The 231,158-nt window shown below is 46.3% G+C and overlaps 3 protein-coding genes across 3 annotated transcripts; 1 reads left to right on the forward strand and 2 right to left on the reverse strand.

Moving 5' to 3' along the window:
* Positions 1-17,529: 17,529 nt before the first annotated feature.
* PARD6B (par-6 family cell polarity regulator beta) lies at positions 17,530-33,914 on the reverse strand. The gene is made up of 3 exons (XM_081034235.1): positions 33,381-33,914; positions 28,653-28,875; positions 17,530-20,694 (listed from the first exon to the last, which is right to left on the reverse strand). The coding sequence occupies exons 1-3, from the start codon at positions 33,444-33,446 to the stop codon at positions 19,865-19,867; spliced, it is 1,119 nt and encodes a 372-aa protein (XP_080890361.1). The 5' UTR covers positions 33,447-33,914; the 3' UTR covers positions 17,530-19,864.
* Positions 33,915-64,436: 30,522 nt separating this feature from the next.
* On the forward strand, positions 64,437-128,753 carry RIPOR3 (RIPOR family member 3). The gene is made up of 22 exons (XM_081033545.1): positions 64,437-64,693; positions 100,907-101,025; positions 108,733-108,879; positions 110,071-110,149; positions 112,721-112,744; positions 113,033-113,086; positions 113,735-113,884; positions 114,064-114,127; positions 114,460-114,503; positions 114,658-114,783; positions 114,864-115,009; positions 115,695-115,824; positions 116,866-117,438; positions 120,024-120,154; positions 121,120-121,243; positions 121,883-122,018; positions 122,646-122,807; positions 123,377-123,538; positions 124,034-124,236; positions 125,365-125,448; positions 126,627-126,717; positions 127,163-128,753. The coding sequence occupies exons 1-22, from the start codon at positions 64,691-64,693 to the stop codon at positions 127,258-127,260; spliced, it is 2,850 nt and encodes a 949-aa protein (XP_080889671.1). The 5' UTR covers positions 64,437-64,690; the 3' UTR covers positions 127,261-128,753.
* A 509-nt stretch (positions 128,754-129,262) lies between these two features.
* Positions 129,263-190,260, reverse strand: PTPN1 (protein tyrosine phosphatase non-receptor type 1). Its single transcript, XM_081033546.1, has 9 exons — positions 190,031-190,260; positions 149,957-150,047; positions 147,008-147,108; positions 143,951-144,049; positions 138,322-138,459; positions 136,248-136,457; positions 135,730-135,891; positions 135,121-135,344; positions 129,263-132,762 (listed from the first exon to the last, which is right to left on the reverse strand). Exons 1-9 carry the CDS (start codon positions 190,091-190,093, stop codon positions 132,576-132,578), a joined length of 1,275 nt encoding a protein of 424 aa, XP_080889672.1. The 5' UTR covers positions 190,094-190,260; the 3' UTR covers positions 129,263-132,575.
* Between the last annotated feature and the right edge of the window lie 40,898 nt (positions 190,261-231,158).

Below are 231,158 nucleotides of genomic sequence, written 5' to 3' on the forward strand. Positions count from 1 at the left end.
CTAGACCCAGTTTAAAGGGTGCATAGGGTGGAGTGCATCCCCCCAAAGCCAGGCCAATAAAGTACTAAACAAGGTAAAGAGGTATGGGGACGGCTAGAGTTCCAATTTTTCCCATGATATCTTTTCTTTTAAAAAAAAAAAGTTAAATTCGTTTTTAAACATAGGGCTAGGCTTAGGGTTGCAAATAAATACACAAGACGCCCCTCTCCCTCCTTCTGTTAAATCTGAATTTACATTTTATCTGACAACCGTAGGTAGGAGGTTGTCAGCCATGCTTGATCTGCCTTCTAGGTAATCCGTCCCTGCACAATTCCCACTTCCACATTTGCCCACTGCTAATTTCTCTACATCCCTCCCAAACATTCAGGCCTTCCGGCCAGAGTCATTTTCCAGAAAATTCTTGGCAAAGACTTGGGCCTCAGGTGCTTAGGAAAAGGATTTGATAGAAACTTACTGAACTTGCACTTGGCCACTCATTACTGTCGGATCTTCCTGGCGCTCAGCGCCCTTCCCAGCATCACACACACACCCAGGAACGGAGATCAGCCCCTCATCCCTGCAGGCTGGCTGGGCCCTCCCTTGGAAAAGCCCAGAAGTGGCCTCGGAGTAGCCAAATAGGCCTGAGGACAGCAAACCTCCCAAACCTCAAAAACATAACGCTAAGAAAAAAAGAGGAAAAAAAAGAGACGAGTTGCAGAAGGCTCGGTAGGGCGCTCTGCCATTAACATCAAGTTTTAAAAACATGCAAAAGCACACTATATATTGTTTATGGATACAGACATATGGAGTGAAAATATAAAGCTGTGCATGAGAAAGAGGCAGCAGTCAGGAAAGAGGGTACTTTGGGGAGGGGGGAGAGGAAATTGGGGAAGGGTATGAGAGGGGGGTTCGATTACATTTGTAACGTTTTATGTCTTCTGCTGTTACAATATTTCAACTTTTTGAATGCCCAAAGTGACTTCATTAAAAGCAAAACAAAAAGCTTGGGATATTCACTGAAAGTGCAGATTGCCCAGACCCCCTGTCCCTGGAGATGGGGCGTCTGGGGAAGTGACCTGGGCTCTTCACAAATATCAAAGCGATTCATACCCTGGGCCAGTTGGCTGGCCAGCACTCATTTTGTTTCTAGTCTCTCTCTCTCTCTCTTTTTTTTTCATTCTAATTGTGGGATTATGCCTTAGAAATAATTTGCTAAGAATACAGATGCCGGGAGCCCTGCGCCAACTTTCTGCACCACCATCTTTGGGGAGCTGGGCACCTGGATTTTAAAAGCTCTGCAGCTGAGTCCCATGCACACCAAAGCTTGAGGGTAACCCCTATCTTGGGAGCTCCCTCGTGTTGCTGGCGTTAGCCAGGGACCCCTGGGGGAAGCCAAATCAATGATTTTAAACAGAGGACTGGATTTTTAAAAATCTCCCGGCCTCTCAGTGCGCTGGACTCAAGCCCCAGAGCCCTGCCCCGGGTCCCCTGCTCTTGGGGAGACCGCAAGGCAGGCGGCAATCCTGAGACCTGGAATGCAGCCGGCCAGGGCCGCACCCTGCCCAAACCAGTTTGAACCAGCTGCGCGGATGGAGCCGTGGCGCGTCCCCACGAGCTCCCTCTGCCGTCCAAACCCGGCTCAGAGCTGCTGCTCCAGCCTCCTGCTCCGTAGTGCTCCTTGGGAGCAGGCAGCGTGCTCCATCCCAGCTAGGGGTGGGGATGCTGATGGCCGCCAATCCCTCAAGGAGGCCAGGAGCCCTTGTAGCCTCCTGCTGGGCCCTGAGGTCACACACCCTTCCACCCCCACCCCATGTGGCTGCACCTCCTGCTGCAAAATGGTTACTTGTCTGTGTCTTTTCAAGGTCAGTACTCCCAGCTCAGGCCTCAGGCACACAAGGTTCTACATTAGCAATGGTTCCCAAGCTTGGCTGCAAACTCCTGGGGCACTTTCAGAAAATACTGATGCCGGGATCCCAAACCAGAGACTGATTTAATGGGTCTGAGGTATGGCCTCGGTTTGGTGAGGTTTAAAAGATCTTGCAGGTGATTCTAACCTGCATTATTCCCATGCTTGCTTCACTCGGTGGGAATCCTGTGGCCCCTTGGTCTCTACAACAGTCCCCATTGCTAAGGTGTCCTGCGTGCTTCCCTTGTGTCAGGCACTGGCGAGGTAGACAGGCCCTGCTATCTCGCCCATTTTACAGATGAAGAAACTGAGACATGGAGAAGTTAAATTGCTCTCCCAGGATCAAAACGAGTAAATGGAAAAAAGTGGAACTCAGATAATCTGCTTCTAGAACCCAAATCCTTACCGGCTACTCACCCCAAACTGCCCCCCCCACACACACAAGATAGTCCCCTTTTGGTCCCTGTGGCCCCACGCTAGCCCAGCCTGGCCTGTTAGGAAAGCCCCGCCCCCATCCCAGACCACCATTTTCACTGCCCTCCCAAAGCATATTCTAGTCATCTCCCTTCTTGCTCATGATTTTTCAGCGGTTCCCTAGTACCCACCAAATGAAGTTCAAAGACCTGGCCCTAGCTTGCCAATCTGTCTCTTGCTGCTTTTTTTTTTTAACCCTAAGTTGAAAATGGGGGCCCACGGAGCAGGGCCAGGACTCAGGTGAGGCAAGAGAGGCTCTTAGACTACAAACTGTAAAGGGCCTTACTCTTGGCTGTTGGTACCCAGGGCTGAAGGTCTCTTTGCATTACATGCCCTGGGCATCCCACCTGCCTCTTCTGAGTCCTGGCCCTGCAACATAGTCTGAGGCTGAATGTTTGCATCCCCCCAAAATTCATATGTTGGACCAGACCCCCAAGGTGATGGTATTAGGAGGTGAGGGCTCTGGGAGGTGATTAAGTCCTGAAGGTGGAGCCTATATGAATGGGATTAGTGTTCTTATAAGAGACCCCAAGAGAGCTCCCTCACCCCTTCCACTCTGTGAGGACACCGTGAGAAGTCGGCTGTCTGCAACCTGTAAGTGAGTTCTCACCAGACACTGACTCTGCCAGAATCATGATCTTGGACTTCCCAGCCTCCAGAATGGTCAAAAATAAACGTCTTGTTTACAAGCCACGCGGCGGAGGGTGTTCTGCTGCAGCAGCCTTAATGGACTGAGACGCCTGCAGACGTGTCTGGTTTGGACAACGTTGTGTTTAAATATGTACGTCATTCAATGTGGTGGCCTTTTACAGTTCACTTGTGGCTTCTCCCGAAAAGAAAGGGAAGATCAGGAAACCATGGGCCTGCCCTGTGGCCTGGCAGGACTTGGTCAGTGAAGGAGCCGGCAACTTTGCCCGTGTCTTCCCCAGCTGGTCCCTGTTGGTCCCTGAAGGTGCCCGGTTTCTGACTCTCTGGGCCCCTGAACATGTCCCTAGGTCTGCCAGGCTCCACACCCACGTCCAGCGTTTCTGGTCTGGGGTGCCCCAGCTGCCCCTGAAAAGTCCGCCCTCCTGCCCTCCACCCAGCCTCCAAGGTCTGTCTTCAACGGCCCTTTTCTGACCCCCAAACAGATATGGCCTTTAAGCTTGCCTTCTGATACCTTCCACCTTCTGCTTAGTTGTTAGTTTACTACCACACAGGAAGTTCCTGGGGGACAAAGAATATGTCTCGTGCCTGTTGGGGGAATTGCTACAATTCCAGCAGTCTGCCTTTGCACACAGTAAGTCCTCAATCAACAGGTATCTGTAAAATTTGAAGTCACTCTCCTGCTTAGCATCTCCGTTTCCCCACTAGCAAAATCATTTAGAACACAACCCATCTCCATAGAAGCATACTGAAAAACCAGGCTGTAAAAGCATTTTTCTGTCACGGTTTTGAGATGGTCTCTCCGTAGTACAGGAAACAGCAATAGGACTTCTTCCCATTCTCTCCCTGAAAAGGAAAGTTTGGAACACTCCCTATGGCAATTCGATCGGTTTTTTTCTACTCCTTTCTCTTCCACAACAGAACTACAGAAAGGGCCTTGGGTGGCAAGCGGCCAAGGGGTGAAGGTTCAACAGCCTCATGCATGCCAACGTTTAGCTTTGGTCTTGGGAAGTGAGAGGAGAATCACGAGTTCAGAGGAAAGAGGACTTTTTACCCCTCCCAACTACTGAAATGTGGGTGTCGTCTCTGCTTCCACCTAAACAGACAGTGGATGGAACATACTGCCCAACACAAGGTCTGAAAGAGACAGGACTTAGGTTTTGGAGGCCTGAGCTTAGAACTGTCTCATCAGGGCTCACAGCCCCTCTGAGCATTACAGGTCCACCACCTTGTATGTGAAACTGCTGGGGACAGATATGTGTCAGAATGAGAACTCCGGCTTCTACCTGGGGGACCGTCCTGTTACCAGACTCCGTGGCACTCAGCAAACTACGTGAATATCCACCTTGCATGAGCTGAGTAAAGGCCTTAAGTCAATCTCATGTCAGCTCAGCTCAGGTTTTGCTGGCCGATGAATTTCTGTTGAACCGATAGGAGGTGAAAAAAGCTAAAGGTTTTCGGTTTTCTGGATTTCAAAATTGCAAAAAAGGAAGTGTGGACTTGTTTTCCTATTTCACAGTTGGGGAAACTGAGGCCCAAGCCCACGTATATAACTGTTAAGTGGAGTTGAGCTTTGAACCTATTCTCATCCATTGTCTATCCTTTAGACAATTTGGGACATTTATATATATCTGTTTTCTTGCTTCAGGAAACTGTTTCTCTGTTCATTGGGATTTGAGGGCCCTTTCCTGTCCTTGGAATACATGGTATGGCATTGTGTATACAGTAGGTACTCCCTAAAGGAGATACCACTCTATGTGAAACCTGCAGTCATAGTAACAAGCAAAAAGCTGAGGGTGCCGGAGGGCAGAGGGGGGCCGGTTTTAACAATGGCCGAAAGCAAACACAATGAAATTTAGTAAAAGAAAAAAACAGCATTTACCTTAATGAGGATGTGGGAAACCTTGTCTCCAGCAGTTCAAAGACAAATACAGAGAATTTTAAAATTGAATTTGAGTCCATCTTAAGGCAATGAAATAATACACCTGCTGAAAAGCAAATGAGAATGAGGATGCTTTAACTAAAACATATAGAATTCAGTACAGAGAGGTAAAAGTGAAATGTCCTCTGGTCCCTGATGGCCCCTGCTGGGTACAGAGGTAGCTTTGGAAGGGAGCCATTCATGGTGGCTAACTGCACAGGTTCTAGAGTCCAACTGTCTAGGTTCGAATTCTGGCTTCTCACCTAAAAGCTGCGTGAACTCAGCAAAGTCACTTACCTTCTCTGTGCCTGAAGTAAAGAATGAATTATTATTTTACAACCTCAGAGTGTGAAAGCATCGCTTATTACGATATAAAATTCAGAAGTCGTAAAAGAAAATTTTAACTACAGAAAAATTAAAAGTTTCTGCATAGCAAAAATTACTATAAGCATATTGTAAAATAACAAGGGTCGTAGAAAAGTTTATTTAGATTCAGTTACATGGATGTACTATATTTGTCAAAATTCATTGAACTGTACCCTTAAAGCACCTTTTGTTGAAATAAATTATACCTCAATAAAGTTGTTTGTTGGGAAAAGTAATAGGACAAGGTGAGAAGAAAATATTTGCCAACACATATCATAGTCAAAAGGTAATCTCCATATAGAAAGGGCTTCTGGAAATTATAAGAAAAATGTCATATGAGTAAACTATATGAACAGATAATTGGAAGAAAAGTAGCTCAGAATTTAAGGAGCTCACAATCATATGAAAAGATGTTCAGTCTCACTCATAAGAAGATACATTCTTCAACCAGCAGATTGGTGAAAATTCACAAGATTGACAAGTCTGTGGGGAAACAGGCACTCCCACCCTTCATTGTCTGTAGTATAAACTGGCAAACCCCCAAGGAGACAAACCAGCATAGCTATCAAAATTACAAATGCATATGCTTTTGGCTTCAGTCATTCCTCTTCGAGGAGTTTACCTTACAAATATGTTTCCACATGTGCAAAATGACTTCTGAATACAATTATTGATTGCCACATAGCTACAATGGCAAAAGAATTGATACAAGCTAAAGGTCCATCCTAGTGGATTGCCTAACATATTAAATTGGTTACCTATTATGGAGCTGTAAGAGTGGATGGGGATTCGATGCAATGTGACATCTTGGGTTAGATCCTGGATCATTAAAAGGACATTAGTGGAAAACTGGTAGAATCCAAATAAAGTCTCAAGTTTAGTCAATAGTACTGTACTTTTATGCACTAAATGTTTGTGACCCTTGCCCCCCAAATTCATATGTTGAAGCCCTGACTCCTAGTGTGTATTTCGAGATGGGGTCTTTAAGGAAGTAATTAAGGTCAAATGAGGGCCTAAGTTGTGGCCCTGATCCCACAAGATTAGTGTCTTTAGTATCCATGTATGAAAAGATGCTTCCCTCCACCTCTCTCCTGCACAGAGAGCACATGTGAGGGCGCAGCAAGAAGGCAGCCATCTAGTGGCTGGTAAGAGAGATGTCAACAAAAACGAACATGTAAGCACCATGACCTTGGACTTCCAGCCTCCTGAACCATGAGAAAATAAATTTCTGTTGTGTAAACCACCCATTCTGTAGAGCTTTGTTATGGCAGCCTGAGCAAACTAATACATGTACCCATGTTAATTTCTTAGTTTGGACAAATGTGCTATGGTTATGTAAGATGTTAACATCAGAGGAAACTGGCTGGCACTGTACTATCTGTGCCACTTTCCTGTAAATCTCAACTAATTCCAAAATTAAAAGTTTACTTTAAAAAAAAGGAATGAGAAAAAAATGAATGAGGAAGAATTTTAACTAGTGATATGGAAAGATTACCAACATATATGAAATTAGAAAAGCAAAGGGTAGAACAGTGCTGCTGTTTTTATACATTAAGAAGGGGGAAAATAATAGATTTTCATACTATCCTATTTACATTTTAAAAAATCTATGGAGAGAGAAGTAAGAAACTAATCATAATTATTACCCATTCGAACAAAATGACAGATGAATTGGGGACAAAAAAAGGACAAAGTGTTTTCACTGTGCACTATTTAAAAACTTTTCCTTCTTGTTTGAGCCACATAAATTTACCATTCGTATAACTATTTTGTAAAAACATAAAGAACAACTGGGGAGGAAGGAGAGGATTTGCGCTCTAGATATCAAAATGTATTTTAAAGCTTCAATAATCAAAACAGTATGAAATGGTTCCAAAGTAGACAAACAGATCAACAAATCAGAATGAACAAACCCAAGATGTCATGCAGGGTGCCATGCGGGGTCTCAGCTCCCGCTCCCCATACAAGAACACAGGATTTGGTGAGGCCAAAAAGGAACACCCACGGAGCCATAGGTAGGGGACCACTATGGTCTCACTGGAGGCTGGATTCACACGATCTGCAATCCGCCGTGCTAACTACAATCCGCGCTTGCTAGCTCAGCCCCCATCTTCTTACTAGCCCCCATTTTCTGCTAGCAAAGCCATGGCAGTTATATTAGTGGCCAATGGCTCACTGGTTAGAGCTGATGGCCATCCAATCACAGTTGATGATGACCGTTTACTACCTGAGCCAGCACCTTTCTACATGAGGCCGAGAGCCTGGAAACTGCACTCCTGGCTCTGTCCCCATACAAGATCATGTAAGAAATTAGTAAATTATAAAAGCGAAATTTCAATTCAATGAGACCACATGTAAGGGCACAGCAAGAAGGCAGCCACCTACTGGCTTGGTAGCTTCTTATTCAATACATTGTTAGAATAATTAATGAAGCATTTAAGAAAATATGAGACCTCTCTTACTTTCACCTCGAGGCTAAATACTTTTCAGGTGGATTAAATATTTAAATGTAAACAAATCATGAAAGTATGGTATTTAAGATAAAATCTTGGTAAATATTTATATAATTTTGAGAGGGAAACTATTAGAGAAAAGAATAAAGGAGTTTATTATAGAAAATAAGAAATTCCTACACAATAAATACAAAAGCCAATGGTAAACATAGTAAGAAGCAAATGACTAATTAGGAAAAACAATTGATAGGCACAGGGTTGACTTCCTTGATACATAAAACACTTCTACGTATTAAGAAAAGATCAATACCTCAGTTTTTAAAATGTTCTACAAAGGACCCAAATAGAGAACTAATGAAAGAAGAAATACAATAAGCAACAACAAAACAACGCTTTCAAACTTATAATCAAAGATATGCAAAGTAAAATAACGACACACTTTTTTCCCCGTTACTGAATTAGGCAGAGTATAAAAGTAATCAAGCTGGTGGCTTGGAGGGGAAAATTACTCCTACATTCCCCTAGTGAGGATAGAGATTAGAACAACCTTTCCGGAAGGAAATGGGTTATATTCATGAGTCAACCCCCCTCCTTTTCCAAAAAGTGAATGTGCTGTGACCTAATGATTCCTTTTCTAGGAATGTGTCCTAAGGAAATAATTGGACAAAGAACAAAAAGGGTGTATTGACAGAGCTGTGCACCACGGCGCTATTGATAATCTTGAAAAAATGGAAACAGCCCACAATAGCGGTGTTACCAAACGATAACTCACCTGTACACTGAAATATTATAGACCATGCAGATATTGACGGAGAAGAGATTGACAAGATATCGTCCGCTGGAGAAAGCAAACTATAGAACGATTTGTATGTATGCTATGATCCTGTTTTGGTCAAAATACGCATTAGGTAATATACATTGAGCTGCACATGTGCCAAAAACCGTAACAGTGGTTACCTCTGAATAGTGATTTGGGGGTGGCTTTTTTCTTTTCCATACTTTTTTTCTTCTAAAATGTCTTTGAAATCATATATTACTTCAGTGGACACACAGCTTCCTTAACCAGCCTTCTTCTCAGAAGCAACATTTATATGTACAAATATTGTTCTCCTTTCTGGGTATGTCTCTGAAGCTCAGAGTAAACCCTAAGGCCCAAACACGAAGGGGGGGAAAAAAAACACACTTGCCTACAGTTTTTACTTTTGTTGTCTATTGATGAAAACGACATCTAGGAATGAGTACTTCAACCAGAAAATGTAAAAACAATTAGCTTTAGGAAGAAAAGAGTAAAAAGAAGCAAGATGTCAATTTGCCAGGGAGACACGGTGGTTCGATGTGCTGAGAAGCTCTAATTGAGAACCATTGAGCTGGAAATGTGCATCAACTCAGGAATAAATTATGTATGGCCACTGTTAAATATTTTATCTATCCTTAACCATTATTTGTGTTCGCAGAGCTAAAAGAGGAAAGACAGAAAATACCCACATCGTAAGCATTCTCAGTCTTGTCATCTTTCCTGCACCCTAGAACGGCCCCCAACATTCAAACACAAACCCCTCGAAAGAAGATTGAAATAAAGGATCAATGTGGCGGGCCAAACTTAAACTCACACCTTGATGAAGGGATGTCAAGGTGACCTCACCTGCTGCATCCAATTTGTCAACCCCTCAAAATCATGAACATTTTGCTCTACTTGACATGCTGTTTTAAAAACGAATGTTTATGAATTCTTGGTGACATCCAGGCAAAGGGGGGGGGGTGTGTTCTCTAGGTACCCACACAGCGAGTGGGAAAGGACAGCAAGGATATTTGAGGAGTTGTCAGGAGCTGATGTAGCCCATTCAGCCTTTCACCATTTGGCTTCCTTCCCAGCCACTCTGCCTCCTCTCCTGGCTCTTCTCCCTTTACCGTTTATTTCCTCCCTCTCCCCTGGCCCTGTCTACTTGGCTGTTGGAGGCACATGCCAGCCCCACTGGGCACGGGCCCTGTGAACACCAGCCAAGGCACCCTGGGGTTGGAGGAAGGGCAGCTCACTAGAAAAACCCTTATGTGTTGCAACTGAATTGCAAAGGTTTTACTGTTGCCTTCCTCAGGGGCCTGAAAAATGATTACGATGGCCATTTTTGGGTGAGATTTCCTTGGCATCATTTTTCAAGTATTGTCTAGCGTTTTGTGTGTATGTGTGTGTGTGTGTATGTGCCCGAAGTTTCATTTTACATGCAGGCAAACCAGATTTGTGTATTTACATGTGTATGCACGTGTAGGTGGCAATGCAAATACCCGCTTTAAAATCAACTAGTCAGTAGTTGTGTGTATGTGTGCTCTGAAGCCACATTTTTCTGCTTTACCAGATAGAGATTCAAACAAACGAAATCCACATTCTTTGTAAGTTGACCCACGCGGATTGTTGCTCCTGAGAAGGACTGATTGGAGATTCTTTCTGATTCCAGAGGATTCTCGGGTTAGTCACTGAGAAGCTACACTGCTCAGGAATGCTGTTCTCATCTTCACCGGCATTAGGGGAGGACCACATTCGAAAGCCCTCTCCTCGAAACCTCCTTTACCCAGGCTCGGCAGGTATTTACCAAGTTAATGATTTAGTTTCTGAGTCACTAAGCATACAGAGTTTCGCCTGAGTCACCTGGAGTACATACCTGAGACAGCAGCTGAGGGCCTCTGGGAACATTAGAGAAAACCTGGTATGCAACTTTTTCGACGATAGGTGTAAGGCTAGCACACACACAGGCAGGGCAGAAAGCCTGGGAACAGAATTCTGATATTCCACATGCCCAGAGCCGTGTTTCCTCGGAGTGTGACCTACTCCAGGTCTTGAAACGGTGCCATGAATGCTATTTCCTTGTCAATTTGTGCGTTGCTAGGAGATGGAATGGAAAAGGAATGCTGACATAACCTGTGGGTTGTACTATTAATCAAATTCTAGCCTTTCTCCTCCTTTCTTCTGGCAGATAACCCAGCATAAAAATCCAGTCTGGAGTTTTTAGAGGCTTATTTTCTGTACACCTATAATGCTTTGTGTTGGGGAGTCCCAGGGTTTGATCAAAAGTGCACTTCTGGTAAGTCGGGTTCTACTAATTTGGGATGTGGGAATGACCCTCTGCCCAGGGAGACCGAGACTGAAATGACTTTGGCCAAGTGAGTTGACAGTACAATATACACAGGATGAGTGTATGGAGGCCTTCCACACATCTTTATGAATTTTAGAAGAAATTATAAGCCACGCTCATTAAAGCAGCTCTGCTAAGAGAGGAGAGACACAGATGGGCAAGCTGGTTTCCAGAACCTCCCAAACTTTTGTGGGCACAGGAAGCGCCTGGGGAAATCTTGGTAAAATGCACCAGGCTGGGCGCCTTTCTAGAGAGTCTGTTCAGTAGAACCAAGGTGGGGCCTGAGTATCTGCATTTCTCACACACTCCCAGGGGCTGCTGTCTGGGGACCACACTGCGGAGTCACCCTGAGCCAAGAGACTGCCTGGGGCAGCCGCTTTGGGCCTGTCATCTCCCTGAAAAACAGAACGGCTGGCATTCACTGAGTACTTACTGAGCCCCAGGCACTGTCCTAAGCCCTTCCTAAACCCTTGGTACATTACACATGACCTTGTACAAGCCTCACAGTGACCTCTGAGGGCTTGAGGGGCGGTTTCACAGAAGAGGAATTTGAGCCACTCATTGTGGTCTCCGCTGAGGAACCTCAACCGTATAGAGCTTCTGAGACCAGGGCTGGCCGGCTGGGGCCGGCAGGTATGTTTGGTTGTCTCATGAATTGGTTTTTTGTTGTTTTTTTTTTAAAAAAATTTTAAATCAGGGAATATTGGGGAACAGTGTGTTTCTCCAGGGCCCATCAGCTCCAAGTCATTGTCCAATCTAGTGGAGGGCACAGCTCAGCTCCAAGTCCACTCCCCATTTTCAAACTTAGGTGCAAGGGGCGCAGCCTACCATCCCATGAGCAACCATGTTGTTAAGAGCTTGCGCTCTAACCAACATAGCCATCCGGCTGCCCTCATGAGTTGTTTGAAAAATCAAGATGCTTCGGGTGGCCGGATGGCTCAGTTCAGGAGCACGAGCTCTGAACAACAGGGTTGCCAGTTCGATTCCCACGTGGGCCAGTGAGCTGTGCCCTCCACAAGTAGATTGAGGTCCAGTGACTTAGAGCTGTTGGGTCCTGGAGAGACACACTGTCCCCCAGTAAAAAAAAATATAAAAAACAAAACAAAAAGGGTTTCCCTTTAAAAAAATAAATAAATAAAAATCAGGATGTTTCACCCAATTGTTTTAAAAATCAGGATATTTCACCCAGGCTCATGTTAATTAATCTACGACAAAGGACTAAAAATGTAAGTGGGGAAAAGACAGTCTCTTCAATAAATGGTGTTGGCAAAACTGGACAGATACATGCAAAATGAAACTAGACCATTTTCTCACACCATATACAAAAATAAACTCAAAATGAATTAAAGACTTGACTGTAAGACCTGAAACCATAAAAATCCTAAAAGAAAACATAGGCAGTAACTTTTTTGACATCAGTCTTAGCAATATATTTTTGCATATGTTTCCTTGGGCAAAGGCAACAAAAGCAAAAGTAAACAAGTGGGAGGATATCAAACTAAAAAGCTTTTGCATAGAGAAGGAAACTTTCAACAAGATGGGCAGAGGACCTGCGTATCCATTTCTCCAGAGGACACACAGATGGCCAACAGACATATGAAAAGATGCTCAACATCACTAATTTTCAGAGAAATGCAAATCGAAACCACAATGAGATTTATACCTCACATCTATCAGAATGGCTGTTATGAAAAAGTCAACCAATAACAAGTGTTGGCGAGGATGTGGCGAAACGGGAACCCTCATGTACCATTGGTGGGATTGCAAGTTGGTGCAGCCACTATGGAAGAGTATGGAGGTTCCTCAAAAAATTAAAAATAAACTACCAGATGATCTAGCAATTCCACTTCTGAGTATTTATCCGAAGAAAATGAGAACAATAACATGGAAAGATATATGCACCCCTATGTTCATTGCAGTATTATTTACAGTAGCCAAGACATGGCAGCCACGTAAGCGTCCACTGATAGACAAATGGATAAAGAAGAGGTGGTACATACTATGTACAATGGACTATTACTCAGCAATAAGAAATAATGAAATCTTGCTATTTACAACAACATGCATGGATCTAGAGAGTATTAGGTTCAGTGAAGTAAGTTGGAGAAAGACAAATGCCATATGATTTCACTTATACATGGAATCTAAAACACAAAACAAATGAACAAACAGAACAAAACAGAAACAAACTCAGATACAGAGAACGTGGTGGCCAGAGGGAAGAGGGGTGGTGGTTGAGTGGAAAAGGAGAAGGGAATTAAGAAGTACAAACTTCCAATTATAAAATAAGTCACGGGGATATAATGTACAGCATAGGGAACAGAGTCAATAATATCTTAATAACTTTGTATGGTGACAGATGGGTACTAGACTTATCATGGCGATCACTTTGTAAGATATATAAATGTTGTGCACCTGAAACTAATACAGTATTGTATGTCAACTATAATTGAAAATCAATTAAAAAATTTTTTTTAAATCAGGATGTCTCGTGAAATTCTGGATTTCTGACATCTGAAGTTTGAAGAGCTGACAACACGGCCTGCACATTGTGTGTGTGTGTGTGTGTGTGTGTGTGTGTAAAGGAGGACTATTTAAGAGCCCCACGAACCCAGCCCACTCTGGCTCCTTGGAAATTTAAATTTACTCATTGCTCTAAGATCTATCATTCTCTCATTTCCATATTTCAAAAGTAATACAATTTGAACTTTCTGCCTTTTCAGATTGATGTTTCTATTGGATTTGTATGTTCTTTACATATTAGACTTGTATCAGATCTAATTGTTAAATAAAATAAAAATAAACAATACTACCTGAAACACAAATCCAAACATTGTCGTTATTATGAGATTTAAACTTTTCCTTCAAACTCAGAAAACTGCCACTAGACCCTAAGTTTTAGTTCCACCTTCACCATTTTCCGTTGATAGAGGACTGCTTGGTCTTCTCCTTTTCTCTTCATAGTACTTTATGCTTTTAACTCTCTTCTTTATAAAAATGTATACCCAAAAATACTTCATAAACTGAGCTGCAGCTGATACCACTGAGTTGACTTTCCTGTGGCTCTTCCTTTTTCATGGGGTGACAGCACCCAGATTCCCTGATTCTTCTTGGACGAACCACCCATCGCCAACCCACTCCAGATTTGGGCCCATGGCCCAGACAGAGCCAATGAGGCAGCTCAGAGGCTTTGGCTGTGCTTAGCGGGGAAGGCAAACTCCCTTCTGTGTGAGCTGCTAGCATGCCGGGATGTACACTGACGTTGCTGGGGGCCATTTTTGCCACCACAGGGGGGTAATGTGCCTGAGAAGAGGAAACAGAGGAAAGCAAGGCAAGAGATGGAGACAGAGTGTAGCCTGTGCTGTAAAACACGGTAGCCCCGTAGGCCCACGTGGCTATTTACATTTAAATGACACGAAATTAAAAATTCAGTGTCTCCGCTGCCTTAGCCACATCTCAAATATGCAGCGGACTCTCCTGGGTCAGTGAGTACTGTTTGGACTGAGCAGATATAGGACAGTCCCGTCATCATGGAACGTTCTACCAGACAGCACTGTTCGATAATTATCTGCGCCGAAGTTCTAGCCTTGACTTTTCAGCTACATGAGCCAATAAATCTCTGTTTTTATTTACGCATTTAGAGTTGGGGTTATTCATAATCCAACGAACCCAAAGGCCTTCGATTAACACTAAGAAGGTGACCGACCATGCACACGATTTGGTTTTAATGGGGGTGTTTTCCATCAGTGCCAGAAAAATCATCCCTGGGCCCAGAAATGCAGTCAAGCAAATGACACTCAAGAATACTGGTGCCGTTTCACCATTTTCTGTTGCCTCTTCAATTAGAAAACAATTGAAGACGTAAAACAAATGGATGATGAAAACACATGTCTTTCCTGTTTTTATCAGTATAAGAATTATAATTGGAATAATGGACAACACATAAAATACAAGAATAGTTTTTCCCCATCAGAAAGCGTTTTAATATCAACAATACGGAAACAAAGGGGCATGATGTGCCTTCTGACATGGTGCAATGAGGATATGACATCACATATGTACCATTCATACATAATGCCTACGATGAATCTAATTATGAGGAAACAAATCTAAATTGAGGGATTGGCTACAAAATGTCAAGAATGTCAATATTATAAAATATAAAGAAAAGTTGAAGAACTGTTTCAAATGAAAGGAGACCAAAGAGAAGTGACACCTAAATGTGATGCGTGATTCTGGATTGGAGCCTGGATCAGCAGAAACATTTTCTGTAAAGGACATTAGAGAGACAATTGATGAGATTCTAGTAACGCTTGTATATTAGATAATATTATTGTATCAATGTTAAATTTTTTTGAATTTGATAACCAAACTGTGGTTGTATAAGGGAATATATAAGAGACTGTCCTTGTCCTTAGGAAATATATGCTTTAGGGGGTTATGGGACTATGATGTCTCGCAACCAATTCTCCAGTTTCAGGAAAAAAACAGATAAAGCAAATGTGGGTATGATTTGGGTGAAGGGTATACACCGTACTTTTCGTGCAGTTCTTTTCTACGTTTGAAATTATTTCAAAATAAAAAAGCAAGCAAGCATAACTGTTCCCTCCCCATCCTTTAGGGAAAAAAAATACTAGTATTTTTCCATGGCAAATCTCTCAAATAGAAAGCAAAGTACTTCAAAGTGTTTTTTCAAATAGTACATCCTAAAATTGTCTTGGGATGTCCCAAAGTTTTTAAAAATGGAATAGAAAACTAGAGCATTTGTCATTTAATACTTACTTTGTGAAACTTTCAACTGTATGTAGGTATATGTATGCGTATATGAGTACATACTAAATCACAATGTTCAATGCATTTCTTAACTGTGGGTTGAAAAAAATGTTTGAAAGCCATTCTACTGCAGTATCTTCAATAGGATGACGCAGATGACAATTTACCTTGTTTGTGACAGCTTGTTTGAGACAGCTTGTTTGTGCCCATTGTGGCGTAATAGTAAGCCCACTCTCTCTCAAGTGTTCTGATTTGGATTATAAATTAGTCACTCTTATTTTAAACCACTTGAATTTCTTTTTATATCAAAGCACAGTATGTATAAATATGCTAGGTGGCCAAGAAAGGACTTTAGCCTTTTTTTAAGGAGAATGAATTTACATATATTTGTATGATTAAAAAAAATTTTTTTAAAGGTTTCCTTACTAATACTGTATTAAATGTTACCCATCCCATGGGATTATAAATGAACTAGATAATTAATAATGAACTAGAAAATAGTGATTTTCTATGACATGGAGGAATACTCATTTTAGAATAAATAGCAAAAGAGAGCTATTTAAAACGAGAAAACGCCCACATACAGCTTGTAAAGAAAATATGAACTCCACTGAATTTTAATATTCATTTATAAACTACCCATCAAATGTTACAAAGTAACTGGATAAACGTATTAGCTTTTAAAATAAGCCTTGCTTGTTTTTAGGGAAGAACTTGGCAGACTACTACATGCCGAGGGCTTTTAAATTACAAAATCTAAGATTAACTTCCTACTTACCTTCCAATAGCCAATCAGACAACCACCCAATCACGGCATTTTCAGTAGTGTACCAGTGATCTTGCTACAGCTTGAAGGACAACCAGTTTGTCCTTGAGCCAACAGGTCAGTCACCATCACCAAGTAATACGCCTTCACAAATAACAAAGTCAAGGTTTTCCATGTCTCAAAGTAGGCACTCACTCCCAAACCTGCTCTGAGAGCTTCATCATCCACATTTAAACCCTCCATCAATCTAAAGATGGGAAAATCAAAGCAACCATCAGTTGCTAACCATGAATTCGAGTAACTTATGGCATAGAACCAGAACACAGCTGCCCTTTCCTTTTAAATTTCTGACTTCCATGATTTTTCCTCAACATCAAAATTAATTCCTTTCCCAGACTGGAAACTTAGAAACAACAAGGACTTCAGATACAAACAGCAGCACTGGGGTCACATTTTGGAGAAAGGGATGTTTTAGTTCCGTACAATTGCTTCATGGACCCTGAAACCAAGATGAATAGTTGGTATTGAATGTAACACAATCTGTACCAATCCACGATGTGAAGAATTCCATGGACAGGATGTTGAATTTTTATTTCAAGGGTTTTTCAATGTTTTTAATTGGGGAAGGAATTAGAAGGATTATCTTCCACACTGGTTGAAGAGTTAGTACTGAGATCAACTAGCCAATGACAGGGTGACTAATTTGGGATTAGAAATGGTTTAGGAAGATGGTCAGTTTTACCTCGGGCCTTTCTAATTTTTCAGTATAAATTGAATTCAATACACATAAGGTGGCAATGAAAAGTATAACTAAGTGAATTTGAGTTTCAGAAGATAAACTGTCACCCTACAAACTACTTTTGTCTTGTTTCAAATCATCTTCAACATAAATGATAACTCTGGGTATCATGCAGTTTCTCACATTATCAGAATTAACTACATTTTAAATGCTATCTTCCAGTCCACAGCCACACGTGCACACAAGTTGCAGTAAATGTACATACAATTCGGTGTTTATCTTTTAAAAATTAAAAGCTACAGAAGCCAGGACCTTGCTGTAACTTATGCAATAGGGTAAATGATTGTTGGGTGGCTTCTCATGTATTTGCAAACAAGAAAGTAGCCTTAGAGAAGTCTATCTTTATTTGTAAAAAATAATATACAACTAAAGCTAATTTGATTTTTAAAATCAAAGTTCATTTAGTGATAATGTACATTTTATAATAAAATTGTAGTAAAATACTGACATTTGATAGTTTAAACAAAGTATCATTCATGTAAAAATCATGTTGCATGTAAAATTTAATTAGAAAATTCAGTTCATAAAAGTACATATATTTTGTTGATAGCGCATGAGAACATTATCATAAATTTACTTAAAGATACAGAACAAAATTCACAGTTAGGCTTGACATTAAGTACTATAAAATTTTATGCTGAATCCGCTGATATTTTTGTTAATAAGATACACTTGAATTAATTCAGACTACCAATGAATTGATATTTTATTGTAGAACCAAGATCTTTGGTTCTACAATACGTCTAGTAATCAATTATTTTACCAATAATTTAAATGAGAGCTCTAGTTGAAAACACCGACATATACCCTTAGTAGGATAATTAAAATAAAAAGCACTAGCAGCTTTGATTTCTACTTTCATGAATACATACAAGGAGAATCTGTATTTTACAGTTAAAATTTGTACAAAAAGTCAAGCCCTGTAGTATTTTTTCCCCATGAGAAAAGTTCTGATGTTAAAATTTTGTTTAAAAAAAGAGAGAGAGGTAGTGTGTGAAAGTATTTTTACTTAAAATGTTGAACCCCTGCACCGCTTATAATATAAATGAAATTTAACCTTCTACATAGTAACATTTTTGCCATTCAAGAGCCAAATTTACAAAACTCACAGAATGTTAAAGCTGGAATGCCATCAAAAAATAGTGGTACAGAAGTGGAAGAACTTGGGTGAATCCAACAAAAAGTACATTGTATTACATGTTGTGCAGTTAACAGTTTAGTGACAATATGTTTAGTGGTCATGTGAACGAAATACATTTAAGTATTCTGAGTCAAGTGAGCTTCATTTAAACCAGACTTTACTTCTTCATATACTTTGACCATATAGTGAAAATATCCTTCAAAACGGAGTCCTTTGATTCTTCATTGTTTTAATAGCACACGATTGTTATAAAGGTATCCATACTAGCCCTACCATAAAATTAATCAATAAATAACTCTGAGAGAAATATCCATAAGCCACAGGGAACTTATGTACTTCATCCTCGTCTCAGTTTCTATGTACAAACATACTGTAGTGTTTGGGCACAATGTACAGTGAAATCAGGCAAGGAATGAAGGTTAGCAGCCTTACGAGTAACTTGTTCTAAGTGGATGCATTGGAAAGTAATAAATAGCCTCATAAAATTAATAGCAATAAACTGTACCTGTCAAAGGTGAATACTATATAATTTTCATAAAGTGTAGGCAGTGTTCCTAGAAATCCCATTAAGGAAACCCAAATTGTTCATATAAAAAGTGCACAAGTTTGTCCTGTGTGTAAAAATCTCTTAATTTGGGTGCATTTTTTATCCAAAATGATTCGCACTACTCAAATACATTACAAGAGTATAAAAGCACACCAAAAACACACACACACACACACACACACACACAACAAAAGGAATGATTTCCAGTAAGATTGGGAATGCAGATGAGAACAGGCTAAGGGAGAGTCTGCCATGTGCCCAGAGCCCATGGAATTGCCTTTCAGAATACGTTATACCCACATGGAATGAGTTTGTAAATCTGAAAGCAACAGGATGGACAAACATGAACTTAAACAACGGTTAGTTTCTTACTTCAGGAACATCGTTTCAATGCTTTATAACATAGGAAGCAACTCCTAAAAACAATCGGTTTGATCTCTTAGAAATTAGGGGGAAAAAGCACTTGAAAATATTACTCAGTTACAATTCACAACAGAAGAACATTTAAAAAATCAAAATAAAATACAGGAACATAGGAGCTGAGGTCCCCAAGGTACCAAAAGAGAGAATCAGACGTCTTCACATTACAATTTTTAAAAATATAGTTAAAGAAAAAAGTAACTGGGCTCTGCACAGCAGGTTAAATATGCAACCACTTCAGACGGAAATGATCTAGTCCTCTCACGTAGTTTGGAGAATGTGCTCTAACATCCAGTTCTCTAGAGACAAAATAGCAAACGCACATCTATCAGTAGCAAAGGCCCCTTTGTTTTAGACTTAAATTCACCTCTGACCCACCCAAGTTCATATTAGCACTGATCAAACTACAATTTTAATAACATTTTAAGCTTACAATATTTTTTCTCATGCCTATTCCAAGTCGCTGGTTCAGAGGTATATATGCTTTAAACTAGCCAAATGTACAAGTCCCCATGGCACCCTCACACAGAAAACATTCCAACAATGGTTTCATAGTGTTATGATGGTTCCATCTTCTTCTAAGAGTTTCTGATCTGGAGCACGCGTTTCAAAGTCTGTATTTGTGCCACTTGCTATGGGTGCTAAGCTCACTTCATTAGAAGGAATAAAACCATTCTGTCCAGACCCCACACTGAGTTCTATGTGCGTTAATGATTCCAGGCTCTCGGTAAGAGGAACGGCTTTAGGGATCTGCTGTGGGACCCCATTGTTCTCGATAATAATGTCCTCGTCCTCGCTGTCTTCATCCTCGGGCTCAAAGCTCGGTTCCATCTGCTGGGGGTAGCCAAGAAGGCTGTTATCCGTGGACTGGCCGGAACTGCCCGAGGCCCGACTGTTCCTAACAACGTTGTTCCGCTGGTTTGCTGGTCTCACCGTTATGATGAGGTTGCGGCTGTTTGCGATCATCATGTCTGTCACTTGATCAAGACTCTTTCCTGAAACTTCTATGCCATTGACTTCCAAAACTTCATCATTAACAGCTAATAGTCCTGTGCTTTGAGCCAGACCTCCGGGGACAAGTCTGGAGATGAAGATCCCTGGGACCTTCTCTAAGCCGTGCGGTGTTACCCTGACACTGGAGCCATCCCGGATGTAGAATCCTAGGGGCTTCTCGGTGCCATATTTGTAAAGACGGACCCTACGATGTGTTTCTGGGAGAATGTCCACATCTATAATAGATGACACAGGTCTGAAGTCTTGGGGCATGCTAATGACTAGATGTGGCTTTTTCCTGTGGTTGTCGGGACGCAACACATTGGTTAAAACATTCTTCTTCTTTATTAGTGTGTCTGTACCAAAGGCACTATAGTCTGCTTCTTCTGTTTAAAAATAAAACAAAATAATTATGGAAATGCTGTAAAAACACCCATTTATCTATGGCTGAATCTGTACAGAAAGGATAACTAAAATGTATTTGGTACATAAACACACTAGTTAAATATTAGCTTACTCTAAGCAGATGAAAATGTAGTGCAGCAGTAAGGCTATATCAGAAACGACCACTAGGTGGCCCTCTCAAGTACACATAAAATTACCAAATGTTGAAGTTAAATTTGATAAAGCTCAATAACTATGAAGCAACATTAAGCATGGCAAATGAAATTCAGATAAGTTTTACAAACACATTCTTAAGCATTATTTTAAACAAGTTGCTTAAAATATACTTTTCCTTCATTTGTTTAAAACACCTCCAATTTGCATGTTTGTCATATTCAACTCAATGACACGAAAGGGGACACTTTGGATTCCCAAGGCAGATCAACAGAACAAACTCAAATACCTGTGTTAGAGGTTGGCTGGGCAGATAACGTAATTAAATAAAGCAGATAATACACACTAAGTGATAATGTAATTAGATGAATGCATAGCAAACACTTAGGAATTTGGGTATTCTGCAAATACACACTCTCCCTCCGTTTTCTGAGGGAGTTCTTAATTTTTCCACTTTTGAAAGAGGCTGAGGTATAAGATTTTTAACTTTTTTCTTCACTGTGTGAAAAACAATAAAGTGCAGGGACATTTTGTCTCAGTGGTGGTGACGGACAACAAGCTGGAGAGCTCCTGCCCCATTTAATGGCACAGCGGCTCTGTACCCAGAAAGCTTTTCTTCATTTGAGTGGCCAATCCAATTTGCCCGAGAGTGTTGTTTTTCAGGTCAAAATCTTCCCATTTTTAAATGCTGACACCCAGTTAAAAAACAACAAAAACTTGTTTGCGCTCAATAACATCTGGGGGTTGAATTCATTCTTCAAGCCAACAAGTTATAATCTCTGATGCAAACTGAGGGAACACAGGGCACCTAAAACCAGATATTCTTAAATTACACTGGTGAAGGAAGACAGTCTACAAACAAAACATCTCATCAGAGAATGAGAAGTAGAGAAGGAAATGAAATTAATAGCAGGCACAAAAGTGGAAATCATGTTTCAAAAATAACGGGATAAACTAAAAACATAAGTCTCCCCCCACCCCCACCTGCAAAGAACTAGTTCAAAATCCTCGCCTCAGAGACTGCTGCAGATAACAGTAATATCACCCTTTGTACAGGCCTTTGGTATTCTCTCCCCTGACTCTCACTCCGCCTTATTGATAAGTACTATCATCTTTACTTTACAGACCAGGAAGTAAAGAATACAAAGTTACAGAGAAAAGACTGGACCCAGGTCTTCCTAGGCAAATACCTTAGCGTTTCCATGTTGTGACAACTGTGTGCCAGAGAATGGAGAACTTCAGTGTTCTTTTCTCATGCTACTTGGACATCCTTCAAAAGCTAGTTTCAGAGAAATATACAAGACTAGGGGTCCTTCATTTTTGGCCTTTTCCCCCGCAGATAATTTTGTCTTCATTTATAAAGTATTTGCACTTGTTCTTACAAAGACAGAAATTTATTTATAATTTCGTTTTGGCAATAAATCCACTGACACAACAGTCTTTTTGGCAAAATTTGGCCAAAAATCTAACAACAATCATCCTCTACTAAATGTATTTTCTCTAAGTTTTGTATATTCATTTTCAAACAATCAATGAAGAAAGCCCACATATTTATAAGGGAAATTCCAGACCATACAAACTGAGAACAAAATTAAGTTGCCTACATACCTATTCATGGGAAACCTGACAAAACCCCCAAATCTGCATAATTTGGCATCGCCTCCAAACTGTTTGAATGCTCTCTGCTAAATTCTCAGAAGCAATATGCCCAGTACAAAGCCTCCTTTGTCCTCCCATCGAGCTAATCAGTTTCCAGCCACTGGGAAAAGAAATATTTTGGCAGAAAGCCAGGGTGCAGGGTGTTAAAGTGTAAAGGTGAATGTCCACAGGGAATGGGAGTTCACTTTCTACCTGAGTATGTATATCAAAGCACTGAACTCAATGAGATGGAAAGTTTGGAAACTTGGTTCATAGCAACCTTCCACTTGTATAAACCCAGGCTTATGCAACAGTGCATGATGTCGGCTCATGCAGCAAAACCTCCCTTACTGAACCTGGCCCTCAGCCGGCGTCTCCGCTAACTGGAACGGACAAGGATCCACCTGGACGGCCACTGAACAGCCACATTCCCTGCAGGCCCTCCCTCTGAACCTTTTACTCTTTAAACGTTAATTCTGAAAAGCCTGGTTATTTCATTCCTTAGCTCACAGAGTCCTAAGTTACAGATTCAGAGCGGGGACGGCGGGTGAGGGAAGGTCAGGGCCCACTAGTGAGTGGCAGGCACAGACACAAGAAATAAAAGCCTACAGTGGATAATAAGCAAATCTAAAAAAAGAAAAAACTTTACATAAACACGGTCAGCATCTCTGTACAGTAACAAAACCGTAACAGTTCATGTTGGAGTCATCAAGAAAGTTCAAGATTATAATGTTTGAAGTTTAGCAGGAAGACAGGGAAGAATGAAGTAAATTTTGAAACTGTTCTAATCCAAGGGTTATGACCTTCCCCTGTAAGGAGTTATATAGCAAATACTGTAGGTGCTGCAGGTCAGTCTCTGTGGCAAAAGCAGCCACAGGCAATCCATAAAGGAGAGCATGGCCGTGTTCCAAGAAAACCTTATTTACAAAACAGCCAGCAAGCCTTCGTTTGCCAACCCTTGTTCTAGTCCAAAATGGTTAAATGAAACAGATCTGGCAATTTTAAAAGGATAAAACGTCACTGAAAGCAACATTCAAATTTTGCAGATGCCTTCTCTTCCTAATACAAGTCAATCAGCAAATGTCTCAGAAGCGTCTGTCTGTGGCCAGGCTCTCTGGGCTTCCGACGCAGTGAACAGAACAGGTAAGGTGCTTACTTTCATGGTGCTTACAGTCTAAGTGAAGAGATGGCAACTGACAGTGTCAAACCATTAAATCATTACAAAGATGCCAAGGGCTGCCATGTCTGCTGTGCCCTGGGAGCCTGTATGTAAATGGAGCCCAGCCGGGTTCACAGGGGAAGGCAAGGCGTCTCCAGGGAAGGAGGCTCACGCTGAGACTGGAAAAGGAGCTAGCAGCTAATCAGGGAGGAGGGAAGGACGAACTTTCCAGGCACAGACTACAACGAATAAAGAGAGGAGTGAAATGGGGGAGACGAAGGCGTCCAGGTACAGCGAGGGGCCGCTTAGCGCCGGGAGGCGTTGGGAAGGCAGTGACTTCATGGTTGTGCGAACATCAGAGCGCTCACACAAACCTACACAGTCCAGCCGACGACACACTGAGCTGCGTGGCCCTGGCTGTGGCTCCCAGGCGACCATCCTGTACAAACATGAGACTGACTCCAGCACAGGAGAAAATGATGCAATCGCGAGACAGGAGGGGAGGGTGCTGCTGGTGTCAACAGCGCGGCCGGTGGACGGCACATGTAAGAAGCAGGAGGACATTCTACAATAATGGTAACCAGGATAGTAAACACGCACACCAGCAACATATTTCCTATCAGTCAGGTAGCATGGACGGTACCTAACTGTCTGCTCTCCACGCGACACGCCTGGCAGCACAGGTCTGTTTACAGCAGCATCACCACAAACACGTGCGTGAGTCGACGTGCTACCACCCAACTTTCCAGCTCCATCATAATCTGACGGGGTCACCTTCGTACATATGGTCGGCTTCACTGACAGAAGCCCCATGGTGGCCCAGGACTCAGGACTGCAGCGAGCTGCAGGAGGAGCAGTCCAGAGCCAGGTCAGAGCAGCCAGGGGCCAGGCCGACACCCAGGGCCTCCAGGGAAGCGTGAAGGCGGATTACGGACTTCTGCCCAAGGGCAGTGGGAAGCAACAAGGATTTCGGTTGCTCCATGAAGCTCACTCTGGCTGCAAGCTGGAGAACGGACCTGAGGGGACGGTGGGAGACCACTGCGGGGACAGGATGCTACCTGACCTGGCGCAGGTGGTGGAGATGGGGAAATACATTTGAAAAAAAAGTCAAACGGAGTTTTAATCAGCTGGTGACTGAAAAGGAGGTATGTGTCAAAGGCGACTCCCAGGTTTCTGTCTCGAGAACTGGTGTCATATTCTGAGATGTTGTGCCACAATTTCTTCTGTTTATTTTATTTCACTTTTTATTTCTGAGGCCCTATCTTTTGTTAAATTATCTTTTACAATTTACTATTAAAGTGTATATCCCTTAGACCATTTCTAAATTAAACTGACTCATTAAAATATAACCTTATGATACATTTACAAAATACCGTCCATTGCACAGGGAAGTTGGAAGAGCTCACTCAGGTGCCTGCCCAGTTTCAGGTGTCTGGGCCGTAAGGCCATGTCTTTAGTAAGATGATGTTTAAAGCAACGCCCTTCTCGTGTTTCTAACAAACTCCTCTGAATAAAGCCAAGACGTAAAGGCAGTTGTGTGATGCCATACAAAACCAGACGGTGATGTCTGGATATAGCAAGAAGCCGTGGTGTAGACATTCTGATCCGATCTGGCGAGGAGTCTGAGCCTCTCGACCCGGAAGTTTTTAAAAATTGCCATTTCCCTGGCGGGATGCAACACCGACAGGAAGGACCTATTTTTTAAACATACAACCTTTATCTATTTTCTAATACTGTTTACTGCACAATAACCTAGACAACAAGGGAAGGAAAACAGTACTCTGTGCCTCCTCGTCTCCCTCCCTCAAACGCATGAGGACACGCTAAACTCCAACAGGGATGGGGGCTGGCACCAGGCCTGCGTGTCCTCTTTGTGAATATAACTTTTAAGATACTAGGTTTTTCGTTTTGTTTTTTCTTCCATGATAACAGCCCTACAAATAGAGTATGGGGTTTTCCTTCTCACAAAAAGAATTATTATAAAACATAAAACTTTTCATCACTATCTTCGAATTCACGCAATAGTCGTCTATGCATTAAATTGTGAGCTTTCACATCAAAGAAACTATTTAGTAGAGTGTATCGGATTTTAAAAGATCATGTGGCTTTAAATTTTTAAATGGCTTTGTAATTTGTTTTTAAAAAAATCACTTGGTACTGCATCAAGTGTAATTGCTGCCCTGTTGATTCCTAAATTGGGTTCAATAAGCCAAGAAAACAGAAAATGTGTTATAATTAAGCAGTAAAATGTTAACTATACTAAATGCCATGCTTCATGTTAATTTCTTGAATTTAATGTCCATTAAAGATTACATGAAATCAGCTTTCTACTTAAGCATCTGTTGAGCTTTGAGAGAAAAAGTATTACCGTGAGTCACAGGGCCCTGTGTAAGTCTATAAGACAGAGAGTTAACTCATACTTAACTAAGGTAATTCCAGGTCTTCAGAGGGTAATCTGCTGAAGGCTGGGCTGTGGGGGGCTGTCGGGGTGTGAGGTGTGGGGGTCCGGGTGGTGGTGGTGCTTTAGCCAGGGAGGTCAGAAAAGACCCCTCTGAGACCGTTATTTGAGCTAAGATCTGAAGTAAGAGGAGGCAGCCATGGGAAGAACTAAAGGGAAAGCTTTCTCAACAGGAGAAAAAGCTTTCTCAACAGAAGAAAAAGTGCAAAAGCCGAGACAGCAACCAAGTCTGAGGACAGAGAGAAAGCCATTGTGGCTGGCTGTGATGAGGGAGAGGGAGCACGGAGGGAGTGGGAGAATGGAGGAAGATGAGCTTGTGATGTCTAGACCAGGAAGGAGTCTATTCCGAATGCAGTGAAAAGCCAGTAGAGGGTTTAACGCAGAAATTTTCATTATTTGCTTAAGTCATATTTGTATTAAATTTATATTTTTAAAAACAAAACTTCACTGTTGAAGGGACTGCCTATTTCTAAAGCAAACTCTAAGGGCTATTAATTGTACTGGACGTTCACCTCTACGACACAGAAAACTTGTGTTCACATAGATACATATTTAAAAAAGAAATAGCAGAAGATAACTCACCTTAAAAGATGTTAGGATTAACCTCATGATCATGTAAGTGTTACAATTCCAGTAACAAAAACAGGTGGTGGTATAAACCAGCTCCTATACTCACTCTAACAATTTCGTCAGGTGGCGATAGTTAAAAATAGTCATTCTACATTGGAATACACATTCCAAAGAGCAACTAAATTTTTAATGAAAATTACAATTGCTAACCAGAAAGGCCTACCAATCAACAATAATGATTTAAATCATTCTGCTTACAATGACAAATTCCACTCAAATGTTTGGTCCTTCTCTCCTCCACCGCACCTTTCTTCTCAGCATTCTGTACACAGCTTTCCCAGGCTCTATGCCTGGTCTTCATCTCCGCTAGTCCTGATGTCTACTGAAAATTTCAACTCTGACAGCCTCTAGATTTCTATCCTAAGCTCCAGTCTACCATTTCCAGTTTCCTAATGACATGGTTGAAATTCACCAGCCAGATAAACCTTTTTGTTCTCAAACCAAACCGATTTTCTTTCCAAGTCAACCCTTCTTCCAAATTCTGCTTGTTGACGGCACAGTCCCAGCATCAGGCTCAAACCCAGAAAGCTACTCTCCGTTGGACACTCTTCTACGCTGCACCATCCAGCAGAGCGCAGTGACTGTCAAGTACTCCCGCTGTATTTCCACAGCTCCTTTCCTCACCTGCCGCCTTCACTGGGGCACTTTCCAGCTGCCTCTTCACCGCCGGCTCCTTGCTCTCTCCTCTAGAAAGCGGCTCACTCCAATTCTTCCCAACAGCCAAATTAATATTTCTAAAGTAATACTCTAATTGTACCCCACCAATGATCTACAAAATCCATCTCAGGGATCTCTGGGAAAACTGTGTTTGTCAGTATTTTGTAAATAGTCAAGTGGAGGTGTATTCTGTTAGTGGAGTTTAGTTCTTGCAAACCCAGGAAAGCAAAGATACATGACACATAATCAGTGGAATTTCAAAGCCCTGGGAGTGGTCCAATGCTTATCAACTGACTGGAAAGAAAGTTTCATCCTCAAGGGTAATCCTCCCATTCTCCCAAATTGCTTTCTGGCTTGGTTTACAGACATGGTAAAGCTTTAATTATCCCACCAATACTGGGGGCTGCTGCTCTCATGCTGGCTTTCTAAACCTCTTTATTTACCAAAGACAAAGGAATAAACGGCACACGACATGCCCATCTGCAGACAAGACACACACACGAAGGAGGCCACAAAGTTAACAAAAAAAAAAAAAAAAAAGTTTTAGGATTCAAAATACACTTGAAAATGCTTGCCATATTGAGTAGTTATTTCGAATGTTCATTGTAAGACTAATATCAATGTTTGCATTCCTCCAAAATAATTTTCCAGAAAATTAACTAATTTCTGTGAAAAATATTCTAAAAGAGAAAGGACACATTTACTGCATGCCTGCCTACTATTCCGTGCCAGGGCGCTGCACTTAGCTCATTTAATCTTTCTAATAATCCTACGCGATAATATGTTCAGTTTATACAAAAGGACACAGGTGCAGGAAGCATAAATAACTTCTTTCAGGTATCTATTAAGTAGTAAGCACAGCACTTGAAAGTGGGTTGCCACCAAAAAATTAAAATGTTTCTCTGACTCCAAAGTCATACTCTTCCTACCACCTCTTTCCGAATGGACAAAATTCCATTCAATGAAGTGAAGATTCAATACATTACTAATTTCTATTACAAAAAACTCTAAGAGGATTAAAATTAAACTAAAAACAGTGTCTAAAATACACTTAGTGCAGTGTGAAGATAATCAGTAAACCAACAATCTCACACATGTTTTAAACCCCCTTTCTAGTTAATATGGTAAGAAGATTCACACAAAATGGGTATTCATTAAATCTACGGCAAAGTCCTTATAGCCAATGTTAATGAGGAAAATAAACTTGTATTTCTCAAACTATTTTTGTAAACAGTGGTACTTACCCTTCTTTTGTATAAAAATCCTAAGCAGTGGATTGGCCGTTGAAACAGCTTTGTGATAATTGTCGTCGTTATTTATAGGCAGCAAGTCTCCGTGGATGTCTGCATAGCCTACTAAAACGTCAACATTGGGGATCTTATGAACATGTTGCAGTAATCCATAAAACTCCTCAAACTTTCCAGGTTTTGATCTTTCCAGTGAAAACCGACGAAATTCTGCTCCAAACTATAAATATAATAAACATATCAATTAAAAAAAAAAAGTAACAGGACCGAATTTTAAAATGCATGCCATTGAAAAATTAAGAGGCATATCATTTCCCTTAATAAAGACGATAGCTCCAGTGACACAGTCTCTTGTCAGAAACCTCATTCCCTGGCGAGAAAACAGCATTAAGAAAGGCACAGAACTGTGCCTTCTCACTGCCTCGTCTCTGAAGGGCACCCCTTCAAGAAACGCAGGCTCCACTCAACCCCTGGGGTAGCCAAGCCTCCGTGGGGACTGTCCTGCACAGTGAGTGACTCAGCTCAAACCTGTCTCGGGCTTGAATCTTGACAGCAGTACTCTCCTCACTCAGGCCACAGGGTCACAAGATGTGCCCAAGTCTTTATTTCGACTGTTAGCAAAAAGCATCTAAGTTTCTTCCCCCATAAAAGGAATTACGATTTCACAGGAAGTGGCAAGAAGTGACAGAAACATATACAAAAAACTTTGAACTTCTTGGCATTTAAGGTATGATGTAAATGGAAATATATCATGTAAGAAATAGGTCTAGAGATAAGATGCATCTTCCCTATGTTAATACTGTAAAAAAGCTTTATTAATACATCAAATATATGTCCAATAACTATCCAATTAATGCAAGAAGTGTTTATGTGCTTGGCACCGTGTTAGACCCTAGAGATTGAAAGGCTGAGGCATACAAGAGCTCACCAATTAGTGGATAAAGAGAAAAATTACACCAGAGAGGTATTAAGGGATCACACAAACAGGGAGTACCAATATTTATCTTCCTAATTCTGCTTCTGCGATCTGCTTCCCTACTCCAGAATCACAATTCTGCTCTCCAAATGTTAAATTATTAAAGTGGCTCATTCAACACTAAGGCCTGGCTTCATCTGGTCTGTAATAAACAGGATCTATCTGACTGTGGGGCTAGCATGGCATTTCCCCCAATGTGGAAACCTACGAAAGGTTACTCAACTTGCCTCAAAAACGCGTACCAGCCAAGTTTGGGAAATGCTACGTAACTATAATCACACTCTTAGGAATCAGTGGAGACCACACATTAAAAGCTGTTAACTCCTGTGGTTGATTAGACAAATATTTGCTAACTATGCTTGGCCACTGAACTCATTTTCCCTCTAAATATCTATTATCAGCACCACTAAGACAACCTTAAGCATCATGCAGAGAAAGTCCCTACCAGAATAATTCGAGGTTACAAATGTGTCAATTCATTTTCCCAAGGACCCTATGGGATATCTAGTGTCACAGCTTGGTAAGTTCATCGGCCTTACTTATACCCATGTTACTCACTAGTTTTAAATTAAAATAAAAATTCACTAAAACTACCTTACCTCTAATAAAGTTTCCAAAATACATTCCTGAATCATAAACATTAATATTTGTCAAGAAAATAAGGTGACTCATACCTAAAACTCTCAAAAAGTTTAGTCACACCTTCTCATTTCAAAGTAAATAAAAACTCAGGCACACCCTTCATATCAGTGAGCCTTGTGATGTTATCAAAAGTCATAGTTTCTCCTCCATTTTCTTTATTCTGATATCACAACTTAAAGTTCTTAGTGCTTTCTGATTCATTCCAGGGTTTATCACCTCCCCTGATACACCAATGGGAGTAACATCGAATAATCGAACAATTTAGGGCTCCAATGTTTTTCCCAAAGCTTTTGGATGCAAATTCTTTGCTCAACATTTTCTCTTGCTTAAATGTTATGATAAAAAACAATGGAAAACTGTATGGATTCAGTAGATGTGCCCTTTTGCAAATGTTAGCAGGGGAAAAAAAGAAATTGTTATGCTTCTTGCGTCAAAACAATAGGATTAAGAGAACTGTTAACTACAGGAAGAAAAATACTAAAATAGAGATAAACTTAAGACTAATCAAGAACTATTCACTATGGGAACCCTTTACAACTTTTTTAGCCTGATCTACTTTTTCCTGGCCATCCAGAATATGAATAAACATCCTCCTCCTATCTTCTGTTGGTACATTCTAGAAATGCAAACTTAATTTTACTATTCTGTTTGTCCACGAATAATAATTAGGAAATGTACAGCTCAAAGACTGTTCCAAGGTTATTAAAGGACACCACCTTGATTATTGATTAAGAACTTTCTGTAGAAACAGGAAGACAAATAAGTTACCAAAGAAAAGTCACATGGGACCTGGTATCACAATTTCACTATAGCTACATTTGCATTATCCATTAATTTATTTATACCATTTTTCCCTTTCAGGAGCAAAGATAATAAAGTTGACTTTTTTCTATGCAGAAGAAAGAGATCCTGAAATGTGGATTTGCATATCACTTAGTTGCGGTTACACCCTAACCTCTTATGTAGTGATCAGTTTTATAAAAAGCTGTGATATCACTAAAGCAATGAAAAAGGAAATATTGTTACAAATGTCTATCCAAATATTTTTAAATGGTAAAAATGACAAGTGCCATTAAAAAATAAATGTATCAACGATACATATCTGAAACACAAGGTGTCACAGACACACTAGAAAGAGTATCTATACTGTGCAGATTTACCGCCAGCTAGAACCATAGTGGGATGACACTTCGTTCCCTGCAGGCTCTCAGAATGCCTTGATTCTATTTAAGAGACTTGGTTCACTAACAATACAGCATGGCAGGTCAAATATTTAACATATAGTTTAGACTAAGTATGGGAAAGATTCATAAGTCAGTTGACAGAAGGGCAGAAAGCCTGAAATTCCAGTCCCCAAATGCTCAAGGTTTCCTAGTCTGAGAGATAAATTACTATTTGGTTGTATTTATCAGTGCACCTAGAATTCCTACTCATTTCCCCCTATGATTAAAAAAATTACTGACTTGCTACCAAGATTAGGACCACAAACTAAATTTTAAGATCATGCAATACCATAAATGTTTTTCTTTTCTTAACCTCAACTCCCACAAAACCAAACTCGATTTATAACAGAAATGCCATGAGAAGGTTCAACCACTGGGCATGAACCACTACCACCAATATACTGCTGGAGGAAAAGCTCTATTTTGAGTCATCTTAACCCTTAGTTCAAGTACTGTCACTTCAATTTGTTTTGGCAGGTCCATGGAGGACGCAAGGAAGAGCACATTCCTTAGTATCCCTTAAATTACTGCTCTAATTACATTTCTATTCTTATTAAACAGAATGGTTTCTGAAACTCGGGCCTATCCTGATACAAGTCACACATAACATTTTAAAATGATGTTAAACAATGAATGTTGATATTCTTGATGTGATGATCTCAGTTATAACAACTTACAGAACTTTGCTTATCAGCTCTAGATAATAAAAACCATTCTACCCACAGGCTCCAGGGAGCTTTCCTTACCCCAACTTCACTCAAAATCACTCCTTGATTTTGCATTCTGAGTAGTCTTACATTCACTGATTTCCTTATTTTTGAAGTTGGTATGCTTTTAACTTTTCTCCTATGCTTTTATGTACTTTGGTCTTCCCAACTCTTATTTTAAATGTTCTCAGGGCCCAGCCAGGGTCCTCTTTTGTATTCTAGAAAGCCTACAAGTTCCTCTGTAAAACGGCTTTACGGTTTTGTCTTCAAAGCAGAGCTTGGGGAAGTCATATCATACTCTGTGTTCTCAGAGAATCAGACTAGATTATCTCAGCTCCTTTTGGCTCTTCAATTCCTGAAAATCTCTCTGACGGTGTGCCCGTGGCTGCCGATCACCTTCAAATTCCAGCTCAAGCCCTCCTTTGGAAAGCATTCCCTACCTAATCCCCAGGGACTGCTCTACTCTTGCAATTGAGGAATTCAGTGGCCACCGACGTCAATTATCAGCAGACTGGCATACCGCTGGCCGAGAGTGAAAACACTTGATGCGACAAGGTAGCAGCACGACGGAATGAAAAGAGCAGCGAGACTCCCTCTGGAGAGTGCTCCTCCAACGAAGGGCGACGGTGCTCATTTCATAGATTAAATAAATGCACGCCGAAGTGAGCGCCAGGAGAACCCCGGGCAGGAAGCAAAGCTGACTTCCAGAGGGCTCCGCGCTTCCCTGGGCTCTCGCTGCCTCGTTCACCACTCGACGAACCCCCGCAGCCCCGACGGGGGTAACGTGCCGTGACCGCGGGTGTTCCAAACGCGGTGCTCCCACTCGCAGGCCGGGAGGGAGCAAGCCCCCAGCCCCTCCGAAGCCGCGCTGCGCGCAGACGCCTCGGTGGTGTCTCGGCCCCGGCTCCCATCCTCGGGCAGGAACGAGATGTAAGGAAGGAGATAAAACGCCCCATGGCCTTTCTCCCACCTGGGCCAGGAGCAGGCACAGGCCCCCACCTTCCTCCCTCCCTTCTCAGCAGGGTGATTACCCGCCGTCTCCCGCCTGCAAAGCCCCGCACCGCGCCCCCACCGTCCCAGGCTCCGGGGCAGCCCCCCAGGCCGCCCCGCGCCTCCCCGGGCCCCGGCCCCCGGCCCCCAGCGGACGGCCGCTCCGCCCAGCCCGGGCCCCGCGCACCTTGCTCTTCACCTCCATGGTGCCCAGGCAGCCGCTGCCCGCCCCGTGCCGGTGGCTGCGGTTCATGCTCAGGCCGGGCCCCGCGGCGGCCTCCTCCAGCCGGGCCGACCCCCGGGAGCGCGGGGAGCGAGTGCGCGGCCGGCGGGCTCCGGACGCGGCAGCGGCCCGGGGGCCTGCTCACAGGCACCTGCAGAGCGGCGGCAGCGGCTCGGGTGTCCGCGCAGAGATCCGCTCGGCTGACTCCTCACGCGGCGACACCGAGGGTCGGACTGGCGAAGCGGCGGGCGGGGACGCGACTCTCCCTCCGGGCCTCGGCGGCTGCCGCGACGGCGGAGGAGGAGGCGGAGGGGGCGGAGCAGAGGCGACAGGCGCCGCAGCCTCGCTCTCGGCCGCCTCCCCCGCGAGCCCGCGCGCGCGCGCGCACCCGGGGCGGGCGGGAGCCGCGGCGCGTGCGCGCGCTCACCTGCAGCCTCCGTGGAAGTCTCGGCGGCTCGCGCTCCGCCCACACCCAATAGGAAGCGCGCACCTGCGCCTGAAGCGCCAACCAATCGACACCCGTCTCGCACAGACCTTGGGCGGGCCGCCTCCTAGAAATTCCCGCCCACCGCCGCGCGATTGGTCTCGCGCTGAGAGGGAGGGGCGGGATCACCTGAAGCTGTGGGCCTCTGTGACCGAGCAGGACAGCTGGAAAGCGCATGCGCGGGCTCTGGGGTTTCCGCCCCGGGAAGGGCGGCCGGAAGCGCGAGCGCACCTGAAGATGAGCGGGAGCGGGTGAACCTTTAACGCACGCGCAGGCGCGCGGCTGGTTGCCCGGGTCCCGTCCGCGGCTCGAGCCCCGCTTTGGGGGGTTGGAGCGCGCGGCGGATCGCGTTGCCGAGGCTTCGTGGATCTGCCCGATTCCGCTGTCCCCCTCTCGGCTTCCACTTTGGGAAGCCGCCGCCTGAAACCACGCCCACCCACCACCCATTTGCATCGTGTAGGTGTCAGGCTGCGACTCTGTTTGCAAAATTCAAGTTTTCCCCCTTCTACAAGTTCCTGAAAACCTAAGCTCAGGGCGCTGCTGGCTTGGTGTTGTCGGTGGAGACTGGTGGTGCGGTCCGTCGGGTCCCCAGTGGTAGAGGAGGCGCCTGCAGGGAGGGAAAGCGCGCTGCGGTCCCGACGGGTCCTGGCCGGCCCTGCCTCCGCGGGGTTCCGGCTGGACCGGCCCTGGTCCGGGGCTTCCTTCTTTCCTTTTTCGTTTATTGTTAATTTCTAAAGCCTTCCTCTCCCTTCCTCCCGTCCTTTCTTGGCCATTTGCGGTTTCCATCACTGACAGCCTCTGGATTGTGTTCGCCAGTGACGAAACTGTGTCCCTGATGACAAAAGACTGAGCCCTTCTCTCTAAATGCCCCGGAGCCGGGTTCTCACAAGGACCCTGTTTAGCGTTGGTCCTGTTGGGAAGGTGAGAAGGAGCCCCCCGTAAGTCCCCCCACTCGCCTGCGGAAGGGACTTCTCACCCTGGGTCTCCTGCTCGGCAAGGAGCTGTTGGACACCCTGGGAGCCGGGCCTGGGCCTGTGGGTGGGCTTTCCAACCCGACATGGCCGGGAAGAGCTGGTTCGGGGGCGACATTCCACCTGAGGCCTTGGGGCCTTCCTCCCCTCATCTCAAAGCCCTCCTAACACGCTTCGCCCGCCTTCCCAACACCTGTAACAAGTTCCAGTTTTCCCATGCTTTTCTGTGGGTAACCCACCTCTGCCCTAGAACGAAAGCTCTAGAAGGCAGGGAACTCATCTGCTTTGCTCACTGCCGGGCATGGAGCACGGTACCTCTGTCCTGGCAGGTACTCAGATGTGTCCGCAGGGTGCTGGGTGCTGGAGCTGAAGGAGTGTGGTTTCTCCAGGCTAACTTTGCCCCACTTTCCCCCTAAAGGGTTCAAGTTATCAAATGCTCGTGGGAGAATTTAAGGTTTTCTGGCCCTTTTGGGGGGCAGTACAGATGGAAAGGATACCATCCCAAGCTGAATAATAAGAAGGCTGCCTTCTCCACCACCTGTTCAAAAGCACCTACTATGAGGTGTAATAAAAAAAATTGGTGATTGTTTAAATTTAACAAAATGTATTACAGTAAAAGGCATTGACATTAATCCCTCTCAAAATACCCTCCCTCGCTTCAAACATACCCCATCATTCTTGCCACTTTCTGAAGCAGTTCTGGAAGTCCCCTTTTGTGTCTTTAGTTGTGCTGTCGGGACTGCCTCAATGTCCTGAATCAATTAAAAATGTTAACTTTTCACGGTCATTTTTACTTTGGTGAGGGGTCAGATGCCACATGATGCCAGATCCCGTGAATAAGGTGAATGAGGACACAGCGTAATGTTTTTATTTGACAGAAATTATTGTATCAGAAGTGATGTGTGACACAGAGCATTGTCATGATGGAGGATGAAGTAAAGACACAAAAGAGGACTTCCAGAACTGCTTCAGCACGTGGCAACCACGAGGAGATGTCTTTGAAGCGAGGGGGAGTATTTTGAGGGGTATTAATGGCGATGTGTCTTTTACTGTAATAAATTTTAAAAAATGTAACCATATCTTTTCACCATATATATATATTTTTTTATCATTCCTCATATGTGACTCAAGCTGAGCTGCGAATGAAGTGTGGTCCTGTGATGGGGTCAGCATGATGGTTTGGTCTCAAGACCCCCTTAATATGCTTACAAATTATGGAAAGACCTCAAGTATTTTGTTTCTGTGTGTTATGTCTTTCACTATTCATCATATTAGAACTAACACTGAGAAATGTTTAAAACACAAGAATACACAAGCACACATTCCAGTAGTCATCAGGGTGATATCATCAGATGTCTTGTCCCTTCTAGAAAACTCCATTGTAAACCTGTGAGACAAGGAGGGTGAGAAGAGCAAGTGACATCTTAGCATTGTGAAAATAGCTGTGGCTTTGAGAATCCCCTAAGAAGGTCCCAGGGACCCCACGCTGATTAGAAAGAGTCACAACCTTGAAGGATCTCTATTCTCAGCTGTCACGCCCCTCTCCCCAGTTACCGGGGTCACACCCTGGGAGTGAGGGCCTCAGCTTTGTGTGAGCGATTGTTGAGTGGCCGAGCTTTATTACTATCATCAGTACTGATTTATCAGGCCCTTTTAAAAAGGAAGTTCGTGGGTGCCAACACACCTGCGTGGGCCCTGCATTCCTGGAGGTGTTGTCATATCCTCTCTGCCCTCCCCCGGGCGTGGCATCCCTCTTTACTTGGACTTTCCTTTCTAGAAGAAGGGAGGGCCCGGCCAGAGCTTCCTGGATCTCCTAAGTGGAATTTGCTCTGCGGCCTGCTTCACAAGTGCGGCCTGGGCTGTGTAAAAAAGGAATGTGCAACATAGTTTGAATTTGATAAAGGTGCTGTGGAGGAGGGGAACCCTTTCATTCTGAGAACTGTTCTGGCCACAAGTTTGTTTGCAGGGCCTGAATTTCAACCTTTCTTGCGAAGCATGAAGCCCAGAGAAAAGCATACAGCCGGGTTTATATTCCAGTTCCTTTGGTTTGAAGGCTGAATCCTAATCTCATTTCTCTCCATCACCCCGCCCCACCCCCAAATCCTCAAGCTAAAGCTGATCAAGACTGCACGTGTGAGTCTTGAAAAGCTAGTCCCATGCCTGCGAGAATTCATACTCAGTGAGTTAGGGAGATAAGTAAGGTGAGTGTATGACACGCACTCTATAAAATGATAGGTTCCCCAAAATCATTAGCTGGAACTGGCTACCACTGATTATTACACCCACACACTGTCAAATCTCTCCAGGCCGTCTCCACCCTCTGAAAGAAGCTAGTGAGGGTTACATTTCTGCTTTATCCTCCTATTCACTATGTTCTGTCTTTAAGTTCTTCTGCGACGTTCTGCGATGGAACACACTGTTGCATTCATCCGGAACCTCTCTCTCTTGGTGGGGTGAAAAGAGTTTGTAATTTTCCACAATTTGTTTTATTGATTCATGTCATGCATAATTATACTTTTTTCTTTCCTTCTTCCTCCAACTCTTAGGGAAAAAAAAAAAGGTGGCAAGAAGTCATATATAATGGTGGTGAGATTTTTTTTTCAAGAAGTTTCTCTTGCCAGCTCTTTTTCTCCTTGATTGCTCAAGTTCCAGTTTTGATGGAGCTGGTTAATAATTCTTTCAGAAAGAGTTGAAGTGTATATTTATGAATCTCAGACTACTCACCAAAGCATTTTAAGCTCTTTAGCAGAGATGGAATTAAGTCACATGATCTGTTTTCTGGTTAAGAGCTTCTAACACTTGAATACTTTGTGTGGGGGCGGGGTGGGGGTGCTCACAGCTCCAGAAACCAGTGGATTATCTCCTGTAGGCTTTAAGAAGCAAGGTGCCCTTTAAGGTAAAAACCATCTTTGTGGGAAGCAGTACGTGCCATGCACTGTGCATAAGTCCTGCCCTTGAAGAGTTTGCTTTCTGACCTTTTTCCTTTCCGAGACTCAATTTCTCTGTCTGTAAATGAAGGCACGGGAATGAGATCATCTCCACAATCCCTTCCAGCTCTCAACATTCTACGGTACCCGGGGGATAATGGAGATTGATCATTATTTCAACAATATCAGGGGTGAACTGGAATGAAAAGGGTAATCTTTCCTTCAGGGTCGACAGACAGGCTGCAGTCATCAGCTAAAATATTCCAGTTCCTAGGAGGTGTTGGTGAAGATAACTAACATCTATGAGGGTCCTACCAGGTGCCAGGAACTGTACTAAGCTTCTCCAAGGATTATCTTACGTACTTTTAAGTAGCAGCATGAAAGAGCTTTATATATGATCTTAAGTTTTTAAAAAAATGAGAGATGTTAATTTGAGCCCTTGCTCTGCTCCTTTGCTGGCTGAGTGACCTTGACCCTGCTCTCTTAACTACTCAGAGCCTCTGATTCTTCCTCTGTAAAAGGAGATGGCAGTGCCCACCTCATCACATTGTTGCTGGGATCAGATGAGAAACTACATGAAACCATCAAGTGTGGTGCAAATATTAGTGGTTATTATTTGGCAAATAACATTGCTTATGAAAGCCTTGGAAAAAAATTCCTTGAAACAATACAGAAATGTATATAATAAACCCTTCTTTTTGTTTTCACACAGAGCAACCTTTTAATGGACATATTTTAGTTAGAGAGGCCAAGAGGCAGCCTAGAGTAGTCGTTGAGAATATGATTCGAGCCAGATGCCTACATTCAAATCCTGCCTCTGACTTTTCTTAGCTGGGTGACCTCGGGCAAGTTTTTAACTTTTCTGAGCTTTGGTTACTGCATCTGTAAAATGAGGATAATAAGATAATTAATTGTCTCAATTCATGTACAAAGCACTTAAGATAGGGTCCAGTATAGGGTCAGGACTCCATAAATGTACCTTTTATTGTCGTTATTACTAATTACTTTAAAAAAGACTTTATTAGAATATAGCTAGCAAAAAAAAAAAGAATATAGCTAGCATACAATGTTATATTAGTTTCAGGGGTACACAATAGTTACTTAACATTTATGTACCTAAAGAAGTGATCACCATGAGAAGTCCAGCAACCATCTGACACTGTACCACACTATCCCAATATTATTGACTATATTCCCTGTGCTGTACGTTACATCCCCCTGATTTATTTGTTTTATACCTGGACATTTGGACCTCTTATTCCCCTTCAACTTCCTCCACCTTTTTAAAATTTTCAATTACAGCTGCCATTCACTATTATTTTATATTAATTTCAGGTGTACAGCATAGTGGTTAGACATTTATATAATTTAAGAGGTGATCCCCCTAACTAGTCCAGTACTCACCTGGCACTATACATAGTTATTATAATACCATATTATTAACTATATTCCCTATGCTTTACTTTACATCCCCATGACTATTTTGTAACTACCAATGTGTTCTTCTTAATCCCTTCACCTTTTTTACTCTGTCCCCCAACCCCCTCCCATCCATCACCCTGATAAATCTAGAACCCATTTGACACCATACATAGTAATTACAATGTTATTGACTCTATTCCTTATGCTATAACCTACATCCCCATGATTACTGTGTAACATCCAATTGTACTTCTTAATCCTTTCCCCCTTTTCACCCACCCACCTCCCAATCCCCCACCCATCTGGCAACCATCAAAATGTTCTCTGTATCTATGAGTTTGTTTCTGTTTTTGTTCATCTGTTTTGTTCTTTAAATCCCACCTCTAAGCGAAATCACGTTGCGTCTATCTTCATCTATCCGACATACTCCACTTGGCACAATACCCTTCCATCCATGCCACCGCAGATGGCAAGAACCCATTCCCTTCCCTGGCTGAGCAATATTCTATTGTCTATATGTACCACCTATTCTTTATCCATTTATCCATTGACGGAGAGCCAGGCGGCCTCCACATCGTGGCCGTTGTAAACAACGCTGCAGTGAATATGGGGAGGCACATGGCCCCTTGAAGTAGCGTTTTGGGTTTCTTCAAATAAATACTCAGAAGTGCGATCACTGGGTCCTTCCTTGTCTTTTGTTATAGCCTATGTTTTAAAGTCTATTTTGTCCAGTATAAGTATTGCTACCCCAGATTTTTTTCATTTCCATTTTCATGAAATATTTTTTCCCATTCCTTTACTTTCAGTTTGTGGATGTCTTTTGATCTGAAGTAAGTCTCTTGTAGGTAGCATGTGTAAGAGGCTTGTTTTCTTATCCATTCAGCCCTCCTATGTCTTTTGATTGGAACATTTAATCCACTTACATTGAAAGTAATTGTTGATAGATATGTAGTTATTGCCATTTTATTATTCATATTTTTTATCTTGTTTTGTTTTTTTTTGTTTTGTTTTAAAGAAGTCCCTCTAAGATTCCTTGTAATTCTGGTTTGGTGGTGATGAACTCCTTTAGCTTTTTCTTGTCTGGGAAGCTTTTTATCGGTACTTTTTTTTCTAAATGATAGCTTTGCTGGGTAGAGTAATCTTGGCTATAGGTCCTTACTTTTTATCACATTGAACATTTTGTACCAATCCCTTCTGGCCTGCAAAGTTTCTGTTGAGAAATCAGCTGACAATTTTATGAGAGCTCCCTTGTAAGTAACTGTTTTTCTCTTGTTGCTTTTAAGATTCTTTCTTTGTCTTTAACTTTTGACATTTTAATTATGATGTGTCTTGGTGTGGGCCTCTTTGGATTTATCTTATTTGGGACTCTCTGCACTTCCTGGGCTTGTATGTCTATTTCCTTCACCAGGTTAGGGAAGTTTTCAGTCATTATTTCTTCAAATACGTTTTTAATTTCTTGCTCTCTCTCTCTCTGGCATCCCTATGATGCAAATATTGATATGCTTGATATTGTCCCAGAAGCCTCTTAAACTATCCTCATTTTTTTGTATTTTTTTTCTTTTTGCTGTTCTGTTTGGGTATTTTGTGCTACCTTATCTTCTAAATCACCGATTTGATCCTCTGCTTCATCTAATCTACTATTGATTCCCTCTAATATATTCTTTATTTCAGCTATTGTATTCTTTATTTCTGACTGGTTCTTTTTTTATGTTTCCTATCTCTTTGTTGAATTGTCACTGAGATCATTGAGCATCCTTATAACCAGTGTTTCGAACTCTGCGTCTGATAGATTGCTTGTCTCCGTTTTGTTTAGTTTTGTTTTCCCCTGGAGCTTTGTTCTCTTCTTTTATTTGGTACATGTTTGTCTCCCCATTTTGGCTGTCTCTCTATGTTTGTTTTTATGCATTAGGTAGGGCTGCTATGTCTCCCAGTCTTAGTAGAGTGGCTTTATGTAATAGGTGTGCTGTGGGGCCCAGTGGTGCAATCTTCTTGGTCATCTGAGCTGGGTACTCCTGATGTGTCCCTTGTGTGGGTTGTGTGTGCCCTCCTCTTGTAGTTGAGACTTGATTGCTGTTTGTACATCAGTGGGTGGAGGGATTGATCCTCAGACTCTTTGGTTGTGAGAACTGACTTGACTACAGTGGAGGAGCTATGGAGCAGCAGCTGACCCTGTGGAGCAGGGTTCACTTTAGCAGGGCTCTGGTGCCCGCTCAGTATGCCCTTTAGGTGTGTTGTACCTGGAGGCAACCAGGTGATGCTCTGGCTGGATCCAAAGTTGACCACCCAGCATGCCATCCCTGGGGCCTCCTGGGAGGGGCCCCACTACAGGCCAAATTCTGCCACAGCCTGTGCCCTGCCTTGGGCCACCTGGCATGAGCCACAAAGCAATCCACAGATGGCCACCACTCACACTGGGCTTGGAGGGGCCTTGAATGGCCAAGCTATGAACCGAGGCTGGTTGTCACTAGTGTCACTCAGCCAGAATTACAGGACACGCTGAAGCCAGATGCTGCCTTGGGTTTTGTGAACCTTTGAGAGATTTTATAAAACTCCGTAGCATGAGTCAAGACAAACTGTTTATACGGAAAAATCACTGGAAATGGCTTTGGGTGGGATGGGATCTCAGGAATCAGGGCGAATGAAAGGTGTTAGCCAGTTGATGGGGACTCAAGTATGACAGCTGCTTGCATCTGCACGCAGGGAGGGGAGGGCTCAACAAAGAGACAATTTGCTCCCCCATCCAGGAGAAAGCTGCCCTTCAGTCCGCACCTTGAAGCCAGACAATTGAGTTCCTCCCCAGATGTCCCTGGTGCTTTTCGAATTGTTGCCTCAGTGCTGGAGCTCAGAATGGGTAAGTCCATCAGCAAGTAAGTCTGTGTGCAGACCCTTTAAGAGGAATGCTTGGGATTGCAACCACTGTCCACCTCACTCAGCCACAATCTGCTTATTTTCAGTCAGAAGTTATGGGGACTTCCATACCTGACACTGGAACCCTGGGCTGGGAAGACTGGTATGGGGCTGGGACTCCTCAGGGGGACCTCTGCAGCCAGGCTATCCCTCCCAGTTTTTAAGGGTTACATGTGGGACCACCCGGTCCACGTCTCTGCCCCTCCTACCAGCCTCCGGGTGGCTTCTTCTATGTGTTCTTAGTTGTAGGCTTCAGTTCAGCTGGATGTCAGATGATTCCCAGTGATGGTTGTTCTACAGTTAATTGTAATTTTGATGTGGCCGTGAGAGGAGGGAAGCACAGCATTTACCTACTTCGCCTTCTTGGCCGGATACCCCTATTGCTAATTATTTTTATTACCTAGTGCCATAATAGAATTCACTAATGTAATAAGTATTTCATAAACCCCAACCATGTATATAACACTGTGCTCGACATAGAGATAAAGGACAATGAAAAAAGAATGAAATTATGATTCCTACCATCTAACACTTCATAGTTTACATATAGATTGACTCAGCAAACAATCCTTGAGCTCCTACCAAGGATGAGGCAAAAAGATACAAATATGAATACAATAGAGTTCTTGCCTCCAAAGAACTCATGTCTAGCTGAGAAGTCAGACCCATGGAAAGATAGCTCCTGGAAGTGGAGGGCACAGTAGTTAAGGGTGGTGGTGGTGGGTGTTGGAGTTGACCACCCAGAGACCACATCTGGCTCTTCCACCAACCAGCTGTGGAACTCTAGGCACCTGCCTTAATCTCTCAAAAGACCACTTTCTGCAGAAGTAAACTGAAGATAGTGATAATATCTACCTTCTTTGAATTAACAAATATTTATTGAGTGTCTGTGATGTTCCAGGCACTATTCTAGATGGTAAGGATACTGTAGAAAAGAAGACATGACAGAATTCCTGCTTTCCTCGAGCTGACATTCCAGGGGAGAGAGGCAAAAGGCGCTAATTATTTAATTAAAACATATAGTATGTTAGTGATAAAAGCCTTGGAGAAAAATAAAGCAGGGAAGGGGGATGGGGAGGGCCTAGGAGTCGGGCAAGGTGTGGAAGGAGAAAGAAAATTTAAAATGGGTTAGCAGGGATGGCCTCTCAGGAAAGCTGGAGGTGAGAAGAGATCCTGGCATTTTTCCAGTTGTTCACCCCCCTCCTTGCCCTGAGGTGGCTGGGGAGCCTTCCAGGTGGGTGAGAGGATTAAAGGTGGTAAAGCTCGCTCAGTGCCTGACACATAGCAAGTGCTCAGAAGACATCAGCTGCTATTTTGAGCCTTACTTAGTGCAAGGCCCGGGTATGAAACAGGTGGGTGGGAGCAGAAAAGAGAGAATGACTAAGTCAGCTCGGGGAGGTCTGGAGTGTTTCATGGGTGAAGTGCCTTTAGTTGGAACTACGGCAAAAGAATGAGTAGGAGTTTGCAAGAGGCATGGGGTTATGTGGAGTGAGCTGGGGGAGGAGGCATTCCAGGGAGAGGGAGCTTCGCAGCAGAGGTGTGGGGGTGGGAAAAGAACATGGTGTGTCCCCTGAGCCCTTAGGGCGTGGGTGTTTGCTGGGTGGGCGCTCTCTCTGGAGATGGGGGCTGGAGAAGTAGGTAGGAACCAGATGACAAGGTCCTCAAAGGCTACGGCGAGGAATTCATGCTTTCTCCAGTTGGTGCTAGGAGAAAAATCTTTAAAAGTGGGCACTGAAAGAATCAAATTTGTGTTTTCATAAGATCTAGCGAGGAGGTAGGCACTGAGGGAAGCAAATTAATGAGTTTTGCAGGGAAGGGTGTGATTAAATGGCAGAATGAGTGGTGTGCCCTGTGGGACTTAGGGAGGAGGCAGGATATCCATCCATTTATTCATCCATTCAGCACATCTATACTGAGGTCCAGCTTTGTGCCAGGCACAGACTGGAGGCTGGGGCTGCACTGGGGATAAGATCATCTCTTCCCATAAGAGAAGCAGATGATAAGCCAGAGAACCCGTTTGGGGGTGGGGGGGTGGCAGGGAAATGTCACAAGGAGATTGCTTTGTGACCCAGGCAGGTAACTGGAAGGAGTGAAGAGACTGGGAGGGGACGGTAGAAGCGAGAGTTCCAGCCCAAGGAAAGGGGTCACTACCGGCTGGTGTGGCTGTGCGGGAAGATGGGCTTCATAGGGGCAAATCTTTCGATTCTTTAAGACAGGCTGGGTATTTGTATGTGCAACTTCCTGATTTTTAAATAATGGCAACTGATCAAACAGAAAGCAGTGACTGAGAATAAGTAGGGTGTGTGTGTGTGTGTGTGTGTGTGTGTGTGTTCTACTTAGGATGGGTTGTGGAGCAAAACTCTGAGGAGGTGATATTTAAATCTTACAAGGTGGTGGGGTAGGGGAAGGGAAAAGAGCATATGCCAAAGGTCCTGGCAGGGAAAAACTTGGTGTGTTTGGAGAATTGAAAGAAAGCCCGTGCTTGGAGCTTTGAGATCAAGGAGAAGAATGGCTCCAAATGAGACTGAGGGTGAGGTCGGTAGGCCTGGGCCATGAGGTGGGGTTTGGATTTTATTTACACTGAAAAGCCATCTCCGAATAATTAGAAATAACTTGAAGGTCTGTGGCCTCTGAATCTAGATCTAGAAGAGGGATGAAATGAAAGGTGTCCTAGGGAGGAAAACGGCAAGGACAAAATAGTTCTCCAAGTACTCATCATCGTTGAGTAGAGGACGATCAGTTTGCAGGAGACTGAGGCAGGGAACGCATTGGGATGAATTCCAAGACCCTGGAAATCCTTGGGAGATGACATGCAAATAGGGAGGATGATACCATTTTATGGAGATCATTGAACCAAGGTCTTTGATCTCTTCTGGATTTTCTCTTATAGGCCAGCGGGTCCCAAATGTGCCTGAGGATAAGAATTGTCTTGGGTGCTTATTAAAACTGAAGATTCCAGGGCTCCCCTTCTGTGGTCCCATTTCTGGAGGTCTGGAATGGGAACCAGGAAACCTGTAATCTTAACTATCATCCGTGGGCTTCTTACCCTCAAGTGAGTTTGGGAAAAATTGACGTGGGCATATCGTTGCCGGTATCTGACCTGGGAGTCAGAAACCAGTGTTTTACAACAGGTTTGAGAAAAGAGACCTTGCAGGCAAGAAGACTCATGAAAAGGTCCTTGCATTTGTCAGGACACAAGACAGGGAAGGTCTGGATTTAGGTTGTAGAAGGAGGCTGTATTAGTTTTCTAGGGATGTTGAAACAAAGTACCACAAACTGGGAGGCTTAATACAACGGAAATTTGTTCTCTCACAGTTCTGGAGGCCGAAGGTCTAAAATCCAGGTGTCGGCAGGGTTGGTTCCTTCTGGAAGCTGAGGGAGAATCTGTCCCAGGCCACTCCCCTAGCTCCAGGTGGTGGCCTGTAGCCATTGGCAGTCCTGGGCATCACTCAAGTCTCTTATGTCACAGTCCCGTGGAATCGTCCCCATTTTAACTTTGAAGTTAGATATTGCCTGAAAGTTGAGGAAAACGAAGAGAGGGGAAAGACTAAAGGATTTGTTTAAAAGTTGCTTGCCTGGCATATGACAATTCTCTCGATGCTTGTCCTACACATGGACAGAAACATTTGTTGGGGTCTTTGGGGTCTGTGGCCCTGAAGTCCCCTGAGTGGATAATGAGGAAACAAGGGACCATGGCAGCACATGGAGACAACTTCCAATAACAACAGCTGGAGAGTATGAGCACGAAAATGAGCAGCTGCTGTTTCTACAGCGTCCACATGTCCACCTTCATTTCATCTTGGGTCGATCAACTCACCCAGTTTGCCTGGGACTTTCCCGGTTTTAGCCCCGAGAGTTCTGGAAACCCCCAGAAAAGTCCTGGCCAACACGATTTCGTCTTCACAAAAACATGTTATCACCCTCATTTTACAGATGAGGACACTGAGGCACAGAGAAGTGAAGGGAGAGGGAGCTGGCTGAGGGTAACTTGCCCAGGGTCCCATAGGTAAGAGGCAGAGCTGGTACTCAAACCCAAGCAATGAAATTCCAGAGCCCTCCCCCTCCTCTGTGGCCCTTTATAGGGTCAAGTGAATTTCAATTATTGGTTTAAAAAGATTTCTTCCTTTATGAAATACATCATTTTGTTTGGAGCAGAAAGCACGGCTGTGTCCTTTTCCCCCTGCCCTGAGACAATCCTACAGGTAAAAAGTCAGTTAAGAGTCAGGTTGCAAGACTTATTGCCTTCTAGGAGCCTTCTAGAAACATGATACCCTCCAAGGGATCTGCCCCGCAGCCCCAGCGTCTGATCAGAATTCCTCATGAGATTTTTTTCAGGGGGAGGGAGAGTGGTTCACTATGGAGAAGAGTTTCCAAAATGAAAATAAACCAGCAAACAACCCAACTTGTTAACAGACATCCAGTAACTTAGCCTTAATTAAGTTCAACATTAAGGAGAAGAGAACTGAATCATTTATAGAAACCTTTTGCTCCCTTGGGAGACATTTAAGAACTGAACATATTTTTTTTTAAATTTAAAGGGATGCCAAGTTTATGTAAAATTATACCAATGATGAAAGAAGCTTGAGAACAACAACAAGGCCAGCCAAAGTCAATGGCCACAATCGTATGCTCTTGGGAAACACAGAAGAAAAGCAAGAGCAGAGAAGCCAAGAGAGTGAGAGCTGGGTAGTGGGGAGCACAGCTGGGGAGGCTGGTTCAGTTCCTGGCTGGCTGGCCCTGAGCTGGCTCAGCTGGGACAGGGGACCTCGCCTCTCTGAATCTCGTCTCCAAAAGGGGATGCTGAGTAGCTCGCTACCTCCGACAGTTATATATTAAAATATCCAGCACATTATGAATATGTCACTTAACTGTTTCTGGCACTTGGCAAATGTTGAGTAAATGGTACCTGTTATACCCAGGACCCTTGGATCTGTGATTAGAAAGAGGCCTGAGCTAGTGTTTGTTAAAGGCTCACATTGTATCAGGCCTCAGCTAAGTGTTCTACACACATCCTAATGTTTAATCCTACATACTCAGGTACTTATTATTATTATTATTATTATTATTATTATTATTATTCCATTTGCAGATGTGGTGAAGAAGGGAGGATAAATGGTTTGGCTTCAAGATTTGCACAGAGAGGAAAGGATTAGGACCTAGGTCTATTCTGACTGCTTTCTACTGCACAACTTTACAGGGAAATGTGAAAAAACAAAAAGCGATGTCATTTTTCTAGTTCCCGGCCTCTTGAAATATAAAGATCTATTAATTTCAAGATGGAGCAAGGTGTGCCCGGCAACCTTCTAAACTGGGGAGTTTTTGCCTATGTTCAGAGGCAAAAAAACTTCAGGCTGAAGTTCTTTTCCACACACATGAAGAGCTTCAAGACGGACTTGAACCTGTGCCCCAGAGCTGAACCCTGCCCCCTCCTCAGTTTCTTCATCCTGCAGGAAATGCGTCCAAAAGCCGGCACTTACACAGAGGTCCTGAAAATAGGTTTCTAATGCATGTTTTTACTGTGTTTACTGTTACTTGTTTAGGATGGTAAGGAGAATGTTTACCTCAGTCTACTAACCCTGTCTGATTTTTGTAATCATGAGCAACGAGTGTTGTTTTTTATTTGTGTGTGGCTCTCTCCGGTGCTTTTTCTGTGTTGGTCAGTTCCATGACTTAGGGGAAAAAGTGTCCCAGCTCCATCTTTAAAATCAGGAGCATGAGTGTTTTGTGATATTCCTCTTGAGTTTCGCCATGAACCTGAAGTCCTAAACTCTCACCCTTTGCATGGCCCTGAATGAGAAACCGTGATTCTGGGCATTTTTTTTCTTCCTGTGGCTTACTCTTGCTCATTCATCCAGCCATTCATTCGGTGATTTACTCATTTATACACCAAACACGGAGGTTCTGCTGCACTGTCCACCACTCCCTTCTCTCCAACAGCCCAGTGCTTCTCGGAGAGAGTGCTGAAGGACCACTTTCTTTGTTGTTTTACTTTTCCAATAGTTGCAGATGGATACTTTTGTAGAATATAATAAAAATGAATTATCAGAAAAAAAATGAAATTTAAAAAACCCAAAGACATACAAAATGCAAACCCCTTTTTTTTTTTTTTTTTTTTTTTTTTTTTTAGTGCGAGAGTCAACATTTTGAGCAGCACTGTGCTTGAGCACAGGATTATAATACAGTGTGATAAATGTCCTCACAGCTGTGAGATCCCAAAAGGTAGGAACATAAATAATTTTGTAGGAACCCAAAGGGTTCATTCACATGTATAGTAGAAATAGCCCTGAAAATCAGCGTCTGGGGCCTCAGTTTCCCCACCTGTCAAATAGTCTACTCCATCAGGTTGTTGGGTGTAGCTGACATATAAAGCACTAGATACACCTGATTCTGAGAAACATTGTGCAGATCTCGTTGTGTCCTTCTGGTATTTCAAGAACTCAAACTGTTTAGATCAGATCCATCTGGGCTTAACCTTATGTAGCACTCTGATTAAAATATTTTAAAAACATTTTTATTCTAAAAGTAAAGCCTTTTGTAGGAGAAAAAGAAATCTCCCCCTTCGCCTTCCCTTTAGGTCTTTTGTTATACACATGCAAATACAGCGATGGGCTCATACCATACAGAATTTTTTTGTTTTTATTTTTTAACAAATCGTGCTTGTTTCACTCAATAACATATCATGGTAATACTTCCACTTTACTACTTAGATACCGTCCTCGTTTTTTTCGAAGTTGCATTGCTTTCCAAGGCATAGGTATGCCATGATTTATTCAGGCAGTCTTGTGATGGTTGGCACTTAGTGCATTATTTACTCATGTTGCAGTGAACGTGCTGTGTGTGTCCTGTGCACTTATATGTGTATTTCTGGGACAGATTCCAGAAGTCAGTGGGTATGCTGCACATTTAACATTTTGTAGGAGCTCCCAACATTGTCCTCTTGAAAGACAGTACCAATCATCATCAGATATTTTTTTAAATTTTATTGGGGAATATTGGGGGACAGTGTCTCTCTCCAGGGCCCATCAGCTCCAAGTCGTTGTCCTTCAGTCTAGTTGTGGAGGCGCAGCTCAGCTCCAAGTCCAGTCGCCGTTTTCCATCTTTAGTTGCAGGGGGCGCAGCCCACCGTCCCATGCGGGAATTGAACCGGCAACCTTGTTGTTGAGAGCTCGCGCTCTAACCAACTGAGCCATCCGGCCGCCTTCATCAGCAGATTTTAAAGTTGGAAAGTACCCTGTTGAACTCACACCTCCTTTTGCCAATCAAGAGGCCGAAAGGGAGAAGAACTTGACTGTCACACGTGCGCTCAAGATGGAGCCAAGAACACAGGCTCCTGACTGCCCAGTGAGGGTCCAACGTTTTTATCAACCTCTCTCCGCCCTATGGCCATTGACCTTGTCTGCTAGGGCACCCTGCACAGAGCCAGGAGTGAAGGCTTTGAATGACTATACTCGCGTCACATTTGAACCTCGGTCCTTATGACTGTGTCTCACGTCCCTTAAGAAAGGGATGTGACTTGGGGTGCCTTTGTAGCCCCTGTGGGAGGAACATCTGATTCCCGTTTGACCCAATGACTCTTGTCATGTTCAAGGACAGCTGAGAATAGTGAGGGAAGCATGGAACTTGGCCTCCAAGCTTAGCTCTGCTTCGACCTTGTGGTCTGGGGCATGGTGGATAACCTCTGGGTGCCTCAGTTGCCCCATCTTGGAAATGGTAACCTCACAGAGTGATCGTGAAAATACAAGAACTGTATGGAAACGTTTTGGGAGGCTCTCGGGAAATACCATTTCCTTCTCTTATCCTTCTCCTGAGGAGCTTAAAGGGATGAGGATTTGCGGTAGAGGAGTCCAACAGAGGGCAGTCTGAGCTGGAAGTGGGATTCTCCAACACACAGAGAGGAGCGTTAGTAAGAAACTCCTGTGATGCTAATTTAGTCCCAGAGTTTAGATCTAATTGAGGTCAGAGTCCTTTTTACTTATCACTGGTGAGTTGCTTGGAAGAAGTTATTTAAGGACAAGATGTGGCCACATCCCAGAATTCCACAGACACTCGCTTCCCTCTAATCCCTCTGTGAACTCTTGTCTCCTGAATATCATCATCTGTCCTCACTTCTCTATCTTCAACGTAATCCATCTCTGTGAATGGCCTCACTCTCTCTCTGGCCATCCAGGACCATAAGTTTGTGTGGGATCATCTCTCTCCCTTCTTCCCTACGTCCATGTAGCTACCTGCTTCAAAATGTCTTATGCACGGGTTTTCCCAGTGGCCATGCAGCAGCACCCCCGGGGAGGATTTTCACGACCTCCTGTCGAAACTACAAACTACACACCCAGGCAGACCGGTCTGGGAAGCCCCCATGTAAGGGCTGCCGCCACAGGAATCCGATCCGCCTCTCTGGAGCCCAGCTGGCAGTGACCGCCCCTCCCCACCTTCACCTCACACTCAGCCCTCTCCAAGGCCTGGCCCCAAACCTCTGCCTTCACTTCCCATAATAATGGCTGCCCTTTATGGAGAGTTGCCTGTGTAAAGAGAAGGACTTCACAGACGTGATGTCATTTAATTCTCAGGAGATCGGAAATATTATGATCCCCTCTTTATGGACGAGGAAACCGAGAGCCAGCAGAGTGTAGTGACTTGATTAAAGTCACGCAGCCAGGAAGCAGTGATGCTGGAATTTGAAGCCCCATGAGTTTTAACTGTGTTTCCCAACAGTGGGGCCTAATGTCCCCTCGGGGTGTGTAAAGAGAGTCCTTTGAAATGTCAGAAATGGCAACCGCTTGTCTCCATTTCTCCTTTAAAAAGATGAATACAGTGATTATTTTGAAATTTCTCTTAAAACTCTTGGCAGTGTAGGAGCTTCCACTCACCCAGTGAGTGCAGACAAACGAGCACAGCTCATTTGTGCGTGGCTCAGCCACTTGCTTGGTTCCAGTGACACTTCTCCAGCACCGTGCAGCCATAGCATATTAAATTGCTTTCCTTCTTAGACCTATATTGCTTCATTTCTACCATAGCAGAGCAATGCTGTTGTAATCTAATTCAGGAGTGTTACTGAAAAAAATCAACATTAAAAAGAAAAATATAGCAAAGCTTCTACATACTTTTATACTCATTTTAGTAGAGCAGTGCTTACAAACAAAAATCTGAAATGATCTCTTCTCACCTCTTAGAAACAAATGCAAAAATTAAAAAAACTAAAACAAAAACCTTTTAAAAACACAAAATGCACGGATTCCAGCAGAAGCAGGTGTTCATAAAAGGCGGCTGTTAGGGCAATGGTCCTTTCCCTAGAAAATAAGCTCTATGAAGGCAGGGATTGTGTCTACTTTTACTGCTGGGTAACCAGTTCCTGGTCCATTGCCGACTCTCAGGAAATGTTTGTTGAATGAATGAACATCCCTGATATGGTTGGACCTGGGATGAAGTGTGGATTTCTGGACTAGGTCCCTCTAGGAAGAGCTAAGTGATGACCAAGATTTTCTGCTCTTTAGACTCTGTGGCTCTGTCTCTTATCAGCATCTCATTGGATCCTTACAGTTACCTGGTGCTGTGGTTGGAGAAGTAGCATTCCCACTTTTCAGAGGAGGTTGGAAGAGGTGAAATGTTGTGATCAAGATTCCATAGCAAGTGACAGGGGCTAGGTCTTTCAAACCTAAATCCAGTTCTCTTTCCAGTGTCCTCCACGCTCAGCAGGTCAAAGGAGGTCCAGAGGTAAGCTCAGATTCTGCAACTGGAGTGTGGAAGTTTTGATTGGCCCCCATTTGTACATCTTGAGCACAACAGAGCTCAGTCCTTGGACCTCTTCTCTTCTATGACTCCTCCCCCCAGGTGATCTCATCCAATGGCATGGCTTTAAATACCAATGTGCTGACTGCCTTTGCATAGGTATCTCCTGCCCCAATCTCTCCCCTGAACTCTGTATCTGGATATTTATTTTGCCTTGGCCCTTCCATTCTTTATATCTGTGAGGCATCTCAAACGTAACACAGTCCCAACTGAACTCTTAATCTCTCTACCCCCTGCTCATCAAGAAACTTTTTCCATCTCACTGGATGGCAACTCCACCACCACTGGAATTATCCATGGCTCCTCTGCTTTGCTCACACCCCACATCCAATCCTATTGGCTGGACCTCCAAAATATATCCAGAACCTAACTGCTTCTCACCACATCCTTGCTTCTCACGAAACATTTCTCTCCTGGAGGTCACCACATCTCTCGCTGGGACTATTGCAGTAGCCTCCTGTCTGGTTTCTCTGCTTCTACCCCTGACCCTCTACAACTGGTCTCCCCACCAAGCCAGAAGGTAAAACCTGCCAAAACCCAGGTGACATCATGTCACTCTTCTGGCTGAAAACTTCTGAAGGCTTCTTACCTAACAGAGTCAGTTTAAACTCCTGACAATAGTCTTATCTCCCACCAACCTCCCCTTATTCAGGGCCTGTGCGGTTCCCTCTGCCACTGCCTCACTTCTCCCATCTCTCTGCTTCCAGTGAGAAAGGGTCAGATTCTGGACATAACTACTTGCTTTTTTTTGTTTAAGATTTGCCTCCTCTCTTCGTGGAGCTCACGAAGGCACGGACTTTGTTTTTCCTACTTTGTTTCAGGACCTAGAAGAGTTCTGTCCCAGGGTCCGTGCTCATGAGTGAACGAGGGCAGTCAATCAAAATCTGTGTAATTCTAAGAGGCAGCGACCACCTTAGACCAAAACTGAGGCAGAAGCGCTCTGCTTGACCTGCCCAAGGGTGAGCTATGGCACAGGTGACATCACCAAAACAACAACAGGTGAAATATATTCACTCGGGTTTGATCACTGTGCAGACTGACTCTGCAGAGACTCTACCAGTAGCCACCTCTTGACATTGAAATTGGGGAGGCTGATTTTGTAGATTTATGCCTTACCTGAACAGAACATAGGAGGTAAACAGGTAACAGTTATTGAGGATTCACCAGGTGCCCCACCTGCTAAGCTAGCTCCTCACCTGAAGTCCCTGATTCAAGCCTCACACAACCCCGTGGCTCAGTACTGCTCCTATCACTATTTTAAGATGAAGATACAGAGGCCCCTATGAGCTAAGTAACTTGCTCATAATCGCTCAGTTAACAATTTCTCCGGGACATTCTGTTTCACTGGATTTTGGGGTAAGGCCCTTACACCTGCCTTTTCAAGGAGCACCTGGGGCTATTTTTCTCCCGACGCAAGTTGGGCAATACTGCACTTTCTGGAAAGGGCTGGATACACAGTGAGATTAACTTTGGAAGGCAATTCTGCCGTTCTTAGGGCTTTCGCCCCCATTTCCACTGTAGCTGCCCAGAAGTCCTAGGGTCGCTCTGCCCCTCACACAGGCCCCCTTTGAGTGTCCCACATTGCATAAACACTTAGGTGGAAAGCAAGCTGGTGGCATGTGCTGGTGGCGTGTGTCCCTGTTCATTTTCCTCCCTTGCGGATGTCCCAATTGTCTCCAACTCCGTTCGTTACACTGGTTCTTATGTTCTGATCATTGTACTTTTATCCCTGTCACCTCCCCGCATTCCCCGCCTCACCCCTTTCCCTTTCCAAATATTTTAAGACATTTTCCACAGCTGTTAAAACCATAAAGTTTCAAGCACATTTTTTAAAAATGCATTACCTAAAAGAAACAATACTAGCTTGACAAATGGAATCCAAACAGAATTAAACACAAATTCAACAAATATGTATTTGTTGTTGGTGCTTATTGCTCAGAGCAAAGCCAGGGAGTTGAAGTGGCAGCAAGAACACATGGCTGCTATTTAGTACTAGGCCGCTGTCATCACCCCATTGATACAGAGTTCACAGGTTATGGTCTATCTGGCACGTAAACGACACACACCCTACATAGAGGCGTCAGGAGTCCTCAATCATCTCCTGTGCTTTGGTGAATTACCTTCTCCAAACAATGAGCACACATTCTCCCCTAAGGAACTTGCCATCGAAACATTCGCGGGATTGGAATGTGTAATACAAAACAGACATGCAGAGAAGACTGACTTTTCTAACTCAAAAAGAAAAAGAATGACTTTATTGACTATAAAACAAAGTCCCCATGCTACAAATTAGCTTGACGCCACCTTGTGCATCTTTTTTTTTTTTCTTTCCCAAATGGACCTGAGATTAAAAACCAGCCAGCGCCTTCGTAGCTGCGGGACTTCAGGTATAAGTCACTTAGACCTCTTTGAACCTCAGTCTCCTGAGAAATGGGGTGCATGCCTCCCAGGGAAGTTGTGAGAAATGGGAGGACACTCTGCTGGCCAGTATTAGTGGGTTTCCAGCTGTTCACAGGATACTTGGATCACATTGGGCAGAAATTACAGCCTAGTATTGTCTCTATGAGACATTGAGTATGGTTTAAGGAGATGCGTATGGGAGTTGACAAGGGGTAGCCCTGTGATAATAAGCTTTATGTGTCAGTATGATGGACTAAGGGTTGCCCATATCGCTGGTAAACATTATTTCTGGATGTGAATCTGAGGATGTCTCTAGAAGAGATTGGCATTTGAATCCACAGTCTGAGTAAAGAAGATCACACTCATGAGTACTACCTTGTTTCCCCGAAAATAAGACCTAACCGGACCATCAGCTCTAATGCATCTTTTGGAGCAAAAATTAATATAAGACCCAGTCTTATTTTACTATAATACAAGACCGGGTGTAATATAATGTAATGTAATGTAATATAATATAATATAAATATAATATAATACCGGGTCTTGTATTAATGTTTGCTCCAAAAGACACATTAGAGCTGATGGTCCAGCTGGGTCTTATTTTCAGGGAAACACGGTGGTCATCATGTCATCTGCTGAGGGCCTGGCTAGAACCATAAGGCAAAGGAAGAGCAGATCTGCCCTCTTTGTTTGAGCTGGGACATCCATCTTCTGTCCTCGGACATCGGCTCCCCTGGTTCTCAGGCCTTCAGATTTGGACCAAATTACACCACTGGCTTTCCTGGTTCTCCAGCTTGCAGAGAACAGGTTACAGGACTCCTAGGTCTCCATAAGGGCATGAACCGATTCCTATAATAAGCCATATATATAGATCCTACTGGTTCTGTTTCTCTTGAGAACCCTGACTGACACATCACCGTCATTTTTGTTTCCCTTCTGACCAGGCTAAACAGAACCCCATTAACCCTGGGTACCCCTACCCTCCTCCATGCTTTTGCTTGTGCAATCCCTTCTTCCCAGTACACCCCTTAAGTCTTTGTATGCTCTAAGCCAACCCTGGAAAACTCTACACAAATTCTGCCTCTTCCAAAACATCTTGCCAGATGCCACCAATCAGAAATCATTTCTCCGAACTCTTGTCTCATCAAGCATGACTGTGCCTCTGTGACAGCTGTCCTCACAAACGGCTCTCAACATGGCTGCCTTCCAGCCTTCCCGCGGACGGTACCACCTCCATCAACTTGCTCAAAGCCCCAAGCCAGGTGTTATTCCAGACACCTCACTCTTCATCACCCTTCAAAACCACCCATTTTTGTCCCTCTCCCGTCCACTCGTCACAGAGATCTTTCTAAAATGCAAACCTTTATTGCCACTGTGATGCCTCAAACCTCCCCCGGCTCCCATGCATCTGAGGTTGAAGGTAAAAACTCCTCGGTATGGACCACAATGCCTTGTGAAGCTGCCTATCACTTCAGCTTCAGCTTCTTGTTGTGTCTTAAATAAAACTCAAAATGCCATAAAATCAGCCCTTTACAGTATACAGTTCAGTGGTTTTTAAATATATTAACATAGTTGTACAATTGTCAGCACTATTTCTTTCCAGAATATTTTCATCACCCTGAAAAGAAACCTCATACCCATTGGCAGTTACTCTCCATTTACCCCTCGCTGCCACCCCCTCCCCAACCCTTGCCGCTGTTGTCCCAGCTCCAGCCCCTGGCCCAGCCCCAGCGCCAGCCCCCCCTTCTCCCTGCCCCCCTCACCTCCCTGCCCCCCCCCCCACAATCACAAATCTACTTTCTGTCTCTATGGATTTACCTCTTCTGGACGCTTCATATAAATGGAATCCTACAGTAGGCCCTTTTGTATCTGGTTTCTTTCACTTAGCATAAAAATTTCAAGATTCATCCACATTGTAGCGTGTGTTAAAAACAAAGAAAACCTCATTTAAAACTGAGTCGGGAAGCCCTGAAGGGGGAGCACTCATGTACTGCCACCCAGACCCCAAACAGGAGGACGTCCCACAGCAGGAAGAAGGAAGAAGTTCTCGTCCAGCAAACTGCCTCAATGGCCACCTGAACCTCTTTAGCTGGTTGCCCTCAGCCTGGTTATAGCCCAGCCAACGAGAAACGGACACACTCAGCCAATGAGAAGCCATTACCACCGGAACTCTCTGGAAACAGCCCTTTCTGGTTTCCTCTTCTTTCCCTACAAAAGCCAGCCCTTCTCCTGTGGTCTCTGTAGTTTGCTTGTCCCGAACGCAATTCCTCTGCTATTCCCAAATAAACACATTTTACTGGTAAGATGACTCTTCTGTTTAAAGGTCAACACATGTATTGGTGTTTCATTCCTTTGTATGGCTGAATAGTATTCCATTGTATGGATAGACCACACTTTGTTTATGCATTTACCAGTAGATGAACATTTTGGTTGTTTCTCCTTTTCTGCTATTATGAATGCTGCTGCTGTGAACATTTGGGTTCAAGTTCTTCTGTGAATATGTATTTTCATTTCCCTTGGGTATATTCCTAGGAGTGGAATTGCTGGATCAGATGACACTCTATGTTTAACCTTTGAGGAAGTGCCAGACTATTTTCTATGGCAACTGTACCATTTCACATCCCCTCCTGCAGGGTCTGAGGGTTCTGATTTCAGCAATGTCTTCCTCCAGCCTGCTTCTGCCTGTCTGGGCTCTAACCCCACACTCCATTAGTTCTCCCATCAGTCTGATTCCCTGTCCCACAGCAAAAGAAGGGTCTTGAAGAAGCCTGTGGTTCTAACCCTATCAGATCTCGTACCTCTGTCTACCTTGACATGAAATTCATAAACAATATAACCTACCTACTCATGTAATGAAAACTTGTATATGTAATTCTCAAACTATAAAATAAAGGACAATAAGTGGAAAGTAATTTATAATAAAAGCGTATGCATTATAATGCTGGAAGTCCTAATGAAATAGCCAGGTGCTTGAAGTTAGCAGGTAAAGCTGTGAAGGTGACAGCTACAAATGCAGGTAGATCTAGGTATGTGGAGTGCTGGCCACTCATGCCCTGCCAGCACGCTGAGTGGAACTGCTGCCAGTGCTGTCTGTCACTCCAGAATGATGATCAATGGAAATTCCTATGCAAGTAAAGTTCAGTGTTCTCTCAATTGACACAGTCATTGCATTCCCGGAGCAATCAGTATATATTAAAACCATGCAAAAAAACCACTCTGTGTTTACATGTAAAATAGAGTTGGGTTCTAGATTACCCTAACTGTTCCTGGTAAGAACCACTGCCGTCTGCTCTTTCCTGGGCCTGGAACATTCTTCACCTCCTCTTGTACCTGCTCTTTCAATTCTTAACTTGAAGGCCACTTCCTCCAGTAAGGCTTCCTGGCCTCCTCTCACCAGACTACTTTTCTTTCAGAGCACCCTGTGCTGCGTCTTCACAGCACTTAACACCATTTGCAATTGTACATTCCTGTGTTTTCTTTTAATCAATGTGCAGGTGCCCCACTAGGTCTAGGTTTGGGACTTCCCTTTGATGGTATTCCCAGCACTTCATGAAGGGCCTGGGACTCAAATATTTGCTGAACGAATTCTCATACAATAGTGTTCTCGTCCACCTCCTCTGTTGTCCTGAGAGTTCTTAGGGGATGGTTCTGTGCCAAATTTATTTGGGACGCTGGCGCTAAAGATAGCTCTTTTATGTGGAAAACAGTGGTCCAATGTTTTATGAGAAAATAGAAGCAAAATCATGATTGGGCTACCAGTGTCCTCATAAATGAGCTGAGGACACATTAAGAGGTATGTTTCAATAAATTCTCCAGAAACCGCTGTGTTAGAGTAAAGGGTTGTAGTGGAATTCCCTTTACAGCTGTGGTTGCAGCAGAGAACCTTCGTGGTAACTGTGTTAATAGAGACGACATGTGTACGACAGCCATGAAATCAGCCACTCTAGCTGCTGTGTACAGTGATGAGTTGGTTGTGCCTCACGATTCTGTGGGTTGGTAAATCTGCTGGCCTCGCTTGGACTCACTCATGTGACTACAGGCATCTGACAACTTGACCCAGGCTGAAGGACCCAGGTGGCCGCACTCACATGCACGGCAGTGGTCTGACTGTCAGCTGAGGTGCCATGGTTCCCTTCCACCTGGGTTTCCATTTTCCAGGGGACTAGCCCATGCCTCGTGGCGGCCTTGACATGCCAAGAAAATAAAAGCAAAGATAGAAGGCCTGGCTCCAAAGCTGGTAGACCATCACTTTCGCCTCATTCTGTAGGTCTAAGTAAGTCACAGATCCAAGTGGGTGGAGATACAGGCTCCACCTGTCATGGTAGGAGTGGCATCAACATACTTATAGGACAGTGGCGTCCAGGGAGGCACATTCACTGGGACCCTTATTATAATGAGCCGTCACAGCAATCTCTCTAGGGTACACGCTTCTAGTTCCTTGTTCTGGAACCCAAAGGGCAGCTCTGGGTCCTTTGGGACCCTGAGTGTCCCCTCTGAACCTGGCATCTCCTATCTGGGCCTGGAGATGGATGTGGAGGGGTTGAGGGGATAAGGTTAAACATGTTCTTTTTCAGTTTTTGTTTGGTTTAATTTGGGGAGGAGGATCTCATTTGTGCTTTGGTTAAGTCATGACTTCATTTTCTTGCCATTTACCCTGTTTCTCTTCCAACGCAGCTGCAATAAAACATCCAGTTAATAAACTATTCCGGCGAGTTGTTCTGTAGATTTTACTAGAAAAGTACCTAAGGATTGAGAGCATTGATTCTAGAGCAAGACTCCTTAAGTTAGAATCCTGGCTCTGTCAATTGCTTGCTGTGACCTTGGGAAAGTGACTTCACCTTCCTGTGCCTCAGTTTCCTCCTCTGTAGCATAGGGACGGTGATGCTTAGGATAGTTGTTGTGGAGGGAGGGAGGTGGGCAGTGGGAACCACGCAGAGTGCTGCACAGGACAGTCACCTCCCCAAGGCATCTGGGAAAGAGCCAGATCAGGGCATTTGCACAAGGGTCAGGCATGCAGGCTACAGCTTCTGGCCTAGATGCTTCTGGGGATGGGGGTGGGGACAAGAAGGTGGCGCAACTAAAAAGCCGTTCATAATCTCTCTTAGTGCACCCAGGAAAGAGCAAAGCCTGCGTGTGCAGTGCTTCCTAACTGTGTCTCATTCTAGCCCTGTTATGAGATATTTGTGCTTTCCGTATAATTTATAAATCTAAACATATACTGGGTTTGTTTTCCGCCCCAAGCAGATTCCAACCAACATGCGTCCAGCCAACCCAAATAAATTGTGCTCTTAAGTCCATTGTTTGCAGCACCCTCTACACTGTTGGGTTGCAGAGAATTGCTTTGAAGAGGGAGCCCCATTAGTGCTCTTAGCATCAGGGTTCAATTTAGGCAGAGCATTTTTGAAGACTTTCCTAGAAATTTGTGGCAAAAAAAGCATGCACGGGGTGGGAGTGGGGGGGAGGGTGTAAAGGGCTCTTATCAAATTGTACAGGATGTGTTTAGGGGGTGCTGTCATATAAGACCAAAATAAAGCCACAGCCCTGAACTCAAGGAGGGTTGCAGAATTCCTCAGCTGGGGAAGTCATCCTGGGAATGCAAAGATCGCTTTCAATGTTATGTTTGTAAGGGCACGACAGTCACCAAGTGGAGAATGTCAGGTCCTCCGAGAAACCCTGTGCACACTCACGTGTGGAAAACTATTTACTTAACTGGAGTTGGTTTTGAAAATATTTGACTCTGGAGGGTCTCTAAGGGAGTGTGGAGGGTGTCTGGGATTTTCTTTCAGGTCAGGACTCTGCCTTTGCTAATCCCCCCAGCTGATAGGCTCCCAGGTTTCAAGGCAGATTCATTCCCCGGCTGCACCAAAGTTTATGGCGCCGGCTCAGGCCCAAGGGTGAGCCTATCATTCCAAACGCTGCCCCAGCTTGGCAGAGCCCACGTTTATCTGATGAAATGGCAGTTTGTCACTGTGGAGCAGAGGTGCCAGCAGTGAGGCTGTGGGTGGAAATGAGAGCGGAGGAGAAGCCTGGAAATAATGATGGATAGCAATGTTTATCTCCAGGAAGAACCGAGCTTTCTCACGTTCTTGTCAGCACTGAAGGTTGACAGGGTGGGTAAAAGAGGAGACTTCTGATGCCACCATTGGCAGGAGGATGATGAATTGTAACAAGTGGGATGAGTTTTGGAGATTGTTTCTCCTGCTAATCTCACCCCACCACCCCCTTCCCGAGCAGGAGGCATGAGGAGGACTAACATTCACCCATAAGGGAACAGACAGGCTCCACAGGGCCCCCAAGATTGCCAGCTTGGCCTTGCCCTGAGGGCCCGAGAACAGACGTATTCTAGAAAGATCACGTACCCTTTCTGCTTACTCATTCTTCCCTGGGGCATCCCCTTCATTCTCAAAGGCAGAGGCGTCTCCCTCATCGCTCCACAGGGCACCCACTACCTGGGCTAAAGTTAGCACCTGGCATTGCTATGTACATGTCAGTCTCCCACTAGGACATTTCCTCCTTCTTCATCTCTGTCCCCGAAATGCCCAGCCTGGCACCTGCCCTGCTTACGTCATGAGGCTGCTATGAGGGGAACACGGAGGCAGATGGGAAATAGTTTGAAAGTGTTAGAAACACTATGCTATTTGGAGGTGTGTGCCTGTGGGGGCTGCAGAGAAGATTCTGAGGCCACAGGTAATGGGAGTGTGACCACTCAGGGACTTGAGAGGTCATTTGAAGCCGTCACAGATTATCTCCCTGCCAGACCACCTCTTAGCTTAGTGTCCCCCAAATGCCAGCAACTCAGGTGCCACCTTGACAACTTTGGCCAAATTCAGTTGCCACCTGGGCTCTTAGGTACTTAATATTTTTCTTTAAATCGATTTACTTTCTCTCCTAACTTTTTGTTTTGACAAATTTCAAACCTGCAGGAGAGAATAGCTCCAAGAACACCGGTATACCTCTCACCTAGATTCCCCACCTGTTCACGGTTTTGCCACATTTGTTTTCCCTATTTCTCTCCATTTATACATTTAAAAAAAAAAGAGCATGGAATTGTTTATTTTCCATGCTATTAAATATTTCCATGCTGTTACATATTTAAAGAAATTTTCCGTTTTAGAATAGATTTAGATTTAAAGAAAAATTACAAAGAGAGTACAGGGAATTCTTATATACCCTATACCTAATTTCTCATTCTGTCCCTTACTGTTGACATCTTACATTGTGATAGTACATTTGTCACAACTAATGCACCAATAGTGATACATTATTATTAACCAGACTCCATGTTTTATTAGGGTTTATTAGTTTTTCTCTTACCTAGTAGAATCACTTAAACTTTAAAAAATTGGAAAGTGTCAATGGGAAAGCACGATCACTTGCCAGACACAATTCTAGCTGTTGGCTGCTGAATGACACAAGCCCGAGGCTTGCAAGCCCGAGGCTTGCTTTCTCTTCGTCAAAAAAGGAGATTAGTAAATGTTAGAGAGGTGTGAAAGACAGATTAGCACAAAGCTGAGCCTTTCTCCCAGGCCAAAGGGGATTGGAAGAAAATTGCCACAGGAGTAAAATGACTTTCCCACTATTGAGTCAACCTTATTTAGTGACCAGCCTGTGTGTCATCTAAAGTTCTGTTGGGCGCCTCCTATGTGAGCCCCAATTTGGGAAACCGCATGGTCTAACTATACCACACTCTCTCAGACGGCTGGAAACCCCAAGTTCGAGGCTACCAGGCTTCAAACCTGGAGCTTCCTTCTGCCCTGGGGGATGAGGGTGGAGGCTGGGTGCCCCCCTGGCTCAGGGCTGTGGAGAATGTCATTTGCCTTCTCTGTGTAACTCCCTTTCCCCCCAGCTGAATTCCTAAAGCCTACGTTTGACAAGTGAGGAATAGAAGACAGCAGGCTGGAGAATTCCATCCATAGCATGTGAAAAAGCATCCTGCATCGGACACAAGGTCTGCTTACATGTGTGTCTATGACACGTGGTCCTCTGTGTAGCCAGCGAGCAGGAGGGAAATGGCTAAACTGAAGCTGTGCTTCCTTGGCAGTCCTTTGCATAATGTCTGAACTTGTTCACATTCATTCCTTTAAAATGCTTCAAAATGGTTTTCATGTTTTATAAGTTAGAGTAAGGGACATGGTTTCCTGAAACCAAGTCACTACTTTCCAATACTTTCCTTTCAAGTATGTATCTGCTGTCCTCATTGCCAGGAGGCCTAATCCCACTCCAGCATAACTGGACAGCTCCCATGCTCTTAAGGAATTTCACTCTGTGATAAGTCACTGTTGGCTCAAGGGGTCCAAACAGCCAACCGGAGGTGATCCAACTGGAGTGTTTGCAGAATTTTGGGGTTCTTTCCTCAGGAATGCTGTTTATTTGTCTGCTGACTTACTGTAGAATTCTTTGAGTTAGTCTAAGGAGGCAAAAATGGGTAGATGAAATTTTCTCCACGTGTCAGGTTCAGTGTCCCCAGAGAAGGGAGCTGGGACACGTGTAATAGACAAATCCATTGTCCTTTTTTGAAATAAAACTATTGCAGGTCAGAGCACCACCCTTAAACATTTTGCCTCCCTCTTTCCCAGAGGTAATGACTCAGTTTGGTTTATATCCTTCCAGGCTATTTTCCTGGCTTTATATGTGTTTCCATAGTATTTTGTTTTATGTATGTGTATGGGGGAGGGTCACACAATCAGGATTATACCGAGTGTACCACTATGGCCCCTTTTTCACTCAATAATAGGTCTTGGAGATCCATCTCTGTTGTTACTTACAGACACAGTTCACTCTTTTTAAACCGCTGCCTGGTAAGGCCTACGACAACTCTGCTGCATTCTGTTTGACCACTCATTATTTGGTGGATATCTATTTCCAGTTGTTTCCTATGATAAACAATTTATTGTAGCAAACCTCTGTGTCTGGCTCCGCACACACATGCGTGATGCTTAGAGCGACAGCTCAGTTCTGGTTTTCAAAGCTCTTGCCAACTTACCCTTCAGAGTATGTGTGTGTGAGCCTGTGTGTGTGTGTGTGCCTGTGTGTGTGTGTGTGTGTATGTGTATGTGTTGGTCGGTAGGGGTGTCAGTTTCTGTTCTTTGGGGCTGTTTAGTTTTGGTTTCTTGTTTGCAGTGGCTGCAGGATGGAAAGGAGCCAAGGAGAGGCAGAGGGAAATTCATCTCTAGGTGTTGCAGGCTGGGAGGCACCGTGGGACTGGCCTCTCCCTGGTGGCCTCAATGGGGACTTTGTTCCTGGGTGCATCCCTGAGCAGAATCCAAAATCGAGCCGTGTTGAGGTGACAAAATAAGTCATGGGTTCTACAGGGACCCACTCCTTGACTCAGAGACACCAAGTTTGTGGGAGTCTTACACACACAAATGTAACAGGAATGTGTGTGTGTGTGTGTGTGTGTGTGTGTGTGTGTGTTGGGGGCAAACCCTGAAATAATTAGGTTATAAAAAAACGGAGGGAAAAGCAGTAAAAGAAGCTGATCACTAACTCTAAAGATGTAAAGGAAAAAGGCCAAGCCAATTCTCATCCAGAAGTGGGAGGTGCAGAGGGGATGATGGGCTTTGGGGGAAACCCAGGACCAGAGGAAGGGGCTTTGTGGAGGGTCAGATCTGGTCAGAGGAGGGGCACAGATGAGAAAGAGGGAAGAAAGGAGGGAAAGGAGAGAGGGTGAGCAGGGCGACAAGCGGCAAGGTAAGAAGAGGAAGAGGGGGAGGGGGAGGGGGAGCGGCGTCCCTGTCTGTTTGTGATTAGCACTCAGCCCGGTGCAGAATGGAGTAAACAGAAACTTCCAGGCGTCCCCACACCCCCCTCTGAGGCAAAGCAGAAATCAGATGCTCTGTGATTAATCGCGGAGAGTTCGGGACATCACCACAAACGCTGTGCGGACTTGAAACTAGCTGCCTTTCCCAGTCCCCTTGCCAAGATGGGAGTGGGGGGTGGGACGCGAAGGGGTGGGGGCCCCGCCTGCTGGGGGCCAGCATGGAATTCTCCCTGGCAGAGCTCAGAGTGACACTGACGGGCAATCGGCCGCGGCCAGAGCAGCAGGCAGCATCCGGGGGAGCAGGGCCTGCAGGGGGGCCCCCAGGCGGGCTTCCTGGAACCCGGGCTCCGCGAGCGGCTGCACCCTGACACAGGCCAGATAAGAATCCAGCTGCGCTATCGGAGCCGGCACCGCAAGGAAGACGGGGGACAGTGGGCTCTTCGGATGCGGACACCAGAGTGGCCAGACTGGACCGGCTTTCTCCAGTCCTGGCTCATCGCCTCGAGTCCTGCAGCGCATGAGAGCCGGTCGATGCGTGCTTCCGCGATGGAGAAAGCCTGACTGCTTTGAGTAGGATGGTGTGACACGGCCCGGAAAGTCCTGAAAGTCCAGGTCTGCTGATGGTGAGTGCCCAGTGTCCCGTGTGCGCGGGCATGCGGACCGGACTCCAGAGGGAGGCGAGGTGTGAGGAGGGCAGCATTTCCTCACTACCCAGCCTGAAGCTCCCAAAGCCTGAGAAGGGAGCCTGCGTGGAGGCCAAGGTGACAAGGTAGTTATCTTGCTATGTGGCCTTGGGCTGCTTCTTTCCCCCCTCTGGGCCTCCCTTTGTCCATCTCTAAAATGGAGTGGTTGAACGAGGCGATCTTTAAGGGGCTCTTACTCTGACTGCTATTCCTTGTGTGTCTGCTGTGTGCCAGGCACTCTGCTAGGTATTATGAAGCTTTGGCTCTGGGAGTCCTCACAAGCCTCCGCTGGGGTAGGTCTTCTTCTTCTTCTCATCGTACACGGAGCGAACAGGCTCAGAGAAGTGAAGCAGCTTGCCCAAGATCACACAGCTGGTCAGGGGCAGAGATGAAAATCAGACCTCAGTCTTTCTGACATTACTTCCGCTAAACTCTCCACACCCAGTAGTCTGTATTCTGTGTTCTGTGATTCGCAATTACCCCAGGAAGCAGGGGTGACGGAGGAGGGAGCATTATCTGTAGGAGGGAGGCAGAGAGGTGGGACAGAGGAAGAAGCAACAGGTCACACAGCCTTCAGCTATTTGGATAGAATGTCAGCCCAGGGAGGGGGCACCCTGTCCTGCGATGGGCCAGGACTGCTGGCTTGAATGAAGAGTGCCTGATGTTATTTGCTGTGTCTGCTGCCCTGTCCTAGGAGGCTCCTGGATGTGAGAGAAGAGGGTTAATATTGGGCAGGCGTGGAGAGAGCTGGGGGTGGAGAGTGTGGCACATGCTTCTACTAGGTTTTGTTCCAATTTTATTTTGCCTTTTCAAAAATCTGTTTCAAATCATTCTGGGCCCCCACTGCTCCTCTGGACGAAATAGAATTGTGAAATACATACAGTGCTTTCCACATGCCTCCCCAGGGGAATCACACATTAATATTATCGTAGGCTATTTGCATACACATCCCTGCAGCTGTGGCTGGCAGCAGCCAAGAGATAAGAAATGCACACCAGGGCCGCGGCAGGTGGCAAATCCCCCTGGTGCCAGGCATCTGGCCAGAGGTGGAGGTCCCGGCACCCAGATGTGGCCTCCCCTTTTCTCTTCCCTGGAAAATTCCATCCTTCGGTGTATTGACTGAGGCCTCCTGTCCTTCCAGGGACTGGCTCAGGCCCTCTGCCTGGGGCTCGAGCCAAGACCTGAGTGGTCCCAGGTCTAGGGTGACCAACTTGTCCCAGAAACCCCCCTCAGTCCTGGGCAAACGGGGACAGTTGGTCACTCTATCCGGTTCTACCCTTGATTTTTCTTTCTAACTTTGAGCTAATCGCTTCCCTCTGCTGGCCTCCGTTTCCCCATCTGTAAAATGAAGGGCTTATTTTAAGAAATCTCTAAGATCTCTTTTCAGCTCTAAAATCCTATGACTCTGGTTGGAGAGCACTTAAGTTCTAAACTTGTGTGAGGGTGTCTGAGGGTAAGATACAGCTTAGGGAGGTGGAAAATTGCTCTGTGGATCCCCGTGAATCTGGCATCAGAGAAGGTGCCCGAAGAAGTTGGAATTACAATGGGCTTGAAGATGTAAGTGCCACATCACTGATGCCGTGATAACAGTCCTACGGTCCCACAAGCTTCTGCAGAGCCTCATGAGTTGCTGAAAGCCTAGTTCTGTCTCGCAGCCTCGTTTTAGTGCAGAGTGATGTGACCCAGATGTCTGTCGGTTACAGAGCCCTCACCTACTCGTCATCAGAAGCTCAGCACCTCCCCATCTCCTCCAGTTCTTGTTCCAAAGGGGCATCTCCCATGGGCTCACAAACTGATCTCTTGTCCTATTTGTCCTCTCCTGCATCTGTCCCCACGGCCACTTAGAGAGACGTCGCTGTTGCTATTGCCCATTCTGAGCATGCCCAAGCTGCTCCGGGTTCTGGGCAGAGGTGGAAGGCATGGCTCCCTCCCCAGCCTCTGACACTCTTGCCATGTGGTCCCTACACAGTAGAGTGTGGGAGCCAGCTGGAACTGGCTTGCGAAAGCCGGTTGTCAGATTTTCAGGAATTTGGTGAACTGGTTGCTAAACAGAGCCATTATTGAAAATTAAACTTCAGAAACTTATAGTTAAGTTACATTAAAAACAAAGATGATATTTTCAAAACCCTCACTTTTCATGTTTTAAACTACATTTTCCTGTTATCTGTGCTCCTGTAATCCTGGGGCTATGTCTGTCAATGGTAGCTGTCTGGCAGAGATTCTGTATAATGGTGTGCTAGTACTACCTCTCCCCACTTTCTTTTTCTTTTGTTTTATTTTTTTTTTAAGCAACATCAAGTTGGTAGCCTGTTGTCGGCCACCTTGGGAGTCGGCAAACAGTACAACTCAGGGCTTGACTTACTTTTAGCTCATTGTCTAGATGTGAGGAACTGAAGGAAAACGTTAACGGTGCAGATTAAACATAAAAGTGTGTTCGCTCTCTCTCGCTCTTACACAGCCAATAGCACCAAAAGTCGGAACTTGCTCATTTTGTTGACAAAGGAGTGAAGCTCCGACACACTGTTTGGTGGATCACTTTTGTCTCACTCCTTGAAGTCAAAGGAAATATCAGCCAACATTCCCGAGGAACTCCAGGTGGTCATCAGTCATAACCAACCGTAGGTTGGCCCCAGATACAAGCATTAGGGAGAACGTCAATGAAAACATTCTGTGTGAATCAAGTGATGATATGAAATTCGCAAAAAGGGGTATTATAAATTTTTATTTGTAAATTCTGTGCTACATGTGCTTTACGTCAATACAATCTATAGTAAACCTAAGTGTATGTGTATGTAAGTTTCCATAAATTTGTATACACACATGCGCACATATGTACACACACACACTGTCTCCTGGAGAGCTGGCTGTTAAACTTTTACCAGCACACCACTGGCTCCACAGCATATGTGCTTATGCCCAGCATCTCAGAAGCCCTGTCACAGACCACTCTCATCCCTCAGCCCAGGCTCTGGGCTGTGGACACAGTTCTCTCCACTTCCTCCTCTCAGCTAAAACAAACCAACAGCCGGACTCCTCTCTCCTGCCCTAAGCTCTGGAATGAATGCACAGGTTGGGTGGGATAGAAAGCGTCGTCTCCACTGGCAGCATTTCTGGCGTCCCCTCAGTGGCAGCTCCCTGCTCAATTCCATTCCGTGGCGGGTCTCACTCCTGCCATCCTGTATTTTTCATGCACAGCACGTGATTCCCTAATACAAACGACGTCTTGGACCGAGTAGAAGGAACAGCTAAGCCAAAACTATAGGCAAGTTAAGACAAGTTTCTATTTTTAGAAACTTTAGGAGCCAGGTGGGTCCTTTCCAGTTCTCCCAAGCCAAGAAGCACGAGAGGAAAATATTTCTCTTTCCCAAGTTCCGCCTTCCCGTACAGGCCAGGCCAAGGAGGGGGCCTAGGTGGGGACATTGGCTAAGAGAAGCGCCCTGTGACGGCAGAAGCGAGACAGGCCCACAGAAATTTTAAAAAAGAACTGAAAACAGGGTTTATTATTATTTTATTTTGTGTGGTCGGAAGGGCATTCCCAAGTTTAAATAACAGTGGCTCCCACTCCAGATAACCACTGTGGAGTCAGATATGCCTATTCTTTCAGACCATGCATATCTATTCACGTTCATAATTTTAATTTCTCAAAAATGAGATCATTTTCCATTTTCTTCTACATATTCCTTTTTGCACTTGCCAATATATCCTGGGTGTTTACCCTGTTAGCCCACGAAGACCTAAACCGTTCTTTTCAATGCCTGCGTAACACAGTCCCAGCAGATTGTAAAAAGGGTTCCCTTTTGATAACCAAGACTCTACTTTCTAACCAGGTCTCACAAGGAGAGCCCTGCTGCTTCCACTTTTCAGTAAAAAGGAATTTTATTGTCTCTACCCTCAACCTGAATCCAGAAGCTGACTGCTCGCTGTCACCTCCACTGTCCCCACCCTGGGCCAAGTGCCCATCATCTTTCTCTGGGCTCTTGTAGTTGCCTCCTCATTGATGTCTCTGCTTCTCCCCTTGCCTCTCTGACTGTGTATCCTCCACTTGCAGCCAGCAGGGTCCTGTTAAAATGAAATCAGGTTTTGTCCGTCCTCTGCTCAGGATACCCTCCCCTCACCCCCCAGTCCTGACTCCCATCTCACGAAGAGTAAAAGACAAAGTCCTTACCACGCCCACAAGGCCCTGCCAGATCTGGACCTCATCTCCTTCCTTCTCCCCCGTGCCACACTTGCTGTTCTCAATTGTGCCAGGCACAGTCCTGCCTCAGGACCTTTGCACTTGCTTTACCCCTCTGCCTGAGACACTCATTCTCCAGATCACCACATGGCTCACTCCTCACCACTTATCATCATCCAACATATGATTATTTTTCCTTTTCTTAAATGTCTTCTACTAAAATGTGAGTTTACTGAGGGCAGGAATTTTTTTTTTTGTAGTTTTTCTTTTGCCTGTTTTGTTCAATGCTGTATCCCACAGTAGGCTCAATGAATGCTTGTTGGCACATAGTAGGTCTTCAATTCATACTTGTGGAAATATTTGCTTTGCTGTGTTGCCAAGGGTGACAAGACAGACTTTTGAGGCGAATCCTGAATCAGAGTCACCAGGAACCACTAGTCAGTGGCTCCATTTCATTTCCAAATACTGGTACCTCGGTTTTCTAACGTAATCCATTCCGGAAGCCTGTTTGAATTCTGAAACATTCAAAAACAGCAGGCAGCTGGGCCTCAGGATCTTGTACTCAGCGGGAGCCGCGTGACATGTTCAACTTCCGAGGCGTGTTCGAAAACCGAAGCATTTACTTCTGGGTTTACGGCGTTCGTAAACCGAAATGTTCGTCATCGGAGACGTTCGAAAACCGAGGTACTACTGTACCACATTTTCATAGCCTGTGTTGACTCAGCAAGGGGCCAGCATCTGCATAACAATGAGAGTCTGGAACTGGGCATCATCAGATGTACCTGTCAGGCCAACCCCAGGCCAGGTTGGCCAACCCAGGGCCCCTTCATGTGGTCCCTGCTCTCAACCCCTTGCCTGTCTCAGGTGGGTTTGGAGGGTCCTGAAAATAACACCCTGGTCCTGATCCAAGTCCAGAGAAACCTGGGAGTCAGGCAGATTATGGGGTATAGATTCTGTTGTGGTCAGGTGGCTGTTACCGTATTGTCCCTTGAATTGAACCCCCCACTCCCACCCCTGTCCTCCTCTGAGGACCTTCCCAACATCACCTTCCAAGCTCATCCCACAGGGGAGGAGTACTGAAGGGAGGGAAGGCCTGGCAGGTGGGGGCACAGTGCTCCTTTCAAATGCACCACTGGATGCCTCCACCCACCAGGGACCAAATAGTTATGTCCCTGCTTCCCTGCAAAAGGAAGGGCCTGAGAACCCCAGGGAGAGGGTCCACATACCGTGTTTCCCTGAAAATAAGACCTACCCCGACAATAAGCCCCAGTTAAGATTGTCAGCCAGATGGACACATTTAGTACGTTATGACGATGTTCCAGAAGATAGATAATATGACTGTATTTGAATAAATATAGATTATTGTGTATGAAAAAACAAGACACCCCCTGAAAATATGAGTCTAATGTGTCTTTTGGAGCGAAAATTAATATAAGACCCAGTCTTATTTTCGGGGAAACACGGTGGATCCCTGGTTCCAAATCCAGGTCCAGAGAGCTCTCCTCAAGACCTCAAAACCGGACCTCAGGTAGAATTGAATTAATCATCAGCTCATCATGACATGTGGAAGGCGGCACCCAAATGGCCCACTTTACCCTTCCTTCGGAGGCTCACTATACCTACTTCTAAAGTAAAAAACACCTGTATGCCCACCACCCACCCAAGACCTAGAACTCTGACAATTTCTTGTATCTACTTATGTGGTCCCCCCCACTGCAGAGCTACTATCTTGAATTTTATACTTATCACCCCTCTGCATCTCTAAAATGGCAAGAGCTCCCTTTTTCAGAAGCCTCATTAAATGTTTGTTCTCATGCCTCCTTGTTTCTGGTGGGTTACACGCCCATTCCTAAAAGGCCTGGAATATGCTCATTGGTGAAGCCTGCCGGTCCAGTTCCCTACTTAGGGGGACGAATGCCACTGAGACCAGTATCTGCAAATCAGGGCGTGGGGGACCCTAAAGCCAACGGCTGGCCCTGGGAGGAGGGAAGTGGTGCTGGGCAACAGGGGAGCCAAGTCCACTCCAGGCTGGGCTGGTTTGGGCCGTTCACCTTTGTGACCATCTCATTGAGTGGTAAGCAGCCCAGGCTGGCTCTGACCTCGTCTGTGTGAGGCTGATGGCTGCGTGTGGGCAGTTGCACACAACATGTCTGAGATACCTATTCCGTAGGGTCATTCCCAGGGATAAAGCATGACGACTTTTTCAGGGGAGAAAATTCCATTTCTGTTGCCAATTAGTTCTGCTTGAGAACAGCTTTTCTCAACACCAACACTCTGGCTGCCTGGCCTTCAGTTCTGTTGATTAGCTCAAAGAGGGGGAAAAAAGTCATTTTTCTTTCCTTCCTCCACCCCCAACAGTGAAACCCGGCTGTTCGTGATGAAAGGGGTCCTGTGGATCATTTCGTTTTCCTTGTCATGACTCCAGGAAAGGCTATAAAAATAATCAGTGGGCCCCGCAGGTTGTAATTGACGGGAGAGAGGAATTGGCTACCACCGCGTCTGAGTTATCACAATCTGTTCCAGTCAAGCCTCTTCTAATGACACCTGCTCCCCCAGGCCAGCGTGGTGGGAAGTGCTGAGGGCGGTCTGCGTGTTTCTCTTCTTTCCCAGCTTCCAGGGTGCTCCTGGCAGATGGGGACATTGGCAAGATGGAGAGGCTGGGAGGCTGAGTGGTTCTGAGTGTGGCTCTGATGCCCACTGCCTGCTCCAAATCCCATCTTCACCATTTATAGCCATGAGTCTGGGGCCAGGGACTTGCCCTTTGGTGCCTCAGTTTCCTCATTTTTCAGTGATGATCGGGGTCCCTCCTCCTGAGTCTGAGGTAAGGATCAAATGGGTTAATACACTTGGGAGAGGCCCTGACCATGTGTCAAATCCTTCACAAACATCAGCCTTTAGTATTTGCTTGGGACCCTCCCACTCTTCCTCCGCTGACACGTGAGTCCTGTGTGGCTGTCCCTGTTGATGGACGTGAGATCAGTTCCAGCCTTTTGTGACGGCAAATAATGCTGCATTGAATAACCTGTGGCTTTGTGTACCCAGCCCTCCCCTAAGGTATGCGAGCCCCACGATAAGCTTGGCTCTGGACCTTCCTTCCTGGGGCCTGCAGAATGAAGAGAGGTGTGCGGGCGAAGGGCCAGTCCTGGCCTGGCATGCAGGCAGGCCTGTGTGGAGGGGCGGGCGGGATTCAGGACAGATTCCTCCTGAGTCCCTGGGGGACTGCGGTCCCAGGGTGGGTGGCAGGAGCCGTCCCACCCCCAGCTTCCTTGTAAATGCCCTGAAGTGGCCTGGGGAGAGGAAATCTGTGCCACATAGGTGTTGCCTATCCTTTGTGATCCTCGACCTCCAAGACGCCCCCTAGGATCTTCGTTCCAACACCCTTGACTCTCTGTGTGCATTTAGCACCCAGGGAATGCAGCTCCATGTTGGAATGGGGGAAACGAAACCCTAGATGTGGATTCAGGAGGGCCCGATTTTGGCCCTGACTTCTGAGGGCCACCACCCATGTCACTCCTGGGCCTCCGTATTCTCATGCACATAAGCACAATAATAATCAGTAACAGCTTCTCAGGAAGGTGTTTCGGGGTCTCAGCGATGTACCGTGTGCATGGTCTGACCCTGTATTGCGCATGAGAACTACAAGCTTCCGTTAGAAATGTCACATCTATGGGAGGGGCTGGGTCTCACCTGAGCCCCCCACTGGGCCGTGGGTTCTTGCAGGCAGCGGCGTCTGCTTTGGAAGCAGCATTTAAAAGGAGTCCAACCTAACTGTGTGGACTTGGGCAATTAACTCCCTCTGAACTGAGTTTTCTCTTGAAAACGGGGGTTCTAATGATACGTATCTTGCCGGTTTGTTGTGAGAATTCTATAGGCAAAGTGCCTAATGCTTTGGATCTAGCGAGTGCTTGCTCAGTGGGGGCTAGTGCTGATACTGCTAATCAGTGGGAACAGTTGTAAATATCCTCCCGGAAACCGGCATGGTGTCGTGCATGCAGTAGGTGTTAGTGAATGCAAGTGCATCTGACCGGCAGGGCCAAGTCCCCTTGTTATAAAGTAGGGTCTGGGGAGGCACTGACAGAGGGGGCCCATTTCTCATGTTGCTGACTCCTTCGGGAGAACAGAGGAAAACAGCCGGATATGAGCTGCGGTTATCATCTGGGCCCCTCTGTGAGATGGTGGGCCAGACGTTATCACCCCCAGTATACAGATAAGAAAACTGGGGTCCAGAGAGGGGACCCTCACCCTGAGCCCCATGGCAAGCACGAGGCCCAGCGAGAGCCGACCCACGTGTCCCGACTCTCAGAGCACTGGTCTTCCCCCCGACTGACCCTCAGCCCTATGCAGGAAACGGACCGTGGGGGCGAGATCCAGTGTCCCTCTGTGGCCAGAGCCCTTGCACATTTCTGACATTTTTGCATCTTGGGACAAAGGGTGAAGAAACTCAGATGAACTTTCTGGTTTCCTGGTGGAAAAACACTCCTGACCCGGGTCGGGGAACTTTCTTGCTGGGTTGCATCGTAAGGGTGGTTTTGCCTCTACTTTGTTACTTTCCCTCCATCCTACTGCTTAGTGGCAGCAACTGCAGACAATCCAGAGAGGGTAAATCCAGGGATGACTTTAGGAATTGTCTGAGCACATCAAAAGGGCCAGAGGGCTCCTTGCACATTGATGCTGCCCAGGTCCCTGCCCAGTCTGCTACTGGATTTGCCCTGAACGAGGAAGCAAATGAATGGATATTTGCTGCCTTCACCTGGCCTTTTTCTGCGTGTCCTCTTCTCCTCTTACAAGGACACCAGTCATGGGATTTAGGGTCACTTTAATCCCATGTGACCTCATCTTAACTAATTACATCTACACAGACTCTATTTCCAAAGAAGGTCACATTCTAAGTCTCTGGGGAGACATGCATTTTGGGGGGGACACTGTTCAATTCACGATACCACCTAATACATATTAACTGTTATTAACGCTCCTCTTACCACAGGGTTTGTGCAGCACATACTACGTGTGGGCATTTTTCTAAGCTCCTTTCTTTCCTTCTCCCATGTAGCCCTCTATATAACCTTGCAAAGTGGGTTCTGTGGATTACCTCTGTTTGAGGCCCAGAGAGGTGAACTGCCTTACCCAAGGTCACACCGCTGGTAAACAGAAAATCTGGACTTCACACCCTTTTCTTTCTGACTGCAAAGCTGGGAAGGTTTTAAGACATCCAATCTCTGCCTAGGAGCTTAGAGTCACCATATTTTCTGTCTCAGAATCCCAGCTATCTGAGACTTACTTTCTCCTGGCCCAGGAGAAAGATAGGATGTGCTGCTGGTGGAGCATAGAGTAGATCCAAAGCTAGAATAAGAGAGAAGCAGCACTCCAGCCTCCAACTGTGGGTTGAGGGCCAGGCTCCTAACTTGCCTGCTGTACCCTGGGCAGGAGCCTGCTCCTGGCACCTGCCCCTCAGGGCAGTTGGGAGACCAGTACCTATGATGGTTGTTACCCAGCTGGCATCTGAGGAGCTGGAGTGGGGAGGACCAAGAAAGGAGCTGGGGTTACCTCCCAAACCTCTACCTGTTACAGGTGAGTTGCCTGTGGGCTGCCAACTAGTCTCCAGGCTTGTGAACATCAAGCTGATTCCCCAGCTTAGGAGGGAGGGAAGGACAGACATGGCTAGATGGCCCCTGTGGCGCTTCTGCTTGGGTGGCTCCAGCTCCAGCTGAGACAGATGTGCCCTCTCTGGGCAGTCAAGGCTGGTTTACAGGTGGGCAGCACGATGGGTCCAGCTCAGGTCTGAGTGTCACATGGCCTTTCGTTAAGGCTCCCAGGTCCTGTGATGCGTGTCCAGGTCGAAAGTCTGTTCTCCCAACTGAGAGTCAGGCATCTGTTACCATGTGAAGGCTGAAGAGTGACCCCTCCCCTTTGTCCCTGTCACCCCCCAGGACTGACTGCCCAGGGGCTGTGGCCAGGCCGTGGTACTCATGCCAGCTGGCTGCAGCTCTCCCACGAGGGTCAGTTTCTGGGGCTATCAGATGTTGTGGCTATCAGCTTGTTTGTCTCCATGGCGCCAAGCCCGGCCAGCTTTTGGGCAACAGCAGCCCCATAGGGAACATAATCCATGAAGAAGGGACAGCAGAACCCAGTGTGGGGGGGGGCAAAGGATGCTGAGTGTCCTGGCAGCTCTGAGCGCTGGTCCTTGGGAGCCTCAGGAAGAACTGGCTGGTGAAGTGAGGACACAGGTAGGGCTTCCCTTTGGTGAGGAACCTTCCCAGGGGTGCAAAGGCCTTGTGGCAGCTGCTCGGTGAAAGCTCTTCACAGCTTCATTCCGATCGGCCCCTTGGGTGTTCTTTCCTGATTCTGTAATCTTCTCACTGCTCCAACCAGTAGTCTCATTCACTCATCTATCCATTCATTTATTCGTTGTATTGGTCCTTGCAATGGACCTATAAGGTGAGGAGGTGCAATTCTTATGCCCCTCTTTGGATGAGGGTGCAGACATACAGTAACTTGTTCATGGGTGCAGAGCTGCCAACGGGCTGCCTTAGTCTTTTGCAGCTACATTCCACATGACCCCCAAATGTAGCAGCTTCAAACAACACGTGTTTCTGATCGCAAGCTTCTGTGGGTTGGGGGTCCAGGCGTGGCTTGGCTGGGTCCTCTACTTCAGAAGCTCTCACAGGCTGCAGCCAAGGTGTCGGTGGGGCTCCAGCCATCTCAAGGTTCAACTGGGGCAGGATCCACTTCCAGGTTCGCTCAGTGTATGGACAGGATTTAGTTCCTTGGACTGAGGGCCTCAGTTGCTCTCTGGGTATTGGCTGGAGGCTTCAGTTCCTCTCTGGCTATTGGCTGAAGGCCTCAGTTCTTAGCCATGTCAGCCTCTCCAGCGTGGCAGCTTGCTTTGTCAAAGTAAGCAGGCCAAGAAGGTGTGTGTGCACATGTGCGTGCGTGCATGCATGCGTGTGTGTGTGTGTGTGTGTGTGTGTGTGTGGAGAGAGAGAGAGAGCTGAGTCACTGTCTTTTGAAACCTAATCTTAGACATGACATCTCATCACTCTTGCTATATTCTAGTCATCAGAAGCAAGTCACTGGGTCCACTCACACTTAAGACCTTAAGAAGAGCGTGACTGCCAGGTGGGATCACTGGGGCCATGTCAGAAGCTGCCCACACAAAGGTCAAGCCCAAGTTGGGTTTGAGCCCAACTGGGTCTGAGTCCAAAGCCTGTGCCCCCGAGGAAGCCGAGACAAGAATTCTTGCGTCCCAGTCTCAGTCCTGGCTTCCTGCCACCCAGAGTCACAATGGAACCTCATATTCACTTCTTCCGTGGATGTTCACTAAGCACCCACTACGGTTCAGACAGTGCTGAGTGGACAGGTGACGTTCTGCCCTCAGGAGCCTCCCGCCTGGTGACTAAAACGGGGCTGCCCATTACTCACATGCGTATGCAGAGAAAAATGTCTTTTCTTTATTTCTTGTAACTGATCTGAGCTTTCTCACAAACCCCAGTCCTAGTGCAATGAGGAAACACACCAGATTTAGTGTAATCTGGTCAATTTAATCTGACCCAGTCCTTGAGGCCTTTCGGTAATGCTCAGCTCAGATTTCCTTCTGCTCCCTCCCCAGCTCTTCTCTAGGATGGCATCACCCGGGTCTGTGTCTGGGAGGTACATTGATGACAAGACTTCCTGGTGGTGGGGGGGGAGCGGATGCAGTAGGGTCTGCGGCCATGTCTCTGCCTAAAGTCGATGTTGCCTTTCTGGCATTTGTGGCTGCAGCTGACGGCTGGCAGAACTTGGGGCTTGGAGCCTTACCTGGCTCCCTTGTCTCTACCTTGGCTTAGATACCCCTTATCTCCACTGCATTTGGCCCCTCACCCAGGCTGTCACCGCCAGCGCATGCTGCAGTCACTCTGCCTCTTGCCCCAATAGTGTGTCCCCACCAGAGTAGGAACATGTGGAGCTCCATCCTGGCCATGGGGGGGGACCCCGTGAAGTCCGAAGAGCAGAACATCAGAGCTTCCTTTCTTTCATCCTACTGCATCTCCAGGGCCCCCTCCCTAAACTGGTGGGTGGTGGTCTGGACACACCTTCCCCCTTGAGCCTCTTCCCCCTTGAGCCCCTGGAGGCTCAGTGCAACCCCCTGCCTTTGGAGCTGACTTTATTTGTATAAAAAAATACAAGTAAATAGAAGCAGTCAACACATAGAATGCCGATTATACACCAAAGTCCATTCTAAGCACCTTACACATTGACTTATTTAATACTCACAGCAGCTCTGTGAGGAAGTCCTCTAAGTCTCATTTTACAGATGAGGAGAGTGAGGCCCAGAGAAACGAAATAACTTCCTCATGGTGACATAGCTAGTAAGTGGCAGAGCTGGGATTTGAACCCAGGTAGCCCTGAGTTCACCACTACCCTCCTACATGCTTTTGTCCTCTCTGAGCTAAAGCGAGAGAGGGCATGTCCTCCCTTCGTCTATGCATGGGCCCCTTCTGCCCTAGATAGCACCCCTGGGATCATGGCTGAAAGGAGACCTTCTCTACTTACCCAAGGACTTGGGAAAGGTCTGTGCCTTTGCCATGTAATTGAGAGCTAGAGGACTTTTAAAAAATGTTTTCTCACAGTGGTGGCTTTTAAGTCTGCTGTCTCGTGGCAAAATCTATTTTGGCTACGAGGAGTTAAATATTACCACCGTCCTGCTCTGTATTCCTCTGTACAAATCCAAACCTTTCCAGGCAGACAGATATCGGAGGACCAACAGGGGAGGGCTGTCTACCTAGAAAGGCAAAGAGGAAAGTACAGGAATATTTTTCAAACTATTACCTGTTAGAGAAACGATCACACACTTCATTAGTCACAGTTGTGCTAACTATGCTGAGGGGGGAGACAAACAGCAGCGAGGGTGTGTAATAACTGTCACAGCCCGGTAAGGCTGCTGTATCAAAGTCCCATAGATTGGGTGGCCAGAGCCTCCGTCACAGCTCAGCCCCTGTCAACAGACTCTGGACCCTGGGTGGAGGCCCAGCCTCAGTTTCCCCATCTGGGGAAGAAAGAGATCGATCTATCACCTTTGAAAGGAAGAAGCTGCTAGGCAGTTCGCTAGGGGCTGATCCAGCATGCTGAAAAGGCCAAATCTCAAAGGAGGGAGGCTGGGAGAGCAAGTCATGACCCCCTGGTGGAATGATGTGGAATGATGCACCCTTCTCTCTCTCCTCCATTCTCCTCCCTTCCTGCTCTGGTCTAGGGTGATCTAAATGAGAATGACACGACTACTACTATAAAGACCATTTACTAAGTCAGGCATTGTGAAAGCATTAGAACATCGAATTCTCAGAAACGGCCCTGCCCAGTGGGTAGTATTATCATCCCCATTTTACAGAAAGAAAAACTGAGGCTCAGAGAGGTTAAGCAACTTGTCCTTGATGACACAGGAAGAATGACACAAGCTAGGATTTGTCCCCAGGTCTATATGACTCCAAAGCCTTCACTGTCCTCCCACTGCTGCTGTGCATTTCAGGTTTCTGGATGGCGGGGGTGCCCCAGAATAAAACTTCAGAAGCCAGTCTCCAGAAGTGCCCAGAGCTGTTAGTTCTGTATCACAGTCCATGCCCTGGCCTCACTGTGAAGGAACCAGGCCAGTAAGCTGAGCTTGGGTGAGGATATGTTAAGAACTTCAAGCAGAAACCCAGTTTTGCAATGTTCTAGGACAAGGCAGGGAAGTTTCCTCTGGGGAAGGGTTGGAGGTTCTGGTCTATTGAACTGGAGGAGACGGGTGTGCAGGGACGTTAACTTTGCTAGTTGATGGTTAATTGTTCCCTCCCAAGGGTGTGTGTGTGTTATGCCAATGTTTTTAAACAAACTTTAACCAAGTTAGATTCAGTGCCCCAGGAAGCTAAGGTAAAAGCATCAAAACTTTGTCTTGTGGGGGACAGAAGGATATTCCAGACAACTTGCCCCCTTTTGGACTCTACTCTTCCAAACCAGAGGCCGTCCTTTCACAGAGACCCATTGGGAGGAGTCTCTTAGGCTTCTACATTTGAAGAAATTGGTGTCCTTTCTCTGCATTCTAAGCTTCTCGTCTTGGCTGGGTCGAAGGAAAAAACAAAGCCCAGATGTTCTCTCTGTCACGTTGGCCAAACCCTTTTTTGGTGCCCATTCTGGGTCTGACTGGGAAAAAGAAAGAATCTGTGTGTATTAGGACTCCTTGAGTTACAAGTGATGAAACCCCAATTCATACTGGCTTAAGCAAGAAACCCCCCCAAGAAAACCAATGTATTGGCTCACAGAATTTAAATGTCTAGGGTTAGGTGGAGCTTCAGGGATGGCCAGATCCATTAGGGTGGCTGGGGTAGGAGATCTTAGGGCTGATTGTCAGTGACCTGGCCTGGAGGACATTTTCTTGTCTGAACCCGTCACGGTGGCTAGGAGATGTGATGGTCTGAATGGGCCTCAATGGTGTGCACTGAAAAGCGGTAAGGGGTCACTGACCACGAGAAATCTGGGGTGATCTTAGAAGAAAGATAAAATCAAAAGAGAGATCTTAAGTTTCATTTGAGCCAACAGGCTCTTAAGAATCTGAGCAATTTCAAGCTTTGAGGAGCATGTGGGTTGGGTTGGCAAATATGTGATGCCAAACATACCATGCTTCCCCATCATTCAGTTCATGGCAGACATTGCCAATCAATCACAGCACCATTTCTTAGTGAGCAAACCACAGCCTCAGAATCCATCTCAGCGCTACACCGGAAGCAACCCATGTCCATCAGTTGGTGTTAGAACTTGAGCCGAAACCTATGTGCAATTTCTGTTCCAAGCCAATGGAGTCACGGAAACTGAAGCTCTGAGATTTGGCGCGATTTGCCCCATGTCACCCAGGAACTCAGGGACTGACCCTCCCCACTCTCGGCCAGCTTCCTTTCCTGTAGGATTCTGCCTGCTTCGAGCATTGAGAGGAGGTCTGTCCCTCAGGGGAGTTTTCCACTCCAGACAGCTGCTACCCTTGGAAGAGACATAGATTTGAGGTTAGAGGCAACCAGAAAGCTCGGCCGCTGACCTGGTTCTTGCTGAGTGTGGCCTGGAGCTGAGCACAGCCCGGTGGTCACAGAGGCAGGACGGCACACAGGGGACCCAGCAGTCAGACCATTTGTCTGTCCACAGAGATCTTGATGGGCGTTTGGCGCCTCACCTTAAATACAATGAAAGCAGGTACCATGCTCTACCAAACACACATTCTCAAAAGGGGGTGATGCTGGAGTTATTTTGTCTGGGGGTTGGGGGGGGTCAGGGTTGTCTTGGAGGGGAGAAAAGATGTCTGGCAAGCAGTCTAAGGAAGCTATAAGGTACAGAGTAAGTCTCTAGCTAGTATTGTCCCAGCTCAGCCGCAGCCAAGCAGGCAGAAAATAGGTGCCAAAGTACCAGCTGCTTATTTGGCTGTAGGAAGGCATGGAGGGGTGTCTTGACCCCTCAAGGAGCCTGTTGTTTCAAAGGGCTGCCATTGGGCTCCCCGTGTGCCTCTCACAAAGCTATGGGCTTTGCATGCATTACCTTAATTCCAATTCACAAGATAATCCTATGACATAGGTGACCTTATTCCCTATGAACAGAGGCTCGGAGAGGTGGAGCAGTGCTGCCCGTGGCCACACGCCAGTGAGGGCAGAGCTGCACTCCAATTTAGGTCCGCTAGACCCTTGTTCTGACCAAGCTACACTCACGGGCTGGCAGGCATCGTGGAAGAGAACAGAACAGAGTGTGTGAGTCACTTAAGAAGCACGGACCTCACTGTGCCCAGCAGCAGCTCTGAGCAGGGTACCGGGTGGGATCAGAGAAGTACATGGTCGTTCCCACAAAGGACGGGATGTGCATTTGGGAACACGTCACCATGGAGGTGGAATAACATAAGTAAATGCCTGTCCTGACTCCCTCAGTGGAGCTCACAGCCCTCAAACAGGTGCGGTCAGCAGTTTGAAAACTTCTAGTCGAGCACAACCCCCAACGCCCACTTGACAGGTGAGAAAACTGAGTCTCAGAAAAGAGTACTGACTTACCCGAAGGCACACAGACAGTGAGTGTGGGACCAGGACTGGAGTCCGTGTCTCCGTTCCGGTTCAGCTGACACCCATGGGGGCTCTGAGAGACAGCAGGACCTGAATGGTGGAAAGTCAGTGCTGGGGCATCCGAAAGGAAGGTCCTGGGGGAACCCTGGCTGGAGAAACGCCGACGTGTGCTGGGCCTCGACGCCTACAACCGTTTCCCCAGGGGCGGCATTGCAGTTATTATGGCAGCACGTAGATATCACCACCTGAGCTCAAACCCAGGCCCAGGGCCTGGCACTCAAGAAGCACTCAGTTTCACAGATGTGATCACTTATTACTGCTGATTTATTTCCTTTTGGAAATTTCCTTTTAATTCTTTTTGGCTTTCCCCTGTGTCAGGGGATCTGATCCCACTCAAGGCAGACCCATCTGACGACAAAAGCAGACCCTCCCAGGTAGGCTGGACACACCGACGCCTCCGGTGGGTCTGGCAGGGGCTGGAGGGAGAGTCAAGTTTGCGGCTGATCCTTTTCCTCATCAGTAGTCAACTCCTTGCAGCCTCCGAGGGATGTCTGGAGGGGGGGCTGCTGATTCCAGAAACAGCTGGAAGGGAAATGTGAGGGCACGTGTGGCCACAACAAGGGTCTGCAGCCGGCAGAGCGTCTACAGTGTGTTGGCAAAGGTACCACACTTGGAGCCCATCAGAAGCAGGTTCAAATTCCAAGGCCACCTCTCACAGCTAAGCCGCTTTGCCTTAGTGAGACTCGGTTTACCCCCGGTAGTGACCTGGGTCCTGGATCACTGCCTGTCGCATGAAAGCTATTCGTCCCCATTGTCAGCTAAACTCACTGTGGACAAACAGCTGTGCTGGGGGGACCCAAGGGAAATGAAAGACATATTTCTGCCCCATCACAGCCTGCCCCTTCTCTCCCAGGCCCCTGACCTGCCCTTCAGCCTCAGCTGTTCCTGGCTTCACCCTTTGTCCAACCTCCAGAGACATCCTGATAACAGCAGTTCTGAGACGAGAAGGAGTCGTGGTGAGGACAGCATGTTCCTGCAGCGAAGTCCTAAATTCTGTACCCCTCCTCCAAGGACCTCGGATCCGGAAAGGGGGACTCGTCACTGCGATGTGCCAGGACGCTGTTTGGAATCCTAAATGCTCCCAAAGGTCTCCCGCTGGCTTTGGTGTGGTCTGCGTGGGCTCTGGGGATCCTAAATCTATTCCGACAATTCCAGGTGAAAAAAAAGGACACATTTTAAGGTTATAGAGACGTTCCTTTTAGTTATTAGAAAAACCCAAACACACCAAACCCTAGACAATCTAATAAAACCAATTTGAAAAGTCCAGTGGTAGGGTGGGTTTCAGGTGAAGTTTGATCCAGCCACTCAGTACAATCACCGGGATCCGGAATGCCATAGCACCTGCCCCCTCTTCCACATACGTCTGCATGTTATGCCCCCAGAATGGCCATTCCAACTCCAAATCTCTACACCAACTGGAATGTCCTGTATCTCTTGATTTTCATTCCCGAGGGAGTGAATCTGATGCCCAAGCTCATCCTTTTGATCCAAGCACCAGAAGTTGTATGTTTCTGGCCAGTGAATGGATGGCGTCTCCTGGGTGCTTGTTCCAAGGGGCTGGTCAGATCATCAGTGGCCAGACCATGAGGGTCACGTGCCTGCTCCACCTCAGTGGAGGCATGTCTGAGAAGGGGTCATGGACAGGTCAGCTACCCCAATACCGTCCTAGAGAAGGGGAAACTCAGCCTGAGAGTCCCCAAAGACCTTGCATTTCCTCCCTGGCCTGGAGACTATCTAAAGAAGCCTAGTTTGTTCTTAATTAGCAATTTTAGGGAAATTTTAAGTCTGGTTCAGGGCAGAATTTTTTGCCTAGTTATTTCCCAAGGCTCTGTTTTTCTGGTTCATCCTGTAGGGGAACTTCAGGCTCGGGTTCAGGAAATGGGTCCCTGAGAAATCAGTCAACAACCACATGTGTCTGCCATCAGTGAGCCCAGGATCATTCTCAGATGGCTGCTAACAGGCTGCCAAACTGCTTTTCCAAACAAACTCTGCATTATTTTATTACTTTCATACCAGGAAAAGGGTTTGATCTTCAAAACAATGCACCCACGTCATTGATTAGGCTGGAAGAACCTGTTTGGCCATATTTAGAAACCACAAGGTTAGAGAATAAATTTAGAACTGAACTCTGAACCCTGAGGGCCAGCAGCTCCGTCTGGCACAGTGTACTTGCTTACTCCACATGGTACCTTGAGTTTGGTTGAATTTTCCCTCAGACTCCTGCATTCACAGAATTCTTGTAGGATTACATAGGCTTCAGGAGTATGACCTGCCATCTAAGCCTATCTCTACTACTTATAAGCGGTGTGATGCTGGGAATGTGTTTTAACATCTCTGAGCCGCAGTTTCATCATGTTTTAAAGAAGGGGGGTAATAATATCAACCTCATAGGGCATCACAAAGATTAAGGTATTTTTATTGCTTCAAAACAGACATAACTTTAAATGTACCATTTTAACCATTTTTAAATGTACAGTTTTGTGGTATCAAGTACATTCACATTGTTGTGCAACCATCACCATCATCCATCTCCAGAATTTCTTCATTCTCCCCAACTGAAACTCTGTCCCCATGAAACAATAACTCTCCATTCCCCCTTTCCCCAGCCCTTGGTAACCACCATTTTAATCTCTGTCTCTCAGAATTTGATTATTGTAGGTACCTCGGAGAAGTGGAATCATATAATACTTGTCCTTTTGTGACTGGTTTATTTCACTCAGCCTGATGTCTTCAAGGTTCATCCATCTTATAGAATGTGTCAGAATTTCTTTCCTTTTTAAGGTTGAATAATATTCCATTGTATGCATATGCTGCATTTTGTTTCTCCACTCATCTGTCAATGACTCTTGAGTTGCTTCTACCTTTTGGCCATTATGAATTACACTGCTATGAACATGGGGGTGCAAATATCTATTCAAAGCCCTGCTTTCAGAGTGGGATTAAGATATTTTACAGAGATCTAAGCCCATGCTTGGCATATAGTAAACATTCAATATATTGGTGCTAATAAAATCAGTATTAGAAAAATAGTAAGTGAAATTTTAAAAATGCAAATTAAAGAATGAGATGACATTTTTTTGCCTGTCAAATTAGTAACAACTAAAAGGTAAAAATCCTCAGTGACACATGTTGAGATGGAGTCTCTCATACAAATCTGTAAGTTATCTTTCTGAAAAGCAACTCATCGGGCTAAATATGATATATTGAGGTTCTTGGAAGTGTTCATACCATTTGACCCAATAATTCCACTTCTGAGAATTCATCCTAAAGACAGAACATAGAATGCAGACCAAGATTTGAGTCTACAGAAGCTAGTCATAGCAATCTTTTTAATAGTGTGGAATCCACCTTTATTTCTATCCACAGGGCACAGTTAACAAAATGCTGGTGTAGGCCTGCAATAGAACATTTTGCAGTTATTAAAAATGCTTATGAGAATAGTGAAATGGGAAAATGTGTATGCTACACTATTATATGAAAACAAAGGTATAAAAATTGTATATATTTATCCTATACATATAGGTACAATTTATTGAGCATTTACTATGTGCCAGAAACTCTGCTAAGCTCTGTATGTAATTTCTATCATCTACCCCTCCCAATGACCCAAAGAGGTAGGTACTATTATTGCTCCATTTCCCAGATGAGGAAACAGAGGTTCCAAGTGGTGACGTGATTCTCAGGATCACTCAGCCAGCAAATGGCAAAGCTGGAATTCAAACTCTTAGGCTCCAAAGAGTAGAAAAGGAATGAAAAGACCTGTGCACTAATAGCTAATCGTGGCTCCTTGAAAGAGTAGGAGTGAGTTTTACTTTCTTCCTCAGACTTGTATTTTTTTTCCCAAACCAAGGAGATATATATATGGCAAATTACACTATATATATATATAGTGTATATATATAGTGTATATATATATATAGTGTATATATATATATATATATAGTGTAACATATATATGGCAAATTACACTATATATAGTGTATATATATAGTATGTATATATATAGTATGTATATATATATAGTGTAACATATATATATATATATATATATATGTTAGATAAAAGGGGAAGGAAAGATAATTGTCTCTTGCAAGCAGACATCTTTACAGATAAAACACCCAAGTCTGATGTCTCATGTTACAAATTCAGTTTGTGTCCATTTTTTTCTGGTTAAAGTAGAGCAGAGTGTCCTGGCTGTGTCTTATGGCTGATTGCTTAATAATCTTGGACACACACACACACACACACACACACACACACACGGCCCTAGACAGGAGAGGAGACAAAAGCCAGCAGTAGCCAAAATTCTGCTAGATCGATGCAGACTGTTGTAGGCGCAGGTTTCCAAAAAGCAGAGCTCAGTGAAATAAATATTTTTCCTGTGAGAAGAGGCTTAAGTCGGAGATCTTAACAACCTCCCAATTCATTCCAGACCCACTGCGAGTGGCTGGCGTCAAGACGTCCATCTTGATGTACTTAGGGTCACTTAGTAACTGCAGCGTGCCTGTGTGTCTGGCTGGCTTCTCCCACTCAGCAGAGTGCCAGGGGCGCTGGGCAGGAAGACTTTGTCTCTGGGGAATTTGTCTCTCCCCACTCCTCCATCTCCCCACAACTTTTTGGGGTCCCCAACTTTCTTTTCCTGGTAAATCATCACTATTGAACCTAAACTGGAGGCCTGAGAATTCAACCTCTTTTCTTGGCAAAGCCTCCATTCTTTTAGTCCTGGAGACAATCTGCAGGAGGAATTTAGAACTGGGGACTTTGAAAACATATACACACAAGCATTGGGTTGTGGCAAAAATTGACTGATGAATTCATTCATTTACTTGCTCACGCAACGACTGTTTATTGGGTCACGTCCTTTGTAAGATTTGGTCCAAAGCTAGTGTGAGAGAGTCCAAAGCTGCTGGAGACACAAGATTCATTCATTTATCCATTCATTCATTCAGGAGCTGTTTACTGAATGCCTCTTAGAGGCCAGGCATTTTCTGGGCGTGCTGGGCCGTGAGCAGCAAAACCGCTTCTTAGAGCTGGTACTCTTGCTGGGGTGACGACAGACAATAGACAACGACAATGCAGCATATAGGGCATGCGAAGGTATCCCTGAGAGGAAAATAAAGCAGGAATGGGGTCGAGAAATGAGGGGGGGAGTCAGGGGTGGTCCCACTTTGATGAGAGGCCAGGAAAGGCCTCAGAAGGAGGTGATAGTTAAGTTACCACCTGCAGGAGATAAGGGGAGATGGTTTAGGAGGTGCAGGCATTAAATAACCGTGACTCACAGATCACGTAGTTCCCTTTTCTACGATCTTCCGGTGGTGATTATGCTAATGAGAAAGTCTATTTGTTGTTACTATGTCTTTCATGCCTCGCTAAGACCCCCTCACTGCTCCCCCTCCCCCAAAATGCAGAGGCTTCGCAGGCAACCATGCACTTGAACTCAGTTTTATGTCCAGTGTGACTATTTTGCGGTTCCTGTTTATGTTTATTCTTGATGGCAAATTACACTGGCCCTTCGTTTCCAGTCACGATGAAAGTGTCCTCTTCAAATACACCTATTTTTTGAAAAGTGAGTTGATTTAAAGAAAAGTGTTAAGTAACTTATGATACAGCTGATGCCCGAATATGGGAGAATTGTGAAGATACTAAATGAATGAAATTTGGGATACACTAACATAAGACATGACCCTTCTTCTGAAGCTGCTCAGAGCCTGGCTCGGAAGATGAAAGGACCGGGTGTGATTCTGCCTGCCATTAGCGCCTCCCTGCGAGACTCAGGAAGGGGACAGCATTCCCTAGGGCTCTGCTGGGAACAGGAAAGCAGCTCAGAGGAGGTGCTGCTGGGGGGACTAGAAGACCACGCAGAGCATTCAGGGTGGAGGGAACAGGGGCTGGACAGACGAGGAAAACCAGCCCGGCAGTGTGTGTATTTGGGAGCAGAGCTGCTGGAGGACGCAGACCCTCGAGAGATCACCCCAACTTTCTACTCTTCCAGCGACTAATTTGGGCACGAACACTCTAACACGTCCCTTTACTGAGCACGACTTTCCTGCATTTTCTTACGTGATCTCGGCAGACGCCCGTGGAGTGCTGTGGTTACCATCCTACCCTACAGATGAGGAACTGGGGGCTCGGGCCCAGTCATCCATCCACGCTCAAGCAACGAGTCAGTAACCGTCAGGACTTTAAAACAAAAATCTATTTAAAAAAATTGAGATTGAACTCACGTACCATAAAATTCACCATTTTAAAGTATACAGTTCAGTGGTTTTTAGCGTATGCACAAAGGTGAGCAAGCATAACTACCCTCTAATTTCAGGACATTTTTATCGCCCCCAAAAGAGACGCGTGCCCATTAGCGGTCCCTCCCACTGTCCTCTGCTGCTTAATCTTGTGGTCATTAATCTACTTCCTGTCTCTATGGATTGGGCTGTCCTGGACTTGCATAGCAATGGAATCATATAATACGTGGCCTTCTGTGTTTGGTTTCTTTCACTCAGCATAGTGTTTTCGGGATTCATCCACCTTGTGACATAGCAGTACTTCATTCTTTTATAGGGTCGAATAGTAACCCATTGTATGGATGGACCACCTTTTGTTTATCCATCCATCGGCTGACAACATTTGAATAGTTGCTATGTTTTCACTATTACGAATAATGCTGCCAAGAACATTTGTGTACAGGGTTTATTGGACATATGTTCATTTTCTCTTGGTGTGTACCGACGACTGGAATTGCTGGGTTGTCATGTAACGTTATGCTCGCCCATCTGACGAACTGCCCGACCGTCTTCCGAAGCAGCTGCCCCATTTCACGTTCCCACCAGCAGTGTCCGAGGTTCCCAGTTTTTCTATATCCTCACAAGGACAAGGCCTTGATCTCAGGCTTCAGACAGAGGCTTAGCAGCAGAATCCATAAAAAATTCCTCCTCAGGAAAGTCAGTGCAAAGGGGCTCTTGAGAAAGGAACTACCCCTGGCCCTCGCCAGTCTCTGAGGGGAGCTCAGAGCTCTGAGGCCTGGTCTTTGCCCCACTGTGCCCACAAAGACTGTTATGCACGTGACACCTACTCTCCTCAAAATTGGAGCTTTCTTTTTAGTGTCCTGATTCCCCAAGTGGCCTGGAACTCCCAGGACACCGGGTCTGGGCTCGCTCCCGTCCCTGGTGTACCACCGCTGATCTAGTTGTCAGTTGATTCTAATCATCAACACGTGCAATGCTCATGGCTCTGGGGCATTTACTACGAGTCCTTACGACATACCCTCTCTGATGCTTTACACACATTTAATTTCCCATAGTACAGATGAGGAAACTGAGGTTTCTGGGAGGCCAGGGAGGTAGACTGGCCAACGTCCCATGCGAGCGGTATAGTCAGGATTAGAACCTGTCTCTGACCACTAAGCGACACTGGGAGCTGGTGTCGGAGCCTTCCACATTGAAGCTTTCTTAACAGAGCAGGTTTTGGTTTTCTATTGCAACGTCACAAATTATAAACCTGGCCGCTTCATACAATCTCCGTGTGTGAGCTCCTAGTTCTGCAGGGCAGAGGTCTGTCATGGTATGGCTGGGGTCTCTGCTCAGAGTGTCACAAGGCTGAGATTCAAGATATGGGTCAGGCTGAGTTCTTGTGTGCAGGGTCTGGGACAAATCCATCTCCAAGATCCTTCTCGGTGGCGTCATCCAGTTGCATGTGGCTGTAAGACTGAGGTCCTGCTTCTTTACCAGCTGTCAGCTGGGACCACTTTCACCTTCTCAAGGCCTCCAGTATTCCTTTTTGTCTTTTGGCGATGTGGTCTCCCATCGCCAAACCCAGAAATAAAGAATCTCCCTCACACGAATCCCTCTTATGCTTTAAACCTCTTTTCTCTGGAAGAGTAAAATCAGAGGAGTCATATTGCATTATAGTCACAGGTTCCACGCACTCCCAAACAGGAAAGGATGGTTCAAGGTCAGAGGTCACCGGGCACCCTCTTTAGATGCTTTAAAGCCCCAGAAGGCGTTAGGTTCTAATAACCATGACAATAATAGCTACAGTGTTGGTCCTGCCTTACATTTGCGTAGAGGCTTGTGGTTTACAGGCTGATATCTACGTCTGTAATCCTGTTGATGCTGTGAGGTATCACATTTATCCACAAGAGACCGGCAAACGCCTCGTTAGCTGCTGGGGCTGGAGCCCAGATCTTCTGACCCCCAGCCCAGGGCCCCTGGTGCCCATGGGATGCTCTGCCTCCCATTAGAGTCCTCAGACCTCAGTGCTGTCCTTGCAAGGGGCAGAGTATCTGTTTGCAGCCAGCCCAGCTCTCAGGAAGCACTTCCTTATAAACTCACCCCACTGGGTCATCCAAACTCGAGGCTTTTACAGGGATTGCCACTGGGCTGGGTGAACCTCGCCTCACTAAGTGGGAAAACCAATACAGCCCAGGGGGTGCAGAATCAGAACAGCATGTGTGCAGGAAGCCCCCGCTTGGCGGCCGAGGCCCAGCCCCCAGCTGAGGCTGTGATACAAGGGCCCAAAGCAAGGGGCTGTGCTCTCCAGGGGGCAGTGTGTCAGGGAGCCATTGCTGTCACCGCTGTCCTGCGTCTCCATGTGCCGGCGTTCTGCTTGAGACTCGACACGGAGGCCAAGCGTCAGTCCCTGGGTGTCTACAGCTTTCAGATTTCATGCGGGATAACCCTCCCTTTAATATTTAAGCCAGGCCGACACCACAGTGAGAACCCCAGGACCTCCCCACTATTCCCAAGGATGCTTGAGGGCCTTAACATTTCCTGTAGGCACCTTTGGCTGAAATGTTCATTTTTACATTTTTCCATGCTTCCCCTAAAATTGTTCTTCTTCCCTTGTATCCCACACTGGATGCTGCTCCAGTTCTTTCATTCTTCCTAAAGCATTGTGACACAAGGCTGCTGGGAAAGCAGACTTTGGAGCTATTTGCTGTGAGCTGGTATAAAAGAATCTGGCTCATTGCAGCTCACAGGGTGTCTTGGAAGGCCCCTGGGGTGGGGCTGGTGGTGGGGGTACAGGGCAGCTCACTTATAATGGATCCAGAGAGTCAGGCCTGGAAATGGGCCTGAACCCAGGGCTCAGGAACCCAAGATGGGCTGACAGCAGACAGACATTTCAGTCAGCATCCTACCATGGCCACGGTGAGCGCAATCCAGTCTGTTCTGTCTTCTGTCATTGCTCCAGTTTCCTTTTCCAGAACGGCTGCATCTGCTTAGCTTGATGTGGGTCTTGTGACTCCCTTTGGTGAGGGGTCTGTGAGGCCCCAGACCAACCCATCAGATGGACAGCAGTGGGCAAGAACTGAGTCCTCAGAAGGATAATGGGGTACCATCAGGAAGGAAGCCCATAGAATTTGGGGCCATGGGAACCCAGGGGGAGCCTATTTGGAAGTAAATTCCAGAATCCCCATCCTAAAATTTCATTGACCGGAGAATTTCATGTGTGATCCCTCTCCCCTCCCCCCTTCTCCAGTTGTCAATCATCAACATGCACATTTCTGTGTTTTCTTATTTAGAACAGTCTACGGTCTCCTCTTCCACCCACCAATGCTTGGGGCCCACCTTGGCATAACCAAAACCTCATTGAACTGCTGGGCTAAACAAAGTGTTTTCTACCTGATATGGATTGAATTGTGTCCCACCCCAAACTTAGGTTGAAGTCCTACTTCATGGTACCTGTGAATGCGACCTTTTTTAGAAATAGGGTCTTTGCAGATATCATCAAGTTAAAATGAGGTCATTATGGTGTGCCTTAATCCACTATGACTGGTGTCCTTACAACAAGAAGGAAACGACTTGTGAAGACAGAGACACATAGAGAGAATGTCAGGTAACAACAGAGGCAGAGGTTGGAGGGATGCAGTTATCAGCCAAGGAATGAATGCCCAGGACTGATGGCTACCACCAGAAGTTGGAGGACACAGGAAGGACTCACTCTTTCCTTGAGCCTTTAGAGGAATCATGGCCGTCTAGCTTCCAGAACTGTGAGACAATGTATATCTGTTGTTTTAAGCCACCCAGTGTATGGTCTTCGCTACAACAGCCATGGAAAACGAATACACTACCTCACGTCTCTAAACTTAGCGGCACAAAGCAGTGGGAAAAGCTACAAATTCTAGTTTGGTTTGTCCTTTAAATGAGGAGAAAAACACATGTCCTTGCAACTGTAAAGTAACTTAAGGGAATTTCAATGACTTCCATTTTAAAAATAAGGAAACTGAGGCTCAGAGGATAAGTTACGAAGAGGCAAATACTGGACTTGAACTTGGGTTTTTTTCCTCCAAGATTTACACTCTTCACCTTCCCTGTGAAACTCGATGTGTACTTCATAGGTTTCTGCAGAGTCCCAAAATCCTGGTCTCAAGATGTCACTTTTCTTTATTACCTGAGCTCCAAACTTAGTACTATCTTTGTCCTTGATCTTGTGGGAACTACCTGGCCTGGCCACATTTTCAGTAATGTGAGCCTCTGTAAAGTGAGCTCTCTTTCAGTACAAAATTTTCATTGCAAAATTGGAGGCTATCATTACAAAATTGGCGATTTTCATTACAAAATTGGAGATGCATTCCCACCGAAATCATTTCCCAATAGACCCAAGCAAGAATGTTTGGCAAAGAGGGAATTAATTGATAAACAACTTGTAGTACACAAACTCCAGAGTCAGCCTGGAATGTTTTGCAACACTTTTGGAAACTCCAGGATGACAATTCCAGCACAAGCTGTCCACTTCAGGCTAAGCCACATACATACCTCAAATTCATCCATCCATCCAACCATCCATCCTCTGTCTCTGTCTCTGTCTCTCTCTCTCCTTTGCGTGGGCATTTGCAGAGGCTGGTAGAGCAGGGCTGCAATACCTGGGGGGGACCTGTAGGGGTCTTCTTCCAACAGGAAATGGATTTAAGGCTGAAAATTCTGGAAATTCAAGGTTTTGGATTCTAGAAAATAAGTCTGTTCCTTTGGGAGACAATCCACTCTCCTTACAATGTGGGTTAACCATATGGCAAAAAGAGGTGTGAAAAAATCTGACTCTTCCTGCCTCCCTGCCCTAAGGAGGCACTTGAGCTGAGGCCAGCGTTCCTGGGACAGTCTCTCTCTCTCTTTCTTTCTCTCTCCACCCAGCACCCACAGGAAAAGGAAACTGCACATCACATTGTTGAAAGAAAAACCAGAACAGCAGGCTGGTTTGATTTATCTCTTGTGAATTGTTTACCTCGGGACAACCAGATGGCTCATCTCTTGTTGAACCCTTGACCATTTCCCGTGCTGTGAACAGCCTCTATTAGCAAATAGTCCCCTGTCCACCAGACCCACAGACCACGTGTCTGTGCAGGAGTCCCAGGGCCTGCTATGGGGGGAGCCTGGGGCATTCCAGAAGGTTGACTCAGCACTGCTGGGCTATGGATCCTCATGAGACACAGGTGGGGGTGTGGTCGGGATCGAGAGCTACACCCACTGGGCTCCCTGGTTCCAGCCCTAGCCCCTCACCCACCGATGGGCTCCTCCAGTGCGGTCCCTCCCTCCCCCCCACAACGCAAGTGTTCAAAACATGTCCAAATGCCAACATTTCCCTCCTAACCCACTTCTACCTGGCTGTGTAAGTGTGGAAAAACCACTTCCCCTCTCTGAGCCGCAGGACTTCAGCTATAAAAGTGCGTGGGGGTGGAGTGCGGGCATCTCTCCCTGCCTGCTTCTCAGGCTGGGTGAGGGCAGGTGGAAATTGGATGACTAAACTCCAGTCCGCCTCCCCCACCCTGCACCTGCCTTTACTCTGACGAGCCCCAGTTGTGATTAATTTTTGAGGGATGGGAAAGGAGCACAGTGGGACTCTTGCTCTTGCATTTCTGGGCAGTCGGTAGGGAGCGGGTAGGAAGCTCTTGGCTGTCCCTGTCTGGGTTCCATTCTTAGGCACTACTGAACGTGGCCTCTCTGGAGGTGGCATCTCCTTAAGGGACCAATGGGTATAGTGAAAGGATGAGATTTTAATTCTAAGAGCACCCAGAAACCCCGAGCCTGGGTGGGGTACCAGAAAACTGATGGACATTTTTGAAAGCTCACTCTGTTTTCCAGTGAGGGCAGAGGGCAAGGTGGAGAAGGGAGGACCAATGAAGACCCCAGAAGTGGTGGAGGTTTGGTCCTGGGGGAGGGGGTAGAAAGGAGGGGTCAGAGTCAGGGTGTTTCTGAGAAGCAGAGCAGACAGTGAAATCTCTTGGAGTTTTATGGAGGAGATGCCCTTGAGGACTTTATAGCCTGGGGCAGGGGGGCGGGTGAGGAGGCAAAATTCTTACCAGGGAGCTAGGCTTTAGTGGTCCGCAGATTAGAAACCTCATCTTAAAGGTAGACAATGTCTCAAACTTGGAGACATAGAAGGAAGTTATTGACAGACCTGGGCACATAAATATTGGAAGCTTCCATTACACACACACACACACACACACACACACACACACACACACACCCATTAAGAATGAGTTAAAAGGTGAGTGAGGGCTCAAGACAATGAGCATATGGCTCCCATTAGGGATAAGGGAAATGCAAGTGAAGAAGTGAGCCCCCCCATTGAGTGGAAGCCAGACTGAGGGGGGAGGGGGGTAGGAGGGTAGATGGATGTGGGAGCTTAAGCTGGGATCCTTGGGGAGGAGAGACCCCCTCAGGGCACCAAGTTGGGGGTGGCGGTTTCCTGTCTAGGGGTCCCCCAACCCATTTTACAGGCCTGGCAGTTGAGACCCGTGGGCCTAGTGGTTGAGGGTTTGGGCTGGAAGCCAAGCTGTCTAGGCTTAAACAGCCTCACACCTAGGGGCCTGAATGGGACAAAATAGAACCTACAGTACCACACCTTGGTGAGGGTCAAATGAGCTAAGTCAGGTCAAGGGCAAGGTCCGGCCTGACTCCCTCAGCAGCTTGGTCTCTGCTTGGCCAGGTGGAATTGGGAGTAGAGAAAGTGGAAGATAAAAGGAGAGAAGTGGGGAAAAAGGCACAAAGGGCTAACTTGATCTGCATAATAAGACGGGTGGGGAAGGAGCTGGAGAGGTCACCTGTGGGCTGGAGGGAGATGGATGGGAGGGCGGGCTAGCAGACAGCCACCAGTAGGGCTGTAATAACTTTCATGGGCCCCGAGCACCTTGGCCTTCACGGGACTCGTCTTCCATAAACAACGTTACATAGTGTATATTATGGCTGAATTTGTATAGAGATGGATATGTTACATAATGAAATATGCTATTCATATGTACTTAATAATGTGTCCAATATCGTATAGTAAAACATTCTCTTTGACCTAAAAGTTCTTTTTTGGCCCTCTGAGTTTAGAAGTAGTCTGACCATTTCCGTGGGCCCTGTGCACTGGGCCCCCTGTGCCTGGTGGAGAAGTGGGCCGTGGGAAAGGAACCTACCTGACTGCTCTTCCAGAGACAGCGGGCGGGCGGGAGTGGCCTTCTCTCAGTCCCTCTGGCTGTAGTGTAGAGAGATGCTGCTCTGATGTCCAGCTGTGGGCGGGGGAGGGTCTGTGTCCCTGAGATGATGGAGAATTGGGGTGGTTCATCCTGTGCAGGGGTCGGCCACAGTGGCCTTCAGGGTCCAGCCCTCCGGGTCTGAATCGGGTGTGTGCTTCTCCAGGGTCGGCTTCCTTTGGATAGAAAGGGTAGGTAGCCTTTGGGGGTCTCCTTGCTGCCAGTGGGGGTTACCATGAAAGCAGGTCTCACACAGAACTCTGTTAGAGCAAACAGCCTTCAGTCAGCCTCTTTTCTAAGCTCAAGTTCTGGGTCTCAGGCCACCCGGCGCTTGTCCGTGCCCTAGCATGTATATGCATGTGCATGTGTGTGGAGGGTGGGATGGCAGAGGCCGGGTGGGAGCTGCAGGCCCAGGGCCCCTTCCAAAGATGTCAGGCTGCCAGAAGCCCCAGGTGCCCATGGCCTACTCATGTGAGGGGGAGAAGCCTGGACAATATTTGTAGTCAACTGAATATAGTATCTTCAGTAGGACTCCTTTCCCCCATGAAAATGATCCCTAACACCTTCACACTAATTCATAGACCTAGTACAGATTTTAAGAGCTGCCTTTCACCCGGAGGTGCGCACTGGAGGTGATTCTGCCTCCCAGGGGACATGTGGCAACGTCTGCAGACATTAGTTGTCACGTCTGGACAGGGAAGACCTCCTGGCATCCAGTAGGGATGTTGCTAGCCCCCACAGCAAAGAATTTCCGGCTCCAAATGTCAGCAGTGCCGAGGTTGAGAGAGCCCGCCATACCGCTTCTGGAGTGACGTGGCACATCATAAGTGCTCTCCAGGGGTGGCTACATGAGCGTTACTACTGGTGTTAGATCTGACATCCCACAGAGGTGCTTCGCTTGGAACACTGACCAGAGCGTGGCCTCCTTCTGTCCTTCCTGGGGTCTCTGTGCACTGCCCCCTCCTCTGCCCCCTCACTTCATCTCAGTTCCTCTTGTCTGGCCCCATTTTTATCCCCTGTCCTACAGCAGAACAGGGTGGGGGTGGCCTTTGAGAGGGGATTCAGCTGCCCCACTGTGTGTCCTAGAGACTCGGCTTTTGTCCCCACCTCTGTCATCGGCCATGTGGGCTCTGCCTTCCCCATGCTGTCCCCCACCCCCGCCCCCGCACACACTCCCACGCCCCTGGCAGTTCAGGAAACAGCCTTCTTCCCCCAAATGTAGCTGTCTCTTCCAGGTGATCCTGGGCCAAGCCGGTGGTGACGGGAGTGTGTCGCGGTGATCAGGGCAGTGACGGGGGCATGCAAATTAAACACCCTCTGGATAGTTCACAGAAACTCACGAGTCATCTCTCCTGGGTGAAACCCCAATGAATTAGCTGGCAGTGTAGACGACAGTATTTGTGAACCTTTAAAAAAACATGTTTTTTTTTTAAGAGGAAACTTTCTCTTCTGATCCCAGGTTCATCGTGAAAAGCAAAGTTCTTCAGGTTGGAGGATCCCTTCAGCCCCCGCAGAGTCAGCTTTGTGGCTTAATTACTGTGCAACAGAGGACAGCTTACTCAATGTCTCTGTTTTCTTCAAATTAACGTTCTTTTCTAATTATGAGGGAATTATGTGTCCACCGAAGGTATTGTTTCAAAATTAAAACTGAGACCATGTTGGATGTAGTTTACATTGCGCTCTTTTTTACTCAACATCTTATTTTGAACATTTTCCCATGTCATTACTCCTCGAAGTCACATCCCCAATGGCCACACAAAGGTCCTCTGTCCTCCATAGGGCTCAGCCAGGGGCTATTTACCCTTCCCCTTGCATTTGGCTGTTGTGGCTGCACCCAGTGTTCTCATCTGTGAAATGGGCACAGGGGTGCTGTAAAGTCCAATGCTATGGCTCACCCGTGCACTCATGCAGTCACTCATGTGACAGATCCTAATAGAGCCTATGGGCCTGAGCGGGAGCAGGACATGACCTTGTCCTAGGCCTGCCCTGGGCAGGAAGGTCACAGAGGCTGTAGACCAGGGGTGTCAAAACTGTGGCCCGCGGGCCAACTGCGGTCCGCAATCCATTGTTAATTGGCCTGCAGCAAATTCCAAAAATATATTTAGCTTACTTAAATAAACCAGGTGAGGCAATACGTACTTCACCTCGAGTGAGTGGCCCGGCTGTTTGTGTATTTTACCGCATATGGCCCTTGGTGAAAAAACGTTGAAAAAAGTTTGGACACCCCTGTGTAGACTATGGACTCCATCTGGTATAGACCGTCTGGTTCGCAGGGCAGCCTCCTCAGGATGTCTTATGTCTAAACCCACATTCCTCTCCTGGGCTATTTTGCTATTTCCTTTCATGCTAAACCAAAGGGGCTATTTTGGAAACTCCTGTAAGCAAACTAAGCCTTGGCTAGCATTTGAGCGGATACAAGAGAGCCCTAAGTGAGGGGCTCAGGCATAAAAGCTGCCCAGCCCTGAGAGCCCAGCCATTAAATTTAGAAGCCTTACCTCCAAATGAGGTGAAATTGCAGGTTCCCTCTGGCGGGCGGGTGGCTTTGGCCAGCAGTGAGCAGGACAGATTTAGTGGAGTGGACTCCGGCTCCCTCCAGCCACACCTTGGGGGAAGACGCCAAAGGACAGTCCCCAGAGTCTGGGGAGAGGCTGGCTGTGCGGGAAGCCCCTTCAGTTGGCCTGTCCTCCCTGCGCCCACCAGCTGCACCCAAGTGGCATTGTCAGCAAGTGCTGCCCAGGTTGCCAGGCCAGAGAGAGGCAGCGAGGGACCCACAGGAAGAGGCAGTTTTGTCTGCCACGGAAGGTTTGGGACCTGCATGACTTCTGTGCCTCTCTCCTCTCCCAGGGACCAGCGAGGTCTCTGGGCTGTCTTTCATGCCCTGTGGGGTAGCTCAGAGCTATCCTGAGCCACCCGAGTGTCCTTCTCCAGGGACTTCGCAGACCTGCACACAATCCAGCAACTAAAGTGTTCATGCCAGCCACAGCAGGGGAGGAGCGAGGAGGGGGCTTGCAGAGGGGCAGGGGAGTGAGGTCTCCCAGGTGCCCAGCCTCTTTTCCCAGTGGTCAGTGCCCCTGTCATGTCAATGATTAAACTGGAATATCATCCTTGGTCAAAGGGACCAGCATTCACGGGGCTGGTCAGGAGCTGCCCACTGAGGGTGCCTGAGATGCGAGGGGTCTCAGCCAGGCCATCCCATCCCATTCTCAGTCCTCCAGCTGGGTGAGATGGCAGTGGAACTGACTCAGGTCCAAAAGGGGCCACAGGGACCTGGGCTCCCATACCCTGAAGCCTGCCGGGTGTAAGGCTTGATTTTTCTCAGCCACCTCCCAGGGCTATGCTTCTAGCTTGGCAGGTCCCCTTCACGCACCTATTTCCATCTGGGGCCCCCTTTTCTCCCCCTCAGCCTGGGTCTGGCTCCTGGGGGAGGGGGTTGGGTAGCCTCTGCTTAGCCGCTTCACAGCTTAGCCGCTGTGAAGTCAGTGCAGCATAGCACGACGTGGCCAGGCTGTGGAGTCCATCATGCCCAGGTTCAAACCCCAGCTCTGGTGTTTCCTACCTGTGTGACCTAGGAGGAGTCATTTCTCTTCCTCTTAGAGACTCGGTTTCTTTGTCTGCAAGATGGGGATAATAACAGCACTTGCTTCCTACAGTGTGGGGAGAATTGAATGAGATTTTAAGCCCTTAGAACAGGTATCAGGCAGAGTGCTGGCTACCCAGGGTCACCCATCAGTAGCTGCTCGTTTTGTAATTAAAGTTTTATTGGAACACAGCCATGCTCATCATTTATGTATTGTTCGTGGCCGCTGTTGCTCTAAAATGGTAGAGGTGAGTCACCATGGCAAAGACTGTATGGCCTGAAAAGCCAACAATAGTTACTATCTGGTTCTTCGCAGAAGACATTTGTCTGCCCCGTGGCGTCTAGCGTGTGGTGGAAATCCTTATTCTTGTTCCCGGTCTCCCACTGCCTGCACCTCGGGCTGCACCTCAGTCTTTCATTGTTCTCTGCTCTCGTGGGGATGTGTTGCGAATCTTCCCCCAGTGCTGGGCCTGAGTCCAGAGTTCGGGTCTCACCATTGGCCCTGGGGGTCTCCCTTCCTGCTCCTGCCTCATTCTCTTGTTCCGCTTGGCTGGGGGTGGCCAAGCAGTTTGAGAAGGTTCCCAGTGTCACCCAGAACAGGAGCTAAGAGTGGTGGGGGGCGATGGGATGCTCATAAAGGTTTAAAAAAACAGCAGCAAAAAAAGCTCTAATTTGTAAGGCTTGCTGGTTTCCGTGGTGTAAATATTCCTACTGTGGCTGATTTCAAGCGACCCAAATCCCTGAAAATGTAACAATCGACTCACGTGAGCTGTGGTCTGTGGTCCAAGCTGCAGCAGCACCGTGTAAGTGGGAGCTGTGGGGACATCCTGCGGGGCCGGGGCACATCGTAGGGTGTAGGACGCCGGACCTCGCACGGTGAGTCTGTCTGGCTCTGCCACTTCCAAGCTGCGGTCCTTGGACCAGGCTATCACCTCTCTGAGCCTCAGTTTCCTCATCTGTCGAATTAGGTTAAACATAGCTCCTCGGCCTAAGGGGGTTGTGTGGATTTTAATAAGATAGTTTACATAAGTCATTTAGCCAGCGGTGGCTTAATAAGAAGCACTCAATAAATAATGTCTCCATTACCAGATTACCTCAACCTCCCCATATGTACACAGTGCTTTTCATGGATTTATAGCAGGTGACAGTCCCTGGCACTGGGGCTTGCCACACAGTGGGCGCTCAGCAAACGCTTGCCAGCTTCCACTGTCAGGGCTAGACGTCACTCCATGGCAGGGGTCTTGGTCAGAACGAGGGCACAGGGACAACTAGCTCTTTCTGAGTGTCTCTTGCAATGTGTGCTCTCAGCACATTGTCCCCTTGGTCCTTTTCTGAATTCCCATTTTACAGATGTGATCACTGAGGCCCCAAGCCTGTGAGTAGCACAGCTACAGCCGTTTCTCTATGTACAGCACACATGGGACAGTGGGGTGAGGGATAAACAGGGAAAAGGGAAGGTTTGTGGGGGCTGCACAGCTCTGCTGGGGGGGCTCAGAGGGTGGGCTCTGGAGTCCATGGCAAGGGCTGACTACAAACAAAACGCAGGACTGGACACTGGACAGATGTGGCCCAAAGGAGAACCCTATTCCAGGCAGAGACCCCAATATGAGCAAAGATGTGGAGACTGAACTCAGCTAGAGGTGAAGGGATGCTGGAATGCAAGGGCCTCACCAAGTGGGAACAGGAGGGAGTTGGCGGAGTGGAGCTTTTTCATAGGTTTGGCCTGGGCAGTGGGGTCCCTGGAATCGTGGGACTGATCCTACCCTGTCTGAGGAACAAGGTATGAAACTAGCAGCCGAGATGTAGGTTAGATATGGAGGAGAACTTTCCATTGTCCATGCTGGAAGATGCTGGGTGATAGTCCCAGCAAGGGATGTGGTGGCATTTTTCCAATGTAGAGGTGGTTTGGAAAAACAGAGAGTTCCAGGCTGGCCTCATTGCAGGTTGGGTCAGAGACGGAGCAATGGATCAGGGTGAAAGTGCTTCTGAAAATCTTTGATGCCAGCAGCCTGGCCTCATGTGAATTGGGCTTTGTCACCCCCTGCACAAAACCCTCTCATGGCTCTCTGGTACCTTTGCCCAATTGCATTGCCAAAGTCCTTCCAGGGGGCTACCAAGGCACCCTGACCTGTGCTCTGCTGGCCTCTCTGCCCTCACCTGGAGCCACACCTCAAGCCCTTAACTTCTTTCCATGTCTGGATTACACCATGTCCTCTGCACCTTCAGGCTTTTCTCATGCTGTTCCCTGTGCCTCAGATACCCTTCCCTACTTTCCCCGTCTCCTTCTCCCCTCCTCAGCCTCTCCTTCTCAGCTCTTGGTTGCCTCCTCCATGGCTGGGTCAGGGAGCGCCTGGGCTTCCCCATCTCTTTACCGTCCACTCCTAACTATAATGGTCTGGTGGCTCGTTGGCCATCCTGCTGGACCGGGAGCCCTGGAGGACAGGGACTCTGCCCGTCCTGCTCAGCGTGTGTTTCCAGTGTCTGGCATGCAGTAGGTGCTCACCGAAGCTGTGTGTGGGTGAGGATTGTAGGCAGAGGACTGGCTGAGGGGAGCTGAGAAGAGCTGGGTTCCGGGGGAGCTGTCTCTCCCTGCAACAGGACACAGCATTGCTCAGGCACTAAGAACTCCAGACCCGAGTACTGAGACCTGGCTTCCAGTCTCGCTCCTGCCACTCCTGCAAGCAGGTTCCCTAACCTCTCGGAGACTGAGTTTTCTCAGCGGGGAGCTGGGGACACTACGGCCGCCCCATCTCTGCGGCTGTTGTAAGGACCTTGGGGGCCACGGTGGAGGACAGTCAGCCCATGGTTGGCACTCACCGGGCAGTGATGTGAGGCTGACCGTCGTGTCCTCTCCCTGTAGGTGACAACCATGTCGGTGAGGGTACGCTTCCTGTCCTCCAGGGACACGGGGGCCGTGGGCGTTGTGGGCCGGAGCGCCTCCTTCGCGGGCTTCAGCAGCGCACAGAGCCGCAGGATCGCGTAAGTTCTGCCGGTGCTGTGGGTGTGGGGCTCTTCCAGGGTGGGCGGGCGGTAGGGACATGCTCTCCACGCTGCCAGTGACTCCGAGGTTTGCACTCATGCCAGGCCTGCAGCCGAGGACAGAGAGAGGGAGGGAGAGATTGGAGGAGGCTGGTTTCTGGTGTTGGGAGAAACCCATCAGGCCCACTTGCAGAACAGAAAACTGAGGCTCAGAGAGGTGAAGCTGTTCACTCAAGATCACACAGCAAGAATGATTTAGAGTTAGAACTTAGGCTCCTGGGGGCGGGGTTAGGATGGAATGTTCGTCCTGTTTGACAGAATGGGAAATGGGGCTGCCTATCCTGGCTCTATGACCTGGGGCAAGTGACAACACCTCTCTGAGTCTCGGTTTCCTTATCTGTGAAATGGAGATCACGACTGTCCCTCCCTCATGGGGCTGTCATGAGGGTACGAGGAAGTGACACATGGCAAGCAGCTGGCACATGCTGGGCAGACAGTAGGTGCTTATGGAAAGTTTTCAAAGGAGGAGCAGCTCTTGCAGAGATGGCCTGGGGGCAGTGCAGATCCTCTGGACATGAGGTCATGGCCTTGCCACCACGTGTTTCCTCTAGCTGTCGGTAATCCCCAGGAGGAAGGTGCGTTTCTGTGCCTGGGGGCCCCAGCCTGGTCAGCCTAGGCCTGCCTGGCTCTCTGACTCCAGGGCTTCATGTCGGACACTGTGCAAGCCCCTGGGGAGCCGCCTGCCAGCTGGCAGGCCTGAGGGTGGGGCAGCCCCTCAGGCATCCTGAGGGGCCCAGACATCTGCCGTCTGAGCTGATGTGGTGGACAGGTAAGACTCACAGCCAAGCGGGGCACAGAACCTGGTTGGTCAGTGAGTCAGTCAACAAGCAAATCTCGTCATGGCGCTCCCTCCCACTTGGAATGCAATCAATCCCTTCACGTAACATCCCTGTGACCTGGCTGGCCAGCCTAATTTTAGCCCTGTGCTTTAGCCACATGGACCTCTCTCACCTCGGGAACTTTGCCAGACTGTGCTCTCTTCCTAGAACTCTCCTCCCACTCTTCACCTGGCCAGTTCCTGCTGAATCTTCTTCGGACCTTGGCTTCAATGCCATGTCTTGGGGGGACCCCGCTGAGCCCCAGACCAGGCCCTCCCATAGCTTTTTCCCTCCGGTCCAACAGCTGCACATTAGACCCCGTGATACCTGGCCCAGTGGTCAGGCCCTCCCAGCTCACTCCCCTTCTCCTGCTGCTCATTTCCAAGGTGTGCCTGGGAGGTGGGGCATCCCAGGGTTGAAATCCTGGAGTGTCCCAGCTGGAAGCACCCTTGGGAACCCCTAATTCATTCCCTACGTGTGGAGCGCCTACTCTGGTCAGTCCCAGTCCAAGCTCTAGAAAAAGACCCAGGTTCTGCCCTCCTGCCTGGGGAGCAAACAAGATGGATTCAGCTGGTGGTGGCTGCTGTGGAGGAATGAGAGCAGCGGGGGGCCTCGGAGGAGGCGCTCCACAGGACAGGGGCGTGGTTAAGAGAAGGCCAAAGAGAAGAGAAGGAGCTGATCGTGTGCCACAGGGTGTGGGGGTGGGGAAGGCTGTCAGGTGGAGGGGACAGCCAGTGCAAAGGTCCTGAGGTGAGAGTAAACTTTGAGGGACAGGAAGTGGGTGTGTGGTCAGCATGTGGGGTAGTGGTGTGAGAGAGAGGAGGACCTGCAAGGCCTTGTGGGCCACCATGAGGACACTCACAGGGTGACAGGAGCCATGGAAGGGCTGACGCAGAGAAGACTGAGGTCCCTAACTGGGAAGCAATTTGGCCAAAGGCCCAGAGGGAGTTAGTGCCCAGTGCCCCGACCCCAGCCTCGGAGAGGAGAAAGTGTGGGTGCCACTGTGAGGAAAGCACACAGCAGGCATCCATACAGGCTGCTGACAGTGGCTAAGTATACATTGGAATGATGCTGCTTCTCGACTGAACCATTCCTGGGCTTCATCCAGGTACCCTGCCCTAGGGGGTCGGTAACCAGGGCTGCTAAGGACAGCCGTGCAGGTGGCCGGGCCAAGGGGCGCCTCTAGCCCGTGCGCCCTGGCATGGAGCTGGTCCACCCGGATGGCACCTTCTCTCATCACACAGAGGACTATGGGGCCTTTGCCCTGGGATCTGGCAGCAGGGAGGGGCCTGCAGGCTGGCACAGGGTCCCTCGTGTAGATTTCACGTTCTGCTGTCTCCATCCAGACATTTTCAATAAGTTTTGAACAAAGAGCCCTGCATTTTCTTTTGCACTGGGCCTCAAGAATTCTGTGGCTGATCCTGCCGGCAGCTCTTTTCCTGTCAGGACTTTGGGGGCCTCTGGATTTCCTGAATCCATGGGAAATGTCTCCTCAAACCCTAGTCAGGAGCGCTGCCCAGAAAGTGCCCCCAGATGGTCCTCCAGCCTCTTGCCCTCCCCTCTCCCCGATTCCTGGGCTCAGCATTCAAGGTAGGAAGAGAACAGAGGGGATATGATCCCATGACACTCGGGCTCATGGGTCCGCAGCAAGGGTAAGAGGCAGGTCCTGCAAAGTCTGTGTCCTTGGCTGAAGAAGAGGGTTCCTGATAGCTGTTCCTCTCCTGGACACCACCTGTGGGCTCCTCCTCCTGGGTGTCCCCCCTCAGGAGATTCTGGAGAAGGCCTGGCCCGGGCAGGTTCTGCGGTCCCTGAGTGGCCACCATCTGCCCTTAGTCTCTCTGTGCAGTCCCGTCCATAAGTGAGGAAACAGGGAAGAAGCAATCTATTTTTAACTTCCTGTTTCTGTCCAACTCCCAGGGGTCTGGACCCTTGGCTCTGGGGCTGGAAGGCCTGGATTGGGTTTCAGGCCTCACCTTTCCAGGTAATCCAACCAGACTGAAACACAGCAACTTTGCCAAGGCACTCAGCCACTGGCGTGGGTCAGGCAAAATAATCTTAGACGGAGAGCAGGAGAGCAGGGCTCTACTTAGGTGGGGTGGTTATATACCCTTTTTGTCCCTCACTCCCACCCCTGCTCTGACACCTGAAACCCCTCTGACCTGGACATGGCTTTTTATTCTATAATCAAAGAATTCACTTGGGGAAGTAATCTGGTGGGGGAATTTTACACTAAGGTGTGAATGGTTGCAATAATAACGCCATATATAATCAGGAGGAGGGTTCTAAGAAGAGGCCAGACCCAGACACTGTCCCATTCTGCCCTGATTGACAGGCACCACTGCTCTTAATCCCTTCTTGCCACTCCTCAGCCAGGTCTCCCCTTCCCCAGGCTGTTAGGTACCTCCCTTCCTGAGCCCAGAGACACTGTGATATACTTGCCACCTTGGAATTCCTCAGTTGGGACGGCTGGGAAGTGTAGGTGGGAAATGTCAACAGCAGGCCTTGGCTTTCAAGGTGAGGATCCTGAAGAGAGCGAACACAGATGAGGTGCTCAGACTGCCCCGTGGGGGTGGAACCAGACTCCGGGGACCTCAGAGTGTGTAAGGAGAAGTGGGTTAGTCCCTGTGAAGCACCCAGAGCAGTTAGAGCTTTGCGAGTATTTGGCGTCATCCCCGCCCAGCTAGTACCACCAGACACAGGAGAAAAGGTTGGATTACACTGTTGTTACACTGAGTCTTCATCAGTTGGTCCTGTAATTGCCCCATGCCCACCCCCAGCCCCACCTGGGGGCAAGGGGCACGGGGCAGGTGCGGACTTGAGCCCTGCCTGCCTCCAGACCCTGCACTTGCAGCAGCCACTTACCAGGTCCATTTCTCCATGACACCAGGTAGAAGGACTGCCCCCGTGGCCTCATGAGAGGGCTGGGGCCAGTGGGTTGCACATGCCCATCTGGAATCTCGTCTGGCATGCCAGGGGCTGTTTAATATTTACTGAGTCCTCCCAGACTGGTGAAACGTCTGCCCCAGAGGTGGCTCCCTGCCCTGGCAGTTGTGACACTGGGCCAGACATGCAGTCTGACTTCACCATCCGGGGGCTGCACTCGCATCGCCTCCCCTGGCTGGACCGGCCCTCAGAGTGGCCGCCACACCTGCCCTGTTGAAGTACAGACAAGAGAACTGGGCTCAGAGCTTCCCCGGGAGCCGGCACTTCCAGGTACAGCCACAGCAGCAAGAGTGAGGAGGCTTTCAGGTAGATGGAAGGGGGGCCTGGCTGAGGGCATGCACCTACTGGGGCCTTGGGGCCTCTGGGAGCGGGCAGGTGAGCATGGCTCCCACCTCAAAGTTGCTTGCTCACCCCACCTGCCTGCCTACCCACCTGCCGGGGACCGTAGCCTGTGTAAAACCTGCCTCTTGCGAGTCTGCAGCCCTGCCTGCCTCTGCTGGCCTGGAAATGGCAACTTGGTGGAGGGTCTTTTCTAAGAGGGAGGGGATATGGCCTCAGGCAGGGTGAGGGACGAGGAGCACAGCCCCTACCGGTCTTTGGAAAGTGTCACCTGTCATATAATAATAGCAACAGCAGGTACAGGAATGAGCACTAATGATGTACCAGGCTTCAAAGCCCTGGGCTCTGCACACGTGCCTTTCCTCCAACTGCTTGGGGAGCCTTTCCTGTTCACCCTATTTAAACTCATTATCCTGCCTTTACCTCTCTCCTCAGCACTGGGCATTATCTGACATGTGATTTTTTAAATGATCTTCTTTGACTTTGACACATACATGGCGCTTACTCTTTGCCAGGCACTGCTTGAGCCCTTTACATTTATTAACTTATTGCTATGTAACTCTCATGGCAATCCTTCCTCTGGTCCTCATTTTACAGATGAGAAAACTGAGGCACAGAGAGGTTCAATTACTTACCCAAGATCATACAGCTTGGAAGTGGGGGAGCTGGATAGAGACCTTGGTGTCTGGCTCCAGAACCTGTGCCTGTTACACCTTCCCACGGTCTCCCCCAGCTGCACGGCAGCTCACCGAGGCAGGGGTTTTGTCTGTTTTGGTCACTGTTCTGCTGCCAGCCCCTAGAATGGCTTCCGGTGCACAGTAGATGCTCAGTAAATATTTGTTGAATTGAATGACATCTCATGACAATTCTGTGGGGCAGGCACTCTTATTATCCCCATTTTACAGATGAGAAAACTCAGACTCCGGTAGGTTAAGTACCTGTGGTCTCTGGGGCTGGGATTTGAACAGGGTGGCTGACCAGGAGCTTGTGTCCCACTAGACAGTACAGGCTCCCAGCTTGGTAAGTCCCCTGAGGGCCCAGGGTGGGGTTCCAGAACCTTCCTTGCTGCGGCATCCGCTGGGGCCAGCTCTTAGCATGTCTGGGCAGGGCCTGGGGTCTGTATTTCTGGCATGTTGGTTTGCAGTGCGGCTGTGCAGCACGACGTGGGAACCACAGGTCTTGGGATCCCCATCAGCAGGGTGGCCAGGACGGCTTCTCTCTGTTGAGTCAACAGCAGGTATCTGCATCCGTGTGTGGAATGTGCAGCATCTGGCTGGGCTGGAAATACAACTCGTGGGACCAGGGCATGGTGGTGGCCCAGTGGCCCTTCTCTCAGGCCTGGCGAAGGAGTTAGAGCAGTGTCCCGCTTGCTCTCTGCCTGGCTCTCCAGACTGCAAGGCCCCCTCTCCCTGTGGACTGTGAGCCCTTGAGGGTGGGGCCCTGGCCCCTGGGCCTTCATCACGGCACCTGACCAGGGAAAGCCATACTCTATGAGTGTTTGAATGAATGAATGAACGAATGAATGAGTCCTATGCCCTTGATTTTAGACCTCAAAAGTACAGCAGACTCTGAGGGGATCCCAAGGAGACATGGAGCTGGGTTTCTGGCAACAGGACATCTCCTGAGTGAAGCAGAAATGGTGTCTCCCCTGAGACTGTGTTTCTCAAAATGTGGTCCCCGGACCAGCAGAATCACATTAAAATGCAAATTCTCAGGCCCCGCCCCAGACTCTTAACTCTGAAATTCTGGTGGGGTGAGCAGGGGTCAGCAATCTAGGTCTACGTCCTCCAGGTGATTCCGAGGACCCTGAGAATCCTGCACCTCACTCCCAGCTGCATGGCCAAGATCCCAGCCTGAATACATTTGGGTGTGGTCCCAGCTCTGTCACCTCCACGATCTGGGGCAAGTCACTTATCTGAGCCTCAGTTTCCCTACCTTGCAATGAGGTTAAAATAAACACCTGCCTCCTAGGTGGTTGTGAAAGTCCGTATTTGTAAAGGAGAAGTTGCTTTGACAAAAAAACCACCCAAAATACAGGGGCTTATAGAAGATTGATTATTCCTCCCTCTCTCTTAACAGTGTCGAACCAATGCATGGTCTGCTCCCCAGGCTGTTCCTTCTCCCTTGTGGCTCAGCCATCCCCATGGGTGCCCTAGTGTAAATGGTGGAAGCTGGCTCCTCAGCGCACCTGAGGAAGAAGGAGAGAAAGGGGGAGAAGTTAGAGAAAAAGGCTAGTTTCTCCCCTTTTAAAAATTGACCCAGAGCTCGTTTTAAGTGTCCTTTCCACCCTTGTTTCTGTGAGAAGATAGTCATGAAGCCAAACCAGCTATAGGGACATCTGGGAAACACTGTCTTTAGAGGGATAAGATGAACTTAAACACATCTGATGGCAGCGTCAGCCAGCCCTGGCCTCAGCTTAGCAGACAAGGCATAGGATTATAAAATGCTAGAAGAGGCTTAGACACCAATGAAAGCAGTTCTGTACTGTAATGAGGGCACCCTGACCCTGTGCTACTGCACTCAATCCTGAAATGCCTGTAAATCCCTAAAGAGCTGAGAGACACAGCTGTCACTGCTGGGCTCATCCAGTCCACACTCCCAACTCCAATAATCTTGAGCAAAAAAGATAATGGTTCGTGTATCTGAAAGTCAGATACTTCAGAATGACAGCTTCAGGCATAGCTGGATCCAGGAACTCATTGTCTTATGGATTTGGACTGCCTCCATCCACTTTGCTCTGTGTTGGCTCCATTCTCCCTATATGGTGGCAAAGGAGGTGGCTGCAAGTTTCAGGTGTGTGTTCCCCCAGATTAGCATGCTGGCAGCAAGAACCCTTCTCCTTCCTACGAATTTGGAACTAAACTCCTGACAGAGTTACTGGCCAGATTTGGTTTGTTCCCAGGCCTGTCCTTGGGCCAGACGAGTGGACTATATTGACTAACCTGGGCAGGGACATGGGTTTGTCTCAGAATGCCCATGTATGTGTGTGCATGCATGTGTGTATTTATGTGTATTGATTTTGTCAGGCTATCTCCCTCCAAAACAGGGAGGTAGCATATTAACATAGCATTTTAACATATTAAAAGCAGGGCTGGGGAGGTTCCCCAAAGGAAAATTGATGTACTATTAACAGAGGGAGGTGGACGGATGCTGGGCAGGCAAAGCCAACATGTGCCCAACCCATGGGTATACCACAGGACTATGATTTGGCTTCCCATGTTGCTTTGCCTGCACAAAGCATGCTGAACAGAAAGCCTTGCCATTTGGGCTGCTTGATTGTATTTCTCACTATAAGTTAATTTCTCATATTAGGTTATTAGTATTAGTATTCTTTTAATCCTCAATCCAAGCCCTTATTTTACAGATAAGGAAACTGAGGCCCAGAGAGTCTTGGCAACTTTTCCGAGATCATGCAGCTTGGTGACAATTAGGTGGGATTCAGCCAGGTCTCCTGACTGATTAGGGCTCTGGTTACTGTTCCCAAAGTGTCTGTGCCTGGGAAGGGCTTTATCCAAATCCCTGCTCTGACCCCCATCCCTTCTCACAGAAAGTCCATCCAAAGAAACTCGGTGAGGTCTCGAATGCCTTCAAAATCCTCCAGGATGTACGGCACTCTGCGGAAGGGGTCTGTCTGCCCAGACCTCAAGACGCAGCAAGTGAAGAAGATCTTCGAAGCACTGAAGAGAGGCCTCAAGTAAGAACAGGCTGTCTGTAGCCTTTAAAAAGTGCACTCTGGCCTCGCCTGCCTGATTCTCTCTGTCTCTTCCTGGGGAACATGGTTGGGTCTTAACTGAGGCCACAGAGGGAGCTCCTGGTTAGTCATTTAGATGGGAAGCAACTTGTCCAGGATCCCACTGCCAGAAGTCAGGGAGCGAGGCTCTGGGTCAAAGCTGACCTGCCCTGTCTGCTTTGGGCTCGGGATTAATGCCACCTCCCCCCACCCACTCCCCACCACCCAAGGGGCATCCCTCACCCTCCTCCGATGATGTAACTGGTGCTGGTGTAGAGTGGGAGCCGGGGGGCTGTGTCTGGAGGGTGGAAGCCTGTCTCCAAGGCACTCACTTCCCAGGACAGCTTCCAGTGATTTCCATAAGACTGCATCTTTGAGACTTGTCTGGAGGCAGCATCTCCTTCTTTTTGGGGAGCCCAGCCTCTGAATGAGCAGTGCTTGGCAGCAGGTGGTATAAATGGGCCCTGAGAAGGTGAGTCACCTTCCTGGGGTGACCCAGCAAATCTCTGATGGAGCCCTACCTCGGGGCTCACCCAAATACACCCCAAATACAGACCTCAGGTTTCCTGTCCAAGCCTCTTTGGCTAGAAAACACAACATGAGATGTTCCCTCCAGGCCCATGGCTTTTTCTGTGCTTTCCAGAATGGGTTCCCCAGGCTCTTGTCTGGTCTTTGGCTCTGGGCATCTGGACAGCAGAACGGCCTGCCCTTGTCCATGATGGGGGCATGCTCTTGCTGACCTCTGCAGGGGCTGGGGTGAAGATATTGGCCTCTGGGTGCCACTGCTGGGCTTCAGACCTGGGTCAGCCTCTTCCTTGCCATGTGACCCTGTGCTGGGTTACTTGCCATCTTCAAGGGTCACTTTGTCCATCTCTAAAATGGGTTTAATAACAGTAGAACCTGCTTGTGGGGCTGTTTGGGGAATTAACAGAGAAATGCCCCGTTTTGCACAGCGCTGGGCACGTGGCCCTGTGTGTGGGGTCTGGAGGCCGAGCGGATGGGGCCAGGCTTCCAGGTGGGTGGGATGGCTTTGCCCTCTGCCCTCTGAGCCTGCTGAGAACCACGGCTGCCTACACTCCGGGACACGGGGCATCGGCCTGCCTCTTTTCCTCTTCTCGTTGCTTTCCAAACTCCTTTTCCTTGTTCTCCTTACAGGGAGTATCTGTGCGTCCAGCAGGCCGAGCTGGATTACCTGTCAGGACGCCACAAGGACACCCACAGGAATTCCAGGCTGGTGAGACCCCGCCCCAGGCCCTTCGTACCCAAGCAGCCTTGGCTGGGGTGCAAAGATGGACCCTTCCCTTCCTCACCCCCTTGCCTGCACCATGGGTGCAACTCTTCTCGGAATTCAGAGGCCTAAGGAATGGATTTGGTTGATTTGGGATGACTTGAGCCTCACAGGCTGGTGGGAAGCTCCCCGCGACATGGTACAGAGTTCACACTTCTGACGCCCACGTCCATTCTCTCTTTGGTTCTAGAAGTAATTAACAAAGGCAGGCAGGTGTGGAGAGGTACTGTTTTAGATGGCCTTGTTTTATAGACCTTGGCCATCCGGTGCCCTGAATCAAGGCGGCTCATGTGATGCCAAGAAATTGGGTCAGGCATCGAAGCTAGGGTGTGTCACAGTTGCCTGTGATGGTGGCCTTGATCAAGCCTGCATGTTTCCCCATCATCCAGCGGCTCTGCCGTTCCTGCCATCTTGAGGGCAGTGTCTTCCGGGCTGCTCTGGGGCCCGCCTAGCCCACGACCCATGTGCTCTGGGCTTTTGACACCCCCTTCGCCCAGTGGGATTTAGCCCAAACCAAAATCAAAACAAATAAAACACCAAAATCGAAACAAACAAAAAACAAAACAAAGTAATCAAGACCAAAAACAAACAAGAAAATAGGATGCCCGGTTCAATTTGATTTTCAGATAAATCTCCAATGATTTTTCAGTGTAAGTATGTCCCAGGCAATCTTTGGAACATACTCATATTTTAAAAAATACTCTTCATTGTTTATTGGAAATGTATTTGGCTGTCCTATATTTTAACTGCTCATACTATCAGGATCTACTCCTGGGGCCTTCCAGCCTCCTAAGGGGGAGGCTCTTTCTTTCTGGTCTTTGAAGTCCCCAGCCCTTCTCTACCCCACCTTTCTCTCCTTAATGGAATTAGAAACAAAAGCCAAGAGGCCTTGCTCCTCTAAAGAACTGAAGTACAGAACAGGGGTTGGAAAAATGGGGACGGGAAAGAGATTCTTTGTATCAAAGTAGCAGCTGGCCACCTCTGTATCCTGGCTCCATTGGAGAGGACGTTGAGTGTGGGCAGGGTGGGAGACGCAGGGCCTCCAGCCTCACGAATGTGCCAGATGCTTGGGGGAGGGAAGGCGGGAGGCTTAACCAGGCCCCGCTCACCCTTGGTGGGCAGGTGGGCCATGCACTGCCAAGAAGATCTCACCCCCAGTCCCCAGCCCTTCCCAGCAACCATCCCACCCCTCCCACACAGATACAGCGGTTCTCACGTCCCCCAGTCTCTCTCGGTTCTAGAAGAAACTGTAAGGTAGGCGAGTGTATAAAGGTTCGTATGTTTTAGCTGCTCCCACTTCATAGATGGGCACACTGAGGCCAAGCAAGGGGTTGTGACTGCACTGGGGCCGCACGGTGGGTTGATGGACGTGGGGTCCTGCCTCCCTGATCGCTGCTGGTTCTTGGTTTCCGAGAAGTTGCTGTGTGGCTACTCTTCTTTCCAAAGGCTTGGAACTTTCCTTGTTCTCTATTCCTTACAAGGAGCTTTAATTTCACAATCCCACACATACAATTTCACATAAATGCATATATGGCAAAACATAGGCTTTCGGGGGGTTTAACCCATCTTCCTTTTTCCTTGACACCCTCGCCCTCCGACCTTCTCTGTCCCACCCTGTTTGACTCTGAGGGCAATCTAGTACTTATCTTCCCATGTTTTTCTCCCTGGTCACAGAATCATGTAAACATACACAAGTGCGTAGAGAGGGTTTCAGTCAGAGTCATAAAAATGAAGTCACAATTTACATGCTGTCTCTAGTGAATCTCAACCCTGTGGAAACTCCTCCAGGCTCAGATACAGTGATTCTAATCTCCATGGGCAAACGAGGGCCTCTTTCGGAAATAGCTGATCCACACACACAGCCACACCCATCATCTACATATTATCTGTGGCTGCTTTCATTCTACCACGGCAGAGACCCGAACTATTTACCAACTGGACCTTTCTACACAGATTTACCTGCTCCGACAATATCTTATTTTCATTGGTGGCACCCTGGTCCCTGGCGTGGATAGACCAGTCTGGAGTTGCCATTTCCCAAGGCCTGAACTCCTGGGTGGTGCCAGCGGCCTCTCCCTGCTCTCAGTTCTTTTGGTCATGGCTGAAATCATGCCTGAAACAATCACATCACAATGGTCCCCGTTTTGCTGAGTGCTTACTAGGTCCTCTGTTCTTCATAGCAACCCTGTGGGGTAGATGCTATGGCGATCCCATTTGGTGCGAGGAAATGGAGGTTCCGAGAGGTTGAGTAACTTGCCTGGGAGACAGAGCCGGGCCTAGAACCCAAGGCGCATGTGTTTAATCACTCTTCCTCCTCAGCCTGGACCACGGGCCTCAGAGGATGGAGTGGCTGCTGGCTTTTATTTTGGTGGGGGGGCATAAGTGCATTTTACTGGTTTTCTGCTGCTGGCTTTTTCTCCTCTGAGCTCAGGTGCCCCTGGAATGTAGCTTCACGGGTCTTGGAGGAACATCCTGAGCCCTGACATTTTCTCCCTCCCTCCTTTTCCTCCCCCACAGGCTTTCTATTATGATCTGGACAAGGTGAGTGAAATTTCCTGTCTGCACGTGGTAAGCGAGGTGGCTGGGCCTGGCGGGATGAGAATAGCTTCTTTGCCCCATTCCATCCTGTGGCCAACTTATAGGAGAAGCACCTGCGTCCCCCCCCCATTTTACAAATGGGGAAACTGAGGCTCAGCGATGAGCCTCAAGGATGGTGAGGGGCTGGCCTGGTTTTGAGCCCAGTTCTGTGTTAAGACCTGAAGGAGGGTGGCAGGAGCTGACAGGTGGTCCAGGCTACTTTTAAAACATCTTTTCTTTTTCTGGGAGAAGCAAACGCGCTCTGTGGAAAGGCATATTCGGAAGATGGAGTTCCACATCAGCAAGGTCAGCTTGGTTCCTGTGGTGTCGCAGGGTGCAGCTGGGATAGTCTGTTGCCTTGCTGGGTCTCCGCTGGCATAGCAGGAGTGGGGACGCCCGCTGTGAGCAGAGGCCAGGATTGTCTGGGTGCTCAGTGGCTGGAGAAAGACAAGGAGGAGCTGCAAGGGCTGAGCGGAGAAAGATGTCATGCTCAGTCTTAGGGTATTGGGAAGGCGGAGACCAACCACCCAATTGTAGAGACGGAAAAGTAGAGGCCCAGAGAGGGACAAGGATTGGCCCAAGGTCGCACGGCATGTCCTTTAAGCTCTGAAGTCTGCAAACTCTTCCATGATCTCACTTTACTCCTTAGCGGCCCAGTGGGAGGGCAGGATATCACAAACCCAACTCCACGTTTACAGGTGAAAAATTGGGTAGGGAGAGATGTGACAGAGCTCCGTTTGTGCAGTGACTGCGTGCCAGCTGCTGCCAGGTGCTGGGACGTGGAGTGGATGAGGCAGACGTGGTCCTGACCCTGTGGGCTCACACTCCACGGGGCCAGCAAACCAGGGGAGGGTGGGGATGGTAGCTCAGGGTGGCCTCTCTCAGAGGGTGAGAGTGGCAGGCAGGTCCGGGCCCCTCGGCGTGGGCAGTGCCCACCTTCCTGTGCCCCGGCAGGTGGACGAACTCTATGAGGGCTACTGCATCCAGTGCCGCCTGCGCGACGGCGCGTCCAACATGCAGCGGGCCTTCTCCCGGTGCCCGCCCAGCCGCGCCTCCCGAGAGAGCCTGCAGGAGCTGGGCCGCAGCCTGCAGGAGTGCACCGAGGTGGGCAGGCAGGGGGAGCGTGGGACAGAGCCGGCTGGGCCCAGCTTTGGGGGTCGGGGTCCTGGGCCCTGAGGAAGCACCTGTCTACCCGCGGGCCTCTGTATGGCAGGGTCTCTGTGTGTCCCCCATGGCCTGGCCCCGGGGGCAGGCGCTGAGCTACCCTGTGTGGGGCTTTGCAGGACATGTGGCTCATTGAGGGGGCGCTGGAGGTCCACCTGGGCGAGTTCCTCGTCAGGATGAAAGGTAACAGGGCTGAGAGTGGGTGGCAGCAGCTGTTTGGGTGGGGTGTCAGGCCTTCTTGGGGGCTCTGGGACTTCTGCTGGGTTGGGGGGGTCAGAATCCAGGTCTCCAGGCCCAGCTCTGGGTTTGTACTCGTGGGACATGTGACCTCGGCAAGTCCTGTTCCCTCCGAGTTGGATGGGAGGGCCCAGGCCTGCTCACTGTCCATCATAATGGCTTATCCCTCCCGGAAGCTGATTCCCAGACGAGGACGGGAGGTCCCCCAGTAAGGCCTGTGACCCATGGGCAGGGGCAGAGGATGGCAGACAGGAGATTTGCCCGTCTCTGTGTTCCAGGCTTGGTGGGCTACGCACGCCTCTGTCCCGGAGACCAGTATGAGGTAGGGCCACCCTCCGGGGTCAATCCTCAGAGCTCCCGCCATGCCTTTGGGGGTCCCATGGTCCCAGCTGGCAGGGAGGGCCCCAGGCAGATGGCTGGGGTGAGTGGCGCCCGCCTGGGCGGCTGAGCCACTTCTTCTTGGGCCTTGACTACAGGTGCTCATGCGCCTGGGCCGCCAGCGCTGGAAGCTGAAGGGCCGGATCGAGTCTGATGACAGCCAGACCTGGGACGAGGAGGAGAAGGCCTTCATCCCTACCCTGCACGAGAACTTCGAGATCAAGGTGGGTGGGGCCTAGGGAGTGGGGACAGGATACCCAGGAGCTTGGCTCAGACACCAGCCACAACGCCTCACTGCCCGCAGGTGACAGAGCTGCGGGGCCTGAGCTCGCTGGCCGTGGGCACAGTGACGTGTGACATCACCGACTTCTTCACGACGCGGCCTCAGGTCATCGTGGTAGACATCACGGAGCTGGGCACCATCAAGCTGCAGCTGGAGGTGCTGTGGAAGTGAGTGGAAGCCCTTCTCCCTCCAGGCCCTGCCGCCTCTCCCTGATCAGCCCCAAATTCCCACCGCGAGAGCCAGAGGGCCTCGCCGCCTCCCCCTGGTGGCCTGACCGTGCCCTAGCACCCACCCGTGGGCATTTCTGCTCTCATCTCCTGCAGTGCCTGAGTCACAGGCTCTTGTGGTCCCGCTGGGCCCTACACACCTGGAGCCAGGCCTGTGTGCAAACGAGAGAGAACAGGTTTCTGTGAAGCAGGGAGGGTTTACTAGACCTACCTGCTCCAAGGGCAGGGTCGGCGAGGCCTAGGGTCCCCAGCCTTATCTGTGCCTGGGACTGACACACACATCCTTCCAGAACGGTGCCCTTTACAGATGAGGCATCTGAGAGGGGTGGTGGGGTTGCTTAGCGGAAATGGCACCACTGAGCCTCCACTGCTGGTCTGCTGAGCTTCTACAGGGGCTGTCATCCACGTGTGTGGTGACGAATCGCTGCCCCATGCCACCTAAGGGCCCTCAGGGTGCTGGGCGTGTGAGAGACGCCTCCAAGAGAGTTGAGAATGTGGACCTGGCGTCTCAGGCCGGGTCTGTAACCCGGGGCCTCCTTTTCTTCTTCAGTTCCCTGGGTCCCTCCTGTGCTCGAATGTCCTCCCCGGCATCGATGACACCTTGACCTTCTGTTCTCTCCTCCAGCCCATTTGATACGGAGATCTTCCTGGTGTCACCCAGCCCCACAGCCAAGTTTTCTGTGGGCAACAGGAAGGGCTCCTTGTACAACTGGACGCCCCCGAGCACCCCCAGCTTCCGGGAGAGGTACTACCTGGTGAGTGGGCCAGGGACACTGGGGTCACGGAGGGCTCAGGGTGACTCCCCAGGGGCCAGCTCGTGAGACTGGCTGAGCAGCCCAGCACCTCTGGACGTAGCAAGCTGGAGGTGCACCCTCCCTTGTTCTGGGTTTTCCTGGGTGTTTTCTGTACTTTTCTTCCTCGGTGCCAGCCCCTCCAGTCTTGGGTGCTCTAGGCTTGGTTCTCCTGTACGCCTGGACTGGGGTCTTCTGGATTGTTCTACCACCCCAGCCACGGCCTTGGCCTCCAATTTATTTGTTTTAAACTTAAATGTGATATATGCTTCCAGTGGGTAATTCCTTGACATAGTATACAGTAAATCATCTCTTTCCTGGGACCTCCTGGGAGCCAGGTCACCTCCTTAGGCTGTTGTCAACTTCTTCCATATTCTTCCAGAGATACTGTATGGCATCGGGGCAAATGCATCTTCTCCTCCACCTTGTACTCCACAGCAGCGTTTTTAGCCTAGTGATGCATTTGGAGACGGGAGGTGTGAGGGATAAATGAGGTGGGAGTTGACGGCCTTTAGCTCAGGGCATGTAAAATGCCAAAGGCTTAGTGATGAGCTGCCCTGGCAATGAGCACTCATTGTGTGTTGTATGTCAGGTCCTTCACTCATTCACCCACTTCACTCATTCAAAACGATGTGCCAGGCTCTCCTCTAGGCCAGGTAAGAACTGTGCCCTCTGGGAGCACTGCCTGCCCAAGGGGCAGAAGGACCATGGGAAAATAAAGCAGAACATTCTTAGGCGGAGCACAGTCAGTGCAGAGGTCCTGAGGTGAAGGAGCCTGGAGGATGTGAGCAGCAGCAAGGAGGCCCACTGGGGCTCGAAAGGAGCGAGGTAGAGAGGTGATGGGAATAAGGGCAGGGAGGATCCAGTGTACTACGAGCTCCTGAGTCACCTTGGTGGGCCTCAGTCATCCCAAGAAGGTGGGTATACAGAGCAAGTGTCTGTGGGGGGGGCCTCGTGGGGTCCCTGGGTTGACCAGTGAGGCTGGTCCTGTGTCCCCCTCTCCAGTCTGTCCTGCAGCAGCCAGCGCAGCAGGTCTTGCTGCTGGGTGGGCCGAGGGCCACCTCCATCCTCAGCTACCTGTCTGACAGTGACCTTCGGGGCCCTGGTGTGTGGAACCGGAGTCAGGAGCTGCCGGAGATGGACTCCTTCAGCTCCGAGGACCCCCGAGACACTGAGACCAGCACGTCAGCGTCCACCTCGGATGCGGGGTTCCTGCCCTTGGCCATTGGCCCCAATGCCTCCATTGAGGAGGAGACCCAGGAGGTGCCCCCATCCCCAGGCCTCCTGCCAGAGATGGCCCACCTGGCAGGAGGCTCGTTTGTGGAGCAGCCTGGCTGGAGGAATTTGGGAATAGAGAGCCCCAGCCGGCCACGGGGAGCCACATTCCACAACCATACGATTCCGGGGAGTGGGAAAAGCCAGGATGAAGAAGAAACCAGGGATGGAGTGGATAAGGCTGGGGTGACCCTCGAGAGGCCCCTGCAGGAGGTCCTGGATTTACTGAAGTGCACAGACTCATCCCAGCCCCGGCTCCGGGAGCTGGAATACCAGGTCCTCAGCTTCAGGGACCGACTGAAGGTATGTCCACTCCGCTGGGTGGCAGCCCTGTTCTGCCGATGGTATAACAACTGGGAGTGGGCTTTGGGGGCAGCCAGCCTGGGCCAGCATCCTGGCCTCACCCCTGCAATGACCTAGGTCGGCAATGTCTCCTCCCTAGCCTCAGTCTGCTCATCTGTCAAATGGGGATAACAACAGCCCTCATCGGGCTGGGAGGAGGACTGTAAGAGGCAGTCAGGGATCAGAGTGGATAACTTGCTCACGTCCGGTCAGAACCGGGCCCCATCTTGCATCTTCTGACCCAAGCAGGTGAGGCTGGGGTTCACCATTAAAATTTCAAATGTGGGGTGTTCTCAGGGTCAGAGCTGGTGTTACGGAAGACCCCACGTGGCCCGACACCCTACACTGAAACTTGACAGGGCCCATTCCACGGGCAGTTCTCAGGGTCTCTCAGAGATGCTGGCCTGGGCAGATTATCCTAGTTTTGTGGTTTACATAAACTTAAATGTATGCAAAACGAAATGTATAACCCCAGAACCTGCTTACACATCAATTAATCTATGAAACCACTGTCTTTTGTGTAGGGCACTTAGCACGGAACTAGCTCAACAGCTCCCTTCAAAAATTCATTTTGGTGATTTTACTCTGACCCCCACCCCTAACATTACAGATCAGCATAGGTGAAAGAAACTTGGATTTTCATTTTATACACAGTAACTTATAAATGTCCACTATTCACCACCGCTATGGTCTTTAAAAAGGAACTACCTGAAAATTTCAAGAGAAAAATGTAATAATCACCTTTTTTTGTATTTCTTAAGAGCGTTTTCACGTAGAACAGTTTGAGTCCGCATGCACGTAGCTTCTGTCACGTACCTGTAATTTGAAAAATTATACCCACTTTACACAAAAATCTTGAAATAATACCACCATAAGGCAATCATTTTAAACATCTTTAAGGAACTCTTTTTTTTCCCTCAAACCAAGTCAGAAGAATACAAATGATTATAGGCCATGGTTTTTAGTTTGACTTTCTAAGAGAAATTATACACACACGCATATGTGTATGAATGTGTACTTACGTATGTACAGTCGATTCCCATTTTTCATTGATTCTGGTTTGCGAATTCACCTACTTGCTAAAATTTATTTGTAACCCCTAAATCAATACTCATGATGCCTTCACAGCCATTCGGGGGTAGATAGAGAGTGACAAAAAACTTGAGTCACCTGACATGCACATTCCCAGCTGAGGTTGAACAAGGTAACAATGCTCTGACTTCCTACTTTAGTTATGCTATACTCAGGTATCCTTTCCGTGGTCTATTTAGTGCGACATTATTCACATGTTCGTGCTTATTTCTGGTGATTCTGGTGTTTTCAATGGACCCCGGAGCGCAGGGCTGAAGTGCTGGCTCGTGTTCCTGAGCGCAGGGAGGTGATGGCACCACCCGGAGAAAACGTGTGTTAGAGAAGCTCCACTCAGGCGTGAGTTAACTGCTGTTGGCCTTGAGGTCTTTGTTAAGGAATCACCAACATGTATGAAATAAGATGTCTTTAAACAGAAACACACATATAACAAGGCTACATACTGACCGGTTGATGGAAATGTTGTGACCAGAGGCTCGTAGCATTTCCCCGAGGAGCAATGGCTCCGTATTCACAAATTCAGAGGTCAGGGTGACTTTATACAGTACGGTGGATAAGGAGACAGACTGTGTGTGTGTGTGTGTGTGGTGTGTGCGTGCGCACACATGTATGCACATATCTACACACACATTTTTTTTTTCTATCAGGAAAGGAACCCTCTACATCTTTGGGCTCAACTTTTCAGAGCCCGGTTCTGGTTTGCAGAGCAGCGTCTGCTTGGGCTGTGTCTTGTGTGGGATGAGGCCCAGGCTAGCTGGGCCTGGGGACCACATACGGGGACAAGACCAACATCTCCAGTAGTGGATTTCTAGATGCCAAGGAAGGGAGCTGCCATTGGCAGGCTCTGATGACTTGAGCAATGGCTCTAAGGCCACTCCCTCCTGTCAGGGGCCTCCTGTCAGGGGCCGCCACCAATCTCCTCTCCTTGCACGTTTCCCTGGGAGAAGACACACCTGTAGTCCAGAGGCTCACCTGGCAGCTTTGAACCTCCTGAAGAGGTGTTTGGCCTGACTCACACCATATTTTAAAATAATTTCATATTGTCAATATTTAAAAACTGGGCATCTTCCCACAAAAAACCTAGGTTCCCAGCTTTTCTTAGACAACTGAACAATCTGGCAACACTGGCCCCACATTCCCAAATGGCAGGTGTCAGCTAAAGCAATAGCTTGTCCTGCCTTTCATGGTACCCCCCACACCCTGACCTCACCGCTCACTCACTCCTGTCACTTGCCCTGTCCCTGTGGTTATCTGTGACTGGGTGAGGCCTTTCAGATCTATCTGCCTTGAGCTTCTGCACCATACCTGGTCACAGGCCATTCAGGAGGGACCTCAGGGAGTGCGGTGCCCCCGTCCTGACTTGGGGCATTGCAACCCCACTGAGGGATGCTGTGCAGGTGGGTGTGCCGGGCAGGGTGAGTGGGGCCGGCTGCCCTGAGGTCTTGCTTGGTCCACAGCCCCGCGGAGGCCGCCAGGAGCACAGCTCGGCCGAGAGCCTGATGAACTGCATCCTAGAGAGCTTCAGTTTCCTCAATGCCGACCTCGCCCCACACGAGCTGTCCCTCTTTGGGAGCCCCCAGGGTCCCCGGTGAGTGCACCCCCTCCCAGTGCTGACCAGGGGACCAGCTTTAGCTCTATGCTTCCTGTCAGCCTCCTGGCCCATGTCTCCCATTGCCTGATTGGTATTCGATCATTTATTATGCCCCCGCCTCCTGTCCCCATATGCCCGCTGCCTGGAACAGGGCAGGTTCTCAGTGACCACGGAGTGAGTGTGAATAGGTCTGGTTGGCCCTGAGCCTTCTGCTCCAAACAATGGTCTTCTGTTTGAACCTTAAAAAAAAATGATGGAAGATGCAGTAGAGCCTCTGACCTTGACCTAACCAACAAGCGGCACTAACTGTGTTCCCTGTCCCCTCTGCACGGCCACCTTCCTTCTCCGTCAGGCAGCCCCCACCTGCCCCGCTCACATGCTTATGAGAGCTTCTCCTCAAAGCTCCACAGCACCGAAATGCACCAACAGCCCCGATGTCTCCTCCTCCTCCTCCTCTTCTCTCAGTCCCAGGGGAGGGTGTTGCAGTTCCACCCAACGTGATGATGTCACTTTGCCCTTGCCCAGGCCTCAGGTTCTGCCTCTACCATGGAGGGGATATGGTGCCAGCCATGCTGGCTGGGTACTTACCCCTCACCGCCCTGAGCGCTGGGTGTGCCTGTCCCCACTTCACAGATGAGTAAACTGAGGCTAGGGGAGGCAGACTTGGCCAGAGTCCCAGAGTTAGGGATTAATTTGAACTGCAGCTGCTTACTTCAGACCGCACACCCTGGATTGTCCCCTCCCTCCCCAGGCCCTGGGCACATGCCACCTCACAACTATTTGGAGTTGTTGTTGCCTTTTGCTGCTTTTCCTTTTCTCTTAGTTTTCTCTTAGTTTTTCCCTCAATTTAACTCCATTTTCCTGGGACTCGGAGTTGGCCTCCCTATCAGAACTCTTCAGGGAGAGAGGGTTTTCTCTACCCTAACCAGAATGGTCACCCAGTTCTTCTCAATCCAACTCAGAAAGGACAGGACCCTGGCCCCACCGCCATCGCTGAAAGAGTCATCCCGGGAGCTCACGGCTGGCGCCCCCGAGCTGGATGTGCTGCTCAAGGTCCATCTCCAAGTCTGCAAATCTCTGCTGCAGGTGGCTGAGGACCTGGGTGGGGGCTGAGGGTGAAGAGGGAGGGGCTCGAGGGGGCCCGGCAAGGGGGCAGTTCTCTCTGCAAAGGGCTGGTCCCGAAGGTAGCGGAGAGCATGGTGCAGGGATGAGAGGCCCATTCCTCGGAGCCAGTGAGACTGAGGAGGTTCCCCTGTGGAAGGTTCAGGCCAGGCCTGGGTGAAGCGTCTTGTGGCTCTTATGCAGCCCAAGCCCTGAATCAAAGGCAATAGTTGCAACTCTTTCAGTTGTAGATGCCAGAACTCCAATCCAAACTGGCTCAACCTAAAGGAAAACTTACTGGCTCATGGAATTGACAGGCCCAGAGGTGGGCTTCAGGCCCAGCTGGATCCAGGGTTTCAAATGTCATCATGACTGGGCCTCTTACTCTCTCAGCTCTGCTTTCCTGTGTGGGTTGGCTTCACTTTCAGGCAGGCAGAGGCAGCCCCTGGCAGCTCCAGCCAGTGTCCCATCGTCTCAGTCACCTTGGTGAAGGGGGAGTCCCCAGGTGCCAGTCAGGGAGCTGCCACTGGGGTGGAAAGGATGGGCACAGGGCAGGTGGGGGCCAGTCCTGACGGCTGGCGGAGGGCGTGTCCGTGCTAACACAGCACCGTGGGCTGCTTCCAGAAACTGGCCTCTCCTCATCTGTCGAGGATGGTCCAGGAATGCCTCCTGGAAGAAGCTGCGCAGCAAAAACAGGTTCTGGAGACTCTGTCCATGCTTGATTTTGAGAAGGTCAGCAAGGCGACATGCATTGAAGAGAGTAAGTAACTGCCTGCCACCATGGGCTGCCTGCCTGTGGGAATGGCACAAAGTGATGGGCTTTGAAGTACAGGGGCACCTCATCTCCCTGCCTGACGTCCAAAGTTAACTGGAGCCCAGCGGTGCGATTAGGAACAGTGGCTGGGCTGGGCTCAAAGACACACTGTGGGTGCAGAAAGGGAGGTCACACAGCACGTGCTCTGGTCCCCTGTGTGCCTCTGGGCGAATGATTCACCTCTCGGAGCCTCAGCTTTTCCGTCTGTATAATGGGGAGGCCACTGGGTAGGCTTCAATGAAGCAATCCCCGGGACACACTCCAGGCACACAGCATACGCTCAAACAAACAGGAGGTGTGACCCCACTTCTGCCTCAGCCCCCCGTGGGACCTTCCTTGTCCACAAGGAGAGGCTAGTGACAGAACCCTAGGTGGTGGTGAAGGCTATGGGTGGTCACCTGGATAAGGCGTGTGAAGTGAAGTTGCTTGTCACGTATCACACAGGAGTGTGGGGAAAGGACACTGCATGTCAGCCCTCAACTCCCAAACCTCAGGTCCCAGCAGCGGGAAATCTCTGAGCCCCGAGTCTTGCTTTCCCCACCGCCAGTCAGGTTTCTGAGCCCAGGCTTTCAGTCCTTCCGCAGGCCGCACGGAGGAAGGGCTGCCTGAAGCTGTGGAAGGGGTGCACGGAGCCCGGTGGAGTCCTGGCCTGCCCCGCCACGGCACTCCTGCACCAGCTCAAGAAGACATTCCTGCACAGAGTCAGGGGGAAGTACCCGGGACAACTGGAGATAGGTAAGCCCCTCCGTCCCCCCTAGAGACGCTGTGCTGTCTCGGGCCCCCACTATTGTCACAGTGGCCTCATCGTAGCCCTAGCCTCGCCTCCCCCAGTGTCTTCATGGCATCAAATGGACGCCATTTCTCAGCGTGACTACAAGTCACTTTCTGTTCCTGAGGAGATGAACAAGTGGTCTGTGAACCCCTGAACTGCAAACATTAGTGGGCTGGTGCATTTTCTGGGGAGATTCCATAGCTTCCGCCAGAACCTTAAAGGGGCTAAGAAAGAACTTTGATGGGAAGGTGGGCAGGACTTCATCTGCTCAGAAAAGGTGTCCTGACACTTCCTCAGAATGCAGAGCATTTCTCTGGCAACTGAAGGGTGACAGTCACGCTCCAGGCTCTGTAATGTAAGCCGCTCTAATCGCTGCCTGGGCTGACTGGTGGCGGGCATATTCCCAGGCTGCCGCAGCATGCTCCCACCACGTGCCATCAGAAAGCTATTGAGCTGACCTGGCCACACTGCAGAGGCTCCCAGGGGGCGAGGTCTCGGTTTCTCCTCACGGCCTTGTCCTGTGTCCTGCCAGCGTGCCGCAGGCTCCTGGAGCAGGTGGTCAGTTGCGGCGGGCTACTCCCCAGTGCCGGGCTCCCTGAAGAACAGACTGTCACCTGGTTCCAGTTCCACAGCTACCTGCAGAGGCACAGTGTCTCAGACCTGGAGAAACACTTCACCCAGCTCATCAAGGAAGGTACAGGCTGGGGACGGTGGCAGGTGGACTCAAAGCCACAGTGACAACAAAGTGACTTCCATCCGTGGAGCCGTCCCGGTGGTTGGAAGTCAGTTTCTCAGAACCACTGAGCCTTTCCCCACTAGCTGTCCTTTAGAAGCCGATTTAATTCGATTCCTCCACATAGGGAGACTAGCTCCAGGGGAAGGAGGTTTCACAGAGCACAGAACCGAGGTCAGAGCTGGAGGTGACGGTGATCCTTCGCTGGGCAGAGTCCCTGTATGGGCTGGGGTTTTATTAATTTTCAAGGAGTCTGTGATCCCGTGCTGGAAAGCCTTCCTGGAGATCCCAGGAGGCCCCTCTCACACCAGTCCAGACGGGGCCTCAGTGATCATATAAGCTTACTCCAGGATTTGCTTCTTTATGGCTAATGGCAGTGGACAAAACACATCTGCAGCTGTACAGACCACACAGCCAGAGTGGGGACTCTGGGCCCACTTCTTCCATCTCTTCTAGTGACACTCGTCGAGGAGCTGCAGTGCACGGGGCAGGCCAAGACGGTCAGAAAGCTGCAGGGCAAGCGGCTGGGCCAGCTCCAGCCCCTGCCCCAGACGTTGAGGGCCTGGGCGCTGCTCCAGCTGGACGGGACCTCGAGGGTGTGCAGGGCAGCCAGCGCGAGCCTGGCCAGCGCAGCCAAGAACAAGAGCTTTCGGGAAAAGGTACAAAGTGAGGAAGGGGGTGGGGGCCGACCCCTGGCTGTACATGTGCGAGTTGGGGGGAGGTAAAGGGAGGGAGGTTTTCTTAGACAAATACAAAGGCTCGTGAGTAACTGGGGGCGGCTTTCGCTGCAAGACATTTGGATTTAGGGGAGACCCAAACGTGAACACAGCTCTCCTCATGCCATCACCATCACCATCGGCAGCACCAGCCCTGGGAAGGGATCTGGGCTGGGCTGGGCTGGGGTGGCCAGGCCACCCTCACCTGAGGAACCCACAGAACCACATGCACAAATTTACCTCACTCATCTCAGTGTTTCTAAATCAACATGTCTATTTGGTCTCTGAGATGTCACTTGCATGCAGGGTTTTCTTAGAATTCCAATCGTCATCCTCATTTACTTGCAATTAATGTGTGGCCGGCTGGTTAGTTCACTGCGTTTGGTCCATTTGAAAACCAAGAAATTGGACCCCTCTGCCTTTTAGGTTCCTGGACCTGTGACCATTGTAGATTTTAGGTACCAGCCCATGAGTGGGGAGAAGGGCCATGTTGGGGCCTCACTAATCTCCTGGGCTCACCTAAGGGCCAGGCACACCCCCACGTGCTTACAACAATTTTGTGAAGTGCCAGCTTTATTTTCCAGCTGAAGTGACTTGGCTATGGCCATGTGACCGATGGGGACGGGCTCAGAGCTGTGAGTGGAAGAGGGTGACGAAGGGAAGGGATGCTTTTCCTTCAGGCCTGAAGCAGCGGCCTTACCGCTTTCGGCCTCCAGGGTCGGCTCCCTCTGTGTGTTCTTCTTGTACCCGCTGGACATCTGATCTCTCTGGTTTAGCATTTTTACTAGATAGCAGTTTCAGAATGTATTTCATAAACATTAAAATGTAGACAAAAAGAGCTTTCTGGTTACGGCCAGCCCAGGCACCAGTGTTTTTTGAGATAAGCAATACTGTAGTATCCATCTCCAGGCTGTACACCTGGCCCGAAGATGAATGGATCACGGCCTGATGTATGTTTAGAGAAAGGTAAGAAGGGCCTGACTGATGGTCAGCAGTCGGAGGACCCGCCGTGGGCAGCACGGCCTTTGCTCTCGGCCCCCTCCCTTCGTTCACAGTGGCCTTCTTTCCCAGGCTTTGCTCTTCTACACCAACGCCCTGACAGAGAATGACGTGAAACTCCAGCAAGCCGCATGCGTGGCACTAAGACATCTCAGGGTGAGTTCAGCCTGTCCTCGCTCGTCATGGGGAGAGGCCTGCTTGTGGTTCACGTTAGTCCATTTCAAAATGATTCCCCTGGAACCAAAAAGAAAATCACCGCCGGCCAGAGAGCAGCTGAAGAGCCGGTTTTAGAGGAGCAGGCGTCCGCTCTACCAGCAGGGACCCCTCAACAGTGAGTTTTGGCTCCGGCTCTGAGTGAAGCAGCCGCTGGCCCAGGGACTCACTTCTGAGCTCTTGAATTATGTTTTAATATCAATTTAAAAACTTCTTGTTGTAGAAAAGAGAGTAAAGCATAAAAATGTAAAAATTATCCCTTATCCTAATACTTATTGGAAATTACTGACATTTTGGTATTATTTCCTTTTTTTGTTGGTGGTTGTGTGTGAGCATTTAAAATGGTTGGTAATATTATAGTTTAAAAACAGTGAACAACATAAGAACTTTTTGTTCACTGGTAGTGCTTTGGATTTCCTTGGGAAGAGTCTATCAAACGTATACCTTAATTTAAACTACTTCCCACTCTCATACTATAGAAAATTTAGGTTCCTCCTCCATTTATTATGTCATTATGAGCATTTTTGTGCATAAAAGCTTCAACTTCACTTGCATTTAGAATTCTCATTTTAAAAAATTATTGCCAATTTACTAGATGAAAATAGTGCCATACAGAGTAAACTCACCCCATTCATTCTGGAATGGATCAACAGGAAATTGTAGGATGATCTGGTTATAATCAAATAACTAGTAAGAGGATAAGGGTGCCCAGTGGAAGGAGCTGACGTGCACTCTGATCCTTTGCCCTGGAGAGCAGGCTGGGGGCCAGGGATGCCTGAACCGGGGCCCTGACTGCAGCCCTCCTCGTCTGACCTGGAGGCGAGGGTTGGGAGAGCAGGGAGGACATAGGGAGATCCAGAGGGCAGTGGGTCCAGACGGGCCTTTCAGAAGTTGTCCACACATCATTGCTATTGGCCTGGTTTGCTGGCAGGCGTCAGGACTGAAAAGATGAGATGCTCCCGGTGGTGCTTTTGATGAACCTGAGGCCACATAAGGAACCTGGAAACCTTCAGAAGAGAGCGGGGCTCAGGCCCTATAGACCACGCTAGGGCTGGTCCCGCAGGGCTTGTAAAAGTGGATTCCGCCTACTGCTTAATGGACCTTCTCTCCCCCAACCTCAGGGCATTGAAAGCATTGATCAGATCGCCAGCCTGTGCCAATCTGACCTGGAAACCGTGCGAGCAGCAGCCCGGGAAGCCACACTGTCTTTTGGTAAAGAACAGCATCAAATGTCATGCGCTGTGCAGTGGGGATCCTGGGTCCTTCGAAGGGTGGTGCTAGAGCGGCCATGGCCAGCTCTCGAAAGATGCGAAACAGCCTACTGATGGGTACTACTACCAACCCGTTTAACTGCCTTTGGCTAAAACAGGTTTCCTTCACAGTCAAGGTGGCAAAAAATGCTGTTTCCTTCTTAAACTTCAGTTTGTTCCCTGGGAATGAAAGCACATGCAAAGCACACAATTAAAGTTCAATAGACTCCGTCTTGGACATAGGGGCAAGCACGGCCAGTTAGGACCTCCCAAATGCTCCCGCCCCTGCCCTTTACAGGGGCAGCCAAGACCCAGGCATGAGGAAGCACTAAGGCCACCTTTGCTTGCCAGAGTAGGAATCATCGAGGCAGGGAACAATCCAGTGACAGATCACCTTAATATTTCAGGTGAAAAAGGACGCTTCGCTTTTGAGAAGATGGACAAACTTTGCTCAGAACAAAGAGAAGCAGCCCAGGAGGCAGATGTGGAAATCACAATATTTTAAAAAGCCTCAGCCGATGAGTACACATCTGGCATCCTTGTTTTGCTGCTGCCGTGTCGACATAAGGACTGAGCCGCGGGTGGGGGCATGCTGTGTGCCCCCCGGAAGTGTGAGGCGGCCAGAACTGCTCCGAGTCTCCGGACCAGTTACAAAGCCCCAGGGCACAAAAATGAAAGTGGGACTATTGAACGGGAGCAGAACAAGGCTGCACAACTTCAAACCATCATCAGCCTCTGGTTTTGAGAATGTCTGACCTTCCCCAGGATGTAGAGCTCGCTCAGCCCCAGCCAGTCACAGTACGAAGGGGTTGAGTCCAAATAGGACCAGACTTGGGGGCCAGTAGGCCCGCAGCCTTGGTAAGGAAAGAGCGGTGGGTCGGGTCATTTCAACTGCAGCGACTTGTGACCTGAGTGGGCTGGGGACGGTGGGGAGGTACAGAACCAGGGTTTCTACGATTCACTCTTCACCTGAGCTGTGGCCCAAATGCCTGCTGGTGGCCTGCTGCCTGTGGACCTTATTTTCATTGTGTTCAACAGCGAAACGGAAAGAAGCCCTGAGTGTCGTATTAGGGAAAGCATTCACTTGGCCCTCACTAAACAAAATGGAATCCAACTTTTGAAGTAAGTCAATTTAGGGCCCATTAAATAAATTGCTTCGGAAGCCATAAGCTGGTGTGAAGAAAGATTTCACTGAAGAGCATGTTGCTTTCAAGAAAATTGAGTTTCCTATTTGTCTATTAAAAAAACCTCAAATGTGTCCTGTGTTATGTCAAGACAACCTGAGGTTTGAATGTGGCTATCGGCATTGGTATTGGAGAACTTTGTAACTTAAACATTCTCATTTCAACTTCCTGTATAGATTTTGTGCTTTTCAGTTTAACTAAGTATTTATTTGCCTTGTTTATATGTTCAATTTTCTGAAATTCCAATTAAAAAAACGTTTTTTATTGGTATTTCATTTTACCTGAAAAAAAGTGGAGTGGTTGTTTTCCCAAACATCGTGCTGGGGGGAAAATCCTCCCCTCCTGTTCCTTGGCACTCTCTCACCAATGTGCTGCCGAGACGTGTGCGGAAGGTGTTCACGCGCTCTCTGAAGGCTCCCCAGGTGCCCTCTTCTATCCAGACCCCATGCGACATGGCCCAGCTCTGGCCTTTGGCGTCACTTGAGTTCCGTTTCCAAGTTACAAATTCAGCTTCTTTTTTTTCTTCACACTGGTATTCCAACTCTTTGTGAAAGCTCAGATGCCAATTTTTGTATGTGAGACCAAGACTGAAGTGACAGCGGGCAGGACAAAACCATTCTGGTCCCCACAGTCCTCTATGGCCGCTGTGTGGTCACGTGACCCTGCCTGTGTTTGTTTCCCAGCTCCATGGATCCTGCCAGGAGGCCAAAGCATAAACAGTTTACTCAGCAGCCAGCTTTGTAAGTTACAAAACCTTGAAGGATAGAATTCTTTGTACGCCTTTTGCAATATTTTCCAAGTCCGCAATTACTTCAAAAATAAAAAGTCAAAAACTCACATTAGGGGAGATTTACATTTAATTTGGTACAAGAAAGGAAGACTACACGGATTTTGCGTATCTCCTCATTTCCACGTCACTTCTCCATATGTGACTGTACGGAGGTAGTGGGATGTGGTAGCCGCCATTGTGTCTTACAGGCAGTTGGCTAAGGACACGTTCTGGAGGCCTGAGCAGTTCTTCAAACAGCTTGTGTGGTTTTGTTAAGTTATCCGAGGGCCCTATAATGTTCCAAAGGTGGGTTTTGTTGTTCTCGAAGGAAACGGGCTGAGGCCTGACGTGTTCAATACCCTCCCCAGGAAGGGAAATGGCCCTGGCTCAGAGGCGCTCACAACTCCAGAAGGCCCTTAGACCCTCAGATGTGGGAAACTTATAACCCTGCTTGATGGACAACATGCGCTGCATATCAGCAGGGACGGAAAGAAACAGGAGTTGCCCACCCTGGTTTAGGCCCGTTAAGCAAAGAAATGGGAAGCACCCCAAATCCATGTTTTTTAGAAAAAAAATTTTTATTGCAACTAAAAGGCAAACCTATCATTTATATGGCAAGTTGGAAAACTGTACAGTTTGACAGTTCTGTGAGGTCACAGAAGACCCTGAGACGCGCCCCCCACCCCACCCCATCATGCAGCCACGTATGCACACACCTGAAAAGGTATTATACCAAAACACCTCGTTTTTTTGTTTGTTTTTATTTTTGTACAAATGGTTTATTCCATGGCCATTGTAAAAAATAATGACCTGCTGAGTAAATATTGGCTTAAGGCATATAGTAGAGCAGCTCGCTACTTCTCTAACGTGTAACAAGATGGAGAGCCATCTGTTTTCCAAGGATACAAGGTTAAACCACTATATCCATTTTGAAATGCTACTATATATACACACCCAAACTACTACATACATATACAGGACTTCAAAAACAAACAAGCCAACTCAAAAATGCTTACAGCCTGGCACTTCCGCCTTACCCACACCTCACCAAGGCTCTGCGGGGCGATGCCTCTAACGTTCCCACCACAGGATTTCTCTGCACCGGCTTCTAACACGTGAAAGGCAAAATGTGAAAATGCTGGCAAAAGAGCAGCTCGTGAGCTACAGCTGCCTTTTTTTGTTTTTTTCTTGTTAAAAAAGCCACTTAACGTGGAGGTCTTTAAGTTCCCCTCGCAGGAAGAGTCGTGAGCACCATCGGTCCCAGGGTTCCAGGGCGGGCAGAGGCAGACACCCGCTCTCAGCAAGGCCCTCCCAAATGAGGCATCAGCAAGCTGATTCTAAGGGACCGTCGCCATCCAGGTGGCTTCAAGTGTGGTTTCCAACAGTTGCCTTGGTTCCAAATCACGGTCTGCTCAAGAAGAGTGTGGACTTGGGGTAGTGGAGGCTGATCCCAAAGGTATGTGTCGGGGGTGGGGGGAAGGCCCTGCTTGCCTGAATGTCCAGAGAGTGAGGTGTGACCACAGCTTCCCATCCCCTTGGAATGTCTGAGTTACAGTGGGACCCAGCTGGACCAGAACAGGCCGGGCCTCACCTGGAAGTCACCAGTGTCATGCCAGGAATCAGGCAAGTATCTGTTGCTGGAAAACATCCCTCCATTGCTGAACGGCGATCAGATCAGCAACAGTCTTAGGAACCACAGCCACATAATGATGTGATCATGCAAAGGCAGACCGGGCTTGCACACGGGGCGCTTCAGTAAGCAGAGATCTAAGTATTTCAAGCACGTCGTATTGGATCAGGACACAAGAAGACGGGACATGCATTCTAATACACACAGGGAAAGCGGTGACTGAGATAACCGGGGAGGGCAATAACGGGGACAAAGTATCTCTCGTTGTGTATCTTAAATATCCAAGTGTCCATTATATATTATCCCACTGTTCTATAAACATATGCCAAACCTCTTCTCACATTACCCACAGTGTCACGAGATAACCACAGCTGACAACCGTCCTTCCTAGCACTGGTCTGACGCAGCAGGCTCACTCATGGCAAAATCAACGTTCCCAGCACTACCTGAGGGCTTATTATTGTACTTTTTGAGAAAGCCTTTGATGCAAGGCTGACACGAAAAGTTTTAATACATTATTGGTTTAAGAAAATGCTAGTGCACTATGGACACCTTTCGGGAAAAAAATAAAACAAATAAATATGGAGTGGAGAGGCTCACAACATGCAGTCTCCGTGAGGATGCTGTGTCGCCCGCCTGCGACGCCCCAAGAGGGTGCCTGGGCCAGGCCAGCCTCTCGACTTGCACCAGCGCCGGCCACACTTTCCTCTGTCCCGCCAGCACGGTGCTTTCCTTTGTTCTCCTCAAAAAATGGGTTGTGGATTTGGTACTTGGAGAGGGGGGAAAACAGAAAAAGGAGAACGGGTAAGATCAACAGCCCGGGGAGGGTGGCCTAGTGCCGAGCAAACGGCCGTCTGAGTCACGCCCCGGCTACGCTGTGCGTGGGCCCTTACCTACCACCGCCCGCCTGCTCGTCGGGTGCGGGCTCTATGAGCAGAGGCGGGCAGTGGGGTGGAGGAGAGTCAGATTCTGTGCTGCTATAGAACAGGAACTGCAATGAAGCCAAGTATTTTCAGATGAGCTCGCATGGAGCCGCAGGCTCACACACGATCTCGGCCACCCCCAAACCCCCGCCACTCCAGGGAAAGGGGTTTTGATTTTGTTTTTTTTCTACAATAGACCCCTTCCCAAAAATCACCCCCAAGGAAAAAAACTGTTAACAGGTTCCTAAACCATCTGATGAACTCAAGGACGGCCGCCTGAAAAGAGGTGAAATATTTAAAATGATAAAACAAGTCTTGTGACGTGATCTCCATGACCAGAGTTTGGTAGCTAATCCTCTTTCTCCTTAAAACAGCAACACACTTCTCATGTGAGGATTTCTGCTCAAATGGCATTTATATTCCCAACCAAGTGGAAACTGCTCCTCTTGGATCTCAATGGCAGGGTGAGAAGCCGGTGGTCACCCTGTGGTGACCTCTGACCCTGAGGCAGGGACTTCAAGGAAGCCGGGTTTGGGGGACGGGGTGACGAGGGCAGGCCAGGAGTGAGATGGCTGTGACAAGACTGGATGGATGAAGATATGAACCATGGGAAACCGGTGGGGGCACCCTGAGCAAAAGCACAAGCCGGGTTTTGTTTTCTAGACATGGCCTTTTGTTATTTTTCTTCTTCAAATGGAAAAGCTGGCAGGTGCTGCGCAAACTCAGTGCGTACACAGCAAAGGAAGTGACAGAGCCAGACAATGCCCTACACCCTTAAACCCTCTTCTTCAGAGGACTTTTCTGTTCCTCAAAGTGTGGGAGTCTTTCCCTGGGAAATCAAATAGAAATTGTGTATCAGGCCACACCACATAAGGGTACAAGAAAGTTTCATAAGTGCCTGGTCTTTTCTTCCCCCAGAAACAACAAAAAGCTGCTTTTTTATAAAGGTTAAAAACAACAATGTGTTGTAATTCTTTTTTTTCCCAAAAACAAATGAACACAAAAAAAAAAAAAAAAAAAAGAAAGAAAAAGGAAAGAAAAAAGAGAGATAGAGAGATGTATTTGGCATTTTCTCTACTTACTCCTGAATAGGTTAAGGCCCTGAGATTAGACTCTTGTATTCTTGGGACCACAGGGCTCCTTAAAACCCCAGTGCATCAATCCTCAATTCTCTCGTTAGCCCTTCACAGTTCCAGACTTTAAAGACCTTTGATGGGTTTCTTCTGAGACTGGCTCAGATCCTTCCACAGCACTGGGTGCTCACGCCAGGCGCGGCCGGTGCTCTCTGCACACGTGCTCTTGCAGGCACCTCGGTCAGTGGAAACACACCCTGTAGCACAGGTACGCGCCAGCCGTGAGGACTGTGGCCATGCACATGTTCACCAGCAAGGGCTTCCAGTGAGTCAGCGCCTCGTCCTGCTCCTCCTTGGGTGACGACGGCTCCCCCTGGGCAGGACTTGCCCCCACAACCCGCCTTCTGACTTCAGTGTCTTGACTCGTGCTGAGGAACAAGAGGGGCAGACATTGGTTACTTATTCTGGGGAATACAATGGCAAGGAAGTTATGATGACGGGAGGCATTCTAGGAAAAATTGAGCCACATGTAAACAGCTTGGCAATGCTGACACTGGCCTGCAGCCTGCTTGTCTACTGACCGCCCCCCCCCCCCGAGGGGCCTCGGTAGCCCTCTCAGCCAGAATAGGCTTCTGGAAACTGGTGGACTCCTTAGTGATGGAGGGTGGGTAAGGGTCTGAGGAAAACTACAGGTACTAGTGCAAAGACACGTGCTAACTTCGCCCTGATGTCTGCTTGTACAATGTTCCCTTCAATCAGGGAAAGCAATGGTGTGGCCTGCATGCTTCCACTCCCTCCTTGGGCACCCCAACAGATGCTGACACACAGTGGGGCCTGTCATTGCTGGTAGAAGACAGCGTGCATTCCCACTGACCCTTTGCCCACCCCGGGTGTCCCAGGCCCGAGTCCGCAGTGCAATCCTACTGGGAGGACCCTTGCCCAGGTGTCCCGTGTGCGGTCCACAGGCTGCCTTCATGGTGGTGAGCCAGAGAGACCCAGTGGGGACAATGTGCAGTGTTCTTGCTCCAGCATTGTCTCAGGAGAGGCCAGCAGAGGCCCAGGAGCCAGGCCCTTCTCTGCTCCCCTCCTGACCCAGGCCCTGCCCTTTCCACCCTTGCCTCCATCAAGAAGGCCCTGGACACAGGAAGTCCGGCCTAACGTGTGCACCAACGGCCTTTCCAGCCCAGATGGCATCTTGTGACGGACAGGATCACCTGAGGCACCACCTCCCTAGGCGACAGAAGGCCGCACGAAGCACCTGATTTTCCTCACCTACCCTGCGAGGCCCTGGCTGCAGGGCTGGGGCCTGTGTGCATGTGGGCTCCCACTTGTGCCCAATGGCACTTACATTCTTGGTACAACCCCACTTTTTCCTGGAACTCTCTGGCTTTTAGCTTCCCAAATCCACACTTCCCTATTCACCATCTTTACACACAGAGTGTGAAAGACACAAGTCTCAAGGAATAAAGAAAAGAGAACACATGGCGTGAACGCGACAAGTCATTTGCAGTCCATTTCTCTCGTCCTCAGCCCTTTGTGAACCTTGGATGGAGCACGCTGGCCCATCCTGAGAACATCAACAGAGGCCCTGGAAAGTTGGGCACAGCCTCGCTGAGGGACAGCACATCACAGGGCCCGTGCTCTGGGAGGCCCCACGGGATAAGTCTCTCCAGAAGCAGATCTGGTGTACCTGTGATAAGGACCATTGCCTGAAGGGCCCTGGCAACTCAGGTTCATGAGTCAGGACTAGGGCAATCAACATTTAGCAAGGTGCCCAGGTGAGACTCTAATGCTCAATTTCGCCAGAGGAGCCCTTGGGGTCCACACTGTGTGTAACTCGCTTTTGCAGACACTGCCACTCCAATATCTGCCACATCACTACAGCCAGGTCCCTTCTTAAACAGCTGCAGTGCATCCCAACAGAGAGAAAGCAGGATTTATCTAATCCCTGGGTATATAATCGGCTCATCGCTAATTTCTCACCATTATAAATGATGCCACAACAAACACTTCTGCTTGTACAGCTCTTTGCACACTTGTTTGAGAATTGCTCCAGGCTAATTCCCTGGATGCATAAAATACAGGGTCGAAACGGGCACTCATCTTAAACTGCCCTCCAAAATGCAGGTACCAAGGGCCCTGCCTCCATAGTCCCAGGCTCGAGCTAACTCCCGTTCATTCTTCAAGCATCCACATAGGGCCACCTCCTGCAGGCAGCCTTCCTTCTTTGACCACCCAGGGAAAGTTGAGTGTCTCTTCTGTAAGACTGGCCACCTTGGGGTGGACCTCCATCACATCAGTGTCCACAGGCTGCCACTACAATCTACTATCCCCGTCCCAACAAGATGGTCCAGAACACAGACGGGGAGCTCCAGTCTAGCTGCCTCAGTATTTCAATGCACCAATAGGTGCTCAACGATCTTGTTAAACTGTAAGGAAGCAAAATGGCAATCAGTTTCATCCAGACTCCATGAAAAGGTTCAGTTCCCGAAAGGACCATTCTGGGAATGCTGGAAGCCTGGGGCAGGGCACTGTCGACACGCGCAGAAGGTTGGACTCCCAGGGCTCTGAACTTGATCCCAGCGAGCACCACCAGGTGGCGCTAAAACCCCACTGAAGCCGTCACTCCCCAGAGCCCACACAGGGCCAAGTACCTGGACTCCTCCGGCCAGAGTGGAGACCAGTCCAGGGGCCCCATCCCCACAGGGTTTCACTATTAACGTGTGTTTCTGGAACAGAAGGTCATCTCTCCCCACCCCCAATAAGCCAGCACCCTCTCATATTACCTTTCCACACTGCAGGGGACACTTAAGGGTGTTCTTGTTTCCTCCTGGATGGGGCCGTCGTCTTTATCCTCCTCAGATTCATCCTTTATCCACTGGTGGTTTGGGAAGAATTCCTTGCATTTCCCATTGTGTGGCTCCAGGATTCGTTTGGGTGGTCGAGGAGGTGGGGGGACATGCTCAGGTGGGGGCTCCAGGTCCTCGTGGGAGAGCTCCTTCCACTGCTCCTGGAAAAACCCACAAGAGGAAGTCCCATCAGTGTCACGCTCAGCTGATCTGTCGGAAATCTGCTCCTCTTTCAGTGAGCAGAGGTGATGGCTTGGTGAGGGGCTCTCACTGCTTCTTGGGTCTCCAGACATACACTTGGAAGGTGAAATCTTTTGAAAATAAAGTCTGTTCTCTCTATTAATGCTATGTGCTCACTTCAAAGGCAGAAATTGGAAGCGCGTGAACATTTCCACAACTTTCTAGCTATTTAACCACGAAGGACAGCTATTTATTTGCTCTGACACATGACAGACAGTGTTTGAACTTTGACAACTGACAGACCCCTTCTTCAGAAACAAAAATAGAAAATTTACACACCTGCATGAAAGCAAAAGCAATGCTGACCTGCACTGAAGAGTCTCCCATGATGAATTTGGCACCTTCAATCACAGCTAGGTAGGAGAAACGGAGCTGGTCTGCTGTCTGGATCAGCCCCATCCGAAATTTCCTCATTTCTAATAGAACTTTCTTGATATCAACAGAAGAAGGGTCTTTCCTTTTGTCCATCTGAAAACCAGAAAGGAGACACACTGAGCCAGCCCCAACTCTCCAGTGCCTACTCAGGGAAAATCAGAGCAGGGAAGATGTGAGCAAATGCAGCCAGACAGGGGCCATCTGAGCACAGGGGAAAGAATGATAGACAAGGGCTTCTTTGGATCTAGCTAGATTCCGCTTTAAAATTAAGAGCATCCCTCCAAACAAAGCTATTTGGCATAAAGTTATTTCAGGGGAGGGAAGTTGTTAAAATGTGAAGCTCGAAGCTCATTTACTGCAGAGACAATACCCGAGGAGCTGTGGCCAGGCCAGAGCGGAGGTTTAAATGTGGTCCTGTCTCTTCCTGGCGTCTCCAAGGGCCTCCTTACCAGCAAGAGACAGGTGTCGGCCAGACAGAAGGTCCCCGACCTGCCGATGCCGGCGCTGCAGTGCACGACGATCGGGCCATACTCCTGGCTGAGTGACCCTGACTCACGGACTTTGAAAAGAAAGTTCAGGAATGAGGCTGGCGATTCGGGGACTCCAAAGTCAGGCCACGTGGTATAGTGGAAATGTAAGATCTCTCGAGTTTCTTTAGACTGAAAGAGAAAAATACTCATGGCGATTCTAAGAGAATCGTGTACAGCAATCACAAATTCCAAGTCCACACCAAGAGCCCTTCCACCCGCTCACTCTGAGGCAGCTGTAACGCTCAGCCTTTCTCCCCGGGGCCGTGCACCCGGTCCACACGCCACGCACTGCGGTGCTGGGCGCCGTGCTCAACACCGGACCGCAGGCTGCTCCTGCTTTGACTTCACTTCCATTAGGATGAGCCAGTCTCGGCCCCCTCTTTTCTCCAATGTCCCTCTCACCTCTGCTGTCGTCATCAAAACTGATTTCTCTCTGCCCCACAATGATGCTGCATTGCCACCCACGGTAACCTTGTCATAAAAATAGCACAAGGTTTCACGCGAAAGAGTGAAACCAGAACTGCGTATGTGTGGCATCAGCTCTGGGAAACTCAGGGCTTCACAAGGGTTGTCATTTTAGAGAAAAAAGTACCCAGCTCGGTCTGCAAAGACTGAAGGTTGCCATGTGGGGCTCAAAACCCCGCTAAACAGACGAACGCCGGAGCACTGAATTCATTTTAGCACTGAGCACATTAACTCACTGAGTTCTCTCACCAATCCTTTAAGGCACGTATGGATTCCCAGCATTCCCATTTTCCAGATTAGGAGACTGAGGCTCGGAGGCCAGCCCACCATTAAGTGGGGAGAAGGAGTTCCAATCTAAGTTTGCTTGACTCCAGAGCCTGTGTTCTGAGCCTGTTGCAGTAACTTTTGAAAGGAGGACCGTGGACCGTGGCCCTAAGTATTTCTCCCTCTGGCCCAGTCTGCTCCCAGTGAAGCAGAAAAAAGAATGGCCTCTGGTGCTGTATCCAGCCTGGCTCCTTCCTCTGAGCCAGACAGTCCACTCCCAGAGTGGACACCTGGTCTCCAGTCGCAGTGACCAAAATGTAGTTCTCACTGGGAGGAGAGCACTCCAGGTCTTTACTAAGTGAAGGGCACACAGTAAATGGGAACCAGTCACTGGCTAAGTAAGGCCAGCAAGCCTTGCTCAAGTGGGCACAGGAACAAGGTTTGAAGGTAAGGAGCCATGCCACTGTGCCCTCCCTCACACTTGCCTACCTTTTTCTCAAGGGATTCTTTTTAGACCTGCACTTGAGCAGGTACGCATGTCTGAGGAAGACTTTTTAAAAACAAAGTCTGTTCAAGCAAACAGATGCCAATGTCAAGGCCTCCAAGAGTTGCTATTTGCTCTGCACCCCAGACAGCACCCTCTTCTGCTCAGCCCGAATTCCGCTTCCCTCAACAAGCAGGAGAAATATTCTCAAAAGTTTACCAGAAGTCATTCTTAGTATGTCAGGCTTGCAGATGCTAAAAAGCATGGAAAAAAGTCTACTACATAATCCTCCAGGCACATTCCAACCTACTGCCAACATTATTCCTGAAAATCCTCCATCTAACCCCTCCATAAATCACTCCCTTAGAGTCTCAGTGCATGGCTACGGCAGGGTTCATGTCTCCAGTGGGGGTGGGAAGAGAGAGGGAGAGGGAGGGAGAGGGAGAGGGAGAGGGAGAGGGAGGGAGGGAGGGAGGGAGGGAGGGAGGGAGACAGGGAGGGAGGGAGGGAGGGAGGGAGAGAGAGAGAGAGAGAGAGAGAGAGAGAGAGAGAGAGAGAGAGAACGCGTGCGTGCGCTTTGTGGCGAAGGAGGTACCTAAGATTCTCCTCCCGCCCCCCAGGCACCCCTTGTCACTTGGTAAGTAAGCAGATAAGCTCTGTTCACCATAGTGCCAAAACCTCACCTTGCTCAGAGAAAAGTGGGCGTTAGGTAATGTCACTCAAGAGAAAAGACACCTCAACCATTAACCGTCCGAGTACTTAAGTGTGTGCCATACTTACTGTAAGGTTTTCCAATTCTAGTTGTCGTACTGTATAATATGACTTAATATCTTCAGAGATCAATGTTAATTTCAAATTTGTATCTTCAAAGATCATTTCTTTTTCTTCTTTTTGTGGCCAGTACTGTGCACATTTTAACTAGGGGAGAAAATAACACTGAATTATTGTGAGCAACTGACCATTTTCCAATGACTGAGGGTTTAGGGTATCTTCTACAAGCTTTATGATACCCAAAGCCGAGGGGTTTTCTGACCTTGGAAGTCCCATCAGCATAACCTGCCTGCCTCCTGGGGAGAGGGCGAGGGGACTGTGAAGACCCAGCCAGGACAGTTGTGCACACAAGGGCACAGACTTCCAAACCTAGCAGCCCCCTGGTCATCCACACAATGAGGTGTTTCAGGGTTCTGATCCTTTCCCTGTCATTCACGAGGCGAAGCCAGACTGCACAAAAGGTTTAGTCTCTCACAGATAGCTTCATGCAGCCATTTCAAAGATTGTCAAGTACCTAATCGGTGCTGTCGGCATAATGTAGACTCCTGACCCTGGGGAACATATGGGCTAATTGAAGATACGACTAGAAGAGACTCCATGTACAACACGGAAAGGCTGAAGGGCTGTCATCAAATGAAACCTATTTGGAGAAGGCTTGCAGAGGGGGTCTTCCAAGGCCTGGGGTCACCCACTGTCTCATCCCACCTTTTCATTCTGGTTTTACTCAGTTCAGAAAAACACATTTTATGTTCTAGTTTCATAATTTCAGAAACTACTTGATGGTCTTGATTTAAGTGTAACATTACCTTTAAAGCAAGCATACGCACAAAGATTTGGTTTCATTTAGAGTTTAAGAAAAAGAATTTGACTCAAATTTTGTGGGACACTTTACTTGAGCTAAGATTCCGCGCCAGTTACTTACAATCTCTACTTGCTGATGACTGATGGACCGACGCAGCAGGTGGGCGGGGCTAAGCTGCAAGGTCTGGGAGCCAGGACTGACCATGGGCCGAGGCAGAGGGAAGCTCAATGTTATAACTTCCATCAAATGAAACATCAGTGTGTGTGAACAGCTCTTTGGGAAATGACACAAATTCAAGACACTTGTAATTGCAAACGCATTCGCCCACTGCACACCTCCTCTGAGGTCAAGGACTGTGTCTGAAATGCCACAGGAGGTGGAGGGAGTTCCTGCAGGGCCAGCCTGTCTATCAGGAGAGACTGTTTATGCTCAGCAGTGACAAGACAGTGACAAGGGAACTGCTGAGGGGGAAACGCTATGGCTGTGCCCTGGGAATTCAGAAGAGGTAACTATTTCAGGTCAGCCGGGGTTACGGAAGAGATCAGAGAAGGCTTGATGGAAGAAGCAGCCTGTGACAAAGGTGTGTTTGGAAGGACGACTAGGATCTCCCAGGCAGTGAAGCCCACGTAAGAGGAGCAGCGGGAACGAGGCCAGTGGAGGCCTGACCATAGCGACTCTGGCGGCAGGAGCGGGAACCTGTGCATGCCCTGGGACTGAGGAGGGTGACGAGAGCACAGACGCCCACTGGTCCTGCTCTACTGAAGCTGCACACTGCCCAAGAAACAAAACAAAAACGGAGACAGTGACAAATCAAGAAACACCAGGAAGTGCTGGCAACACAGCATCAAACTTCATGGTCCCCAAACAGAAGGCTAATGGACTTTCTAAAGAGCCCGGACCCAGGCCTGTGTGAACGTGTGAGCCACTGTCACCCATGTCACCCCTCCACATTGATGATGAGCTGCGAAAGACCAAGTCCTGCACTGGGGCCAATCTGTCAGCAGGGCGGCAATTCTGCCACTCAGGACACAGAAGCATGAATGACACGGCAGATCCCCCGCTTAGCCAAATGAGCGGGGCAGCCGGAAGCAAGACTTTTGAAGACCTTTAAAGGATGCATTTATTCCCACACTTCAAATGATCAGACCTGTGTCACTCCTTAAGACCACAGACACAAAGAGCCTGCCAGGTAGGTTCAACAACACATGTGCTGGGGTGGGCACTCAACACGGCCAGCAGAGAGTGGGGCAAAGAAGCAGAGACGCACAATGGCCAGATGCCGCCCAAGAAGCGGCCAGTGTTTTCACGTCTCACGGGCAGGGAGGGCGAGTCTTTTCAATCCCACCTCCACACAGCAAGTACTCACTTTCAAAACTGAATGTAAAGCCTAGTAAACCTCCGTAATCTGTGTAAAGACCAAGACTTTGGAACGCTATAACAGGAACTCTGGCAACGCTAAGAATCAATCAACTGATGTTTATTTTAGAGAACTCAGGCATCTCCAGTAACATGCCATGCTCTGCTCTGTCATTTCCTGTAGACAATTTTGTTTTAAACACACAAACGAAAACGAAACAAAAAAATAAGCACAAGATCACTGCTTCCTCTTGTCCTATTAAATTGATACAAATTGACCTGAACAGGAGATGTATTTCATTAGAAAGCAGTCCTTCACCAGGATTCGGATCAGGGCATGTCTTGGATCGGCGCCAAACAGCAACGTGGCAGTGTTGTCAGAGCTGCTGTTACTGCCATGAAGGTGGGTATGAGCGAGTCCTTGGCAATCTTAGGAACTATCTGTGAAAGTCATCTGCAGTGACCCTGGGATGGACGATTTGCTGTCCAAAAGAATGATGAACACAAAACTAAGCAGAGTACAAGAGGACAAGGCCTCAGGTACCTCTGATACAAAATCCAGAGTCTCAAGCACAGAAGCGGCTGAAATCAAATAGCATCTTTAGTAGAGATTTCAGGAGAGAGACCCGGGCGACACTTCTGGAGTAGTAGTTCAACTTGCCCTGTGTGTCTCCCCTGCCTACACGACAGTCCTACCCCTACTAACATGCATAACGCACTCCATATGGACACGCCTCAAGTCAACATGGAAACCAAAACCAATGAGAACTTCGGCTGTTTGGAGGACTACAGCCTAACACAATCATTTTCTGCACTGTTTTTTAGGAAGCACGGAGTCCCAAAAGGGTAATAGGCAGTTTGCCAAAAATAAGAGGGGAACATCCTACACTATTTGGTGAAGGAAGGAAACCAGAAAACAAATACGCAGTAAATGGAAACGCTCTGTAAGCTGGTTTTTACCAGGGGCTGTGTGGATAGTTTATAATTAGATTAGCTGAGCACATAAGATGCTGTAACTTCTTATAATTTTTCCCAGTCAGCCTTTAAAAGGGTGATGATGTTGATGTTGAATTGAAAATGTCAAACCACATGTGGCTTTTCATGCCAATTTTCATGCCCAAATGACCCTGAGTGAAAAGAACAGTTACAAAGGAAAACAGGGACTACTTACTGTCACGCTATCACAGTCAAGTGCAGCGAAACCAGCCAGCCATGTGTTTTTATGGCCAACAGCAATCCAAGGGGAAAGACTGTTTCGGTGGATCTATGGTCCACTTACGGTCAGCCTTGGGTGGGAGACCACCAAGAGCAAGGCCTGGTGACGAACATGTAACTACAACAGTCCTTGTACTATGACAACAGCAACTAAAGCAAACCTTGTGCAAACAACAGAGGTTTTACTTGAACTTTTAGCAACAAATAAAAAGCAAATGCTACCATATCTGACGATTTTTGAATAAAGAAGTCTTGATTTTAAAACTCCCAACCCGTAACACCATCTAGAACAGTGGTTTTCAACAGAGGACAATTCTGCCTCTGCGAGAACACCAAAGAGACATTTTTGGTGGCCACAACTGGGGACGAGAGTGCCACAGCTATCTGGAGGGTGGAGGCCAGGAAGCTGCTAAACATCCTCCAATGCACAGGATGGCCCCAGAGAATGACCGGCCCAAATGCCAGCAGTGCCCGGGCTGAGACCCTGAATGCTGACTCGCGGGGCACACCCTCACACGTCTCCCCTTTTTTACCTTGCGGAATGTGCACTGTGGGAACCCCATGTTTTGTTTCTTTATTCAAAAAAACTGACAAGAGTGGTGACAGGTGGGGGTTGGCTTCACACTTGCAACTTCACATTTTATTAATCAAGCCACTGAAGCAGAAAAAAATTAAAAACCACTTTCAACGAGAACATTTTTTTCTAAGCAGCATTATTTCATCAATTGAACACTCAGGTAAGCTCTTTATTATTACTGAGCGAAGAAGTATGTTCCTTTAAGAAAAGGGGACAGAGGCAAAAATATATGATTTTAAACGTGCTGTGGTAAGAGAATTATCTGCCGTGAGTAATCGAGTCTGTGTCTTTAGTGGGGGGAGCGAAGAGGCTTTGTGGTGAATGCCTCCTGTTTTCACTGCTCAAGTTTCCTCCAATGTGTTACTTCTAGCAGTTTATTTTTACCCTTTAGGGCCACCACTGTGCTTTCTTTGGAGGGGTGGTTTCTCCGGAGCCCTCATGTTCTTCTGGCAACCAGGCGGCCAGGACAGCTGTGAGAGCAGTGCCCAGCCGAGCCCCCGAGAGCACAGTGCCAGCCCCTGGCCAGGCCTGGGCACACGTTCCCGCTGGTCTCTAATCCTCAGCTCACCTTCCCCCAGGGCCTCACGTCTGAGGCTGGAGAGCCCCGCAGGTGCCGGCAGTGTCGGAGGAAGAGGGAAGGGCCTGGGTAGTGGGGATATGGCACCTATTCGCTCTGTTGAATGCCACACTTGTGCCAAGCACACATGCAGCCTTCACGGGAGACAGGCCTTTGACAGGCCATCCGCAGAGCGAGCCATGTGGGAAGGGAGGGCACATGCCATGGCTGACCAGAGGGAAGCAAGCTGAGGACCCCTGGAAGTGGGGTGAGGGTACATACTGTGATTCAGATCCTTAGCTCAGAGAACATGACAAGATGGCAAGAAAAAAGGTGTGTTCTGACTGGAGTTTGGAGTTAGAGGTGGGAAAAGGGTCCAGGATAAGGAGGGCCCAACCCGTAGCCATACTGCCAGCCCCACTGGGAGGCAGTGGGGAGCCCCAGGAGGGCTCTCCGCTGGGAAAAGGTGTGGTGAGGCTGGCTTTAGAAGGATCATTTGAGATGCAAGGTCAGAACAGACAGAGGGGAGCAAGTTGAAAGGCAGGGGGTAGAGGTGTGGCTAAAGCGACAGGCGCACACAGGGTGACGACCTGAACAAACACCTCTGGTCCACGTACAACCCCAGGGCTGTTTTAAGAGTTGCAGAGAACTTGGATGAAAGGATGACACTAATCCCAAAGTAAATGCGCAAGCAGACAACATCCCCACTGAAGAGAATGGCCACGAGCCGCAGGCAAATCCAGCCCGCAGCAGCTCCCACAGCCAGAAAAGCCGGGATGGTGAAGGCACAGCAGACACTGGCTTTTCCGAAGAACATTAGGCCCACACACACAGCTCCTGACGCAACAGCAGCCGCGCAGGAACCACAGGTCAGGGCGAAGCTGAGCACACACACCAAACCCAGAGGCTCACGGGTGGGGCTGACAGGCCAAGGGCAATTTTATTTTTCCTTCCTTTAAATGCACTTACGTATCTGACTTATTTATAATAAACATGTATTTATGTAGTGCTTCTTTAACTTTTTTTTATGCAAAAGACACTGTGAAAGAACTATAAAAGCAATGGAAAGATGGTGAACTCTGGACAGATGCGCGCGAACAGCGCCACGGGAGCAGGCGGAGGCACGACTTACCGACCCTTTCTCCATCACTCTGTTGAGCATGACCACGCCCCTGCTCTTCTGCTCCCACACCATCTCCCAAAAGTGACCACATGTGTTCGGCAGAGGGCCCTGCAAAACACAAGCCACAACGTGCATGCCATTTACACATAAACCTTTCCAGTGCAAGCTCATGTTGGCAGTTAGCAGATGACAGTGCCCTGAAGCAGGGTGGTGGCAGAGAGTGGGACAGAGATCCAACCCTCCGTGCCCAGTGGTCAGTGACCACAGTTCTATTTCCTAACTTATGGTGAAAGGTCAGTGCCGCATCTCAGGGCTGGTTCAGGGATGACCAACGGAGCACAAATGCTGATTCTGCTTTCTGGTTTGGCCTGGGTGGCTGAGGGGCTGGCTCCACAAGGATCTGTCACTAAGGGGGGTGGAATATTGGACAAAACTGCTCGGTGCAGGTGACAGGCAGCATGGGCAAGTAATCAATAGGGAGTCTTCTGGTGGTTCAAGTCCCAGCTCCAATCATTTATCTGTCTGACCTTGCACAAGTCATTTCACCTCTCCCACGCCCATTTCTCCACTTATCTCACTTGACTATTCACAGCACCCACTCACAGGATTTTCAAAATGAACTATGTTCGCACATATAAAGGCCTTCCCACAGTACCTGGAACACAGTAAACAACCAATAAAATGTTAGCTATTGTTATTACTATTAATAATGGTAAACCTGACCAAGGAACATTACGAAATGTGGACACAAAATGGTCAGTCAAGCAGCCCAACATGTCGCTGGGGATGGGGCGGTGAATGCCAAGCAGCTGGCCCATTTCACTCTAGCCGACCTGGCCATGCACACAGATGTTTACTGCATACAAGGGTACGAAGGCCCGAGTTTGTCTCAATTCTTAGTATGGCCTAGAAGGGACATCACCTGTCACCTCACCAGAATGGTTTCAATTCTCATCTATTTTCATCCAAATTTTCCTTATTCTTTACATATTTTGAGTCTTGCCACTTTTCTTGCCCACGCAAACCCACAGTGCCCTCTACATTCTTCCCTGAACTCATCTCGATCCTGCTGCCTGAACCAAAGGTCCGCACTCCACATACATGATGTAAGACGCAAACAAGGATTACATGTCAATCCTTTCCCCCAGGCAACAGAAAAATGGCTCTGGGAAGGCAGGAATCACATGGCCTCCTCGCTGGGCAGCTGGGCCTCTCATCCTCTGAGCTGGGCATGAGGACCCCGGGGTATCACTGGGTCTTCCACAGCTGCAGCCTCTGTGGCTCTCATCAGTTGCTAAACTGTCGCCTTCCCTACCCAACATGACCCCCGTTTTGAACGGGTCTGAGGGATTCAAAATCACGTAAGGTCTGAAAGGATACACACCAAACTCAGCCAATCCTTCATGAAGGAGGTGACGGTGGGCACTTCGGACGTTATTTTCTACACTTCTATCTCTGGGTTGTTTTTTTCTTTTTTTAAAAAATAGTAAGACTACAGATGTATATTATTTGCATAATGAATGAAAATGAAAAATGGGCAGGGTTTTCTTGGTTCCGTGGCTTGGGAAATGTTTCAGTTATACTATCCAGGGGTGCAACTTTGGGGTTAGGCTGCTTTAATCCCTTTTGTAAATCCCAGGGCAAAGGGAGACCATGTCAGCAGCTATATCTCTATCCATGGTACCACCTGACAAAACAGACAGAACTTCAGATGTGCCAAGTAATTGCTAGGGCATGGGTGCAAAAGTTTCCATGGTGATTTCCTAATGCTATATTTGACTTTATACACCCGCTCTGTCTTTGCTTTGGGCTTCCTGACCCCACACCAAAGTTGAATGGCTGAAATCAGAAAGTAAGACTTGACTTCTAAAAAGAGAAGTTCCCACGAAGCCACTTGGCCTCTGCCTCTTCCCACCAGCTTGCCACCACCAGGGATCTCCCTCCTTGTCACCAGCCCCAGCCTCTCCAACCACCCCAGACGTGCTGGGGGGACCATAAGCTGAGAGTCTGGTAAAGGCCTGCCCCCTACTCATACACCTAGAACTTACTTACCAGCACCCCGAGAAGCGAACACTGCGTGGCTGATGGCCCATACACTGGCTGGGAGGCATCTTGGGTTGATTTTTGTCATGGACAGAGAGGAACTGGGCCACAATGAAAAGGGGCAGGAAGAGGGACCGTGGCGAACATGCCCTCATCTAGCTTCCTGACCCAACGCAGCTTTTGTTCCTAGCACTTTCTGACTTCACCATCATTTTTATTGCCAAATATTAGGCAGAATTATATTCAAAATCGCCCTATAACCAAAGCCATACATAAGATGGACAAAGTGATATGGAATGAGAAAACAAAAATTATGATTAAAAAAAGAGAGGAACTTAGACTGATTAGACCATTTATGGGTAACAGATTATGGTTTGAGAAAATTAACCAAAAAGAAATTTCTTTATCCCCATTCCCAGATACCCATTGTTTTGGGTCATATACCAGTAAGTGTTTCACAAGAGGTCAATTATTAAACCACTTTTATGATTTTTTTTCCCATAAAGATGCCAAAAACCAATGGGAATTGTAAGTGATTTTGCACGATTGCTCACGTAATCTAATAAGTTTTTTTTCCTGAAGAATGAGGACCATGCCAAGGAATTCTGAATGGGTATCTAGACAAAGGCTCCTCCTGGTCTACTGCTAACCCTCTCAGATTTCCTAGAGAAGCAGCCAGTGCTCTGAGGCAAATACTTAGGGAATCAATAAAAGCACAGGCCCTTCTCTAGCCACGGATCTGCTGCCTCTGTCAACAGACCATAGGCAATGCTGCCATTTTAATGCTGTTTTCCATAACCTAGCAATATTGTACTTCACAGAAAAGATTAGTGTTGCAACCCAACGGAATCTCTGAAGGAGGATTTTCCTCTACCTTGCTTTTATGGATAATTTAAAGCCTGACCTTCTAAAGGACGTGGCAGATTTTATTTGAGGTGTAGGCAACAGCACTCGTAAACGCTTAAATTGTCATCAAGTAAGGCAAAAACCATTAGAAAAAATTTCAGACAATCCTAGGTTTACCTGAGTAAGAATGTAACTTCTTTGGGCTTCTTCCATTTTTATCAAACTAGCATTGATATAGTCATTATCTTCTTGATGTAGTTTAATCCGACTGTGGTCAACTGAAAGGCAAACCAGAACTCAGAGGTTAATTCTGGAGGACCAAGTGTCTACACAGGCAGTGCACCCCACAGGGAAAGCAAAGAAGGTGAGTTGGTGGCATTGAGGGCGTTCCAACTGGCTGACGCTGTGCTTTTGTAACTGACATTAGTCATTAATATGGGGATGACTAGTACTTTCAGAAAGATTTTTGAAGTGTCTGAAACTTAACGCTAAATAGCAACAGAGATAAACTACATTAAAACATGATTCCGTCCTATTTGGGAAATCTGTTCTTAGGTCATATCTTCCTATGACACTTTTTACTGCCCTCACAACTTAACTTGGTAGGCTGCAGGAGAGGGGGTGTCAAAGATCTGTCCTTTGATGCCTAATATATACTTTTATAGGGTAAGATTTATGAGCACACCTCAACTTAACCTACGTCTAAAGTTCTGAAGATTAAATGACCTAAGTATACCACAGTGTGAAAAGTCACACCTTGAATTTCTTTGCACAGGGTTTTTTAAAAAGTTCAAGTATAACATATTTAAATGATTCTAAATCTTTCAAAGTCACAACCTGTTATGATCAAAGACATTAAAAAGAGAGTTTAACTGGAAAAAATAAGCTTTGAATCCAAAACACTGAAAGTATATTAAATATAACTTTCAGAATAGTTTTTAAAAATAAACACTCCTTTGGAAGTTCCGCCAGGGTTACGGAAAAAGCATGGCCACTTTGTTTTCTTTTTACCATGACTTTGTCACAAAAGCAATGGTTCCCTGACGGCCACTTTTCCTTATCCTGCTAGTGCAACTAATAAGAGCAGGTGAATGTTTTTATTTTTGGTACAACACAAGGGATGGTGAACTCTGATGATGACCCATAAACAGTATCTTCTCCCCCAGTCCAATGGGAAAGGAGAGGTTAATGGGGATAAGGGATTTGGGACTTTTTGTTCTAAAGGATTCCAAAGAGATGTTTTTGAAAATTAGCTACTGTTTGGAATATGGTTTCTCATTGTGGAAGGTTCATACAAATTGAAATACTTGGGTAATATTTAAATGGGGTCACAAAGATAAAAGATCTCAAAAAAATTATGTGACTGGCATTGGCGGGTTATGTGAGCGGGTTCAAATGCACTGGGTGACCTTGGGGAACCAATTCCTCCTTGGAGCATTGGGTTTTCACTTGCCAAATGGATAACAAGATCCCCATCTACCTTGCATCATTCTCCCATTACTCCTATAACCTAAAAAGCAAATTACTTTGTTCTACTGGAAAGTAGAGGTAGGGGAGAAAAGAAAAATATAAGGAGTGAGATTAAGGGCGAAAAGTTTGGGAATGTTTCCCTGGAAAAACATTTTAAATGCTTTTTCCCCCTCTAAAACTGATTCATAAAACCATAGAAAACATAAAACTTAGCAAAGATGTAGAAAAGGAATGTTGAAGACAACATTACTACCTCATTCAGAGCAAGTACAGCAAAAGCTAGAGACCAAGGGTAACTCCTGGCACTGGTGAAAAATGTGAACAGTGATTGCTCTTTGAAGCTCAAGGCAGCTGGCCAGATCTCACAGCAAATCACCCGAGGAGAGGTTCTTATAAAAAATAAAACCTCCGAGGTGCCACAGCCTAGACATGCTAACTCAGAGTGTCAGGGATGGGGGCACAATCATGTGTCGCTTGACAACGTAGAATTGCACGTCAGATATTCCGGGTATGCGTCTGAAGTTAATGACCATCTCCGCCATCACCGACATTTATGAGAGAGACACTGGGCTAAGTGTCTAATGTTATTTTACTTCATCTTACACAATTCTACGAGATCAGTGTGACTCCTATTTTACTGAAGGTCAGAGAACAAGTTGCCCAAAGCCACACAGCTGTCAGTGGCAGGCTGCTCTGTCCCAATCCAGGACCAGTTCTACTCCTCTCCCAGGAAGCCGGGCACTGCCGACTCTCCTGCAGAGAGCACCGAAAGCCACCACCCACAGCCACGGCACAGTGCGCTTCAGGAGGGAAGCAGGAAGTGGCTGCTTGCGGGATGCCTCACAGAACCTACGTCCCTAGCAGAGAACACTGCCACAGGAGAGGTCGGCAGCTATAACCCAACCCTTACTGACTGACAAGGTCTAAAAACCCTGCAGCTTGAGTCAAAAGGCTTCTGTGGCCTTGAGAAGATGGCAAAGTTCACGTGCTTTACTCAGTTCCAGCGTTTCTTGCTTCACAGACATTCTAACACGTTGACTTATTTACTTTCAAGATATCAGTAGGTTGAGAGCCAAGTACTCAGAAGGCAGAGGAGGCTGCCAGAGGCTAGCAGGCACATTGAGAGCTAATGGCAGGAAAGAGCTAGAAATGTGATGATGGCGGCAGGGTGTGGGGTGGGCAGAACTCCACAAGCGCGCTGACCTGTGTCTTCAGGAGGGCATGAACAGCTCCCACCCCTCAATGCCCGCGCAGGGCATCATTACACTTCAATATAATGCTTGGGGTCTAATAATACTGCTGCTGAGTCATCCAGAAAAGGTTATATTATGCCTGCTACACTCTGCTTCAGCTGGTAGGAAAATGATTCATCAGAAAAATTGTCAAAGCTAAAAAAAAGTGCTTTGAACTTAGCTGAATTTTCCAGAAATTGAAACCTTACCCCTTCTACAATGGTAGAAAAATGAACCAGTACTATAAGTCTCTAATGCCTTTATAATAGGAAACAATCAAGTCATAAATCGCTATTGCTACTGATTTATTACCAAACCCCGGGGCCACAGGAGTCTTGACTGAGAGGCCCTGCAGCTGAGGAAGAGCCCACGCAATGGAAGCAGGGAGACCAGTGAGACCAGTAATGGCGATGTGAATACTTACAGGGACTGACATCTCTGTACCTGTTTCGGTTTTTGTTCTTGGGAAGCTTGGCCACTCTGCATGGGAAGTCACTGGCTTCGTGTCGGATATCCTACAAAAAAAAGGATAAAGAGTTGTCTTTTGAAATCTCTGGTATCAGGAATTCATCCGGACATTTAACCAAACATGGGCTGTGTGCCAGGCATAGGAAGACCCACTGCAGAAACACATCAAAGAAAGCCAGGCAGTGTGGGAAACTCAAGGTGATAATTCAGAGGCATGTCCAAGGTCATGAGAGAAAAACAGAAGAGCAACAACCCTATGCCTGGGGTAGGAGGAAGTGGTGTGGGGCTGGGAACTGGAATATGCGGAAGAGGCCAGGGAGACAGCAAGGGGTGTGGCATTCCAGTCAGGAACACCCGGAACACCCAGCACAGCAAAGGCATGGGGGCTGGAGTTCACGTTTTTGTTTTTGCTTTTTAATTTTTATTGGGGAATATTGGGGAACAGTGTGTTACTCCAGGGCCCATCAGCTCCAAGTCGTCCTTCCATCTAGTTGTGGAGGGCGCAGCTCAGCTCCAGGTCCAGTCGCCATTTTCCATCTTTAGTTGCAGGGGGCGCAGCCCACCATCCTATGCGGGAATTGAATGGCAACCTTGTTGTTGAGCGCTCGCTCGTGCTCTAACCAACTGAGCCAACTGAGCCATCCGGTCACCCTGGAGTTCACATCTTATGCAAGTGACAGGAGTGGGCTGGTGGGGAGGAATGACGACAGATGGCTGGCGCACAAAGGTGCGTAGGCCAGATCTTGGAGAGCCCGGAATGTCAGGCCCGGGAGTTCCATATGCAACCTTTTATAAAACTACAGTAAGAACAGATAAAATGCACTTTTATGCTAATAAACTATCCAACTGCTTTCTTAGGAGATGATAAAAAATCCCACTACACTAAACTGTCAGAAAGAGGACGTGCCTGGATTAACAGAAAACCTGAAGTACGCCTCGTGCTAGACTGATCGTATATATCTAATTTTGCCCTGCTAAAATACCACTAAATCACATAAAAATTTCCTTTTTAATTTGTCGATTATTAAATGACAAACCCACACAATAATATGAATGCACTTAATGACACCAAACTGTACACCGAGAAATGGTTACAATGGTAACTTTTTTATGTATATTTTACCACCATTAAAAAAAAAAAAAAAAGAAAGGCAAACTGCACAAGGGGAGAACAGGAGAGAAGACAACAACAACCGAACTTTGGAAGCTGGAATCATACTGATTAGTAGTTGGCAAGACTGAGATTGCTAACTGCCCTGATTTCCACCAGAATCCTTGGAAGGCTCAGGCAGTGCTGCCTCTCTGGAAGTGGGGGCGGGGGGGAGATTCGATGCAGGGGATGGGGTGGAACTGTCCTGAGAGGAACTGGATCTCCACCCACCCCCCCACTACCCTCCTTCCTGCTGGAGCGTGACTGCCACCTCACGCCTCAGCAGCAACCTGGAGATTTTCTGGAAAACATAAATCAGGAGGCAGAGTGTTCTCTAGATGATCGGAGCAGACCAGAAGAAAGACCTAAAGTTATTATCATGAGGGTGTGCAACTGACAAGCCCCCCAGAGGCCCCGCAGCCAGAGCAGCAGGAACAAGCCTCTTACACCTGCTCCGAGCTCTGTCTGCCCTGTCAGTTCCTAGCCTTCATCACATGCAGACAGCCACTGATTACAAACGGATTTATAAGACCAAAAAAAAAAAAAGGGGGGGGAAAAATGGAGGAAATAAACTGCAGAAAAAAAGAAAGCTTTAAAAATGTATATTAATATATTCAGAAAGATAAGATATTGTAACCATGAATTAAGAACAGGATGTTACATAAAATAAACAAAAATGTCACCTGGAACTTAGAAACAAGATAGCAGAAATGATAAGCTTAATTGAAGAGTCAGAAGATAAACAGAAGAAATCCTCCCAGAAAGTAAAGCTAAAAAAAAAAAAAAAAAAAAAACCACCCCAAAACAACCACAATAGAAAATTAGGCAAAACAAAATACAAGGAAAGAAAACAGCAAAAAATAGTTCAAGGAAATCTTCCAGACCCATCAAGTGCTCATCATAATGATAAAAACATACTAAGCACATTCATTTGCAATTCCTGAATCCTGCAAAGAGAAAATTCTATAGGTTCGCAAGAAGAAAAAATAGATGACTTTCAAAGGACAAGGTGATAAGAATGGCTTCTAACTTTGCCAGAACACTGAAAGCTAGACGGCAATGGGGCAATGCCTTCAAAATTCTGCAGAAAAAGGATTTTCAACCTAGAATTCTACATCCAGCCTAGTAATCACTGAGTGAGAAGGGACAAAAACATTTCCGGATATGCAAGGTCTCAAAAACATGCTCCCTTTTCTCAGCAACCCACTGCAGCATGTCTCCTCCTTGAGGGTTCTTAAGAAATAAACCAAGAAAGAGAAAAACACACAAGGGGGAAAAAAAATTTGACACATGAGCAAAGGCAAAGGGAATTTCCACAAAAACTGTGAAAGGAGGAGGAGTTCCCAGGATGACGCGTATGTACAGACCAAGGAGGCAGGCAGGCCAGAACAGAGCAGAACGATTCAAGAGACAGAGGTGTCAACAACGTGCCTCTGTCTGTGTACCAACTGTGACCGAAAGAACCAGAGAAAGTGCAAGAAGACCTGACATCCAGGAATAGGGAATCCGATAGAGAAGAAAAGCAAAGGAAGTTTAAGATGACAGCTCTGCGTGCCAGGCCTAGCGACCAGCCCACCCAGAGGGGAGAGGGATGGTCTCCAGTAGGGATGTCTGCAAGGAAAAAAACCGAAACCTGAAACCAACAAATCACCTGAAATCGCTCCGTGCAATACAGCAGCCACTAGTCGTGCTTGCTGAAACACTCGAGACCTGACCAGTCTGTAAAGAGATGTTGTGTAAAGTGTAAAAATACACTTTGGATGCTAATGACTTAGTACTAAAAAAAAGAAAATAAAATACCTCAAATATTTTAAATATTATTTGCTAAAATAACATGTTGAACATATTGGGTTAAGTAAACTACATTATTAATTTCGTTTGGTTCTTTTAACCCTTTCGCTGTGGCTACTAGGAAGTGTAAAATTAGATATGATGGTTGCATTGTATTTCTATTGGATAGTGCTGAGTGACCTTGTGGAAATTGTTCTGAGAGGCTACTAGAAGGTATGGGAAGAATTAGCAATAGGTAGAAAGAAAACTATGCAAATGAAAAAAGCAAGGCACTTCTAACTATAGGAAAAATGGGAGGGGAAGCAAAAGGGAGGAAAAGCAGGAGACGGCTGTTTAAGAAAACGAAATTTAGCTTAGTAAAGGTCTAAATTAATGAATCAAAGGATAAGCATGTTCCTTAGAAATATGGGTATATGTACAAGCTAGAATCGTAGCTCTAAGAGTTGAAAACAGTCATTGTGAGAAGAAAACACTGGAGGAATGGTCCGTGGTGTGGGCAAGCCAATAACTGGATTTTATTATAAACCTATTATGGTACTATTTAACTTCTTAAGCCATGTGCATATTCAACTTGGGTTAAGAAAGAATGCCCACATTCTGCTGTTCTACTTATTTAAAACACTGCAAAGTGGCAGGGAGGAGTTTTTGACTCACACTAAAGATAAGCCAATAATTTAAAAGCATGATAATAGATTAGAAACCTACCTGAGATTAAACAAACGAATCCAGAACACACACACACACACACACACACACACACACACACACACACACACAATCATTTATGGATAAGGTTAAGCTTCCAGGGAAGTGCTCCAGAGCACAGAAAAATAACTTGAAAAAATAAAAATCTAAGTCTTAAATTTGTTGTTCTATATATTATTATTTGGAAGCATTTAGCAATAGGTACCAATTCTGCCTCGTGGGGTGAAACAATCAGGTTAGTCCAGATGGTGTGGCTGGATAAAGGTGGAAGAAATAATTAATATCGATAAATCACTGAATACTGAGTTAATAAGGGCCAAAATATCAACTGTAGTGTGCAATTGACTTTATTCAGACAAGATTATTAATACGTACTTTTTTGGTAGTAAAAAGAGAGAGCGAAACTTGGATATGTCATTTAATAAAGGGAAAAATAAAAGGTATTTAAATAAGTTTTTTAAAAATAGATTTTCAAATTAAGATGTACTTACTCATAGAGTAAAATGCATGGATCTTAAGTGTATAGTTCAGTAAATTTTTCTGATCAACTTTGAGGTATAATTTACAAACAATAAAATATACCCATTTAAATGCCTCTCTACTTTAGAATGGCATGTGGGAAATACATGTATGCTCTGAATACAAGTATTTATATTTCGTTTCATATAATAAAATGCCAGAATTATAGTCTTAAAATTGAGGCGTGATAAAGTACCTTTAAAATTAAAGATAATTGCCAATAGTTGTTTAGAAACTGAGCAGACTGCTGAACCAGAAAACTATACAGAATTACACGCTTTCCGTATTCAAAAACTGCATGAAAGGTAGGCTAACTTTCCAACAGCCAAAGAAAAAGCAGATTACTCCCTAATGAACAAGTGTGAGGTGACTTCCATGCCAAGAGTAAAATATCCCTAGAAGACCTTTTATTATGCTGATCTAGGATTAAATAATCCACTAAATACATATAATTCCCACAAAGAGAAAATAAAAGAAAATAAAGGCCTTAAAATAAAGCTAATGATGAGAAGATGAACGGTGGGTAAATTTAGGAGCCAAGCTAAAAAGGAAATAATAAACTTGCCATGAAACAGGTTCCCAGAAATATGCCCTAAATGAAAACACTGAGTATTTCTAGAATCATTCAAAGCGTACCTCAGTGTTTCAGGAATGCCATGGCAGTAATTTAACAAGGTAACAGATGATTTCCCAATGAATACATGGGGATATCATACTTATAAAGCTCTGGAAACAGAATGAATTAATGCCCAGAGTGATTCAATTTCTGTATTTATTCAGGAAAGCTTATTATCCATTATTCAAATACCTCGCAAATCCAATTAGGCAAAAAGCCAAACTTGGGTGAAAAGCTGACAATTTGTGATCTGAGACTTCTGTTTTTCTTGAAAACACAGAGGCACAAAAGCCAGTCCAGCCTTGCAAAAATATTTTCATGTTTACAGTAAGCACTTCATTAAGTTAAACGTAGCAATTTTGACTTGAACACGCTTTTTAATCTCACAATTGGGTGAATGTCTTTTTATTGGTTCTGTGATAAAATGCACTGTTCATTTTCAAACTATTTGACCTGTGACAGGTAGAGACAGCATACCTCAGCCCTTTAACAGCTAGAGTCTGATAAGAATGGCCTGGACTCTCACCTCTCTAGCCCCTCCTAGCTGAGGCCCAAGCCCAGAGTAGGCACTCAGCCTAATTTTGTTAACTGAATGGCTCCCAAAGCTTGGAGTCCTTAATTTCTTACCAATATGCTTCATTTTATGGAATAGAAATGTCCCTGAAAGGGAATATGTTTAAGCAAACGTCTGATCCAATCCTATTTTCTTGTTACAATTACTTACTTGTTACAAACTGAGAGTGATTGCAATAATAATAACTATATTATTTTGCTTTGCAATTGGGTCATACGGCCTCCTGACAAGACAGCACCAAAATAGTTACTACAACATGGATTCAAAGAAGGGTTATATTTTAATAGTTCTGACAGTGATATGTTTTAAAAGTCTCGAGGAAGAAAGAACTCCAGTGATACCGTTTATTTGCAAGGCCTACGGTGAATCCCTTACCACCTTCAACATCTCCTATGCTGCCCCACCCCCCACTTTACAAATGGATGCCTAATTTGATTGTTCGAGCTGCTACCTAGTACTTTATGGAAGCTACTGGCTCTCAGAAATGGACCGAGTGAGCTACACTGAAGGGAACTGCAGAAGTACAGTGAAGGCAATAATTTAAAATGCAGTAAGTGAACACACAGGGTGTACATTTCCTGGAACTCCTGCAGTAGTTGTCACCGAGTAGGGAGATATATATAGAAATGGGTGTGTGTCTGTGGCTGGTCTAAATATTTAGAAACCAAATCTTCAAAATAATGTGTGTTGAACAAATTTTGTTAATCATAAATCTCATTATAAAGAGAGCATGAAATTTCTGTATAACCAAGTGTTCTCTGAGGAACATGCAAATCCTCAAAGTCAGAGGTTAAATGTCTTTCAAGTTGAAGGCAATGCTGTATCTTTTATTTATGGACATTTCTGGAACAATATAATTTACTATAAAAACCTCAGGAAAATATTTGTATTATATTTATACATTTATGTAATCAATATGTAAGAAATCATATACTCAATATTGTTAATTTTTAAGATAAACTACAATGATTAGATAATAAAGAAAAACTTAAAATTTAATCAATAAAACAAGCTTGTTTTTGTTTAAATTGTTAAATGATTATGTACTGAATTTAAAAAGATGCTAAGAAGTAAACCAAGCACCTAAGAATCTCATGTGGTAGCTGAGAGACAGAGAGAGGAGGGAGGAAGGAACAAAATTAGTCAGCTTCTGAAAGGCAGCAGGATATACAATAATCACCCCAGCCAGAGCTTGAGGAAGTGTTGGGTCATCTTGTGCACTGGTCTGGGGCAAGGTTAAAAAAATAATGGAGTTACAAATCACTAACAGAACAATTATGTACATTTGGAAAATGACATGATAAAAAGCATAATCTAATTGCTTTACAAATTCCCCACAAACGAGAGGCTGAGGGCAGGAATGGGAGGTATGAAATACCCTTCAGGAAGTTGGCAAGGGGAACATCTGGTGGAGACCGTGGGACCGATTTCACACTTACACATATACGTACACCCTCTCTAAACACAAAGCAATGGTCCATTAAGTATAGAGGAAAGCACAAAGGCACAGCTAGGCTCAAAAACAGAACAAGAACAAAAGGAAACAAAAGGCCTCCCACTCAAAATGATCCACAAGCATGGATGGGACCCAAAAATCACGTAAGATAACTCGTTCTGAAAAAAACACCCAACAAATCAGCTAGAAAAATAAATCCACTCCACATGAAATTTATTGTATAGCCCATTAGGCACTTTAAAGATACCTAAGTATATTTAAAATCAGGGATAACTAAAGGAATCACATATAAAAAAGATGTTTTGAACAAAAACAGGGAGAAATGAAACCAGAATAAGCATATAAGAAAGAACAAATGAAAGATCTTGGAAATGAAATTGATGAATAAAAAAATAAAAATAAAAAAAAAACCTCAACGGAAAGGGTGAACTCTACAGTGACCACAAAGGATGAGTGAACTGAAAGCTGCTGCAGAGGAATGCAACATGGAGAAAAAGGAAACATGAAGGAACAGAGGGCGGAGACCCCAGCACACACCTTAAAAATCAGTCAGTGCCCGGATTCATGAGAGTAAGGGTAAAGCTGCAGGTAGTAAGGATAATGAATCTTCAAAATAAATTACAGTCTCTTTTGGCAGTTTAATAGAGCTTTACCACTGTCATTTACTAATTTTTAACAACCCTATGGTTATGCAGCTACTTTATGGAAGCTACTGGGGCTCTACTGAATCCTCAACAAAGAGGTCTCAACATTGCTTTTTCAAGTATCACTGATTTTGAACCTTATTTTTACAGTCCTTAATAGTACCTTTTTTTAAAAAATCATTTTTCTGTTAAATGTCATGAATTTCACCTTGGGCAGAAGAAATCAATAGGCAGAAAATGAATCAGACTTACAGTAACTGATGTCAATAAAACATATTGGAACCAGTATCTTTTTAAATGCTGAGAACCACAAAACTATTCCTGTAAGAGAACAGTCTCGAAAATTGAATCTACTTTCACTTCTGTTTTGTTTACCTTCTGCTTTCCATAAGGACAATTTAAGTATTTCAGGCCATGGGGTTCTGGCACTTTGCGGGAAGACAGTGGTCCAGGCGACTAAGGACACAAGTACCTGGCAAACATCTGAAAGTGGAAGGCTTACACCTTCCTTTACAGGGAATCCGACTGCCAACCACAGCTCCCTCCCTCCCTGGTTCATTTCCCTAAGCTCAGCGGTCACAGGGAGGGACCTTCGGAACCCACATGATATTCTTACCCTGAAATGACTGAGAACCAGACTTATAAAACCGGTACACTTCTGTGCCTAATTTAGAGTGTGAATGGGAGGAAAACAGAATGTTATAATGAAACCAGCTTTGGTTCAGAATTTCTTTAAAATGCCAACAGCAGAACAAGATTCTGTTACTATAACCAAAGGAAAGGTTTTTGCATTATTATTATCAACCAAACGAGTTTTCTAAACATTTTCTAGATGTACTGTACTTTTCTGTACACCATTTGAGGGATTAGGGATGAAGGAAGAGGACAGGACCAATGCCTAAAAGCATTATGGAGTAATAGCTCTTCAGTGAGGCGAAAAAACAAAGGCAATTTGGTGAAGCAGGAGTCCGACCAAGCTCCTCCACAAGGCTTTCCAAAGAACTCCGTGTATATGGGTTAAGGTAGCAAGGTTTAGATTCAATGTATGAGTCCCTTCAATTCACCCAAATACATATTGAGCACTGACGACATGGCAGGCCCTGAGGATATGAAGATGAATGGGAAAGGCATTCTTTCCCAAAGGTAAGCTGCCATCATGGAGCTTACCTTGGGGCGTGGGGCGGGGGGACAGTCAGATAAATGGATGCTACGCTCTCAGCGAGGTGCCGTCATCTGTAACTCTCACAAATACATCCAGGACTATTCATCAAGGTTATAGAGGATAAACAGTAAAACAGACTAATTAAAGCCCCCGGACAAACGGACACCTCATCCACACCCCCTCCCCACCACCAGGGATCTGAAAGCTCTTGGAAAGGCAGAACAAGTAGTTCAAAGCCCCAGTCAGTACCTGTGCCTGCATCTTCCTTTCTGCTCCATCCTGCAGATTACATGAAGGATTGTAGCACTGAAATGTGCCTAAGACCAACGGTACCAGGCTGTACCCCTAAAACTGCATGCACCATCTATCATGGGCAAATTAAAGATCACCTAGTCTACACGCAGGTTTCTTGTTTCTCGTCTTTTTTTTTTAGACCCTAACCCATGAATGACATGCAACTCAACTGACAGAAAGCTAATTTAAAATGCTGCTATATAAACAGCAAAGGTCTTAAAAACTTTAGGGCTTGAGGAAAAGAATATCTAAGGGCCAGTTTGCTGAGAGAGGACTTATTGACAAAAACTACAATCATCAGTTTAGTGGATGCTTCCTATTTACCACGCCAAGATATGCCAGCCTTATCATGAGGTTACAAGATTCAAAAACGCATGTGAGTCCATGGCGTCTGGTTTTCTATTTTCTCCACTAAGAAGTCATGCCATTCTCAGTTACTTGAAATTCTTGCTCAAGAAAGCATATCTGAATGCAGCAAGTACAAGTAACATCGTGGAAATGACTCTACTGCTGCTCTAATTTAGTTACTTTAAAGTAATTTATTCGTAACATGAGCACTGAACACTGGTTAACTCATGGCATATGAGACCTGCTCACAAGACATCTGGACAAGTGGCAACACGATAAGATGCCACTGGTACAGGCCATGGGAGCCCTTAAGTGTTTTGGAGGTTCACTCTTGGTGTAAATTCTATGGGTTTTGACAAATGCCTAAATGACATGTATCCACAGAATACTTCCACTGTCCTAAATCCTTCTGTGCTCTATTTGTCTCTCCTCCTCTCCCCTGCAAACCCGGGGGCAACCACTGATCTTGCTAGTCTGTATAGTTTTGCCTTTCCCAGAAACGTCATATAGTTGGAATCATATACATAGCCTCTGTCCACTTTTTTCTATTGGGTGGTCTTTTTCTTAATGGTACATAGTGTTCCTTATTTATTCTGGCACAAGTTTTTGGTGGTCATATACACTGTAAATCTGTTTCTCTGTACCAGTTGGCTTTTGCTGTGCAGCAAACCACCCCAAAACGTAGTGGCTTATAAGCACCACCATGTTGATGATGCTAGAGATTGGCTATTTGGGCTAGGCTTAGCTGGGAAGGCTTGTCTCTGTTCCATGTGATGTTAGCTGGGCTCGAATACGCATTTGTGGTCGGCTGACAGCCCCATCGCCTCACTCACTCACCTGATACTTGGTTGGCTGTTGACAAGGGTGATGGCAGTAATCAGGCCAGATGGTGCTCATTATCCAATAGGCTCGCCTGGGCGTGTTCACATAGTAGAGACTGCAGAATTCTCCAAAGCAGCAAGAGAGGGCAAGGCCCAGTATGCAAATACTTTTGCATGTCTTTGCTTGTGTCATGGCACCAACATTCTATTGGCCAAAGCAAGCCACACAGCCAAGGATGAATTCAAAAGTGATTCTTTACCTCTTGATGAAAGTCCCACTCAGAGAGCCATGCAGACAGGGGCGGGAGGAATTTGGGGCTACTTCTGCAAACAACCTAATATTAATGGTGTCTTTTAATAAAGAGATGTCGTTAATTTCAATATGTAATTCAATTTGTTAAGCTTTTTCGGGGTATCTGGTTTAAGAAATATGTGCCCATCTCAACTTCAAAACGAATGTTGGAATAAAACATACAGATGCCAGCATGACATATGGGTCCCTCTAATAGCTGTTTCTGTGCACAGTTAGCACAACTTTAGTCAAGAGGCCTAAACTTTAGCAGGCGCGCCACGTCTGCCAGACAATGCGCACATAATAGGATTTGTCTCTTTCTCTTCTGTGCCTACCAATCTTTGAGAATAGTAGTGTTTTTCTTCCTCATATAAGCTCTTTACATATTGTAAAGCCATCAGTTCTTTATCTATGCTGGAAACCACTTTTCCAATTTGTATGTTAAAACATTTTTATGTATGGGAAATTAAATTTAAATGAGAAAGGATGATCATAAAACTGTCAATATTGTAATAATGGAGCTACTACTGTCCGTTTGTAGGCTTATGAGTGATTTTTACTTTCTTTGTTTTCCAATTTTTTTCTACAGTGAATATACATACCTGTGTAATAAAAAGTTTAAAAAGTAGTTTTACATATTTAGGTATTCAAACTATTGACATTTTCCTCTGCAATCTCCTTTATTCCTTCTAAGAGTAGAAAGTCTTTTTTCCTCAGTATTCTTCCTCACTTTAAAAAAAAATTTTTTTTTTTACTTTAGAGGAGAGCGCGAGCACAGTCCCCCACTACCACAAATTACGCAGTCGAGTTTCCCACATTTGGGGAAATCGCAGGGGTAAGCACATCCGGAGTGCAATGGATAAGCCTCGCCCTGGGAAAACCACCTTCGTGATGATGGTATCTCCCCAGCCAGGTAAGTATTCACTTTGTTTTTTAAACATTTAATCTTAATCCATCTGGAGGTTGTTTTCTTTTTTCCCTCCTACGTTTTTCAACTATGCCCATTATATTGCCTTTAAGTCTCAAGCTAAGAATAGGTATTTCTTCTGGTTGAGTCAGCTTAGCAGTTCCCCTCCACTCAGTGTAATCTTTGTGTTTGTATATTCAAGTAGCTCAAATTCTGTATTACAGAGAGCACCTCCTCCCTCTCCCTAAATTCAAATAGAAACAAAATGCAGCTGCAGCTGATAATTCGAATTTCAGAATGAACAAATCACTATTTTCAGAGTCAGCTGAACCATTACACTTAGCTAGAATTGGTGGGTTTGTTTTTTTTAGGATGATGCAGGCAACTATTTAGCAAAAATTTAGCAAATTTAGCAAAGATCAAGAGGGACACAAGAGATTAAAATATAGAGAATTAAAAAAAACCTACAACAGTATTTCTGTAGTTAAAATGAATACTGTTACTTTGTTCTTCTGTAAGGAAAGAAAAGGCAGGATGACTAGTACAAATTCCTGCCACCCCATTTTTATCTGGTATGTATTTTTATGTGTGTAAACTCATAGTGAAACACAAGAAAAAATTTCAAACATTATTTCTGTTCACTGTGTTCATAAGCAGGTCTGCTAAAAAAAACAAAACAAAACAAAAACAAAACACAGTTTTCTCCATGTCACCTGATTTCTAATTTTCTAACTTCAGTTGAAACAAATTTTAAGTATATTTAATTAAAAAGCAGCGTTAAGAGTAGTTACTTCAAATAATACTCAGCATAAAGTAGCAGAATCTCAACAAATTAAATGAGTACATCTCCCCACCACCTCGACATACTCAGTGAGACAGGACTTTTTTCCAAGGTTCTATCCCTTCCTCTCATCCAATCACAAGCCTTGGGCAACAAACAGCTATATGCTTTTTTGGTCATCTGCCTTCTTCGAGCTGAATGCATAAAAATCCATTTTCTGTACAATGGAAGGAGGCAGTAAACCTTTGCTAATAACATATGATCAATTTCTAGAAGCTTTTGAAGGCTGACGGATGCCAAATGCTTCCTCAAGAGGGTTTGCTCAATATCTCAACGCCACAAAACTATACAGGAACCAAAATCCATATACATACTGCTAGATACAGACCAGGGGTCATCATCATTACATAATAACCGAAGCTTTTGCAGAGGTAATATCCTCTAAAGATATTACAATTAGCCAGACGCTCTTCCTCCCAAGCTCACAGAATGATATCTAAGTTGGACTAGAGAAGAATAAATACCTAGAACCAAATGGAGCAAACATTTTTCAATAATCAGGATAAATAAAGAATTTTAGAAATGCAAAATCTAATGACATTTTCATGTGACAGCACTACATAAACTTGAAAAAAAAAATCACTATTTCCTACACTATTTTCCTACAGTACGGAAAAGCAATCTTCACAAGATTACTCATAGTAACCAGCATAAAATGTCAATGAGATATGTTCATTAGAGGACAGGACAGTGAAAAGTCCAGAACTGTAAAATTCTTGTAAAAGTAACTGGTTTTACCACCCCAATATACCATGTTTCCCCGAAAATAAGACCCAGCCAGACCATCAGTTCTAATGCATCTTTTGGAGCAAAAATTAATATAAGACCCGGTCTTATTTTACTATAAGACTGGGTGTTTAATATAATATATAACATAACATTACATAACATAACATAACATTACATAACATAACATAATATAATATAACATACCGGGTCTTACATTAATTTTTGCTCCAAAAGATGCATTAGAGCTGATGGTGCGGCTAGGTCTTATTTTTGGGGAAACACGGTCTTCTTTAAAGCGAACTCTGACATAAGATGCCAAAGTCAAGTTTTGAGGATGACCTTCAGAATCAAGATCAGAATACGTCATTGTACTTGCTGCCAGTTTTTGTCCTTGCATTTCAAGTTGTGCCAAGTGCAGACGGGGCGGGTCCTCAGGGCCCGTCCTCAGTGAGTGCTCACTTACTAACGGAAGATGACAACAAACACTGCTGAGCAGAAAGCACTGATCAAAGGGGAAAGCTCGACTATTCTACAGGAAGCAGGGCAAGGCATCAAGGTCAGCTGGGAAAACGAGAACAGTCACCTCAGGGGTAACTGCGCAGAACCACATCCGTGCAGAGAAAAGAGATCTTCCTGGCACTGCTGACCAGTGGTCTGCCTCTCCTTGCCAACTTTGGTTGGCATCAATGGGAGAAAATAAACCATACAGCTATGTCCCAGCTGTTTTGGCCAGTCTGCTCCGGCACCACTGCGTGAAAGGAAAGCTCGGCAGTGAGGGCTGCAGTGGAGAAGGGACACTGTTCTCCACTGCAGCCACTCAGAAGCCTGCTCCTGGTGTCACTCCCCAAGGCCTTGCCATCACACTGGACATGGGAAAGGAGAGGTTGGGCCCACACCATACCACAGTGGCCTTCAGCCTGTCTTTGTGTCTAGGGGTATACAGGGCACACACATTTTCTAAATTTCTTGCTTCTGCTTAACAGGGCAGCACAGGTTTTCCAGAAGAGCCGATAGATGAGCCCCCCACGCCCCCGCTCAAAGGAGCAGACGCTCATCAGGTCAGGCTTGTTCACCAGTGCAGCCCAATTCCTCCAGACAGAGGATCCTCAATAAGGACGGACTGAAGGAGTATGCTGAAAGGTCACAAAGAACTCAAGGGAGAGCTAGGAGTTTAGGATTATGAAAACAGGTACAGCATGAGGAGAACAGTGGGAAACAAAACAATGGCTGACTGCCTAAGAAAGTACCAACCACCCAGCTAACTAACTTTGAGAACTCTGCTCTCTCTTTGACCTCCTCAATAGAAAGCTCATGGATGAGTTTCCAGAAATGAGTAATTTCCTGCTGTGATACCCAGGGAACGGCTGGGTGTGCTATAAACATTTCTTGGAAGACTGTGCCTCTTCTCCCTACTTCTCCTGCAGGCACTGCCATTTTCTGCCGTGGTACATTCCTGGAGAAGGCTACATTCCATCTGAGATGGAATCTAGGCTCCCTACAAACCTGGGAAGGAGGTGGATGGCCGGGATATGGGGAAGGTTTTTACGTGGAGCCCCCAAGCCAGGCTGAGGACACAGCACTGTGAAATTAGTCTCAAATCAAGACACACCGGGGCTTTGCACTGCCAACCATATTCAGACAGGGACGGCGAGTGCCGTGTGCCTAGCTCCCTGTGCCTAGCAGGGGTGCCAGCATGATCAGCTCCCGTCAGAGCAGACGCCGGATGGTATCATGTCCTCTCCCTGGTAGGACGCGTCCAAAGGAGAGCTGGTTCTGGCTCCTTTGATCCCTGACTGTTCAATTTTTTTTTCTTTTTTAAAAAAGTATGTATTATGATGCTGACATTTACTTCAAAACAAATCGGAACTCGATGGGGTTAATAGGGGGGTACAGATGAAAGCAAATGGGCCATGAGTTTATAATTATTGAAACTGAGTGATGGATACATATGGGTTCGTTGTATTCATCTCCCCACTTCTATAGTTCGAACGTTTACATAAAGGAGTATTAAGACTCAATTTTTTTGACAGTAGGGAGATGATAAAACTAGATATTTGTTTTTCAGAGATTACTCTGCCTTTATGATTCTGGGAAGACGGTGGCAGCAATGGCATAGTTTTTCACTCTCCCTGGATTCTTCCATAAAAATAAACAGCAACAAGGAGAGCAAAACGAACACAGACCATCCCTCAGACAACAACTACAACAAAGCCCAGGACAAGGCACCCTTCGGTTCTGAAAGTACCAATAAGTAAGGTTGAGCCACTTAAGACCTATGTGGTACCAGCATTTGCGAGCGAGGAAGTAAAATCAAGACATTAGGTGACTGGTGACTGTGATGGCCCTGGACAGTGTTGACAGGTCAATCTGTGTTAGCAGCCAAACGGGGAGCAGATTCAACAGGCCCCACCCCGACCCAAGGTGCTAGGGAAGTCGAGACCCAGTGGGCTCTCAAAGCTAAGCAACCGAAACACCCTTCTAGGACAAAACTCAGAGGAAAGAGGAGGTTTAGATAAAAGGTAGGATGGGAGGAACAAGGGAGGCAGATCTTAGAAAGTACAGATTGTTTGAAAGATCACTTCACAAAGATGGTTGAAGTGTGAGCCCGAGAGCCCTAAGCTAGAATATCTATGTGATCCACTCCTTCCTTCCTAAAATGACACATAAAAACTGTTCACTTAAAAATGAGCAGACAAGGGGGCAGCCGGTTGGCTCAGTTGGTTAGAGCACAGTGTTCATAACACCAAGGTTGCCGGTTCGATTCCCACATGGGGCAGGGAGCTGTGCCCTCCACAACTAGACTGAAAACAACAACTTGACTTGGAGCTGATGGGTCCTGAAAAAATACACTGTTCCCCAATATTCCCCATTAAAAATTTTTTAAAAATGAGCAGACAAGGGGCAGTTGAGTTCCATAGAGTGTTGTCATGTTAAAGAGAGTAAGGGACAAAATAATATCCCTACAGAAAATAAAAGCAAGCTACAGAGATGCCCATAATCAATGAACGCAAATCCAACAAGCTAAAAGAAACAAAGAAAATGGTAGGAGCTATGGAAGAACATCATAAATGAGAATGAGAAATCAAGAAACAAGAAAACTGGAATAAAGAAAGATTTAAAAAGAGAGATGAAAGAAGTCAGAAAAGAAAGGAAAAAAATATTTTCAGAAACAAAGACAAAACAAGGAGAAACATGAAAGCAAATAAACACATTTAAAGCTTTAAAAAAAACACAACAGGAGTTTTTAAAAAATTCAAAAAGAAATAAATAGAAATAGGTTTCTTGTACTATTACTATAATTTTTCTTTAAGTTGAAATTATATTTAAAAATTGTTTGAAAGTATATTTAATAATTTTTCATTTATTTTCTAATTAAATGAAGGTTTTAAATTTTTTGAGAAAAATAAAAGAAACACATCATAGGCACAGAAGAATTAAACATACACATAACAAGCTGAGTCCCTGAAGAAGGACATCAAAGCAAGGTAAAAGAATATAATAAATGATTAGAGTTTGAAATAAAAGATTTAAAAAAAATACATTGGGGATCTAAGCAAAAAGATCAAGCACTTATGAAGGAAAAGATAATTCAATTGTCAAACCGCGAGAGCAATGCTTTATACCAGAAGACAATGGGATAACATACTTAAATTATTTAAGGAAAGAAACTATGACCCCAAGGTTTTTCTACATAGGCAATGTGGCCTTCTAATGTAAAGGCTGCAGGCAAACTGTTATGAACGTGCACTTAACAGTTTATAGAATATTGAATAATATTGAATAATATAGAATATTGAACATAGAATAACACTATAAACGTGCACTAACGTTTATAGAATATTGTTTCCATAACCCCTGAGGAATACAGCAGGGAATGAGTGTCAGGCAAACGCAAGGACTAGATGTCGGGAAGAACTCAAGAGTGAGCATGACTATTTATTTACGAGGAGGTCTAACACAAAGGACGCTTGGTAAGGGAGACGGTTTACTATGCCACGTAGCCGTGTACAACTATCAAAAGGGCGTGTGGGAGGTGGAACAGGAAGGGTTTCTGAAAAGTAGAATAATCTGGCCGATCGGTTTGATAGATATAAACGGAGACTCCTCAGGTATCAAACTGTGAATGCTTCACATCAGATGCCGGGGGAGAGGGAAGGGAAGGAGAATCAACGATCCCAAGTCGTGCACCATTTAACAACGGGGATACATTCTGAGAAATGAGTCGCTGGTTGTGCAACCATCATAGCGTGCGCTTTCACGAGCCTAGATGGGATAGGCTCCTGCACACGGGGCCTATGGCGTACACTCGGCTATGCAGGCCACCGTTGACCGAAATGTCGTTATGCCGTGCACGTCGGTAGGGAATCACAGATAGAGCCGAAAACTGACCTAAGGGTATGTCGTAAAGATGTTAGTAAGGAAGTAACCATTAGCAAATACAAACATTCCTAAGTGCCAAAACACTTAATCATTTATCAAATTTCTCCTCAAAAATTATAAAGATAACGTGTCCAATGTATGTAATGCAAAGATATAATGAAAACACTTAACCAATGTTAACAGTTTAGTGGTGTCTATTCTTTCAAACTTTCCACCAAACACATGCATACATAAATAATGAATTCTTACTGCTTGTTTTTACATAGATGGGCTCACATTACACACATAATTCTATTATCATTTTGTTATTCAGCCACCTAACCTACCTTTATTTACTGATGTTGTTTTTTTCACTGGGTTTTCTATGTGAAAACCCAATCACATTGGCAAACAGAATAAATCTGTCACTCCCTATAGTTTAGCAATAATTTAATTTTCTTATCTTATTACTTTATCTAGAACCTCCAAAACCATGTTCAATAAAAGCTGGGTTAAGTTAAAAATAACATCAGCATTTTAACTGGTTAGACACGTTCTCCTGTTTAAGTAGCTTCCTTCTACTCTTAATGTTATTAAGAGCCATTGTGTAAAGCCAGCTAGAACTCAACAGTTATTTTTCATTTAAGGAGAGACCCAGCTCCACTGAGAGCCTATTCTGGACAGAAAGAGCTCCCTTTTCTCACAATCCAGAATCTAACCTGACAACCACATCTAACTAGTTTTTCTTCTCAGGTCCTTTCCATCAGCTTGGAGAGAGTCCCTTTGCAGTTATCTCCTGCTTTTACATTTTTTCCAGCCGACAATCGGTCGATGTGCTGTTGGCTAGCTCTTGCAACTTGATGGACAGCCAACATCCATCACTCGGCTTCTCTCCTGCTCGCTTCATGCTTTCTGAACATAGTTACTCTAAATAACTTCCCTTTTTACTTTTCATATTTTTAGTGTTTCGTTCCTTTTTACACCCCAAAATGGAAAATTGGGGGTATTTTCTCATTATAAAGGTAATATATCTTCATTTAGAAAACTCAAGCAACACTGAAAACCAGACCACATGTGAAAGTCATATGACCACTGAAAATCAACTGACCACATATGTACCAACTAGGGTGGTATCTTTCTGGTTATTTGTCCCACAGAAGGGGGTCAGTGGATAGTCAGACAATCTATTACCATCTGAGAAGAATACTCACTCTAGATTTAAGCAAAGATCTCAAAGCCTCTTTTGTTCTGGTACCTCCCTGTATGCTTAGTCTTCTAATTAATTACTCTGCTTCAACTACAAGCAGCTTGACATTTGTATCACAGTACAGCCTTTTCAGACATTGTTGACACTTCAGTCCATTTTAAATGGCACTAAATGGATCTTCAGGCAGCCAGTTCAGAAACTACAAACTGGCTAAATAGTCTATACCAATCATTAGGCTGGTAAAGTACATTCAAGATTCACAATGCTATTTTCAATCTATTTATTTCTCCTATAAGTAACTGCTTTCTTAAACAGGCTTAGAGAAAACACATAAGGGCGTGAGAGGAATGTATGATTAGGGGAGGGGATGTTTTTCGAGGGAAAAAACCTAGACCTAAATCCCATCAAAAACGGTATTACTAATACAACAGTCTATGGTAAACAAATAATGTACACACAAATATGTATCAAAAAAAACTGAGGAAATCTCAATAACATGGGCAAACTGTGTTGATATCCTGGTTGTGAGACACTACAGTTTTGTATGTTATCAAGGCGGGAGGCAGCAGGGACTGCTGGGGACTGTACATGGGATCTCTGTATTATTTTTCACAACTGCACAGGAATCTACAATTATCTCTGAAAATTTCAAATAAAAATATGACTGGCAGAATACAGACAAATGTTTATAGTACTTGTATTCTGTAGTGATAGGAAAAAGAAAAATTTTGTTTTCCACAGTGAACACATCACTTTCCAATACAATACACTATAAGACTAGAAAAATAAGAATGCATAAGGGGAGAAAGAATATAATCAAGATTTTGGACATTTAAACATATTTTATAAACGCTCAAAGAATATGAGTAAAGTGATTTTAGGACTGTTCAACAAACCATGGGATTCCAGTATACGGTAAATTCTTAATTTTTTAAATACTGGATAAACCAAGGAGAGGTACTACTTGCTACCAGTGAATAATTAACTGCTGGCAATCATTATCTCAGGAAGTGATATATTTTGGAAACCAATGCTCCCCACACACGCCTCTCCATGTTCTTTCAAATTGCTAAGCCAACTTTTAACTGCACGGCTGGCCCCCCCTAACCTTTAGGCCTCGCTCAAGCAGCCAGGGACCTTCAAACCAGCTCAAAGCTTCAACACTCTGACTGCACCTTTTTTCTTCACAGCACTTCCTCCCCGATGAAAACGAATCATTTGTGTGACGGTTTCATGTTGTGTCTCTCCCGTGACCGTAAGAGATCACGTGAGCACCCCGGAAGGTGTCAGTGCCCAGCACACTGGCCGACAACTGCAGTCACCCAATGAAGTTTTAATGAATTAAGTGCTGACATAATTTATATGACTTTATAGATGGCCATCGTAATGGATTACAGGGAAAATTAGGACTCTGCTGTTCAAGAATAATTGTTAGGTAGATTAGTCTCAAATGCCGAGTCCTTCATATGGTTTCTTTAATTCCATAAACATTTCTGACGGATTTCCAGAGGTACCCCATCTTACATGGCAATTCTGAAGTTAGCTAGGAGGCAAGATTGCATATAATTAAAATTAACCTTGCAAAGAATACCTTAAATTGTCAGGATTGAAGCCTTAGATATTTTTAAAGCCCAGGTCTTAACCTCTTTTGTTTCTTTTAACTGTAGCCTCCCTTTCCCTACAGAGGGTATCAAGGTGTGGTTTGACAGAACAATGTGATATTTTAAGGAATTTCTCTTTTTTCTTGTGAGGGTCAAGGCAGCAGAGACAGTTTAACTAAGGAAGGTTAAGTGTGTGTATGATATGATTCTAGAAAGCGATGAGAGGCCAGGTACACGGTACCAGAGGGTTTCCATTCTAGCTTCGAAGAAAGTAATACAGAAGCAATAGAATTAAATATTAATTCATAGAAAATGGCATTAAATGTTCAGAAGGAATAAATAGCATGCTGCAAAAAATGCTACTTGGCATGTCAGAAACCATGATCTTTCTAGTGGCTTTCTGTAACCAAACCCCAAATTTCCCACTAGGCAGATGGATTCCTCAGGTGGACGTACTGAGAAAAAAAAAAAAGGTGGGGGAGGGGAATTCAATAGAAAAGTTAGCTTAGTGTGAGAGGCATGTGCTCTACTGAGGCAGGGACTGTGAGCTGAAAGGAGGGTGACTGGGGCTGGCTCCGCGGGCAGAAGACACAGCACCAGCAAGGGCGGAGACTGGAGTGTATGGTGAAGGTGTGTGTGTGGTGGGGGGCTAGCCAGGCTAGATGGGCCTGGAGGACTGGGGGACACATTTACCAGACCTGTTTTAAGCACCTGTGTTAGCGCCGCCAAGGAATCTGGACGCGGTACTCTCGGCAATGCAGAGGCATTGAAATTTTCAAGTAGGACAGAGACTTCATTTCTCATCCAATCAACGACAGGATGGAAATGAAGGGGCTGGGCTGAAGCTGACGGTAAAAGGCCAGAGCGGAGGGAGGCCTGAACCAAGGCAAGGGAAGGAGATGGAAAGAGGTTCAGATGCAGGTTTTAAGAATAAAGTCGGAGGAGGAGGCAGTCGATTAACCGATTAACCGGATGTAGGGTAAAGAGGGGGGGGTGGGGGGGGGAATATTACCTTAGGTTCTGAGTTAGTGCAACTCAGAACAGATACATATATTAACTTGTAAACAGAAATGTCCACTGATTTTATAATCACTCAATGATTTCTTAATACCGAAAAAAATGCTTAGTGGTTAAAAAAAATCAAGCTTACAAGACAAGATAAATAGCGCTTTACTCTACATTACAAAATACATCCTCTAAACAAAAGCATGGAAAAGTCTACAAGAAAACTATTTTATAGAAAAAGAAAGTTTTATGGGTAACTAATTTCTGATATTTAAAAAAATGTAGCATATTTGCAGAGGTAAACAAATGGCTTAAGTGCTTGAGTGATTTTCTGGCAAAAACAATTATTTTTCAGAAGGACTGCCAGTAAATTACAAAGACAAATCTAAAGTCTTATTTGAGTAAAATTTGTTAAAAGCATCAAGTGCCGTTTCATACGACAGCTTCTATGGTGAGACCAGCCCTCCACCTTCTGTGCTCAGAATTGTTAAGGGAAGAACAATGCCAGGCGCTTCCACCACACCGTGTCAGAATGCACTTGTGGACCGATCTGGATTTCTGAGGAACAGCCACGCTCCACCTTCAGCCCACCTGACCCATCTTCTTGGTTACAATGATGTCAGACTGAACCTTTCAAAAGTGGTACATCAAGCCTTTCTTTCTGGGTGGGGGTGGGTGTGCATGGGTGTCCCTTTCTGCTCAGAAGTGAAAGAGCAGCTGTCAAATCAGGGACAAACCGCCATGTGTGAACACGCAGGGAGCCTCCAGCGCAGCAGCTCGCCACACGCTGGTATAAAAACACCAGCTGCCAAATGCGAGCACCCCAGGCAGCATCTTCACCCGGGAACAGCCCAGTGCGCTAGCATCTCGGCAGTGTTTGGCTGAGGACAAAAATGGGATACAGGGTGAGTGCCTATTGAGGGGGATGTGATATTTCTGGAGATGAGAGCCCCAGAGACAAATCACTTTTTCACAACGCTGCCAGAGCCAGGCCCTGTGGCACCATTCAGACGCTCTCCTAGGTCCCGTGTGCTTCTAGTCCTTTGTACCACATGAAGCATGAATCGAGCCATAAGAAACCACTGAGATGACCGACCCCAAGGTCTATCCAGTCTCCTGGCAGAAGACATCTCGGACTCTGAAGCACTGCAGGGGGCAGTTTTAGAGGGTTTAAGTAGGAAGCCCGCTGTACAGTTTCACGTACTGTCATGAAATGGTCTTACCTGAAAACTAATCTTAAATAAATATAATCAAGGCAGGCAGTATTAATTGTAGAAGCTGTTACTCTTCACCATGTGAAATGCAATACAGAAGAATGAGATTGAAATCCATGCACAGTTTATAAAGATTAGTCATTTGGGATTCTATAATTTCTTACAGCAAAATGAACATGTGATAACTCTGCCACAACATTTCATTTAGAAAACCTCTAAAAGACTACATACTCAAAAACAGAAGATTCTGACAGGATAATATTCAGTTGCAGACAAGAGGCAAAAACCCTGGTCAAAAGCAAAAAACATGGTAACCAAGCAAAACACAGGCCAATGCCCCAGAAGAAAACAAAAGCAGGTAACGAAGAGATAGCCAGGCCCAAGCAGCGTCCCTGGGTGCTAACTGTTCCTGCGCTCCAGCCCCAGGAACCGCAGCTAAATCATATTCCTCACAGCTCTAATCCACCATGATTAGAGCAGGCCACGGCAGGCCAGACCTACTTGGAGGTGAAGAGAAAAACCACGCCCAGGGCCAGGGTTGCATGGTGGTAATACACACTCACACCCCTCCACACTCCCACACAAACATATTACTCCCCACCCCACCCCGGGAGAACCCAGATGGTTCTTATTCATAAAATCACTATTACATGTAACATTAAATATTATATGTAGGAATCATTATCGTGTATAGTGATTCTACGGGGAAATTTCAGATTATCTTAATAGGAATACTTCAGGTGTCCTGCGTATTAAATATGTGCCATGGATGAGCTTGGAACTTAAGCACCATTCACAACACTGATTCTATAGAAAAACAGTCAGACTCCCAGGCAAGCAACTTGCCAACTTCTGAAGAAGACCCATTTGTGCGCTAGGGACTGTCTGTGCTTTCATGCTTGGCTACCATTTTGACTCCATGCCAGTCAGTAAAGTCCATCTTGCCATAGTTCCTGTGAACTGAGCCAGATAAGATGTAAGGGAACACTCAGGATAGTAATAATCCTTGAGCCTCATGAGCAGGGTACTCCATGACACATTAAAACTAGCCATGGCTTTCACCCAAAGCCTATGGATTTCAAAAGGACTATATGGGGATACTGGGGAAAAAAAAGAGAACAAGCACAAAATTCATGAGCACAAAGTTTGCCACAAGATGACCCTGTCTATTTCACAGGCTCTTGGAGCTCGTTTTCCGGCGGTTCTTAACATCTCTCCCAGCCTGCTTCACCATATGCCTCCGTCATCCATCCTCTGAGCTGGCCTTGGGAGATTACAGACACACCATTCCAGAGAGGCAGACGGAAGTCCAGATTGGACAGCAGAAGCAGCAGTTTATGGCTAGTTTGCAGTCTGTCACATGTCATGAGGTACACAGGGAGAGAACCCCCAGTCTGGTTACCACGTCCATAGCCAACACCACACGCCCCATATCCTTACAGGGAAGTAGCCCCAAAACCCAGCATGTGGGTAATTGCTCGTAGTGGCTGTGGTAGCCATGGGGGGAGAGGGTGCTGAGGAGGGGAAGCAAAAAGGGGAGAAACGAGATGAAGTGTATGATTGTGGTGGGGATCCCGTAATGCACAGACCACAACATTGGGGACCAAATAGGTCCCCCTGAAGCCCGCACACTGGAACACGCAGATGCTCACGGCTTCCCACACATCTCCCACAGGTCTTCCGAGAACCCCGCCGACAACCCTGTCTTTAAAGCTTTATTTCTACTTTGTTCTAAACTGCTCTACCTCTGACCTTCAATCTTGTCAAAAGGCATTTTTGTGTTAAAAAACTCTCAGTACATAACACGGAGGATTCAGAACCATGGCTCTCACTGACATGAACCGTGTATTCCGTTTAAACTCAGTTACCCTGACGAAAGGCAGTCGTGGAGTTCAGGAAAGTAGCACATCCGGAGGAAAGGACGCTGGCTGGACCGGGAAGAAAAGGACTCCCTTCTGGTCACAGGTCCTCTGCAACACTGAATCGCACCGGGTTTCAGGTCTTTGGAAAAACAATCCTTGCCCCAAGTCGTTTACCACAATGACCTGTCTTTGCAGAAAAGTACTCTGCAAATTGTGAAACTCAGTGCTTTTATTCTAAATTCGATCACATTCATACCAAAGACCAACCTGCTTAAAAGACAAACCTAAAAAAAAATTTTTAAAAATTTGAATACGGTAAGAAGCCAAAGGAACCCTAAGTATCCCTTCTTCACCAGACTAGACATGTCATTCTGCTCCAAGATATAAAGCCAACCAAGCTTGCCTAGGCAAGAATAAGGCTTTTACATTTATTTTTATTCCTCTCCTCCTCGTCTCCATTCAAATGCCATCCGTTTCGTAAGATACAGAAGATGAAGGAAAAGTTGAAATACACAAGTAATAGAATAATCTTCAGGGCTGAACCAAGGATAATATGTTAGGAGAAAAGTTAAAGACAAAAACAATGGTTTCGTTTCAGACGCAAATGCTTTACCTGCCCCAATTTTTTTTTTTTTTTTGGCTGTCAACTTTCTGGCAAGATCAAAATCTCAGGAAATTCCAAATGAAACTCTAAAGGCAAATTAGGAAAAAGGATCTAACATTAGAGCCCCAGCATGCTCCTCCCCTGGTCTGGTTCTTCACTTTTAGAGAGGACCACCGAATCAACCACAAAATCACATGTTAACAAGAGCTTTGCTTCCTGCAAGGTGACAGCTGTCTGGCTTTTAAGAAATGCCTCTATTTCCTGTCAGCATCGGTCAGTCCCAGCTACCAAACCTATGAAGAAAGGCTCTGATACCACTGACGTCTCTCCGACTTGGCCAGCACGCTAAGAAACCACAGGGATATATGGTCCCTCCATAGCGCCATGGTCTGTGCGTGGCACAGAGGCAGGGCGAGTTGAGGAAGACAAAGACAGATTACAGATGAGATTTAAGTTCCATTGAAAAACAAACTGTATCTGGGATCAGGCCCACTGAAATCAACCCTCACCACATGCAACGCACCACGAGGGCGACACCAAGGATTACACAGGGTTCTTTCTCAGAAGGGGATTCTAATCTCACTGGGGAGGTATGCCACATAGAGAAAATTAAGATAAAGGGTAATAGAGAAAACAGATGTGCTAAATTGATGGTGAGTCATTAATAATACATGGTTCACATAATACCATAGACTCAATGCCTCCCTATCCATCAATTTCCAGTTCGTGAACCTTCTCAATAGCATAGCTGATCTCTTCGTTCAGGAACTACTTATTAGGTCCTTTCTATATGCCAGGAACTATACTTGGTACTAAGAGATACAAATGACTGAAACAAAGCAGTCCTGCCCCTTCTAAGACTTGACAGGTTACTTGGCAATAGGTAAGTAAACAGGTAATTAGAGAACAATGGATATAATTACAGTATAATCACACAAAGTCCTATGAAAGGGGGAAGTACAAGGGCCATGGGAGGACTTAACCTACCTTGGACCCAGGGAAAGAGATCAGAAAACCATCCTCAAAAAGGATGTCTAAGATATGACTAACAAGCACAAGAATGAGCGAGGTAGACTGTTCCAGGCAGAGGAAACAGTATATGCAAAGGCTCTGTGGGAAACAGCGAGCATTAACATTTCAGAAACTACGCTGACAGTTGTACCAGAGTGCAGGTATGTGCAGGCCCGCATACAAGGGCCATTACCACCTCCTGGGTGAATAAAGGAGACAGCTGAGGGAGAACTAAGTGTCACATGAAAGCAGCAGCAGCGTGGGGAGACCCTTGAGGAACTCCCCCAGTATAAGAACAAGAGAAGAAGCCCAAGACTGAAGAAAGAGAAGATACAAAAGGAAGAAAATGGGGAAAAGAGAGTTATAAAAACTGAGATTAGAGAACATTCAAGAAGCAGAGGTCAACCATGTTAAATGGTGCTATGATAAGGACGCAAACTAGCCACTGGATTAGCAATAAGGAAGCTAAGAATTCTTTCAGTGGTTTGGCAGGGTGGAGCCTCACTTCCCTGGGCAAGAAGTGCTTGGGAGGTGAATAAGGGACGCCGCGACCCATTTATTTCCAACATCTCAACTGGAGAAGGAAACAGTTCAGCAGGGGCTGCAGGGAGAGCTGCAGCTGGTGGAAGTCTGAGAAGGTTTAAATGGTCCGCGTAAACTGGTAACAGAGACGGAGGGCTAAGAATACATACCTAAGTCTCTGAACTGTGACTTTATACCTTGGCAGGTGAGCAGGGAAGGTGTCAAGGGCACAGACATAAGGGCTGCCTTAGACAGGAACAAAGTCTCCTTTTCCCTTGTGACAATAAGATAAAAAGGTTGGCAGGTACTCTTTAGATCTGATGGCCAGGATTGAGGAAGACAGATCAGAGGTTAAAGACTGAATTCCTAGTGACCAACCTGCAAAACTGGAAGCTTTTCTCCCCTAGTCCTTAGGAGGCTGGGCCCAGGCAGCTGGCTGGCCTGGTCCGGAGCTACAGCTGGTCAAGTATGCTGATGGCAAGAAGATGGGCAAAGAAAGGGCTAGTTGTGCTGGACAGGTGCAGCGTTTCAAGTGACTGACCATGGTCTTAGCTGCGTAAGGTGGGAAATGAGCACTGAGAATCAGGGAGGAGCAGCTGGAAATCTGGATGCAGGAGAAAATCCAACCCTAATTGTTTTCACTTTCCTCAGGAAATCTGAAGACAAAGCATAATCAATGAACGGGGGATCTTATCCAGAGTTTAGACTTCTGTAAAAGATGCCTTTTTATAATTCTTTCTTATTCACCCCGTCGTAAAAACAACTGCTTCCCCCCTGCAATACTTTGGCTATTTAATGGCTATGTTTTAGTGATTCTGTTGAGAGGTTGGTGAACTATTGTTTTTCTACTCCACGTATCTACTTGTGCTGTGTATATTCTATGGTTTCCACTCAGTGACACGTAAATGACTCCAATATGAAAGTAGGAGGGAAAAACCCCACACTTAAACGTCCCCCCACCATTAAAAGGACAATAGTCAAAGCTACTTTTATTCTATTTTGTCATTCATTGGAAAACTCTCCCCTTTTCAAATCTTTAATGACTAGAAATTGGCAATTGTTTTTTTTAAAAATCGAATCCAGGCTTACTTCTATACATCATCTTCACAGCTAAAATTAGAAGAAGGAAAAACGGGAAGACATTTTCACAACTTGGATGGTTTGCAGATATCTAATCCTAACTGCTTCTATATGGCAAGGAAAGAGTTTAGTAAATGTGTGAGTGGGAAACAGGCAACAATCAGTAAATTATCCAGAATTTTCAAGGTGGTAATTCTGTTTTTAAATGGAAGGAATCATAAAGTTGCAGAATTTATACTCATACCCAAAATGTTAAAATGCCTAAAAATTAAAGCCTATCACTTCACTTAGCCATTTAAAAGCAGATTATCAGTAAAGTTAAATTATTTTACACGGTATTTACTTGACTGGAAAGAATCACTCAAACAAGGACATCTGTGTTACCGGAACTGCTGATAAACAGACCACATAATGGGACACACCAACCAATATCATTAAAAATATCTTTTAAAAGTCACGATGAATAAATGAGACCTTTATTCTCGTAGTGTCAGCTGCAAATCAGGGGCCTGGCCACATATTTTCAATTTATTCTTAGGGAGTCAGACTTAAAGGTTCTTTAAAAATATATTTTGCACATGGAAATATAGTTCCGCTTTTTTTTTTTTTAATAACACAGTATCTGTATACATACTTGGCTAAGAAAACTAGAACTCTCCACACAGAAATGACCAGTGCACTGCAGTGAATACTGTAGGAGCTGCTGGCATGGCCCTGCGGCTGCTGCTCTAGGACTGTAAGGCTGACGAGGGCGCAGACATCCTCCTGGAGAAGAGACACTTACAGAGATGACTTCACTACACGGTGGTGTGAGGTCAACGCCACAGGGTAACCTCCACTGTGTCACCCTATTAGAAGGCTTTGGGGGCCGTTATCACAGTCAAGGTGAGAAGTCATGGTAGGAGAAATTGAAAAGAAGGGAGAGAGGAGAAATATGTATACTGAGAGGGACAATACTTATGAATTGGGGAGGGAAGGGGGATGGAAAGAGGAGGGTTAAGACTGAAGACGAAAAAAATTCAATACGCTCCTATGTTTTCAAGTTTAAGGAACTTTACACTTAATACGAACACGGAAGGAACAGGAGGGGCAAGCCCCAGATTAGGGGCCCAGAAGAACATGGGGCTCAGACCTGCCTGCCCTTGGAATCTTCACTTAGTATTTTCACAGACCATCTTTACCTACCAGCTCCTCATCGCAATCAGCCACCTCTTCCTGAGTGGTTCCCACAATACCTGGGCTGAGGGCTACTGGAGTGCTTAGCCCTAGGATGGCTGGGAAGGTCTCTCTCCAGCCCCTTTGCTGACTAGACCAGTAAGGACAAGGACGAAATCTTGCTCAGCACTTGTCACTACCTAGCACAGAGCCTGGCTCCTGGTAGCTGCTCATGTATATGGGCTCTGCCTGCCAAGGAGCTTACAATCTAGAATCGAAGAGGAAACGAATGATGGGTGAAAAGCTTCCTAGAGAAACTGGTCATCAGTTACTGATTTTAATTTCATATATACAAAAAAATAGAACGCGGTATGCCATCACGTTACATGATTCAGGAATGCTAGAACACTGAGCTGGTTTTGCCTTCAGGACTCAGCTTTGGGGGGAAAAAGTACAAAATTTAGACCAAAGATCTGGATTGTTTTATAATGGTAAAGAATCTTCCTTACCTATTGCTTGTTCTAATTTGTCACAGACAACATACCTCTACAGAATAATATAGGTGTTCAAGAAGGATTAAAGGAAAAGCATATCCTATAATACAGTATGTACTTTTGTTGCTACACAGGAATAGACTTTTAATAACCCACATTCTTTGTAACCTATATATTTTATTTTTATCATGGCTATCATGTATTTCATCTCTTGATAGAGAGGATAAGGTAGAGAACAACCTAATCATGAGCTCAGACACGTGACAAATGGTATCATTCCTAATCATCAAGCCAGTCATTAAAAACACTACTTCTTAGATGTCTCAGTGCAGGCATATTTGGTTAAGTCATTCTTTTATATCCATTCCCATAGGGACGATCCAATTCAATTTCCAAGTTAGTCACCAAAAATAGTTTGTGGAAAAAACCATACATGGGACAAAAATACAGTCACATTCAGTTGCCCAAGGTGGGAAAAAAATGGTGGCAGCTTTCAACTTCCTCAAAATAGTAGAAGGGGGCTAAGCACAAAAAGACAAAGAAGGAGGGAAAGAAGGAAAGAAGCATCTGGCTAAAGATATTATCCTGGATTTCCACGTCAAGCACCCTCTCTCGGGCATTTCCATGCCTTCACCAAACCTTCAACTCTAGGTAGTCTTCCCTTGCTTTGACCTTATCTAATGAAAATACACCAACTACTTACAGGGCTAAACATCTTTTTAAAGTTATCTTAACTCTAACATTAAAATCAAACTCCAAGAAAAAAACAAGCCTGGATTAGAGACTGCAAACTCAAGTGCGTCCAAGGGCTGGGTAGTACACAGAAGCAAGGACAGTGTGACCTGCCACGGAGCTGAGGACGGCGTGACCTGCCCCTGAAGAACATGTCTGCCCCGCAGGACCAGTGCCCCCAGCAGCTCAGGAGACCATGGCCAAGGTGGGCCCAGGTTTTCAGGTTTCTAAGAGAAGCCAGAAATCCAGATTTGTATACAATGTCTCCTGATTTATAAACGATGGGCAAAATTTAAACTCCTTTTTTCTTAAAACACTGTGGGGACCAAGCAAAATATGACCGTGGGTGGCCAATTTGTGACATCTAGGGAAGAGGTCAGAAAACTGGGCAAAGATCAAAATCTACAAACGATTCCTTCCTTTGTCCTAATAAACCGGAGAGGCTTAGCACAGTTTCTGCCTGTCTCTATCGCTGTACATCAGGGCGAGCATGTAAAGCTGGCTTCAAGACACGGGAGACCTCAGGCAGAAAGAACAACCAGGCTCTGACACCTAATTGTCCTCCTAAAATATTTCCTGCTATTAGAGACAAATTTATGGTGTATAATGAATGGTACTGCATGCAAGCACTTTCCATAGTGCCTGGAGCACATGACAGAATTCAATAAATGTTAGCTGTTACTGGGTTTTATTAGAATGAGGGTAGAACATGGATCAGACTGTGCATTTCTCTCTTGAATGGCAAATTTTAGTCCGATGACAAAATCCAATCATCCTCTTTAGACATGAGAAAAATTTCAAGGGAAACCGCATTCATCAATGTGGCATTTGGTAATTCTATAAAATAATCAGATTTATGCCTTCACAGGGCATTTTATTATTTCTTAAGGATATAATAATGGATTTTGAAAGTTTTGAGTTAATATGAAATTTTAAAGTTCTGTCCCACTTTTAGATAAGGGGGATCACAAAACATACAGGGCTACCAAATTCAACTTGAGTAGGACATGAAGCCCCCGGTTTTTCCAACAAGGCTGCCCTACTTTCCTGGCCCGTCGTGTGACCATGTAGTTGTAGAATGGCAGATTCGAGTCATGCTGTCAAGCATGACTGGAACAAGTGGAACAATCACCACTTGTTCCAGCCCTACCTATATGTAACTCTTCTGGGTTCCACACAGTCAAAGGCAGACTGAGAACCTAAACCCAGTCCTGTCTGCCATGACCTCCTAAGCCCCTGGAGGCATGTAGGTTAAAGGAGGGTGGTTAAGGGTAGTAGGGAAGCTTGGGACTAAAATTTTAAAACAAAATTGTTCTGTGTGAAACCAGTAACCATATTGCCTCCAGCCCTTAGGAGCCAAAGGCTCTGTCAACTGAAGGAACCGGATGGGGAAGGTTTCCTAGACACAGCCAATCAAAGCCTTGCTTTGATACATCTCAAGGTCGGTCAGAATCTTTTTTAAATCCTCTCACATCAACTATGCCCCTTAGCCCCTGGCTTGGAACAAGAGTCCCAAGCTTCTATGACAGAATCTATTTTCTTCGCTGTGAAAGTAGAGAGTCACTAAGCAAAGGATTCAATGGTTTTCAAATAACGTTACTATGCTTCAAACTGTCCAACTTCCAAAGTACTGAGAAGTATTTTTTGGAAATGTAGCCAAGTATAGAATATAGATTGTGTCCTACGTTCAAAAATTTGTCTTTCTAGAAAGCGTGTTTTAATGTCAAAGGATATAAAGCAAGCTGTGAGTAAGAGACTAAAATTAGCTCAAACCACAAATAACCTAACATACTTATCACTTCCTTATGATCAACCTAAAAAAAATCAAACACTAAAGACATTTACAAAACTAAAGAAGTGATGCCAATTTAATCCTTTAACTTTAGCTGTATCCTTTCTTCCTTCTAAAATGAACCTGGTATGTAAACATTACCAGAGAATATTTTATTAATTTGAAGGCAAATACAAAGGAAACCATTAGAGCAAAGTTTTGTCCTGCAAATAAAACAGTATGTGCCATGCAGTTCTTAAGTGGTTAGAATGGTAACCACCTCCTCAAACTGAAGATAGGAAAGTTGAGATGCAGGACCACACCCGTCTCCAGCTGTGTTTCACCCTGAGCGCTGAGCACACACCAGACTCCTACTTCAAACCAAAGCTTGCCTCTGTGTCCTACAGCCATTATTTCAAAAGCAACATCTTCTAACAAACAAAAGTCTGTTGGAAAACGCAAAAGCTTGTTGTCATCATGTAGTGGAACAAGTTGCAAAAGGAAGTTTAGTTGACAAATATGCAAAAAAGGTACTAGTTTGTAAAAGTTCAACTCCTTTTAGAGTGATTCTCTCTGCATGATAACGATATTTTTAAGTTTTCTGGGGGAAATTCAAGCTCACGAAGGATGGAAATAAGTGCTTAAGATGAATACAGGACCTACCAACTGCCACTGGAGACTCTTCAAATATTGTCACTCAACCCTCAAAAGCATTCATATTAGCAGGTAAGAAAATAAGGGAAAGTTATTTAAGGGAAAATAAGGGAAAGTAAAATAAGGGTAGTTATTTGTGGCGACAACAGATGAAATAAAACCTTCCTAATGACGCTAACATTCCTCGAGTTGATCAAGAAAACTGTCAGTAGACCACGAAGAATATTTAAATATACTTAGATATGGTACCAGCTGGCCCTTCAGTGTGACTCACTCACCTTGCTGTACTGGGGGTTGCTCCAGAAAACTTGGCTTTGTGCCTATAAACCCGACGTGCAACTTCCTATTCTTGCACCATTGTGCTTCACCCCACCTCCGAGGAGGACCCTACAGGCCCTGGCAATAGGCAGGTGGTGTCCAGGTAGGAGAATAATGTTCTTACCTCGTAAGACGCTCTTAAAATACAGTTCAAATGAGGGTTAAAAACAACAAAGCAAAACAATCCCAACAAACAAACACAAAACAAAATATTCTTCCCCCAAAGACCACGGGATTATTCCCTTAGAACCCCCTTTCTCTGTGCAACACAAATATTTTGCATTTATCTTTGCAGATGCAAACCAAGCCCTGAATAGTGAGGCCGCACAAAATCTAAAAGGGATAAATATAACAGTGACAAATATTTAACCAGCAGGGACCCTAAAGCTAATTTACTGTATTATGCTAAATACAGCTCGCCTATTTGTTCTCTTGAGTCAAAGTTATATTCAGAATTGATTTCACACACAGACGTTTTTAAGTAAGCCCATGTTCTTAAGAGAGCTCCAACTATGTGGAATAATGACTTGATGTTCACTTTCCTGTAAGCAATTTACAGTAGTGTATAATCCTCCAAGCTCATCAGTACTCATCAGAATCAAAACTAGCTAAGCTGTTTGCTAGAACTTAAATGGCAATTTTGAAACGAGCTTCTTCAAAAGGAAGAGAAGCACCAATACAAGATGCATGAAGAAAGAAAAAAGGGGGAGAGGGGACATTACATAACAGTGATGGAGCTAAGGAAAAGAGTTTTCCTTCTCTAATCACTAATACATTTTTAAAACACAATTTTTGGAAACCTAGTTTTGCTGTGCTCATCTTATCTGTTGCTCACCCACAAAAGCCACAAACACAGCCAAGCCTTTTCCTTCTTCATCAGTAGAAGAAAACATGTCTCACTCAGTCTTGGAGAAGAAACCTCTGTGGTAAGACAAGGATCCCAGGACACAAGACCACTTGGGCCCAAAGGTTTACTTCAACAGTGGTTAAGCCTCAAAAAGGATTTAGAATTTCCTGGCATAGTACTAGATTAGTAAGAGTAGTAGGAAATACATATATTCTCCAAAGAAAATACAGACCTCAAATGTCACTTTGCTAATAAGCCATGTTTACTTTGTGAGTCCATACTAAAGAATTTCTCAAAGCACCCATTCTAAGTGCCATGGTGTATCCATCCGTAAAGCTTTACCACCTTGGTAGGGTCACAAGCATTCAGAACTGCAAATGAGTCATGTCGTTATTTTTTTTAAAGCCTGAAAATCATCTATCAGTAATTATTTTGTCTGCAGTGTGTGACTTGTACCACCTCCCAAAGATCAACTGATTTGGGGGAGTTACACTTTTCTTTATTTCAAGGGGAAAAAAATCTTCCACGTGAAATGACCTGTTTCCAATTTTCAGAATTCAATATTTACAAACTGTCAGTAAGAGACTCATGATTATGTCAAGCTGCCTAGAAAAAGGAGAGGGCAGCAGCTAGTAAACTATGAAGCCCACTTCCACACACAGTAAAGCATTATTTCTACAACGCTGGAGACTTAGGTACTTTCTTCTCAAATGCAGCCGATATGTAAACTATCACACTAATTCAAATGAAGTTTAGACCAGATGTAGGTTTCTTTTAAAAATTACAACATAAAGGGCAGCTACTCTCCATGTACCTAGCGAGGGTTGAATCTTTCGTAAATTCTCAAGAATCAGTTCCTCTATCTTTTACAGGAAAAACCACCCAATTGCCACTTAAGAGAAAAAATAACTCATGTGTCATGGCTACTCATTTTCCCACATTACTAAATCAAATGAACCCTACTTATTAAAACTGTTTAATACCTCTTGGGAAAGAAAAAAGATTCCATTCTTTTGAGTCTTTAACTATACTCACAAAACTCCAAGGAAGTTCTGAGCCTACCTGTACCCTGACACCCACACACCTGACAAAACTGACTTCCCACTGCCCTGTTTACAAGGATGACTTCAGGAACATTAAATTCTCCTGGTGAGCACATTAAAGACTTCCATTACTGACATGAACTTGGCGATCAGTTAGTCCAAGCTAACTCTCCCAAAAAGAAAGGGACTGAAGCCCAAAAAAGGAAGGAGCCCAACTAAGCGTTGTTAGTTTTAGAGCTAAGACCAGAGAAAAAGCAAAAGATTAAACTAACCTACCTTTTTGGCCCCAGGGTGATCTGATCAAAGGCCTAAAATGTTAGCCTACGCCGTTTGAAAAAAAATCACGGACTATGTAGGGTTGTTACTTTATGGAGAATCATATTTTACATCCCACAACTGAAAAACATTTTACAAACAAACTACATGCAAAGCCCTTCTAGAGGGCATGTGAGAACAAATCAAGAGTGACGAGGACAGTAATTTGACAATTCTTAGAAAGATGTATCATCTCCAAACTTCCTATTAAATTCACCTCAGGCCAAGTATAAATTTGTTCCATGAAAGCTCCTGTGAAACAAACTGGTAGTATCAACTTCTACTGGGGAAGAATTCAAGCCTTTCTTCCAAGTACCCAAGCAGATAACACTCAACTGCCTCCTCAGGCCATGGCTCACAATGTGGGTTTTCTCCAAGAAGAGTCACTGACCGCTGCTGTGAGTACTGATGCGGGAGAATCTATGTTTCTATCATTCTTGCCCCCCAGAATGGGAGTTGGGAACCGTGTCCTATTGTCTTTATACTGTCAGGGCCTGGCGAAGTGCTGATAACCAATTCGATCCCAACATCTGTCAGGTACTTACTTTGTGCCAGGTGCACAGGACGTCAAGATGAATAAGATGGACCAGCTGACTCTGGAGGAAAGAGACCCGGATAGAAAGAAACAGCTCCCGTGAGAGCAGGGCTTCAGAAGAGACATGTATGAAATTGTATGGAAACGCACCAGTGAGATGGCCAAGATCTAGTGCCAGGAGGCACACATTTTGGGGGGAAGGCAGGCTGGGCGAAGTGGTGAGCCAAGGAATGGAAGAATGAAAGAGAAGGATGAGTCTGGAGAACACCGCACCTGCTAGTGTGGCTGGACTAGAAGGTACGTGGATGGCTGGAACCTGGCTGCCGTGCTAAGGAGTTTGGACCTTCCAGGTATTAGGAAAGCACCAGACGGAGTTATACAGGGGAGCGACACAGCCCAATTACTAGTGACAAAGCGAAGAATATATACGGTGGGGTTGGGGGAGCTGTGGAAAGACTGCTGAGGGACCATATTAACCCCTGACTGGTTTCACTCGCGTCTGCAGTGTGAAACTAGAAACGACTGTAGTACTATGTTATAGTAAAATCTGAGAACCTAGACCACTGGGATGATAGAAAGGATGCTATGGGGATCAATCAACAAAAGTGGTAGAAGGAATCAAGAACTACTCCCAAGTCCCCAGCACGCCTGAGTCCTCAAAACAGGCCTACCAGGCGACTGGTACCATAGTACACTGTCGTGGAAACAATGACCCAACTAGACTTCCCATTTTCCTGAGCATGCGCAGTCTAAAGAAACACGCCCAGCCCATTTGTGGGTATTCATTTGTTACCATGAACAAATTCCCACAGACACTGTAGGGAGGTACACAAGTGTACAAAACGCATACGGGCTCAGGCAGGCTCAAGAAAGTCCCTGCAATTAAAAGCACATCATAGAACAAAAATTGCCAAAAGCATTCTGCAATCTAGAAGATGAAACAACAGACAATACACTAAAAAAAGACAAAGGGAGAAGGGGGGAAAAGCGCTCAGTTAGTATTCCAGCAGTTGATAGACTAAAAAACCCCTACAGGAAATTTCTTATTCATTTCTATCATGAAATTCAGTACACATTCAATTACATTATTTAATACCAGACATTTTTACTGGTTTTGGGGAGCTAGTCATGCTAAAATGCAAAATGCAGTGGGGAGCCCAAAGGTAGATAATTGGCAACTGAAAATCATTTGCATTACCATTATCCCCGAGCTGACCTGTGCTTGCATACTTGCAAAAGTACCAAAGGATTCCTATAAATATGCCAGTGATGTCAAATAAGGAACTATAGTAAAAAGTTCCCTCCATGGTTTCTCCTTGTGCTCCTATTTAATATGGACCCAGACAATTACAAAGGTCTTTACACCATTTCGAAAGTGATCAGACACCTAAATTTAGTCCACTCAAACCAAGGCCAAACAAAAACATTTAGATCTAATGGGTCACTGAAGATGACTAGAACTCCCCAATCTCTCCACGTCATTTCCGTTTCTTTTTCTTTTTTTCTAAACTGAGGTGAGTCACAGTGTATAGATCTGTCTCCTCTTCACAAAATACAGTTTTTCTCTAAAGAGAATGGCATTTAAATCAACACTATTGGGAAATTTTACTATTCATCTCCTTGGAGTCTAACAACATAAGCTGTATATAGCAGTGAGGAATTTTGAACAATTGTTATAGCTTGGTTTTAACCTAGGCAGGCATTAGATCATATTTCATAATGAAAGCAGCTATAAAAACAAATGTCAGTTGGAAGAGTGGACCATTTTACAAAGCCTGCCTCTAACATGGAATAAATCTTGTCTTCAAGTCATGAGCCACAATTGAAACCTCTTGTATCTGAAATAATCAAATCATTCACACTGAAAAGTAGTGAACGGTGTCAGGGAATCAAAGAATTTAGAGATGACAGAAAAAGCAAAACACCTGACCCAAACCTTAAACGACGATGGAAGGCAGCTTATCAGTGCTTTTCATTCATTGAAGCCCTCTCTTCTCTCATTCTAGCTCCAAAAACCAATTCCTTTCCCCTATCTGTGTTCTCTCCTCTTTAGACAGGAAGACCAACTCAAATTCTAGGCTCACTAAGTATTACTTCCACTTTTCAAACACTTTCCAGACATATAATTGTTTAAAATGATAGAGAACAATTTTTAGAGCCATCAACTATGCTATCAAAGCTGACTTTTTATGGACCTAAATGTGTATTAATAGCTATGCCATTTATTAGCATTAACAATTGAAAACACAGTTACGCTCATTATCAGATTGAGCAGGCTAAGAATCTTTGCCTGACACTTGTTTTCTAAGCTATCACATTCCCCAGCATTCAAAAGCCTGCTTCACCTTTTGTTCGTTTCCAAATTGTTTCCAAGTTTTTGCATCTTTTTGTTTTAGAAAAGGATTTAGTATAGTGAGAAATAACTGCACTGCCTCGTTTGCAAAATTTTAAGCAAAAATTCTATGTATTTTTAATAAAAGACTAAGCAAGCTCAAAATGACCTTGCATAAGGCTGCCCTCATTAGACATGTTACAAATTGTTATTTGTTTTTTTTAACTTACATTTTTCCCCCCAACCATAAACACATTTCTTTGAATTCCTGAAAACTAATGGTTTTGGTAAGTTGACACAAGCTTTGGAAAATATTCAAGGTCATCTGAAGTCTACGTTTTTAAAAATGCCACAGTTGCCCAATACAGAGCCACTTTTAGATTCAAATAGGAGAAGAGCCTCTGATTTCAATTTTAGAAAAGAAAAACACCAGTATGGTATGACCCATAGTAGACAACTCTCTAAAATCAAAAGAAAGCACCTCCAGGAACATGGCAATCCATTTAGAAGCTGGGGTAATCGCAACATACCACAATCTTGACTAACTCTTGGGGTTCGAATGCGGTGGAGAAATGGAAGCACAATGAGGGGAATTAATTGAAGACCAGCATGCCCCATGCTCTGGCCTAAACCAGTAAGAAATCAAATGCAGAACTTTTTAGAACATGAATTTGTTGTTGCCAACTCAGTTTCGGTGTGAAAGATTTTCCCCAAAGCCTGCCGGAGGCCACCTCCACGTGTGATGGGGTGTGTCATAATCAACTCCAACATTTCAATTTCAGACCAAGGGCCCAGGGAACTTGGCTCCACCATACAGCATCAATTTCAGACCAACAATTTTTTCATTTAGAGCCACTTTAGACTCTATTGCATTAAATTTGATGTAGAAAATCTGTCCACACATTCTCAAAGTCACTAGTGGAATTCACTCAATTAACTCAGACTAGACAGGGAATACAAATTTTTATATATTTATCAATCATACTTATAAAGATTAAAGTGGTTATAAATATTACTCTATCAGAAACTAATATGCATTATAGTCCAAGAAAAATGAAGCCTGTCAAATAAGCTTGATGCAAATCCACATGAAACCAAGCCTGCCAAAAAAAGGCTTTTGTTAGTCAAGCATACCAAAGAACTGCTTAAAGCTTTTTTCCTTTTTAAGTGGAGCTCAAAATAGATTTTAATACTACCAGCTGATGGACCTCACAATTTGCCTTTTGAGCCTGCCTATACGCTGGAAACAGACTAAACTGCCTTCTCCCGTGACACAAGTAACAAAATCTCTATTCTGTACATCGTTTATTTAAAATACTCAGTGTGGTTTTGGTTAATCCTCACAACCCCCACAATGACTTTTAATCAGGAGCACATATTTTCTTTAGCGGATTTCGCTGCCTGTGAAAGCGGCCGGCTTCGTGCTTTTAATCTGATGTTTTGGGGATAGAACGTGAGAAAACGCTCCCTTCCCAAGTCTCCTTTAGGAACCAGCATAACCCGCAAGTAGATGAGGGCTGGGAAGACCCGATCGTCGCAGCCAGGACCAGAGGATAAGATGCACAGTGGGGAAGGATGCTATTTTAGAGAAGGTTAAAAAAAAAAAAACAAAACACGTTACGCTTCCCTGTTCCCTGCCTGAAAGAGCAATATTTTGGCCCCAGTGAAGTGGGTACCTCGGGCCTCCCGATTGGAAAGCTCTTTGGCCTGAGATGTCCGTGGCTTGCGGCTGCTGCTCCTTGAGCTCAGAGAGCAAACGTCCCTTCCTGGGCCTTCCCGGAGGGTAGCAGCCCACCTTCCCTGCAGTCACGCGCTACCCGGTCGGGCGTGTGCTCTTCACAGCACCCGTCACTGTCTGACACTGTCTGCCCGTGTGTCTGGCCGCCCTATTCGACTCGAAGCCCCACGAGGGATGATGGGGTCGAGTCTGTCTCGTTCGGCAAACACCACCCCCGGCGCCCGAGCCGCGCCTAGCACGGGATAAGCACGCCAAGCCACATCCACTAAATGAATGAACAGGAAGGGGAAAGGGGACTGTCATCCTCGGGACTCGCGTCGCACACTGAGACGAGGGGAAAGGAAGTATGAAGGAGGGGGGCAGTAACCCTTTCCCCTCGGGAGACAAAGGAAGAGCGTCTGAGGTGGTCCAGCCTAGAAAAGGAAGTAGGGGCCGTTGTAGCATCCCCAAGAGACAAAGAGTGGACAGCAGGGGGGCGGGGTCGAGGTGCGAGGGATGCGCGCCGAGAGCAGAGACCTGCGGCCTCCGGGCTGGAGAGATCACCCGGGCAGGAGGGGGCGAGGTGAGCGGGGGACCCAAGGGGACTGCGAGGTCCGGGAGAGGCGCCGGCCCACCCGTGGGACAAAGAGGGGCCCGGCCTCTGCGGCCGTTGGAGCGAGCCCTCAAGCAGCAGGGCCGCGGCGGAGGGCGGCACCCAGAGGGAGAACGGGGCCCGGGGGTCTGAGGGGAAGGTGCACGCGGCCTAAGCGAAGGGCCTGCCGCGCTCCGGGGTGCTCCCGCACCTGGTAAATGGCTGCCCAGCTCCCGGCCTTGTCGATCTGCTCGAACTCCTTTTCCATCTCCATGACGGGCCAGGGCGGCTGCTGCGCCTCCTCCTCCGCCCACTGCGCCGTCTGCCGCTCTAGGCCGCGTCGCGCTCTCAGCCGGGAGCCCCGCTGCAAGCCCCGACTCCCGCCGCTACCGCCGCCCTAGCTGCCGCTGCTTCTTCATGTCAACTCGGAGCCGGAAGTACGCACCGCGCGCCGCGGGCTCCGCCCTGCAAAGGGGAGGGCCAATCAGCAGTCGAGAATGTCGGCCAGTACTTCCGCGGGGCGGAGCCAGGGGGAGGTGCTGGGGGAAGTGGCCTAAGCCCCGCGAGACGTCTTACCACGCACGCTCCCTCCTCCCCACCGGGACTCCGAACTTGGGCGTGGCGCGCGCCCGTTGCCAGGGCGACCCCGGGAGCCACGCCCACGGCGCGTGGGTTTGCAAGGACCCCTTGGATCTGGAGTTCAGACTTCGAGGAGACCTGTAAAGTCACAGGGTGGCATTGAAGTAGTCGTGTATCTTTCCTGCAGCGCCAGGGCCCTGGCCTCAGTGCTCCAAGCTGGTGTATGAGTGGAGGCAGCATGATCCATTTCCTGCCTCCCGCCTCTGGCCACAGGTCCGCCCATTTTTCCTAAAACTTAGGATTCACCAGGCTGCTGGGGAAGGCCCCCTACTCTCTGTACTGTCCTTGTAGGGAAACGGAAGATTTCTGTTTGGGGTCTCTGATTTCAGGTGCTGCAGGAATGAATGGATTGGGGTGTCCACCTCCAAAGGATTTGGATACCAAGAATTTGTACTTTTCACCAGCAAACCCGGCAAATTGTACACTACCAATGGTCCTGGAAGGACATGAGAAAAGCTGGTCAGGTTGTCTTACTGTGGGTTCTACTTTAAACCACTCAGCTCTGGCCTGGCACACTATATGGAGTTGTGAACTGCATGAGGTCAGAGATCCCAGAGAATGGAATCATCTGTTCCCTGTTCGTATCCCAAACCTGCCCAGAGCAGCTGCTGGTATCACTGGTTGAATTAATCCCTTGACTACTTGTGGCAGGCACTGTGCTTGACATTCCAAGTACACATTCTCACCTAATCGCCACAACAACCCTATAATATAGGCACTTATTATTCCCATTGTATGGATGAGGAAACTGAGGTGCAGAGAAGCAAAATCATTTGTCCAGAGTAGCATTGCACATTGGTATGGAAGCCAGTATTCTAATCCAGTCTCCAGGGGAATGCTTGCTTTGGAGCCAGGCTGCATAGTTCCAAATTCCAGCTCTACTAAATACTAGGAGTGCAACCTTGGGCAAAATACCTAACATTTCTTTGCCTTTGTTCCCTTCTCTGTAAAGTGAGAATAATAAAAGCACCCATCTCATGGGGTGGTGTGAAGATTGAGTGAATATATATATATAATGTATATATATGTATGTATGTATATATATATATATATATATATATTGCTCTTAGTATAGTGAGTGGATCAATAAATATTAGCCCTCATTATTATATACCTCCGAATAATAGCAAATGGGGAGGTAAATGAATTCTTATTGAATTATGCAATTGGTTTGATAGGCAACATCTTTAGAAACTGAGTATTCCATAGGGGGAAATGAACAAAAGATGCTCATTCCAGTGAAAAGTTTGGGAATCCACCCTTGGAAGATGCCTAATTTAAGTCTTAGCCCATTTAAGTGACTCTCTAGGCTCTCGTGTACTCTTCCTGACATTATTTATTTGAGCACTAGTTTGTCTGGAACTCACAGAACTCCTTGAGGGAAGAGAGAACAGGGCTGGTTCATTCCTATCCCTGAGCTAAGCTGAGTAAGTAAATAAATGCCCATCTTGAGCCCAAGTGGCCCTCATGCCTGAAGGGAGTGCCACCCAATGACAGGAGCGGCCTTTGAGTGGGGCCAAAGCTATGTGCAGGATCCTTTTTTTTAAATTAAATTTTATTGGAGTGACAATTGTTAGTAAAGTTACATAGATTTCAGGTGTACAATTCTGTATTACATCATCTATAAATCCCATTATGTGTTCACCACCCAGTCAGTTCTCTTTCCATCACCATATATTAGACCCCATTTACCGTCTTCTAGAGCCCCCCTCCTCTCTTACCCTCTGGTAACCCCTAAACTATTGTCTATGTCTGTGAGTTTTTGTTCCTTTATGTGTTTGTCTTGACCTTTTGTTGTTTTCAGTTTTATATACCACACATTAGTGAAATCATAGGGTTCTCTACTTTTTCTGTCTGACTTATTTCACTTAGCATTATAGTCTCAAGATCCATCCATGTTGTCACAAATGGTCCCATTTCATCTTTTCTTACTGCCGAATAGTATTCCATTGTGTATATATACCACAACTTCTTTTATCTATTTTGGTTGTTTCTGTGTGTTGGCCACCATAAATAAAGCTGCAATGAACATTGGAGCACATATGTCTTTATGGACAAATGTTTTCAGATTTTGGGGGTAGGTACCCAGGAGAGGGATTGCTGGGTCATATGGTAATTCTATCCTTAGTTTTTTGAGGAACCTCCACACTGCCTTCCATAGTGGCTGCACCAGTCTGCATTCTCACCAACAGTGTATGAGGGTTCCTTTTTCTCCACAGCCTCTCCAACACTTGATGGAGGATGGGGGGCGGGGGGGTTGGCTGCGGTAGGCAGGGTCCAAGTTTAGGCTGTTTAGTGGCTGTGTTAGTTTCCTAGAGGTGTCACACACATTACTACACATTTGGTGGCTTAAAACAACAGAAATGTATTTCCAACAGTTCTAGAGGCCGGAAGTCTCAAATCATGGTATTGACAAGGCCACACTCCCTCTGAAGGCTCTAGGAGAGAATCTTCCTTGACTCTTCCTGCTCTTGAAGGCTCATGTTCCTTGGCTTGTGGCAGCCAAGATCACTCCAGTCTCTGCCTCCATCTTTAAATGGTTTTCTTCTCTGTGTCTTCTCCTCTCCTGTCTGTCTAATCTCCCTTGCCGTCTTGTCCGTGTTCCAAGCACCTGATATTTGGTCAGGAGGAGGGACCGGCGATGCCAGAGCCTTCCATGCTGATCTGAGCTTGGCTTTCATCTGTAAGGCTCACCGATTCCCTGCCAAGGCCTGGCCTAGAACCAGCCAAACCCGGGTATCCCCCAGAGATGTGATGGTGGGGACTGGGAATCTTTTAGTGATGACTGGTTGAAAAATAAACAAATGACCATGTGTCATGATAGATGAAACCTCTTCCTGGCAGGCATGGTCTCACACCATGCCTTTCCTTCACGGATTTAGCTAATGGAGGAAATCAATTACCTATTAAACTTTTTTAAATGTCCTAAAGAGTTGTCAATGGAGGAGGATGGCTGTTTACCAAGGACCATTGACTCCTGACTTAGCAGGGTCAGCAAGTTGCCTGGTAAAATCGGTCCTGGTCTTTTTCCTGGCAGACAGCTCAGTGTTAAGAGCTTGAGAGCCAGAGCAAGACCAGACTGGCCTCTGATGAAATGTCACTTCCTCAGAGAGGCCCCTCTGATGCCTCCTAATAAACAGGGCCCTGTCACTCTATCCCTTTTCCTTCTTAGCACTTATCGGGCATTTGGTGACATGTTTCCCCGCTAGTGTTACCACATGGTATTATATTATATATTTGTTTTTCGTGTTTATCGTCCATCTCCACGACTAAATGTAGACTTCATAAAGAAAAGAAACTAAGTCGATTTGGTTCAATGCTGTCTTCCTTAAGCCATATACAGTTCATTTTCAGATGAGCCCATGAGTCCTTGGAAGTTTCCAGAAACTGAGAAGACAGGGCTTCTTTCCATTTCAGAGACTCAGAGCTTAAGGGTCCTCTGTCTGCCACTGAGGACACACAGCCAGGAAGGGAAATGGCCCTTCCTTCTGAGATTCACACATGCTCTGCTAACATAGTTTGGGCACCTTGACTGGCTAGCTGATTTGGTGGTCAGTTACTCCTGAGACGGAATGACTACCCGGGACAAAGTCAAGGTCCAAAGCACTGGACACTGGATGCTCAGAGCTTCCTCCTATACCCACAGACAGTGCTAGGTGACAATGTTAGCTAGCATTTTCTATTTCCTCACAGCCCTGCAAGTCTGGTGTTACTCCATTTTTCAGATGAGACATGGCTGCTTGGAGAGGTGAAATTAACGAATACCCAGAATATTGGCCTGGATGTTGGACCAACAGGCACCGAGGGTTAGAAGCTTCTAAATTCTGTTGGCTACTTCCTTAGCTTTCAGGCCTTGGGCAAGTTGCTTAACCTCCTGCTGTCTGCCTCGATGCTTTCCAGTAAGAAAAACCCAACTGAAAGTGGCTTTCACAAAACGGGGAATTTACTGGCTCAAGAAACTGGGAAGTCCAAAGATGGCTTACTTCAGGCACAGCTACATGCAGGGGCTCAGACAATGTCATCGTGCATGACTCTGCCTTTCGACAGCTCTTATCTACTTCCCCCTGTGTTAGCTTCACTCTCAGGCAGGCTGTCCTCCTGAGGTAACCAGGATGGACCCAGCAGCTCCACGCTCCTAGCCTGCCAGTTCAGCAACTCTGATGGAAAGAGTGCTTCTTTTCCTTGGTGGTCCCAGCACAAGTCCTGGCCTTGAATCTCATTGGTCCAATTGCATCTCATGCTACCTCTGAGCCAAGGGAAATATTGGCAAACAGAAACTGAGGCCCAGAGAAGTCAATTTCTTAATCAAGGTCACACAGCTGTAAGTAGTGAAGTGGAATTTAAAGGCAGGCATTCTGGTTTCAGCATCTGTGCTCTCAGCCATGATGCGTTACAGTTTCTCCAAAAACTCCCACAAGCTCTAAACATATTAACAATGAAGAGCTAACAACAGTGATAATATCACTACAACAACATGGTGAAGCAGGCACTATTATTATCCCCAGTTTGAAATCTGGCACAGAAAAATCAAGCTATTTGCCCAGGGCCACAGAGCTAAGAAATGGTGAAACCAGGATTTGAACCCAGTTTAGCTCTTGATAACTGCTTCCAGGTTTGAAATTCTATCAATGTATGTGAGTTCTGCACTGTTTTGGAACTCTCAGGAAGGTGAGCTGTCCAGAGCTCCTCACTCACATCCCCACTGGGCAATTCCCCATTCTTATGCAGAACCCCTTACTCCCACCCCTCCACCCCCACAAAGTATTTTAGACTTTACTCTAAGCCATTAAAAATAAAACAAAAATAAATACATAAGTCTAATCCTAAACTGCCTGTCCTGTAAGGGTGACTAGCCTGGGAGGGGGAGGAGGAGGTGCTCAGGGGGAACTAGGGGAATCACACGAGTTCTGAGAAAGAAGGGTCAGAGATCTGGGGGAAGGTTCAAGACGGAAGTCAGACCCAAGGATGAAAACTAGAGCTGGCCCCATGCTTTCGGCAAAAGAGGAGTCTGGGAGGATTTCCAGAGGTCACGGAACCTTCCCTTCACCCTCCAGTTTAGACGGTCGGGATGGGGGGACACTTTTGTCCAACACACAGTGGTTCAGGCCATAGGTTCTAGAATCTGGCTGACTTGGGCTTTTGTGCCCTTGGACCAGTTCCTTATCCTCTCTGATCCTCGGTTTTCCATCTGTTACTTAAAGCAGTGATGTGATGGTTGAATGAGATTGTGTCTCTGCCTGGTCTCTAGTTAACAACAAGGACTCAATAAATGTAGCTGTTGTGATTGTGACTATGTCGGTCGCCAGAATGAAAAAGCCATCTGTCTCCAGGCGTTTTCATAGTATGTGTCACAACCTGCTGTGTTTCCATCTCTGATGTTTGTCCTGCTGGTGGTGAGCAGGGCCAGCTTTGCGGCCTGTGTGCAACCTGAGCGGTCACACAGGGCCCTGCACTCAGTTTAATGCTCTGCCGTTGCTGTCTTGAAATTCTTAATAATTTTTGAACAAGGGACACTGAATAATCATTTTGCACTGGGCCCTGCAAATTACGTAGCTAGTTCTGGAGGTAAAATTCTAGGGTTTTAATTTCTTGAAGTAGGTTAGAAGCAGTTTCTGTCTTTGAAGATGGAAATGGTCTTTCCCCTTTATTCTGGGAGAAACGACAGCTCTTGAGGGAAGCCCTAAAACAGTGACATTATCCAGATATAGATTCTCCATATTGAGTTGTTCACTATTGTTTAGTACTAGTAATTATAGCTACATATATTGAGTTATCAACTATGGGCCAGGCTCTGTGCTAAGCTATTTTATCTCTATCATCTCTCTACATATCCCCAACAACACTGTGAGAAAGTCTGCCATTAACCTCATTTCACAGATGAGGAAACAGAGTGGTTATGTAACTTCTTCACCACTGCACAGCAGGGTGGGGATAATGTCTATAAGTTGAGTGGGCTGTAGCAAGACTGTAGCCTTTTAGAGAAAAAGAATTAACTCCTAAGTTTACATTTACACAGAAGTGTTCGAGATGTGTGTCTTTTTGGTCAAGTATTTGCTCCAGTTATTTTGTATTTGCAGATGGAAATGGTCTTCCATTTGAGACCTGATTGTGCAAAGAGGGAGGGGCTGACTGAACTGTTCTTCCCCTAGTGTTATAGGGAGGCCCATGGCAAGGGCCCACACTTCATGTGACTAAAAGCAGAGGGACCCAGATTTGGGGGAATATGCTTACAACTCTCATGCTGGCCTCACCTGGGCCATGGGGAACCACAAGAGGGAGGAATCTTTCTTCCAAAAGATCTGGATAGTTTCATTACCTCCATCTGGGGTAGGCAAGGAATGGGAGTGGGGGGGCCTCTACATTCTAGTGAGAAAGGGTTAGGAAGCCTCCATCCATGGGAGGTAGACTGGCTCCCACAACATGGTGGCAAGCTAGAGAAAAAGGAGGGTGAAGACCAGCATGAGGGAATGTACGATGCAGATACATTGGCTTTACAAGCTATTTGCTTAGGATTTCATGTTGGGTTTTACTTTTCTGCATTGTGTAATTCCCACCTGTTATCCCCAAGGCTTCAGTAAAATTTTGTTCCCTGCTATGGACTCATCTTAGTTTTTGCGTCAGATACTAATTGTGCCCAATATCAATTCTCTTCTTTCATAGAAATAGGATAGTAGCTGGGCTCATGGCTGCCCAGACTACATTTCCCAGTGTCCCTTGCAGCTAGATGTGCCATGTAACCATATGCAGGACAATAGCATGTGGGTGGAAGTGATGTGGTTCATTCAAAATCACACCTTTAAAGGCCTAAGGGGCACCGTGGGGAGGGATGGGGCAGGGGGTGTTCTTTTTTTCACCTTTTCCTCCATCCTGCTGCCTGGGATGGGGACATAGTGGGTTTCAACATGAACTGTGTGGACAATGGCAACATGCAAGGGATGGAAGAGAACAAGATAGAAGGAACATGGCATCCTGAACCTGTGGTCATCATCCCCAGACTGATCAGACACAGAATGTACACGAGAGAGACATACAAAGGGCTGATATTCCGCAGCTTTGCACAGATCCAGTCATCTGGGTTGCTTCCAGGCATCATTCTGTTAGAAATCAACTTCTGCTTTGTTTAAGCTACTGTTAATGGCGGTCTCAGTAACAGCCGCTGAACCTACATTTTAATTAACCCAGCCATGTTTGGGGGGGCTGTTAAGGAAGAGGACTGGGTACCACCTGCAGGTCAGAATGGTGTTGGGGAACATCCTGGTGCAAGCAGTTAAGAGATGGAGACAAGGGCAGTAAAAGTCCTGGGAGAAATGGCTCACTATGGTTGCCAAGCAACCACAAGGATGGTCCATGGGACATGTGAACATCCCCCAGAGATGCTGAGTAATATCCTGCAGAAAGAACCTGGTAAAAGTTGCGTCTTCTTAAAGTCATGGTATCCTATCGTTAGATATTAAAGGGGAAGCTGGAAATTTTGGGGACAGCTTGGGTTACTAACAGTGCCCAGCCAATGTTAATTCCCTTCTGAGGCAGATACTGTTGGTTGCCTATCTACCCATCATTCCCTTCCCTCTTCTTCTGGGCTGCCGGAGCCCACCCATTGTAACAGAGGCTGAAACAGTGACCTGCTCCTTTTCCAAGCCACCTTTTTCAGTTACAGCATGGACCTATGACTCAATCCCAGCCAATGGGCCATGAGCAAAGTCTGCCTAGGAGCTTCTGGGAAAGGTTTCTCCCTCCTGGAAGAGAGTCACATGGGAGGAATATGCCTCTTCTTCATAGAGACAGAAAGCAACCACGCTGAGTTATTGACCAGTCCCTGGAACCACCTAGCTCTGGACTTCTTCGTAAAGCTCATACGCATTTTTATTTTTGAAGCCATTTTGGGTTGTCTTTTTTATTACTTGCAGCCCAAAGCATGCTAACTGATACATTGTCTTCTCTCTCTCTCTCTCTGCCTTCCTCCAGACCTAGACGTCTCAAGTTTAGCCACATTTCTTTCCCAGAGTACCAGTCACTTTGGAAAGATCTTTTGGAAACCACCTGTGTCAACTTGTCACCACTGTCCTTCTAAATAAGAATCTCCCTTATCACTTCTTACTTCTTCTTTTCATGAGCGTGATCTGTATCGGGCTGGGTGAAAGCAGAACTTCAGCCTTTGTGCAAACCTCTGCTTTGGCCTGATCCATCCTCTCATGTTGGTCAACTCAGTCCCCATGTGGGTCTCTCTCAGCAAACTAGGAGCCCCTCACGGGCATGGGACTGTGTGGTGTTCGTCTTGGTATATCCCCAGGGTAGCTCAGGACCTGGGCGACAAGAGCTGCTCCCTGAATGCTCGTAAAATCAATCTATGAAAGAGTGAATCATCTAAACCCAATGTTACTACCTCCGTAAATAGAGCCAATTTCCCTCCCTGCTGCCCTTCTACACCGCGCTAGAACAAGACAGTTCTTGCAGAGATAGAGCCAGAAAAATGAGGTTACTCCAATTCTCAGTTCCAAAGCAACTTCTAAGCCCTCTCTCCTTAAATTACCTTTAATCCACCCACTGTCATCCTCAGCTCTGCTTCAGCACTGAGCCTGCTCTGCCTTCTCAAAACAAAAAAAAAAAAACAAAAAAAAAAGAGGGGAAGAAGGAAGGGAACTGTGTTTGTATTTAAATCATTTCAATAGACACATGTAAGAACGAATGTGAGAATCAATTCAAAGTGGGCATTCTCTCCCCTCAGAAGTGTTAAGTTCTAGCATCCGACGTGGGGCATTTTTTCCCCCTCAATTCTTTTCCTAATCACAAAAATAATACACATGTAATAAAGAAATCTTGAAAAGTGCATATAAAGAGAGGAAACTTACTTTTGAATCTCTCCACTTATGATGGTAGTTGTTAACACTTCGGTATGTGTATTCTCACTCCCTTCCCCTCAACCCCTCTCCTTTCCTTCCCTCTGTCCATCTGTCTCTTTGTGTCTTTCTCTCTCCATCAGACTAAAATGTTTCCAAGTTCTTCACCCTTCAGAGGGGGTCCTCCCTCCCTTTACTAATCAATCAGCGTACTCTAATTTGCACCTTACAAAGCAGCAGGAAACCAGGTCCACTCTCCTTGGGGATACTTTCTGAGAAAACCAGAGTATATTTCCTTGAACTCTGATGATCATTTATCTCTTCTTACTCTAAATTGCTGCATCAGTCTATTCTCCAGCTCCTTCTCGGTCTTCATGTATCACTTAAGAATGCTTTCAGTTACAAGGAACCCCCTATCAGACCAACAGTCCTTAAGCAGCTCAGAGTTGATTTTCCCCACAGAACAAGAAGTCTGGGGAGAGGTGTTCACTCAACACGCTGAGGACCTGCCTGTGTCCCCTCGGGCCCGCAGTGTGCACACCTGGCTGGGAGCCACAGGACTGGGCTCAGCTCGCCTCAGGCGTAGATGCCTCAGGGTCTGGTTGGGAGTGCCAAGGCGTAGATGCCTTCAGAAGCAGCCCTCCACCACTGACAAATGGAAGTTGGTGGATAAAAACCTCAGTCCTTGCTCCTCAAGTAGGGCGACTGAGAGGCGTGGTCTTCAGTGTCCGACGGGCCCCCTAAGGCAGTGAGCCCCACTTGCCCACAGTGGCAACCTGCTCATGAATGCCTCTTCTCTTCCCCACTCCCCAAGTGGTGCACCCAAGATCTCCTCTCCAATAAGTTATGTACTAGCGTTCAAATCCTTGTCTCAGCGTTGGTTTATGGAGGAACTCAGCCTAGGACTGACACTTGACTTTGAGGAGTTTTGAGTTGTAAGAGCTGAAAATGAGACAGCGTTGGCTTTTCCCTTTGTCTAACTAAAACCCTTCAAATGGAGTGACTTCTTCGAACAGCTCTGAACCCACAACTTTCTGGCATCATTCGTAGAGCTGTGCATCCCAACCTCTAGTTCTGAAGACACCAAAAAGATTGTGTTTCCACCTAGGGATCCCCTATTACACTGCTTTGTGCCAGACCCTCTACATACACGTCCAACAAAATGACAATAGGGCACTTCTGGCCCTCTAAGTCACTCAGCCTAAATCCAGGGAGCCAGCCACTTCTTTTCGGGGCTCGCTGTGAAGCCATTTCAGCAGAAAGGCACCCCACTCCTACTCCTACACCCACCCCCAGCTCCAAGCCCGGACAGCCATGAGTTTCAGCTAGAACTGGGTAATGGAGGGCCGGGAGGGTGCGTAGAAGAGCTTTGAACAGAATCTGAGATTGAAGTTTTATCAATCTCAGGTAAAATTTTTTTGAAATGCAACATATTTATTTCAGTACACAGCTTAAAGAATTTCCACAAACTGAGCATGCTCACGTAACCAGCACCCAGACCTAGATACAGAACTCTACCCAGAAAGCCACCTTCTATCTCTTCTGGTCAATTCCCCTCTTCCTGAACTACCACCGTCCTGACACCTCACACCCTGGAATTGTTCTGACTGTTTTTGAACTTTCCATCAGTGGAATCAGGTAGCACATGCTCTTTCACATCTGCCTTCTCTCGGTCAACACCATGCCCATGAGATTCATCCGTGTTGGGTGTGGTTGTGGTTCACTGGTTGAGACTGACATTTTACTGTGAGGAGTTTTGAGTTGTGAGAGCTGAAAATGGGACAGCTTTTCGGTGCTGCCACGTGATAGAATTGGAGGGAGGGAGGTTGAGGAAGCCCACCCCTACGAGCTGCATGGCTTTGGGCAAATTCCTTAGCTTCCTATTTCTCTTTGCTATCAAATGGGGGGTAATAGGACTTCCTACGTCATTCGGTCATTGCGAGGATTCCTTGAGAGGATACATTCAAGGCGTTTAGAACAAGGAGGGAGCGCTTTGTGAGAGCGTGCTGTTATTTCTACCTCTGCTTCTACTACTCTTTCCGCCACTACTCTATTATTTTTATTATTACCCAGAGGGAAAAAGGTGATTTCAACAGAGAATATTTGGTAGTAGTTACTATAAAAATAAAATTTCATAGCTACACCGCAACGAGTTGAGACGGATCACGAAACCGGTTAGATGTGTCGTCTCAGTTAAACTGCACATCAACCCTGTGAAGTTAAAATGCTAACGCTCATTTGACAGATGAGGCAACTGAGGCTCAGAGGGAGAAGCAACTCCCTCTGGGTCCCAGAGCGAGTTGGTGGTGGAGCTGGGACCTCACTGACCGTGGAATCCTGTTCTTCTCTTTGCCCTTTTACCTAATCCTCATCTCCTGCTGGGTCTAGCAGTCCTCAAGACACACTGGGTGACCTCACTGGGCTGCGCTTGGCATGACTACTCTGTGTGGGGCTTCCTTTAGAACTTAGCAGAATGTTTTCTGTGTTGATTTTCCCATTGACCTCTTCCTCTGAGGCCATCTTCCCTGCAGGTCTCATAGACACTTTGTGAAATACCAGGTGAGTCAGTCATACTCAGCAAACAGGTTCTAAGGAAGCCCTGTGGTAGTGGTATGGTGGCCAGGAATGTTGGATTTGGGGAGCCAAAAGTAGTCAACTGAGGTAACAGAATTCCCCCACTGCAAGTCAAAACATTGTGTCTGGACAACAGGAACAGAAGAGGAATTTGTGAGACGGTTGCAAGGAATGGAGAGAGAAAGCTCCAGAAGCAAGTTTGGAAAGGAAACAGGATGCCCTCGAGGATGTTGGTTGCATAAACTAGCTAGTGTTCTCTTCAGCTCTGAGACGTGTTACTTAGGATGCTTTGGCTGCAAGAATCAGAAAACTCAAGTCAAATGGCCTTAAGCAATAAGGGAGTTGGTAGGGAAGACAGCTCCAAGGTTGATTGGCTCAGAGGTTCAAGAATGTAACTGAGAACCCAGGTTCTCTCTCTTCTTTCCCTCTGCCATCCAGGTTGGCTTCATCTGAAAGCTGGTTCCCTCTGTGGCTGCACAGTGGTTGCCAGACTACAGAATTAACATCCGGAGGAGAAGAGAGAAAGTGGCTTCCTCTAGCTCTCAAGAGTAAAGAAGTTTTGTTGCCAGAAGCCCCCAGGAAATCTATCCTGGTGTCTCATTGGCCAAATTGGCTTGCGTCTGTTCTCCCCTGAACCAATCATCAGCAAGAGGTACAGGGGGTGTTTGGGCCCCCAGAGGATATTGGGCAATGTCAGGAGACATTTTTGGATATCACAACTAGGGGGTGGGGGGTGTTAGTGGCATTTCATGGATAGAAGTCAGAGATGCGGCTAAATATCCTACAGCCCCCAGGACAGCTCCCCATCATCTTCACACACTACAGAACATTATCTGTTCCAAAATGTCAACAGTGCAGAGGTTAGGAAACCCTGCCTTAGACTAATCAGGCCTCCCCTGAACCCGGCATGTGAGAGCTGGTGGGGAGTCACCTACAGTGTCTACTGAAAACTTTTTTCCAGAAATTGTTCTGTCACTCTGTTTGAGATTCAAATTTCAGAAAGGCTTTGTTTGGCTTGGCTTGGGTCACTTGCCCACTCATAGGCTAATTAATGGAGCGCAAGGCTCCGTGGTTGACCAGTAGTTCCCCCACAGGGAGACTGGGATCCTGGCACAGGAAGCGGGAAGGAATGTTAAACAAGCAAAGCAAAACAAAAAAAACTACCTCGACTTCTCTAAGAAGCTTAAACCGCTTGATGTTGCTGGAGGGGACGAGTTTCATGTCTTAACTGAAACCCCACAAAGCTGTGATGCACTTCCTCAGTGATAATCCCCTCAGAGAAGAAGAGGGAGGCATCCCAGAAGGATATGGGAGAAGAGGAAAGCTTGTAATATCCTAGGATGATATGGGGGAGGGTGGGTACAAGAAGAGGAAGATACACATTAGCTTGACTTAAAAGATGTCTGTTATCAATACCTTCCCTCCGTGTATGTGTGTGCCACGCCCCCTTGAGATACGGGGTCTTCCCCTACACCCCCTTGAATCTGCATTGGCCTTGACCTTGTGCCTGTTTTGACCAATAGACGATGGTGGCAGTGAATGCTGGGTCAGTTCTGGGCTTCCTGCCTCGTGTCGCCCTGAGCCACTGTAGAAGACGTCCAGGCTACTCCAGTGGGAGAGCGATGTGTCGTCTTGGACGTCCAGCCCAAGCCAAGATGGCATCCATCTCAGCAGCCATCTGCCTGCAACTGCATGAGACCCCAGGCAAGAGCCACTCAGCTGAGCCCAGCCAGCCCACAGAACTGTGAGTGATAATAAGAACTTGTTGTTTTTAAGCCACTAAGGTTTGGAGTGGTTTGTCACACATCGATTGATCGCCAGAACAATATACGAATGAAATATACATAGATAATAAAGATATTTCTATTTTCATATTTGCTAACATTTTTCTTAAAATCTTTTTATTATAAAGCTGTTATTTAAAAATGGAGAAAAGAAACACTACTCCTCACTAATTACATGGATTTAACTCCGATCACAATTATCATTGGCAGTATGATGTTATTCTTCCAGTCTTCTTTTCTATGAAGCTTTTCATACAGCAGTTGGGAGGCATCTTTTTTATTTTCCTTTACTATTCTATCATCATCAGTCTACATTGCCAGAGTTTTTGTAACCAGCAAACTATACTAACAATGCTAACAGCCACTCATAGTAGACAGAATAACAGTTCCTCCAAAGATGGCTTTGAACCTGTAAATGGGTTGCTTTATGTGGCGAAAGGGACGGTGAGATTGTGATTAGGTTATGGGTGTTGAGATGGGGAGATTATCCGGGATTACCTGGGGCAGCCCAATGTAACCACTGGGTCCTTACAAAAGGCAGGAGGGTCAGAGACAGAGAAGGTGAAGTGAGTAAGGAAGCAAGGTCAGGGAGAGAGAGAGATCAGAAGATGTCCCACTGTTGGCTTTGAAGACGGAGGACGTGTCACGAGCCAAGGAATTCAGCTGGCCTCTGGAAGCTAGAAAAGGCAAGAGAACAGCATCTCCCCTGAAGCCTCTAGAAGGAACGCAGCTCTGCCAACACTTTGATTTCAGCTCCATAAGACCCATTTTTGGACTTCAGACCTCCAGAACTATACGTTAATCACTTTGTGTTGTTTTAAGACATGAAGTTTGTGACCATTTGTTACAGCAGCCCTAGGAACCTAATATATCACCTTACGGAGGATTTTACGCAGTATCTTATTTAATTCTCACAGCAACACTAAGAGGCATGTCCTATTACCGTTTCTGTTGCAAAAATGAGAAAGCTGGTGCTCAGAGGGATAAAGGGACTTCCTCAGGTCACATGGCTACCAAATGGCAAAGCCAGGGACATACACTGGCCCTGCCATTTAGGGTTATACTTACAAATCCCACTAGTATAGGATTTATTTGGACTCGGGTAAACATACAGACGTTGGTCTATGCCTCTCGCATGTTGCCATCTTTTCAAAATGGTTTGTTCCAGTGTTAATATTGTGACTTCTGTGGAAGTCCCCACCAGCCCTAAGATAAAAACCACAGTTTTGAAATTGCAAGGGTCACTGACTCATTGGACTTTATTGCTATTGGCACCAGAGTGTCTCATTGAAATCCCAATTTGCTTTGGGGTTTGGATGGGTCAGACGTGATTTTGAAGATCTGCCTGGATCTCGACTGTTAATTAGGTCAGTCTCCTCCTTTTGAAACTAGGTTTTAACGACACATTTAGAGAAGATCTACAAAACTTCTGAAATGGAGTCAAGATGAAATGCATCTGTAGTCTGAAGATGGCCAAGAGTTAGAGCCAACAGGGTTCTTTTCTACTCTGCTAAGTCACCCCTCTTTCAGCAAGGTTGGTCTTTCTGTAGCTAAACTCAGACACATGTGAGGTCCACTTGTATTCCCCCAGACCTGTTTGGAATAATCCTTTTCTCATGGGCTGGAAACATCTGTATTTCCTAAAGTTCCCCCAGTTGCTTCCAGGTAAGTGTGGTCCAAATGGACCTGGACTCTCACTCCCTGTCACATGGGTCCCCTATTGGAGTCAAGATTTGCTTTGGAGTTCTCACCAAGCTTCATTTCCCCCCAAATGTGCAATTGATAGTCATACTGTGGAGTCTGCTGAAATAATTTTTCTTCCTATTTTCATTAACACATAATCTACTTACAGTAAGATCTACCCCATTTAGTGTCTAGTTCTGTAAGACTAAACATCCCAAAATGCACAAGACAGTCCCCACAACAAAAAGATCCAGCCCCAAATGTCAACAGGCCTGGGACTGGGGACGCCGCATCACAGCTGTGATCAAGTAACACCCTTTACTGGAAGCCTTCCCGCCCTGTCTCACTTCCTCACTCTAAGACCCATGCTTCCCTTGCTGCTCAGATGTGCATTTCATTGTTTAATGTCTCTGTTCCCTGCCGTAATAAAAACCCTAAGAGGCAAGGATTTTGTCTGTCTTGTTCTCTATTTATTGCACATAGTAGGTGCTTAATAAATGTGTTGACTGAATGGTAGCGCAAATGAAAACTATCTTTTGTAAAACATCTTTTAAATTTGAGGACACCAAATTTAAAAGCCTTCTCTTAGCTTCTGTCTAGATAATTTTCTAAACATCACGTGGCAAAAACCATGTATGAGAAACAGAAAGAGAGAAAGAAAGAAAAGAACGGGGGTGGAGGGAGACCACTGTCTGTGTAGACTAAATCTGAGCCGGAATTCCAGCACTGACACTTAACTGCCACTTAAGCAAGAGCAAGTCACAATCCTTCTCTGAACCCTGGTTTTCTCATCTGTGAAGTGGGAATTACAAAAACAAGATTAGATGTGCTCATGGATGTCAACTGCCCCGAACTTTGTAAATGTTGGCTTGTTGGCTTTGTACCTTCTTCTTTTTCTCCCCCTCCTCTTGAGCTTCCTGGCCAGCACTGGTGCCCACTGTTGTCCCCCTCAGGGTAACAGTTGACCCCAGAGGACAGCCTGCAGCTTGGGGGACAGTTCTGCACATGGCTCTGGCTTTCAGCACCTGCATCTCTGCCCAGGGCCTGTATGCTCGCTGTACACACAGGGACCACAGGGGTGTGCCTGGGAGTTGATGGCACAACCTTCAGCCATTGAGAGATGGGCATTGTGGACCAATGGCTCAGCTTCCTCACCCCTTCTCCGGACAATTCTGAAGTGCACTCCACACCATCTCCCAGAGGCCCCACGGGGACGGAGCCCCAGTTGCCCATAAAGTAAGCAGCTCGTGGACACACCTTTTCTTGGCAGTCCTCCCTTTCCCACACCCTCATTGTTCTTCCTGGAATCGTCTCCCACAAAAGCGACTTGCACCCAGGAAGTAGCAGTTGCTGTCTATGCCCCTCAGCTTTTACTGTCTGCCCTACTCCTAGCTGCTGGCATCTGCATCTTGTCGCATGAGTTTGGTTGTTTTCCTGGCTGTGGGAATCAAGCAGGCTAGAGGTGCTGCAGAATTTATGATCCCCCCTCCCCCCCCACCCCCCTATCCCCGACTCCCCCCCACCCCCCACCCCCCGCAGCAGCTATCAGGGATGCACTGGAGGAGATGGCGTATAAAATACCTCAACTCCCTGGTCCCTCAGGTAGGAAAGCTCTGAGACATGTTCTACACCGGTGGGATTAAGGTCCAGTTACCCATGGCAATAACTGTCTTGACAACTTGCTTAATTTTGGCGGTCCTCCCTTTTCACTTTCCCACTGGTGTGTCTTTCGCCTTCCAAATAAATGATTTGTCCTTGAATCTTTGTCTCAGGGTCTGCCTCTGGGGAAACCCAAACTAAGATACAAGCTCTGCCGTTGGGGGTTTCCAAACTAAGATATCAATTAGATCCCGTTGCAAACAGTCTGGCTTTAAATCTCCCCCAAAGAACAGGGTGGAATGTGCTGTTCTTTGATTAAACAGCGCTCCTGTAATAATGCCATTTGGAACAGAAGCCCGGGTGGAAGGACCTCATCTTTCCCTAACACGCCTCTCACCCCACCCTTTGGTACATAATTGCCCCCTTTATTTCACATGAACTCCTTTGTTGTATTTCAGAAAAAACAGAGGATGCTCTGTTGGTAACTTCGGAAATGTCCCTTGGGTCTCCAGCCGGGGGCGTCTCTGGCTCCTATTTATTTAGTTACTTTCTGGGGAATAGTCACACATGTTGAATACTGGCAAAGGAGAGTTAGTCTGGCCCAATACTTTCATTTGCCAAGAAGAAATTTTGCAGAGTGGCTGATGGGAAATCCCACAGTAACTACCCCAGGGACCAGGACAGTTTGCTGTTTTCTAATTTCCTTTCCTTTCATGCTGGTGAATATGAAGGATGTTTGCAGATTTGGGGCCCTCCTGCAACTATTATAGTCTCCTCCGGGCCAAACACCCTGCATTTCCATTGGGAACCACCCCTTCTAGAAGACCTAAGAGGTTCCAATGACCTCCTTACCCCCAACAAAGATACAAGCATGTGACTTAGCATCAAGCAATCAGAACAGTTGAGGTACAATTACCACAATGATTGGCTCAGGGATTGCGCATGTGGTACAAATTGGTCCAATCAGAATTCATCGCAGCATTTGTTCAGTGGCTACAGGAAGCAGCTCGCTCGTGCCCCTTGTGATCTTAGTGACGCTTGGCTTAGTGAACACCTCAATTCCAAATTCCAGAGGAGTTTTAAATGTTAATTTTTTTTCACCAGATACTGTTCCCTACTGTATTATGTTGAATTTCCTTCACTGAATTTTTTAGCAAACTCTGTAACTTTCCAGTCATTTTTGCTTGTTTTAAAAAAGCTCAACCAAAAATAGTTCCAAAAGCTGAGCAAATACCTGATTTAAACCTTGTACCGGTCAGGGTATCAGTTCAGTTGCTGTAATAGAAGCCAAAATAACTGGCTTGAACAAAATGAAATTTTAATCCTCTCTCCTGGAACAGCCCGAGGGTTACTGTCGCCTTGGCCGTGGTGGTCCCACGTCATCTGGGACTCAGGCTCTGGCTACCTCGTTGCGTGGCTCCCTCAACACAGGACTTCCACTTTTTCAAGTGCTGCTTTAGCTCCTGCCATCATGGCCCTGTTCCTTCCTGGGAGTGGAAATGCGAAAATGGGAGGAAGAGGACACTTTTGTTCCTTCCAATGACACAATCCAGAAATGACCAACACTAGTGCTGGGTTGCAAACCCTGGTCTCCATCCTCTTCCTCCTCCAGCTTCCTCCACTCTGCTCCGTCACCTGAATGGACAGTTTCAAAGGGCTCCCTTGCCTCTGCCTTCTGATTGGGTTTGACCAGTGAGAGATACCGGCAAGGAGATGAGAGGGAGCAGAGTGGGTCTGGGTGTTTGTCCTCCCAGTTCTCCCGTTGGGTCACCACGGGCTGCCTGACTGAAGGTCACAGCTCCTTGGGGCAGCCTCTCCATAGAGCTCCTTCTCTCCAGATCTGGCAACTACTTCCTCCTTTGCCCTTTCAGGCCTAGGGTGATAACATCTCCACTATTACTACCTAGGAGTTGGACTGACCCCTTGTTACCACCTAGTGGTAATAACACACCCAATGTTACTAGCGCTAGGGTGTCGCGTCTGTGGGTTCCTTACACCCTGCCCACACCTTTAGAAAAAGTCCATTCATAAACTCTCCTTCTGCGGGGACCCTGAATGATGTGAATACCCCTAACAGACCTGGGCCACAGGTGTCTTTATCATCACCCCTATTTTATAGGTGAGGAAGTGAGGGGCAGAGAGCTTAAGTGAGCTGCCTAAAGTCACAGAGCTAGTCAATGGCGGCGCCAGTGTTTGACCGAAGGCAGATTGGCTCCAGAAACCACATCATGTACCACCACGTGGGCCTTGGCTTCTTGGAAATATGAGAACAGAAGGACTACGTTGTGGATGAGCCCCCAGGTCAGCATTAACCTGCTGAGGGCCTCAGTTCCTCGTCTTTAGCACAGAACTTCCTTCCTCTAGGTCACAAAATGGCTACTTGAGCTCCAGCCACCACATTTGCAGTGCTGGGAAAATGAAGGAGCATGGCAAGGCACCAAACGGCTTTTTGGAAACCCCACTATGAACTTCCACGTACAATGCATCGACCACTCAACCTCAGCACTGTTGGCATTCTGGACTGAGAAATTCTTCGTGGAGGGAGGCTGTCCTGTTTACTGCAGGATGTCTAGCAACATCCCTGCCTCCACCCACCAGATGTCAGCACCACTCCCCCTCCCCAGTTAGGCCAACCAAAATTGTCTCCAGACACAGCCAAATGTCCTGTGGGAGACAAAATCGCCCCTGCCTGAGAAATGTTAGGGCACTCAGATTCAAGAGAAGCTGGAAATGTGATTTTTGAATACATTTCCACCGCCAATAGTCTAGAAGCTCTTGTCAGTAAGAAAGAAGTAGAGAATGGACATTGGGGTGGCAAATAACAGTCTTCGTCCCAAGATAATTCATTCACTTTCCTCTTATTTCTATTAAAAGAGTGTGTAACCCAAGTGTGATGATAAACAGTCTTAGTATCAGGTGTAACAGGGAATGGTGGACTGTGGCAAAATCAAAGCAAAGGCCCCAACCAAAGGGGGTGCTTTCCAGCTCTGTTACCAAAAAAGAGTGTGGGACCAGAGTCACTAGAGCTTCTGATTTTCCAAGAAAATCTGGAAATTAAGATTTGTATATGTAACCTCTCATTTTTAAATATTGGCACTTAGTTCAATTTTTTTATAAAGTTTTTTTATGAGTGATATTTGATCCACAGGATGCCAGTTTGCAGTGACTGGTATATACGATTTTTAAAAAAAAATTTGTTATGGAAAATTTCAAACATATATAAAAATAGAATCATATAATTAACATATAATTAGAGTATCTATCTTCAGTAATTACCCACATCTTGCCAATCTGATTTTTATTCTCTCCCCTCAACTTGCTCTTTCTTTGCTAGAGTATTTTAAAGCAAACTGCAGGCCTCTCGTGATTTCACAGGTAGATACTTGATAATCACCTTTTAAAAAAATGAAATCATCACGCTATTATCACACCTACCAAAGTTAACGGTGAGATCTTAATAGGGACCAGATGATTTAAAAATGATGATTAGCTTTTATTTTGTATTAAGGTAACTTTGGTTTATAACATTATGTAAGTTTCATGTGTGCAACATTATATCATTTGACATTTATATGTAGTGCATCATGGTCACTGCCAAAAGTCTAGCTTCCATCTGTCACCATGCAATTGACCCCCTGGACCCCTTTTGCCACCACTTCACCCGCCTTCCCCTCTGTGGACCAGATTTTTAAGGAGGCTTCCAGCTTCGTCTTTCTGAGCTTTATTAACTGATTCTCCTCCTTGGCTCCTAATCATCCTTCCTCTCCCACCTCTGTCCCTCCGTTTACACATAGATTGACACACAGACACATATATAGATATGCACATGAAAACACATAGGCAAACACACAGACACAGAAATACACACAGACACACAAACATACACAGACCAAATCACAAAACACCACCCGCAGACATTCCAGCACACAGACACACACGCACGCACGCTCACTCACACGCACGTACTCCTCAACCACTTCTTCAAGAAGGAAGCACACATCTTGAATTTAGACCTGCAAGCCTTTAAAACTGGGCTGGAACCAGTGCCTTCCCAGTTCCCACCCACATCCGGCCATCTCCCTCATGCTGACTAATTTTTGACCCTGAACTTGCTCACTCACCCAGGCCTTCATTTTCTTCTGTGCAAAACAAGGAGAACAATTCCAGCTTGCCTCTGACAGTGACACAGGGAGGACCATAATTAAAGGATTGCACATTCCTTGTGCAAGTATTAAAGTGCCTAATAATCACTGCAACAATAGCAGGAATCATGAGGCAGTTATAAGCCGGAGTGGAAGCACAGAGTAATAAACATGGGCCCAAGAAGGGCTCTGATGGTCTGAATCTTCTGATCCAGACAATCTGCCACCCTGTCCCTGAAGCCTTATACTCGCCTTCCATGAACACATGAAGACATTTTGGTGGCCTGGCAAGAGCTGAAGTTCAAAATCCAAATTCCAACTCAAACCATCATGGGAGAAAGATATTTTGCAGCTCGGTTCCTAAATTAGAGGAGGATTTCTGGGTGTTTAAATATCTTCCTTTATCTCTGCACCATTTATCCTGCTGTTGACACAGCTCAGGGGCCCGGGTGGGGTCAAGGGAAGGCCGGGTGATGCATTCTTTAGGTGTGTACTTGAAGGAGATGTCAAAACAGGCCCCTGGCTGCTGCCATGCTCTGCCGAGGACACTTCCAAAATATCTAGGGGACAGATGCTATTTCTGAGGTTCAGCTTCAAGGCTGCCATGTGCCCCCCACATAATCTGGTTTCACTCTGAATTTGCTTTTAAACAGATCCTGCCTTGCCTTTTGTTCTTCCAGGAAACTTGGTTTCTCTTGGGGTCATAAAATGTGAATTAGCTTCAGTTCTTCGGGCCTTTTGAGGAGAACCAAACTCTCTTGATGTTAAAAAAATTTTTGTTGTTGTTTTTTTAAATCCCTTGGTCTTTCTTTCCTATTATTGAATAGAAAGGATGGCAGCTAAGTGCTTGAGATAAAACCCTTAAGATGCCAGCTTTTAAAATCCAGTTCTTCCTGAGAGGGTATGAACTTATCATTTCCAAGATCAGCGTCTGGCTTGGAGTCAATAGAAAATGAGGAATTTTTGTTTCCTGTTGTTCTGCTTTTTAAACACATATTCCAGGCCAGCACCCTTTGAAAATAATTTCATTTGCAAACTATCCTAAAGTTGAGAAGTGGCCATTTTTATTTCTGCAAAGTGAGCAAGATAATAAACAATTAAGAACAATGATGATGGTGATAGTTATGTCAGAGCTGCCACTGGTGTGATCACTGTGTGTCATGCATGGTGTAAGGTCACTAGCGTGCCTCATTTAATCTCCTCCACAGCGCTGTGAAGTACATAAGGTTATTATCCTGATGTGGAGTCTCTCCACCTCTTTCAGGAAGCCCTCTCTGATCCTGATCCCACGCCCTCACCACAGGCTCAGTACTCTCTGTGCTTTGAGCCATCGGGCCACCTTACATGTGTTCTCTCAGTGCTCTTGCCACACTCTTTGAAATGACTTGATTTCATGTCCTTGAGAGCAGAGCCCATGTCTTATTCAGTATTGTATCCTAAGGGATTAGCACACAGTAGGCAACTAGTTCACATTTATTGAATGAATTGAAGAAAAGCTTGGGCAAGTTACCTAATTGCTCTGAGCTTCTTTTTCCCTCTCTAAAATGGGCAGAATGACAACAATAACTGCTTGTTTTTATTGAGCCCTCATGTGGCAGAGATGGCTGACTGCCCGCCCAATATCCATTCCTTATGAATGAACCCTGGTTTTGTTCTGGGCAGCAGTATGCCTCTCATGCAGCTAGGGGTGGCCAATGAGAAGCAAGGAGAAGTTGCTGAGTGGGGCTGATAGCTGACAGGTACATGTCTTTTGCCCCTCCTCATGTTCTCCTTCTTCCTGCCTGGAACGTGGACGTGATGGTTGGCACTCTGGCAGCCATTTTGGTCAATGGGGCAATACTGGAGGATTGTGAAGCACAAAGATAGACATCTAGGACCCTGTGGACTATGTATTCATCATTCCAACCCTAGATGCCGCACCTTCTGATTTCTTAAGCATATGCACAGGGACAGGGAGGGAGAGAGAGATAGAGATAGAGATAGAGAGATAGATCTTTCTTACTTAAGTCACTTATTTGGGTCTCCTGCTTTATATAACCAAATCTAATTCCAACTGCCAAGACTCGGCCAGGCCCATGTTAAGTGTTTTTTATGCATCTCAGTTAATGCTCACAACAATCCTTTCAGACAGACACATTATTATCAGTTCTATTTTATAGATGCAGAACACAGGCACAAAGGGATCAAATGACTGGGATTTGCAGTAGGCGGTCTGCCTGCAGAGCCTGAACTCACGGCTACTACATTAGGCTGCCTACTTTATTGTGATCTTGGGAGGGCCGTGGAAATGCTATGAACACTGTAAAGCACTGGACACATATTCACTCCCTCCCTCACTCATTCACTAGCAATTCACTTATTTAATCAGCAAACATTTACTGAGCGCCAACTTAATAGACTTATGGGCTATGAAAACTACCAAGATGTCTGCCTTTCAGGAGCTCACAATGTGAGGTTCTGTCATTATTACTTTCCAGGGACAGGCAGTGGACCAGAGTCCCATATACAGTGACACACTGTACAACCTCAGGCCACCATCTATGCAGACCTCAATGGGAAGGGCGCCCTCTAGAGTTGGGCAGTCCACAACTTGCACAACTGTATAGGGCAGCCCTGCTGGGAGTGACAAAGCTGGGATGCAAATCCTAGTTTCCAGTCTTCTATTTGGTTGCCTTTTCACCTGCTCCCTACAATATCTTGCTTTGTTCTTGGATCCCTTTTACTGTTTGTTGGTGCTGGTCTCTGTCTTTCATGTTGAACATTTCCAACCCTCCCCCCCCCAAGATTCCCCCATTTCCTTCCCAGTTTAGTCCCTCCCTCTCCCTCACCTGAGGTAACCCCTATTGCGACTTTTATCACCATCAGTTGGTTTTGCCAATTCTAGAACCCTATATAAATCGAATAATACAGTATGCATTCCTCCGTGTCTGGCTTCTTTTGCTCAATATAATGTCTGTGGGATTCATTCATGTTGTGTATATCAGCTCATTCCTTTTCATTATTCTAGCACATGCCATCTATTATCTATCATATATCTATATCTATCTATCTATCTATCTATCTACCTATCTATCATCTATCTATCTATCTATCTATCTATCCTCTCTCTCTCTCTCTCTCTCTCTCTCTCTCTCTCTCTCTCTCTCTCTCTCTCTCTCTCTCAATTTTTCCATTCTGCCATTGAAGAACACTTGGGCAATTTCTACTTTTGGTCTATCATGGATAAGGCTGCTATGAACGTTCTTGAACGTGACTTTTGGTGGATATGCGTCTGCACTTCCCTAGGGTAGACATGGGGCCCTGATTTGGGATCCACACAGGACCTGTCCTACTCTGTGTAAGTTGTCTCAGTTCTCACTGGCTTCCGCCATCTTAGGCTTAAGCCTCCAACTGCCTACTTGATGCTGCCACTTAGGTGTGTTACCACGCTCTCAAAGTTGAGGTGCCCTACTCTGGAAAGCACCCTCACCCAAGCCAAGCCTGGGGCCCTTTTCCTAGTCTTCCCAGCTCAGTCAACACGGTCACCACCCACAGGGTGTACGAGCCAGAAGTCAGCCTCCAGTCTTCCCTTTGCTGCCACATCCAAGCCAGGCATTCCAACTTCAAACTCTCTTTTAAATCTGTCTGCTCCTCACCATCTCCACTGCCACCTCCAGCTCCAACCCACCTCATCTCTCCCTTAAATAACTGTCCAGATTCCTAATTGGTCTCCATTTCCATCTGGCTTTCTTTCCTTCAATAGTTTCTCCAAGTGGCAGCAAGATGCTCTTAAAATGTGAATCGAATCATGTTCATCTTTTGAATGTCTTCCCACTGCACTTGGACTCAAGACCAGACTCCTGAATGGTGCTCTACAAGTCTCTGTAGCATCTGGCCACCACCTGCCACGTCTTCTTTCCCAGCCACACTCTTAGTCCTTGGAATTTACCACTTTTTTTTTTCTGACCTTGGGGTCCAATGCATATGCTGCTCCCTCTAGCATTTGGTTATTAGTGCCTTGCATATCCTTCTAAGATTTTTTTTGCATATGTAAGCAAATATTAATATGTATTCTTTCCCACTCCACCCCCTTGCACTGTTACAAATGAGCATCTGCTATTCACATGATTCTGCACATTGTTTTGTTTTGCTTAGAAAGTTCTGGCATGGGCTTTCCTTACCAGTTCACACACAGCTGCCTCCTTCTTTTATACCACTGCATAGTATTTCCCTGTATGGATAGGCTGTCATTTATCCTTTATCAATAGGCATTGTTTGTTTTTTATTAAAAACAATGTAATAATGAATAAGTGTATATATGTCATCTAGCAGATGTATGAATAAGCCTGTGGGGTATATTCCTACAAGCATTTAGTATTAATTATTCATTAAAGTTGATGAATGTTACCAAAGTATTTCTGTGGAATTGCATCAGTTTATATTCATACTAACAATGTATGGGAGTGCTCATTTTTTGATACCCTTAACAACACAGTGGATTGTCTGACTGGGATTTTTATTAATCTGATGGGGAGGCATGATATCTCATTTCTCTTATTATATGTAAAATTGAGCATTTTCTTATATGCTTAAAAGCCGTTTGTTTTTCCGTCTTTCTAAACGATATTTTTAGCCCATTTTCCCACTGCATTGTTGATCTTTTTCTTATTGATTTGTTTGAACACTTTATATATTAGTAGCCCTTTGTGATTAGCCCAAATTAGCCCAATTTGTCTTTTGGCATTTGATTTAGTAAGGTTATTTTCAGCCATGAAGATTGTTTTTAACCTTTTCATGCTGTCAAATTTATCTTTCATTTTAAGACATTTGGGGTTTGCTTCTTTATTAAAAAGTTATTTTCCAGCCTGAAGTTATGGAAGGCTTATAGCAGTCTTATTTTACTACATTCGTGGTTTCCCTTTATACATTTAAATCTATGATCTAATTGGAATTAGTCCTGGTTTAGGTGTGAAGTAGGAATCCAACTTGTTTTTTCTCCCTATGGCTACCTCATTGTTCCTTCTCATCCTTTGCATCTCTGTTTAAATGTTACCTCCTCTCTGATCACCCTATTCAAAATATTTCCTCAGTCGTTTGTGTCTTTCATAGAATTTATTACAATTTGTAATTTTTGAGGCATTTGTTAGATTACTTGCTTTTTGGTCTCTCCCACTAAGATGTCAGCTCCTTGAGGGCTGGGACAATGTCTATCTTGTTCACCGTCATCAGCTTACCCAGTGCTCTGCACATAGTAGGTGTTTGTGGTAGATGTGAGATGTTGTTTTTGCCTTCTAGCTCTGTTGTTCCTTCTCGTATTAGTACTCCACTTTTCCTTTGGGCAAAACCCCACCTCCATTGCTCTAGGTGCCCCTGGTTTGGATGGTGTAGAGTCCACCCCCAGCTCCAGGAATGGGGTGTGACCAATTAGCGACTCACCCCCTGGCAACATTGATTGGCTGAGGTGGGCACATGACCCAAACTTGACCAATGAGATACAATCCTGGGACTGACAGGCATTACTGCGAGGCATCCTCACAGGAAAAAGCCTTCCGGTGTTTTCTGCAACAGCCTTGACTGTATGGGACAAAGGGACCAGCTCTCTCGTCTATAAAAAAAAAAAAATCCTAGGAGAGCAACTTTGATCTCTCTCGTTGGTCTTGAAAACAAAAGGATATTATAATTTTACTCCGGGTCTTTGGTGATTCAGTTAAAGAGAAGCTTCTATTTCTTTTAATCCAACAAATATTTCTTGAGCACTTATAAAGTGTAAGACGTGACCTGAATTCTGAAGACTGGCCTAAATTCCTGACGATGATGTTTTTGCAGATATGGCATAGTTCTAAAATTTTTTTTTTTTAATTAAAATAACATATATTACAGTTTTTTTAAATAGAAAAAATATAAAGACAAAATTTAAAAAGCCAGATAACCCTTAGTGACATTTAAAAAATAATACAAGTGATGCTAGTACATGGTTAAAAAGTGAAGTCATTCAGAAAGGCTCAAAAAATAGCACTCAGGCATAACAAACCACCCCCAAATTCAGGGGATTAAAATAATAACTTTTTTTTAGCTCACAGACAAAAAAATGGTACCAAGTCTATCCCTCTATTAAAAGTTGCCTGTGGTTGCTTCTAGAAAACTTTTATGCATCTGTAAGAATGTTTACCCATACAGCCAAAATACTGTTTTGCTTTTAATTTACAAAAATAATTATCATATGCCTTCTGTTCTGCCCCTTCACTTTTTTATTTAATAATGTCAGTAGGAAAATGGACGAAGGATATGAACACACAGTTCACAGAAAAGGAAATACAAATAGCTCATAAACACATGAAAGGATGTTCAACCTCCTTTACAATAAGAAAAATGCAAATTAAAAGTAGAGAGATCATTTATCACCTATCAGATTGGCAGAAATCCAAAAGTCTGATACACCCCATATTGGCAAGGCTTCAGGTAAAGCAGCACTTTTGTACCTTGTTGGTGGAAGTGAAAATTGGCACAATCCAACTGGAGGGCAATTTGGCCACAGCTGTCAAACTGACAAATGCATATACCCTTTGATGCAATAACCCCAAACTCTATATTCAATATATTGCTCAAGTATATGATGACATAGCCTAGGGTCATGTTTACAACAGAAGTTTATTACAAGGGAAGCTCTGCGAGGGCAGGGATTTTGTTGATCTTGCTCAACTCTGGGTCCCCAGCTCCTAGTACAGTCCCTTGAACATAGTAGCAGGTATCACAGAGACAATACTCACTCGATGTCCATATGCTCTTCTGCCTTTCCCAGCCTCCTTTGCAATTAGGTTGGAACTATGTGGCTCATTTCTGACCAAGGGAATGTGCCAAAGGAATGTAAGCCACTCCCAGTCTAGCCCTTAAGAAAATCCCATATGACTTTCTAGCTGTCTCTTTGCCTGCCATGTCCATGGCAAGACCACCTGTTCCAGATGGCACAGCAACAAGATGGAGAGCGGTACCCAGTCTGCATAATAACGTGAAAGCCAGGAATGAACTTTGGCTTTACAGAGTCACTGCTATTTGGGGGCTTGTTACTGCAACATAGCTTCTTTTCTCCCGACTACAGGGTAGTGGCTCAATAAATGCTTGTTGAATAAGCTGCACGGAGCATTCTTGGGCATGTAGCTGGATGAATGAGACCAATCCACAGGCTGTTTTCAGCCATCGTATTGCTGGGTCAAAGAGTATATATTTAACCTCTTGGTAGACAGTGCAAATTGCCCTCTGGAGAGTTTGCAGTACTTTATACTTCTACCAATAGGCATGAGGATAAGTAACACATAAAGAGCTCCCTCTGTTCCAGGCACTGTGCTAGGTGAAATAAACACATGAAACAAACTCACTCTCACAACAGCTGTATTGTGACAGGTGCTGTTACTGTCCCCATTTTATGGATGAGGGAATCCCGGAACTGGGAAATTAAATAAGTCACCCAAGGTCACATCGCATTTAAGACGGGGAGTGTTTTAGAAATGACAAATTCCTAATATTCTACTCTTTCAAATGAACTGGCCACGGCCTAGGAATCTGTACTTTAAAAAGACTTCCCATATGCTACTGATAGTCAGCTTTGGAAATGAGACGTCCAGACGACCTAAGTTAAAGGTGCCAAAGAGTGGTTTTGTTAAAGCAGCCAATATATAGGGCCCCCTGGAGCCAGGTGTCTTCCTTATGTAGTCTTAAGTATTTGTTGAACTGAATAAACTGAATCAAAATTGTGTACTTTTTTCTGGTTTTTTTTTTTAAAGGATCCATTCCATGTATATATAATTTCCCAAGACAGACTAGTTTCTTTTGAGGTTTATTATTTAAAATACAATTTCGTCCGTGGGGTCTAGAGACAGACTGAAATACAATAAAAGTTTCTAGTTGACGTGGTGGCTCTACACCATGAAGTTGTCAGGGACTTAGGCCCCTAACTTGTCCCTGCCTCATCATCACATGTTGTCCCCATACCCAAGTCCAAATGGCTTGCCACCATGTTTGTTTTCCCTTGTTCTGCTCACATCCCATTGGCCATACCTCAGTCACATGGCCACTTCCAGCTCCAAAGGAGGCTGGGGAATGTAGTCTTTATTCTGGGCAGCCAGGTGCTTCTGTGGAGCTTCTATCATTATGGAAGGGAAACACTGATATTGAAGGACAACTCTCCGACTCTACCGCTGGAGGCATTATTGGAGAGTTTAGAATTTTGATTCTGGAACAAAATAGATTACTCATTCCCAGTAACAGCATTATGCCATATGGTTTCAGAATTTCAGCTGACCATGACTGCCAATTTCAGGAGGCCCCACTTGGCTGGACGTGGGGTTTGTGGTACGCCTTATGGTTGTATCATGCAATAAGCACATGTGGGTCCTCAAACTAATCAACAGTAATGGATTACAGCCAGCAATGGTTAATTTTAAATTTCTTCTCAAGAGTGTCGCACTCAGTGTCAGAAGAGAGATTAATTAACATTTTGCTGATTATGTAAGAAGTTGCATGGAGAAAACCAAGGTTTCTTTTGGCTCCAAACTTCACTTTCTTTCAACAATGTTTTAATGCCATGGATATACTGGTGTCTAGGGACTCCGGAATCACCTGCTCCTTATTCTAGCTCTATCTGTGGTATTGGCAGCGCCTCCTACCTTTCACTTGAATATAATTTGATTCCAAATAAGGCTCCTTACTCATAGAACCCACACTAAGTCCTAGTATTCAGCTAGGTGAATAATTTACGTTTTTGTGGTGGATGACTATTGTTTTTACCTCCCTGGCATCCATTTTCTCTTTCTCCAATAATAGCACCATGTGCCGTAGTTTTCTTAGGGAACACTGGTGCCTCACTCTCAGTCCATAGGGCTTAGGTGGGGCTGAGCCTACCTCTGGACTTAACTATGGGCATGAGACTGAAGCCTGGCCAGTCAGTGTATTCCATTTTCCCAGCCACAGTGATTGGTTCAGGGAGAGACATATGATCTGAAGTAGCCAATGAGACTCAATTTTGAACCAGTTGGATGGAGTTCTTTAGCAGCTGGACTTGATGCTAGTACAACTGGAGCCTAAAGCTGCTGGTGTCTATCTTTGCCATCATTTATTCATTCCTTCATTCAGCAAATACTGAGCACCTACTATGTTCTAGGCAGAGTTCTAGGCAGTGGGGCCGCAGCAGTGAAGAAAACAGATAAAATCCTTGCCTTCAAGGAGCTAATATTCTAATGGGGAATACAGACAGTGAACACATATGTAATATGGTCAGGGGGTAATAGGCGATAGGAAGAAAAAGCAGGATAAGGGGGGCAGGAGGTTGGGGGATGGCTGCTTTTTATAGGATGGTGTGGGAAGAACTCATTGAAGAAGGAATACTTAAGCAGAGACCTGAGGGAGTGAGGGAACTGCCAGGTTCCTGTCTTGGGGGAGATGAAAGCAAATGTAAATACCCTGAGGCAAGGGCCTGCTTGTCCCGTTTGAAGGATCACAAAGAAATCAGTGTGGCTAGAGCAGAGAGAGGGTGAGGCAGAGAAGATGGAGATGCAGGGACAGGCATTATGTCACCATGAAGAGTGTGGATTTTAGCCTGCGGGCAGAAGGGAGCCATCAAAGAGGATAGAGCAGGAGAAGAATCTGATCAGATTTGTGCTTTAGAAAACTCAGTTTGTTTACATGGTGGGAGGCAGACTGGAGAGTTTGAAATGTGAGTTGAGCGGTGTTTTAGGGGGTCTGAGATGAGCCACCTGCAACCTGAAGTGACATTTTTCACATTGAAAACTCTGCACCAGTGGTTCTCAAACTTCAGTCATCCAACCACGACCTTCATTACGTATGTCTCCAACTTCCTGCATCATTATCTACTTCATAGTTTTCTTTAAACAAACACATTTACTTAAGTGTATTTATTTTTAAAGGAAATGTTTTATCTCTATGGTATTAGTCAACTCAGACTAGGTTTCACAGCAATAACAAACAACCCCAGAATCTCAGTGGGTTGTTAAAAACAAAGGTTTGTTTCTCATTCCTATGTCATGTTGGTTGCGAGATGACGGCTGGGCTGGTCCATGCGTCCTCTCTACAGTGAGATTCAGGTTGAAGAAGTGGCCTATCCCTGGGGCAGGCCATTCTCTCGGTAGAGACAAATGAGCAACTGGCAGAACCATAGGCTGACTCTCAAAGCCTCTGCTTGGAAGCCTAGTTCACATTCTATTGGTCCAAGGAAGCCACCTGACCAAGCTTGACAACTGTAGAGAGAGTCACCAGGGAAAGGCCAGTAGGAAGGACCGATAAACAGTGACAATAACACAGTCTACCAAATCTATTGTAAGTGGAAAACCAGCACCACTTGCCCTCAGGAGAAGGTGACCACAAAAATAAATCCTGTAAAAACATTTCATTGTATTAACCTCGCCTTCTGAAGGCTCTACATCTGAGGCCTGCTCTCTTTTTGTTCAAGAGGGAGATGGGTGAACGTTAGAAAGGCATGAAAGACAGATCGGTATCAAACAGAGACCACTGCCTAGATGTAATCAGAACGATGCAAGAAAATGGAATGGTATTTGATGGCGTGGCCTTATGCCCACGAAAATCTATCCACGAAGCACCTAGGAGTGTATACTTTGGGACACTCTGCTTTAGAATTACCCTGGCGGAGGGTGGAAGGAAACTAGAGGTTTGAGGGAGTGCTGATGAGGAGAGCACTGGCTTCGAGGCACTTGCGGGGTTCCACAGCTTGGTGAAGGGCGCCCCCTGAAGTTGTGCAACTGAGTGTCCCTGGAGATGATTTCTGTGGGTCACATTTAATCCTTAACTCCGCTCTGCCAGGTAGGCAGCAGTATCTCCATTTTACAGCTGAGAAAACGGATCCAGAGAGATTTGGTGCCTTGCTCAACCGAGACTACGTCTGGAGGAGGCAAGGGGACGCTACCAGGCTCCCGCTACACCTGTGGCCTTAACGTGTACTTTCAAGATTGGCCACTTGGTGTCACCCTCTCCAAACTGTCGGAAAACTTGTCCAGTCGAGTTGGGCGGGTATTGGAGACTGGCAGAGGCATTTGCCAACTGATCTGGAAGGAGGCAAAGGGCCCCTATCCTGTCGTCTGACTTTCGATGTGCAGAGTTCCTACTGGTTCCCTGTTTGCCCATCGTGCTTGGGGTAAGAACTGGGATCTGTGCTGTGTACACCCTGAACTAAGTGCCCATGGGCATTACCTCACACAAGCCTCCTAGCGGCTCTATGGTCTTTCCACACTAGAGATGAGGAAACTGAGGCCAAGAAAGTTGGAATGACATGCTCAGCTAATAGGTGTTCCATTTGAACCTAATTCAAACCCACATCTGAGCTAGAAGCTTGAAGTTTTGATGCCCAGTAAGTGAAGTGCATTGTGGGAGGATTGTATTTTCACTTTTTCATAGAATGTATTTCTAATTATCCAACTTTGGACTCTATAACATTCTTGGTTATAAAAATAATCTGTTTCAGGGAGGCACGTTTTGGTTTGTTTGATGTACAAGCTAGTTTTCCTCTGACTACTAAGAAAACACGGAGGGTCTACTTTTTAAGAATTTTTTGAACTGCTAAATATTCCTTGATAGTTAATTAATGAAATTAGAAAATCCATCTACATAAAAAGAAGAAATTAAAAGTCACCCCTAATTCACATCAGCCACCCAGAGATAAGCACCACTGACACTTTGGAGCACATCCTTCCAGGCATTTCTCTCTCTCTCCCTCCTCTATCAATGCACTAAAACCTTTTAAAAATTAATAAGGAAACATATTCACATGAAAAATAATTGAGAGTATACCAAAAGATTTACAATGGATATTATCCCTCTAATCCTTAACCTCCTGCACCCCTGCTCCAAAACTCCGAGCTCCCCTCCCCAGAAGCCATCCTGGTTATTGTTTCTTGGGGATGGTTACAGAGACATCCAGAATGTAGATAAGCAAACATCTATATGGATTCCTGTAGTTGTTTCTCTAAATAGAAGCCTACTACACACCCTGTTCTGCATTGGTTTGGTTTTACTTCTTTTTTTTTTTAACTTAACAATGTACGTTGGAGATCTTTCCAGACCAGCACTAGGACAGCATTCTTTGCATATTCCATTGTCTGAATATAATAATTGATTTAACCAGTCCCCTGTTGATGGTCATGCAGGTGACTCCAGTCTGTTACTGTGACAAACAATAGTGCAATTAGTATCCCTTTCACAGAGTCTTTGGATCCACTTCTACAGGATGAATTCTTAGCAACTGACCTGCCTAGTCATAGGGCAGAAGTATTTTAAAATTTTGACACTAATTGTCTCAGGTCATACCTCCCACTGGCATTCAGAACAACAACCTACGTGAGCACTGGTCTCCCTACACCCTAGGAAAGGCCAACTATTGTCAGATTTCTCCATCTTTGCCTTGTCAGATAGGGGGGAAAGTTGTTCACCATAGTTCTAATCTGCATATTCTTTCCTTTTCAAGTCAGGTTGAGAATTTAAAAATATATCTAAAGGCTATTTGTATTTTTTTTCTAGTAGCAAAGCAGTCATGACATTTGTCTAGTTTTCTATTGAATAGTTGTCTTTTTTATTCATCTACAAGATCTCTTTATATACTAAGAAAATTAGGTCTTTGTTTCTCATATATGTTATAAATGTACATATTTAAAAATAGAGATATAAAAAAAATAGAGATATAGCAAACAAAAATAAGATCCCACTATGTACAGTGTTTTTGAGGTCTATGATCATTTGATAATATATTGTGGGTCCCTTTTCATATCACTAAATATGCCTTTGCAACAAAATGATTTATTTGGTACTTATTTAAAAACTACGCTGGATACCCTGGAAGTTCATCAAAAGCAAATGGCTATGGATTTATGTGAACACAAGTGTCAGAGAAGAGGGTTATGAAGCATTCAGCATTTTTATTTGTCCTGTATTTATGTGTGTTACTTAATCTACTCCTCTCAACTACACTGAAGTAAATAACATCACTCCCATTTTACAGATGAGGAAACAGGCCCAGAGGGGTCATGGGACTTCCAAGGTCTCCTACTGAACTGTGGCAAGTGGGGAGTCAAACCCATGTTGATCTGTCTCATAAGCCTTTGCTGCCACCTTCCATTACCTTAAATCCCCACATTCCCAAATAGTCTGAATGAAGAAAGACTCCAGCAAATTCCCATTCTCCCTCCGATCACCCCAGGCTGGGGAATGTCATGTAGTTCAGGGATGAGGCCACCAGGAGGCGCCAGGGACACATCCCTTGTCTGTCTTGTCTGGCGTGTGGTGCTGAGACCAGGTGAGGTCCAGCAACTCTGAAATGGGACAGTCCTTGGGGCCTGACCATCCCCAGGGGATGGGTCGCTCAGAGCCCTAGGGAATGTCTCCTGCAACACCCAAAGCAGCCTCTTCAGCGATGATCTCCCTTGAGGGAACCACCTCTGGCAGCCGTCAGGGTCTCCCCAGATATCTGACCCCACCCCACCACTCTGGGAGCCTGGACTCCTGCAGACCAGGGTTTCCCAGACTCAGCACTACTGACACTTGGGGCCACACAATCCTTTACTGCAGGTGAGGTCTGCCCTGAGTGCTGAAGGATGTCTAACAGCATCCCTGGCTTTTACCATTAATGCCAGTTACACCTCCCCTCAAGTTGTAACAGCCCCAAATGTCTAGACATTCCCAAATCTAGACATTGTTAAATGGCCCTTGGTTGAGAACCCCTGCTGTGAACCCATAGGGCCCACGCAGGTCACATAAGTGACCTAAGCCAGTCCTGCATAAGGTTATTCATTAACACCCTGGGACGTGGGACTGACACCATCTCTGCTTTACAGATGAGGAAACTGAGACCCAGAGAGGTTCAATGACTTGCCCAGGGCCACACAGCCTGTATGTAGCAGAGCTGGAGCTTGAACTTGGGTTGTCAGGCTCTAGCATCTGTGCCCTTAACCACTGAACTCTATTGCCTCCAAAAACTATGTATTCTTCATGTATCCAAACCACAGGGATAATTCTCTTACACACACACACACACACATACACACACACACACACACACACACACACACACAAATACCTTCACTCCTAGCTATCTCTTTACCTATTTTTATTTCCCCACTTTTGATGGAGAGTCAGGGACGAGAGATTTTTCATTTTCCTTACAACTGTGCTATGAGAAAAACACAAGCCGAGTGACATGATAAATGGCAGCTCACACCCCAGCTCAACATCAGGAACGCATTGGGGAGTGGTGGGGCCTGTGGTGTCCCAGAGGGCTCAGCCCTGTCAGTCCTGGGACATTGTTTCCCAGTGCGTGCGCTGGCTCAATTTTGCAAGAGAAGTCACAAATCTAGATGTTTTAATGTGAAATTTCATAATTTTTAAATAATGACAATTAATTTTAAAAAGTTTAAAACCCTGTGACAACTGAACAAAATGTCAGAAGCCCGATATGGCCTTAGAGCCTCCAGTCTGCAAACTTTCTGAAGGGTACAATGTACACACATTTTCATCCTCTTAGTGCCTTCTGTCTTTAGTCATCATATATTTAATTATTTTACATATTCAGCCATGCATTAATTTCATGCTTGCATTCCACACAGCCACTCATCCATCTATCCATCCACCCATCTACTTATCCATTCATTCATCCATTCACCCACCCACCCATCTATCCATCATCCATTCTTTCATTCATGCATTTCACCCACCCAGTCATCCATCCATCCATCCATCCATCCATCCATCCATCCATCCATCCATCCACTCATCCACGGATAACCCATTTGTTAGTTCATCTACTCAGCCATAATTATTAGGCACTTATTGTGTGCTAGACTCTAGGCCAGGCCGTGGCAGGGGACATAGTGAAGATTGCGACCCAATGCTTCTCCTCTAGAAACTCATCATCTAGTTTAGTAGAATGAGAGGAAGGAGGCCAATCATAGGCAAGGATGGAACCAAGTGATATTAGTTTCAGACTCTGCCATTTACCAACTGGGCAACCGTGGGCAAATAGTTAAACGTTTAGAGCCTGTTTCCCCTTCTGTGAAGTGGGGCTGACAGGAGTAGCCTTCGGCTTGCTCACAGGCAGGCGGTCAGGACCAGGTTGTGTTAAGTAATGCATGTGAAGTGGGGCACGTAGCAGGCCCTTTACAGACACAGTGGTGTGATACATGTCAGGCTGCCAGGAAACATGGGTCTGTGGCATTAGGTGGCTAGCCCAGTCGAGGGGATCCCAGGAGGCTCTGTGGGGACGGCAACATCCAGAATGACCCACCATGTCCGGTGTTGGGAAGGTTGCTTTGTCATCATTCGCACAACTTCCCCCCCGGCCCACTGACACCCTCTGCACCTCTCTGGTTTCCCCACTCTTGCTTCACTTCTAAAGGGCAGCTCTTTCACGGAGTGCCCTCCCACCCGCCCCACCCCACCCCGCCCCAGTTTGTGGGAAAACTGTATGGAACAGAAAGGGCTTGCAGGCTTCCTTTTCTAGATTTGTTGTTATTTTTTCCCATTTAAATTGAAACCATACTTATTAAAGATGAGGAAAAAACACATCAAACAAGAAACAAGAAAAATTATTCTTTGTCTCATCCTTCTAATGCAACCACACTGAACATTGTGTTTTGGGTTTTTTTTCCCCCCTTTCTCCTAAGCCAAGGTATTGGTTGGGGGTGGTGGTGGTGGTGGTGGTGTGTGTGTGTGTGTGTGTGTGTGTGTGTGTGTGTCTGTGTGTGTTGCCTAGTTGTAAATTATACTGCTCAACTATTTAGTGTTGTGTTTTTAAAAACTTTTCCGTTATATCACGATCATTTCCCCCCACTGTTCATATTTGAAGGGCTGCATTTATTTATCTAGCAAATGTTAAGTGAGCAACTACTACAGTCTGTGGGGGAGGGTGGAGAGAGAGAGAGAGGAAATACAGCCAACCTTTACTGAGTGCAAAGTCACTTACGTTAAATCTCTCCTTCCTCACACCCATCCTATGAGGTATGCATCACCATAATGCCCATTTTCCAGATGAGAACACTGTGGCCCAAGATTGCACAGCTAAGAGGGGGAGCCAGCATTTCAATCCAGGTGGGCCAGTCACAGGGCCTGGACTCTGAACATGCTCGACTGCTTCGCAACCCACAAATAGGTGACCTCAATCTAGAGTGATCAGAGCTGGAATAGGGAATGTACAGAAGCATGTCACAGGCCCAAGGAGGCTCCAGACCCATCCAGAGGCAGTATGGAAGGCTTCCCGGAGGAGGAGGACGTGGCAACTCAGCTGAGGAGATGGGAGGGGAGGGCGCTGCAGGCAGAGGGAACAGAGATATGAGGACCCAGGGAAGGGACAGGCACAGAGTGTTGACAAGCTGATGACGTTGACCCTGGTTGGAGAGATGGGCAGGGCCAGATCATGCATGGGCTGGGGCTCTGGGGAACCCCAGAGGGGTGTTAAGCTGGGATGTGGCAGGACGGGGGAGGCCTTCCCCCACCATAGGCCAGGCAGTGCCCCTACTCTGGGCCCCACAGCCTGTCTGTCCCCCCATTATAGTACCCAGCACTCTGGGTACTTCTTGCCTGTTCGTCATTTCTCTGCCATTCTAGACTGAAGAAAGTTCTGGAAGGTGGGAATCTGGATTGATCGGTTCACTTCTATGGCCTGGGAACTAGATCAGTGCCGGCTGGTAAACCTCCCAGACTGAGATAATGGTAACTAGCATGTGGCGATGCTGTGTCCAGACTGCCAATGTTGTCTGCCACAGCCATGGAGGCAGGGCCCCTTCTGGGGCCCCCTCAGGTCCCTGAGGGTGCAAGGCCAATTTGGGATGTGCCTGAGTCAAGGATTGCCAAGACTTTGCTCCAACTCGCCCATAGTGTCTTGTTTACTTTAGGAGAGGCCCCTGTAAATAAGCCAACCCTTCTGGGCCCTCTCAGTGCAGTTCTGGAAGCTCGAAAGGAATCGGTGAGGAACGGGACCTGGGGCCCTCATGAGGCGGCCTTCCCACCTCCTCCACTCCATGGGACCAGCATGGAGTCACTCTCCTCCTGTCCACACTGCCCACCGCTGGAGGTGGGGAGAGCCTTGGGGGACCCTGACCCCTCCTCTGCTCGGGCTGAGGGCCTCCAAGGTAACTATTTACTCCCGTCCCCCTCAGCCAAGCCTGCTATCTTATCAGCTCAAACACTTCAGAGTTCAGGCCAAGAAGCCAAAGTCAATTTTGAAAAAGTCTTTAAAAGGCCAAAACACAAACACCAGGGAGGGCATTTGGAGGGGGGCGGAGATGAGGTTGGGGAAGGGTGAGTTCTCAGGTTCCTTTAACAGGCTCAAAAGGATTCCGGTGACTTTTCTGGGCCCACAGATGTATTGCAAGGAGAGTCACTGGAGCACCGTTTGCAGTAGCAAAAGTCTCAGCTACCCTCAGTCCATCACAAAGGACAAACACCTAACGATGTGCCACATGGTCTCTAAAAAGACCAAAACCTCTTTATATGCAGTGATACGGAAACAGATTATAACGTAGGAACAAGAAGGTGCAAAGATCTAAAGCAGTGTGTATAATCCGATCCTTTATGTGTAAACAGAAAAGGTGGGGATACATTTCTCTACATGCCTGTGTAGGTATAGAAAATTTCTGGAAGCATTTACCAGGTGTCTGGAAATGTTAGCTGCCTCTGGGGCAAGAGTCAGAGGAAGACAGACTTCTCGCTGTATATTCCTTGTACCTTTTGAATGACTTAATACCACGTTAATGTAATATTATAGAAATAAATAAACTAAGAGTATTAGTGATTGTGTTCCAGGCAAAAGGCCAACAGCACAAAAGATGAGGGGAGAAATGGCTGCAGAAAGTAGAGTGACTTTTAGCACAGATCAGATCAGTGAAGGTGTAGCTCAAGAAGGGGAAACCTAATTTAGAGTCTTCTCAGTAGAGTTAACCGTATTCAAACAGGGCTTTCAAAGTTCTCTCGTGTTTTATAAACCTGGCTGCTTAAAAAGCACTTTCGAAATACCATCTCATTGAACCTCTTGAGGATTCTATAAAGTAGAATCAGATCACCGTTTAGTTTGATTAGTTAATTCCACAAATATGTATTGTTTTAGGTGATGAGGACATAACAGTGAACAAGAAAATCCAGATCGCTGATCTCGTGGTGTCAATGGGTCTCCAGGGAGTAAACAACAACAGCAACACAGACATGACAATTTCAGATAGAGGCGCTGGGAAGAAAATGAGACCAGGGAATGCAATTGATGAGGGCTAGTGTGGGGAACGGTCCGTGAGGGACTCTCTGAGGAGGTGACACTTGAACTGAGACATAAGTGGGGGGAAAAGAACTAATCACAAGGAAAGCAGGGAGAGGACGGTCCCAGGGAGCAGGAATAGCCAGTGCAAAGGCCCTGAGGCTACACTAAGCTTTGCTTGGGAGAGGAACAGAATGGTGGCCAGTGTGACTGGAGCTTAGAGAAAGAGCAGAGGGTTGGGAGATCCAGTTGGAGAGGTCAGCAGAGGCTGATCCTGTGGGTCTTGCAGGCTTGGTAAGGAGTCCAGATGAAGAAATTGAGGCTCAGAGAGGTTAAGTAATTTGTCCAAGGTCACACATTTAACAGTGGCCAAGTCAGGATTCAGACTCGGGTTTCCCAACTTCATATCCAGTCCTGTAAACATTCACATATGTCTGTATGTGGCGAAAACATGAAAAGTATTTCCATACAGCACAGCCCGTGTTCTGAGAACACTGTGGTTTTTTTTCAACTGCACAGAAAAGTGCACACATCATATAGTGAATTCTCACCAAGTGAACAAACTCTTGTAATCAGCACCCAGATGAACAAACAGAACATTCCAGAAGCCCCTTTCATGTCCCCTCCCAGTAAATCCCAACCCCTCAAGGTTAACCACTGTCCTAAATTCTAACTCCATAGATTAATTTTACTGCTTTTGAACTTTATATAGATGGAATCACACAATATGTGTTCTTTCATGTCTGGCTTCTTTCACTCAACATTACCACGGCAAGATTCACAGTATTTCAGTAAACTTTTACTGTGTTACAGGCCAGACCAAGATATCGTGTGAACCACGCAAAAGCTTCCCCCCTACAAAGAAGGCCAGGAGAAAGTAGCTTACACGGGAAACAGTTCTAAGTATGTGCTTATGTGAAAAAGAAAGGTACAAAATAATACATGTAAATCAATCTCATTTGGGGGGAAAGGTTCTCTTTTCATGTAGAGTCCAAATGGTCCTAGAAAACATTAAATTTTCTTTCAACCATAGTGCACTGTGAACTCTTACTAAATCAAAATAGCCACTGAATGGAGGGGTGTCTTGTGTTTGGGGACATGCTGAACAAAGATAGAATCTGCCAGGTGGAGTCACGAGTGCTATTTAGATCCTCTCTCTCTCTCTCTCTCTTTCTCTCTCTCTCTCTCTCTCTCTCTCTCTCTCCCCCCTTGCTCTCCTCCCCCCATCCCCTCTCTCCATCTCTCTCTCTTCTTTTCCTCCCACAAGCGAGGAATTTTTGTCTGCTTTGTTCACAGATATAATCCCAGTGGCTGGCACACAGTGAGTGCTCAGTAAATATTGGTTGAGTGAATGAGGTACAAATGAAAAAAGAAGTGAGTGAAGCAGCTCCGATGGAGGGTAACAGGGAGTGGTGAAGACTGTGGCCAACTGGTAGCCCCTGTCCCATCAGAAAGGGGCAACTACCACCTGACTGAAGCCTAAAGTTTCCACGTGGGAATGTCAGCCCAACCTGGCTGAGCTCCGAGTGTCTCAGGGAAGCCCCGAAGTTCCATATTTATGTGAAGGGTCTTGATTTTGACACCGCTGATTATCAAAAACCCACACCCGCTGCTAACCTCGATGGGAAGCTGCCTTCCATGACCTCCAAGCGCGGTCGAAAGGCTTCCAAACGAGTCTCCTGAAACCCCAAATTTCTGGGAAAGCTGATGGGAGTCCAAGAGAGGGTGGTGAACAAGCAGACCCTCGGCCTTCAAGTGTTTCTGTGAAACGAGTGGCATTTTCAAATTTAGGTTCTTGAGATGATTTTATTTCAGGGTGAGTTCCTTTCTCTTCTCCTAACTCTCAGTTCCA

This window comes from Rhinolophus hipposideros (assembly GCF_964194185.1).
Source record: "Rhinolophus hipposideros genome assembly, chromosome: 22".
Lineage (NCBI taxonomy): Eukaryota > Metazoa > Chordata > Mammalia > Chiroptera > Rhinolophidae > Rhinolophus > Rhinolophus hipposideros.

What these genes read in the sequence shown, in the direction of transcription:
- PARD6B (XM_081034235.1), bottom strand. Translation starts at nt 33,446, where the DNA reads ATGAACCGCAGCCACCGGCACGGGGCGGGCAGCGGCTGCCTGGGCACC. An exon ending in CCATGGAGGTGAAGAGCAAG is followed by an intron (nt 28,876 to 33,380) that starts GTGCGCGGGGCC and finishes TTATATTTATAG; the next exon opens with TTTGGAGCAGAATTTCGTCG. An exon ending in GATTTTTATACAAAAGAAGG is followed by an intron (nt 20,695 to 28,652) that starts GTAAGTACCACT and finishes ATTTTTAAACAG; the next exon opens with AAGAAGCAGACTATAGTGCC.
- RIPOR3 (XM_081033545.1), top strand. An exon ending in GCACTGAAGAGAGGCCTCAA is followed by an intron (nt 108,880 to 110,070) that starts GTAAGAACAGGC and finishes TTCTCCTTACAG; the next exon opens with GGAGTATCTGTGCGTCCAGC. An exon ending in CAGCTGGAGGTGCTGTGGAA is followed by an intron (nt 115,010 to 115,694) that starts GTGAGTGGAAGC and finishes TCTCTCCTCCAG; the next exon opens with CCCATTTGATACGGAGATCT.
- PTPN1 (XM_081033546.1), bottom strand. Translation starts at nt 190,093, where the DNA reads ATGGAGATGGAAAAGGAGTTCGAGCAGATCGACAAGGCCGGGAGCTGG. An exon ending in GAAGTTACATTCTTACTCAG is followed by an intron (nt 144,050 to 147,007) that starts GTAAACCTAGGA and finishes TGTGTTTTGCAG; the next exon opens with GGCCCTCTGCCGAACACATG. An exon ending in GTCCCCTGCAGTGTGGAAAG is followed by an intron (nt 132,763 to 135,120) that starts GTAATATGAGAG and finishes CTTGTTCCTCAG; the next exon opens with CACGAGTCAAGACACTGAAG.